Source organism: Pyrus communis, chromosome 2 (assembly GCF_041283825.1).
Source record: "Pyrus communis isolate YQ-2024b chromosome 2, ASM4128382v1, whole genome shotgun sequence".
Taxonomy (NCBI): domain Eukaryota; kingdom Viridiplantae; phylum Streptophyta; class Magnoliopsida; order Rosales; family Rosaceae; genus Pyrus; species Pyrus communis.
Window position 1 is genome coordinate 1,768,378 of NC_142566.1, and position 266,623 is coordinate 2,035,000.

Genomic DNA, 266,623 nt, shown 5'->3' on the forward strand with positions numbered 1-266,623 from the left:
TACTTGTTCAGAAAGCAATCAAACATTTTATGCCATGTTTTGGCATGTATTCTCACTTCTAACATTCTCTTTGTTAAGAAAGCAGTAAAACATTTTGTGCAATCTTGTTGAATACTGACATGTGATTAACATGTGATTCATTCTTGTGAGTAAAGTTGTGTCAGTGTTTGGCAGCAAAGTTGATGAAATATATCGAATCTAACTTTGAAGGGTTAATTGGTTAAATTTCAAATAGTTCACAGGTTAATTTTTCAAAAGTTAATTCATGAGGTCTTTAAAATGTGGTAATAGTTCATAGAGTCAAACAATAATTTACCCTAATTGAAGACGAATAAATTCTCTTTAACACAGCGTCAAGAGTGTGTTGATAACGTGTTGTGGTCTGTATTTAATTAAGAGGTGCGACAAACGGAGGGAGAGATGGAGAATAGGCTTGAGGAATTCTGTCTTATTCCTTAGTCCTTGTGCCTTTATTTATAGTAAGGGGCTTTTTTTTTTTTATTTTTTTATTTTTTATCACAGATGGTCATTGAGATTAATCAAACTCATCATTTTAGTCACTCACCTTCAAAATCAATCAATGTCGTCCCTAACGTTCATTACCCCACATCAATTTGGTATTTCCGTTAAGATCCCGTTAACTATTCTGTTAGTTTTTAAGTAGGACCCACAAATCCAATAAAATTGTGACACGTGAATTACACAAAATAAGAGTTTTTATCGCAAATTGTCACTCACATTGATCCAACTCCTGATTTTGATCCCTGAGTTTCAAAATTCGATAAATTTGGTCCCTAAATTTCACTACACATCAATTTAGTCATTCCATTAAAATTTCATCAATATTTTTTGTTTGTGTCTTATTTCTCAGTCTTTGTGCCTCTATTTATAGAAATAAGGAGGAGACTCTCTCCAAGTAATACAAAGTTTAATCGGAAAGATCTTCTAGATCTTGAATTATTCCTAATATATCTCTACTTAGGGTTTACACTAACGCAATATGTACTATAATGTATGTCACAACATTTTAGGTATTTTATAAGTATTTGTAAAGGGGCCTTAAACGTAAGCATGAAGCAACAAGGCAATCTGGATGGCTGTAATCCCTTATTAGGAAAGCAGTCAAACATTTTTGTGCAATGCATTTTTGTGCAATGCATTTTTAAACAAGCAAATCGAAATTCGAAAGCCAAATAAAATATTTAAATTCCAAAAGCAGAATTCATCTGAAAGGTGCTTCTGCCAAAATTGCCCAACCCAGCCACAGCCAGTTGCTTTGCTTCAACTTGAGCAGTGGTCCCCTTGCTCCAAAAGGTGCTTCTGCAGCTATCAATAAAAGGAGCTTCTGCTGCTTTGATTAGTTGATTTTTCCACTAATAGTAGTAGGATGGTCCAAATTAGAGAGCTGTTTATAAATAATTAATCTAAAAAAAGCAAAACTGAAGTGATCCAAACATCACCTTAATTGTTTGGGTGAACATAATAAAGCTCTACTTTAAAAAAGATGTTTGTCGCTTTAGATGGTAGTTTCCTTCGGGAAGAGATCCCCTTCGGATCTCTCCCACCAATTCTTAGGGATCCGGAGATCTGGATTCTTGAAATTTAATTTAACAGCTACAATTATTATAATTTTAGAAGAATCTCCTGTTTGTTGCCGTTGGATCAAATTTCAAGGATCCGGATCTCCGGATCCCTAGGATTTGGTGGGAGAGATCGGGAGGGGATCTCTTCCCGTTTCCTTCCGCATTAATTCAATTATCTTAATCACTTTAGAGATTTTTCAACATACTCGAAACAAAAGATGGTACATCAAATGTTATAACATAAGTTGACGGACATTCAAAAATTAATATATCCTAAAGCGGGATATATGAACTCCGTTGTCTACTAATTTATTATAGCACGTGTGGTACTGCTTTATATTCCAATTTCACCCTCGTCCAAATGGTTGTTGTACTACTTTAACAGCGAACGAAGGCAACATATAATGTCGTAGTACTGTAGCAACGAAGGCAGGAGATAATATGAAGTGGTGCTTGTGTTATGTACGTTTTGACAGGCCCTCCCTAAGTGGTGGTTGAACCAAGAAATTTGGTGGTTCGGGTTCGACAACCGGAGTTGCTGCTATTCAGACGAGCTCAAATAATTTTATTATTTTGTTTTCTTTTATTTGGTATATAGAAGCATAAAAATAATGAAATCATAGAGGCATTCCTTCCATTATTCAAGCTTGAATTTTTTAAATGTAAATTCGTTTCTGCCCAAGGTTAGCAATGATGACTAACGATGGCGTCTATGGGGCAGGAGACATTCTCTCTTGCAATTAATACATAGTCCTAGTGGCATCACGTGCTTAATAGATACTTGATACATAGTGGATTGGTTACTTACAAGCATCTCTCATTTGGTAGGGTAACTGGGCTCGGATCTTGGCCACTAGCAGCTAGGGACTAGGAATCGATAAAGCAGATCCTAGCTTAAAAATGCACATGATAGGATAGTTTACATATCTATCCGCTATTCGACAACATCTATGAAGAAGAATAACAAGTAAGAGATCAAATTCCATTACATCAATACACCATCACTCTATTTTTCTATGCCAATGATATAACGTTGTGTAATTTTTTTTTTTTTTTTTTTTTTTTTTTTCACATAATATTGTATTATTGGTATGAAACACCATAGTAACAGTGTACCCATATAATAGAAGCTCTTCTCCATAAGTTGGGGTTGTCAAGTTTTGTGAAAAGCCATCATAATGTCTTTCTTTGTGTTGCTCAATCTCCTAATTAAATGTCTTTTAGTCCATGCACATTCAATGACGTTCACTTCATTTTGTTGGACGATAATTGCAATGCATTAATGTTTGTTTAAGAATAATTAATTAGATTAAGCATGGAACTATAAAATATGTGATTAACAAAGAAATAGTCAAGTGGAAGACATGAAGAATCTATATAATGCAAATCTAGAAAGTAAGAACTTAAAAAGAAAAATCATTTACATATGATATAAGTCGGATAATGTAACATGTTATGTTCTCTTATTTAATGTGTCACATACACGATTAATAACACGATAACGTAGAATACCAAATTTCACTGATTAAGAGAAGAATATGTGTGAGGTTGGAAACACCCCCAAAAGTGAAAGAATAGATCCTTTGGCTCTTATGCTAAGCAAACTGTTTATCTAGTGGGGATTTGGGAATTAAACATCTCTTCAGTATTTTATGTTGGTGATCTAGCTCTGCCTGCCATATTCTCAGACTGTCATTGTCTCTCAAGATTCATCTCATAAGAATTCAGCCTGTCTTCCCCATGATAGAAACTCTTTTGTAACTAAAGAAATTATGTGGCAAGTATGTATTGGACAAGTAGTAAAACTTCTTGACTGCGTGGAAAATATTTATTGAACGGTTCATGCCATTAAGACTATGTCTCAGTTGTAAGAGAGTTTATCTCCTTCAACAGACGAGCAACACATTTTTGAATACGTGACAAACATCTATTGAACTATTGATAGTAGTTCTTTAGTAGCAACTTAAAAATTGCATCACAAATGATCACATATGTAACTAGAAAGAGTATCATTGACTTCAAAACTTGTTGAACCATAAAATCCTAATTACAATTGATTGGAAATTTGTCCCTAGAACTTTACACACAAATCTCTGAAACAAAGTTTAAAAAAAAAAAAATATACAAGTAAAATATGTTACAACAAAAACACAAGCCCAAAACCAAACTCCAAAACATTTGAGGCTTAAAATTTGCCCTCTCTAGCTCGGTAAACTCTTTATTCTTTCTGAAACTATGAACAAGTCCCTCTATCTTGTCACAAAACAGTGGGAAATTCCTCTGAACTTTTTGCTGAATTGGTATCTTCCTCTCTGGTTTTAGAGGGTTTTGCAACCCACCAAACTCTCAAGCTCTTATCAAGTCCTCCACTATACAACATGAATCCACCGCCGACATTATATGTTGCTGCCTGCAAGCACTTCACTGGCCCTTCATGGCCGCTAATCACCCCAAATTTACAAAGCTTACCAAAAGCCTCCATCTTCCATATGCCTATGCTCTTATCCGCCGAGCCGCTGCACAACATCTCCCCCATCAAACACATTGACAAAACCGCCATTCGATGCGCTTTTGTTTCGCAAACCAGCTTCCAACTCACCTCAAGTTGGTTGTGAACATCACTACCATTTGAAATGCTACTACTACTCGCTTCCCATCCCATCACAAACCCGTCCGAGCCACCTCCATAAACCCATCTCCCATCCTCAGAAACGATCACGGAGTTAAGCGAAGCATCATTATGCCCCTGCAAAATACCCTTCAAACAGTGTGTGCTCTTCTTCCCCTTTTTTCCCCAAGCTTTGATTTTCCCATCTGCAGAAGCCGAATACACAATCCCTTTACTTGCCACCAACCCGTTGATTGCATCGTCGTGAGCCTTAATCGACTCTACGCACTTCAAATCCGAAATCCTCCACACCTTGAGCGTCTTGTCCCATGATCCAGAGTAAATCAACTCGTTATGGAAAGCCAAACACGATATACTATCTGCATGTTCGATCCACAACCGCTTGTGATGTCTTCGAGTTTGGACATAATTACTTTGCTTCATGAACTTTCCCAAATAGTCTTTTGTTGTGGGAAGCGTGTCGACAAGCCTAAACACATTCTCCGACCTCCGCGAAACCTTCCAAACCCTGATCTTGCTGTCCTGGTGCGCTGTAAACACCTTGTTTCCGACAGCAACAACCGCCTTGACGCTTCCATCGCCTTGTCCGAATTTCATGAACGGACTAAAATCCGGCTGTTGCCAAACTATGATGTCTTTGCCTTGAGAGGCGCTGAGGATGAATTCACCACACAAGGCTAGACACGAAACCGAACCTACGTGTCCGGAGAGCACCGCCAACGATCGATAAGAGAAGGACCCCAATAAGGGTATGCAGGGAAATTGATACTTGACGTGATCTTGAAGTGAAAAGGGGCCTGAATCCGGCGGGCTTTCATCAGTCTCGCGGGTCATGCTACTGCTTCTGGTGGTGCTTGCTGCTGAGGCAGAGAGCAAGGGACTTGTTGAGAGACGCTTGTTTTCTAACAGAGTGGAATTCATTGGATGAAACATGGTCAGAGAGAGAGAGAGGTGGTGCTCAAAGAAGAGAGAGAGAGAGAGAGAGAGAGAGGAGCGGATTAGGAGACACGGATTCTTAGTGGAAAAATCAGGGACATTTATATTCAAATGGGGAGAGAAAGAGCGGATTAGGAGACACGGATTCTTAGTGGAAAAATCAGGGACATATATGTTTAAATGGGGTGAGAAGGAGGTGGTGCAACGGCTACTTTGACATGCAGGGAAGAAAAATAATTTTAACTCAAAACGCACAACATGCCCCTTCGTTTTTTAGTTGTCAATAGAGTTATTTTGGTCGAAAAATTAAAAAAGAGACTGATTTATTAGTGAGATTTTTCAGTGTGTCGATAATACAGTCTGATACAATAAGTATAATAATAAAATTAGTTAGAATTTGAAAATAATTTTTTTAATCATTTGTGTTATAACACTTCGTGTACCGATCCGTGTTTCCGACACATTAAAAATTTCTTTGAGTTTTAGAGCTTTTATTTGGTTATTTATTTATTTATTTTATTCCGTTTAGAGGGTTGTCCGTTGAACAATCATAGCATATTCTAAGACAATGTGTGCCTAACCCTAAGCTAAGGATAAAAAGAAAGGAAAATATTTTCTCATGCCGTATGATGCAAGAAACAACCTAGAGAGGAAAAAAGAAAGAGAAGATTTGTCATGGCTGCTCGTGGGAATGGGATACTTGTTTCCTTTTGGTTTAAGGATCGTGTGAAGTGCAATAACATTCCCTAGATTCATTATTTTCTTACAAAAGGAGCTAATTGGAATATGCTCCTTTTATTTAGAAATGTTTTACTTTTCTTTTTACAAGCAATATTGAAGAGCGAGAATTTAAAATCCTTTGAAGTAAAGAAGAAATGCTCATTTGAGATATAAAATCCTTGTATTTTTTAATGTTCTACCATTTAACAATCAAAGCAATTCTATAACTATCTTTTTTTTTTTTTTACCTTCTGACACTATTACGTACTTACAGGAATAAAAATTACAAAAATATTCAATTTAGAATATGAGAAGCTAAAATACTGAGTGCCAAAATTCTAATCAGACTTCTTTTATGAACATAAATCACAGTTTTGGAGCTTTGTATTTGAGTAGTAATGTACCTCAATTGCCTAATTAGTTGGACCATGGTCAAATATAAGACAACGTTGGACCTGTATCCTCCAATGTTTGCATGTGATTCAACATTCTAGTGAATAGGGTATTAGGGTTCTATTCATACATCTCGGATTCGAAACTTCTCATCTCTTAAATTATTGTAATAGCTGCGAACTCTTCTTCCTCTCCTCTCTCTTCTCCATAATACTAATCGTTTAAAAAAAAAAAAAAAAAAAAAAAAAACATATGACTCATTACGCGTTAAATTTAGAAAATTGATAGCTTTGTTTCCACCATATATAAAGTGCTTTGGTTAAGCTCTAAGCACCCAATTCACATGAATCACGTGAATTCATACGCCAATTAACAACTTAATTTTGACAACTTAATTGTTTCTTCTCCGACTAAGTGGAAAATACACAAAAGAAAAAGACAAAGAAAGATTAGAGGCTAGTTAGAAGCATGCATTTCAACCTAAAGCTTTTGGTCCAAGTATATTTAGTTAAATATTGCAAAGCTTTACTACCCTTTAGCTTTAATATATTCGACCACCAGCTCTGATTATTGACCCCAATATTCCCAAAATATTACTACCTTTTCTTCGCCAAATATTAAACGCATTTCAGGAAAATGGTCGGTTCGAGCTCTAACCTTTTGAGTTATAATAACATGAACATGTCAATGTTATCTCTTCTCTCTCTGAGAGCTTAATTAACGTCGAAATTTTCCGCATCGAACAACGTGTTTCCCAAGAAATTGGGGGAGAAGTCACCAGGAAGACATGGGACTAAAAAACATCAAAGAAAGGAGACAGAGCCCAAAAGTGTATATAATAATATAACCAAACAGAAGTAGTCTCATGATTATGTCGGGATGGTTGTTTTGTTTAAGGTTATTTACATAATGAAATCGGATTTACACCAATGTGAACTAGTTCTAATTTGGATGAATTACGATATATCTTGTATAGGTTATATTTGTATGATTTTATAGACGAATCTAAGTTGAAATATGATCGATTCGATTTTATACATCAACAAGGTTCAATCAGTATTCATAAACTATTCATAAACTTAGACACTCTTAACATACACAGTATTAAGAAATAGAAGAAGGATAATTGAACCTAACATGTAACATGTATTAAGGTGCAAACAAAGCAAAGAATAATAATAACTATACATCTAACATGTACAGTAGTTTCTGAATATTGAGGTTTACATTTACACTTGACATACTAACTAATGTGACATAAATAGAATGACATGGTAACATTGTTAAATGAATATATATATATATATAAAACATGACATTCCTTGAACATAGATATATTCCTTGTAAGCAAATGCAAGTGACCAACAGATTGCTGGGGAGAGTATTTGTTGTTTGCTTCTCTGTCCTTCTAAAGTAAATGTCAGTCAGTCATTTAGTGAGTGAGAGGTTTTAGGTTTGATTTTAGCCAATTGCGAATTTGAACCACATTATTGCTAGCTCATTGTGAGGTTTAGCTTACTTCCCCACCCTTTTAGTGTAGATAATATCATTTGTTTAAAAAAAAAAAAAGTGAATGTTAGTCTACTTCGAGTTAAAAATGTTGATTCGAAAATCACACAATAAACGAGCTATAATTTAGTATTGAACTCGCCATTTAAAAGAATCAGACCACAAACTTCCTATTAAAAGGAGAAAGAAAGTGGCTTGCTAATTGTTGATTTAGTTTCCAACAAGGCATGCAAATTGAAGCTCATTGAAGTCCTAGTTTATACTAAGTTAAGTTTGGGACATCTAAGATAAGGTCAAACATGCATGACTAGGAAACTTGAAACTGGCATCTTCGAACCCATTGTTTTCAGGTAAAATATTGCTAAATACACATCTTTTTTCTCCTCTTACACACTCATATTTAATTTTGTCTGTAATTTTTATTTGATTTATTCAATTCATGTATTGGGAGGCGTCTTATGATTAGGTACTCTCAACGAACCAATGTTTATTTATTTATGTTTGGATTGATCACCGAAACAAATGAAATAATTATGTTAATTTCTGAAAATGAAATATTCCAACAAGCAAGATGACACGAAAAAGTTTTGGTGTGCTGGACCCAAAGTTTGTTCCAATGTATGGGCCGGCCCAAGATCAAGGCCAGCAAGAAACAAGTCTTGGGCCTCCTCCTTTTCATCCTATTTGGTGAAGGATAATGGGATATAAAGCTTAAAATTTTGAACTTTTCATCCTATGACTGACCTCCTTTGAATTGGCAGAGCTTCATTACCAGTGAAACATTACTGTTTTGAATTTGCTGCTCTATATTTGCACTAAAAGATTACTCTCTGTTTAGGTTGAAGGCTTTGAAGGCTTTGGCAGCAGTACATTAACACTAATTTTCGTTGGCGATGCTACATTTGCACTAACTATTACTCTTTTTTAATTGGAGGCGCTATATTTACACTAAAACACTAGTCTCCTTTAAATTAGCAATGTTGGCGGCCTTTTACCATAGTGGTGGAAATGTGTTGAGCATTTGCATGATGGTATGGGTTCAAACCTCATCATTGTCCACCTGATATGTCAAATAATAATGTCATTTAATAAATTTTTTACTTTTTTGTGGAGTCCAATGATTAAAGCAACCAATCAAATATTTCAAAAATATAACAACATTTAATATATATTATATTAATTTATTAAAATATCATTTATAAATTTGACAGTAAAAGACTTTGTCTTCAAATGACTCAGTGTCACCTAAAAAACTGAAGGCTCGTTTGGAGAGAGCTTATTGTCATTTTTGACTGTTGTATGCCTATGTGACAATTTTGACATCTCATTTGAAGATGCTCTTAAGGTTTAATTAATTCTCGTCACTAAAAATTTTTCTTTAAAAAAAAAATGAGAAACCAAGTAGCTCTTAGGTAAGTGGTAATTAAATTTTCTAGGTTCGGGTTCCTACTTCCACATTTGGTTCCCTTAGGAAAAGTTATACCGCAGTAGGAAACGACATGAAGCATCTTGTTCATGTCAACCACCTCCTCCACCTCTTTGGTGACGTGGTTGCAAGCACAGTGAATGTCCACCTTCTTTATCACATCGCAGCATCCTTGAGATGGATCTGTCGTGGGCGAACCCTTTTGCACATAAGCTGCGCATTGTGTTATAATGTCCACAAGGTCACCTTCACATGATTCCTGCCCAACAACCAACTTTATTTCGCCAGAGAGTACAACTCCGATCAACGCAACGACGGCCAAAACCACGAAATTACGAAGTTTAAGCATTTCCATCTCTAGGTCTACTCTCTGTCTGTCTCTCTGTCTCTCTGTCTCTCTGTCTCTCTGTCTCTCTGTGGTTGGGTGTGGGGGTGAGTGGTTGATAAGGATTTTGGGACCTGGATTTTGATAGGGAAAAAATCCACTTTAAGAGATCCTCATTCGCAAAATCAACTATTGGATTTTGTACTTAAAATGATTCAAATCAACTATTCGATTCTATATAATATATGAGTTTAAATTACTGATATTTGAGAAAGAACAAACAAGTAAAAGAGGGAGAAAAAGAAATTGAGATTCTATCATAAAATCAATTTTTAATATAAGAAATAGTTTAATTTACTTATAAGTTCATGCAAAGTTATCCTTTCATCGATGCGACTTTGGCCAAGGAAGGAACATTCTCAACCTTGGGTTCCAAAACTTGAAACAAGATTATGCCTTATGCTACGAAATTCAATCTTCTTCACCGCCTTCACCTGCTCAACTATATTTGTGAAAATATATGTGTGCTGAACAGGAATCAAGTTGTAAGGACAAACATTCTCAAAGGAAATGAGCATGTTTACAGTGAAAGTGGTTTGACCGTCTGAATGTTGAGCCCTAAAAATTACCTATGAGTAACCAATCATAGAACACCTTATTTCGTTGGGGAAGCTAACAAAGTGACATCTTTCGACGAAAGAATCAAAGACTTCTCGTCAGCTGAGAGTTGGGTAGATAACCAATCGAACTAGGAATATAATAGTGATGTTAATCCAAATTGAAGATACTCCTAGATCGACTGATTCTATAGCTCCAATGATGTTTATCACACTGAATATGTCACCAATTTGTCAACCCAGTGATGTTAATCCACGCTGAATATGTGTTGATGAGGATGTTATTTCTTAGGGGTCTAAGAACGGTTTCAGGTAGAGCGTTGAGTTGAAAGTCTTTTCAATGTTTCAATTCCTCATGTATTTATATGAACAAATTTCCTTGATGCCCAAGTCTGCCGAGTTGCAAAATTCTGATAATATTATGATTCATTGGCATATTCTCTAAATGTGCTTAGAATTATTCTCGGCTGAAACTGTATCGTCGTAAAATCTCGCCCTCTTCAACTAGAACTCTGAACTTAAACGTGCGACTGATTCATTCTTTATCCAGTTAGCCTCAAGTTTCTTGGCCAAGCCATCAACATCTCGCTACTAGATCAAGAAATTCTCTATTGAGCCGAGGTTTGGAGCTACCTTTTTGGGCTGACTTCAATTTGGCAACATCTCGCTACTAGATCAAGAAATTCTCTATTGAGCCGAGGTTTGGAGCTACCTTTTTGGGCTGACTTCAATTTGGCGTAATGTGAATTTAAGAGCCAAACAAGTTCTCCGTATAATTGATGACACCCTGTGGTTGATGTTTGTTGTTTAATCAAATTTCTTAATTCCTTGAATTGCACTTACAAAATGAGGAGTTACCAGTACAAACAAAGATTAATAACTAAATATGAAGTTGTTCCTAAGCAGTTCATAATTTTTTTTTTTTAAAGGAGGAGGTGGTGGGTTAACCTTCACAATGAGTTAGCAATAATGTGATTTAGATTCGTTTTTGGCGAGAATCGAACATAAGACCTCTCACTTACAAATGAAGAGAAATATCATTGCACCGTAGTATTAAGTTGCTGAAGAGTCCCTAATCTAACAATTCATAACAAAATAAAAATTAAAATAAAGAAAAATTTACCTTATATTGGACCCTTCGAATAAGTTCACATCAACGATAAAGTACATATTAATTGTTCCAAATATATCATTACATCATATGACTTAGTCTTTTTTAGTTCTTCCATTGGATGCCACTTTGTCTACAACCACAAGCACATATCTAACGCTTCAACCACTAACAGGAGGAACTGTATAACCTGCAGTACATATGTAAACTTTGTTAGAACAATGATCTCCAATATACCAAATTCTGCAGAAAAACATATATATATATATATATGTATATGTATTAATATTATCGTTTAATTCCTCTGTTTTGTGTTAAGTCCAACCACTTATAAGTTCTCCTACAACAAATAATTTATATATTATATGTGTGGGTATATATTATTGAGATTATAAATTAATTGAATAAGAGAGAGAGAGAGAGAGAGAGAGCTAGGTTAGGGTTCTCACTTCCACACTTCATTCCCTTAGGAACAGGTTTACCGCAGTAGGAAACGACATGAACAACCTTATTCATGTCAACCATCTGTTCCACCTTCTTGGTCACGTGCTTACATGCGCATGGAATGTCCACTTGCCTAATCAACTCGCAGCATGCCTCAGATGGATCTGTCATGGGCGTGCCCTTTTGCACATAGGCTGCGCATTGTGTTACAAGTCCTCCAATGTCAGCTCCGCATAACTGCCCAACAACCCCGCCAATTTCAACGGAGAATACAACTCCGGTGATGAAAAGGACGGCCAAACCTGCAAAGCGAAAATTGAGCATTTCCATTTCTCTTTCTTTTGTGTTTTTGTTTGCTGTTCCCTCTGTGTTGGATGTGTATGTTGTGGGGGGGTGGGGGTGAGTTGCGTGGTTTATATAAGGATTTTGAGGAAGCCATTTGAGGACACTTCGCATTTAGGATCCGGGATTTGGTACATCTGTGCATAACTTACGTTACATTTTTGGTTTGCTTTTATGAAGGGTTGAATCTTACATGTGAACTCTTTTTACTTTTTAGACTAATTGTACAAAACGGAAGCGGATTTATCTCTTTATTTACGTTTCTTTTTCCAAAATTCTTCTCTTCTATCTCACTTTACTCAAATTTTTATGCTCCACTAATTAGAATCCCATATTGAAAAGGAAAAATCTACTTAGGAGATCCTCATCTCGTACACAATAAATAAAACAATCGAAGAAAATAAACTATGAAATTCTTTTTTTAATGATTTTAAATATAGATTATCAATTAGTACTATAGTCTAGTGATATTCTCTTCACGTGTGAGGTGAGAGATTTTAGGTGAATCCACTAACAATTTACTTCTTCACCTCTTAGGGCTAGTTTGAGATTGTTGTTCTTCTTTAGGGAAAAAAAAAAAAAAAAAACTACTTGATGTGCTTTAAGAATAATTAGTTGTAACATAAAGCAGTTGAGCGTTTGATAAATTGTATTTTTAAAAGTGTTGTGAATGAAAAGTTGCATAAAAGCATTTGGTAAATTTAATGTGTGACGGCCTGTCCCTAATTTTCCATGTAAATTTCTTACCGAGTATGTAAAATGACGTTTATGTCCTTATTGGCAAAGGGGAACCTGACGTGGACCTAGTTATTTGGCTTTTAATTTATTTTTCTCGTGATCGTAACTAAATAGTACTTGTTACAGTCACTTTCCTCATTTCTCTCACCCAATCAGACAGCTTCTTTCTTTCTTTCTCTCTCTCTCTCTCTCTCTCTCTCTCTTTCTGTCTCTATCTTTTGTCCAATTAGAAAACCTTTCTCTTTTTCTCTCATATTCTCATTCTTTCCTCTTTCACAGCGTGTCTCCCCTCTCTGCAACAACCATACATCATCATCAAACCTCACAGATTGAACTTCAAACCACCACCATCATACTTCTCTCATCCCCACAAGCCCATCAGTACAAACCAATCCTAAAATGGTGATGTTTTAAGCTTCCAACTCAAAGCAACTCGGAGCTCCAACTCAGGTGTGAGTTCTCCGACGACTTCCCGTTCATGTTACAAGATTTTGGAAGATTTGGAAGCATCCACACAACTCCTTGAGGTCTCTAGTTCAAGCTTGAAGCTAAGCCAACATTGAAACACATAGTTTCAAGGAGTTGAAAATAGGTCCGAGAGCTTTGAGCTAATTTCAGTCCATTTCCGTCCACTTTTTGGACTTCCATAATGTATAGACTTGTTTTACTCTTCATAAGCTTCATTTCCATATAAAGTACATAAAAAATGGTTAAGAAATGAAGAAGATACAAAGTTTTAAAAAAATTTCCAGAAATCCGGTGACTTTTTCCAGAAACGATGAACCAGATGGCGGCGGACAACCAAAGAAGAAGGAGAATATTCCATTAAAGTTAACAGAATATTCCATCAAATTTGACGGAATATTCCCTGGGAATCTGGCAACACTTGTAGGCGCATCCGGCCTCCTGGCGGCGAGTGGTTGTCGTGTACAAGTCCGTGACGTCGTTTGTAATGTTTTTGTACATTTAAACCCTTCATTTGAGCAAACTATGGGGGATTTTCATAGCCTTTTAGTGTATGTCCTAATTAATTAATGAGTATAGTTGTTTGTCATATAGGAGAAAATTACCCTGAGGAGGTACGTAGAGAAGCAAGGCTAGGAGGCTACGATTCGACTACATATCAGTGAGTGGGCATTTGTTTATATATATAATATATAAATTTTTATAGTTTCCACAAGTGTTTTGATTAATTTTACGCCTATCATGCCATGTTTTATTTAATTTTAAAAATGTCATTATATTGTTGAGATTTATATATTGTCATGGCATGTTTATATACATTATACTTGCTCATCATGCATGCTTACACCAGTGTAGTACTTGCTCAGGCCAAGGCTAGGCTTCACGTGTATGTTCACATCACACCTCACGCTCACCTTGGATCCATTGTAGGTGCCAGTCCTGTCGTACATGTTGTAATAGGCAACTCCGACTCGTATGTGATGCACCTAGCACCAGTCTTCACGTGATTGTAGTACTAGAGCGTATATTATGATTACACCCAATCTTGTTCATGCCAGAATCCATTTGCATGAACACGTGTGTTAGCATAGATTGATGAGCACTTGATTTACTTATGCTACAATTGAGATATTATGATTGGCGTATTTTTGAAATTACTGTTGATTTACATTTGATTTCATACTTATATGTAATATGATTTTCTAGAAACTATATGTGCTTTATGGCAAGGGGTTAGTATGTTCAAAAAATAAATGTGTTTTAAAAACTTTTGTTTTTGCCCACTCACCCTTTTGTTTTTCGCCCCTTCAAGTAGGGGTGGGTTGGAAAAACTGAAAATAAAAAAAAATCGGACCGAGGCTGAAAAAACCAAACTGAATCGAATCTATCTGGTTTGGTTTCGGTTTCGGTTTCTGGGGTTCGAAAATCGAACCGAACAGAAGTTCTTCAAAACGACGTCGTTTTATGCTATTTTATTAATTAATGATCCTAATTCTAAAACGCCACCGTTTTACCCCGAGTGTAACCTAAACCTAGGTCCTCCTCATCTCTCGGTCTCTCCTGTTTTCCCACTCCCAGTTCGCGCAACCTCCTATCTCTCTTGGTCTTCAATTCAATCACTCTCTCAAATTCTATCTCTCATTCCCAACGGTGACCATTCTCACTCACAACAAAAGGTTAGTCTCACTCACACTCTCACGTTTAATTTTATGTTCTACATTCAAACCAAACCTCTAAAGCCTGAGTCTTACATAGGTCAGAGTACAGGACGAGTTATTACTTCTCTCATCGGCAATCAGCGTCAGTCGAAAGTGACTCAGGTGCATCAAAAATTCTCTATTATTTCTTGTTTGAAAACTTTGATTGAAAGCCATGTGTTTCCCCCAATTCATTTCTTCATTCAATTTGGTTAAAATTAGGGTTTTTCTTCCATTCTTTTTTATATATATATGATTGTATTGAATTTTGGTTAATATTACTCAATATATTTAAAAAATTAATCTTTTTTTTGTTTGTTTGTTTGTGAATGGCTAATTACCTGTTGGGATCAAAATGTGCGGAAAAATTAAATCCATGATTAACAAAGTGATATATGTGTTCATTCTTTGTTGTGAAAATTGGGGCTTGTCAAGCCTTTCAATTTCTTAATGTGAGTTGGAGGGTTTATTCACGATCTAAGAAATCTGAAAATCGATGGAGAATTATAGTTGGAATGTTTAACACTCACACTCTCACTTTTAATTTCTTAATGTTTAACACTCACACTCTCAATGTTTAACACCCACACTCACACTTTCACTTTCAATTTGTTAATGTTTAAAATTCACACTCTCACGTTTAATAAAGTTTTAGAGGTTTGGTTTGAATGTTTGCTCTCTGTGATTGTTTGGACCATTGTTGCACTGCTCTCTGCGCCAAGGCTCATTTGAAAGTAAAATCAAAATTCTGAAAAAAAAAAAAAAAAAAGGGAAAAATTTGAACGTATGTTATGGAAGAAGTAGTGCTATAATATTTAAGTGTATATGTTTAAGTTGGAGACTGAAAAGTACATGGACTGATCTGAGCCATGGAGGAATGAGAGTGAGAGGTTGCTTAGGATGGAGGACTGATACAGTTTAGATTTTAGAAAGCAACTTTTAATCTATAAACCATGAAAACAAGATGTAGTTTATTCGTCCCAATGTGCTTTTCTAAAACCTTTTTCTTGGGTGATTACGTCTATTAGTTTTTGTGTCCACCTGTTACATGAACTATGATAACTCCACATCCACGCGGTCTTTTGGTGATTTTTATCATTTGAATTTGGTAATGAAGTTAAAATGGTATAGTGGGTGTTTAAGCTTTTAACTACTATCTAGGGTGCATTTACAATGTAGAAGGGTGCCTGAGGGTTTGTGTGCCTTTACGTGTAAAACTTTTGGCTCTTATCTATAAAATCCTACTATTGTTGCGTTGAAAAAACAATGTAGAAGGTTGAAGTGAATAATTTTGAGGCTTTGATTCATTATGGTGCAGGTGTTGAGGTAGTTGTACTGTGCATTACGAAATCAGGGGAAGTTCTAAATTACCAGGCCTTCATGAATGATATTTTAGGTGTGGAAGACTTAAACTTTGGAATGTTTATTTTAGGTGTGGAAGACTTGAACTTTGATGTTTATTTTAAGTTTGGACATTTGGAAGATTTGAACTTTGATATTTATTTAACTTTGGACTTTGGAAGACTTGATTATAATTGGACTTTGAATTGAATATTTATTTTCATTGTCTTTGATGATTCTATTAGAAATTTGGAATGCTTATTTTGACGATTATGTTCAAATGGGACTTTGATTTTATTTATACTCCTTTGGAAGATGTATTACTGACCCAAACAGTAATTTTGGTTTGGTTTTCGATTTTGGCAAAAAAACCGAACCAAACGGAACCAAACCTACCCCTACCTCTAAGACTTAGTTAGCTGAATTTTCTATGGCATATGAGGGATTTCGGGCAGTTTTGACATTTCCACAAATAAATGTAGGAGATTATTTCCAATTGTGTAATAAGTACCCTAACTAGTTTCGACTTCTCTACTTATGCCATACTGTCATCTATGCTCTGAACACTTGTGTTTTATGGGTTCTTCCCACTACTACACACTCTCTACTTTAGATTCAATAAATGATAGCTCTGGTTTAAATTTATCCATATTTTTATGCTTTACTTTCCTTTTTGGTTACGTCACATTTGGGTGTCAACTAGCATGCTTCGACTCTTGTTGGGGTGTGTTAGTTTGGTGTCAGAGCATAGGTTTGGTAGTCCTGCATTCCTCGTATGTGTTATAGATCCTAATACTTTTTTATCTCTTATGTCAAAATCATGCCACCTCGTAGAGCGCCACCTGTCCCTTATGAGACAAACTTTCCTGATTTTGGGCAACTCGGTGAGGCTATTTGTCACATCCCAGACCGACTCCGCCGTAGCATGATATTGTCCGCTTTGGGTCATGCCCTCACGGTTTTATTTCTAGGAACTCACGAGCAACTTCCTAGTGGGTCACCTATCATGGGATTGCTCTAGCCCTAACTCACTTAACTTCGAAGTTTCCACGGAATTCGAAGCCAGTGAGTCCCCAAAAGGCTTCATGCTATATGGAGGTGGGCATTTACATATAAGGCACATCACCCCTTCTCTGTTGGTCGACGTGGGATGTTACACTATTGTCAGCGCTATTCAGTCAACACTTCGTCCTCCTTAAAAGACTACCTTAGAAACCATGTCCTATCTTCAGATAAATAATTTCTTTGGCAACGAAGGACCTGAGAAGTTCGAGGAATGGATCGACCATGTTGAAAAGACTTTTCGCATTATGTAGTTACAAGGGAATCTTCTAGCGGAGCGATGGGTCGAAATAGTGACTTGGTTCTTTCGTCTGGGAACAGAATCATGATAGGCTCAGGAGTCACGCCCGTTGTTTGCTCAGGATGCCATGAGCTAGGATGTTTTCAGGCGCTTATTTGAGGCCAGGTTCACACCTCCTGAATACCAAGATCGAAAGAGAGACGAATTCATAGAATTGAAGCAGGGTAAAATGTTAGCCATATAGTATCACCGAAGGTTCACTGATTTATCTTGATATAATCCAGCTATCGCTGAGAATCCCAGAGAGATGCTTCGTCAATTTAAGAAGATGACTCATAAACGACTACGTTATTTGGCGGCTTTTACTCCATGCTCCACCTACCAAGAATTCTTTGAGATTCTGCTTCGTGTTGAAGATTCTAAGAATAACCGTGATGATGAAGAGAATAATAGTAATACTTAGAAGAATAATAACATGGGGCAGTCATCCTTTGGTCCTCGAAAGACTCAGCATTTTAAGAGAAGCGGTAATAGTTCTGGATCATCTAGTGGTGGTTTAAGTTCCAATACACCTCGAAGGGGCGGCAAATCCATTGACAGTTCCCGTTTTTAGAATCAAAGGAACCCTAACAATTTTGGTGCTTAATTTTTCCACAGGTGCAATAATCGTCACTACGGTGAATGTAAGAGAAGAAGTAGTAGATGCTACACATGCGGTTAGATAGGGCACAAATCTAATCAATGCCCTCAGAATAAAAAAAATCAGCCTTCTACACTACTACATATAGTTCATTTACAATAGATTCTAGGACCTGGTACCTACCAGCAGACAGGTTATGGTGGTGTTTTCCATTACTAGGGCAACATACCCCAGTATCCGGGATGAGCGTATCAGTACCCACCTGATGTTCCATATTGCCAGGGTGGCTATCAGCAGTACCAGGAGGTTATACACCATACCAGGGTGGTGGAGCATAGTGGTATGCTAGAGGATAGTACCAAACTCTTAATGTAGCTTCTAGCAGTGGCGGCTTGGGTAGGCAGACTAATCAAAACAATCAGGGTCAAAGTAATCAAGGACGCGACAATCAGAAATAGGCGAATAGAGGTCGTGGAGGCAGACATCAAGTGCAGGGTCACATCAACAACATCACCATTCTTGATGCTCAGAGTAATCCCGACTTGATCATGGGTATGTTGAATGTTCTTGGCCACTTTGCTGGAATTTTAATTGACTCGGGTGCTACTTATTCGATTATTTCCCATATGTTTGCTCAAATAACTCAACCTCACCCTACTCCCCCTCGATTATGATTTGGAGTTCTCGATGCCTAAAGGTGAAATTTGTTATGTTAGTTGGGAGTACCGAGGATGTCCCGTTCTTATCGAGGACATAGTAATGCCAGCTAATCTTGTTCCCTTAAACATCGTTGACTTCGATGTTATTTTGGGCATGGATTGGTTAGATTACAATTATGCAATGTTGAATTGTAGCCAGAAAATTGTTACTTTCCATCGACCAAGCATGCCTATTGTAACTTTTGTCGGCGAACATAGTGGTATGAAACACAGAGTTATCTCTACCATGAAGGCAAAACGGATGTTGAGGAAGGGTTGTCAATGCTACTTAGCTCATGTAATGATGACTGAGGAGACTCTTGCTCGTGTGGAAGATGTTCGGGTAGTCAGACATTTTCCTAATGTTTTTCCTGACGATTTACCTGGCCTACCATCGGATCGTGAAGTGGAGTTCACCATCGACCTAATTCCAGGTACATACCCTATTTCTCTAACTCCTTATCGTATGGCTCATGCGGAGTTGAGGGAATTAAAAAATCAATTGCAAGAACTTGTTGATAAGGGGTTTATTTAGTCGAGCACTTCCCCTTGGGGAGCTCCAGTCTTGTTTTTTGAGAAAGAAAGACGAAACATTGAGGCTATGTATCGATTACAGACAGCTGAATTGGGTGATAATTAAAAACCATTATCTGTTGCCTTGAATCGATGATCTTTTTTATCAGTTTCGTGGTGCTTGCGTTTTCTCAAAAATTGATCTAAGGTCTGGTTATTATCAACTGAAGATTAGAAGTGATAATGTTCCGAAAATAGCCTTCCATACTTGATATGGTCATTATGAGTTTCTTGTGATGCCATTCGGGTTAACTAATGCTCCAGTAGCTTTTATAGACCTGATGAATCAGGTATTTCGTCCGTATCTTGACAGGTTCGTAATTGTCTTCATCGATGACATTTTGGTGTATTTTAAGAGCGAGGCTGACCATGCTAGACACTTACGTCTGGTTTTGAAGAAGCTAAGGGAGAATCAATTGTAAATGCTAGTTCTAGCTGGATCATGTGTCATTCTTGGGACATGTGATATCAGCTCAGGGTGTTTTGATTAATTTTATGCCTATCATGCCATGTTTTATATAAGTTTAAAAATGCCATTATATTGTTGAGATATATATATTGTCAAGGCTTGTTCATATACATTATACTTGCTCATCATGCATGCTTGCATCGGTGTAGTACTCGCCTGGGCCTGGGCCAGGCTTCACTTGTATGTTCACATCGCACCGCACGTTCACCTTGGATCCATTGTAGGTGACAATCCTGTCATACAGGTTGCAATAGGCAACTCCAACTCGTATGTGATGCGCCTAGTGCCAGTCTTCATGTGATTGTAATACTAAAGCGTATATTATGATTACACCCAATCTTGTTCATGTCAGAATCCCTTTGCATGAACTCGTGTGTAAGCATAGATTGATGAACACTTGATTTACTTATGCTACAGTTGAGATATTATGATTGACGTATTTCTGGAATTAGTGTTGATTTACATTTGATTTCATACTTATATGTAGTATGATTTTCTGGAAACTATACGTGTTTTATGGCGAGGGGTTAGTATGTTCAGAAAATAAATGTGTTTTATAGCCTTTGTTTTTGCCTACTCACCTTCTGTTTTTCGCCCCTCCAGAACTTAGCTAGCTGAATTCTCTGTGGCATACGAGGGATTTCGGGCGGTTCTGACATTTCCACAAATAAATGTAGGAGATTATTTCCGGTTGTGTAATAAGTACCTTAACTAGTTTCAACTTCTCTACTTTTGTTGTATTGTCGTCTATACTCTGAACACTTGTGTTTTATGGGTTCTTCCCACTACTGCGCAATCTTTACTTTAGATTTAATAAATGTTAGCTTTAGTTTAAATTTATCCATATTTTTATGTTTCACTTTCCTTTTTGGTTATGTCACATTTGAGTGTCGGCCAGCATGCCTCGACTCTGGTTGGGGTGTGTCATAATGTAAAGTGATATAATCATAAATAATGACAAAAATGGACATAGTAGTGTGGGCGGTGATAACGGCAGTGGTGGTGATTGTAGTGCTATTGGCGATGATAATGACAATGACAATGATGCTGGTGTTGATGAAGGTAGTGATATAAGGTTGGTTGTTGCAGTCGTAGGTGGTGGCAATGACTATGGTTGCAATGGCAGTGACAATAGTAATGGCAGTGGCTGTGGGGCTAACGGTGGTGGTAGTGATGACAAGAATAATTGTAAAGGTATAGTGGTGGTGTGAATAGTGGGGTGTGGTGGTTGATGCACAAATGTTATAATAGTGGCAGTGGCGATGGTGGTTGTGGTGAAGGCGGGGGCGGTGATGATAATAAAAGTTGTGGTAATGGGAATTGTCGTGGCAATGGTGGTGATGGTAGTGGTAGTGACGATTGTGGTGGCGGTGGCAATGTAAAGTTAGTGGTTTTAGTGGTAGGTGGTGACAATTACTTTGTTTTTCAAGGAAAAAATTTATGTAGAATGATAAATAATGTCCTTTTGTCATTTTTAAAAATTAATGAGGGTATTACATGAATTAAAAATAGTTATTGAAGGCTCCCCGCTTTTTATAAAAACAGCTTTTAAAAGTAATTCATAGATGTTATTTGGAGGTCATTGCTTTAAAAATAAGGAAAACTAATAAAAAGAGTTTGAAAACTTTGAGTTTTAACGATAATGACAAAATAAAGGATAAAGTAAATAGTACCATGATTGACTTTTTAGTGTAAGAATGTGGTTTTTCGTTAAAGTGAATAGTACTAGGAGCTTTTCGTTAAAGTTTCTTTAAAAATAAGATATTTTAATTTTATCAAACAATTTTTTTATTGATTAACTTTAAAATGAAACAACATTTGTCCAAAAAAAAAAAAAAAAAAAAAAATTAAAATGAAACAACTTTTGGTAAAAAAACTATACTAAACGGGGCTTAATGTAAATATATCTTTTGTTTTAGACCCTTTTTAACATATCTGAATGACTAATCTCACGCCATGCCTTTAATAAGCCCTTTTTTTTTTTTTGGTCCTACCATTAGCCAAACTTACTTGTCAGAACATATAAGGTTCATCCTTTCCTCATTGTGGATTCATATTCCTATAAATGCATTGCTTGGTTAGGCTAGCGGTCTCTCACATGTGAGATCAAAATGTTGTACAAATCTATAGGGGTGGTTCGTATGGGGTCCCAAACCAAATTTTTTCGGGACACGAATTTGAAGATCAATCCCGAACCAAAATTTATGTATTCCCAATTTTCAAGATTTTTGAAATGTTTGTGGTATTTCGGGATGGATCGAGACTGGATTTTGAGTTTTGGATTTTTAGCTTGAAATTTGAGATGTTTAGGTTGTGAGCTAAAATTTGGATTTTCGGACTAAAATTTTGTTGCCCAGCTTTATCTCAAGTCAAATTGATATTTCAAAGTTCCAAATCTAACATAAAATAGTTTTTTATGAACAAATTTTCGAATTAACAAACAAAATAATTATTATCTTGTGATTTAAAACCTTTAGTAAATTGAGTATTTTACTAAATTACCATTCTTCCTTATAATCTATTGACTTAATAGAGGGGCTAAAATGGGAAAATATGCACATTTCTATTTTCTTGTGCTCCAAAATCTGGAAAGTGGACTTGCGACACGCCAACTCATGAATTTTAATTTCAATTTGGAACTCCCTCCTTGGTCCCTACTCCGTACTCGTTTATCTTCTTCGACGCCCACCCTTTTCCTCCTCACTGAAAATTGAAAATCCCCAAATCCCCAAATCAATGGAGCGGCAGAAGCGCACGGTGATTTGCCCGGAGAACGAAGAGCTTGCGACGTACATGCTGAGCAAGTGGCAGGAAATGGCCGATCAAAAGCCCAAGGGCATTTCCGAGAACATCGAAATGACTCTTTCCAAGGCTTACGCCAACCTCTGCAAATCCAAGAACCCTATTAAAACGCTCAAAGATTTTTCCCAAATCAAGTGAGTTTTCGAGAAAGTTAGCATTTTTTTCGGTAATTAGCGTTGAATTCTGATCATTCTTGGAGTGCAAGATTGTCACTTGTGGGGGTTTGAAAACTTAATTAATCGAAGGATTGTTTGTTATGTTTCTGGGCAATGTGGGACGTTAAAGTTTGAATTTTTCTTTGAGTTGTTTGAATAGTATAATTTTTTTCTAATTTTGTTCACTTTGCCATGTTATACTGGTTGCAGTCCAAGTTTAGTTTATTGTTTTCTTCTAGGAGTTTAGATGATTTTGTGGAATAAGAAGACACCTTCACACCGGAAGCTTAATGATGAATTTGAGCTATTACTGCTTATCTTGACAGACAAATCAACGTCTTTATGATTTGAAAACCTGTTGAGGGGTTTGCCATTTCATGTTTCGATTTATTGGCAAGATGTGAACTGTTCATATTTTAGTGCAGGGGCATAGGGAAGTGGATTTTGAAGCTTATGAAAGGATTTTTTGATACTGCTTCAGACAATTCTGAACCAGAAGACATAACTAAAAAGGGTACTTTTATAATTCATTGGCTTTACATTCTGGTTATATGATATACATGTTAAATTCATTGCTGTTTTTCTCAAATGTGTGTGTATTTTAGGTAAGATAACCAAAGGAAGCAGACGTTATGTTCCACAAAAGAATTCTGTAGCGTATGCATTGTTGATCACACTTTACAGGTAAACTGGAATTGTGCTTAACTAAGTATGCACTTACATTATTTGTAATTGAATGTGTTTTGTCAAATTTTGGAAGTAGGAGTTAATGATAAGTTTTTCGTCAGGGGAACTGAAAATGGGAATGAATTTATGCGTAAACAGGAGCTTATTGATGCTGCTGAAGCAAGTGGACTTTCTCGTGTGCCAATTTTGTATGATGTTGATTGATTATATTAGTTCTCTAAATTTTTTTGTCATTTTTGTTTAATACGGATGCATGTGATGTTCTTATACCTGGTTTGTTTTTAGGCCAGAGAAGGGAAAGGGAAAACCTGGACACTTTGCAACTTCTGCAAGGGAATGGTATAGTGGATGGTCCTGCATGACGACATTAATAAACAAGGGACTGGTTGTGAAATCAAGTAACCCAGCAAAGTATGGCTTTTGCTTCTTCCCCTTTTTTTTTTTTTTTTTTTTTTTTTTTTTTTTGTTTTGTTGTTGTTGTTGATTTGCTGTGTTAGTTACTTTATGCTAAGAAGGATTTGTTTAATTATCTTATACTTTTTTTTTTTTCTGCCGCAGCGCTTATAAATTTAAATGGCAATTTAGCTAACCTATTCCCTCTTATTTCTATATGAAAACATTTTACATAGCTTAGGAACAGGAATAAGTTATCACTTTGTCTTTGTGAAAGTTGAATTACTGACAAAATCATTTCACCATTAAAAATAATATAGTAGGAGAGATCTACTTTGATGCGAAGGATGATTTACTATTAGACTAGGATATGGGGTTATTAGAATAAATATTGAGTTGTGGTACCTAAGTCTTTTCTGTTTAACAGAAGCATGTATCTCAGCTGGAATGTGGAAAAACATTTGGTTTTAGGTAAATTTCATCTGATAAGAGGCTTAAGAAAATGTACGATTCTTAGCCCTAGAACTTTTGTGTGATATGGCTAGTTTCAAGATGATTTAGTACTTGCCTGTACCAAAAATCATGTGTTATTGCGAGCAATTCTTGTAAAATTAGACCTATAAATTTCAAGTTGCACTTGTATTGCATTTGTACCTATTAGCAGATGTGTAATGCTGTAGAAACTGTAGGTACATGCTTACTCCAGAAGGTAAGGTAACTGCAAGTGAATGTCTCGTGAGGTCTGGTATGGAAAAACCTGTGGGAAAGACTTCTCATTCCACAGGGCTTTCTGGAAATGGGGACGATATTTCACATCAGGAGCTTGCTCATCATGACTCAGCCACTGTGGCGACATTGGTCTCCACTAATTTGAGTCCAAAGGAGAAATCCTTTGATATTCCACAGGAATACCTTGACAAGGTGTATATCCATCTAGCTTTTAATTTTTAAATTGAATTATGGATTGGGAAAAATAACCAGTTTACATCTTCATAATTTTGTTTTTATTTCAAAACATCATCCTATCCAAGATTTATCTTTTAATTAAAGCGTGCATTGTTAGTTGCTCAAGTTGGATGATACTTTTCCTATGATAGATTGTCTTTCTCCACGGTATCCCCTCATGTCATGGATTGCGGTTTCCCTTGCTTATAAACTGATATTGATATTATATTTGCAATACGAGATTTTGTTTTGGCCAACACCTGTATCCTGAATGGAATTTGACTTTTACACACTTCACCTGTCTTCCAAATTGTTCATGGAGATATTTCGGGGCAGAAAACCAAAGTTGAGAAGGTCCAAGATCCATTGATGTTCTTGTACGCAAATAAATATGAGATTTCTTCAGTTGAACTATAAAGAAGCATATGAAATATTACATTCTTTTTGCATCCTCTGGTCATAGTACTTTGAAGTATAAGTTCTAATTACTTGCTTTGTCTAGGTCAAAATTCTATCTTCATTAATTGTCTTGTTTCTGTAGTATATGTGCATGGGGTATTCTAGAGAACAAATTGTTCAAGCTTTTACTGAAGTTTCGGAAACTTCCAATGACAAGGAGATGTCTTCACTATGGCCATCTGTTCTGTGTCGTCTTCGAGAAGATGAAGTTTATGGTTTGCATTTGAAGTCTCAAACTTTGAGGGAAGATCTTTGTCCAGCACCACTCACTCATGCGGTTGCGAATGGTAAGCTTGCTTTATATGCTTCTAAGTGATAGAGCATGCTGAAATTCTCCTAAACTATCTAAACCCCGTCTTATAAAGCTTACTATAATTACTCAGGTCACAGAGATTTTGTAGTGAGTGAGAATAGACTGGCCAAATTTTCTCTCAATGGTGGACATGTGCCAAAAATTAATTCGGATGAGTCATTACCAAAATATTTTACACTTAGAGCTTGTTCTTCCACGGTATGTGACATGTGAACTTAGTTAAATTAGGATGTTAATTTGTGGCTACATCTTGCATATCTGACTGATACATATGGAATATACTGAGTACTGTATAAAAGGGCAGAGTCATGGAATTTAAACCACCTGCCCTACCTGTGTTTCTCCTCATTGACTTGTTGACTTTATTAGAGTCATTCTGTGCCAAAGTCATGTTCGAATGGATTGGAAGCAAGTTCGAGTGTTTTATCTATACCACCGCTAAGCTTTGGTGAGAGATTTGATGATGCATATGAAGTAATCTTGGTACTGGATGATCGGGAGCAATTTGCCACTCAGGGGTCAGTAACTTATGATTTTGACATCTGCCATATATGCAGTTTTCTTTTAAATGATGAAACTAGTTAAAGATACTTGTTATTCTGTCTTGAATCTTGATGAAAAGAGTTTTGAATAAATCACTATCTGGGAGGTTCTATAGGAATCCTATTCTTCGTCCCATAGATACGGGAAGTACTATAGTAATCCAATTCTATAGAAATCCTATTGTTAGTCAGTCTTGAATCCTATCAAATTCTAGAAATAACTTTCAGAATATATTAGAGTATATCCTTATCTGTCTGTGTCCATGACTCCATGTCCGAAATTTTATTTTATTTTACGTGTTTCCATGTCTCTGTCTTGATGTAACTTGTGTCTCTAGTACGTGCTCATCCCAATGGATTCTTGGTATTTTTTTTTCCTCTGTGTTCACTGGTAGTGTTTTTTTTTTTTTTTTTTTGTTGGTCGAACTGGTAGTGTTCAGTTGTTCACTTATATTCAGTGTCCATTGTCTTTGCTGGTGTTTGTAATTACTATGATTAATTTTATACATTGTGGTTTTAGATCGCGATCTAGGAGACTTATCGAGAACGTTCGTACTCAATTCAAAATAAAAATAGAGGTGAGTTCTTGTAGTCTTTATCTGTTAGTTCCTCTAATGGTTTTTTTGTACATTTTTTGGGAGTTTGCACTGTTCTGTATCATTCTTTATTGGTTTCACATATCATTCTGTATCATTTATTTGTATAGTGCTTTACTTATTTTGCTGCTTCATGATTGCGGTCAGCTAGAACTTTAAATACAATCATGAAATCTTTGTTGTATAACGCTTATTTTATGAGCTGGTTTTCTAATTAACGGTCCATTGATTTTTGTCCTTTAGGAAAGTATTTAGTTGTAGAGTTGTCAATAGACTCAATACTATTATTGCCACTTAATGTTTACAGGAATTTATCTTCGTTTTGCTTAAAACCTTTCAGTTCACAGACTACCTGCATCAAGGCTATGCCACAACACAGTTTCCCTGGAGTTAGAATTTACAGTATGTAGTTTTGGAAACTGTGACAGTATTGCAGTTGGGGCATGGTTTGGTATTTTTCCCCAATCTGCTATTAAGAAAGCCACCGGTTTTGGATTTCCTTTCCCTATCTATGTATCACTCAACTCAGTTTGTCTCTTCTGTAAGTCGTCTAGAATAAAGCTGTGATTTATAATCTTTATTTGACAATTTAAATAATCTAGTCGTACTAACTTAAGAGGTACTTGTCTGTATTGTTTCTGCAGTATCTTCTCCTTCATTTGATGCAAACTGTAATTAAGTAAATGAATCTTCTACAGGTTAGGAGGTTACCAGTTGGAGATGGAATCTGGATAGCTCGTCATAAACAACTCGAGAGTGAATATGTACTTGATTTTATTGTTGAGAGGAAGAATGTTGATGATTTGCGCTGTTCAATCAGAGATAATCGTTACAGGGATCAGAAATTGAGACTTTTGGTATTGATTCTTATTCAAAAGATTAGATGTTTTATCTTTATCGTATTGTGTAATTTTGGTTTCTATTATACTTTGGATGCATTTTGGTTTGCAGTTGCAAAATTATTCTTGTTATGTGACCATTTTATTGTGGAAACTTGGTGTTTTCTCTGAGTTTACCTTTAGCATTTATTATCAACTTAAGTGTTACAGGATGAATAGGAGACTTGAGTTGAAATACTGAATTAACTTTCCCACAAAGAAAGATTGACAATTAAAAACATATTACTATTAGTTAATTCTTCTTATTGTTTTTCTCCCCTTACATATGGATATTATAAGTTCAACTTGACATGTTTGTCCCTTATTGGAAATTTTTTAACATTTACCCATGCTCAATGCAGTGATTTGGTGCCTGGCAATTTTAGTTCAGATGTTTTACATGCATTGGATAAGTACATGAGAAATTGTGTCTGCTTCTAGTGTGACCTTTTACATGCAGTTTTGGATTTACTGTGAAACTATTTTTGTTTATGTTATTCTGACATGTTGGTCCTTTAATTGCATATTGTCAGAGGTGTGGACTCAAGAAACTGATATATCTTGTGGAAGGTGATCCAAATACTTCTGAAGCAGCAGAAAGCATTAAAACAGCGTAAGCATTCTTGTAAATATTTTTAAAAGCTACATCTATCACCAGTACCACTTGACTATAAATAATTCTATTCAATTCAATCATTACCGTGATAAATAACTTTGGTAATGATTTGATATCAACGTTCTGTTTCACTATGACAGCATCACCAAGTATTTTCTTTGCTTTTAGGACCACAACCCATCAGGGTTTTTCCCTTGGGTATTGTTCAGCGGCACACAGCTTTTTAGCAGACCTAGAATTAAACATTTCCATCCCAAACGAGTACCTAAACCAAACCCCACGTGCTACACTTGTGAAACACTAATTTCCAACCTTAAGCCATCAACTAGGCTTCCAAAAGAATGTCGAACGTCAAACTTCTGTTTTCTTATAAATCTGTAATCATATTGAAAATTTACTTGCTTCATCCCTACAGTTTGAGTTGCCGTCTTGTTGAAGTGGAATTATTATTGAAGGCTAAGTTAAATGCTAGCTGGTTGTTTAGAACATATGATTGCTTTTTACTGATAAGGGTCATGTAAGGATTTAGTAATTCAATAGGTTTTACATGTCAAACTCTAAATAAGAATGCTGCATATCTTTGCTTCTTACTTGAAGATTGAACATCAACCCACATGTTCTAGGATCCTTTCTTTTCAGTTTCAATTTTGATTTCATGTTTTTTAAATTTAATATCCATGATGATCTATAGCTCAAATCCCTATGTGATATAGTAATCCTAGTGATGTCAAAATGTATATATTATTCTCTGAATTCTCATCTTGTGCAGCTGTTTCACAACGGAGATTTTGGAGGGATTTGACGTCCAGAGAACCATTGGCTTGGCTGATACATTGAAGAAGTATGTTTATCTTACTCAAGCAATAGCTCAGTATTACAAATCAAAGTTCTCCGAGGAACAACGCAAACACGCTGGGGTTTGTCCTCCTTTTGATGAATTTATTAGAAGGTGCCAAGACTTGGATAAAATGACAGTCAGCGACGTTTTTGCCGTTCAGCTCATGCAGGTATGCATGAATTTGAAAGCTAGGATTACCATCCCTTGTTTGACAGTCACTGATGCCTTGTCTATTATCTCTCAGTGTAGCAAACTATCGTTCCTTTAATAAACATGGTTTGAGGAAATTAATTTCAATGCTTCACCTTTTTTTTTTTTTAGTTTAAACGTGTATATATAGGATTTATAGAAACTATTAAGTAAAAGGTGTGTTACTGCGGAGGTATACGTAAAAAAATTCCAGTTCTAGTAGAGCATAAAAACGCCATTAATAAAAGTACGTCCATGGCTCATTCGATTAAAAATGGGAACATCGCTCTTAAGATGTTTCTGAGTCAGTATATGATACGGTTTGTTTATGCTTAGTTTTGAGGACTAAGTGAGATTATGGTGAAAAACTCTACATAAATCATACCTCATATGTGCAGGTCCCACAGGTAACTGAGGAAGTCGCCATAGCTGTTCTGGATATGTACCCGACACTTTTATCTCTTGCTCGTGCCTACTCTTTACTTGTAAGTCCTCCATCCTTGGGTTGGAATTCAATGCATTAGTTTACCCGTGGAGAATTTGAAAATATCAAGTCTACTGTGTTATAAGAAGAGATGTCTACGTGTTATAATCTTCCATTCTAGCTCCACTAGTTTTAATTTTTCTGAGATCTCCTTTTTACTTAAATATTTTTTGGTTAAAAAAAATAAAAAATATTCTTAGAGACGAATGTGCTTAAGAGTATAAATCAACTCTAAGTTGCTCTTAACCGTTTTAAATCCTTTGTGATGTAGTTGATGTTTGGCTGACTTCAATTTCAACTGCGTATCTTGATTGTTTTCTATGATATAACATTAGTACAGAAGAGTTAAGAGTGCATTCGTGTGAGAAATTCGCACCCTATTTCTTTCTATGACATGAGTTTGTTCTTAGTACAGCTGTTCGACCAGTGCTATTGTGGTGGAAGTTCTATGTGATTAGCTTATCTAATTGCGTTGATCTATTTACCTACATAATCTTTTAATTTTTGAACTTGTTTAATTAATTTCTGCTGTGTCATTGCATTGATCAAGCGAAGCTGTTTTTTGCACTTTGGTTGTACTCATTACAGTTTAACCAACATTTTGTTAACTAGGAGGGTGATGTACGTGCACAAGAGGAGATGCTTAGAACACAGAGTAACAATGCCGTCAATGCAAGCGCTAGTAAGAATATCTTTCAATTGGTTTGGGGCGAATGATCGTTGTGTATCTTCAATTGTGAGAGGAAAAAAAATTGTTTGATTAGTGATTTTGTGTACTACTACTCTTGCAGCGTAAATAAGACGGACAGTTTATCGTTATAAAATAGCTAGCTTGCTTGTATTATTTCCGAGTTGAATGTTGGTTTATTTCTGTTGCACTGATAGGAAAGGCAGTGTTCTGCACAATCCCTGCAACCCAGTCGTGGTAGTGTTTCGGCTGTGTTTTTAAACTGCAACCGTGTAAGGCGAAGAAGTTTATGTCCCATAAAGCGTAACGTTTTAAGAACCGTTGTAATGCATAATATTGGGCAACAAAGCCAACCGTTCGGCAAGATTAACAAATTCAAATCTGCAAAACAAACACCAAAAAATTACATAACAAAACAAATCGTACTTCGATCAAGATTTAGCGATATAGCGTACCCATCAACGCTAGTGTACACTGTTCAATAAGCTTATGATGTCTGCGAGTGCTGCGAAATGAATGTGGTATGAAATGAAAGAAAAAAGGTTGGTTGAATTACAATATCTGCACGAACTCTAACAGAAAAATATAAAGAGAATCCTTAAATTCCTGTTTTTCTACGTTCAATCATCTGTACTGGCATACTCAGGTGATGCCTCTGAGGAGAAGCATTTGCATTCAAAACTTCCAATCACTTGAGTGTTGATGCAAATGGTCTAACTTGAATCGAGATCAAGAAACAAATGCCAGAACACTGATGCTTTTGCAGGTACCAGAGCAAAATAATCCATGAACATAAATAATTCCTGATCAGTGAACAGCACAGTAAGAACAAGCTTGCAGCATTTATAAAGATACGTTTTGCAACGAAACAGAATACTTAGAAACAAAGATTTTTCGATGATGAATCCTTCGTATGGGAGACTTCCTCTAAGAAGTAGTGAGCACATGTGAGGCACAAGGTAGACAACAAATATTTTGTTGTTCCGATGATAACTGTACTAAGCTTGTTCATGTTATAGTCATACAATTTCAAGCAAAGGAACTAAGAATTTTCAGATTCCCTACTAATATTAAACCATTCATGGATTTCAAATAACATATTGTGGAAGAAGTACCTGAGAGAGAGTTGATCAGTTTATGAAATTGAGGAGCCATCAACGCATACACGAGTGATGTGAGAAATCTTCGGCCAATCTTCCCCTATCTCTCTCTGGCACCTTTGTGTCAGCAAAGGGCATTCATTGATCTCCACAAGAGAAAGACATATGAAACCCTTCTTCTGGCAGGCACTGCAGCTTATTACACTTATCAATGAACAATTCTTGAATAGCGGTGGGGTTCTGGAAACCCTTAAGAGTCCAGGATCTCAAGATTTGGACTGTTGTTGATGTAGAGAGTAGTCAGAACTGTGGGCAGAAGGCTGTCCTCCGGAAATGGTACAACGTCTTCGCATTCTTCAAAGCTGATACCAAAGCATATGAGAGAGATGAGCCTATCCAGACCCCAGTGCATGCGGTTGGCAATGAGTTTCTTGCATCCAAAGATACGCAGCATATCCAAATTTGGAGCTAGTCCCCCTTCAGGAAATGACTCAAGTTCAGGACAATAGTTTACGGTTACAGCCCGAAGAGATGAGAGCCTGGTGCACATATGTTCTGGCAATGACCTCAGTTTATTGCATTCATATATAATAAGCTCTATCAAGTTGGGGGCGTGCAGTCCTCCTTCGGGAAAAGATACAAAATTTGGGCACTTATGTATTTTAAAGATACCGAGGAACAAGAATGTCGGGCTATCAGAAACATTGGAATAAGGGATTCCAGATTCAAACAGTCATATAACTTGAGCTCTTTAACCCTTGGGAAGTAGTCCAGCGGAATGGACTTGGTTGAATCACAGCTACTCTTTATCTTCAATGTTCCAAGGAATGCATAGCAGTTATTTAGCTGAGATAATTTCCGACAGTACTTTCTTTTGAGAACACTTAAAGCATAGGCCAGACCATCATTAGACGGTGTCTCCAAAATAACTTGAGAGTTTGGAAGTGAACCCAGAAGTTGCTCGCGTCTCCTTACTTCAAGTGTAGCCAAGGATGGAAGATAATCAGGTAATTTCTCAGTTAGCTTGGGACAATTTTCCAGATAAAGCTGACAAAGATGAGGAAAAGCTCCGTCTTCTTGGCTATTTCCGAAATGAGACCACTCTTGCCACCCCAACATATCATTGAAGTATAAAACTGATGAGATCTAAATGGCCTAGCAACAGAAATATCATTACCATAAAACTCAGCACCTCTATATCTTTCTGTAAATCATCGGTATCAGATCCCCATGTCAAAGCTAGTTCGTTAAGGTGCTTATCTCTCATATTGGCTTCAAAAGCATCCACAGAATTCACAATATTATGAAGCCCTGAAATAGAAAGTGTACCTGCTATCTGAAGCTCTTTCAACTCTTTAATGTCAGATGCAGTTTGTTTGCCTACGACAAAGTCACTTAATGTGTGGAGATCCTTCAACATATCCATATGTGGTGGCATCTCTTTTACCTTAGTCTTTTACCTTAGTGCTTCTAACATCAAGATGATGCAAGTTGATGAGCCTTGCCAAGTTGATCGGCAACTGAGCAAGTGCATAACAGTTGGACAAGAGCAACGTTTGTAAATTATGCAAAGTACATATCGTTTCAGGTAACTTTTCAACTCCACCATATGACAAGTCTATATACCTTAGATGTTTCAAATTCCCAATCCAATTAGGCATCTCCTTGTTGTCACAATGAGATAGAGACAGCACTCTCAAAGAATACAGTGTTTGGAGCAGATCATGAGGTACCTTGTAGGATAGGAACAAACTCCATGGTGATGGAGGTTTTATTGCTAGGAAGGTTACTTGGCTTCGCTTAGAGCTTCAAACTTATCAAAACCAGAAATATCCACTTTTGCAGTCGCAGGAACACCTCCAAGTCCTTGGACAAAGGAGTCAAAATTCACAGCATAAGAGAAATGACGAGTCTTGCTTGAAATGTTCTTGAGCAAGCCACTATCACGCATCCTACAACAAAATTCTCCTGATACAAACTTAGCTAAATTGTTCTTCAAAAACAAAAAAAAAAAAAAAAAAAAAAAACCTCGCTAAATGATTTATCAGGTCATGCATGGTAAAAAGCGATTGGTTGTCCCCTGAATGCTCAAAAAATGACCTTGATATTAAATCATCAAAGTACTCAACTCCAACTTCTTCCATCATTTGCTTTCTTTGGGGTGACAAAAGGCCTTCAGCCATCCACAACAAAATTAGTTCTGATTTTCCGAATTTGTTATCTTTGGGAAAAATCAAACAACAGAAAAAACATCGTTTTAGATGTGAAGGAAGATGATGATAACTCAATCTCAAAACCGGAAGAATGGTATTCTCATCTTGCAATTCCCATATTTCACTCTTCAATATTTCATCCCACTCCTCGTAAATTTGTTCACTGCGCAACAAACCTCCAAGAGACTTTGCAGCTAAAGGAAGACTTTTACACTTTGATGAGTCCATATTATACCATATATTTTACCCTAATCTTAATATTAATTTATTAGTTATTTTGGTAGAATTTTGATACTTTGTTATATATTTTCAATATAGGACATTCGACTTCCTCTGAAGCAAAAAGTGATCAAACAGATGAATTTTGGAGTAATTCCAATTGGAGGATGTTCGTGTGCCTTTCAAGATGATTGTATCAAAATTCCAGATTTTTCTACCAAGCCGTTTGACCGTGGCAATGAAATAAAGGCCAGCGCGCAGCTTTCCTAGATTGATGTTTCTGACCATTTTGAGTATTTTGGAGGTCAAGATGGCGTATTTTGAGGAGGATTCCTTCTGAGAATTTGTAGAGGACGTTTTCAGCTTTAAAAAGAGACATTTTAGGACGAAATCGGAGTTGATTTGGTCAGTCAAAAGTGTGATTTTCTGAGAACTCCGAATTCTAGCTCAAATAGGAAACCTTTTTTTTTCTATTTTATCATTTAATTATGTTTCCTAATTTTATTCTAAGACCTTTTCAAGGTAGGGTTTTATTTTCTAGTAGTATAAATAAGGCTTGTTAGCCATTAGGGTTCTTTACGCAACATAAGGGGGGAGAACGCAATAATTTGGCTTTAGAGAGCCTTGAAAATTCAAGTTTGTTTTCAAGGTGTTTTCTATCCATATTGTTAATAATATTTTATTTTATGGTTGTTAGTAACTAGTTTCGTTTGCTAGGGCGAGGCCATGATCCTTAACAAGAATATGTAGTCTCTTTTGAATTTTCTTATGAATTTATGCATGCAAGTTTTGGATTTTTAATCATTGTGCTTTAAACTATTTATTTGTCTTAGTGATTTGCGACCATTAGGATATTTGAAAAAGTAATTTGATGCAATTTTGGCAGAGGGCTGTCCCTGAAATTGGCACTGGCTTCTTGTGGTTAATATGTGTAACTTCTTAGGATGGACGACACGTCTTAAGAGTTGTATGATTTTTCAAAAGGTTTTCACAAAACTTAATGAGTTCACATTCGTTCTGGACACCACGGACGAGTTGCATATCAGATATACGTTCTATGTTGGAGGTTCTAAGTAGGGCATACTTTAGGAAAATCTAACCTTCAAAATATGCATGTGTAATTCATAAGGAATTAGAAGAACTACGTAGGATTGTTAGGGTGAAGACTAAACCTTAGGTTTTACAAATTGACTTTCTTTAAATTGTTCTCTAGTTAATTTCTTTAATTGTTTTATTTTAAAATTCGTTTTTATTATATTAAATTTTAAAATCAACCTCTTCCAAACTTTGTTTTCAAATAATTAATTAAGAATTGGTTTAAATACAAATTATTCATTCAATCCCTGTGGAAAACGACCTTGCTTGAGCTGCTATACTACGACAACCTTGTACTCTTATAAGTATTTTTAAGTATTTTTATCCTTACTTTTACAGGTGATAAAATCTCTATCAAGAAATTTAATTATTTCGCTACTGATTTCTTCTAGAGTTGGATGCACAGCTGAGTTTATACTGCTGAAGGCATGTTTGGCAAATAACAACCCGCAATCTTTGTCAGATATTTGGTTGCTGTGACAGTACCCATCATTGATTCAACACGTTGGTCACGTGTAGTCACAATGATCTTACTTCCGTGTGCAACAGACTCAAAAGAACTCCGCAACGCATCCCAGTGCATATAATTCAAGTACCACACATCATAGGGTGAAATTAGACCCTCCTAATGGCCATGGGTTTTACTAACCTGCCATGTCATATGCCACACAACTAACATAGTTGAAAAGATTAAATTGTTCATACCACATCAACACAATTAACGGTTCTCTTAACTTATTTGACGGATTATGGTAAAGTAAGACATTCAGGAAGAGTGCCATTGTTAAAGTGAGACAATATAGAGTGCAGGGTTGAAATGTGACACGAAAGATGAATGCAGATAATAAAGTGAGATAATATAGTGTGTAAAGAGTAAAAATAAGAATTGTTGAAAAATACATGTGTTATAGCTAAAACTAATATTTTTTTGTAAGTATGCCCTTGACCTTTGGGTCGTTGCTAGGAGTAATTTTCAAACGAATTGGATTCGATCGGAACGTTTCCAATTTGTATATTTTTTTAATAAATGATATTATCTACATTAAAGGGTAGAAGATGCGCTTAGCCTTACAATGAGCTAGCAATAATATGATTCAAATTTGCCTTTGGCGAAAATCAAACTTAAGACCTCTCGCTTACAAGGTAAAGAGGAATACCATCAGACCATAGTATTAAGTGGCAAATTATATCAGATTGATTCACAAATTTCAAATTCAAAATTTTAGGAATTTTCAGAATCATAGTAATCTCTAAAATTTCAGAATATAATTCGAAAGTTCATATATTTTATAGGGTTTTTAATATTCTCAAATTTTTTCATACGTGCAATTTATTACTTTTTCGTACTATTCAGTATATCTTTATGTTTTGTTTTTTTCAAATGATAGACTTTGTTAGATTAGGTGTTAGATTAGTCACCTACGTCGTCATGCAAGGGCTTAACACATTTCCACCAATGTGGTAAAGGGCCACTTGCATTTAGTATATCTTTATATATAAATTCAATTAATTTTTTAGTATACTAGTATGCTTATCCCTTTTAATATATGTACGTTTGATATATTACAATGAACAAAAGGTTTTCAAAACTAACCACGAACAAAATGTATCCAAAATTAGCAATAAAATGTAGACGCTTTACAGCAGTGGCTGAAAGCAATAATGTATGCACCTTGGTGCATGTTCGATCGATCCCCACCAATCCGTCTCTCCCTTAACATTTAACAATTTAATCTACTAACGCTATCATGTGTCACAAAAAAAAAAAAAGACATAGTCCATCATAAAATACATAATTTGAGTAAATAACTATTAGAAATCGTTATATTTCAAAAAAAAAAAAAAAAAAAGAATTCATGGGAATAAGTTCGGAAAATTTTGGATTGGAATTCTTGGAATCTCTAAATTCATTCTAATTTTTAAGGAAAATTTTCACATTCGAAATTTTTGGGTTCGAATTCGGAAACTTTATTATTGAAATCAAAAACCTTCAAACTTGCACTTCTAGCTGGTGCACTTTGTTATTTTTTAATTTGTACTCATGAACACAAAAACAACTTTTTCGATTTTATTTTCTTTAATAATTGGTATAGCGCCACACAACACACACATGTTAGAATATGAGCATGAGTATGAATACGTGGATTAAGTTATTTGATTCAAGTTGGGATAGGAAGTCTTATTGAGAATGGATTTGTAATCCATGTTATACTGAGACACTATATTGGTTGTCTATATGGATTTTAATAGGGGAGTCGTTATAGAAATTGGCAAGGATTATGTTGTATATATAGTGGCCAAATTTCAAAAAAAAAAAAAAAAAAAAAAAAAAAAATAGTGGCCTCTGCTCTCACAGTTTATACGCGCTATTTTTGGACTAAAACCTATTATTAGTTAAGAGCAATATGATTACTGGAGAGAGAAGAAGGTGCACTGCTACTTTGCTGCAGAAATTGAACATGGCTGCTTCCTCAAATTCATCTGCAGGTAAGTCTTTCTTTATGTGTTAAAGGGTTTATGAACATGGATTTGTATTTGAAGTACTGTGATTCACACACCCCACCTCTCTCCCAGTGTTTTTCTCTTATAAAGATGTCTAAGTAACTTTGAGTTTGTAGTACCGAGATATCTTAGAGATCGAGAAAGCAAAAAATAGGTTATTTTATTTATCAACCTCGAACAACAATAGATAAGGGCGCGCAATTTGATAATAAGGATAGAGGATGAGTGGTGGGAAGGATGTGCAGAAATGCACATGGAATACACAACATGAAAATAAAAACCAAAAAGTTAAAACAGTTTCGAGTAGGTTTTCTTTCATTTTGTATGTCATTGTATGCTTGATTCTGCCTCTTCCCACACCCCCTCCACATTCTTCACTTCAGTCATCCATCTACTTTCTCTCTAATTTAGTAATAAAAACTAAAAAAATATTAAAAAAATAAAATAGTAATCAAACCGACACTTAAAAATCCAGAAAATCCAGAAAATCCAGCTGCTTGCATGCAATAATGAAGGGACAAGATTTTGGAGATCACGAACTGCTCCACCAAACATCTCTTTTGTACTACGGAGCTAGGATTACGTTCAAATTAAATGGTAAAGAGTGAATGCAGCTGATGCAGCTCGCGTGGAAGTCGAACAAAGTCTCGCACTTTTTATGTAGTCGTGGGGCAAACTATACATGTCACATTCCGACCCGGGGGAGACCACTTCCAGGGCCCGCTCTACCACCATAGCACGATATTGTCCGTTTTGGGCCCCGACCACGCTCTCACGGTTTTGTTTATGGGAACTCACACGAGAACTTCCCGATGGGTCACCCATCTTGGGAATGCTCTCGCGTGCTACTCGCTTAACTTCGGAGTTCCCATGGAACCTGAAGCCAGTGAGCTCCTAAAAGGCCTCGTGCTAGGTAGGGATGAGAATATACATACAAGGATCACTTCCTTGGGTGATGTGGGATGTCACAATACAGCAGCTAGCAAAGCAAGTGCCTGGGTTCGTATCAATGATTGAAACAAATTCCGGCCAGCATATGGTTGAGGAAGAGGATGACATAAATGCTAAGTGGACTCTTTCTTCGTTTGGAACTTAATAGTTATCTACGAATGATTAGATACCAGACTACTACTCATTTTCAATATGCTTAGTTTAATGCTTAGCGGACTCTTTTTAATATCCACGTAGGTCCACATTGACACGTGGCACCCAGTGATTGTTCATGTGAGCGCCATGTCATGGGTTAACGACTGTTTTAATAGATAACTTAACAGATGTATAAAAGTGTCCTAAAATTATGACTTGAGTTAGCAGATTAACTTGATGCATAAAATATTGAAAACCAAGAAACTTCAAGATATTAAACTGAAATTAACCCAAAAATTTTGTAGCGTAGAACAACCTATCCGACAAATATTTTGACAGCAATAATGCCGTTGCCGGCAAGTTATTTGGCCGCAAAGTTATCTTGGTGACACACAGTTTGACGCCCAAGATTTGTTGACTGAAAATTGAGCCAACGAAATAATAATATTCGTCCGCAAAACTCTTATCCAACATGCTTTGTGCGACAAAATGATCGGCAAATTTTTTTTCGTTAGGAAAGACTCTTTGTTGACAAATTTTGACTTTTGTCAAAATTAATTTTGTTGGTAAAGTCAAAATTTGTTATAGTGGCTAGAAAGTGTTTGCTCAAGTGTCAAAATCAACAAGGGACACCAAGATATTTTAGAGTCTACGTGAAACAGGACCGACTGATAATTTAGACAGATGCCATAGCTCTTAATTAATCGCTGTTGAAAGGATTTCTTACCAAACAATACACACCTTTATCCAATATTTTGATCCATTCTGGACAAAACAAAAGATGAACGGTCTCACAATAATTCTGCTTTATATAGAAATTCAGTTCCTTTACGACTCCTCCAGGCTACAAAACTCCAAGACACTATTTATCTATAAACAGCAACAATGTCGCAAACGACGAAAACGAAAGGGAAAACACATCTCCAATATTAATATAATATAATTTCTAGTAAATTTTGGCGCTCAGCTAGCATGGTCACGTCTGTGGAGAGTGACCTGCAAGCCATGCTTCATGTACATGGTCAGTGCAAGCTTTGGCTTCACCCGATGATTTTCGACCATCTTCACATGGTATCGATAGATGATAGAGGCAGCAACAAACTTCATTTGATAATAAGCGAAATCTTTGCCCAAGCACAGGCGAGGACCGCCATTGAAAGCCGTAAATTTGTAGGCAGATTCACTCATGAAACGGCCATCTGAAGGTTGTAGCCATCTCTCAGGCTTGTACTCCCTACAGTCCTTTCCCCAAATCGCCTCCATTCTCCCCATGCTGTAAATTGAGTATATCACTCTCGTCCCCTTCTTCAGTATCGTTCCATCAGGAAATATGTCGTCTTCAACTGCCTACATACAAATATAGTTCATGAGTATATAATTAGTTGATGAATATGTGATAAACAATATACATTTAAGTACTCGTAAACTAATCTAATAAAAAAGAAAAAGAATTAAAGTGCAGATTGCGAAGTAATTGCATTGAACTTACCTGCTTGTGATCGAGTGGAACCGAAGGGTACAACCTTAGAGCCTCTGATATAGCTGCATGAAGATACTCCATCTTCTTTATATCTTCCGGCTTGAATACTGTTATTTCATCATTATCGTGATCCGATGATGACCTCGTACCCACAATGTTGCGTACTTCTTGAAGAATCTTGTGTTCCACCTCCGGATTGTGATGAAGCAGCCAGAAGAACCAGCTCAATGCCACCGATGACGTGTCTCTCCCCGCCAATATAAAGTTAACGCATATATCCCTCAAGAACTTTTCTGAAGACGCCTCTCCCTTCTCGTCTTTCAACCCCATAAACACCGTTAACAGGTCTGGTTTAATTTGCTTCTTCTCTGAATAAATCTCATCGTTACTATTAAGCAGTGAAGCTAGTTCTTTCTTTCTTGTCCGGATGACATCATCTGCGAATTCATCCACTTCTCTTATGGACATCTTAAGCTTCCTCTCTCCACCCAAGTTGAGGCACCTCATGGCCTTCCATACGCACGTGGGGATTACAAAGCGCATCAGCGTTCCCGTCGTTGCGTCCTCAAAAGCCTGAGCAAATGGTATGTTGGGTAAACCCCGCTGCAAGCAACCGGGATCGACCCCAAATGAGATCATGCAAATGTTGTCAAAAGTCAACCTCATAAGAATGTCTTGGAGGTCGATTTGGGTCGAATTTTTTATGGAGTCCTCCAAGACAGGTAACAACCGAGCGTAAACCAGCTCAAACAAGGAATCCACCGTCAGTTTCCGGAACTTGGCTGAGTGGAACTCAATGCTCGCCGTTTTCCTTTGGCACTGCCAATTCATACCGTCCGCGCTGAATATTCCATCCCCGAGAAAATCTCTAACGGTGTCTAGGAAATAAGGGCCTTTGGGGTAATTGGAGAACTTGGTCTTGAGAAGGTGCTCCAAGTTACGAGGGTCACAAGTGATGACTCCAAAGAGGCAGCTAAACCAAGGGCCTTTGAATAGAAACGTTCCGTTTTTGAGGCAAAGAGCTTCGGAGAGCCACTCATATGTGTTGTTTTGGAGACCAAGTACCGCCAGAGACAGAGAGGGGAACATGCCAAGCACTGGCCAAACTGTTATGCCATGTTGCTTCTTTTGCCTTAAGGTTTTTATGACTACAAAAACACAAAGAGCCAGAAAGAGCCCCAATATATGGACATGGTCGAGGAAAAAATGTTGCCTCGAAATTAAGTTTGCAGCAGCAAAAGTCTCGTCGTCGGAGGACATGAAAGAGCTGGGATTATTGGTAGGAGAGGAGGAGCAGTGATCGTATGGTTGGAATGAGAGGATCAGGGGTGTGATTTTCGATTTAACGTTGATTTCAGTAGCTCTGTTTGTGTTCTTGGAAATGGAAGGAAGAAGAAGATAAGCACAGCAATAGAGAGTACGTTACTGTTTTGTTTCACATTGGATTCGATTGCATCAGCTCACACAAATGCACACAAAGCATGAGTGGTGAGAATAAAAACAAGTAACCGTCACAACCTCACACGCTCAACATGCTTGAGCTTACTCACGTGCAGTTTGTAAATTTGGTTTATAGATTGGTCTACCTAGCATTATCTTTGTTTGAATAAGTGAGGGAGATAAGGTTGAGAGAAAAAGATAGATAGAGATGCTGGAACTCTCCTTTTTTTTTTTCTTCAATGGAATAAATCCTAAAACGTCTTTTAGTTCTTTCTTAACACTGCTGGATGTATTATGTATTATGTACAGAAGGAAATTATATTTTCTCCTTCACACCCTTGTTTAATATTGTTTTGTTTTATTTATTTATTCTATTTGATGAGCATAAATTAAAAGAGGCGTGTGAGGAGTTAAAAAGATGTGTGAAAATCATGTATAATACATGTACCTTCCCATAGCGGAAATGTACGTATCTTCACCATATAAATTCTATAATCAGAACCATTTAATTTCTTAATCTTCATTTGAATGTCATTTCTATACAAAAATTTTGAATCGGAGATCATTTATGCGTCCGCATTTATTGAAAACATCAACTGTATGAGTACTATGATGAACACTCTATTTATTTAAAACATTTAGATGACTAAACATCTTTGATTTGAATTATATTTTTGTAAAGATGGTTTTCAAATCAAGAGTAAGAAATAATCAGATTTTATTACGAAATTTATATTGTGAAAATATATCCGTAAGGGATAATATATGTGTATTTCCATGTAGAAATGCAAACATTATAAATCAGCTCCATCCTTAATTAATGGATAAAAGATAAGCCAACAACAGGTTGTCGCAATGATTAAGCTAGGATAATTAAACTAGCAGTAACAAAAGAAGCATAAATATATAATTTTGAACTGTTTATATTTTAGTATCTGTTGTGGTCTATTTTATCTGATAAGGGGAGAGAGGACCGGCGGCAAGGAGAAGAGAGAGAGAGATGTGTTTGTAGAATTGTAGAGGAATGTGTGTATTGTAATCTCTCCTACATTATGCCTTTATTTATAGTAGTAAAGGGAGAGAAGATATTCCTTCATCCCCAAGGAATACAAGATACAATAGGAAAGGATAACTAGAATCAAATCCAATCTAGGATTTACACAATCATACTTAAACTAGGAATGTTTACAACACTCACCCTTGAGTGTGTAAATACTCAAGGTAGATTTAACATCATGCAGAAGTTGAGGAAGTCAACTCATCGGCACTGATTCCAAGGAACAACGCTTATTCTTAATAAGGTAGGAACTTGCATAACTAGTAAGTCTCACTAAAAAAACCCTAAGGCTATGGCAAAAACCCGAGGAGGGACAAAATCCATAGTCTAAGGAAAAATGTATGAGAAATGCAAAATCAAAGAAACGTCTACAGGACGTCATTCAGGGATATGACCAACCTAAGGTAGGTGCCTCGTTAAAACTTAGGTAGCAAAAACCCAGTAGGAAAAATGCTCCTAATCGTAGGGGAAAAGAGTACATTAAGATCAAGCAAGTATCTACAGGATACTCTTCCTGAGTTTGACATGGTTCCAAAAGAGAAATAGCAAAGTTACAACTCAGAAAGTTTACGCATACCAATTCCACGAACATGCTTCTGAAACGTCGTCTTCGGCAATGATTTGGTGAAGAGATCGGCCAGATTGTCTTGTGAACGGATTTGCGTGACCTCAATCTTCTGATACTCTTGTTGTTGATGTGTAAAGAAAAACTTTGGCGCAATGTACTTGGTGTTGTCTTTTTTGATGTAACCATTCTTGAGCTGTTCGATGCAAGCTGCATTGTCTTCAAAAATCGTCGTCCGGGCATTAACGGAGGGATAAAGATTGCAGGAGCTTCGAATATGGCCCACTACTGCTCTTAACCAAAAGCATTCCCTAGTTGCTTCATGTAAGGCGAGAATTTCAGCTTAGTTAGACGAAGTGGCAACTAAGGTTTGTTTAGTTGACCTTTAAGAGATTGTGGTGCCTCAAATAGTAAAGACATAACCCGTTTGAGAGCGTGCCTTGTGAGGATCAGATAAGTATCCTGCGTCGGCATAACCAATATGACGAAAAACGACTCAAGAAGCAATAAGTGCGGCATCATTTGAGGATTCGTAGGAATAGAACAAACTCAAATCTGTAGTACTCTTAAGGTAACGGAAGATGTCTTTCACCCTAGTCCAATGTCTGCATGTAGGTGCATTACTGTATCTTGCCAAAAGATTAACAGCGAAGGAGATGTCAGGTCTAGTGCATTGAGCTAAGTACAATAAAGCGCCTATCGCACTTAGATAAGGAACTTCAGGCTCCAAAATCTCTTCATCATCCTTCTTCGAACGGAAGGGATCTCGTTTTGCATTTAGTGATCGAACGACCATAGGAGTACTCGAAGGCTTCGCTTTATCCTCATTAAAGCGGTGCAACACCTTCTCGATGTAGTTCGATTGATGTACTAGGATTCCATCCTAACAATGTTGTATCTCAAGACTGAGATAGTATCGAGTCTTACTTAGATCTTTCATCTCAAATTCCGACTTTAGGTGCGAAGCAATTCTTGCGAACTCTTCAGGAGTTCCGATAAGATTCATGTCATCGACATATACTACAACAATCGCAAATTCAGAATGTGACTTCTTAATGAACACACAAAGGTATAGTTCGTTGTTCACATATCCCTGACTAGTCAAATACTCACTCAAACGGTTATACCACATTCTTCCAGATTGTTTTAAACCGTAGAGTGAACGCCTCAGCCAAATTGAGAGCGTGTTCCGGGGTTTGAAAATATTTGAACCAATTAATGTAAATCCTTCGGGAACTTTCATATAAATTTCTGTATCAAGATCCCCATAGAGATACGCGGTTAATACGTCCATCACCTGCATATCCAGTTTTTCGAAAACTACCAAACTGATAAGGTAGCGAAAAGTAATCACATCCATAACGGGTGAATAAGTTTTGTCATAGTCAATCTCGGGGCATTGTGAGAAGCCTTGTGCAACAAGATGAGTTTTGTAACACACAATTTCGTTCTTCTCATTACGCTTTCGAATGAAAACCTACTTGTAGCCAACGGGCTTCACATGTGGAAGAGTATGAGCTACAGGTCCAAACACCTTACGTTTCGTAAGCGAATCGAGTTCGACTTGGATTGCTTGTTTCCAGTTTGACTAATTAGTTCTACGTTGACATTAATCAACGGAACGCGGTTCAATGTCATCGCTCAACATGATCTCAGTAGCTACTACAAATGCTAATGCATCGTCAACAATCATCTCATTTCTATGCCACACATCATCTATGCTAGCATAATAGACTGAAATCTCCTAATTCTCGGGATGAGGATTCGTCTTTTCAAGGATGCTTCCATAATCTAGAATTTTCTCAAGAGTTGGATAGAATGAGTAAGCGATAGTCGGATTCACGGTAGGCTCTTCGGGACCTTGTGCCGTGGTTTTCCTCTTCCGGGGTTGTGAATCCTTTAAACCAAAGGATCTACCATGCTTTTGTGTAGGGGCAGATGATTGGCAAGCCGCTAATGTACATGGATCACCAAGATTGGCATCCCGGGCTTCCAGGAGGGCAGTCCGTCGTACATTTGTACATCCATCTTTGCAAGCGTATTCGCAGCTGGAATATGTGATCTTGTCACGCGCGCTAGATTGATGAAAGCATTTGGCATGCTCTGAGCTATGCTTTGGAGATCTAATATATGCTGCACTTTAGCTTCATACTGAGCGGTGCGGGGATCTAAATGAGACAAAGTGGGAGTTGTCCACGATAATTCGCGTCGTTCTTCAGGAATGTTGACATTCTTATTTCCCATTAAAGATGGGAAGACTGTCTCATGGAAGTGACAATCCATGAAACGAGCGGTAAACAGATCGCCTGTCAAAGGTTCTAAGTAAAGAATAATCGAAGGAGAATCATATTCAACATAAATTCCCATCCTTCGCTGAGGCCCTCTTTTTGTACGTAAGGGCAGCGAGATTGGCACATATATTGCACAACCAAAAACGCACAAATGCAATATGTCAGGTTCATATGCGGTAACCAACTGAAGGGCACTAAATGGTTGTGCCGCAACATGCCTCAAACAGACTAACTTTGCTGCGTGCAATATTGCATAGCCCCAAGCAGCGATCGAGAGCTTGATACGTATAACCGACGATTGGGCAATCATTTGTAAGCAGTTAATGAAAGCCTTTGCCAGGCCGTTCTGGGTGTGAACATGAGGTATTGGATGTTCAACTTCAACCCCAACTGACATGCAATAGTCATCAAAAGTTTTAGATGTGAATTCTCCAGCATTATCCAATAGAATAGATTTGATCGGATAATCAGGGTGGTGAGCCATGAGCTTGATAACCTGAGCCAACATTTTGGAGAATGCAGCGTTCCTTGTGGACAACAAGCACACGTGTGACCAAAGTGTGGAAGCGTCAACCAAAACCATAAAGTATTTAAATGGTTTGCATAGAGGGTGAATCAGTCCACAAATGTCGCCTTGAATCCGTTGTAGAAAAATGGGAGGATTCGAACGAATCTTGTCATAATAAGGCTTAATAATAAGCTTTCCCATTGAACATGTTTGACATGCAATTCCTTGAACATGTTTGACATGCAATTCCTTGGGTTATGCTCCATCTTTTCTAGAATACGCTTCTGGCCATATTCGTAGGAAGTTATGCACAGAAATTCAACTTCGTTTTCTACGTGGGTTTTAGCGTGGTAATTGTTATCTCTAATGTCCTTGAAACTTAGCAACGCTCTTCCACAACGTGGAGAATAGAGTGTCTCATCAATGGTCAAGATTGTACCATTGGACAACATTATGCGTGCCTTACCGTATCCTTCTATCAGGTTGGATGGGCCTGAGAGAATTGTCAGAGGTGCATTCTTAGGTATGAAATTAGTAAAATAAATGTGTTAGCGCAAAACCGTGTGCGTGGTTACATTATCTGCCAGACAACTAACTTTTCCACTAGTCATACCTAGAATGAAAAATTAATTTGAATCAGTCACATGCATAAAAGTTCGTAAAAACAAATATCAATTCAAAGTAATTTCATTTATTCAAGGATGGTAATTAATTAAAACGTAATATCCAAAAACAAATCACCAACTAATAATCCAAACATAAAGGAAAATTGTTCAAAAATCAACCAAAAAACAAAAGTTGGGGGGGGGGGGGGTATCCTCCTGAAAGTCAGAAAAGTTGGTTTAGCCACTTAGTGGAATTCAACCTTAATTGTCTTATTTCAACTAAAAGATAAGTCTATGTCTAAGATTCTAATCTTCCATAAGGATGGTATCCTCCTGAAAGTCAGAAACCTCCATCTTTGTAGTCTCCGATTCATCCACTTGCATAAAGTTTGATTTAAACTTCTTACGACGAGAATGATATTCATCTACAACCTTCTTTAGAGCTCGGCAAACATGGGACCAATGGTCCTTTGAACCACAACGATAACACATGTCCGCATCTATGGTTTTCAGGTGCTTTACCCTTATTCTTAAAGTTCGGGGTCTTGGGAGCGAGGTTTGGGTGCTTCTGGGCTTTGTTTCCTTCTTTAGATGAGTTTTGGCTCTGTTGACCTTCGTGGGATGGTTTCTAGCCGCCCCTACCACGCCTCTTTTGGCGTTTTGGACGTTGGTTTGTGCTATAATGTGTTTCAAGCACAATAGTCGCCCTAATAGGTCGAGTGTGATGATTTTTCATCAACAGCTGGTTCTGTTTTTCAGCAAGAAGTAAAACAGATATCAAATCCAAGAACTTAGTAAACTTCTGAGCTCTATATTATTGCTGCAGGACAATATTAGAAGCAAAGAAGGTCGAATAGGTCTTCTTCAGGAGATCCTCTTCAGTCAAAGTTTCATTGCAAAACTTGAGAAGTGATCGGATTCGACAAACTTCAGAATTATATTCATTCATAGACTTAAAGTCTTGGAAGCGTAAGTGCTGCTAGTCGTGTCTTGCTTCAGGCAAGAATATGTCATTTTGGTGATCAAAGCGATCAGCCAAAGTGACATATAATGCACGTGGATCATTCTCAGCAAGATACTCAGTTTGCAGAGCGTCATGGATATGTCTTCGGATGAAGATCATAGTAGTGGCTTTTTCAGCTTCGCCAACAGGCTCGTCTATTGCTTCAAGATGCAAGTTCTTTGCAGTGAGGTGGAGCTTTATATCTTGAACCCACTTGAGGTAGTTCCTTCCAGAGACCTCCAAAGCGGTGAAGTCGAGTTTGTTCAAATTCGACATGTTCCTATCACAAAAGAGATGGATAAGATGTGGTTAGTGTAAGGGAGAAAAAATCAATCCATTCATGTAGGAGTAGAACATACAAGTTCTAATAGACATGTATTGGTTTAATTTTGCAAGAAAAACTTTGGGTTTTCATGGGTGATGTTTTTAAGTGAAAACTTCAGGTTTTCAAACAAGGCATGTTTATAAGAAACTTCGGGTTTCAAAATAATTATGAACTTTAGGTTCATATATTCCTGCAGGCAAACACAAATATATATGCAAACAAATATGCAAAAATAGAATTTTTATGTTTGTAATTATAATTGAATTGATTTATTTAGACTTCGGGGCCAAATTAAAGTGTGGATGAAAAAATATAAAACCCATTGGGCCTAAAATAATTAGGCAATTAAAATTCAGGGCCTAAAAAGAATACATAAGCCCACGGGGTGGCTTAATAAAATAGGTGTCGAGGGGTCCAAGCCCAATCTGGGCTGGAAATAAGTCAGGCCGAGATAAGGCAATAAGCCCATATGCATAGGGTTGGGCTGCAGACGTAGACCCAAGTGGCAGAGGCCCAAATGAGGCCTCAGTCGTATGTATCACGATGTAAGGAAGGCACAGCACCCACATGGGCTAGGTTTCAATGCAGCACGAGGCATGAGAGAACACTAGAGCCCATTTGGGCTTGTGTGATGCAGCGCTGGGCTGAAAAATGAGGGGGGGGGGTCGAACTGGGCTTGCAATGGCGAGCCCAAAAGAAAAAAAAAACTTTATTTTTTCAGCCTGAGTCGAGGCCATGCCCAATTTTTTTTTTTTTTTTTGGGTCAGGCTTGATCCAAGAAATCCTAGCGAGGCTAGGTGATTCCGCCGGAGAAGGTGATCGATGTCGCCACTGCAGGTGGCCAAATCTTGTATGGGAAGACTCGAGGGTACCTTTCTGGGGTGTTTTCGACTATGATTACAGCACGGAGATATTAAAATCTCAATCGTTTCAATCAAACCCTAGAAAAATTGAATCGGAATTTCAAAAAATTCAGACGAGATTCCGGTGAATCTCAGTCTAATTTTTGACGTGGGACGATTTCTGGTCGTCGGCGACATGAACCAAAGGTTCAAGGCAATGGCTGCAGGCCATGCCGTGGTCGAGGACACCATGAAAGGTGTCGGGTTTTGTTGGTTTTGAGACTTAGAGCTTCTGGATCCGTGGGTTTTCTGGGGAGAAAGAGAGCTGCAAGCTCTCGGCTTAGCCTGGGGAAACCCATCTGCAGAATGGTGGTCACGGGTTCAAAAGAACCCTATGTTCCCAATTTTTTTTTTTTTCAAGTTTTGATATATAATTCAATTATATGCATATTCAAAACAATAATATGTTAATTTAATTCAATGTGATGCATATACAAATATATTTGATTCAATTCATAGCAAATATCAAATTCACATAATTCAACAATTATGGTTATGAGGCATACACAATTTATGTAGAATCTAAAATACGTAAAACGTAAAGTTGGATCATGCATCATGGTTAATGTTCATGCTATCAGGACTGCAAAAATATCGAGATAAAAACTGTTGTTTTGAAAGAACCTGATTGCATGATGATATGGATGAACTGGTTTGATGCAGAAAAATTCTTCAACGTCAGATTCCTAAGTGCAATGGTAGGAGCGTGCTGATAACGTGTTGTGGTCTATTTTATCTGACAAGGGGAGAGAGGGCCGACGGCAAGGAGAAGAGAGAGAGATGTGTTTGTAGAATTGTAGGGAAATGTGTGTGTTGTTATCCCTCCATTGTGCGTTTATTTATAGTAATAATGGGAGAGAAGATATTCCTTCATCCCGAAGGAATACAAGATACAATAGGAAATGATAACTAGAATTAAATCTAATCTAGGATTTACACAATCATACTTAAACTAGGAATGTTTACAACAGTATCTCATTTATAAATCATCTTTGTAAAAAATTAGACAAATCAAAACCATTAAGACATTTATTTCTAATGAAGAAATTGGAGGAATACCGTTCTACAAAGAAACAATTTAATCCAACAGTCATATGGTTTAGATTTGTATAATTTTGGTAGACATGATATTTATACAAAACCTAAAAAATAGACGATTTAGGTTGTTAAAATACATTATATAATGAACCCCACAAGAACGTGTGGGAAAAATGTGCGTTCTCAAATCCTAACAACCCATATATATATGTATATTTCCTCCTTCTTAATGCTAAGGCAAATTTAAATCACAAGAACGTGAGGCTTAGTTTACTCTCCCTTTTTTAATGTAGATAATATCGTTTGTCCTTTTTTAATGTAGATAATATCGTTTGTTAAAAAAAAAAAATGTTAAAAACAAAAACCTCAGAGACAAGATACCTAACAGCCTTTGACAAAAAAATAAAAAAATAAAAAAAAGAAGAAGGATACCTAAAAGCTAATAGTACCAGTCCCCTTCCAACCAAACCCCGACAAAGACGCCCACCCCAACCTGCTAAATTATTAGCTTTGTTAGTTGTTAATTAGTTGGTTGATAATTTGAATGAGAGAAAAGAATGTGGAACCACTTTCATTATTACTTGGACACAAATGACACAATGTCTAGAGCTTATCCAGGCTAAATAAGCACTAATGCAATTTATACAATTTTTGCTCATCACTCTACATCATCACTTGATGATAGTGAGTAAAAATGCAATTTATACACTAGAATAAAGCTCTAAACTCTACACCCAAACTATCCTTCTAGATACTCGTTGTTTGTACATAAAATACTATGACTTGTCAAGCACGCCATGTGTATTATCAACTGAATATGACCGTCCCAGCCTGCTAAATTATTAGCTTTGTTAGTTGTCAATTAGTTGGTTGATAATTTGAATAAGAGAAAAGAAAGTGGAACCACTTTCATTATTACTTGGACACAAACGACAAAATGTCTAGAGCTTATCCAGGCTGGTTTGGTATTGCTGTGCTTTGAAAAAAAACTGTTTTTGCTATGCTGTGAGAATATGCTCATTTTTGCTGGCTGCACGTTTTCAGCTTTTTTCACCTAAAACTGTGAAAATAAGCTGTTTTTAAACACCTTTTTGAGCTCAGTTTTTTTTTTATACCCATTTTTTATAAAATTACCTCAATACCAAACCAGTACTAAATAAGCACTAATGCAACTTATACAATTTTCTCATCACTCTACATCACCGCTTGATGATAGTGAGTAAAAATGCAATTTATACACTAGAATAAAGCTCTAAACTCTGCACCCAAACTGCCCTTCTAGATACTCATTGTTTGTACATAAAATACTATGACTTGTCAAGCACGCCATGTGTATTATCAACTGAATATGACCGTCCTGCCCTTAATGGACCATGTAGACATTATCCATACCTTAATGAGCTCGCAAGCCCTTATTCCACAAAGCCCCCAAGAAGTCTACAATCATCAAGCCCCGAGGCCCATCTACACTCCAAACATCTTTAATGCAACGACCTTGATATACTATCATCCCTCCTGTCAGCCCCTGCGCTTGGTGGGAATCATCGAAGTGTACTCGAGACGTCTGCGGGGGAGCATCCTATACAATGACCTTGCAGAATGCTTCCACAACGGTGTTGCAGATAAGGTACCACTCTATTTCAAAGTTCAACAAACTTGGAGGCTAGGGTTCACTCCTTTTTGCCTATAAATAGCCAAGCCTCCATCTTTCTTTCTTTTTTTCAAGGTATTTCCTCTCTAGCCACACTTATACAAGCTTAGAATTCTCTCTTGACTTAGGCATTAGAGGCCTTTTGACAAACACCATACCGGTGTTAGTATGTCTCTTTAATTTTTTTTCTTGCAGGTTTCTGGATGATTCAACCACAATGGAAATTTGCACAAACAATTATCAACTTATATTTACTTGATGCAACAAGACATGAACTTTAAGACAAACCTCCTTACCGCATTGGCAATCAAATCTCCTCGCCGCATGTCTCAAGATAATTAAGCTTCATAGAAATAGAGGATCCTTGACGATTCCAATACTCCAAGCAAGGCATTATTTTCAGAAACAATCCAAGCGTACACAACTCGATCCAAATGCATATTTCCCTATTTCTGATCACTCTTCCAAATTATCAATCATCTTCATGTATATGGCAATACCACCACTTATTACAAAATTTTCGATCATCTTCATGTATATAGCAATACCACCACTCATTACCAAATTCTCAATCATCTTCACTTATATGGCAATACCACCACTTACATAGTAATTTTTGGTGCTAAGCACTGTCACGACTGTGGAGAGTGACCTTCAACCTATGCTTCATGTACATTGTCAGTGCGAGCTTTGGCTCCACCTTATGATTTTCGACCAGCTTCACATGGTATCGATAGATGATAGAGATAGCAACGAACTTCATTTGATAATAAGCAAAATCTTTGCCCAAGCACAGGCGAGGACCACCACTGAAAGCCGTAAATTTGTAGGCAGACTCACTCATGAAGTGGCCATCTGAAGATCGCAGCCATCTCTCATGCTTGAACTCCCTGCAGACCTTTCCCCAAATCGCCTCCATTTGCCCCATGCTGTAAATTGAGTATATCACTCTTGTTCCCTTCTTCAGTATTGTTCCATCTGGAAATATGTCATCTTCAACTACCTACATATAACTTGTGATTATATAATTTGTTGATGAATATAAGTGATAAAATCAATATTTAAGTGCTAATAAACTAATTCAAGAAAAAACAAAAGGAATCAAGGTGCAGATTGTGATATAATTAAATTAAATTTACCTGCTTGTGATCAAGTGGAACCGAAGGGTACAATCTTAGAGCTTCTGATATAGCTGCATGAAGATACGCCATCTTCTTTATCTCTTCCAGCTTGAATACTATTCTTTCATCATCATCATCATCATCATGATCCGATGATGATCTTGCTCTCACAATGGTGCATACGTATTGAAGAATCTTGTGTTCCACCTCCGGATTGTAATGAAGTAGCCAGAAGAACCAACTCAATGCCACAGATGACGTGTCTTTCCCCGCCAGTACAAAGTTGACGCATACATCCCTCAAGAACTTGTCTGAAGACGCCTCTCCCTTCTCATCTTTCAATCCCATAAACACCGATAACAAATCTGATTTAATTTGCTTCTTATCCGGATAAATCTCATCATTACTATTAAGTAGTGAAGCTGGCTCTTTCTTTCTTGTCCGGATGACATCGTCTGCGAATTCATCCACTCCTTTTATGGACATATGAAGCTTCCTCTCTGCTCCTAAGTTACCTCGTGGCCTTCCACACGCACAGGGGGACAACAAAGCGCATCAACGTTCCTTCTGTCACCTCCTCAATAGCCTGCGCAAATGGTATTTTGGGTAAACCTGGCTGCAAGCAATCGGGATCGACCCTAAATGCGATCATGCAAACGTTGTCAAAAGTCAACCTCATAAGAACGTCTTGGAGGTTGATTGGGGCCGAGTGTTTGATGGAGTCCTCTAAAACAGGTAACAACTGACCGTGAACCAGCTCAAACAATGAATCCACGGTCAGTTTCCGGAACTTGGCTGACTGGAACTCAAAGCTCGCCATCTTCCTTTGGCGCTGCCACTTATCGCGGTCTGCACTGAATATGCCATCACCGAGAAGATCCCGAACGGTGTCTTGGAAATAAGGGCCTTTGAGGAAATTGGAGAACTTGGTCTTGAGAAGGGACTCCAAGTTACGAGGGTCGCAAGTGATGACGCATACGAGGCTGCTAAACCAAGGGCCTTTGAATCTAACCGTTCCATTTTGGCGGCAAAGAACTTTGGAGAGCAACTCATATGGGTTGGGTTGGGTTGGAGTAGTGCCAGAGAGAGAGGGGGGAACATGCCAAACACTGGTCAAACGGGAAAGCCATGGTGCTTTTTTTGCCTCAAGGAGTTTATGGTTACAAAAACACACACAGCGAGAAAGAGCCCCCAAAATTGGGACGCGGCGGAAGAAAAACCATTGCAGCAAAATTAAGTTTGCAGCAACAGAAGTCTCGCAGGAGGAGGAGGACATGAGAGAGTTAGGAGTATAAGTCATCATGTTGTTGGAATGCGAGGATCAGGGTGTGAAACATAAGTTGTGTGGGGGATTATTAGATTTAAGAGTTTCCATTAATCTGATTGAATGATTCTGGAAAAGGAAGAGATCTTTGTTCGAGTACATTATCTATATATTCTTAAGTTACATTTTAACTTAGATGACATTTTTTTCGCAATAATTTAACCTTACAATTTGTAATGAAAATACTAAGCGACATTTCGAAACAACTTTCTCCGGACATGATGACTGGCACACTCCTCTTGTTCACATTCGTCTTTGGCAAGAATTGAAACTAAGACCTCTCACTTGAAGAGAAATACCACTAGACTGTAATATTAAGTGAGAAGTCTTCCTATTAGATGACCTTGCTATTTTGTAATGCGGAATCTGTCTTCAACCCTTCTTGTATCCGCATTCATAAGCTGGAAACGTCATTGCAATTTAGTGAACGTACAAGTCTGCCACAGTGAGATATGTTAAAAGTTTCGGTCTCAAACTTGCATGTTTACTGACCCCTAATTTCATCTCTCTCTCTCGCATATCCTCTTAGATAACCAAATTCAGAAATCTTGGATACACTTCAAGGATTATTAAGTTTGACCAGATTCCAATTCCATGTCAAGAACGATACGAAAATCGTGTGTGTGTGCGTGAGAGAGAGAGAGAGAGAGAGAGAGAGAGGAAAGAACAAAGTGAAGAGACGTATCTTTATATATTGATACAGGACCACAAACGATGAAGAAAGTCTTGTATTTGCTTTGTGTGCTCAACCGGTTCTGGCTACTATTCATGTGGATTCTGAGTTTCTAAGCTACAAGAAAGGTATCTATTGCCCTGATTTTACAAGGGATTTGGTTTCGCATTGCCTGACCATCACGGGTTGGGGCATATGTCCGGAGACAAACATTGAATTCCGGATGGTTAAGAACTCACGGGGAACGGAATGGGGAGAGGACGGCTTTCGCAAGATACTGAAACATTCAACACAACGATTTATTTATGAGCGATCACAATTTTCTTGGATCATGGGGCCTAGGAAACCGGGACTCAATTAAAATCCCCAATGAGTGAGACTGGTTTATCCCAAATAACTTTACTAAGTAACAAGTTGCAAAATAATTATTTTCTTTATCTTCCTTTTTAGGAGCCAAATAGAGCAGCCAACAAAACAAGAATTTCTAAAATTAGTAGTGCATCATAGAAGTTTAACAGAAAAGCACTTGTTCATATACATATAAAGTACTTCAATATTACCAATGCTTGGTAGTTCAAGTGGTAAGGAACTTGTTCCCCTTAAGCAATGTCTCGAGTTCGAGCCTTGTGAATGGAGCAGCCATCATTGGGAGAGCTTGCCCCCGAAGTTTGACAAAACACATTCAATTTCAAATATTGTTTAGTCCATACTTATAATTAAATAAAATCCAGTTTACCTGTAAAGAATGATCAACAATGCCTATGCCACAGAATTCTTTTGTGGAACATTGCGTCTGCTGCCTTCGGTTCTCTTTGTTGAATAAGAAGAGTATCCAAGATAACTCTAATGATTCCAAGAAGAAGAAAATAGAGCACACTCTTAAAGAAAGCTCACAAAACAAACTAATTAGCAAAGCTTTTCTTATTTAGCTCTAGGCTTTATTTTTCCTTGGATGATATACAATGCTTGGGGACTTGGGTATTTATAGCAAAGCAAATGAAAGCTACTCATTTACTACCACACAAAACCCATTAATTGCACCTAATTTTTTCCACTCAACCATACCTAACATTGCCTAACTTTGCAATTGTAAGCAATTACATCATCAAACTAGATATGGACTTGGACTTTAGATTGGGTTGTGGATTACTTATGGTTTTGGGCTGACATTGATTCTCAACACTCCCCCTCAATGTCAGCTCTCATTCTTTGCACTGTGTTGAGCAGACAGCGAAAATTTTCGAGCTTACTTGTACTTAAACTTTTTGTGAACAAGTCCGCAACTTGATCATTCGTCTTGACCTGTCTCATCTCAATCTCTTCTTGTAGAACCTTTTCTCTGATAAAGTGGTAGTGCACTTCCACATGTTTAGTTCTTGCATGAAAGACTGGATTTTCCGCCAAGCGAATGGCCGATTGGTTATCACAGTACAATGGTACTGGATAATCTACTGGTTGATGTAGATCACTCATCAACTGTACCAGCCATGCATTCTCTTGAGCTGCCATTGCTGCTGCTCTATACTCTGCTTCTGTGGTTGACAAAGATACCGTTGGTTGTCTCTTGCTACACCAAGAGATGGTTCCAGAACCAAGCTTAAACACATACCCAGTTGTTGATCTCCTGGTGTCATGATCTCCCGCATAGTCAGCATCACAATAACCAACTAACTTGCAGTCTTCACCTTTCTTGTACAAAAGACCATAGTCAATTGTACTATTCACATATCTCAGTATTCGTCGAACTGCTTCCAAATGAGGCTTCTTTGGATTTTGCATGTACCGACTCATCACACCAACTGCATAAGAAATGTCAGGTCGAGTCAAGGTTAAGTAGATCAGACTACCTACCAATTGTCGATACATTGTCGCATCTTCCAAATCTTTTCCTTCATGTGCACACATTTTGGCGTTTGGTTCCATCGGTGTCAAAATTGGCTTGCATTCGAGCATTCCAAACTTCTTCAATAAATCTTTGGAATATTTTTGCTGACAAAGAAATATTCCTTCTTGTGTGCGATCAATCTCTAGACCAAGGAAGTGCTTGAGTTGGCCAAGTTCCTTCATCTGGAAACGGACTGATAAATTCTCCTTCGTCCGAAGAATTTCTGCCTCATCATCACCGGTTATGATCAAGTCATCCACATACACTAGCACGATAGCTAGCTTTCCTTCATTGGTTTTGACAAACAAGTTGGAATCTGCAGGTGTTACTGAATAACCACTTTATGTTAGAAACTTTGCAATCTTACCGTACCACGCCCTTGGTGTTTGTTTCAAACCGTAGTGTGCTTTCCTTAACTTGCACACGTACTCAGGATGAGCTTCGCTTTTAAAGCCCATTGGCTGCATCATGTAGATCTCCCGATCTAACTCTCCATGCAAGAAAGCATTCTTCACATCCATTTGGTATAGATTCCAATCTTTGTTAGCTGCAAGTGCAAGTAGGACTCGTACTGTTGTAAGTTTTGTCACTGGACTAAACGTTTCATCATAGTCTAGTCCGTACTGTTGAGAAAAACCACGAGCTACTAGTCGTGCCTTGTACCTCTCGATTGACCCATCTGGACGACGCTTTATCTTGTAAACCCACTTACAGGATATAGGTTTGACATCTATTGGCTTTGGTACCAGATCCCAAGTTTGATTTTGCTCAAGTGCATCAAGCTCTTCTTTCATAACTGTCATCCACTCAGAACTCTGTGATGCTTCTTCGAACATCTCAGGTTCTGTTGCTTCTTCAATTATGGCTGCATTGGCGTATTTGGGATTTGGTCTCCGTGCTCTTGTTGACCTTCGGAGTTGAGATTGTGGAGTTGATTCTTCCGGTACACTAGGCCCACCTTTTTCGTCTGGTTGTTGATACATGCCAGTTTGCCAAGGATTCTGAGTCACTCTCTGTTCGACATCATCGTCATTTGGATCTCCTGATTCATCTGAACTTGGTTGGAGTTGGATAGTATGCTCCCCCATCTTTTGTTGCAGCTTTTCTCCAAATTCTCTAGAGTCTGGTAGCACCTCCTTCTCTGATGACCACCAAGAAGACGCTTCATCAAATACCACATCTCGTGAAGTGTAGCACCTTCCACTTGTTGGATCACAACATTTCCACCCCTTTCTCTGGCTGTCGTATCCCACAAAGATACATCTAACAGTTTTCTTGTCAAATTTGCTCCGTAAATGATTAGGAACAAATACATAACATACACAGCCAAATACTCGAAAATAGCTAACTGTAGGTTTCATGTTCCACAGATTCTCAAAGGGGGAAACAAATCCTAACCTTGGTTGAGGAAGTCTGTTGATCACAAAGGCTGCAGTCCTTATTGCTTCAGCCCAAAACCTTCCCGGTACGTTCTTTGCATGTAGCATACTTCGACAGACTCTGCAAGATGTCGGTTCTTTCTCTCAGCTACACCATTTTGTTGTGGTGTGTTGGCACAAGTGTACTGATGACGTATTCGACATTCCCTTAGGTATTGAGAGAACTCACTTGAGCTATATTCTCCCCCGTTATCTGTGCGCAGGCAACGGATCTTCTTTCCCACTTTTCCTTCGGCTGACTCTCTGAACTCTTTAAACTTTGAGAATGTGTCAGATTTTTCTTTCATAAAGAAGATCCACACATACCTTGAGAAGTCATCAATGAATGTTACCATGTACCGCATACCACCAACGGACGGTTGCTTAACTGGTCCGAACACATCAGAGTGAACTAACTCTAATGGTTCTTTTGCTTTAAACTTCGATTCCTCATATGGCAATTGGTGTGCTTTACCATACTGGCATCCTGCACATACTGTGTCTGTTCGCACGTCCAGTTGAGGAAGCCCCTTAAGCATCGACTTTTTCACCATCACACTTAGCTTGGAATAGCTAACGTGACCTAACCGCATGTGCTATAGATCTGATGTCTCATTTTTCCTTGTCCTGTCTACATATGCAGATTCTGCTGACATTACGTAGACTGACTCCAATCGTCGCCCCTCCATTGTTGGTGTTTCTGAGATTTTGAGGTCACGATACACCTTCACATCTCGTGGACCGAACAAGACATGGTGGCCTGATGATATCAATTGAGCCACAGATAGCAAATTTTTCTTCATTCCTGGGACATGATAAACATCTTGAAGTGGCACCTGGTTAGAATTATATCGAGGCTTAACTATTGTCTTACCGATGTGAGCTATCGGTAACCTTGAGTTGCCGGCTGTCACCACCACACGACCTCCCTTGTATTCAGATAGATTTTGCAGCTTCTGTTTATCACCCGTCATATGATTTGAGCAGCCCGAATCTACGATCCAATCATTTTTGTAGTCAATGCGTTCTGGTGTTGTTACCGTGAGGGCTAATTCTTCTTCTTCTTCCGTAGCGAATAATGCTTCAGCATTCCAGCCATCTTCACTATTCTCCTTCGAACTGGAAGTAGCAGTATTACTTTCAACAGGCTCTTTCTTGGTCCAACAATCTTTCGCCATGTGGCCCATCTTCCCGCAGTTGTAACACTTGCCACTAAACTTTTTACTATTACCGCGATTCTTCCAAGCTCCCCCAGAACGAGAGCCTTCATTTCCTTGGTGACTTTGCACCTTTTCTCCATCCTTTTTAGATCCACTACCAGTGTACCGCTTGAAGGTGCATTTGCTTTTGTTGGTGTAGAGCGCTTCCTCTTCACTCTTCAGTGAGACTCCTCCCATTTGCTTGGCCATAGCTTCTTGACCTGCAAGCAAATTTTCAAACTCAACAAGCGATAGTTGTGTCGGCCATCCTTGTATAGCGGCAATGAACCCTCGATATTCGGGTGTCAAACCATGGATAATTATTCTCTTCATCCTGGTTTCCCCAATAGGAGCTGTTGGATCTAATTCTGAAATTTCGCGGCATATCGACTTCACCTTGTGAAAGTACTGGGCAATCGTCATGTCGCGTTGTACCATCGATAGCAGCTCATTCTCGAGAAGTTGCAATTTTGTATCGTTCCTCTTCGAAAAGAGTGTAACAAAAGTGTCCCATGCTTCCTTTGGCGTTTTAGCATCCCGAATGTGCTCCAATATTTCTTCTTCTATTGTGGTCTTTAAGGCAAACATTGATTTGCCTGCTTTAATTTTCCACTTCCGCAAGACGCCGTTAGCATCTTCCGCTGCCGGTTGTGTAACTTCACTACCACCGACAACCTCCCACAAGTCTTGACCTTGAAGGTAAGACTCTATACATGTTGCCCACGTGTTATAGTTTTGGTTGTTGAGCTTCTTGATTCCTCCAACAACTTGAAGATCACCCATCGTATCGGCAAGACTTTGACTACATCGAATAAGCTTGAGTGACTACCGTGCAGAGTAATACACTACTCTCGACACAAAGAAGCTCCCTCTCAAGGTTTGTGATAACCCCAGCAATAATCTCAAGAAATCTTTTCTGATGTGGAAGATCAGTCAAAACTGCAACCACAGAGCATACTCGGAATTTCAAGAGACTTTACAACCAATGCTCTACCAAGAACGATCCCTGACCGACTTGGCTCTGATACCAATTGTTAAATAAGAAGAGTATCCAAGATAACTCTAATGATCCCAAGAAGAAGAAAATAGAGCACACTCTTAAAGAAAGCTCACAAAACAAACTAATTAGCAAAGCTTTTCTTATTTAGCTCTAGACTTTGTTTTTCCTTGGATGATATACAATGTTTGGGGACTTGGGTATTTATAGCAAAGCAAATGAAAGCTACACCACACACTTAATTAAACTAAGATTATTTACTACCACACAAAACTCATTAATTGCACCTAATTTTTTCCACTCAACCATACCTAACATTGCCTAACTTTGCAATTGTAAGCAATTACATCATCAAACTAGATATGGACTTAGACTTTAGATTGGGTTGTGGATTACTTATGGTTTTGGGCTGACATTGATTCTCAACACTCTTGCCTAAAAGACACCCATATTTGACCAAAACACAAATGAATTTAACATGTAAACCATATAAACAGAATGCAAAAAGCCAATGAATTATATCAGAACTGCAAGCCATTTGAAATAAACCCTCGCATAAGCCGCAAAATCCATTTCCCTATTCCCTGCACCAAATATGAACAGTGCACATCTTTCCATTAAAACAAACCATGAAACTGCAAACCCCTCAGCAGCTCTTCAAATCCTCAAGACGTTTCTTTATCTTTCAGGATGAGTAATATTAACTCGAATTCATGTTTAGGCTTCCAATGTGAAGACGATTCCTTAAAAATGACTTCTACACATGGCCTTGTAATACAATTGTAAAAACATACAGAAACTTCCTTGGTTACAACGTTTCTGATATAATCAACAATAAACTTTGAAGAAAATTTAAAACAAAATGAAATTCTTGATTCCTGTTCAACTTCAAGCTTGGAGTTCATTCTCAGTATAACAAAACTTAACATTACGCTAAATACGTAGCATTTCGTATTCCACAAAATCATCTAGAGTCCTAGAAAAATAAATTAAACTTCGACTGCAATCAGTATAACATGGCAAAGTGAACACAATTAAACAAATTATACTATTAAAAGAATGCAAACAAAAATTCCAACTTCAACAAAACACATTGCCCACAAACATAAAGAAAAACGCTTTGATTTAATTAAGATTCTAACCCTAATAAGTGACATAGAATGATCAGAATCCAGCGCTAATTAAAATGCATGGTTTCTCGAAAACTCACTTGATTTGGGAAAACTCTGAGGGTTTAATAGGGTTCTTGGATTTGCAGAGGTTGGAGTAATCCTTGGAAAGAGTTATTTCGAATTTTCGATGTTCTTGGTAATGCCCTTGGGCTTTTGAACGACCGTTTCCTGCCACTTGCTCAGCTGGGAATCTGAGTGAGTCATAATTGACGTGGAATCAACAGAAAAACAGGTATGAATCAAAAGAATATGAATCAGTTAGGCAAGGCTGGTGCCTGTCGTACATTTGACCATGGCTTTTCTAGTAATCTGGCATCAAGTGGGCAATCGTTACAAGAATTAAAAGAATATGAATCTCCCATCATTACATTAATTCATATTGCTTGTCACCAATATTAATCCCCACAAGAGCAAGTTCCATCCTTGAAATGATGAAAACGGTTAGAATCCCTCACAATGATCTCCCTCTCCGTAATTACCGATATGAACTTCGTTGCGTTGTGGCAATCCCCGCAAACCCGCAAATTCTTGAAGATCCGAATGGGAGATTTCGGGGGCGTGCTGATGAGTCCGAATGCAATTGCTAATCTCTCGCTGTGACTGTTGAGGATGTGTTCTTTCTCGTCATCCTCAACATCCTGCAGCACAAAGCTACAGTCAGGAACATAACCAAGGCTCTTCATTCTGGCGGTTAGATCCCTCAACTTCTCGTATATTTCCTCGCATTTTGGATGTGATTGGTTTGCAGTATAAAAGACCTCAACGTTGTTGTTAACTTCAATTGAGCTCCATCCTGGAGTCTTCGTAAGTCCTTGATTTCTAGCTAGAGATCTCACCTTCTCCACACCTTCCCGTTTCCCGAAATTTGCATATATGTTGGACAACAAAACATAGTAACCCACATTCTCTGGATCAACTTCAAACAAGCGTTCAGAAGCAATCTTGCCCAACTCAACATTTCCATGTATTCTACAAGCACCGAGTAGAGCACCCCACACAGAAGCATCAGGCCGTTTGGACATATTCTCTACAAAACTATATGCCTCGTTCAAATGCCCAGCTCTACCAAGCAAATCAACCATGCAGCCATAGTGCTTCAAAGTAGGCTTGATGCCATATTGTTCCTGCATCATATGAAAGTACGATTGACCTTAATCAACCAAACCTGAATGGCTACAGGCTGCCATTAAAGATACAAAGGTTACATGATCTGGCTTCACCCCTGCATCTAGCATATCATTGAATAGCTTCAGAGCCTTCTCACCATGCCCGTGAACTCGATGACACGAAATTAAAGCATTCCAAGGGACCGAACTCTTACTGGGAACTTGGGAGAACAACAACAATGCATCATCTAGTCTCCCACATTTTCCATACATATCATTCAAGAAGGTTCCCACGAATACATCCGAATAGAGACTGTTCTTAATCACTCGTCCATGAACTTTCATCCCTTGTTGCAAGACTCCTATATGGGTATATGCTGGTAGAATGCTTACCCAAGTTCCATGGTTTGGAATTATTTCTTTGCACTCTTGCATCATATGGTACACTTCAATTGCTTCATTCGCAAGACCATTTTGAGCATAACCTGTGATCAAAGTATTCCATAAACGGTACCCTTGATAGGAAGTCCTTCAAAAACAGTACGAGTGGAATCTATAGCACCCAATTTTGCATACATATCAACAACTGCATTTCCAATGACAACATCTTCCACGAACCAATCTCTCCTCAAGATGAATCCATGAACAGACCTACTCTTTTCAGAATCACTTAATTGAGCTAAATTTGAAGCCAAACTCACTAGTGTTAAAAAATCCGGCTGAATTGCGCGTAGTTGCATCGCGTTAAATAATTCAAGTGCAGTGGTTGGATCATTATTCTGCTCGTATGCAGCAATTATTGAGTTCCATGAGACCAAATCTCTTACCTCCATTTGTTCAAAAATCCTTCGTGCATGCCCCAAGCTACCAAATTTGGAATACATGTTAATCAACGCATTGCATACAAAGCTCAAAGTCTAGTCCATGCTTTATGACATACAAATGAATCAGCATCCCACTGGAGACATCATTTGATTGTGCACAAGCAGTCAACAGACTTGCAACGGTTACACGATCCATCTTTATCCTCTCCATTCTCATTTCAACTAAGACATCCAACGCATCCACTGCGAACATAAGCAGATACCATGGAATTCCAGGTATAGACATCTTTCCTTGGTACTCAATCAAGCGTGCGGCGAGAGAATGACACCTCGCCAAGGTAGGCATAACGATTGACAAGTTCGGCAGCAAGAAAAATATTTTGAGCTTTTCCCGACACCACAAGAAAAGCATGGAGTTGCTTAGCATGGTGCACATTAGTACAAGATTGGAACAGAAAATCGATACCATCGCTTCTATTCTCATTTGCAAAGCTATCTGATGAAAACCGCAAAGTATTTGCAGCAACTGAGAACAATTGGCAACAAATTCGACGCGAGGGCGAAAATTTGGAAACATGCCTAACTTTGCAGGTGGGCAAGAACCTGGAAACAGTTACATAAAACATCAGCCGGGCAGCGAATAAATCTTCGATTACACGAAACGAAATTGAATCCAATTCATAAGAAATTCGCACCGAGATAATATGCATAAAACCGAAAACATACCATTCTATCAGGAATTCATTTGGAAACATTAGATATAATAACTGGGTAAAAAGATAGATAAATTTCAACTGTTTCAATCATCCAATCTCTCGGTCATCCACTACTGAAAAATTGAAATTACAATTTTCAAGATTTTCTCAGCAACCAAACAAACTGTAGCCTGTAGGGTAAAGAATAACAGAGGAAAAGGAGGTTTTCTACCTGAACATACATGAAGGTCTCAGAGAAAATCCGAACGGTCCGTCAATGAGCTCGCGTAGCAGCAGATGATTCTCAATCGTTGGGGATTATTGGACGACAATATCGTCCCCTTGATATTAGGAGTAGAATTGATCCGTATGAATCAATGTAAATCATCTTTGTTTCCTTCCTAGAATAGACTTCTTTGTATTATATAAGTCTTGTATTATATAAGTCTTGTATTCAACTGTGAATTAATAAGAAAGTATTCAAAGTTAATTCCCAGACTTCATATTTCTAAACCCTAGCCGAGTTATCTTTCAACATGGTATCAGAGCACCGTTTCTGGTGACTCTGAATACCCACACAGCTTTCGCAAATCCTAACAAACACAACATCACCTAAACCACCATGGGCGATCCAATACCTAAGACGTCCATTGACACCCAAAAACCTATGGAGACATTCACAGATGTCTCGAACCCTTTTATCATACATCCCTCAGATCAACCTGAGAATATCTTGGTCTCCAAAACACTTCAAGGAGACAACTACAATACCTGGAGTCGTGCTATGCGAATCAGCTTGAGCGCGAAAAATAAACTTGGCATGGTTGATGGCACCATTGACCCTCCATCAGAGACTGACAAACAATTTGCATCATGGCAAAGATGCAATGATATGGTCCTTGCCTGGATTCTCAACTCAGTCCACGACGATATTGCGAGCAGCGTTTCTTATTATACAACAGCAGCCGATGTTTGGGCAGATCTACGAGATCGTTTCTCACAAGGAAACGACTCACGCATTTATCAAATCAGGAGAGAGATCGTTGAACACAGACAGGAACAACAATCGATCCAGGTTTACTACACGAAACTGAAAGCGTTGTGGGATGAACTGGCATCCTACAATGAAACTCCAACTTGCACCTGTGGGGGATTGAAGAAGATGAATGATCGAGATGAGAAAGAAAAGGTGATGCAGTTCCTGATGGGTTTAAACGACACTTATGCAGCAGTACGTGGACAGATACTATTGATGCAGCCACTACCAGACACTCGGAGGGCATATTCCCTTGTTCTCCAACAAGAGAAGCAAGTAGAGGTATCTCTAAATCGTAACAATATAAATATGCATGCTATGAATATAACCCGTAACAAGGAAACTGCTGCATCAAAAGGAAACACCATTCAATGCTCATATTGTGATAAAAAATACCACACCGTGGATCGATGCTTTTACTTGTATGGTTTCCCGCCTGGCCATAAGTATCATGGCAAATCAGTCAAGCCACCAAATAAAAGAAAACCTGCGGCAAACCAAGTCACGGTGGAGACCGAGACCACCAAGGGTGTAGACTCACAACACAAGGTGACGTCCAGTGACGGTCCAAAGTTCACCACAGAAGAATATAATCAACTTATGGCAATGCTCAAGAAGAGCAACATTGATGGTAATCCGCAGCATTTTGCAAATGCAACAGGTACAATCACACCTTCTTCTGACTTGTCAGAGAAAACTTTATATTGGATCATTGATAGTGGGGCAACAGACCATGTATCTCCTTCTCCTCATTTGCTAGACAAGAAGTCATTATCCATGCTGGATTCTGTTCAATTGCCGAATAGAGGACATGCCTTAATAGACTCGATTGGTTCTATACAAGTTACCCCACACATTAAACTTGATGGAGTGCTTCATGTGCCCAACTTCCGAGTTCACTTATTATCTGTTAGCAAACTTACTGAAGCATTACGATGCATAGTGATTTTCTTCCCTGATTTCTGTGTGATATAGGACATGGATACGAGGAGGACGATTGGCCTGGGCAAGCGATATAATGGGCTTTACTACTTGGCGCCAGAACACAACCTTCGCCTCGCTCATCACATTAGCCGCAACTTCACCCTCTGGCACCAACGATTAAGGCACCCTTCTACCGGTCATCTGCAAACTTTAACCAAACAAGTTCCATCAATAGTATTTGATTCCAGTCATACATGTGACATTTGTCCTCTTGCTAAACAAACCCGGTTATCTTTTCCGTCCAGTTTTATTTCTTCTAAAGCACCTTTTGATTTGATACATTGTGATATTTGGGGACCTCACCGAGTCAATTCCCATTCGGGGGCTCGGTATTTTTTAACGATTGTTGATGATTATTCTCGCTATACTTGGATACATCTCATGCGTTTTAAATCCGAAACACAAGGATTGTTACGTTCCTTTATTGCTTGGGTCCAAACACAATTTCATTGCATGCTTAAAACACTTAGGGCTGATAATGGTGGTGAATTTACCTCTTTACGTCCTTTCCTTGATAACAAGGGTATCATATTCCAAACTTCTTGTCCGTCCACGCCCCAACAAAATGGGGTTGTTGAACGGAAACACCGTCATCTCCTCAATGTTGGTCGAGCTCTACGGTTTCAAGCCAATTTACCACAACATTTTTGGGGGGAAAGCATACAAACAGCATGTTATTTAATTAATCGTTTACCTACACCTCTTCTTGGTCATAAAACTCCTTATGAGCTTTTGCATCGTCACACTCCCGATTTTTCGCATCTTCGGGTTTTCGGTTGTTTGTGTTATGCTACCAACCTTCATCCTCACCATAAGTTTGACCAACGTGCTCAAAGATGTATTTTTGTTGGGTATCCATTAGGTCAGAAGGGCTATCGTGTTTATGACCTTACCACACACAAAATTTTTTCCACTGGTGACGTGATCTTCCATGAAGCCACGTTCCCTTTTTCCTCTCAACCACTTGACCATCACCCTGCTACACCTACCTACCTATCCCCACCGACTCTCCATCTCATCCTAATCCCACACCACCACCGACTGCACCTCCTGTACCCACACCGACCGATATCCTTTTACCCACACCGACAGAAACTGCTCCTCTCACTCTCATAGCACCCTCTCTTCCCACACCAACCGACCCTCACTTAGTCTCTCCACCACTTCCTACCCCACCTGCCCCCCTGCCCCACCTGCCCCTCGCCAATCTGGCTGTGCCCTCAAGCCCTCCGTCAGGCTTCAGGGATACCATTTATATCATGTGCAATCTCTTGCTCCAAGCGCCACGTCCTCCTCCATGTCAGGTACTCGCTATCCTTTATCTCACTATGTATCTTATGCTTATCTTTCACCATCGCATCGCTCTTTTGCTTGTGCTATTTCGACTCTTGTCGAACCAACTACATTTGCACAGGCTAACGGTGATCCTCAATGGCGTGCTGCCATGGACTCTGAGCTTCTGGCCCTTGAACAAAACAACACATGGACTCTCACTACCTTACCTCCTGGTCATCGCGCCATCGGTTGCAAATGGGTATACAAAATCAAGTACCACTCCGATGGTACCGTCGAGCGTTATAAAGCTCGTCTTGTGGCCAAAGGTTTTACTCAACGCGAAGGTATCGATTACAAGGAAACTTTTGCTCCTGTTGCCAAACTCATCACCGTCCGTTGTTTATTAGCCGTTGCTTCGGTTCGTCATTGGTCCTTACATCAAATGGATGTCCATAATGCCTTCCTTCATGGTGACCTTTGTGAGGAAGTTTATATGCAGCTGCCTCCTGGACTTCATCGGCAGGGGGAGAATAATGTATGCCGACTCAATAAGTCCCTTTATGGCCTTAAGCAAGCCTCTCGCAGCTGGTTCCATAAATTTTCCACTGTCATAAGTCAAGCCGGCTACCAGCAGTCAATGGCTGACGACTCCCTATTCACTAAGGTGCGTGGAGATTCGTTTACAGCCGTCTTGCTTTATGTTGACGACATGATTATCACAGGCAACGATGAGGCTGCCATCCGTGACCTCAAGCAATTTCTTCAATCCCATTTTCGCATTAAGGACCTTGGACACTTAAAGTATTTCCTCGGTGTGGAGGTGGCTCGGTCTTCTCAAGGAATCGCCATCTCACAACGTAAATATACACTTGACATTATTGATGAGGTCGGCTTACTTGGTGCAAAGCCTGCAAAGTTCCCAATGGAAGAAAACTTGAGATTATCTCCAACGGAAGGGCAACTTCTCCATAATGCCTCGCAATACAGGAGGCTTGTTGGGAAACTTATTTATCTCACAATCACGAGGCCGGAGATTTCATACTCGGTCCATATACTCAGCCAATTTATGCAACAACCAAGAAAGCCTCATCTAGACGCAGTGCATCGTCTTCTACGATACTTAAAGGGATCACCTGGACAAGGGCTTCTTTTTCCTTCAAATGGGAGTTTGACATTGAAAGGATATTGCGACGCCGATTGGGCTCGCTGTCTACTTACAAGAAGATCTGTCACAGGCTATTGTATATTTCTTGGAGGTGCACTAGTTTCTTGGAAAACCAAGAAACAATCTACCGTTTTGAGATCCTCAGCTGAAGCGGAGTATCGTGCCATGGCTTCAGCTACATGTGAGCTTACATGGATGAAGTACCTATTGGCTGATCTGCAAATTGATCACAAGGGTCCGGCAAGGTTACACTGTGACAACCAAGCTGCACTTCACATAGCTGCCAATCCCGTTTTTCACGAACACACCAAACACATAGAGATCGACTGCCATGTTGTTCGAGAACGACTGCGTTTTGGGATTATTTCGACAGCCTATGTACCTACTGGACAGCAACTTGCCGACATATTCACCAAGCCACTTGGACAGTCAGCATTCCGTTCTCTACTTGGCAAGATGGGTGTTCTTGACATTCACACTCCACCTTGAGGGGGAGTATTGGACGACAATATCGTCCCCTTGATATTAGGAGTAGAATTGATCCGTATGAATCAATGTAAATCATCTTTGTTTCCTTCCTAGAATAGACTTCTTTGTATTATATAAGTCTTGTATTCAACTGTGAATTAATAAGAAAGTATTCAAAGTTAATTCCCAGACTTCATATTTCTAAACCCTAGCCGAGTTATCTTTCAACAGGGATTTATATCAAGTCAAATTTTGAACATAAAATTTAAATTTTTGCAACTTACGTGATATTTTGATATTTTTTAAAGTTTTGTTCGATATATCAAATTAAATTATTATTTTATTATTTTATAAAATAAATTATTAAACTAATTAAAATTTAATAAATGACATTTAAAGTTTAATATGTAACCTATTCACCTTCGTTGATTGAAAAGAAAAAAAAAGTAGAATAATTGCATCGGTCAACTTAACATTAATTATAATAAATAATTAAACTAATTAAAAATTAATAAAATACATTTAATAATTAATAAAAAAAACATTTGAAGATGCTGTCAAATTTGACAACAACCTCTTTTGTTGCCAATCCATGTCATCACAACATAGGATTTAATACTTCGGTTGAAGAATATTAGTGTGATCTTTTTTTATTATTATAATTGATGTATACATTTTAGCATCTCATGTGGAGATGCTCTTAGGGATCTATATATAAAGCCAACAATAAGGTGAATACTAGTTTTTGGTGTCACAAGCAACAAAACAATTGGACAAAAATACCCCTCAAACAAAAAACTTCAAAGGCAACCCAAAATAATGCGACAAATGCGGGAGGGATATTTTTGTCATTTGAACAATATTTTTTTAATAATTAATTTTTTTTGTATTGTTTTTTTTTAATTAGTACCTCACAGTAGGCTAGCAATAATATGATTCAATCAGATGTTCATTCAATATTATTTTCTCCATTTTTAAACATGTTCAAAATATCTTAAGAGGCGTGTAATGCCGGTTATTAAAAAAAAAAAAAAGGTCTTTCCCACGCGAATAATAATGTAATTAAATTAGATGTCAAATGATTGTTTTTTTTTTTTTTTTAACAAACGATATTATCTACACTAAGGATGAGGAGACTGGGCTTAGCCTTACAATGGGCTAGTAATAATATAATTCAATCAGTTGCTTATTAAATATTATTTTCTTTATTCTTAATGTAAATTTTATAAAGACCGATTTTATTATGTGTATTCAGCTGCTTTAATTAGTTTATGAGTGGTTTCTTCTAGCATGATCTAAGACTATTCATTTACTTCAAATATTTAACTTTCATTTTGTCAATTTACGCATATAAATGCATTTAAAACGTGTAACCGCACGTAGCACACGTCCAACGGGCTTCGTACCCACAAACTAAATGACCATTTGTCCACCAAGGAGCGGACTTGGTGAAATAGACATTGTCTGTGAAGAAGCAGACTACCTACACTTGTGCAGAAAGATCTACATTATTGTTCTCTTTGATTCTTTTTGGGCCTTTTCAGCACAGCTTACGGCTCCCCATATAACTGGCCAACTGATATATTACGTTATCGAACTATTGATTCGATCGTTTAGGTGCATGCTAATTGTAATTACGTATTCTTGCATTAGTAAAATATTGGCCTATAGTAACTAGTTCACGTGGTTTATGAGACGCTTCCGGAGAAACACCATGCTTCTAGTTGTCTCAATTTTTTGTAATTCTTGAGGGTTTTGAGACACTTTTAGAGACAATATTTTGTCATTCTGAACCCAAATCAAGATTAGGATTTTGATTGTATACTGTTGATTTGCAAAACCATTTCTAAATTATTTCATTCATGGATATTTACTTTGCATGGGATTTTGAGGGTGGAGAGAAGGACAATGCCGACGACCGTTGCAGTTGATTTTGACGGAGGAAAGAGAAATGAAGAGGTATGCCCAAGTTCATCATTATGGCATCATCGATATATCATTGATTTATCATTGTTCAACTATTGTTATGTCATGCTATAACATTAGTTCTTGTCGTTCATGCTGTTGTTAGTATTGTAAAGAATTATTTTAACACGCTTGTATCATAAGAATTTTTTCGAGTTTTAGCTATCTCATTTTATTGAACTTTTTCTATAAAAAAAAAAATCCACACAAAGACACCCTAGAACTCGACCTGTGCAAAAATGGAATTTTAAGGGATTAAGTGTGGTAATTTGAGATTCAAAAAATAAGCCGGACTAATTACACTAACACCTCTTGAGGTTTTTCGTGTTTTCTCAACAACTCCTCACATTTGATAAATATCACTAATATCCCCTGAAGTTTTAATTCACTTTCACATAACCCCTTCTAAAGACGTATATACGTCTTGTAGTTATTTACTTAAATTAAAAAATATTTATAAATAAATAGAAAAAGAAATCAAATTAAAAAGAATCACATTAAACATTAAAAATGGTCAAATTGTAGAATTCTTCTTGGCTTTGAATTCTAGGATGCGTGTGTGTTGGGTTTTTGGTTTTGGTATTTGACTATTGGTGGGTTCCTTCAATATTTTCAAGTTTCATAATTATTCTCTTTATATTTTTTCGGTCTGATTCATACTCTCTTTGCGAGAATGGAAGTAGAAGGAAGAAGAACATATACTACGACAACAAAAAATTCTTCTAATATTGTTTATAACTTACCGGAAACAAAGATTTCATTTGATCATATTTAATTCTCAGAAATAAAAAAATCCACCAAAATACATAACAAAAAACAATCGAAATTGCAAAGACATGTGTTTTCTATTATGATATGACAACAATGGCCAAAGCAGCGGTGTTGAAGAAGTAGTTGCAGAGGCCGGCGAGGGAAATCTTCCACGATAAAGAACAACGGGTTGAAGGGTGTATTAATATAAAAATGGTCTGTGCATTGGGTCGGCGGGTTTTCTTCACTAAACAAGGGTGATTCTGATCAAATTGTGGCTAATAAATAATGGAAAATCTGGCTGATTGCCGTGCAAACATGTTAGGCTGCGACCAGTCTGCACGGCATCATTGTTGGGTTTTTGGAATGTTCTTGCGATCTATTTGTGGTGATGACTTAAGGACGGGAACTAGATCCTTTGAAAAGAATGATGATCTTGAAGCATCTCATAAGTAGACGGCTTCACAGGGATTCTTTTGTTTTATTTAATGGTGTTTCATGTAATTTTATTTAATTCAACATTTTTCTAGACTTAATTTTTTATTTATAAATATTTTTTAATTTTAAGTAATTAATTACAAGGGTATATCTATCTTTCAAGGGGTTATGTGAAAGTGAATTAAAACCTCATGGGGTGTTAGTCATATTTCTCAAACATAAAAGGTTTTATGAAAACACAAAAAATCTCAAGAAATATTAGTATAATTAATCCAAAATAAGTCTATCAAATGCTCCTCTGGGCTAGCTGTAACCCAGCCTATATATATATATATTGGCCCACATACCCATCCACATCCAGCCCAATTTCTAGTTCACCAACCCGTGATTCCGTACGGACCACACCCTTAAATGAATTTTGTATAATTTGGAAGATCCAAAAGTTTTCATGGCTTTTCCTTGCTCGTATTTGAGCTATAAAATTGGAAGTTCCACTAGTATCTCTTAGCGAAACTCCTGTATTACATTTACTAGCCACATTTCTCACAGACGAAAACCAGTTCGAATCTTGAGTAGGCCTCATATAAGTTGTGGTGAGTAAATGCGATCATGGTACCTATAATATTGTGACTTCAAAATTATCTTATAACTACCACGACGGGTTAAATACGGAAGTCACTGTAATGATTTGATTGAAAAGAATTGAGTAATTAATTTTCAAACAAAGTAAAGTAAATCATTTATTTTTTGGGAGATTTGAGACCAAGTGACATAAGTACACGACGGGACGTACAAAATCTGTTTGTTGATTTGGATAAATGATTTAGATATATCGAGGGATCGAAAATATATGATGGGAGATTCAAAGTCATAGTACCAAAAATAAATAAAAAATAGCTCATCTTGAAGACAATAAGTATTCGAGCATTAGGGCGTGACGTCACTCAAGCTTGCCTCCTGTAAGAAAAAAATCAAGCCAAGTTTTAACTTGAAAAAAAACAAGTCAAACTTACATAAGGAGAAACTAGAATTATAGGCCCTCTTGTTTTTGTTTTTACCCCAAATTCCATTCCTTTGCAAGTCTAACTGAGACTTAGAGGGTTTATATAGTCTTGGTACAATGTAATTATCTATGAAAATCCATTTTAATTAGCATTGGTTGGCCATATGGTCTATTTTTTGCTTTGGTAAACACTACCATTAATCATTGTTAAGACCGATATATAGTGACGTTTAAGACACACACTCACGGCCTTATTCGAAAGGATAAAAACTAAAACATCAAATATTGCTTATCATTGAGCTTTCGATTTAATTTGGGTGATATCGCCTAGATGGTTGGCTAGATCTCTATAACATATCTTCTTTGTTTGTTTTTAGTGAAGCTTTGAAGTATACTTCTTATGGATTTGCTTGACTCCCAAGAAAAATACAAAATTAGAAAACAAAGAAAGAAAACCAAGGTAAGAATAATTTGACAAGAAACTTAATGATCCAATTGCTAGTGAATATGACTACATTGTCTTAGGGAAAACGTTTTTGTCACCCTTTTATACATGCTAGCCTCTTGCCACGCACTAGCTAACGCATGTGGTAATTCTCTTTTTTTTTTTTAAATACTGATTTTATAGTTTTTTTTTTATTGAAAATTCAAAGAAATAAAAATAAATTGTCCACTATGTGGGATTCTTTTTATTTTTTAGAATTTTTAATTAATTTCTTTTAATTTAAAATATTGCCATTTTAGTACTTTATCCCAATTAATTAAAATTTTCTTTTAACATTCTAATTAGTGGAGGGCATTCTTGATATGCTAAAAGCTTCACTATTTTAGAGTGCTGATTTTATGTATAAAGATGACTTTATATATAAAGAAGAAGAATGGAGGCTTTCTTCTTAGGATTTTCGCTTAGCCTTGCTAGGGACATTTTCATATTTTCACAACTTCAAGAAAATTAATTAATACAATAAAATTTAGTATAGATCGTAACATTTAAATTATATATATCATCATAGAATTGAAATATGTAATATAAAATTCTATATATTTCATTCTCCGGCATTCGGTACTTAAACCCTAGAAACTTAGAAAATTATTAAATTGGATTCAATTGTATTTCCTGACTATTGCTCTATTCTGAGTTTGACTTCCCTATGCAGCCTGTAAATGCAAACAAATGATTTACAAACAACGATACAACGGAATTGGAATTTTTTGAGACAGAAACAACTGACAGATGCTCAATTTTGTCTACTTATATTTGGCACAAGCCATGCAAGTGCTGGCTGACTCATATCTCATTAGCCTCCCACATCCACATATATAGTATATATCATGGAACATTGGTTGCAAATGGTACCTTATAGCTTTACGTTGAATTGTATAAACCGGCTAAAGAAATTTCAAACATAAATTTCCAATAAATTAAAGGTAAGATATAGTGTCTTCAGTAGTTTGTCACATTTTCTTTTTGGCATGTAGTAAGTTTCACACGAGCAACATTTGAAACTTAGAGTTTAGTTATTTGAACAGTAATTATGGTTTGTTACGCACCTATTAGAGGTGGGTATGCCCTACTAATCCAAGGGTTTGGGGCGTGCATGATATGACCTCAACATGAGGTGATAATGAATATCTCACCTCTTGATTTAAATCTTCATACAACCAATCGTTTTAATACTCTGCTTAGTTACAAGCCACACTACAAGATGCGATAGTTTAGATGTACTCTTATTTCAGTATTACTAGACCAAATAATTATTCTTTAGTCGCATTTCAATTTGATTTTGAGACTTGAGAGTTAAAATAGAAATATTATGCAATAGTTTTTCCTAGTTTTGTATAAGATCTTTCTTGAATGAGAGCATAAAAATACAATTTTAAGCCTATTTACGCACCGACTTGTTTGTTATATAGCCTTCTTGGTGGGATCTCTCGTTTTGGATTGGGGATGGGTCACCATGGCTCTTGAGCTGGATCCGAGATGATCTCCTGTTGGCGTGGTAAATCCTTGATGTTTTAGGGCTCGTTTGAAACTGCTTTTAAAATGACTGAAACCTTTTTTTTGAAAATGTTTTTGAAACTAATCTTTAGTAAAAATGCAAGTGATTCCTTAAAAAAAAATACTTGAAGTGCTTCTTGCAAGAAGCATCAGTCATTTTAAAAACACATCCAAACGAACCCCTAGGTAATGTAACTTTAGATAATGTGCCTTAAGGATGATGTTATGTAACAATTTTGCAGGTTTTAGGGATTGTGTAGATTCTCTTTTTCCTTTACCTGTGGCCTTTTTTTATGTAGTTATACCCGAAATAAGGTTTTTCAGAGGTGCTTCTTTCAACACATTTTTGTTTGATATACACCTTGTTCTATCTATTGAATGATAGGTTTTCTCTAGGAAAAAAAAGTACATGTAACACTAAGTTTCTTCGAATACTGAATACTGACCATGAGTTAGATATTCAAATTTTGATCAATTAAAATATGGTCAACAGACTGAATGGATATTGATGAACTATACATTCTTTTTTTACTTCACTAAAGTAACCTATATGAGTGTGTGTCTCTTATAATGTAATCGCAATAGTTCATTGTATAATTTGACACATATATTGTTGAGAAATGGTATCCGCACCAGCTCTTTATATTTTTTATTTTTTATTATTCACATCTTTGTTTTATATTCATTGATTCTTCTTGGATTAATAAAATCCAAATGTTAGATATAAACAGACGTGTGCACGGTGAGAAAAGAAACGTGTGAAAATCACTTCTCTATACGTTTTTAAATGAAATTATTCATTTGTCAAGCCACTTTTCATAGCATGAGCATGATAGAATTTTAAGTGAAATTGATTGCAGAAATAGGAAAGTTATTTTTTTGCAAACAACAAAGTGAAGCATAGACGTACCAGATGCAATGATGTTGTATACCACTAATACATGATCAGGTGGCTTAAAGTAGGTTGCAATTTGATGTCACTTGATTAACTATACAAAGAAACGTTCAGACATGGGACTGGGTTAGGGTAAAAAGTAAATATTGAAGCCATGGGGGTATGATATTCTTCCAAGAACTCCCACCACCACCACCAAAGTTAAATGCTCTATCTACTTGCTTTTCCTATAATTTACTTGTCCCCTTGTCCTAATGTTAGAAGAAAGTACCAAGTGGATGGTGTATGTCTGTGGAAAGAATCCAAATACAAGTTTTGGATTTGGAGGCACTTGGGAGGCTCCTCCTTGCAATCCCCACTATTACCCACTAAGCAACAAGCAAGGGTGTTGTTTTGTTTTGTTAGGACATGTTTGGAAGGGCATTGTGTTGAAGAATAGTCCCAAACTTTGGCCAGCTCTTATTCCCATCCATTTCACTTGGTGACAAATCCCAAGTGAGAGTGAGAGAGAAACAAAGTAACACACCAAACATTTTAGATAGAGAAAATCTAGAGAGAGAGAGAGAGAGAGAGAGAGAGAGAGAGAGGGCACTGTATTTCAGAAATTCCATATTCCTCTGAACACCCTCCAAAGGACAAATAAAACAAATTAATGACGACAAAAGGCAGCCTCTAGTATTGTCGCCAACGTAACGCAGCCATGGAAAAGTCCTTCAAAACAAGAGCTTTTTTTGTTATTTCACTCACTTTGCAACAAAACTTCACATCACAAACACAAAACCCTTCTGAGTTTTCTCAAACTCCACGCCTTTGATGCAATACTAGGAGGAGGCTCCAGCCAGCCACCACCATTTCAGGAAACTTTTCTGAGCTTTCTTTCCATTTGAAAACCCAGTTAGGAATTTTCCATGTCGTTTGAACTTGGTGGGTTGTTTATTGGAGGAACTGACTAGTTACTTTCTCTGGTAATTCCCGGGCTCTGTGTATCATTGTTTCTTGCGATGTTGAAATTTATATTTTTTACGTCTGCAGTTGTTCATTTGTTGAGATTTTTTTTCTATTTTATGCTTTTTTGTGTGGTATGATGTTGTGTAGGGCTTTTTGGTTGATTTGTTGATGAAAAAAGTAGACATTTTAACTTGTAAAATTCCCAAGAACTTACGTTGTTGAGTAGCAAAGGAAATATTTTTGGTCACTTGTTAATGTTTTTTCAGTTTTGTTAACAATGGAATCATTTCCGAGAACAAAAATCAATTTTCATACCTTTTTTTTTTCATTCTTTTGCTCTGTTTCTCAGAAACCACCAGATTCGTTACATATTTACAAGGATTCATGATTAATTTTTCTTGTGTGTTATACTTAGATATACCAAAGTCAGGTCTGTGTGAAATTACAGGTATGGTACTTTGGACCTCGTGAGCTAGGTCAGTTGGTCAAAGTAGACGAGTTCGAATCCTCAGCCCCATAGATAAGAGTAATTTAGACTATTGTTTGTATTATAGGTATGATACTTCGAAATTTCAGGTCGAATCTAAGTGATTCATTATTTGGAAAACAAACATGTGGAATAAAACACTGAAATCAAATTCTAAATAATTTATTTCCTCAGCTGCTTTCTTACTGGTCTAATTCTTGCTGTTTTGAAACAGTTCTGGCAATCTGATCTTCTTCATCCCCTCATTGTTTTCATCGTTAATTGAAAAAATGGCACAAGAGGACGGGTCACCAGTAACTTCATCAGCGCTGCAGTTCTTTCCCTGGCTATCTCCTGGGATAGGATCTCCATACTCACCATGGCTCAGGGAGCTAAAATCTGAGGAGAGAGGTTTATGCCTGATCCAGCTTCTTTACGCCTGTGCTAGCCATGTCGCATCGGGTAGCATCGAGAATGCAAATATTTGGCTTGACCAGACTTGTCAGCTCGCCTCTCCTGATGGTGATTCAATGCAGAGAATAGCCGCTTATTTCACTGAGGCACTTGCAGACCGGATGCTTAAAGGCTTGCCCGGTCTGCATAAAGCGCTTAATTCAACAAAAATATCATCAGTCTCGGAAGAAATTCTTGTTCAAAGGCTGTTCTTTGATCTCTGTCCTTTCCTAAAGGTTGCATATGTGGTCACAAATCGGGCCATAGTGGAAGCCATGGAAGGGGAGAAGATGGTTCATATTATCGATCTTCATTCATGTGAGCCTGCCCAGTGGATTAATCTGATTCAGACGTTAAATGCACGACCTGAAGGCCCGCCTCATTTGAGAATTACTGGCATTCATGAACAAAAAGAAGTATTAGACCAGATGTTCCTTCGGTTGACAGAAGAAGCTGAAAATTTGAACATCCCATTTCAGTTCAATGCTATAGTTAGCAAGCTAGAGAACCTTGATATCGAAAGTTTGCGTGTCAAGACTGGAGAGGCTCTGGCAGTATGCTCCATACTGCAGCTACATTCTCTCTTGGCAAGTGATGATGATCAGAGGAGGAAAACACCAATAGCATCTAAGAACCTGCAGAAAGTCCTGCATATGAATAAACTCACTTTAGGAGAGTGGCTGGAGAAAGATCCAATTAACGGCAGTCCCGATTCTGCTTTGTCCCCGCTATCAAGTGCTTCACCAAAGATGGGGAGTTTTTTAACTTCTCTTTGGGGCCTTTCGCCAAAACTAATGGTAATAACAGAGCAAGAGGCAAACCACAATGGCCATACATTGATGGACAGGATCATGGAAGCATTATACTTCTATGGAGCACTTTTTGATTGCTTAGAGTCTACAGTATCGAGATCACCAATGGAGCGACAAAAGGTTGAGAAGCTGCTTTTCGGAGAGGAAATAAAAAACATCATAGCATGTGAAGGAACTGAGCGAACGGAGAGGCATGAGAAGCTTGAGAAGTGGATTTTAAGGCTTGAGTTGGCTGGGTTTGGCAGGGTGCCTTTGAGCTACAACGGAATGTTGCAGGCTACGGAGCTGTTGCGTGGCTATGACGGGTACAAGATTAAAGAATATAATGGATGTGTGGTTATTTGCTGGCACGACAGACCTCTTTTTTCGATTTCAGGCTGGAGGTTTAGGAGATACCAATGATGTTGATCGACCATCCGGGGATTGAGTGCTGTTTTCTTTTTCTTTCTTTTGTCCCTTTTCTTGTTGTAAAGAATTTTAAGCAGTTCTTCCTCGCCAACTGCATAGTGTCTTCCTTAGAAAGGTTCGGAGAATTTATTCTCTGTTCTAAATTTTTTTGTTATCTTTTAATCTGTATGCTTTTTTGTTTTCTCTTTCCATACAAACACTGATGTTGCGCCTTTGGCATATTTTCTTTAGGTTGATTCTTTGTTCTATTGATACTTCAAAGTCAAACATATAGGTATTTCAAGAAGTGGAATATCACGGCATTCCTATTCAAGATATTAATTCTAAATCAACTTGGTACTACAGTATAGCGGAATTCCTCTCCGTTTGTAAGTTAGAGACCTTAAGTTTGAATTACGTGAATGACAAGTTCGTTAACAATTTATGATCCCCACCCTCTCATTGTAAATATATCATTGCATATATATATATATATATATATATATATATATATATATATATATATATATAAAAGATATTCTAAATCAACACAACATAGATTCATGAAAGGCAACACAACTAATAACGAAAAAGCAACAAAATTATTTGTACTACATGTACTGACCACATCTCTGATTGAGATGATATGATACAATATCATTACACTTCAGTAGTGCGACACAGACACATTGTACTCAACAACAGCATCTCCAGTTTTCATGCTCATCGAAAATGTCTTCGCCAATGCATAGCCCCGTGCATATTGGAAAACCCCAGTACCTCCAACGATAGGCATCTCTCGGATGGCTTCCATAAATGGATTCCTCCCTAGAATGCTTACGGTACTACCATTGTACATACCGTCTAGAAAATCAAAGTTCAAGACCATAAGCAACCCTGAGTCATGCTGAGAAGCAATAGCATAAATCCCCTGAGCTCTCCCCACAAGCTTTGAACTAAGCTCTGGCCCTTCTGTCAATGGATTGTCTGCCATGAAAGTTGTTCCGAAACCACCAACTGACTCGTTTGGTGGTTCAACAATTTTCATGGCAGTTGGGTTCTCGCCGTCATGGATGTCATGGAAATAGAAGTGAAGGCTGGTAGTTTTCTCCATTCGTTTTGCAGATAGGGATAAAAGAGAGTGCTCTGAGAATATTCCATGAATGGTAGTGAAGGAGGTTGACAAGATGATGGAGTAGCAGGCAAAAGTGGCAAAACAAGCCATTTTGGTTCAGTTTTCAGTTGTATTGTAAGTGTTGAAAATGGTTATTTATAGGATGGTAATGGTATAGAAGTGGGGAATGATGTCTCTTCCTTAGTTAAGAGTGTGGATTCTTTGCATGCGTTCTTTGTTGAATAAATTATAACCCCGTGCTTGGTTTTCGATCAACAAGAGAGCAGCAGGGCAATGAATATAATTTTATGATATCTTCAACATAAATTTTATGAGTCAGAACACTTGTCACTTTAGTGTACTTTTCCACATGGTTGGTTAATATGTCTCTACTTTATGGTTGGTTAATAAATAAATAAAACCAAATACACATAATAATTTGAGTGGAGATAACATTACGTGGTAGTCTTGTTTCATATATGTCGATCCATCATGATTCATAGTGGAGAAAATTGGTATTTGTATTAAAGTCATCTTTTATCATATGAGTTCCACTAGTGTTAGAGCTCAGTGAGCAATGTAAATCGGTTTTATGTGTCTGAACAATATTGCCTTTTTTTTTTTTTTTTTGACAAAAGAAATTTAAGTGTAACGACATATTAAACATTAAAGTGAGTTTTTTTGGATCATTTTCTTGTTATCAATCAATACTATTGTCCGGTACTTATTGCCAAATCACGAGCATTTCTTTTTTTGAAAGTATTCATAACTTGGATTAGCTAGCAATTTATTTACTGCTATGCAAAACCTTGCTGCACGTATATTTCCGTGGTACCAAAAAATAAAGGGTTTTAAAGTTTTGTAATTGCAAATTATATACGCTTACTAAATTGTAGTGAACCATGGCGACAAACAATTTTCTATGATTAGTGGGAATTCGATTGATTCCAGACGAAGTAATAGTGTGCCAATTGCCATATGACGATATGATAACACCCCTCAGAGCATGCTTGCTTCACAAACAAGGCTTTCCCAGTTGTATATGGTACTTTATATAGCTGGTCCTCGAAACCTTATGGATTCTACCCTGCCTATTCTCTTTTATATTTTTTTTCTTTGTCTGAACTTGCTAATGTAGTTTCATTTTTCAAATCAAGTATTTTTGTCGGATAAATAAAGTTGTCTTGAGGTGTCATTCAACACATCTAAGATGATTAAAATGGTAATTCTCGAGTAACGGTGTCCAGTGCTATTGCCTAGGCCCTACAGGATGATTAAACAAATTGGGTTTTTATTAGAAATAGTCCCTGAAATTTATCATCACCATCAAGATGGTTTCTGAAATTAAAAATTAATCAATGTAGTCCCTGAAAATAGGTGTCGCAAATCAATGTGGTTTTTCTGTCACAATTATGTTAAAAATTTCGTTAAGTGCTAATGTAGCACATAAATGGGCCTCAAAAAATTTACAGGTTTTTTTTCACAAATGGTCCCTGAAATTGACTCACATCATCAAGATGGTCTCTGAAATTGATCCACACCATCAAGATGGTCCCTAAAATTGAAAATCAATTAATGTAGTTCTTAAAAATAGGCGTCGCAAATCAATATGATCCTTCCACCACAATTCTGTAAATTTTTTGTTATGTGCTGATATGAATTTAATAATTAATTAAAAAAAGTTGTCTAAATACCTTTTTGCATTATAGAATATTTTTTTCTTATAGTAGAACCTACTCTGAATAGATATCTTTTCCATAAATTCTTAAAGGTACAAGGCTTAACCAAGGCCTAAGAGGGGGTTTGGAAATAGTTTTCAACCAACAATAGACGCACCTCAGTTATAACTTCATTATCTTAAGGCAGACCTCGTTGTTCTTTGAGTCACCAAACCATCAGGGAAGCGCCGAACAAGCTCTCCAATATTAAGGTTGTGAGGACGTTGATCGCGTAAATGTTAACAGTGATGTCCTAGAAGTCATTGCTAATCAGCCAAGTCGTCACCAAAGGTGATCTCAATCCAGGTTCATTTCAGTGAAGGGTGTCGAAGTGTGTGAAGATGGGTGTATTGAGATTTTTTTTTGGAGAATAGATAGCGAAGAAGGTAGAGGAATGTGGACTAGGATCGGAGGTGATTGCAAGACTAGGTTTTTGGGATCATAAATTCTTATTCATTATTAAATTATTGGCATATTTGTCGATTTGCCCCTTGAACTTGTATGGAGGTACCAATTTTCCCCCTAAACTTTAATTTTAGTCAATTACCCCATTGAACTTTTATCGTTAGCCAATTCCCCCTTGAACTTTAATAGTAGCCGATTATCCCCCTGAACTTTTATAAATAGCCAATTTCCTACTTGGAGTTAGATTTTTAAAAATTTCATTTAATGCCAAGGGGGGATTTGGTTATTTATAAAAGTTCAGGAGTAAATCGGCTAAAATTTAAGTTTAAGGGAGAAATTGGCTATTTAAAAAAGTTCAAGAGGGTAATTGGCTAAAATTAACAGGGGAAATTGGCAGTTGCATACAAGTTCAAGGGGCATATCAACAAATACCTCTAAATTATTAAACTTATTTGTAAATTTTTCATTTAATTAGACTTGTGTGATCTATTTATGTTTTGCATCAGTACATAACAAAAATTTTTTGACAAAATTGTGAGAAAAATGCTACATTGATTTTGGACACTTACTTGTATGACTACATTGATCGATTTTCAATTTCAGAAACCATTTTGATGTCGCAAGTCAATTTTAGGGACCATTTTGATGTCGCAGGTCAATTTCAAATACCATTTGTGAGAAAAAAAAGATTTATGAGACCTATTTATGTGCCACATCAGCAATTAACGGAATTTTTAACAGAATTATGACGAAATGACCACATTGATTTGCGACGTCTATTTTCAAGGACTACATTGATTGATTTTCAATTTCAGGGACCATTTTGATGGTGAGGGTCAATTTCAGGAACCATTTGTGATAAAAACCCAAAAAAAATTTGAGGTCTATATGTCACATCCCGGCCCAGGCCCCCACCACATCTCGGGCTCGACTCCGACGTAGCACGATATTGTCCGCTTTAAGCCCCGACCACGCCATCACGGTTTTGTTTCTGAAAACTCACACGAGAACTTCCTAGTGGGTTACCCATCATAGGATTGCTCTCGCACGTTAATCGCTTAACTTCGGAGTTCCGATGGAACCCGAAGCCAGTGAGCTCCCAAAAGGTCTCGTGCTAGGTAGAGATGAAAATATACATATAAGGCGTACAGGATCCAATCCCCTGGACAATGTGGGATGTTACAATCCACCCCACTTAGGGGCCCGATGTCCTCGTCGGCAAACTTGGCCAGGGATTGGCTCTGATAGTAAATTATCACATCCCGGCCTGGGCCCCCACCATATCCCGGGCTCGACTCCGTCGTAGCACGATATTTTCCGCTTTGGGCCCTGACCATGCCCTCAAGGTTTTGTTTCTGAGAACTCACACGAGAACTTCCTAGTGGGTCATTCATCATGGGATTGCTCTTGCATGCTACTTGCTTAACTTCGGAGTTCCGATGGAACCCAAAGCCAGTGAGCTCCCAAAAGGCTTCGTGCTAGGTAGCGATGAGAATATACATATAAGGCTTACAGAATCCATTCCTCTAGACGATATGGGATGTTACATATATATTTACGTATTTTTTTAAAATTAAAAAAATAAATAAATATATACATTAGAGTCATGCAAAAATGATTTGTTAAACAAAAATACTAATATTATTATCTATTTATATCGTCATTTGTACTATATTTCTATTAGAAATTAGACCCACATGAGTTGACAGGCCTTACCTGCATTAGAAGGATGATACAAATAGATAGTAAATATAACATTACTCTTTGTTAAAACAATTTTTTATCTGCAAGGCAGGCTCAATTATGCTTTTTGCTTTTTTCTATTCTGTCATTGACTTTGTGTCTATTGCGGTCAATTAAATCTTAGATCTTCGCCCTTTATAATCCGCATTTAAAATTTGTTATTTATATATATCTTAATCTTTATATGGATAATGATAGGAAAAGATTAAATTTCTAAACTAAATTTTGTGAGTGCTGATATTCCCACCTCGGTGTCTTATTTTCTCACCCACCATTTAATGAAAATGGTAATAACATATTTATCCTTTTAAAAGAAGACTCTTAAATCCCTATTTAATCAAGTGCAAAAATTTTGAAAAAACAAAAATAATTTAAAATAATAAATAAATAATGGTGGGTGGGGTGTGATATCTTTGGTGGAAAGAGGTTGGGAAAGATTTGGGTTAGAATCGACGCAAAGGTTGGTGGAAGGAACGGACATCTACTAGATGAAGGCAAGAAACTTCAATGGAGGAAAAAGAGACTTGGGTATGAGATCTGCGGTCTTGCCAAAAATGAAGGAAGAAGAGTAGTTTAGGGATTCAGGGTCTTTGCAGGGCGGCGATAGGTGTGAAGGAGATGATGAATGACCAAGTCTTAGGTCTTGCATTTTCTTTCATTTCTTTCTATTTTTATTTATTTATTTATTTATAATATTATTTAAAGATATATTAGAGTTATTTAAAAAAATATATTAGGGATATTTCGGAAATAATGGCGGGTGGAAAAATAACATTTTACTATTTTAATTTTTTTATGGTGGGTGGGATTATCATGTGGGTGGGAAAATAAGACATTGAGGTGGGCCTAGTAGCACTCAATTTTGTAAACTAAATTATGTGGTTGTTGATGATTGAATTACTACTTAAATGTTAATTAACGTGCTTGCTTACTATTGATAACACATCACTTAGATAACAAATTTAGACTCTCTAGCATTATCCTTTTTTATTCTTAAATTTTGCTCATCATATTATGCATGTACCCTTATCTTTATTCCAATGAACCTACAATGTTTGAGCCCAAACAATTATTAAATATGCACACAAAAAAGTTAAGAGGAAACAATGAGTGTGTCAAAAAGACCCCATTGTAACCTTTCGTCCTCGACCACCAGAATTCAAATATAACCCTTATTAACCCATTATTATCGACTTGACTTTGCCTACTAAGAAAAATAAATTGGTACGGAAGGATAGACTATTTTCAATAAACTACATATGATATTATCTACTCTAAGGGGTGAGGGAATGAGTTATGCCTCACAGTGGGCTAGCTATAATAATTTGATTCAAATTTGTCTTTGGCGAGAATCGAATCTAAGACCTCTCACTTACAAATAAAGAAAAATATCATTAGACCGTAGTACTAAGTGACACAGAAGAATAGACTATTAACTATTAAGAGAAGAAGAGATCATGAACAGCTAAGCAAACGAGGCCCTTTTTTCTATAACCGCATACCCATTTATCCATAACTGCATACCTATTTACTTTGTTTTTTACCCGTCTACCTATTTTTTTAACAACTTGAAAATTAAAAAGAATTTTTTTCATAATTTTCTTTTTTCTAACTATTAAATAGCGTTATAAGTACATTTAACATGTATTTTTATATTAACGGCAATATTATTTATGAATATATGCAATGTCTCCCAATTATTTGACAGTCAATCTATTACAAGAATCATGCATGGTTGTGGATTAATTAATATTCTTGCATACATACATACATACATACATACATATATATATATATATATATATATATATATATATAAAAGTACACATCAGTCTGCTAAAAGGCTAATTTCATAAATATTTGGATTTTTATTTAGAAACATAAGTTCATCGATCCAAGCCATTTAATCGATTTCTAATTTTGGGGTCAAATATTTATTGAAAATTCGAGGCCAATTATTTATATATATATATATATATATATACACACATCATCTAATAATAACATGTTTCTAAATATTCAAGGTAATCATTATCTTGAATTGGTCAAAACTCCAAAAGACTCCAAAACAAAGTTGTCGAACACTAATGCTTTAGCACATTCAATCACATATGTTAAACAGTAGCGCATTCTATCAACTATATTTTTCTCTCAAGTGAGGCATAAATATATATCTATATGGCCATTTACAACCAAATATATCTCGGGATACTAAACCTAGTTAGAAACTAATATTTTTTTTTTAATTTTACATATATTAAAATAAACAGTTAAATGGGTACCCGTTTATAACCGCTCATTTAAATTTCACGGGTAAATGGTTATACCCATAACCATTTATTTATCTAAATGGTTACCTATAACCATAATGGTCAATTTTAAATGGGCGGATAACTGTGGTTACCCATAACCAATGGGTATTTGCCCATCCCTGGTGAGGATCCTCCCACCAAACCCATCGGGCCATTGAAATTTTATCCAACGGCTACAATTATTATAACTTTAGAAGGGTTCCCCTGCTTGTAGCCGTTGGATAAAATTTCAACGGCCCGTTGGGCTTGGTCAGGAAGATCATCACCCTTTACTCAGGAGAGGATCCTGATCCGCATGTTTTGATATGGATCTAATGTATTGCACAGTCATAGGTAGGGTCTAATAAGTAGAGCAAAGTGTCCATAATTTGAAAACAAAATTGCACCGACTATCGTTGAATGTTTTATCATGACTCTTCCAGAATTAACATGTAACTTTAAGTTACACATCAAATCTCATCATTTCATAAAAAACTCTCATCTTTTTTAGTGTAAAATATATCGTTGTATTATAAATAAATAAAAAATTTAAAAAAAAAATAAAAAAAAAGTTACTCATCAAATCTCAACGTTTCATCAAAAACTCTATCCGACTCCTGTTTTGAATTTTCCTCGTGATTTCTGCAGATTAGTATCCAAATTTGAATTTGAATTTGCATGAAGCTATGAGAACTACAAGTAATTTTACATGTTTTCGTTGAGTCGTTTACAACAGTAAGCTTTATTTTTGCTGGTATTTGTTACATGATTCTCGAGCATTATACATTGATTATCTTATGTAAGTAATTGCTCAAGAGGCTTTTGACATTGATTGTGTTATCTTCGGGGGCTTTTAACATTACCAAGATGGAGGACTACATCTTACTGTTAGAATCATGTAAAATTACTTATTCCACCATGATAGGTAGTTACAATACAATAGGTAGTTTATCTTGTACAAATACTTATATGGCAAGTAGTTCAGACTGTAAAAATACTTATATAATAGGTAGTTTAGATTATAAAAGATCAGTTGAAATCTAAGTTTATGCCGACTAATATTATAATATGATAGTTAGTTTAATTTGTACAAGTACTTATATGACATGTAGTTTAGACTGTAAAAGTACTTATATGGTAAGTAGTTTAGATTGTAAAAGATCAGTTGAAATTTGGGTTTATGCCGACTAATAAGGTACCTGAGTTGAAAAAAAAACATAGAAAAATAATATAACTAATAGCGAGGCCCCCCAAGAGATTTATAAGTGTCTGAAATTTTGGAAATGTCCTAAATTAATTTTAGGAAATATGTGGTGCGAATGACTCTAACTTTGGCTTATAGCACACACTTTTTTTGTGAAAAAAAAAATTGAAATTTTTAGCTTTAAGAAATATTTTGCGCTAGAGTTAAGAAAAATATTGCAAAACCTTTGGATCTGATCCTACCGATTATTAGGCCCTGAAACTATTTTTATTGATTCTTAAAGTGAGAAAATAGAAAAATATCTTTAAATTTGGGTTTTAAATCATTGATTAGACCATCTCCAACAATGGGGCTAAATGCCAAATTTCCCCCTCAAACCCACTCCAACCCAAGCTAAATCTTTGGGCCAAAAGCCAAATGCCAAAGCTGAGCCAAATACCCCCCCAAATTCCCCCCTCATGCGAGTGGACTCGTTGGAACTTGGGCCACTCTTGGCCCGCCCACACGCATACGCGACCCACACACTAGGCCTGCAATGCTTTCCCGACAAGGGTGAGCCCCGCAATCAGCTGGTTGTCGCCCAACATCATCATCCCAACGGCTATAATTGACATCCAATGGCTGGGGTTTAAGGACTGTTGGTTGATCCAACGGTCCAGATTCAATTTTTTTTTTTTAGAATATGTTATTTTAAAATATATTGAATCAAACGGCTGAGATTGAATATAATCAAATTAAACGGTAAAAAAAAAGAAAAAAGAAAAAGATCTAATGGCTCAAATTTAAATTTAACGGCTAAAATAATTAAAAAAATTTTATTTAACTCAAAATTCACCACAAAACTCTATAAATACCTATGTATTTGTTCAAACATCCACACAAAACTCAATTTTCTCCTACAATTCTTCCAATTTATCTTTCTACCATTTCTTTCCATTTCCAATTTTCTCCTATGTATTAATTAAGTTTATTAATTGTCGTTTGTATTAAGCTTATGTATTTTATTAATTATGTGGTTTATGAATTATTGGTTGTATTAAGTTTATGTGGTTTATGTGGTTTATGTACTTTATTAAATTTATGTCTTATTAATTATTGTTTCTATTAATCTAGATGCCTTAAATAATTATTGTACTTATCATTCCACACTTTGATGTAGAAAATTTGGTGTTGAACGGTTAGTGAATTGAAAGTTAGCCCAGGGTTAAAGGATTGGTGAAAGTTGAAGGGTTGGTTTGTGGAAAATTTAGTGATTTTTCAATATTTATCGGAATTTAAATATTTTTAGATTAAAATGTTTATAAAATTAATTCACGATAGTCTACATATTTATTTTTTTTAAATTTAATTTCAGAAAAAAAAAATAGCCTGAGTTTATTCTTTAATAACTCCAGGCTAAAATTTTAGCCTAGAACGGTTCGAGCAGAAAAACTGTTTTTGGGCTAAAAGCTAAATTTTCCTGGCTAAAAAATTTGGTTTTTAGCCCAACCATTGGAGTTGGTCTTACAAATGTTTAAAAATGAATTATAATATATTTTGCACGGAAAAAAATATATTTTGAAAAATAAGAATATGATAGTTTGTTGTTATGGTAAGATAAATAAAAGAAACATTAACAAAATAAAAAAAAATAAAAACAACAAACTGAAAAACTGAAAAAAAAAATTGAAAAGGGTGGGATCGTTACGAAGATAGCGACTCTTTTCCTAATTAGTCGCTATTCTATTAGTGATTATCTTCAATAAGAGTTGCTCGCAATGTACCGATTATATCATTTTCCTTTTTTTTCTTTTTCCATTGAATAGCTATAGTAGAGTAAAATAGTAATCACAATGCAAAGTATCAACCTAACAACAAAAAGTGCTGACACATGGAATCCTATTCATGGACCTAAATAAAAAAATAACTAAAAATTGGACTAATCTAATTGTTAGGCCATGAAATTGGGAAAGGGATCCTTTCCGGATATCTTCCACCAAATCCACCAAATCACCTAATTCGGACCTTTGAAATTTAGTTAAACGGCTAAAGTTATTATAACTTTTAAAGGGGCCCCCTATTTGTAGCCATTGTATCAAATTTCAAGGGCCTAGATTGATTGATTGGGTGGATTTAGTGGAAGGGATCCAGAGAGGATCTCTTTCCATAAAATTGGACCTATTTCAAGTTAGTTTATTTATACATAACAGATTTATAAGGAAGAAGTTAATTTAAACCACATATTAATGAAACTTTTTTTGTCAACTATAAGAGAGTGAAAAAACATTTTTGTCTTCTATCACAAAATAAAATTATGGACAATAAAGTAATTTGCACAAACTAAATTTTACAGTTGTTTTTAAAAGCATCATCTACATGTAATCCTAACAAATCACCTACAAGAACTCCGGATTTTTACGGTGTATTGTTTTATGAAACTTCGAATTTCTATGGCACTTATTTTCAAAACTTCAAGTTCAAGTTTAAGTACGAACTCTATGTTCATGATACCTGCAAACAAACACAATATACATATGTAGTGAGCAGGAATAGCTTCGGGACCTGTGTGTGAAAAGAATGAGTGACGACCCAAAATATGGGGTTGTCGTGGCTTGTAGACCCAAAAGAGTGGTTGTTGGGTTGCTGGGCAACAAAAGAGAAGTAAATGGGTTAACAGATTATATACCCAATTATTGGGCTAAGAAGGAAAAGTGAAAAATAAGGTCTAACCCATGGGCTTGTTATTTTATGCGAGCCAAAAATAAAACAAGGTCCAAAAGAAAAAAAAAAACAAGTGGGACGGTTTGGTGCATATGCCCAATTGGGTTGCGGGTCGACTGTAGGCAGCTCAGGTCTGTAACAAAGGTATGCAAAACGGCTTTGTTTTGGATTTTAGAGTTTTGGAGCAGGAACGATTTGGTGGCTCGGGCAACATGGCTTCAAGCTGCAGCTCTCATGCGTGTAGGGTTTGAAAATTCCCATTTTTTTTCTTCTCTTATTCACGCATATTCAATTCACCACAATTATAAGAACAATAAATTTAAGCTGAATCTATAATTTGAAAAGAAAAAAAAACGTAAAATTAGAGTTCATGCTTCATGGTGAATGTTTCATGCAATCATTGGTGAAAAAATATTGAAATTGAAACCATGTTTTATAGATTACTTGGACTGCTTGATGAATATTGTGAACAACTTTGTAGTAAACAAGCTTTCAGTTCCTTAGCTCAGTTCCTTTGTAGTAAACAAGCATTCAGTTCATGCTTCATGGTGAATGTTTAACAATGTGTTGTGGCCTAAATTTAACTGAGGGGGAGAGAGAGAGGGGTCCAGCTGCATAAAGAGAAAAGATAGGCTTGTGAATTACTGTGATGATATTTCTCCATACCTTGTGCCTTTTTTAAGAAAAATAATGGGGTTACTTGCCCTACAAGTAATACAAAGTTGTGTCTTTTTGTTTTTTGTAATTAATTCTTAAATTGTTTCTCACTAACATTAGTAGTTGTTGAGATTATAAATACTCAAGTAATGATTTCTGTTGTGAAATTGGTGTGAATGCCCACATAAAGAAAACAACCACATATGGCTAAGGGTGGAAAGTGGAAGAATAGAAATCAAAATTATATTGCTTAAATAGTAGAAGTTTGGTTTTTTTTGTTTTGGTGTGTAAACTTTTTACATGCATTAAAAGAGACGTATGCTTGTATCGTATGGGTAGTACAAAAAGATGAAAAGCAGAAAGTAATAATCATGTTTTCCTCATTTGTCCCTCTCTACGTTCATTTCTCTTATCTGATACTAGTGAAGAAAATAAACAGAATAATACATGGCTCCCGTTTCACTTCAATCTCTAACAACTCTGATAATACATATAGGTACGCATAATCTGATAATAACATGTTTCTAAATGCTCAAGGTAATCATTATCTTGAATTGATCAAAACTCCAAAAAACTCCAAAACAAAACTGTTAAACACTCTAATGCTTTAGCACATTCAATCACATATATTAAACATTAGCCCATTAATTCTATCAACCAATTATATCTATATATATATATATATATATATATATATATATATATATATATATTATGACCCTTTATAACCAATTATATCTCGGGATACTAAACCTAGTTAGAAACTAATGTTTTTTTTTTTTTTTTTTTTAGGTTTTACATATATTAAAATAAATGGTTAAATGGGTACCCATTTATAACTACGGGTAATACCCATAACCGTCCATTTAAATTTCACGGGTAAATGGTTATACATATAGCCGTTTATTTATCTAAACGGTTATCCATAACCGTAACCGTCAAATTTAAATGGGCGAATAACCGCAGTTACCCATAACCAATGGGTATTTGTCCATCCCTAACCATAGGGAATGCAAATTCATCACCACCTCGTGAAGCTACTGAGTAAAGCCCTTGCGCTCTTCCAACAATCTTGGAGGCGGGATCTTGCTTTTCGGTCAGTGCATCGTCGATCATCATGGTATTACCGAAGGAGGTAATGGTACTGTTTGGGGGCCCAATAATTCTAACAGCACTACGGTTTTTGCCACTGAGAATGTCATGAAAGTAAAAGTGTAGGTGGCTCGTTTTTTCTGGTTGCTGGGCTGTAATGAATTGCCTAATTTGAACTCCATCGTTGGAGTAGAACAAGCTAGAGCAGAGGGTGATAAGACAAGTGAAGTACAGAAATGGAGACAAATTACTAGATCTCTACTGCTCTCTACTTTCTTACGGTGTTATCTCTGTGTGTGTATGAGTGATGGTAGTAGAGCTTTGTTGTCGTTTTATAGGAGTACGATCGGAAGGCAAAGTGGTAAAATGAAAAAATAAATAGAAAACTTTATTTTAATTCCTAAATAAGATTAACTTTTCAATAATACCGTATTGAAGATTAAAAACTAAAAATAGTCCACGTTAGATTATATAGTCCAAGTCATATTTAATTATTTTTCTACAAATTTATTATATTTTTAGTTTTCCTGTATTGCCCTTAGGTATAGATAAATGTTTAAACGATTTGGAGTTATAGGTTCCTCCGATCTCTCTGCATTCGGTTACGATTCAGCTCTCCATCTCCAGCCTCATTGAAGTTTTTCCTTTTTTCTCTGCCGATGACGATGTTCACGCTTCCTTTCTATATTCATTATCAATTTATAGTTTCAGAATTTTCTTATATAAACTCTTGGGTCCAAAATCAAAGTGAAGCAGTTGTTGTGTTATTGACTGGTGATTCGTGCATACTAGACTATTTTTTGTTCGGGTTTTCAGCACTAGTTCCGACCAATCCATCCATTATGGGGTAAATTCTGTAAACTGTAAAATGTTATTTTTTTATTTGTGATTCAAAGTACTCATTACTTTTAAGAGGGAATATTTCTCTCAAATGTTTCAGTTTAACTTTTCTCAAATAGTTGAAGCATGGTTTACGTTTGATCAAAATTGTGTTTGGGTTTACGTGATCATTACACAATGCATATAATGTGTATGATGAAATGCTCACGTGAATTCTTTTTAAATGATCCCGGACATGCCATCTTGGTGGCATAGTTTTACTAATCTGTTTATTAGTGAGAGTTTTGATGGTACTTTGTACCAAATTTTATAGTATATCATAACATCGGTTTTACTAAACTGTGCACAATTCCTTGCCTGTATGTCCCTGGTGCACCAAGTTCTGTAGTATAATTTTACTGAAGAAGGCATTGTGATAGGTGATGCATTCGTATCTTGTGTGAACAAACTGTGTAACTATGCATTCATACATCTTGTTTGCTTTCAATTGTTTGTTTAAGAGATTTGACCATTTTGTCTCATTCTTAGGTGCACTTGTTTAGTTCATTGTACTCACTTTCTTTGATGTTTTATTTGTTTGTAGGGGAAATGGAATTGGCTATCATTGCCTCCTTCAGGTAGTTCAAAAATGGCAGCAATGTCTGCAACTGTTATCGCCAAATACTTACCACCTATATCAAAGCAATTAAGATCCTTATTGTATGTCTCTAGTATATCAATAACATCGGAGTCGTTCTTCCATGCATCACATGTCGCAATGCCTTCTCTATATGTCCTGAACAAGCCCCAAAATGGTGTCCTCTCCATAAGTTCTAGGTTGATAGGTTTGATATGATTTTGAAATTTTTGGTAGGCTTCTGCAAAGGTCCCCATGTTAGACCTGTATTGTAGGAATGAATATTCACTCCTCCTTCGTTCCATAATTCATGTTACCTGTGGATTCGTACAAGATGGAAACTCATCAGGGTTTACAAAATGATTAAAATGCATCAGGTATTACAACATGATGGAGTAAATAAGTCCTCAGGTGGATTCAAACATAATTAGTACAAACGGTAATAGCTTTTTCATACCGAGTCATTCGGACCTACACTATAAACGTAATTAATTGAAAGTGTGTCCAAATTGTTCGTACCAAATCAAACAGACCTAAACTTCATAACATAAGTAATTAAATTCACAACCTAATTGACTATACCGAACCAATTGGACCTAAACTACAAAACGTACCTAAATGGCCATACCAAATTGATCGGATCTAAATGACAGTACCAAATCGATCAGACCTAAATGACCGTACAAAAATTACAAAAAAAAAGAAAAAAAAAAAAAAGATGGCACAATACACTATTTTTCAATGAGCTTTCATCCCTCTGCTTCACATGCTATTCTACTTGCAAATTTGCAATGTTTCAATCTCATTTTTCTTTACGCTTTTCTCAAATGCATTCTTTTTTATTTTTATAGATTTGGATTCAATAATTTAAAAATGAGTCCAAATATAAATAAAAAGAATAATTTTGTATGTAGAGAAAATGACCGTAACGAAACTATATAGTGTACCTAAGTGACCATACCGAATGGAGAGAACCTAATTGACCGTACCGAGTAGAGATGACCTAATTGATCTTATCGAATAGATAGAACCTAATTAATTGTACCTAATGGAGAGGACATAATTGACTGTACCGAATGGACAGAACCTAATTGACCGTACCTAAATGAAAAGAGAACCAACATGTACAAAAACCTCCACAAAGGCCTTTCAACAAACACATGGTGTGCATTGCAAATATAAGGGCTTGTTTGGTATTCTATTTGAAATTTTTTATTATTTCTCAAAACATTTCTTAAAAACAATTTTCTTTAAAACTCAAAAACTTGATTGGTTTGCGATTTAAAATTTTTAAATCTTACGCCTTAAACTAGATAAAGAGATCTAAAAAGAGAGAGTCGTAGGAGAGGGAGAAAGAGAAGAGAAGAGAGGAGGAAAGAAAGTAAGAGATGATTGAAGGAAAGAGAAAGAAGGGAGAGGATCGGACGAGATAGAGAGGAAGATAAGTGAGAGAATAAAGAGAGCGGATTGGAGGAGAGACGAAAAAAGTAAAAAAAAAAAAAAAAAAAAAAAAGAGAAAAGAGAAAGAAGAAAAGAGAGAGAGAGAGAGAGAGAGAGAGAGAGAGATTTGGAGTGAGAGGGGAGGATGGAGAGAAAAGAAAGGACTGAGTTTTAAGTTTAAAAACTCACTTTTTATGTTTTTAGATAATAGACTATATTTTTTAGATAATCTTGAGTTCAGTTTTTTAAAATAGTTCTACCAAACAAGTTTTTAAAGCCTAAAACTCGAAAATTGTTTTTGAATTTAAAAAGTTAGATTCAAGTAGAGTACCAAACAGACCCTAAATTCTTACTAAAACAATGAAACTTTTTGGACCAATACATACAAACCATATCACCAAGCTATATAAGTATCAACTGGTGTGTTGGTTATGAGAGCTAAACACATTCTCCACACCATATAACTTATGATTAAGACAAACCGTACCAACTGCTGTGTTGATTAAGACAAAATATATATATATATATATATATATATATATAAACAGTAGCTTAGAAGTGATTCGTGGGTTCTAAGGATGGCAGCGAATCGAGGAAGTCGAACAATCGTAGCTTCAAATAGATTTTCATGGAGTAAGGGTCCAGACGATAACAACACTGTTTGTGAGAGTAGACAACCTGTTTGAAAATTTGAAAATTTTCAGGCCTGTTTGGTATCATACCCAAAAACTTTGGTTGTTCCTAAAAATAATTTTCAAATAACATCACTTAAAAACAGTTTTCTTTTAAGTCTCAAATTTTCAAAAATCTGTTTGGTTGAATTTTTAAAAATAATTTTTTTTAGTTTGAATTCAAACTTCCTTGAACAAAAATTGGAGAGAAAGAATTGGGAAAGAGAAAAGAAAGGAAATAGTTGGCGAGGAGAGAGAAAGAAAGGGGGAGGACGAGGAGGATAGGTAGAGAGCAAAAAATTACGGTGAGAAGGTGAGGAGTGAGAAGAATTAGATAGTGATGAGAGAGAGAGAGAGAGACAAGACAAAGGCTGAGGAGAAAGAAAAGGCAAGGTGTGACGCGGGGAGAGAAGAAAGAGAGGGTTGGGAGAGAAAAAAGAGAGGGTTAGGAAGAAGCAAAAGATGTTGAGAAAAGAGCAGGAAAACTCTAAAAACTCACTTTTAGTGTTTTTAAGAAATAACCTACGTTTTTAAGTTAGTTTTGAATCCAATTTTTAAAAAGAGTCATACCAAACAAGAATTTAAAGCCTAAAACTCAAAAAGTGTTTTTGAGTTAAAAAAGTTGAACTCAAGTAGAATACCAAACAAGCCCTTCATTATTACAGGTACAATTCAAGGTTGCTTTAGCGTCACTCTCTCTCTCTAATTGACTGTTACGGTTCTGAAACAACAAAGTTGAGGTCACATTTCAAGCAATTAAGATGACAGACATGTAAATAATGGTAAAATGTTTGGTATTATTATAGGTGATCTGTCATTATGCATTGAAATAAATGATTTTTTTAGATACTAAAAACATCTCAGATTATATTCTAAAAATCTATCTTGTCCTTATCTCTAAAAGCCCCAAAAATAAAACCCTAGATGTCGTTATCTTTACTCCAAATTTGACTTGGTTGATGCATTTTCAAGCAATCACTGCTTTGTGTCGGCCTCCAATGTTTTTTTCTTTCTTTTCCTTTTTTTTTTTCCCTGGTAAAAAGGCCTTTATATTGCTTCCATATTTTTTTTTTCTTTTTTTTTCCTTTTCGCAAAAACATCCCATTGCTTTTGAACCACATGGAAAAGAGATTTGACCCCAAAAAACAAAAGAATGGAAAGCTTCTATCTCTCTGAAGTAAGTATGACTAAAATCTAGTAACTACATGGCAAGCAATTTTATCTCGGGCAATTGGCTAAAATCATAAAAAATAAATTTTGATCGTCAAACTAATCAACGCTCTTATAAACGTGCCATATCATCCTTGTAAACCCATCATTCATTCTTATAAACTCATCATCTTTTTTAATTGATTAGTCCAACACTTAGATACTGTGAAATCATTAGAATAGCCAATAATTACTATCTGCATTCTAAACATTGTTATAGTAATACATGATTGAGAAGGTTCAGTTAGTCGAATTTTCTGTAGCCGTACTTGATTATGCAAGTCTCATTTTCGTCACGATACAATTTAGCACTAGTTCCTCATAGTAGAATCCTTAGAGACAGTCCAATGGTGAGGAATTTTGTAGCAACCCGTCTTCAAAAATTACAATTTTTATAATTTTAATACGCGAATTTACGAAAATGCCTCCTAAGGAAAAAATGTTGACTTTTGTTTACCGCATTGTCGTGTCACACAAGATTCATTCCCTTGGCGTAGCCTCGTAGTACTTGTTGTTACAAATGTGTGGGCACAAGCGGAAGTGAATTTGGGACTAAAACAAAGATTTTACGGGACTCGGAACGATAAGGGTAGTTTGGTAATTTTCCAAGCCAAGATATTTCCACCTTGGACCACTCCCGAAGTGACACGTGGCCGATTCTCCCCATTTTCTGGGGTGTTCCCTTGCCCATGACTTTTTTCTCTCTCTCTCTTTTTCCCTCTCTTCCTCTTTTGTCTCTTTCGGGGAAACAACCTTCTCCCTCAGCTCTCATCTCTCCTCTTAGCTACCTCTCTCTCTCTCTCTCTCTCTCTCACTCATCCCTCCCTCATATATTTGCCATTCCATCACCTTTCTCATGTGCCCTACCTATGCAACAACAATGGCAACACCCACACACTCGTAGGATCACCAATACAGCCACCTCCGGCCCTCGTCTCTCTCTGATCTCCCTTCTGTCTTCATCCATGTCTGTGCAAGCAGCACAAGAAAAACAGAAATATCTCGCTGTCTCAAGTGAACTCCAACCCTCGACGATTTTGACGTTGGTAAGCTTCAGGACACTCTTAATCTTTTCATCTTTATCCTCGTAGTTATTACTGATCGTGGCATTGTATTTTGGACGGTGGAACTTCATAGAGACGACGTGGGGAATTTTCTCGAGATTCCGACGAAGTTCGAAGGTTTCGAGCCCTTTTTCGGCCAAATCCAACCACGATTAAGGAAACCAAAGGTATGGTTCGATTCCTTGTCTCCCAGGCTTCAAATTGATATATTAGGGTGCAAGGTTTGGTTGAGTTTTGAGCTAGATCAGAGCCCGAGAAATTCCCGACCGAAATCCGGCCTTTTCCTTCGTTGGGTCTGACGACCCGTGAGTTTAAATGGGTTAAACCCGATCCGCAGTCAAAACCCGACCTAAATATTTGGGTTATGAAACCCGATCAGTAACTCGGCTCAATCTACTAAATCAAGCCCAACCCGACAGCTGGATCCAAACTGGATCCAACCTAGGCCCAACCCAACAACCCAAGCCCAGACCTAAATCTGACCTGGATCCCATCCCAATTCCATGGTCCTCGCATGGGTCGGTCTATGGGTGCACGTCATGGCCAGTGCGTGGGTACACACACCTCCACTGACTTCCATGACGGCGCTAGCGACATTTCCAGTGAACTTTTCGACGACCCATATCGGCACGTGACGACGCGTGCGGTGACGCATGGTCTTCTGAGTTGTCACGTTGCGGCAGCTAATGAGGGAACCCGAGGTCCCTCCTTAAGTTTTTCGACGTGCCAAATCCGAATTCGTTTTCTGTTTTCCAAAATTTGATTGTTTTAGTAGAGTTTTACTTAATGGCCTCTATATGTGTTTATGTGCATCGGTGGGAAGTGACTTTATATTCGCTAGCTTGAGCGGCTTTTGGGCAACAAAATATATGTGAGTGGACCCCTTCTAAACTTGCATGTTTTTATAAAATATTAGGCTTGCATGCATTTCATATTTCATGAATTGATTATGTTTTATAATATGTTTTACAGATTTCCATAATTATGGTTTACGAAATATTTAGGATTTACCGAGTTTACGTTTTACAAAAGGTTATGAATTATTGGATTTTCGTATATGAATTCTATGGATATATGAATATGGTTTATCATGGTTATGATGAGCCTTAGAGCTTTTGAGCTCCGGATTTGATATGAGATTTTGAGATATGTTTTTTGTGCTTATCTAGCGGGTTATCATACAGCACATCCACACAACATGGGTATGTAGACGTCTATGGCCATAGGACACATATGAGGATATTTATGTATATACCTCTTCTCCGACGTAACCCGGAGTCGTACAGCTTCACCTTCTGGTGATAGACCATGGTTTCTTCATTGACGTAACCCAGTGTCGTACAGCTTCACCTTCGGGTGATGGACAAGTACTGTCTTCAGGCGAATGAAGAGTGAGATATTTATGTCATACCCCTACCTTCACTAGCCTGAGGCTAGTGTGTGATGTTATATGTATATGTTTCTTCTCCGGCATAACCCCGAGTCATACAGCTTCACCTTTGGGTGATGGACCATGGTTTCTTCACTGGCGTAACCCAATGTCGTACAGCTTCACCTTTGGTGATGGTTATGCCTTCGAGCCACTATGATACCCCTAGTGAGTACAACATTATCGAGATTTACGAATCTGCCTTCGGCGGCGATAGCACCATTTTAGAGCATGGCTTTACATTATACATGTTTTACGAATATTTTCATGGCATGTAAAGTTTTCGGAAAACTACTATGTGGTACTATATATGTGTTTTCAAAACAGGGGGTTAGTATGTTTATAAAGAAAATGGTTTTCTTATTATAGCACTATTATTATAAACTTTAGTCCACTCACCTTTTCTGTTTTGCGCCCCCTCAGGAGTTAAAATCGAGGTACACAATCCCGGCGTGAGGACATTTTCGCATAGGGATCTTCAGGTCTTCTCAATGTATGACTCATTCCCTTGTTCATACCTTTTATTATAATTCTTTCGTATTATTCTTAATTAGTTGTATGCTCTGAACATGATTCTGCATTTGTATATATCTTTCTAATTGCATATTTTAATTTGCATGCATGTTTCAAATGGATTCGTCATCCTCGGGTGTCGGCCAGCACATGTCTATCCTAGTATTTAGAGATATCAGGATCGGGAGGTGTCAAATTTAATTCATTGTAGTTGCACCTTTTTTGGGACAAAATAATTCATTGCTAAAGTTCGTCATTTTTTTCGCCAAAAGCTGTTTTCTCGCTGTAGGATTAACAACAGTTGAAATTTTTTTATAGTTTCCACGAGGAAAAAGAAATTTCCTTGCAAAAATGGCATGTTCAATGAGGAAAGGGCATTGCGAGGCAATTATTCTTTCCTCGCCATAAAACAAGTTAAGGGGTAGATGTTCCCTAGTCCGTAAAACAGCTTAGCTCTACAAATGCCCCCATTAGGTGCGAGCGTTAAGGGCAATGACCAACAGAACACTCTCTGCAGTGATGTTGACATGAAAGAGAGAAAGAGAGCTGAGAGAGAGTGGAATTGAGTGGGAAGAGTGTGGTTGGAGGGCGAATGGTGGTTGCGAATAGTGGCAGAGTGGAATTGGGGAAAACGAGAAAATAGGTTTCGAAAGCTAAGGGGAAAACTGGGTGCAGCTTTGTGTGGGATTTGAGATGTGGGGAATATTGGAGACTGGGAGTCTGAATCCTGTTATGGTTACCTCTTTAACTTTTACTCGCTACAAGCCTAAAACTAGGAAAGAGAGATTTCCTCGCTAAGAGTCCATCGACACCGAGAAAACACATTTTCTGGCAAAATATTTTATATTCTTGCTATAGTAAGGGACAAGTTTAGTGATCACAATCGGCTTTGTTTTTGCGATGAATGGATAATATCCTCACCAAAAGTGCTTTATGGGCGACTTTGTTTCAGTGAGCCGAGCTAGATTTAATTAACAAAAAGTTCTTTCATAAAGAAAAAGAAAATGGTTGGCCTAAAATACTAAGCGTGCGGGACCTAAAACTTTGACACCAAACGAAATTGTATTTATTATGGGACCGTTTCAGTTCTCTAAAATTTGAAAACTAAAGAAGTTAACTGACTTTTTGGTTTTTAGTTTTCAAAACTTGAAAACTGATGTAATGACAAAATGATTTTTTAGTTTCAAGTTTTCATAAAATGTAAAAATTGAAAACGAAATTGTTATTAAACAGTCCCTACACTTATTTTTAAGGCCATCAATCTTTTAAGCAGAAATAAAATCACATTCACTACAAAATTTCGCCAAATTCCACCTCATTTTAAAATCCATCATATGAGAATAGTATTATTTCAAATCCAATTATTTCTAGTTATAAGATTAACGTAGCCATTCCCTAATTAAGTACAATAGATGTCTCTATAAGGGATTAAGGAAAAACAAAATATAAAAAAGTAAAAAGATATTTTTCTCAACAATGGCTAGCCTAATACAAAATTCAGGAGTCTGACACATAAACATTGTACTCAACAATGGCATCTCCTGTAGCAGCATCAAACCAAACCGTATGGGCCAAGGCATAACCTCGAGCAAACCTCAACTGTCCCGTGCCTCCAACAACCGGCATCTCTCTCACATTGTTCATGACCGGATTCCTCCCGAGAATGCTAATGCTACTCCCCTTATACTTGCCTTCCACAAAAACACAATTCATGACCATAAGGAATGCAAATTCATCTGCTTGTTGTGAAGCCACTGAGTAAAATCCTTGTGCTCTTCCGATGAGCTTGGAGGCGCGGTCTTGCTCTTCAGTCAGTGCATTATCAATCATCATAGTGCTTCCAAAGCCGCCAGCAATACCATTTGGCGGCTCAATAATTCTAACAGAGGTAGGGTTTTTGCCACCAAGGATGTCGTGGAAGAAAAAGTGGAGGTGGGTTAAGTTTTCTGTTTTCCCGCCGGATCTAACGAATTGCTTAATTAGAACTCCATCAATGGAATAGAGAGAGGTTGCATAGAGGATGAAGATAGAGTAGTAGAGAAACGAAGCCATACTAGTCTCTCTAGTGTGTAGTGTGTGTGTGTGTGTGAAATATAGACTTCTGGTAAGATTTGTGGTCACTATAATAGAGGAGGAAGAGGGCAAGTTTTAGAAGTTGGTAACACATTAATCAAGTGTGTCCTGTTTACCGAAATTCTATGATGATCCAGAGTATCTTATATTTCAGACTTTTTAACTGTTAGATGTTAGTTTTTGAGTTTTTAACTAATGATAACGGTTAAAATCCCTGAGTAACTGATACTTTGAAATACCATAAAAATTCCCATCTTGCTTAATTAAAGGATGGTTGGTCTGGTTGGTGTACTTTCAAGCAACCACTGCTTTTTGTTGGGTCTACAAGCCTATAAGAGTGTTTGGCTTTTAATTGCTTTACCACATCATGGAAAGTTTGAATCCCTTTGAAGCAAAGAAAGATTGAAATCCAGTGATGGGTAACCAAATGTCAAACATTACATGAAACTTTAAAGTTTTGTTCTAGGAATCGACAGGCATGAGTTTGGTGTTCTGTTATAAGGTTATGTGAGACTTAAGTTAATGCACTTATATGATGATGACAACGAAAACAATGATAACAACAATTGGCTTTCTATTTGGGCCTGATTTTACATTAAGTACTGAGATGGACATTTAGGGTTGGTTTATTATTCAGTTGAAATTTTGTTTACATCGAAGTGCTCTCTCGGAAGAATGAGGATTCTCAGAATTTTTTTAATCGTGTATATTCATCGTACATCATGTGCTAAAAAATCATTTTAAATTTATTATTTAAAATTGAACACAAATAATACCTGACAAAAACTGGTCGCACGATTTACAATCAACGGATACGATTAAAGGTTCCTCTGGATCCTCACAAAGAGCATTCGAAGAGGATCCTCATTCCTCTTGGACAACCTTTAAGTTTATTTTAAAGTAAAATGACTCTTATAATCGTATGTAAAGTTTGATGAGAGAATGGACCTTACATAAGTTTGGGTTTTCTCCATATTGTTAATTGGTTTTATAGCGAAATCACAACTTTTCATGGTATATCGTGCGAAGCCCTACAACCACACATATACTCCACGGGTTACCAAATTTGTATTATTGTAAAGGATTTATTAGATTTTTTTAAGGGAGTTTTAACGAAAAGCCCACGGTACTGTTCACTTTAACGAAAAACCATATTTTTACACTAAAAAGTCAATCCTACTACTATTCATTTTACCCTTTATTTTGTCCTTATTATTAAAATTCAAAGTTTTCAAACCCTTTTAATTAGTTTTTTTTTTAATTAAAATATTAATTAACTGTACAGCCTTTTTGGACACCCACTAGGATTTTGATACAAAAGAATGGACAAGGATCCTCTCCGGATCCTCTTTGTGGGGATTCAAGGGATCAATCAATTGTGTCTGTTCATTGTATATCGTACGGTTAGAAATTATTTTAAATTTAAAATTAAAATTAAATATAAATAGTATCTAACGAAAACTAAAATTAAATATAAATAGTATCTAACGAAAACTAACCACACGATATATAATGAACGAACATGATTGTTTGATCCCCGGATCCCACAAAGATGATCCGGAGAGGATCCTATTCCCAAAAGAATGTGATCATCAAGTACTATATCTCACACCTTCACTTACTTTTTTCTCTCTCCAACATCAACATACATACTTCTATCCTAAAAATCAGATACTTGTTTTCCAAATATGGATACGCGTGTTCATCAAGTCAAATTCATATTTGTTGATCATGATATGTATTCGACGAGTATCCGAGAATATCCTACGAGTATCATATCCGATGAAGTATTGCATACATAATACGTGACCAAATTGTATTCGTGCTTCATAGTGTGTCACAGACTGACAGATTTGAGCCCACTTTGCACTCAAATTCAAGTACCTATTCGCCGTTGAGATTCATATAATGTAGAATAGTACTTGTATCAAAAACAAAAAACCTGTCACAAAGTATGATAATTGATAAGACTAGACAAATGGTTAAGGAGTGGAAATCTAAAAAAAAGTCTTTTTACTACACGAAGGGAAGGGGGTTCATGAAAGTTTGATGCAGTGTGCTGAAGAGTAAAGCCCTAACTACCAAGGATCTTCTTACTGCTTTTATAGGAACTGGATAGAAATTGTCGAGTATTTTACTTCTTGAAAAAATGGTCTCCAACACATGTTTAGGCATGTAGGATATGAATAGAGTATGATAACCTAAGACTGTGATCTATTGACAATGCCCTTGAAAAGCGGTCCTCATGCAAGTTCTGTTCTGATATTTGATGGAATTGAGGACGGAAACTAACCGATCCGATGTGGTGGTAAATGCACAAAAGTGGACGAGTCTAGACTCCATTTGTGTAAAATTTCCGGTGCATGTGTAAGTAGTTTGCACCAGTAATCCGTCACTAACTGAAGGATCATTAGGGCGTTACATCACAAGGAAATACAATGTAATATTACTGGAGATTTGTCAAAATGTCTGATGATTCGAAATAGACAAGAAACATTTGTTAAAACAAACATATGCTACAAATCAATGTAAAGAATCCAAAAACATGAAAAGGAACAAGAAAGCCGAAACTTTTCCTATATCATAGCTTGAAAGTATTGCCATTGCTTATATTTATCCTTCCCTTCAATTTCTTTTGCTGTTGTACCACAAAAATTGAAGCTTTGCTGTTGAAATCTGACGAAACAAGCAGGTCCCCAATGATCCCCAATTCCGGGAATTCAGTCCATTCTGAGAGACCTAATGTCTGAGGGGATTGTAAGCCATTCCTTCTCCCAACTATGATAAGCTCATACTCATTCATCATAGACCGAAGTATTCCTGTTGTTCGAACTGAATCATTTGATGTCTTTTCTATGTATGTAATATTCTCGTTTCCAACATTATGCTTAAAATCCTTCAACAGCTCATTATCAAGAATCGTATCCCAATCAGGCATTGTGTGATCATCCTCGGCATCTAATCGTACTACTGTTAGGCTGAAGCTCCTGGGATCTTTGCTGACCCGTTTTGCAAATGTCAAGGCCTCCCTATCGTCCCTACCCCCTAAGAAGATCATGGCAATGCGAAACAACACTGAAGGACGTCTCAAATAGCCACGGTGAACAATAATTCCTATTGAACACGGAGCCCTATCAAGGACACTACAATTTAGTGCCCTTGTATTATTGTCCTCAGACTCTATGCTTCCATCGAAGGAGAATTTTCGATGAAATGGGAGTAGTATAATGGATGTAAGTTTGTCAAGCCCAAGTGTGCATATATCCTCATGCATTGTGTTGGGTGGAGAGATGGCTGTAAATATGTTCACGAACACAGCACCTTGATTGTTCAGTTGATACTGGTCGAAGGGGATGATGACATTTTCACTATAGGCAATGTCACATGTAACCTTTTCATGAATATGGTGGTCAATAAAGAGAGGGGCGGATCTACCAACTAGCTCAATAAGGTGAAGGGCATTCACAAAAATTGGACTCCCTCCTGTTGGGCATGAAACATCAAGAAGGTTGATGATAGGAGCGACATCAGAGTGTGAGTAAATGCATGCAAGTATTCGGAGCTCAGAATTCGGTTTCAAATCCATGATGTTCCTTTTCTGGTAGCCTGCGTATTTCCTTGAAGGATCATACAAGTAATTCACCATGCTTGGCACAAGTATTGCTACAGTCAGAACACTAACGATCAGCACGGCAAATGTTTGGTCATCAATGGTCTGCAATATACGAGGCCGGAAAAAACCAAGCAAAAAAATCAGTTAAATGCATTTTTTATTGCATATCGAGGGTTAGGGTTTAGATAGAACGATATAAAAGTTAAATGATTGGAGTGCTTAAGTGAATACCTTGAAGTCATGGAATAAGGAATAGGAGGCCAACTCAACGATGCCCTTGGCACTCATAATGAAACCAATTGCAAGAGCATCATTGAAGGGCATCTTGCAAATCAAAGCTGGCACAAAACACGCCATTACTTTGGACACAAAAGTTACTACCAGAAGGATTATGTCCAGCATTAACAATTTACCATCATATGTTACGAATGAAAAATCAGCCTTCATTGAACATATAGTTACAAAGAGTGGCACCAAAACTCCGCTGGCGACACAATCCAGCATTTTCACTAGAGCTGAGCCTAATGGTGGTCCGGCTGGAACAGCTAATCCCAAAATAAATGCACCGAAAAGTGCGGTTTGGTCAAACGCATGAGAAAGAAAGGCAGAAAGCATTAGCAGTACAAAGATGGTGTAAAGGTACACATCCTTAACAGGTTTGCCTGCAGGTGTATGTCTCACAATCCAAAAGAAGGCAGGACGAATAATGAACACAACCGTGAGAAGAAAGCCAATTAGTGATGCAATATCAGTGAAGATTTTGTATTTTGGTTGGCCAGTTCCCATGAAAACTCTGAAAAAAGTAGCAGTACTTGTTATAATCACATTGAGCATGTCGCCGATTAGGGCAGTAGACAATCCCAACCGACCTAGTTCTGAATTTAGGAGTTTGAGGTCCTCAAGAAGGCTAGAAACGACAGCAAATGAAGTCAAAGAATGTGTGCCTGCTACAAAAAAAACCTTCTCCAGGTCTTGTTCTCTGCGGGTAAAATATACACAAGCCGCTGCAATTGAAAAGCCGAATGATAAGGGCACTACGAGTGACAACACACCAATCGCTAAAGCTTTGTTTCCTGTTCTCTTTATCAATCCCACATCCATTTTCACACCTATTAGAAACATAAACAGACAGTAACCAAACACAGATGCCGTGCCAATTACATCTTGACTGATGAGTGGAAACAAGGACTCTTTGAATGTTCCCAACTTGTTTTTGATTGAAGGTCCAAGCAGCATGCCAGTCTAGAATTTATTCCATCAAATTGTCATTTAGAAAACCAAAAATAAAACAACGAAAAAGCTTTCTGATTTCTAATGAAATTGCATGTAACTACTTTGTGATGAATTACTTTACATCCATAAAATTTAAAAATTAAAAAAAATAAAATAAAATAATCATTTCATATTTCATCACCATGCGATCATTATTTTAAAAAATAATAATTAAGAGATTAAAAGTATAGTAGAGAAAGCACATACCACAATTTGTGAGATGAACCTGGGGAGCCTATAATGTTTGAACAGAAGGTGATGAGTGGCTTGAGTGATGATGAAAATCACAACCATCTGAAACTCCAAAAGAGGCACTAATTGATCAGTACGTGCTCGTGCTGGCGCGGAAGTTTTTGAGAGATCGTCCTCCCAGACGACATGAAAGTTCATGTTTGGTGGTAAGTTGAAGCAAACATTGAAGAACGTTCCATTGATATTCTGCAGCACAATGGCATCATCTTCCTCCAAACTTGAAATATTTTTGGACATCTCCTAGAATAATTAAGTTTTTGCAGAAATAGATATCTATATATCTAAATGCGCTACTTGATTTTTTTTTTTTTCCTTCAAGGGAAGGAAACCAAATGCTGTACGAGGACAATGCAGGAATGTAAGGTGGGATCGAGATAAAGGTTTTTTCACAGTTTTAACTGCATTTGAGATGACAGTGAGATTAAGTCCTGCACGCGCTCTTTTGACCACCTAATTTAATTACTACTTACCGCGTTGATTACTGACACTCATGTAACCACATTAACCATTGGATGATTCTCAGGTCGTTGCAACGTAAAACTATTGTTCTATATTATGATTTTAGAAGTGTGATTGAACTTAAGATATTGTAATATGAATAACAAGTTAATTACAACTCAATGATGCTGCGTTGGACCTTGGAATATCAATGCCATATCTAGATTCACAATTTTTTTAAACAATGAATTCCTAATAAATTACGAAAGAACGAGAGGTCGGAACAAAAAAAAAAAAAAAAAAAAGGGAATTAAGTATAACTTGTTGTAACATTATTAGCACATTTGTGATTGTGTAAATTATGGGTAGATTGAGTTTAGGTTTTCCGATTATTCTAGAGATTCTTGCCTATTATCCTTTATATTTACTTAGAGAACAAATTACTATTTCCTCATGATTTACTATTAATAAAGACATTGGCATAGGGAAAATCACAATGTGTAAACATTCTAACATTCTACAATTTCTCTATGCTTAATCATTCAGCACTTTGTCTCTCCGTACCCTCTCTCTCATTTAGAAAATCTCTCCTAGAAAATTGGCCACAACATGTTATCAACACGCTCATTTGGTGCGCTAAGGAATCTGAAGGGGATTTTCTACTATAACCATTGCCAATTATAATTATGCAATTTAGGTTCTTCTAAAATATAGTCTTATAATTGTCGATATTTTTTCAGTCTTGATTGCATGAACCTTCACCATGATCCATGAACTCAAATTTTTCGCATTCCAAATTATAGATTCTGCATAAATTGTGATCGCATTATTTTTCAAAATATATTATCTAAACTACCGATCAATAGAACCCTCTTTGTCAATCAAAAAAGGGTGTAAAAACTATTTAGTCTTCTATCACATAAAAAATGATGGGCAATAATGTAATTTCACAAATCTAAATTTTACTGTTTTTTATTGAACTCTCACTTAAGTGATGTTAAGATATATTTAATATTAAAAAAACAAAAAACAAAAATCTCCCACTTTCACCCACGTTTTCTCTCTCTCACTCTCCCCTTCCCATTTTTTCAGAAAAAAAAAGTATTTTTACATACAACGTGTGTAGGCAAATGCTAGGTATGTATTACGTGAATTGATTATGGTGAAGAATCAAAAGAAACAAAAATTAAGGTTTGAATAAACCCCATGCGAGCAGCGGCTTCGAGCCGCACCACCGAGCCACGCCTGCGCCATACTTGCAGTCTATGCAAGCTGAGCTGTGAGCCGCGAGCCACACTGCTCCAAACGCAAAAACTAGAAGAAAAAGAAAACGACGCCGTTTTGGAGTCGTCCTTGTCCCTCCGACAGACCACCACGGGTCTCGCCTACAGTCGAGGCCAGCCATCGTGGTTCACCAAGTTTTGGTGAGAAACCATCGTCTCCGAAAAACTGCAATCATCCCGGAAGACTTTGTTAACGTAGAAAGATCAAGAACTATAGCTAGGGTTTCAAGAACTAGAGAGAGATTGAAGACGAGAGAAGGTTGAAGAGAGAGAAAGAGATTTCAGATATATTGTTTTCTTATTATCCAAGCTATTACATTGGTGTATGTATATACTGGAAATAACAACTCTAACTAACTAACTAAAGAATACAATCTTATAACACTTGGCATGATCCTAACCATTCTTTATATTCTTACATTCCCCCGCAAACTCATGGTGAGGAAGACCAAGCATGAGGTTGAAGCAATGAGATCGAAATAGAGGAGTACTGAGACCCTTGGTGAGAATGTCAGCAAACTGTTCGCGGGATGACACAAACTGAACAAGAAGCTGTTTCTGAGCAACCTGTTCTCGCACAAAGTGCACGTCAATCTCGATATGCTTTGTCCATTGATGTTGAACAGGGTTGAACGATAAGGCAATAGTAGAGAGATTATCACAGAATAGGACAGGAGCAGGAGTAGGGCTAATGTGCATAAACTTCAGCAATTGCTGAATCCAGTCAAGTTCAGCAGATGTGGTCGACATAGCTCGATACTCAGCCTCGGTAGAGGAGCGAGAGACTGTAGTTTGTTTCTTAGAAGACCACGAGATGGGATTGCTGCCTAGAAACACAACTATGCCAGTAGTGGAACGTTGATCATTTGGGTCTCCTGCCCAATCTGCATCACTGAACGCCTTCAATGATAACTCACCCCGAGTATAAGAAATACCAACAGATAACATACCCTTGAGATACCTCAAGATACGTTTAACAGCTGTGAACGGAGACACCATGGAAGACTGCATAAATTGACGTACCCTTGAGAATCCCTAAAAAATAATGAAGCTCGCCCAAGTCTTTGATATCAAACTCAGTGGTCAAGGATTGAATAACCTGGTTAATAACAATAGAGGAACTCCCAGAGACAATGATGTCATCGACATATAGTAAAAGAATAACAACATCACGGCCAACAGTCTTGACAAATAGGGAAGAGTCAGAATATGTAGACTGAAATCCGAGATAGGGAAGAAAACTTGTGAAACGTTCATTCCAGGCGCGAGGAACCTGTTTCAAACCATACAGGGACTTATGCAGTTTACACACAAAATCAGGTCGAGAAGGATCCTCAAAACCTGGGGGTTGAGCCATATAGACTTCTTCATTCAAGACCCCATGAAGAAATGCATTCTTGACATCCAACTGTCGAAGAAACCAATTGAAATGAGCTGCCAAGGCAAGAACTAAGCGCACAGTGGTAGGCTTAACCACTGGACTAAAGGTCTCCCCATAATCCAAACCAGGCTCTTGACTAAACCCCTTAGCAACCAGGCGAGCCTTATGTCGAGCAATTGAGCCATCGGAATTCTTCTTAAGTTTGAACGCCCATTTACACCCAACTAGGTTCTTATGGGGGGGGTAGAGGAACTAAGCTCCAAGTCTGTTGAGACGCCAATGCAGCAAGCTCTTCTCTCATAGCACTCAACCAAACTGGAACTTTTAAAGCAGATTTATGAGTGGCAGGTTCCACTTGAGTGAGATCAAGGAGACTAGAATCAGGAACCGTGCTGAGAAACACCTTCTTTTGGATTATACCATTTTTACTCCGAGTTTGCATAGGATGCAAGTTAAGTGGGGCAATAGGTAAGACCACTTGAAGATGCTCAGTTCTAAAATCAGGATCCACATGGAGTGTAAGGGAGGAGCTTGTAGGGACAGTAATGGACTGAGGTGAATCATGATCAGATGAGGGCAGTGGAATAGGACCAGGAAGAGATGATAGAGATCCAGTAGACTGTGAGAGGGATGGCGAGGAAATAAGAACATCAGTTGATGTCGAGGAAGACTGAGGTGGGGATGGTGAGGTTGGAACCAGATGCTGAACGAGTAAATTATCCAAAGTAGGAACATAAGATGGAGGGGAGGGTGGAGACACATGGGATTGGACACCCTTTGGTGCAGAAGTCATGGCCAAGAAAGGATAAGGAAATCGGGACTCATCAAAAACAACATGTCGCGATATGTATACTCTATCCTTTAATACATCAAGGCAAATGAAGCCTTTGTACTTTGATGCATAACCAAGAAATACACACTCAGTAGTTTTAGGTTGTAACTTAGTGTGATTATAAGGTCGCAACAATGGAAAACACGAACACCCAAACACTCGAAGATGTGTTAAGAGGGGAGGGACTCCAAATAATCGTTCAAAAGGTGAACAGTTTTTCAAGGTTGGGGTAGGCATACGATTGATAAGATATACAGCTGCTTGACAGGCAAAAGACCAGAAAGTAGAGGGTAAGTTTGCAGACTGTAATAAGGTGATAATGGTTTCGACAATGTGTCTATGTTTCCTTTCAGCCAATCCATTTTGTTCTGGGGTATGGGGACAAGATATATGATGTAAAATGCCTGTGCTATTAAGAAAACGTCTAAGTTTACCACTGGTATACTCTCCACCACCATCAGATTATAAAGTTTTGATACACACAGAAAATTGAGTTTGCACAAATGAATGAAAGGCAACAAAGATGTCAAAGAAATCAGATTTATTAACAAGAGGAAACAACCAACAGTATCGAGTACACTCATCAATGAGAGTCACATAATATCGATAACCATCACTAGAAGGACATGGAGAAGGACCCCAAAGGTCACTATGCACAACCTCAAAAGGAATTACAGATGTATGAGTACTAAACTGAAACGGGAGTTTCATCAATTTTCCCTTTAAACAGCCATGACATAGCAAATGGATATCATCCTTAGTACACGAAATGGAGGACTTATGTAACATAAGATCGACAATGGTATTAGAAGGATGTCCTAACCTACTATGCCAGAGATTAGAACCAACAGGCTGGCCAAGAAATGCAGAAGCTTGAGAAGTGCTGTGAGGACGGAGGGAGAGATGAGGGGCTAGGGAAGAAAGAGGGTAAAGTCCATTACTGCATTGCCCTTTGTATAAGATCCTCCCTGTGACTTTGGCCTGTATCCAGAAAGAATAAGCATCAAAGATTAACCAACAATTGTTATCGAGACAGATCTTGTGAACGGATAACAAGTTGTTGGAAAGTCTAGGAACATAGAGAACTGAATTAAGTTTAAGAGGTTGCACATGAGTTCGAATAACAGAACTACCAATATGAGTAATTTGCAAACCTTCACCATTAGCTGTTTGCACTGTTTCATTGGTAGGATAAGGAGATGCCAAAGTCAGGTTACTAAGATCAGCCGTCATATGATTTGTAGCACCCGAGTCAGTGATCCAGACTGGTGGTTGGGAACCTGGAGATGCTTGGGAGCTAGAGGTGTGCAGGGCTTACATATGAGATGGAGTAAGGAATGCTGGTGCAGAAGGAACATATGCACGAGCATGTGATTGAGAATGATGAGGACCACCATAGTTAGGCCCTTTGTCATTGAAAAAACAATACCAAGTGGAATGATTAGCTTTACCACAAATATGACAGCCCTGTCGATCTATTTGTTTTGAAGTACAAAATGGAGCAGTGAGACCAAAGGTATTGCACAACTGACAAGGAACTTGTGGAGAGATAGGCTGACCAAAAAACGATGGTGGATGAGGACCAAGCACTCCAGAGGAACCATGAGTCGAATTAGAAACATTATTGAAAAACTGTGGGTGCAAATTAGGATTAGGATACCGATAGCTGTGATTAAACTTCCCTTTACCCTTCCTGTTGTTATTAGCTGATCTATACCCGCCTGGAGGACCAGAATAACCACCATGAGAACCAAGATTATGTGAAGAAAACCCAAGATTAGGGCTTGCAGACGGAGACAAGCCTGTAGAAGGTTTAAGGCTAGAATGATCAGCAATCATGGCTGTCATGAATTGAGAGTTCACAGTACCATCCACAATCAGTTCCTCAGCAAGCAGTTGCACACGAAATTCTTGGAGAAAGATGACATGCTCACGTCCCCTTATCACACTTCGAAAAATATTGTACTCGGATGGTAGCCTATTAAGAGCGAGGATAACAATATCCTCATCATCAAAGGTGACTCCAGCAGCAGACAAATAATCCCGAGCCTCCTTGATACGTTGCATGTATTGAGACACCGAGTCAGAACCCTTTCGAATAGTCTGAAGATTAGACTTAAGCTAAAAAATACTAGTCCGTGAAACCGCTGAAAACTGTTCTTTCAACCGATTCCACAAAACACAAGCACTAGTGCTACCAATCTCACAAGAAATTGCAACCGGTGATAAAGTAGTAGTGATCAGCTGCATTAGAGCACGATCATGCATTTTCCAAACAATGTAAGCTTCATCCTCAGATGGAGGAGAAGAAGTTGCAGAGCTTTCAGACGTATCAGCACAAGTCACATATCGAGGTGGACAGACATGCGATCCATCAACAAACCCCATGATACCGTGACCCTCAAGCAACAATTGCATTTGAAAATGCCAATTCAAGTAATTAGACTCGTCAAGCTTAACATTCACAGACGTAGAGATTGTAGAAATCAGACTAGTAATCGGAGATTGTAGAATTTGTAACTGCGACGCAGTCACCATGTTTGCAGAAGAAAGATGAACAACAAGATAGAGGAAATAGCACAAACACCTTGCGTGCACAATCGGAGAAACACAGAAAGGAGAAGATGAAGAAATCCAGAAACCCTCGGAATTACAGAAAAAGAAAATACCAGAAGTCTGCCAAGAAGACAGCAAGATTCACAGAGAGAGAAGATGAGCGGAAGCAGCCAGAAGATCGGAGGAAGCAGCGTGAGCAGCAAGAGCGAATGATACCATGTTAACGTAGAAAGATCAAGAACTATAGCTAGGGTTTCAAGAACTAGAGAGAGATTGAAGACGAAAGAAGGTTGAAGAGAGAGAAAGAGATTTCAGATATATTGTTTTCTTATTATCCAAGCTATTACATTGGTGTATGTATATACTGGAAATAACAACTCTAACTAACTAACTAAAGAATACAATCTTATAACACTTGGCATGATCCTAACCATTCTTTATATGCTTACAGACTTTTGGTTGATTCATGTTAAAATCTAGTTGAGTTGGAAATCCCAAGGTTTTTTGGATTTTGGACATTGAGCAGAACACGGTCGCCATAACGAGGCGGCACTGGTTTTCTCCGGCGAGATTCCCACCCAGCCTCGTTGGGGTGTTCCTGGACCCAACCCACAGAGCCACTGGGCGTACCTGCAGCAGCCTACCCCAACAGATGTGCCAGTCCATGCCTGCTGACCCCTGTCAGCTTGGCCCGCGTGTGACAAACAAATCCACCCAGTTTTCTGGTGGGCAAAGGCGTGCCTCCAAAAAGAGATTTACAAAGAAGAGCAGACCTTCACAGTAAAGGACAGCAGGTAAGAAACGGGCAAAAGCCCGTGCTTTGACATTATAACTACTGTAAGTCTGTAAGGACGAGCAGACCTCCAAAAAGAGAAGTATATCTATACAACAAGCCTGAGATGTTTTGTAACAATTGTAAAAAACACAGAGAAGCGGCGTCACTACAGTTGAGGAACCATTTCAAACAACACCTGATGCCTCTGCCTTACAGCCTCTGATACCTAGGTTTAATCCTTAACTCCAAGCTGTAAGTAAGGTATTCCGGAAAATGTTGATGAAGGCTGACTATCTGCGGCATCTTCTCAATCACTCGTGCAAACCCTTCAGGATCCATCTTAAGCTTCAAACTAAACAAGTACTGCTGTGAAGACATTTTAGCTTTCAAGGGCAGCCTAAGAATTTGGGGGTACTGAGCAACAACCGAAGCAAGCGCTTCTCTCCTGATCCCGACACTAACTAAACAATCAACATTTGGTTTAACAGTCTCCTCTAGGTCATAACCGAGTAAATACGTCCGCTTCTCCAACATCCTAGCCAATATCTTTTTCGGCAAACCTAACGATACCAAATAATCAACAAATGGCTTAATGACAGTTCCAACTCTTATTCCCAAAATGAAAGGATACTGCTTGACCATCGGTCCTATATCCCTAGGACTAACACCAATACTAACAAGATACGCAACCGAAGTACTCATTGTCCCCTCAAGCTTGTATCCAAGAAGCTCAGGATACTTCTGCAACACATAACCAATGTCCTGCTTTTCGACATCAAGCCCACGAAGGAACTTAACGACCGGCACAAGCTCAACCACCACACCAGCATTCAATACTTGCGATTAACTTTTAACAAACTCACCAAGTTTCGGCCTCGGAATCCCAATTTTCTCCAAGTAAGCCAACATAGGTATCATATTTTTCCTAACACTACATCCGAGCATCAACGGGTACTCGTTAATGTCGTCGATGAACAATCTGAGCTAAGAAACTCAACTCTCTCCCTCATGACATCAACAGCAGAGGGCAGCTCTAAGTTCTCCAATTCATCAGGAACTATGCCTAAACTCTTCAAATAGTCAGAGATTGTCCCTAGAGACAAGCTTCTCTTTCCGGCCTTGGACAACACCCCAAGTGATCGAGGGCATTTCGTATTCAGGAAACTTGGAGGACTTGTTAAAAAAGAAGAATTCTGCAAAACCCTTAAAGGGTTTTAGGCATGAGGCGGTTGGGGACATGGGTTTTGGTGGGATTGGATTGGGGGTGAGTTTGGAGTGAGAATTTGGGGGGAAGATTTTGGGGATTTTGGGGATGGAATTTCTTGCTCTGAGCAGTGAGCTAACCATTTCAAGGAGGGACATAAATTAAACTTTTTCTGGTTGCTCCAATGAGAAGAAATTTGAAGAGAAAATGTAAGTTTTTTAAATCTCAGCTCATGATCTCACACTACTACAAAATTATCTATAACTGGCGGTTTAAAAACCGACAAAAAACGTATATTACTGACAGATTTTAAGCAAAATACGATAGAAAATGAATGCAGTGGCGGATATAATAAGCGACAAAATTGTCAGCGTCAGGAAATGAATTTTCCGACAGAAAATACTCTAAAACCAACAGAAATTGTGTCGGATATAACCGACAGAGAATAAATTAATAAAGAATAAATAATAGCATTTTCTGTCGGATAAAACCGACAGAAAATATACAAAACCGCCACATCATCCGCCACCTAAAGCTAATATTGTAGTAGTGTCACACCCCACATACACATTCACGCCAAAGATAAGGTCTTTGCTACAACAAAACACATCGGAAGCGGTACTACTAACTACGACTACTAGTACCTTAAAACCTTCGATATCCTCGTAGGGATTCAACATCAACGCCTCAAGCATGGGAGATTTTTCAGTATGATCGGTATACGGAGTGGTACACCACGTGTCACTATACAAATGGTGGAATATATGCACTAAAAAGTTAATAACTTAAAAAATGAAATTTCCCACCACTTCTTTAAAACATATGGCGTACCGCTTGTGTTCCCGTCACAATTAAAAATTTCTCAGGTATTTATGACATTTACAATATAGAGGCGGTCCATGTGTTACATTTACAAGATAAAGGTGGTCCATGTGTTACAATGGAGTCGTGGATTGTCTGAGACTAAACTAGTTAAACAATACTGAAGTGTTTAATACAATACTGGACTTAAAAAAAAAAAAAAACAAAAAACAAAATTTTCTTTGCTTTTTAAAATTCACTTTTCTTTTACACAACCAAAATTAAAAATAATTTCTGATGAATTCAATAGTAATTTATGACTAGCTCATTATATGTGACACGCCCCGACCCCGATATTCCCCAAATACCAGGATAGGCACGTGCTGGCCGACACCCGAAGGTGACGAAAGCCATTTATTGAGTGCAAATGCTGAAAACAAGGGATAAATAAGGCTTATAAATATAAAAGAATAATGAATATGCAAATAAGGACCGTGTTCAGAGCACACCACTAATCTAGAACACTAAAAGAAAATAATATAAAATTGAATGAAACCAAGGAGTGGGTCCTACACCGAGAGGACTCGAAGATGCCGATGCGGAAGTGCCTGGACGTCGGGATTGTATGCCTCGATTCTAAGTCCTGAAGGGGGGCGCAAAACAAACATGAGTGGACCAAGTTGATATATATATAATAAAACAGTTATCAACGTACTAACCCCCAAGTTTTATGAAAACACATATATATAATGATAAACATAGGTTTTCCGAAACCTAGCATGTCGTGCAATGTCTCAAATCATCATTCTCATAAACAATAATAATCACTAGTGAATGTCCAATATAACACTTCAGGCCCCATGCCGGCTCCCCGTCTCTGAGCACACAGTCAGAGGAAAATGCACTTCAGGCCCCTTGCCGGCTCCCCGTCTCTGAGCAGACAGTCAGAGGAAAAACACACTTCAGGCCCTATGCCAACACCAAACCGTCGCCCGGGACGGACCGGATCTATCCCTACGTCCCGTAGCGGAAAGGACCACTAGGTAAGTACAAAACCAGTGAACATACATATATTGAAAATCAACTTCATAGTATAAAGTCATCCATCATCTATACTATAAAGAGGTGTTCTAAACATGTTCTAAATATCATATCGTCATCCATCAGATATGCTATAAGAACATGGGTTATAGGAAAAATAGTAATAATTCAAACTAGCCTCAGTAAGCATGTTATCTCGTAAAACGTTCATAAAACATAATCGTAAAGTCATGCTTTTCTGTGTATGCAATTCTACCATTAAAACATGCATTTTTAGAAGGGGTCCACTCACAGTACTTCGCCGTCGAAAAGCCACGCCACTAGCGAAGACGGAAACGCCACAATTAAACGCCCCTAAGCACATAAAAGGTACATTTAGTCAAACTCTACTCAAACGATTGAATTTGGGAAAACGGACATCGGAAACGGGTTCAGAACGTCGAAATTAGCCTAGGAGGGGTCCCGCACGAAAACCCAAAAAGTCAACGGTCAAAGTCAACGTTGACCGTTGACCGGTCAAAGTCAAAGTCAACGCTGACCGTTGACCCAGTCAACGGTCAACGGGTCACGGTCACGGGTCACGGGTCAGGGTCACGGGTCAATGGGTTTGGGCTTGGATCCGGATTGGGTTAAAGGGTTTGGACTTGGGTTGGATCCGGGTTTGGGCCTAAAGGGTTTGGGTTAGGGCAAAAACAGAAATGGGTTTAGGTTTTAGGTGGATTGGGTTCGGGCTTAAACCTCACGGCCCAAAGGCTCATAACATAAAGGGTGATGGGTTTTGGGCTAACAGGCCCTAAGGGGGTTTGGGCTGCAACCAAGGCCCTAAGGCCTTTTGGGTTTTTAAAAGAAACAAAACTAAAAACAAAAACAGAAAGGGTTAGGGTTTTGGGCCAAAAACCAATTCAGGCCTAAGGCCCGTGGGTGTGGGAGATGGCCCGAAGGCCTGGGTGCCCGGAGAAGGACGCCGGAATTCGGCCGGAGAATTCCCAAGCTCCGTCGGAGCTCAAAACTCAACCAAAACATGTCATTCAATATACCAAATTGAAGCCCCGAAGGTAAGGAATCGAAATATACCCTTGGTTCCCGTCATCGTGGTCGGAGTTGGCCGGAAAACAGCCTGGAAGCCACGGGTATCCGCCGGAAACTGGGTAAGATTCAAATGAGTATAACTTCTTCAATACTCAATAAAATTTAGGTGAAACAAAAAGGAAAGTTGTAGTACTCAGCGAGACGAAGAGACTGATACCTCGCACGTCGGCCAACTCGCCGTGGTTTGGCCGGAAATTGCCTCGAAAGGTGCGGTGCTCGCCGGAAAATTAGGAAATGTCTCCGAGGTGATTTTCTTCGTGGTTTGACGTCCAAAGCACAACCACGGGGTTAGAAAAGAGTTATAGGTGTGGGCATGGGTGTGTGTGTGTGTGTGTTCTTGTCGGAGGAAGAAGCACCGAGAGGAGGAGAAAGGAGAGAGAGCACGGGAAGAAAGAGAGAAGAGAGAAGAGAAGACTTTTCAGAAAAAGAAGAAAAGAAAGGGAAAGGGAAAGGGAACGGGGAACAAAAACAGGGGGTGGGCCCCTTGGGCTCACCAAATAAGGTTCAAAAACAATTTTAAAAAGAAAGGTATCCCCCAAACTTGGTGAAAATACAAAAATACCTATTTTCCTACGTAAATCCCGGGACGGGTTATTACAATATGATTTAGACCAAACCTTCTCTACTTAGGCATCATTTGGTCCATCGACGATGAGCTATGGTCCACCGATAATGACTAGCTCATTATCAGAGATTGCAAAAAGTAACTTTAATCAAGGAGGTCTACTGATAATTGAAGAACCAGAGCAAACGAAAATCCAGATCTACAAACCGACGATGAGCAACAGCCACCCACAAAGGTGGTCCACCGTCAATCAAAGTACCACTCACGTCGAAGAAACATGAGGTCGTATTGGGTAATTGGAGGTGGCTACAGTCGCTGGAGATGATGGTTCGAAAGATGGAATGTGTCACAACATGATAACTTATGCCAACATGATACAAGGCACATACAACGCAACTTCAAATGCTCAAAGAGTGAAGGAAGGTTTCCAACTAGCACTTGACTTATCTTCTCCAATACTTAAGTACCGCGCTCTTATTCCGTTAACAAGAATCTACTGCCATTAAACTTGTCAACTTGCAGAGAGTCCGTGATACAGACCATAAATTAAACAAAAACTCCGCAAAAAAGCTCCATAATTCTATCCATCCTCCGCAACCAAGATAGCACGCTCACAAGAGTTTCTAATCCATACCATACTAATGACAGTTGTTTCACAAAATATTCCACTTTCTCTCCAATGCTATACATATACTTCTCAGGCACACCCCAGCGCTCAGTGGATATCCAGAAACTGCAACATCACATACACATTTATTAACAGATAATATCAGAAACCAAATCAAAATTATTTCTTAGTCCATGAGGAGGAACCACCAGACTCCAAGACTACTATTTACAGTCTTGCAGAACAATAATATTAATAAAAAAAACTTCAAAGAATGGAATCTCGTACCGCAACTTCTCACTCAAAGCAAAGAATATTACCAAGGGAGAGCCATCGGGTCCATAACCACCCATGTGGCTAATCCATTCAAGTTATAACACGAGACTGAAATATGTATTTGGCTTTGTTTTAGGTCGTTCCCAAAAATCTCAGTTAAAATTTTTGGCATTGGTTTTTAATTTTTTTAGTTAATGCCTATTAAGACCTTTTTTAATCTAGTGTAAGTTTGCCTTCAGATCTTCTGTACCCAAATAGCCCATACCCCTTGTACCACCTCGAGTTTGTTTACACCTGTACATTTTCAGGCTTATTGATTAGCTTCGCTGCTTGGAAAGCTGATGGGCAGTAGTGATAATCTGTTGTCCAGCGAGTAGAATAGGGCCAAATCACAGTATAACCGAATTCCAAACGATGAACAAGAGAACGATACAGATAAAACAGCAATAAAACCGAAGCTGGAACAAAGACATCTGAGTTCTAGAGCAAGAAATCCAAGGAAAACTCTGAAAGAAGAAATTATATAACTGGCAAAAGCAAACTGAATAGAAGAGCCTAATAATAGTCTATTCGTACTAGAGTACAGCATCCTAGAAACCCTAATCCTTGTTTATCAAGATATTCCAATCCGACCAGACTTACCCAATTACTCCCTGAGCATTCCCAATGGACTCCCTAAATGAGCTAAAAATTTAGAAAACCTTGCAAAAAATCAACTCCAATGATGCTTCCTATCTAACTCCTAAAATTGGTTTTAACTATTATTTCAATGAAATACTTTTTACTTAGTGGCTAAAAATAATTATGACTCCCTAAACTAGAGAGCATGGTAGGTGTGGAAATATGCGGAAGTAATATCGAGAACTTCTCAAGTAACTTTTTCTGTTTTAGCTAAAGTTTAACTTGATAATACAGAGCATGATTCGATGACCTAGACTACTTAATAAATCTCAATCCTATTAGGACCACATGACATATAAAACAACAAAAATCCTTAACCAGCCAGAGGACCCAATTAGCTTTGGAACCATCAAGTTCGCTCCACTGGGTTGGATAAATACTTGTTCGCGAGATTAGTATTTCTTAACGTTAGCATCCATGAATCAGTCCGCGATATTCATTTTAGTAGTATCATCACTTTCATGAAAACATGCCGGGTAGCTTAGAACAATAACATTTTTTTGGGAATAGTAAAAGTAAATAAAAAAAAAAAGTTACCTGATATGAAATCATCTACATACTCGCTATCAATTTTCCCATGAGCCATGGCACCAACCTGAACATCAGGTTAGTTAATGAACTAACGAACAAAACCACCAGATAGCACATGTGTAATGCGAACAGATGATAGGAAAGTATAATGCTCATACCACAAAAACAAGGTTGGCATTATTGCTGACAGCATTTACATACTCTCGTAACAGAACTTCCTTTTGCGAACTGACGGAAAGGCCTGAAGTGACAGCGCGTTTGGTGTTAAGGAAAGCGTTTTAATGGAAACAGAACCGTGCATATTATCGGAGGCTTACCTATTTTGACGGAGTTGGAAGGTAAATGCTGAGATAAAGGGTTCTGAACCACACGCAAGAGTGTATCACGTCGACCCTTGGCTTTAATGCGGAGCTTTTGCAATAATTGTGCTGCAAACCATAGATTAGGACAGGTTTTGGGAAGTTAAAAGATGAATTTTGAAAAGAAAACAACGACATGGATGAAAAATGGCTAGGAATAAATAATGTTTGAGTCTGTTATCAAAGAATGACTAACACATCATAGCACAAAACTTGTCCAATGATTCTGGTATACGAGCATGTGGTTCGACTTTGATGAGAACCCCTTGGTCAGTTTTAACATACACCGGCTGCAGTCTGCCGGCCATGCAAAGTCGGGTATCCATAATTTGAAGGAGGGCCTGAACATACAAAAGAATTTGCAAAAATAAAAAGAACTTCTGAGACAAAAGTAAAGTGAGTTTTGCCACTGGAGAGCAATGATATGCAATTTCTGATGATATTTGAAGGAAATGCAATGAGTCCAATCAATCATTCTCAATCTTAAAAAGAGTCGCCAGGCACCTCACCTCGTGAACAATGTCAGGTCTGTATTTATAAGGATCCATATTCTTTTTCCGAAGGAAGTCCCCGTGTATTTCTGGATTTAAAATCTGGTACTTCTGAAAAAAGGAAATATAAATACAAGGTAAAAGAACAGTAACGAACAAAGTAGCACAGAAGCAGAAACATAAAGGATGCAGGTAGAATTATTAATGAAGGGTTACCTTGCCGACATAAGCAGGCACCAAGGAGGCCTTTTCGAGAACAAAAGTAACTCCAGGGTTCATATTCTGGCTGGAAGGAGCTAGAGGAATGCCGGGAAGTTGGAGCATAGAATCTTCATTAATATCCTGTTCAATAATTCCTTTGACTTCCAAGATGTCCTTGGAAGAATTAAGCCTTGAGCATCGCTCTAAGGCCTTTCTCTTCGTTCCCCTCTTTTCGATCCTCCTGGAATACCATTGAAGAATTCATGCTAATGTAATTACCAAAAGAATGGAAGGCAATCCATTTCCTTTCACCAATGTGTGCATTACCAAGAAATTAAAACAAAATATGGCACACAAGTTAAACCTCTAAGACATTACAGAAGCATGCGTTTCGTTAGGAATTGCCCATTTTACATCAACACTAAGAAATAATAAATAATTGCTAGTCCGAGTCCCAAAAGTTAAACCAAACGTGAGAGTAAAAAGCTTAGTACCTTCCATTAGAGGACTTGTTCGAATACGAAGCTTTGTGGGTCTTCATGGCATGCAAAACTTGTTCAGTCTTCAGTTTGGTCCACAAATTGGGGCTTCTGAGAGTTTGTATACCGGAACAAATTGGGGGCTTGGAAAGTAGAGGCCTTTTGCTTTTGAACCAAGGTGAAGGTTTCGTCCGTTGAGGGAGTCCGAGACTCGAGAGAAGAATCGAGTTATAATTGTCTGAGGAGTGAGGACTGTGGTTAAATAAAAAATAAAAAAAATCGAAACGAGAGGAGGAGGCCAACTGGGGCTAGGGTTTCCGAATTCTCTTCCTAATTTTTTTCGAATGAGGATCCTCATAAAATCTTCAATCGTATTCGTTTATTGTATATCGTGCGATCTGAATCATTGTACATTATTTTATTTAAAATTAAATATAAATAGTATCTAACAAAAACTGACCACAAGATAAACGAATATGATTGAAAAATCTCTAAATTCCTCACAAAGAAGATCCAGAGAGAATCCTCATTCATTTTTTTCTTCTTCTTCTTTCTATATTTTATTTATCTTTTATTTGTTTTCTCTTTTCATTTTTTCCAACACATAATTGTACGGTGCCTCCTGACCAAAAAAATTATAAATAGAATAGTTAAAGGATATTGCTGTTCACACAACTATTTTTACATTGCTCACATTCTTTTGAATTTTCAACTTTTTGATTGAATAAATTAAAAAAAAAGAACAAAATAGAGTTTGTATGGGAGATAAAAAAAATGGTGTGTATTATAACGTCCTTAAATAAATTTATTGTATGAGTATGTTTATAAAGAGTGAGACAGAAAGGGTTGATTACTTGATATGTGTTTTCTCCTCTGTGGGGTTTAAGAATCCTACAAGGATTATGATAAGTACATGGATTGGTCTAAGAGATCTTATTTAATCATACTTTTTAGTGTAACAAGCGTCACAATCGTATTTACAGTGTTAATAAATAATGTAATATTGTGAAATTTCAGTTTCCTGATATTGGAGCTATCCGCGCCCACAGCTTATCGTGTCAGTATGTATAACCGCGCCCACAGGTATTGTGGTGCTTTAGAAAAAGAAAAAAAAAAGAAAAAAAAAAAAAAACAGACTAAAAATTCTAAAACATTAAATGTGTTTGATAAAACCGAAAAAAAAAAAAAGTGCTTTAAAAAAAAAAAAAAAACCTATTGTCAATGAAAGTAGAAAAACACAAAAGAGCAGAAGCAGATCTATCGTGCTTCTAAAAAAATGCTTTTTTTTTTTTATAAATAAAATATATTAATGAGAAAAAAAGAATATAAGCAGCAAAGAGTAGCTGAAAATACAAACACTCAACAAAGAGCTACAGCTAAAAGAAAAAAAAAACAGCAAAGTTAACAACACTGTATCAAAGCAGCAAAAAAAGCACTAACTATTCATAATTATATTTCATTCCCGTAAAGTAGAGTCTAGCAGCGGAATGGGCGATTTTCAAAGAACTCAATCGAAGTCTAATGTTAGACTTAATTGAGTTGAGAACCACCACAGTGGGTTGACATGAGTTCTTGAATCTACGATTGTTCCGCTCCCTTTAAACATAATACACAGTAGCAACAAGACTTAACTTCAAAATTATCGATGATAGAGATTTTCTCTTGCAACGGCTAGTAGCCCACATGACAAAAATAGGCCAAGGGAGCCTTAGCCAAGGGACATTGCACTTGAATAGCATTGAAGACCAAATACCATCGGTAAAAAAACACTCAAAGAAGAGGTGGCAATGGCACTCCGTAGCAATAGAGCAGAGTACACAAGTGACAAGAATCGACAGAGCAAAACTCAAGATTCTATCCATAGTAGAAACTAGAAAGCTTGCATTTAATAGCCAACCAAAGAATGAAGCTCATCTAGGGAATATTTTGATTATACCAAACAAGCTTAGACCAACCTACTGTAGGCTTGGATTGCCGAAACTTATCCTAAGCAGAAGCAGCAGAGTAGATGCCAGACGATGAAGGAGTCCATCGAATCATATCACCCAAGCTAGGATTTGGCACAATATTAGACATAGACATTTGAATTTCCAACAACTCATGAGAAGAATTATTAGGCCAACACCAATTAGAACCATTCCAACTATTGCAAACCGAAGCAGTTTTTTAAAGCATAGTAATCAATGCTCATTTAATTAAATTTTCAAAGCAGTTTTTTAAAGCATAGTAATCAATGCTCATTTAATTAAATTTTTAAATGACAATTATACCCCCCCCCCCCCCCCCCCCCCCCCCCCCCACAAAAACATACTTTACAAAATTACAATCTTTGTCCTTACATTATTGTCTTTGACAATTATTATATCCTAAGAAAACTTAGACTACCTCTTCGCCAAGTCACTCGTTTCTTCAATGGACAAGTTTAAGGGGGAAGCCCTTCATGTTGGAAGGCATCCTTGTTGCCCATGACCGAGGAGGAACTTAAACTATCATCTTTTATAGACAAATTACAATAGTTAGTTGGCTAGTATTGTGATCGGTTCTACTTTTCAGGGTCGAATTATTTTTTTTGACTAAGTCGAATAAACATTTTTTTTTTTTTGAAGTAATAACTTAATAATCATCCAGTTATCGTCTACTCAAGCGATATTCAATTAAAAGATGAAAACAAATGTTCCACAAGTAATTCAGTTTTGTCCAATAACTTTCATCTTTTAAATCACGACAAACTATAGGAATACTCATGTTATAGATATCTTCGACGCTTGTACAAAACTTCGTACTTAATAACTTAGATATAAATGATTCAGAAGACCTTCCATTTATGCTCCAACGACTCGCAAATCAACCCTATGCAGCCTTTTGCACTCAATGGATAATTTGAAACTGCAGAGCCAAACAAATGCAACATTAAGATATTAATAGCTTCCAGCATGCATGACATAGAGAAGTCAAGTGAAAACGAAACTGGAAGAACGGAAAAAAAAAAAAAACCAGCCGTCCAAGAACAGACAACACGAAAAATTTATACAAACACACAGACGCAAAAGGCAAGTTGTTTTGCCTATGCCAATTCAACAAGGATCTTAAGGAATAAATGCCTTTTTGACAAACATACAAACAACCCAGTGAACGAGCTGCCTTTGTTCGTCATAAACAACATACATACTGACACAATAAGCTAACCTTAAAAGTGTGAGAACCGGGGGAGGCTCCTCATATATCTCAGGGGCGCAGGATAAATAAACAAAAGCAATAACAACCCTTTAAGTACAAACGGTCTCAATCATAATGATAATAATAATGAAAATGACTGAGACAAGTAGAAAATGAGCACTTCAAATCAATAATAACCGAAATTCAAAGCCTGCATCCGCTTATCGTAAAGAGATCAATATTTGGTAAGTTGTTAAATATAGGAAGGATCAAGTTAAGCCATTGGAGTTATTTACCATTTCAGTTCTTATTTGTACTACTACAGAGCTTTTCACATGCACATTTTTTCTCATCAATGAATTTCAAGTACAGAGATACAAAAAATCATCATCGCAGAAAATCCTAAACCCTAAACAATTAAGCCTATCCAATATCTACTTCTGTCAACCATCCGCTCCCCAGTTTTGATAAGATTCAAGTTTCCTATATTGCACAAAATACTTTGATCGCTGTTCTTTTTACTCAAGAATTCAAACTCGACCACCAAAAATCACCTTTTCAAGCTCAAAAGTTCAGATACACCATCTTAGTTTCTTAACATCTATTCACGTTTCGCATCGACATTTATAAAAGCCACATTATCACATAGCTCAAGTATAAATTACCTGATATAAAATCATCTGTATACTCATTGATCTTCCCATGGGCCAGTTCACCCACCTGAACATGTATAAAAAGCCGTTATGCAGATTTCAAATTTCACATACAAAAAAGAGCACGAAGTAGAGGCCTATGAACTGAAATTTAGAATCTCAAACATACCACAAAAACAAGATTCAATTCATCACCGGCAGAATTAACATAGTCATCAATATCAACCACTTTTTCTGAACTATAAGAGAGTCCTATAAACCCAGTACACCAGGCATTAGTCAACGTCAGTAAGATCAGAATACTAAATAGAGGTAGGCAATGCTCACCTACTACACGAGAGTTGACCGGTAAATGTCGGGTTACAGGTTCCGCAATGACACGCATAAGAATTTCATTTGTATCTTTGGTCCGTATGCATTTTTTATCAAGCAACTCCACTTTAAAAATTGCAAAAGTCAAAACACAAAGCAATCTGTAAGTTCCATGGATATATTTTGAAGAGGCTGAATGATGCAGAGTGAATATAAGACAACTAGTAATAGAAGCTAACTTACGCATGACTCCACAAAAGCGCCTACACGTTCTTGGTATACGAACATGGGGTTTAATCTCAAATAACACTCCATTATCTGTTTTCACATACACAGCTCCTACCATACCAGCTTTATTAAGTTTGCTATCAAAAATCGCACGAAGAGCCTGGATGGGTAAAACACTTAAAATCATAAATTTATAAATTAAAAACAGCAAAAGAAACACAACATAGACTACATATTAGTGAGACAATGCTAAAATCTTAGTGGCATTCTACAGTAACCCTTATGCTAACCTCAGTTCCTATGAATGAACTTATGGGTCTGTAACAATGGGATGATACAGTGTAAATTGTTTAATTCGACTTTACTGACTTGTTAATAAAATCCAAAAGCTACTTGAGAAAAATGAGGGTTTGGAAATAACTTTTCTATCTCATATAAACAAACGGATGGATTTATTTAGACCCCAAATTTGCAAAGCTAGGACCCATCTTTTATGCATCCAGAAAGTCTCGGTGCAAATTGTCGTCGGAATTTGTATCAATAACTCAGTAAGTTTTGTCACTGATACTGTGATACATTATCATCAATGATATCAACACCTTATCAAATACCATTAGTTTGTTCACTTATAAGTATTTTCATTAACCTAAGATTATAACTCCACTATATAGAAACCTAACCAAACTCATATAAGAAGATGTAATCAATGTAACTTGTAAGTTGTAGCTCAAGAGCAAACCTGGTAGACAACTCCAGGCCGATAATTATTCTCATCTTTCTTTTGTTTCAGGGCATCAGCGTCTTCCTCTGAATCCAGAATCTTCCACCTCTGAGAAGAAAAAAAGTTAAAAATTGAGGAAATAAAATTCTAGACAAATAAATAAATAAAATAATTTAAAAATCCTCAAAAAAAATTTTACTCGAATATCAAATTAAATTTTGCATGAAGAGTTTCCCGCACCTTTCGAACGATGCCCTTTCTCAGAGAAGCATTTTCTACAACAAAGGTTGCCCGACGGACCTCCACATTCGGCGGCGGGGACGGTATAATGGCATCATGCGTGACGTCATTATCTGTTAACTTTTCAGTTGTTGTCGATTTTTCTTCCAACTTCCGCTTCACAGTCTTATTAGATAAATCCTGCGCCTCCGACTCCGACTCCGACTCCGACTGCGACTGCCTCCTCTTCCGCATTGCCATGTTGTACAAGTAGTGTTCCTCCAGTAACTAGGGTTCGTGGTAAGAGAGAGGAGAGAGTTTTCTATCCCGAATAGCCATGTACTATTCCAAACTCATTATTTTAGCCTTTATTATTTCAACCCTATCAATACTAGGCTTGTAAGTATAGCCTAGGCCCGATGGGTCGGTCTGAGTTTGGTTTGTTGCCCAATGACCCGGCCTTTAGAGCAAGTCCCGCATGCTCTTTAGCTCAATGGACCGGCGATTCCAATCACCCAATTGCCCCAGCAATTAGCTCCAGTCCATGTGGGCAATGGGGCTCGGGGGAGGCCCGGTGGACAGGCCAAGCGGGAATCCATCACCAAAGAGCCTGAGGCCCGAGCGATGAATGGCTGAGGGGTGACGTCAGCCATAATATAAAATTAATAAAAATAAAAAATATTAATAAAAATGTAAAAAACTAATAAAAATGTAAAAAATTAATTAAAAATGTAAAAAATTAATTAAAAAAATCCAAAATTTGATTTAATTTTTCTATAAATATGTTATCATTATCGTCCAACTTACACCATAATTTTATATTTTCTCAAATACTTTGGGTTGTAATTTCTTATTTAATGACATGTGGTATAACGAGACCAATTAAAAAGCATATCCAAAATTACAAATAAAATTATTTTTTATTATTTTATAAAATAAAAAATACTAATATTTTATTGCCTATTGCCATGACTATTCAGTTTAGGGGTGGAAATGCAAAAGGCAGTTACTGTTCACTGGAGGCTATTCAATAGTGAGTTGCCCTAGCTAGGAGGCCTTTGCAACACTAGAGTTGCTCTTAATAGGGCTAGCCCGATCTAGTTCTATGATTATTTTTTCAAATACAAGCGATATCCTTACCCTAGACTAAAAGGATAGGAGGAGAGTTCAAACTTAAGATGCAGTTAAACAAAAAAAAAAAAAAAAAAAAAAAAAAAAAAAAAAAAAAGAACCCCTAACCGGGCGATCCACTATTTACATAAAATCAAAACTTATTAATGTGGTATTGACTTAGTTATCTATAGTTATACAATTTGATTGATTCATTAAACTTATTAAATCGTTTGGTTCAAATGACAACTAGTAATATGTGAGTAAGAGATCATGGGTTCAAATATAAACATCAATAAGATAAGCACCATTGAAGACGAAGAAACATGAGTTCATAGTAGGTGGTTAGTCGCAAGAGATGATGGTGTGTTATTAGGAACGACGCAGTAGGCCCAAAGGTAAGGGTCAATGAGAACAACGATGTGTTACTGGAGATGATGGTGTCTTATTGGAGAAGACACAGTCCCAAAGGTGAGGATGAATGCAAACACTGAGGTAAGGGCAAACGAACATGAAAGATCGAATGCATCGCAACATGATAACTTATGCCAACGATGTTGGCCAGAAATGTGACTTGCAAAGAATTACTCGTTTGTGTTTGTGCCCAATTGGGCATGTTTACCTCAATGAATTACTCGTTTGGTTGTAAATTGGTACTTGGAATAATTGACAATGTAGATAAGTAGGCTAATTAAAATGCGACTCCAAATGCTCAAAAAATGAATGAAGGTTTCCAACTAGCACTTGGCTTATCTTCTCCAATAGCTTCAATCTTCACTAGCCAATGTCAGCCTAATATCCCGTTATGGGGAGATAGGTCGCTGACGATCATGAAGGCCTGCGATGAGATAATTGGAGGGCTGGTTACATCGAGTGTGATTGTTCCAATGGAAGTTAAGTTAAGTTCATTGAATCTAGTCAAGACCTCTGTTTTACGTCTGATCGTACTTTCCAGGTCCATCTTTTGGATGATTCACAGTTGTAGGATATTGATTGAGCTACTGTCGTCCACCATCATCCTATCAACAATGGTGTGGGCCAATTGAATAAAAATCACTAAGGCATCGTCATGGGGAAAGTCTACTCTCTCAGCGTTCTACTCAGTGAAGCCGACGATTGGTCTAGGTGGATCTTCCTATTCTTGCAATTGTTGGTGGCCCCCAGATGCTCGAATTTGACAAAGATGTCGTTGATTCGAATTGTCTTGGTTGGGAGTTCGGCATTGGTTAGGCAGCTGGTCTGTCGACATATTGGTTGCATTTGCTTTCTTTTACACACTTTTCAAGATTCCTCATCCATGTGATGCAATTATTGGTTGTGTGCCCCCAGACCTCTGTGAAATGCGCAATATTTTGTCTGGCCCATCTTGGAGGTATCTCCCTTCATGGGCTATAGCATCTTGAACTATGGCTTGTCCTTGAGGTTGTGAAGGATCTGGTTAATCGGGACTGAGAACTTGGTGTACACCTTGGGTGCATAGCCTTCTTTTACTAGGGATCGATCATTGTGTCTGCTTCCTAGCTTGTTCTTGTCATTAAGCAGTTTATCACCCGCCTTCTTCTGAGTTGGCTCCATGTCTTTACACGGATGCTCAGGTGGCCTCATCCTAGAAGGAATGCATTTATACCAAAACGTAAAAATCTGCTAGGGTCAAGTTCTCGCCCATGATCAGCTCTTCAAAAAGTGGGTGATCTGTTGGGAATCCCTTCCAAAAGGCTGAGCTTGCAATGTTGTCATCGCATTCGACGATCTTTGCCTTCTCCGCCTAGAACCTCTTGACTTATGTGCTGAGTGACTCCTTCGGATCATTATTCATGTTGAAGAGGTAATCAGACTTTTTCTTGAGCGAGCGGTAGGATGAATATTCCTTAGTGAAAACTAAGGAAAATTCACAGAAGTTCCGGATTGAACGTGGCTGCAGGAAGTGGAACCAATCTTGCGCTTCGCCTTGGAGTGTCGTGGCAAAGATCTTGCACATAAGAGCGTCATTGTTGTCATAGAAGGTCATGACACTTCAGTAGTGCATCAAATGCATGTCCAGATCTTCATCTCCTTTGAACAAGGTGAAATGTGGGGGCTAAACTTCCGCGGTGGCTTTGTCTGCGCTATAGGCTACGACTTGCTCCTTGCGAGCTTAGGCTCGGCTTGCCGTGGACTAGGCTTAGCTAGCAACGAGCTGGGTGTAACGACCCATCCCTAAAATATTACGGTTTTTATAATTTTAAAATGTAAAATTATGAAAATACCCTTCGAGGTAAATACGTTGATTTTGTTGATCGTCTTGTCGTGTCATGTAAAATTCATTCCCTTGATATAGCCTCGCAGTACTCATCATTACGAATGCGGGAACGCAAGCGAAAGTGAATTTGGAGCTAAAACAAAGACTTTACGGGACTCAGAGCAATAAGGGTATTTTTGGTAATTTTGTCATGAAAGATATTTTCACCTTGAACCAACCCCAAGTTGACACAACAAGACGAGTCTCAAGATGGTAACACTTATACCCTTTTCGGTGAGAAGAGAAGCCTAGAAAGACACACCATATCTGAATATGAACATAAGCCACACAACCAAAGACTCAAGGGGGAAGAGTATTACTTGACACCACTGGAGCATGTTGTGTAAGGACTTGAAGAGGTGTTTGAAAACCAACCACCCAAGAGGGCATACTATTAATGACATACACGGCATAGGTAACAGCTTCAGGCCAAAAACACTGAGGAACCGAGGCCCCAAGGAGCATTCTACAACCCCATTTTGTTGTGGAGTATGCGAACATGTGGTTTCATGGAGTATCCCTTGATCACGTAGAAACTTCGACAACTCAAAATTGATGTATTCTCCTCCATTATCAGAATGGAGAACTTTGATAACGGAAGAATACTGTGTCTGAATCATCTGAGCAAATGACCTAAATATGGTAGTAACATCACTTTTATTTTTAACACATAAAGTCATGTCATACAAGTGTAATCATCAACAAATGTAACAAACCACCGAATTCTTGAAGAACTAGTAACTGGAGAAGGCCCCCAAACATCGGAATGCACAAGATCAAACGGAAAATGTCTTTTATTCATACTAGGAGGAAACGAAGCACGATGGCTTTTAGCAAGAATATATACTTCATTCACAATGTAAGTCTGATTCATTTATTCCACTAAATAAACTAGGCAACATATGCCTTAAATATCTAAAAATGCATGCCTTAATTGACGATGCAATAACCATACTTCTTATAGATTACTATCACGGAACACTTGTACTGCATGAGCTCTGTCAGGAACGACATCATCCACATAGTACAACTCATCTCTCTTAGTGCCATGCCCAATTATCTCCTTGGTCTGAATATCCTGAAGTAGACAAAAGGACGGATACATTAGAACAACACAATCCAATTGTTCAGTAACCTATGGTATAGAAAGTAAATGATGTGATAAAAATGGAACAAGTAAACATTGATGTAAAGGGAGAGAGGCCATGAGATACACGGTGCTAGCACCAATAATAGGGGCACAAGTACCATTGGCGGTGGCAATATATTCCTTGTGAAATGTTGTCATATATTGAAACATATTCTTATCTTATGTCATATGATCCGTTGCACCAGAGTCCAGAATCCAACATGTATAATGCTTAGTATCGGAGGCCAAAAGAACATGCGCTACAGTATCGGACGAGTTACCATAGGTAGGACGAGTCAACAAGGTTTGACTCGAGTCATTGGAAGTGGTCTCGGCCTCTATTATTTCCCGCACTTCCATGCTCCTTTGCACGCAATTTATTTTCAAATCTGGAAACTAATCAGGCACCTCATGCTTGGCAAAACACGTATCCTCAGTATGACGGGTTTGTCCATAAAAAGTACACTTCAAATCATCTTTATTTTCTCAGGTAAAGGGATGAGAATTCAAAGATTGATTAGAATGATTATTAGGACAAGGGGCACCAACTAGCCGAGAAACCATGGCCATGGTTGGCAGCCCTTTTTGGTTGTTACTCCCACCGATCATAGTGGCATGTCGTTGTGCTTCACGTCGAACAACTAAAAACATTTCCTTAACATATGGTAAGGGTTGAGTACGTTGAATATCACTACGTACTTTATCAGATATATCATTCAAACCCGCCAAAAAAACAGACGGTCAATTTGAATTTCTTCTCAAAGGGTCTTGAGATCCACAACACACTCCATCTTGATTGGTCTATTTTTATCTAACTTCTGCCAAACGGACTTGAGGTCAGCGTAATACACACCAACTGGCAGACCCTCTTGATGGAGTCTGAAAGATTTAACCTTCAATTCATAAATTTGGGAAATATCTGAACCATCATAATAGGTCTAAGCCACCTCTTCCCAAACTTCTTTAGTAGTACGCTAGTGAATAAAAAATCCCATGATAGCAAGTTCCATGGAATTGATCAACCACCCTTTTACTATTGTATTCCATGTCTCCCATATCTGATACTTAACACTATCTTCAGCAAGCTCCTTGGTACTCTCAGTCACAAAGCCCTTCCTACCTCGTCTAGCAATGTGCATCTCTGAAACCTTGGACCAAAGAGGATAATTCGATCCATTTAGTTTCACGGTGTTTGGTACAGCAGATGCATCACTCTGAATAAAGACAGGATTCAATACTGGATTATTGGTTGGGTTATGAACACTGCCCTCCAATTTCAACACGCCACTACCTTCCGCAGATGCCATTTTGCTTTACACAAATCTGCAAAGCCGACACTGTACTTGCATGTTGAATCGATGACGCACCACGCTGATGCACACGCGGCAATATTACACACACACACACACACAACCAACTGAGTTCTATGAGAAGAATTGCAAAAAACCAGTTGACTGAGCACATCGGAAAAACTAGGGTTACGGCAGCCTTGGCTCTAATGCCAAATAGAATTTTACGAGATAATTTTCATTGTACTACTTCCTTGAAATATATACAAATACAAACTTTTTCTATATGGAAACAATAATCAATAAGGGACACAACAATTAATCATTCCTAATAAAGGACTCCTAATAATTACAATATATTTACATACTTATTTTTAATGACTCACAATTACAGAATAGGCTCATTGATGCTTATGGAAAATATGGCTGCTTGGATGATGCATGCAAATTGCTTGATACAATGCTTGAAAGGAACACCTTTTCACTTGGAACTCCATTATAAGCACATTAACGAAGTTAGGTCTAATTGATGTGGCTGTGCAGATTTTTAGGTTAAGGACTGAGCCTGACTAGTGCTCATGTACTTCGATGGTATCAGGGTTTGCCCAGCATGACCGTTTTGAAGAGGCTTTGGAATATTTTACTAGACTGCATGGGGAGGATTTTGTGCCAAATGAATACTCGTTTGGTAGTGCTCTTAGTGCTTATGCAGGTTTAAGAGAGTTGAAAATGGGTGTCCAAATTCATGCTTTAATTGCGAAATCCTCGTACTCATCAGATGTATACATGGGGTCTGCACTTATCAATATATACTATAAGTGTTAAAGTGCTTCTTGTGCAAAAAGAGTTTTTGATAGGATGAATGATCAGAATAATGTTTATGGGAACAGTTTAATTACTTGTTATCAGCATAATGGCCCAGCAAGTGAAGCCCTGGAAGTTTTTGTGCGGATGATGGAGTGTGGGTTCAAACCAGATGAACTAACATTAGCCATTGTGGTGAGTGCATGCACAAGCTTGTCTGCAATAAAGGAAGGTTAGCAAATGCATGCTTGTGTTGTAAAATGTGATAAATACAGGAATGATCTTGTTTTAGGCAATGCAATAGTTGATATGTATGCAAAATGCAAAAGAGTAAAAGAAGCCAGATGGATTTTTGATGGGATGCCTGTTAGAAATGTTACCTCAGAAACTTCCATGGTAAGTGGATATGCAAAATCAGCAAGCGTAAAAGCCACAGGATTGATGTTTTCAAGGATGATGGAAAGAAATATAGTCTCTTGGAACACACTTATTGTAGGTTACACACAGAATGGGGAATATGAAGAAGCCCTTGGACTTTTTCTCCTTTTGAAAATGGAGTTTATTCTGCCAACCCACTATACATTTGGGAATCTGCTCAATGATTGTGCAGATCTTGTTGATCTGCAGCTTGGCAGGTAGGTTCATGTACACGTATTGAAGCACGGATGTCAATTCAAGGTTGGTGAAGAGCCTGATATTTTTGTCGGAAATTCTCTAATAGACATGTATATGAAATGCGAATCTGTTGAAGATGGTTGTCGAGTTTTTATAAACATGTTGGAAATGGATTATGTCTCTTAGAATGCCATGATCGTGGGGTATGCACAAAATGGTTACGGGACTGAAGCTCTTGAAATATTTAGAAAAATGTTGGCATCAGATGAGCAACCAGACCATGTCACTATGATTGGTGTTCTATACGCTCGTAGCCACGCAGGGTTGGTTGATGAAGGAAAAAAATTATTTTTACTCTATGAGTGAGGAACATGGTTTGGTACCATTGAATGACCATTATACATGTATGGTTGATCTGCTCAGTCGAGCTGGTTGCCTTAATGATGCCAACAATTTGATAGAGGGCATGCCAATTGAACCTCATGCTGTTATATGGGGGTCTTAGCTTGCTGCTTGTAAAGTTCATCGTAACATTACCTTAGGGGAGTATGTGGCGAAGAAACTCTTAGATATTGAACCTAGGAACTCTGGACCATATGTTCTTCTCTCAAACATGTATGCCGAGCTCAGGAAATGGGTTGATGTTGTACGAGTAAGGAAGCCGATAAGGCAACGGGGAGTTATCAAGCAGCCAGGTTGCAGGTGGATTGAAATACAGGGCCATGTGCATGTTTTCCTAGTGAAAGATAAACGGCATCCTCAAAGGAAAGAAATACATTATGTTTTGAAGTTGCTCCTCGAACAGATGAAATGATCTGGATATGTTGAAGATGCTTGTGATCTTGAGTCCGATGAAAAACACGGTGAATCCCAACTAACTTTATTGTACCACATCGATATCTTGGAAGATGCAACAGTCGAGTGATTTTCCTCGATAAAACTTGGTATTCTTGGAAACAAAAAAGAAAACAAAGCCCACAGAGTAATGCATACTTTATTGTTATCATGCCTATGTTTCTTTATTTCAATTTACAGTGGACAATTATGCATTGGGTGCAAAGAGAGATTCTCTCCTGGTTTTACCAACCTGTTACGAGTCTGCTTTGCGATTGGTTGCAATATAATTCCTCAAAACGATCGACTTTTTGTCGTTGGTAAGTATGGAAATTGCTCCAAGTGATCGACTTTCTTGTTCTGGCATCCAACGCTTGATTGAGAAAGCATGGTAGATAGGGGCTTTGCAAGTTTAGGCAAAGAAGAGAAAGCATGGTTAGAATGTTAGGGTAACACAAGGACCTGGTTTCTCTGCCCTCCTACTTTCCATACACTCCCATCCCCTCCTATTTGTGCGATTACGGTTAAGCTACGTCAACATTTTATATTACTATTTCTTTTTGTCTTATTATCTCTACAAAACAAAAAAAAACAAAAACAAAAAAAATCAATGTAAAATGTTGACGTGGCTTAACCATGACCACACAAAATAGGAGGGGATGAGAGTGCATGGGAAGTGGGAGGGCAGAGAAGTCGGGTCCATTTATTTTTCACTCGGCTTCTTGGTGCATCTCCAGTGGCTTCCAATACAAGACTTTTTTTCAATAAACAATAAAGTTAGAGGATTAAATTGTAAATGTAACGGTTGGAAAATTGGTGCTCGCACTAGAATGCAAAGAAGAAAAAGGAAAAATGAGTAATGCTATTCATACCATGTTTTTGTACCATATTTTCATACCACCTTAGGTGGCATTTGATGTGGATAGCCACATCATTTGTATTGATCAGATTTTTAAATTTAGTTCATTATTTAGTAAACTAATAATTGAGAAAAACTAGTTAATTAAATAATGATTGTGGTATACGAGGAGTCTTCTCCTTTCTTTCCTTGGGATTTGCAAATTTTTCAGACGATGTGACTATCCAGATCAGATACCACCTAAAATGGTATAGAATTGTAGTACAAAAATATGTACAACCCAAGTTGGTCCACCAACACAAAAATCCCCCCGTGGTTTGGCGATCTTAGATTTGACTTTGCAGAATTGTGTTACAGACCCGGCTTCTCTGCCCTCCCACTTCCCATATACTCTCATCCCCTCCTATTTTGTGCGGTCACGGTTAAACCACGTCAACATTTTATATTAATTTTCTTTTATAAAGATAATAAGACAAAAAAAATATTAATATAAAATATTGACGTGATTTAACCATGACTGTACACATATGAAGAAATGAGAGTGTATGAAAAGTGGAAAAACAAAGAAGCGGGATCCAAAATAAATAGCACGTCATAAGCCCGTAAAGGGCCCAACTACCATTACACAAATCTTCTCCAGCTCCTCAGAGAGTGGAGAAATATTTCGGGGTTCCGGGAACTCCACGTAAGTTGGTGTTCCAGCCAGTGGTTATTTGACATCTGGATTTTTCTTTTTATCTTATTCGAGCACACTCTTAAAGGCTGAAACGGTGCATCCATGTCATCTTCTTCCACAAGCCGAAGGGGCATGGTCCAAAACCAGTCGGCGTTAACAAAGTGTTGAAACCTCTGCAGCTTCTCCTTCTCTCCATTTTTTTATTTTTCTCCAGGTCAGTTTCACTCTCTTTCACCCATCTCCTTCGTTTTCCCTGTCTCTCTCTCTGTAACTTTATGGTGGTGTGATTTATTTTGATATAATCTTGACGATTGTTTAGAACTGTTTGAATTGTTTTACGATTAATCTTAATTTTGATCGTTAATTGAGATGTTTAGAGTTGAATTTCTCAAGTGTTTTGTATGCATTGAGTTCAATTACTACAACCTTTTGGAAATTGAAAGTTTTATCTCAATGGAATCATTTGAATGGAATGTTGGATTTTATGTTTCTTTTTCTGCTTGGCATGCGATTGCGGATTGATCAAATGGAATTTGATGAAGTTGTATTCAAGTATGGCAACGAGAGTGCACCGTGTGTCACTCCAACAGAGTGGTATTTTTTCCTTTGTGGTTGTGTGTATGGCATTTGTCCCTTTGGAGTGATGGATATTAATTATACGTCTTTAGTCATGGAGATTGAGGACCAGTATGTTCTATGTGATATTATTATAGTATCTGTGATGGGGAAATGCATTTGGAGGGAAGGGGAGGTTCGGTTGTAGTCGAGGATATGAACATGGTTACTTGCATTGTTTTAGGTTATGTAAATTTTGGAATCAAAGGAAAACTAAAACGACGGGACACTACTAAAAGTATTAATAGATGCCATTTTCCCGTAACATAATCCACGACCAAGTCATGTCCTAGGTTTCAGGGCCGGACATAATATGTATCAGGTTGAAGCTGTAGTGTTCTTGAGCTTTTGGTGAATATACTATGCTCTTATTAGCTTTGTGCTTGAGGCTATGTAATTTGCATTGGTTTTTTCCGGTGGTCATGGTCTTTACGTCTTCTGGATTTTATGTTCTAGGATTGTATCATTTAAACACATTCCTCTTCTAATTTTCTTGTACATTTTCCTGTTAAAGTTAGTGTTTAGAAGCTCGATGTTACATCAGTCTTTGCTCTTATGGTAATTTTGATTTTGGTGTTTGCTTTATGCTGTACCAGATGGAGGGAAGTTTTGCACATGAGCTCTACTCAGAAAGTTTAAGCCTAGAAAAAATACAATTGGATCCTACACCCAGTGTGAACAGTATAGAAAGTGATCTACACGGTATTTTAATTGTTTAAAGCACCATTTTTTCCGTATAACAGTGATCCACATATAATATTTGTTAATTTCATCTTATAGTCAGCCGTAGATAAGTAAATGCGTTAGTGTATAACTGCTGTGGTTTTGATGTTCTCTGTGGTAAGTAATTTTTTAATGTTTTCTTGCAGACCATGATACGGTTGAGCCGTGTGATGAAGATGCATCTTGGTGTGCTTCTGACGATGAATTGCATGAACAATCTGCTTTGGGCAGGGAATGGCAGAGGAGACATAACCAATACCATACGGTTGTTTGACAGTTCAGACATACTTTCGTCATTACGTGGGTTTAGTTAGTTGTTTTACGTGCATGATTCAGGTAGTTCTCTAATATGTGCTTAATTTGTTGATAATATGTAGACTGGTTACCGTGATGGTGTAATAGCGGGAAAAGAAGCTTCTTCACAAGAGGGATTTAATATTGGCTTTAAGAAATCGGTCCTTGTTGGGTACAACTGGGGTCTTGTCAGAGGTGTTACTAGGTAATATAAAGAAGCAAATGTTATTTTGTTGTAGTAATGTCTCACTTGCATAAATCTTTGTACTGTTTGGAATTTCTATATATCTTACTTTAGTTTTGTTTTCTTCTCTATCCATTCTGGCGTATCTTCCATCCATAGTGCGCTGGCTTGCCTTCCAGATGGTTTAAAGGAGAAGTTGATTGAAACAGAAGAACAAATAAATGGATTTCAAAGATTGTTTGAATCTGTGCATTCTATTTCAACGAAAGATGCCCTCGGGTATTTGTACGATGATATGATTGCGAAAAAAGATAGAGAACATAGTGAAATCTCTGATACTACTAATTCTCTTGAAGTTGGTTCGCCAGAGAAAATATCACATGTTAGTGGCCTAGGCAATCACTTTGCACAACTCCAGTCACTTCTTGTCAAGTGTCCTGCAGTCAACGTACATCTACCATAGACGAGATTGTTGTTGTAATTTTGTGAGTAATTATTTGACATTTGTGAATTGAGTTCTGAGAATTATTTGCTAGAGTCCCATGTTATAGGAATTATACATTTTGACAAGTGTTTCCAATTGGGTTCATTATGTTTATATATGATATTCTGGGAAATCTTAATTATAATTGTTTTCGTTTTTTACAATGCAATGGTAAGACGTTGTGGATATAAGTATCATGTGAACAACTGTAAGTTATTGTAGCATGCAAGAGCAACTTTTGTTTTCCCTGACACAAGTGATATTGGGAGAGAAGGAATTGAATACAGGAACTCGAGTGTGGAGCTAAATGCTCCTAACCGCTTGAGCTAGAAGCCCCGTATGCATGCACGAGCAGCTTTAAATTAGTTGTACCTTTAGTGTTGCTAGAATGACGTTTTGGATGTGAGTATGGCAGTCAGTTGGCACTTGACATGCATATTAAGCAAACAACCATATATATTGTTTTGGAGGCCAGTGCCTAGTACAACAGCAAAGGAAAGATGGTAGCAACTCACACCATGTAACATTAAACTGTCATTACATATATTATTAATCAAACTACACTATCTATATATCTGCTGAGCTTAGGAGAAACCACTCTCGAATCGTCACTACATGAAGCTGCCTCCTTCCTCTTCAGAAATTCTGACAGTAGCCAAGAAACGGTGAGTTTTGTTCCGCTGGAAATGTATTTCTCCTATGTTCTTGTGTTTTTGCTTCAGTAACTTATTATCGATATTGCAGTCTTTTCACCTGCACAACAATATGTGAATGGGTTCTATTTGTTATATGGTACTAACAATATGAGCTCACGAACAGCTATTGGAATTAACTATCTGAAGGATTGAAATGGTAATTATATATTTACCTCAGTAACTATCATCAGCTACAAGCTTGCATAGGTCTTGCGTGACTGAAGGCTGCTGAGGGATGCTTAAGATGTTTTTCCACTTTGGGCGCTGGCATGACCGCTTCGAAAGCTGCAACAAGCAGTGCAACCTTCTTCTTCCTTGCTGGAGCAAGTTTTGTGACAGCCTGCTGGAGTGCAAAGTCAAGCATCCATTCATCTGCATTTTTCTTTTCATCAATAATCTGATGCCTGAGGTCAACCCTTTCTGCTTCAGGGTCAGGAACCAAAGGTAGGTAATTCGGTTCTCTTGGATTGAACTTCCTTTGCTCCTCCTCATCCATGCTAAGTCTCTTGCATTTGATTCTTTTCCAGTGGTCGTAGGTGTTGGGAAGTTCTTGTTCGAAGTTGCTTGCTGCCTCGGAAAATTTTCTCTTCATCCCAGGGCTAATGCTATTATTGGCCATGTTGAAATTTTTTGTGGCTTCTGGCTCTGAATTGTATTTCACTTCCACAGTATGAGGTTGTCCTGTGTTGCTATTGGAGATACCTGATTTTTTCAGCCTTAAATCACTCTGATCCTCAGATTCATTGGAACTTGAAGTTATAGGCTTCTTGTACTTCCCGTTGGACAGGTTACCATCTTCAGCAATGTCATTAACCTGGAGAGGTTCAGTCTTCTTGTAATTGTCATCATCGTCAACCTTGACCTCATCTTCATCAGCTTCAGATGCATCGTGCACCGAATCAGAAAGCTGAATCTCCGGTGATGGCTTCACATCACCAATTTGCTCTACTGCTTCCATTTTATTTTCAGAAACCACTGTAGGGAGTTTGGGTTCTGAGCCAATGCCACCACTTGGAACGCTTTGATCTGTTTCTGAATTCCCTTTATCAGGGCTCCCGTTGCATCCTTCATTTGCTTCAGCATCATCTGTTTCGCTCATATCCTGAGAGGGAATAGAAATTCGGTCTCCTGTCACTGTACTTGTTTCATCCTCATGAAATGCATTCTTTGGTTGGTTATCTGAAGCTTTGCCTGTCTCCACAATGCTGCAGTTGCTTTCAACATCTCCAAGATGAGAATCGATTTCATGATCCTCTGCTTCAGCAACTCCATTCTGCTCTTGAAGTTCCTTGCCAGTTGTTTGTAGTTCCTCATTTGGCTCCTCCATTGAAGATGAAGATATCTCTACACAGTCCGTCTCTGATAGTTCACTGCCTTCTTCGAATGCATCATCGCTGTAGGAAAGTTGGTCATAACTCATTCTTTCGTGCATGTGTCTAGATTCTAGAATCTCAAAATTCTTTTTTATGCCATCCTGTTCACTGACATCACCATCATTCTGCAGTACTACATAAAAATCCTGAACCAAATTATCGTAGTCACCATTCATTGCATCAGACTTGATCAGAGATTCTTCATGCATATCAGCATCTTGAATTGTTATTGAACACCCCGCATTTGGACCAGATTCATAACCATCAAGCACTGCAGTGGAAAATTGCCCTTCCTCCCACTCCATGTCAGTAGTTTCAGAACTGGAATAATCCATTTCAGTGCTTGAAAGGTCTTCAGAGTTGCTCTCGTTTGAGCAGCTTCCAGTGGAATTTTCCTCTTGATCGGACAGTGATCCGTAGTCTTCATTTGCATCTTCTTTTCGATCTTCAGGAAATTTGCCAAAGTTTTCTGCCTCAGATTCACTCTCAGAATGCAGTGATCTATCCGACAGGTTCTCCACAACTAGGTTGTTGGCAGAATCTACTGTTTCTGTTTCATCACTTGCAGCATTTGGAAACACAGGACCCTCGTAATCATCTTGTTCTCCTACAGAATCAGCTCCGGCTTTCCTTCCAATTGCCTCAGTGTCATCTTCCTTGTTTGTAGCATAGATTTCAACGAAGAAATCCAAATCAGCTTCTTTCACAGCTGTTTTGTCATTCTCATCAAACATCTGCTGGAAATCAATTTCTTTTACTCCATCATTACATCGCTTTGCTCCACGGGGACTTAGAGCTTGCAATTTCATCATCTTCTGGGTCTTCAATGAACGTCTTCTTGCAGACAAGAAACTCTTCAATGGCGGCACAGGTGAATGACGATGTCCATTAAGGGAACAGTACGTATACGGGCAAACCTTCATGACTGAAGTTCCCTCAGCTTCAGTTCCCCCAGGACTAATCATCAGATAATCTGGAAACTTTGTATCCTTCAGTGTTGAAGAACAAGTTTCTCTCTGAACATTAACATCTGCACAAAGAGCAACGCTCGAAGATTTTCTCGCCGGAGCTCTTGCTGGCTTAAAACCAGGGGACCTTATTAAAGTCCTCACAAGCTTCAAACTAGATGTCCTTGCTAAAATTCTTTCAGGTTTACTAGAAGCAGAGCTAAGCTTTGAACTGCCCGAATTTTTTCGGTTCTGGTTCTTACTATCCGAAAATATTGGCGGAGAACTTCGAAGACTAACCTGTGACTGCTCCTTCCTTGCATGAGAACAGCTGGTGGGCTTCATGTAGTTTGGCGAGCCATAAGTTGTTTTGGCCAGGGGCTGCTTCTGAGGGGAAGCCGCAGTGTTTGGAACATTGAGAGCCGGCGGTGGCGGCTTTCCTGGCTGAGATGAGTTCTTCCTCAAAGGTGATGATCTCAAGCTCTCAACATCTGAAAGCTTGATTGATCTAGATTTCTTCATCTTCTTCTTCAAATCAGCTCCTCTGTGTTTCCCATCTTGGAACTGAGAAGAAGTCTTCAGGTTCGAAAACCGCTTCTCGAATTTATCATGATCAGCTTGGATTCCAAGCTTGTTTGGCACCTTTCTTTGGACCATATTGAAAGGAAAACCAGAAGCAAAGACAACATCCAAGTTGGACTATGTCTTCCCCTTGAGGTGGGGAATTCAAAGCTCATAGAGGAAAGCAATTCCCTCTTGTCCCATGCTTTGTTTATGGGTGGAAAGATTGCATCGGATTGGAAAGGAAAGGAAAGGAGAGGAATGGGATTCTTGAAAGCCAAAGAAGCAGAGATTCCTTGGGAGTTCTTAGTTTTGGTTTTCTGCTTGTTTGGCAGATGATGAATATTTCGAATAAGGCTGAGACAAGTGTCTGACGCTGACATGCACCCACAGGTACCTTTTGGGTCCTATATTTCTGCCTTTTTTATTTTTTATTTTTTTTATGAATTGTTTTCTTTTGTTTTTGCGTGCTAAGTTATTGGCCTTTTTTGAATTGAATTATGAAGCTTATGACATGAGAAGTCTACATATGGCACTCAATTGTTTATTTAGATCACATATTTTGCTTTTCTGACATAAATACCCTCCATTCTTGTAATTTCTTTGGATGGGAAGAACAAGAAGATTCATGATCACCGGCTATTGGATTTGATATCAATAGTTGAGATTAACGCATCAAAATATTTTTATTTATTCTGTACTCTTGATATTAGATTCAATACTAAAGACCATATATTCATTGATCGCCGGTTGGTCAAGAGAACGTTTGTGACACTAGACATGCTATATGCCTACTTTCTCTTTCACGTATTGCATGGGCGTGACGGGTGAGCAACTATGTTTTCAATTAGTTGGATAGATGGTTAGTAGGATCGAATATTTATTGCACCTTTCCGGGGTAGATGAGCCACCTACCAAATGATAAATTTTTCAGTATTCTGGGAACACGGCTCATCTCCAAATGTTATAATACAAATAGTTAGATATTTGAAAAATACTCGTTTAACTTGAAACTAAATAGTAGATTGTATTGACGATTAAGACTTTCTTTTTTAACTCACTGTGTTCCAAGTCCAAACCCTCCCCTCTTCTCCTTATTGTAAGTTAAATTAGTTAAATGTAGAGAATACACCCCACAAAGAAGTAGGAAAAAATGAAACGTGGAGAAGGGTATCATGGTAATTTCACACGGAGCACAATTTTCTTGTATTTTGGTTTTGGTCGGAAACTGTTGACTTGAAATGCAGGAAACGGGTGGTTGGACGGCCGCTTTGCAAAAAGATAAGAGCCACTGTCGGCGGTAGTGGGCCCCATTAGTATGCCTTAAAATGCCCGTTTACAAAACAGACGCTCCTCCTCCGTCTGAACTCCCAACGTTGTGACGTACAGAATGTGGGATGGGCCCACTTGAGTGGGCGGTTAATAATTTATGTTGATTTTTCAGAAGCCCATGAATGTCTCTTTTCTTCTTTTTCTTTTTCTTTTACGATTTTTATCTGCCGAATTGTGAATAAAAGGTCACCTTTGCGAAAGGTGCCGTCAATAGAAAGCAAAGGCCAAAACTACTTTGTGCCCATTTTATTTTTGCAATTTGAAGTAATTAGTTTATAAATATAGGATTTTTGTTTTTTTTGAAAAATTGTTTTAAGAAATCACGAGTACATAATGAATAGAGAAAATTGTAATAATAGCCCTTCAACTCTCTTAATTGGAGTTTGTCGACTAAAAACCTAGTTATTTTCGTCAATCAACTTCCGACAAAATGGTTATGGTTGAGGGATTTTGCTTTAATTGAGTTAAAGTTGAAAGATCATTGTTCCAATTAGATTAAAGTTGATGGACTATTTCTCTAATTAGATTAAAATTGATGTTTAAGAAGCCCATGAATGTGTCTTTTCTTCTTTGATGACTTTATCTGCTCAACTGTGAATAAAAGGTCAATTTTTGTGATGGAACAAGGCTATTGAGTATTTACACCATCGGATTAGGAAAGGTGCCGTGAATAGGAAGCAAAGGGAAAAATTATTATTCATTTCTGCAATCTTAAGTAATTAGTTTATAAAAATAGGATTTTTTTTTTTTTTTTTAAATTGTTTAAGAATCAAGAGTATATAAGGCTATTTCCAACTCAATGGGCTAAAATTTTAGAATTTAACCCTATATTTTCCTCTATTCACTATATGAATGAGGTTAGGCAATTTTTTTCTCCAACGGGAAAGGACCTAGAATTTCCATTGCCAACTTTATAATTTGTTAAACTTTTTTATGTCTCGTTGATTTTATTTTTGCTAATAATTTTGGAATTAGATTTTGTATAATCTATCCTGTTTTATTTTTACAAATATTTTGGTGTATAAAATTCAAATTCCGAACAAACAAAAAAACTTGGTGAGAAAAATGAATTTTTTTTTTTTTTTTATGGATTTGTAAACAAATGGATGTGTATTTATAGAGGTTTGGTGTCGGATCTAATTTAAATTAATTAATATTATTATTTTGACTATTGGATTTAAATTTGAGCCGTTGAATATTTTATATTACCGTTAAAGTAGATTAAATCGAATTTGAGTCCCACCTCCAAAATATCACCCCGACGTTTTGGTCCCACTCCAAAATACACACACACACCCCTTCGCCTCCACACAAAAAAAAAAAAAAAAAAAAAAAAAAAAAAAGATACTTTGAAGGGACTACCGTCTCATTTAACATTTTCACTTTACTCATGCTACGTGTATTCACACAAACTAAAAATTTATTTAGTTTTTGTCGAAAAAAAAAAAATCATACCAACAAAGGATAAAATGTAGCGAGATTTTAATATAAATTAAAATTTTAGTTTTTGAGTGTTAGGGAACAGATTTTGCCCGCCAAGGAACATTATGTTGTTTGAACTCAATTACTTTGTTAGATCGGGATCGATAGTTGTAGAAGTAAATTAAGCAGTTGGCCTTACACTAATACCCTCTCTGTAGTGTCTAACAGCACTTTGTCAGATAAAAAAAAAAAATCTTCATGGGCAGTCAATTTTCAATATGAATTGGGTTTGAGTTGTCTGCTTTTTAATCCTTATCAGCTCATCAAATCTTTTATAAGTAGCTCTACTTTATTTTGTAAACTAAGATATATTAGAGAGGGATTCGAACAAAAACCCTCAACCTCGTAAACGCTCTTACCCATTTGAGCTACAAGTTCCTCGCTGATAGTTCCTACTTTCTAAAACCAATGCAGATGATAAAAATTGGCAGCCGTCTTAAAAGGACAAACAATTCAGGAATGAAGAAAAAGTTCATTCAAATTGCAGCAAACTTAATGTTCAGAAACAAAAGTAATACCTTAAATCGGTAGAGAATCTTTACAACTCCCTGAAGTTGACTTGCATTTGCTACCCACAATTTCGGGAGTTTTTCGAAATAAGTATCTGACAGATTCGGTTAGTTGGAACCTAAATCAGCTTCTTTCAGAACTCCGCTCCGACGATCCCATTCCAGGTCACCTATTTCTACAGTGACTGAATCCTCATTATTAATGTAATCTAACAATTTCTCCTGAATACTTATGGGGAAACTACACTTCTCCCCGAGTAGTCTTATAAATTCTTCAGCTCCTTCCACATCAGCTTTCTGTTTCATATATTCCATACAGGCGGCGACAACATGCCCATCTGGTGTCCACCGTGACCCCTCAACTGAAAGTGCTTTCCTCGTCAACTCAACTGTCTTCCCAATTTGATCATGATCAAGATATCCCCTTGCCAAATAATACCAAGACCTTGCATCCGGTTTCTCTCCCCTTTGTATTACCCTGTTAACAATGGATTCGGCCTTGTCAACTAGAGCCTTGTCAACTAGGCCCTTTCTGCTATAAGCACCAATCAAGAAATTTGGGATACAAATGTCGAAAGATAAATTGCTGGATTCCCATTCGTCATAGATCTTCTCGGCACTTTCAATATCGCCAATCTTCAACACAGAGATCATTATACTTATATAACCCCTATTGTATATTTTCATGTGCTTCTTGTATAGTTCCCAGAGTCTCATAACCCTATCTTTCTGCCCTAGTGCTGCATATTGTGTCATAAGGTACTCATATGCTCGCCTCTTTCTTTTAGAACTTGACAATAGTTTCTCAGACCTCTCTAGCATTGCCAAAGCCTTTTCCACATTTCCTGCTTTCTTATAAGAAATTGCTGCGTTGGAATAACTATCCCAATCCATACGAACCTTGGGATCTGATTCCCACTCTGCCATAACCTTGTCAATTCCCTCAAGATCAGACGCAGCTGCATATGCAGAGATCTGGATACAATATGTGAACTTGTCATGAACAATGCCCTTCTCTTTCATTTCACTCATTAGAACATTGAATTTGTCACTGTTTCCAGTCTGATAATACAAATTGAGCAAATTGTTGTAGGACAACGATGTCATAGCAAACCCCAATTCCCTCATCTTCTGCATAATGTCCTCGGCCTTTTCCACAAGTTTTGCATGAGCATAGCTGTTCAGGAGAGCACAGTAAACCTCGAGAACTTTCAAATTTTTTGGAATGTTGTTAAAGTAATCCTCAGCTTGTTCTATTCCATGAACTTTTGCAATCAAATCGAGCCGGATGGCAACATCAGCAATTGTAAGCTCAAGGTACCTTTTGTCAGACAACCACATTGATATCTGAGAATAAATAAACGAGATCAAATTTCCGAAGATGGGTTGATACTTGCTAACTCACTAGACTAGACACTTATTTTGAATATTGAAGCATTGTTATCAGAATTGGGATCTAAACTAATATTAAGAAGATGGGTTGATGCTAACTGACAAGGCTAGACAATCTTTCTCCAGATATCCAAATATCAAGTAGATGCAACAGATGAAAGATTTGCTACTTGGGTGACTTATTTGACTATTAAAGCATCGTTATCAGAATTGGCATCTAAACTAATGTTAAAGCACTCCCATTTATTCAGTTCAGAAGCTATGACTTCAATACAGACGTGCACACACACAGAATTTTTTTACATTGCAGTTAACTGCATTTTCTTTAAAGGCAGACATGCCGTCGATATTATTGAAATTGTCAATACTGCAAACTTAAAATTGTCGGTATGTTGTTGATATTTAATTGCACTGTAGAAAGACGGAATATCGGAGCCCCTTCTTAAGGAGATGCAACTTCACTGTTGAAGAGAGATATGACAGTGCCCTCGTATTGACTGTTACATAACTATGTATTGTCCATATAGCAGCCCTATATTGTGGGGGCAAAAACACGAAACTATGAACAGTCATACACGGTCATGACACGTTCATTACGAGGGCACTATCCTATTCCGCTCCATGGAGCGGGATCCTCTTATAAAGCTTCTCCTACATATATCTACACACACACACACACACACACATACACATAAATATAATATAAACACACAGAAATGAAGCAATGCAGCTCTACACACACACACACACATATACACATAAATATAATATAAACAGACAAAAATGAAGCAATGAAGCTCTATATGCATTCAAATGCTGATAGGAACACAATTAAGCTACTCAATTAGCATAATTTCAAGCCATTGACATTTCAATTTCACTGATTTCAACATAATCTCAGTATATTGGGGAGAAAAAAAAAAACAAAATTACGGAATAAGAAGCCCTAAATTAATTTCATTTCCACATTTTCCAGAGAACCAAACAGAACATAGTACCTCGAGAGCATGCTTGTATTGCTTGTACTGCCTGAGCTCCTTGATGATGGTGACGAATGCATCTTTGGGTGCGGTTCGGCCTTCTTCGATCCACTGGTCGAGAATCGGGGAAATGGGGGCTGTATGATCTCCGGCGCGGGAAATCCGACGGTAGAGCTCGTTGAGTGTGCCTGTCGAGGGCTCTCTGTGAGGGCGATACGTCGTCGTCGAGTAGAGCGAAACGCCCGGTGCGTTTCGGAAACCGAAACGAGATGAGAAATTGAACAGCGAGATCAACCGAGAATGCTTCATTCGGAGAGGGGGAGACAGAGAAGGGTTTAACCTGGGGCTTAAGCGACTGAAATATGATGATTCGCCGTAGCTTGAAACGACGCGTTTCGACTTAAACAATGACGAGGTATTTTCCCGTATAAGTTGCTGAAATTGATATAATTCTTTAATTTTATTGACACTTGTTAACGTGGTATTTTCATTAGGATTTTATAAAAATTCTATTGCATTATGTTTCGATGAGGAACGTAAACTTGAAATTTGGATAAAGTTTAATTTATAAATTAACATACATCAAGTTCATTTTTTGGAATCATAAACATAAAAATCTAGAATTTTCAAGTGGAAAAAAAATGGAATTCGAAACCTTCCATTCACAAGTTTAAATTCTATGTTAATTTATAAATTAACATGCAAATGCAACAAGTCCTTTTTTTTTTATTCATAAACATAAAAATCTAGAATTTTCGAGTGGACAAAAATTGGAATTTGAAACCTTCCATTCACAAGTTTAAAGTCTATGAAAATAATTATCATTTCTAAATTGACATGCAACAAATCATTATTTTTTATTCATAAACATAGAAATCTAGAATTTTTTAGTGAAAAAAAAAAATTGGAATTTGAAACCTTTCATTCACAAGTTTAAATTCTATGCAAATAATTATTATTTCTAAATTGACATGCAACAAGTCCTTTCTTTGGATTCATAAATATAGAAATCTAGAATTTTCAAGTGGAAAAAAAAAAATTAGAATTAGAATCCTTTCTTTCACAAATTTAAATTCTATGTAAATATTTATCATTTCTAAATTTAAATGAGAGTTTAAACTAACAAATACCAAAAAACTCAACCATGAATGGTACCACCGCCTCCACCATCCTCATCACCATCACGGCTGATGCAACCATCACATACCGTTGTCACCTCCGCCGCTGTCGTTGTCACCATCCATTGTCATTGCCTCCACTACCACCATTGTTGTCACCGTCACCGTCATTGCCGCCACCACCCACCAACATCAATGTTGTCTCTACCATCACTATTAGAACATTTCCTAAATACGATCTCTCATTTATAGATTAATAACTCTATTATGTTAATCAAACAATAAAATTCACAAATTATAAAAATTAAATCTCAATGTTTAATTTTCTTTTCATTATTTTGAAATTTTTTTAGTAATGGCGTGTTTACGCATCCGGAATGGAGGTAAAGGAAAGGGAATCGATTTCTTCCATGGGTGATTTCGGCGTTTACCAAATTTTGGGAATGCAAATATTAGTGGGCTCCACCCAAAATCAGGAATCAAACTCCTGATATTCCCGGAATTGAATTACCGACTTGGATGAGGTATTTGAATTTCGGATGAAAGCCAACATTCGGAATCAGAATTTTCGATCGAAACTACCCTTTCAGATTCAATCCATTCCATCTGCCTTCCGCGAGTCAACCACCCAAAGCACACCCATGCCCACCCTTGAACCAACACATACCATCGCAACACCTCCCAGACTGCCAAAGTGCCAATACCCATCACCAACCCACCATAAAAATTCTACCCAACAGACCCAGATCCAAACCCGAATGGAGAGAGAGAGAGAGATGTGCAGAGGGAGGTTGACGTGTCGAGAGCAGCAAGAGTTGGTGTTTGAGGATAATCGGAGAAACAAATTGAGGAGGATGCAGAGGGAGAGTTTAGAGGGTTCTAGTGGAACCGTGGAGGTTCCATAAATTTTTGTTGAGTTTTAACTCTTTAAAACACATATACTAGTGTGTAATTGTTTAAAAAAATTAAAATTTGTCTATTATAAATTAAGGATATTTTAGTAATCAACCTAATTTTTATTCCGATTGAAGTGAATTAGTAAACAACTTATATGGACTCAACATCATTTATAGGCGCTTTTTTTGTAATTCCACAAAATTCATAGCATTAAACAATAACTTAATTAATAACCGAAATCAAGTGGGAAAAAAAAAATACTGATTATGTAAGTTCTAATTCAGATGCTGTTGTTTCATTTTTGCTTCTGGGGGTATTTAGGGTTTAATTAGTATAAGAATTCATATGGAGGAATCAAAATGTTTGTAAGATTTTGGATTTTGTGATTTGTAACATGATCCCTGATATAGATAACTTGTATAAACTGATGCAGGCAGTGAATGATTTGCTTAGGGAAGGAGGGACCGAGAATTCAAGGGAGGATCTGAATGTGGTTGATGGAGCAGTGGCCGGGCGGCCGTCGTTTCCACTGTCAGAAGAAGCGGTTTCGGACGAAGTTTATGGTGGAGCAGAAGGAGAGGATGATGGAGTGTGCGGAGAGGGTGGGGTGGAGGATTCAGAAGCTGGATGAGAAGGAAGTGAACGAGGTATTGAGGGAGGGTTGGAGTGAAGAAGCAGGAGCTTAGGGAGGAGGAGGAGGAGGAGATCCTTGACGAGTACAAACACAAGGGATCTCTTTCTGGTAAATCATGGATTCGATTCGACGTAAATCCTCGTGATCTGAAAGAAAAATTAGGGTTTGCATTTGAGTCTCTTCCTTTCGAGGAACTGAAGGGTGCTTCGACCACGCACCATCTGTTCTAAACATCTGAGAACAAGGACAGTCAAAAGATAAAAGAAACCATACTGCTGTGTACAAGGTACGGCATCAACACCACTAACAGTGTTATTTATAGTGCTTGTGTCTAGGTTAGACTGAAATTACCCAGCTGTGCACAAAGCCAAAATATATGCCACATGGCATCCTCTGGTTCGCCATCTCCACGTCTCAAAGGCAAAATGATTGGCTGTGAGGTCATCCTTATCCTAGATGACTCGGAAAATGATAGATATATAGACGACAGTGTACGTAATGAGGATTTAAGCTGACGGTATAGTAGTACTGCCATAGGAAAAGAGTTAATACTGGGAAGTTGAGAATTTTGTAAACCTAAAATAGAAAATGAAAAATGTTTATAGTCAGGTAAAATGGTACAGTGATCACGATTTGGTCTGAAAACATGGTTTCTTTAACATTTTTTTCGGTAATATAGTTGATGACAATGGTACAATGAAATACAATTGTATCTTTATTGAGAAAGTATAATAGCATTGTGAGTTGTCTATGTTTTTACAGTCTCGCTTTATGTGAATTTGTATCCAGTCTCCCTATATGCGATAGGTGAGTTTGGTCATTTGTGTTGTTGAAATAGTACTTTCAGTTGAAAATGCAAGTACCAAAACAGATGAACAAACAAATTATGAAACTATTAAATATTTTTAACTGGAAACAAACAAACAAGAATGCTGAGACCGCTATAAATTGAGTGCTACATTATGACTAACTTAATTCTTAAACTAATAGTTGGCATAGACCTAAAAAACCCTAATGCATAAAATATATATTATAAAAAAAAAATAAAAAAAAACCTAACACAAAATCAAATATCTAATTAATTTCAAAAATAAACTAATAGATTCCAACACTTTCCAAATCGAAGTACTGCAGGTACGTTATTTGAGTTTGTTGGATCCAACGTTGAACTGTGGTTTTGAATCACGAGGTGATTTGGAGCCCCGATGTACTTTATAGTGTCTATATAAAAAGCATGGCGTTTTTCATATTCCACGATTAATTGTTTTGAGAGCTTTTACATGATCTCCCATTATTTTCACATTTCACGTTATTTCAGCATTTGTGATTATTGTGACGATTCGATCTTAATTTTTTATGTAATTTCTTCCCGAGTGTGTAAATTGGCATTTATGCCCTTATTGGCAAAGTGACGTGGACGTGATTATGCAGCTTTAAATTATTTTCCTCACTATCGTGATTAAATTTTACTTCTTGTTATGATCGCGTGAGCACAAATTAAACCCAAATCGGATTTGTAACGAAAAAGTTACGTTATGTTAAAGTAAGTTAGCAACGGGTAGAGTTGTACATGCGTGCGTTAATTATTTAGTATTGGAAACTACTATTTCAGATAGGGTACGTTAGATTTCGTCTAATTACGATTGTACAAACCCTATCTGTTTTCTTCTTTAAAATTGGACCCATGCCCTCAAATCCCTCACCACCAATCAATTTCACTCCTCAATTCTCTCACCCAACCAGACAACTTCCCTCACTTTTCCACCAATCAGAAAAGCTGTCATTCTCTCTCTCACCCGTACCTTCCTCTTCTCTGCAACTATAAGGACCTTCATCAAACACTCACAGATTGAACTTAAAAATACCACCATCGTGATCCTCTCATCCTCACGAACCCAACTGTACAAACCGATCTTGAAGTGGTTGAGTTTTAACTCGCCAACTCGGAAGCTCCGACTCAGATGAGTTTGCTCCAACGTGATCCCGGCTGAGTTACAACATTTTGAAGGTTGTGGAAGCATCCACACAACTCCCTATAGTCCCTGGGCTAAGTTTGGAGTGGAGACAACATCAAGAAGCACGGTTTCAAGGAGTCGAGTTTTAAGCCGAGACTTGTGAGGCTTTTTCAGGCCATTTTTCGTCCATTTTAAGGCTTTTGAAAGATATAGACTTGTTCTACTCCTCAAGAGCTTCATTTCCATATAAATTTCGTTGAAAATGGTTGAGAAATAAGCGAGTTATGACAGTTTGAAAATTTTCCAGTTTCCGGCGAAACCAGATGGCGGACAACGAGGCTCACCGGAGAAGACGGGGAATATTCCGTCAAAGTTGACAGAATATTCTAACGGCGTCAGGTAACGTCGTTACTATTTAACAAAATATTTCGTCAATTTAGTCGGAATATTCCTAATGTCTGTTAGACTTCTATCAGTCATTGCCTTGCACATGGAAGCATGTGTGGCCGTGGGCTAGCCGGCGCGTCCGGCCACCGGCCGGCAAGTGCTTGACATGTACGGGTCCGTGACATCAAGTAGAGTGTTTTCGTATATTTAAACCTTCTGTTTAAGCAAACTATGGGGAGTTTTTCCTAGCTTTTAGTGAAGGTGATAATTAACTAATTATTATTAGTTGTATACATATAGGGGAGACTTACCCTGAGGACGTATGAGGACAAGCGAGGCTAGGGGGCTACGATCCATCGACATATCAATGAGTAGGCATTTTGTTTTCGTGGATAGATACATACATACATATATATATATATATATATATATATATAAACTTTATAGTTTCCACAATTGCTTTTAAATTGATTTATGCATATTATGCCATGATTTATTAAATTAAAAAAAATGTTGTTATGTGGTTGAGATTTATATATTGTCATGGCATATTCATATACATTTTACCTGTTCATCAATGTTGTAATGTTTTAAAATGCTAAAATAATCCTACGGGATGTGCAGGTAAGTTCAGGTAAGTTTATATATTGATTAGAATTATTGCATCATTATGGCATGCTTATATTCATGTAGTCTGCTCATCATTGCTGCACCCAGATGTTAGTACTCATCCCGGGCCAGGGCCAGTCCTTCACGTGTATGTCCACCTCCGCACTGCACGCTCGCCTTGGATCTAAGTAGGTGCTAGTCTTGTCATACAGGTCGCATTAGACGACTCTGACTTTTTAGGTGACCGCGATTATTGTCAGTCTTCACATGATCGTAGCACTACAGCGTATATTATTACACTCAGTCCTGTCATACAGGTCGCACTAGGCAACTCCAACTCATGTGCTAACATAGATTGATGAGCATCAGGGCCAATTGTACAAGTCGCATTAGGCAACTCCGACTTGTGTGCTAGTATAAATTAATTGAACACCTGATTTTATTTATGTTAATGTTGAGATATTGTGGTGTGGCATACTACTTGTTACTGTTGATTTACATTTGATTTCATACCTATACGTAGTATGATTTTCCAGAAACTATACATGTTTTACAGCGAGGGGTTAGTATGTTCGGAAATTAACTGTGTTTTATAAACCTTTATTTTTGTGCCCACTAACCCTTCTGTTTTTTGCCCCTCCAGGTCCTAGATAGCTGACCTACCCTATGGTGTGTGAGGATTAGCGTCGATTCTGACATATTCCTGTTTAAATGTAGGGGCCTTTTCCCTGTTGTGTATTAAGTACTCAATTAGTTTCGTCTGCACTGTAGTTTATGGGTTTTACTGACTACTGCGCACTCACTTTATTAGTTTAAATAAGTTCTAGCTTCGGTTTTAATTTATTCATATTTTTACATCATTCACACTTTTGTTACGTCACCTTCGAGTGACGGCCAGCATGCCTCGACTCCGGTTGAGGTGTGTCAATTATTATTTTGTATTTTCAAATTTTTGTGGTCATATTTTTCATTTATGATTATTATGCTTTGCCTATTTATCGAGGCCCATGTATGCACTGCTATCCTCCTATTTTGTATGCTCTATTCTATTTAATAAATATCGTACTTTTTTGACACACCCCGACTGAAATCAAGGCGTGCTGGCTGTCACCCTCACGTGATGGCCAACACACCTTGATTTCGGTTGGGAGCAGAACTTCTCAATGAGTCACCTATCTTGGGAATACTCTCGCGTGAACTCACTTAACTTCGGAGTTCCCAAAAACAAACCGTGAGGGCGTGATCGAGGCCCAAAGCTGACAATATCGTGCTACAGTGGAGTCGAGCCCGGGATGTGACATTTTTTCTCAGAAAAAATCATGTGAACTATTTTTTTCTTTAATTGTTCAAGTTAGACGAAAAAAAAAAAAAGAAAGGTGTATAGAAATAAAATGATGTGCAAGATCATTTTCTTGAAGAATATGTAATTTTCATTAAGTGACTTGTTTTATTTGTAGCCGTCTTGACAATATATATATTTTTGGGTAAATTACATTTTCATACCTCAGGTTTGGGGCTTATTTCAATTCCTTACAACATCTTCAAAACATTTCACTTTCATACCTTAAGTACTATTTTATTTCAAAATAATACCTCCGTTACATTTTCCATCCATTGATCTGTTAAATGCTGACATGGCTACCACATATATGCCATGTGGCTGCCAAATGTCTGCCACGTGGCAAAAATAATAATTTTTCCTCAACCCAAAAAATAAAAAAACTTAGAAAACTAGATCCACCCCACCCCACTTCGGCGCCGAAACCCCCCCATACGTAAACCTTCAACTGAAAAAAAAAAAAAATAGAAAACCCAAATCCTGCACACCCTTCTCCCCAGATCTCGTCAAACCTCTCCCCCCCCCCCCCGGCGCAATGTCGGAGCCTCATCATCTTCCACCTCCTCCTCCGCACCCATCCTCCACCTCCTCCTCTGCACCCATCCTCCACCTCCTCCGCGCACCCATCTTTCTATCTTGCCCCTTCCAACCTGAGCCCAACCTGCAACCCAGAAAGAAGAAAAAGAAAAAAAAAATCCAGCGCACCCACCCTCTGCACCCACCCTCGCACGCACCCTCTTCCCTCATCTACACACCTTACTCCTTAAATCCACACTCATTGGGGAAGACGGGATCTGGGTTGTATGGAAATGGAGAGTTTTTTTCTTTTCTTTTCTTTTCTGGGTTTTTTTTTTTTTTTTTTTTTTTTCTGGGTTGCAGGTAGTGGGTGCGGAGGAGGAAGTGGAGGGTGGGTGCACGGTGCGTTTGGGGAAGACGGGAGGGGGAGGAAGATGAAAGATGGGTTTTTTTTCCCCCCTATCCTCTTCTTCTTCTGGGTTGCAGGTTGGGTTGGGGGGTAGGGAGGGATGGGGGTTGCGGGTCTAGCTTTTGTTTTTGGGTTTTTTTTTTTTTTTTTTTTTTTTTTTTTTTTTTTTTTAGAAGATTCAGGTTTTTTTTTTTTTTTTAAATTATTTTTTTTGCCATGTGACAGACATTTGGCAACCACGTGGCATATATGTGGCAACCACGTCAGCACTTAACGGATTAATGGATAGAAAATGTAACGGAGATATTATTTTGAAATAAAATAGTACTTAAGGTATGAAAGTGAAATGTTTTGAAGATGTTGTAAGGAATTGAAATAGACTCTAAACCTGAGGTATGAAAATGTAATTTACCCTATTTTTTTTTATCATGTAGTCTCTCCTATCCTTTTTAGTAAATTAAATATGAATAACTGTTAATGAGGAGGGATAGTACTATGATGAAATCACACATTCTTGTGACCCTCCTCAACCAAATTACTAAGCAGATGAAAGTGATAACGGTATAAGATTAGGTTATTTAAATCTGACTCATCCGTATTATGTTGCCTTAAATTCAATCATTTTTATAATCTAATGACTTAAAACAGGACAAGTCAAACTTAATAGTTAACTCCGGTCTAATGACATTAAGTTTATAAATTTAAAAATAATCAAAACAGAAAATCAGAAACTTATCAGCCAAAAAAGTCTGGCATCGAGGCGTTCATAAGTTTTGGACTTTTTGTTTATTGTTTGGTTTTTAGTTTATTAAAATTTATTCACACTTGAGGATGTTAACTTGGAGTTAATATTAAATCAAATTTATTCAGACTTGATGTGTCATGTTTTGAGTTGTAAGATATCCTAAAATCAATTTTTTTTTTTTTTTTATGGGTCGTCTAGCTAAAAAAAAAAAAAAAAAACAAAAGTTTAAGTTTAAATTCTATATTTGTATACTTAAAATTTGTTAGGCATGAACTCAATAAGCTTCACGATTGCAAACTGCAAAAATTACAATGAATCATCAAATATCCCATATATTTAGATGAAAACACAAGAAGAAGATAGAAAACTTAAAAAAAAAAAAAAAAAAAAAAAAAAAAAACAAAGTAGAAGTAAAGGCAATCTTAATAAAATTTGATTGAAACTAATATAAAGTCAATTGAATCTTGAACAAAATGACATCACAATTTCCATGATAATTTTTATATTTTTAGTTGTGCTAAATACTCACTGGGCTAGTTTCATTAAAAATAATTCTTCTTGCACTTCTTTTTGTCTATTATACAATACACTAAAATATATATACATATTGCCACGAACCCTCCCTGGGCTATAGCCCACCATAGCCATTGGTATGGCTACGCAAGTGATTATTATAAAGGTTGAGATGCAACAAAATGCATGTCATAAATGCACAAAAGGTAAATGTAGTGACTAATATATAACAAGTAAAAAGTATTTAAGCTTCCAATGTGAGATTTATTCTGAATAGTTCCTTAGTATTGTAGAACGAAAACTAGAAATCACAGAATCTCCCCCTCTCCAAAATTCTAATTTAGGATGTAACAAATTCAAAAAAAAAAGAAAAAAAAAAAGAAAGTAAATTTAAACATTTTTTGGATATGAAATTACACCAAATGCCATTAATTTTAATACAACCATATTCGTCCAGCTACAACTAATTTCCTATAATATCTAGGAAATTAATTTTGTGAAATTCATATTTAATCTTTTCCTGCCGTAAACGGCATGTCAAGAAAGAAAAAAAATTAATAGATAAGTTTCAATTAAAGGCGACTTTATTTTTGTTTTGATACAGTAATAAAAATAATCCCTTCAACACAATTAAATGTCATGAATCAAAACTCAAATGTATCATAAACGTATCAATTTTGTAGTATGTTTAAAACTCAAATGTACCATAAACATACAATAAATGTATGCTACTAAAATCCAAATGCATTCATGTTATGCAAAACTAAACGTACCATACATATAACCAAATAGCTATACAGGCAAAAGTACCTCAAGGCATGTCCATAAAATTACAAAACTATAAAAATAAACGAAAAAATGAAAGTATAATTTTGTGAATTTATCAATTGAAAACTTACTAATAGTATATTTTTGGACAAAACTTAGTGGAATTCCTTATATATAGGGAGGACGAGATCCACAAAATTCATAGCATTAAAAGAAAAAATTAATTAATAACCAAAATCTAATGAGAAAAAAAAAATACTAACATGTAATATGATTGGCGATAAATAACTACTGACCCGAAAACAAGTCAAAGTACTTAAAACAAAAAATATATAAAATCAAAAGCAGGAAAGCTACAAATGAGAGAAAATGGAGAGGTTAAGTCTAATTATCTAAAGTCCATATTAATAGAGCCTTCATTATCAACCAAATCCCATAAAATTATCATTCTTACCCTTCAGTTAAAATTGAATATAAATAAAAAATATGAACAATAATGTAATTTCACACAATCAAAATTTTGCTGTTTTTTAAAACCTCATCAACATTTGATTTTAACAATCTCTAATTAAAAATAAAAAATAAAGTTCCCTCCCTTCTCTCCTCATTCCCACGTACATTCACACATATTTTGTGCGTGCACATATGCTGGTTCCAAATAAAAAACTGATATGTTATTACATAATTGAAAAGTTACAACCATTTGGTAAATCATTGATTCGATAATTTCAAACTATTCATAATTAAAAGGGTATTACACATTATGAACTTTTACAAATCTTACTTAATTAACTTTTTGTCACTACCCTTAATCTTGATCAGCTCCTTCCCCTTCCTCTCCTCCTTCTCCCTCCACATTCGCAAATCTCAGTTCTTGTTGTGCATCCAAACCCTAGCTAAGCTCCTGCTTCTTAATTCCAAACCTCCACCCAAATCACTCCACTTTTTTCTCAGCCAGCTTCTGAATCCTCCACCCTCATCCTCTCTTTCTGCTCCACCGTAAACTTCCTCCGATACGGCTTCTTCGACGGCGGAAATGGTAGCAGCCCCACCACTCCTCCTTCAAACACATGCAGATCCTCGCTTGAACTCGAGGTCCCTCCTCCCCTCAGCAAACCATTCACTGCCTGCATCAGTTTATATAAGTTATCTATATCAGGGATCATGTTACAAATCACATAGCCAAAAATCTGACATATTTTGATTCCTCCATAAGAATTCTTATACTAGTTAATACCCTAATACTCCCAAAAGCAAAATGGAAACAACAGCATCTGAATTAGAACTTACATGATCAAACTTTGGAATCACGGTCTCCTTGATGCACGCAGAATGAATAGTTGCAATATCATTCTCGACGAGTACAAACACAAGGGATCTCTTTCTGGTAAATCATGGATTCGATTCAACGTCATGCGTCGTGATCTGAAAGGGAAATTAGGGTTTGCATTTGACTCTCTTCTTTTCGAGGAACTGAATGGTTCTTGGAATACCCACCATCTGTTCTAAACATTTGAGAACAAGGATGATCAAAAGACAAAAAGAAACCCTACTGCTCTATACGATGTACGGCGCACTCTGAGCCTTGACGGCAGCAATATCAGTGTTATTTATAGTGCTTGTGTCTAGGTTAGACTGAAATTACCCAGCCGTGCACAGAGCCAACAACTCTATGCCACATGGCACCCTCTGGTTTGTCATCTCCACGTCTCTAAGGCAAAATGATTGGCTATGAGGTCATCCTTATCCTTGCTGACTTGGAAATGATAGACATTTAGACGACAGTGTATCGTAAATGGGGATTTGTACAGGGAAGTTAAGAATTTTGTAAACCTAAAGTAGAGAGTGAAAATTGTTTATTCTCACATAAAATACAACGATCACGATTTGGCCTAAAAATATGGTTTCTTTTACATTTTCTTTAGTAATATAGTTGATCACAATGGTATGATAACGAAATACAATACGTGTATTTTTATTGAGAAAGTATAATACTTTGTGAGTTGATTGTGTTTTTACACCTTGCTTCATATGAATTTTTATAATCTTCTAGTCTCTTATATGGGGGGACATGTGAGTTTTGGTCGTTGTGTGGTTGATGTAGTATTTCAGTTGAAAATTAGAGTACCACAACAGACGATCAAACAAATCATGATACCGAATATTTTTAACTGGAAATCAAACAAACAAAAATGCCAAGACGGTTACAAACTAAGAATTGCATGAGTAACTTAATTACCAAACTATATTGCAAGTTATAGTTGACATAAACCTGAAAAACCCTAATGTGTAAAATATAAAAAAGAAACCCTAGTACAAAATCAATTCGAATCTCTAATTAATTTCCTAAATAAACTAATAAATTCCAACACCCTCCATGCCAAAGTAATGCAACCATATAGGTACGTTATTTGAGGAGAAATTTTTCACTGTGACAGGAATACGAGTAATACATTACATATTTTAATAAAAGTGGTGGGAAATTTTATTTTTTAAGTTATTAACTTTTTAGCACATATATCTCATCATTTGTATAGTGACACGTGATGTACCATCTCGTGTACCAGTTACACTGAAAAATCTCTCGTTATTTGAGTTTGTTGGATCCAATGTTGAAGCAGATACATAAGTGGTCTTGGATCACGAGGTGATTTGAAGCCCCGATGTCCTTTACAGTGTCTAAATAAAAAGCATGGCATTTTTCATATACCACAATTAATTGTTTAGAGAGCTTTTTTCTCTCTCACATGATCTCCCATTGTCTTCACATTTCAGATTCTTGGCCATATTTTTCATCTGATTGTAATATACTTTGCCACTTTAATAAGTGAAATATGTTGTTTCCTTTAAAAAATGATCTGCGCACTATTTTCTCCTTTAGTATATTCAATCTAAATGCTAGGGAAATAAGAAGATGTATAGAAAGAAAATGATGTGCGAAAATCATTTTCCAAAAGAATATGTAGTTTATACGTAAGTGACTTGTTCTATTTGTAGTCATCTTGACAATATATAGTTTTTTCAGCATGTAGTCCCTCCTATCTTTTTTAGTAAATTAAATATGAATCATTGTTGCTACTTAGTACTACGGTCTAGTGGTATTCCCATTCACTTGTAAGTAAGAGGTCTTAAATTCGATTCTTGCCAAATGTAAATTTAAATCATATTATTGCTAGTTATTGTGAGGCCAAGTACACCTCTCACTAAGGTCCCCCCCTTAACGTAGATAATATTATCTGCTAAAAAAAAATGAATAATTGTAAATGAGGAGGAATAGTGCCATAATGAAATCAAACATTCTTGTGACCTCCTCAACCCGATTACTGGAGTAGATGAGGTGATAATGGTATACGATTAGTTTTTTTAAATTTCTCTCATTTATATTATGTTGCATTAAATACAACATAATATTGTAGAATTTCCCAAAATCATGATACCACTTATTGAATTATTTGGACAAGAACAAAATAAGAACAATTGGTTTTGTCGGTAGAGCTTTACATGTCACTATATATACAGCTAAGACATGTCATTATTCGTTTCGAGGTAGAATTATGCCATAATCAAAGATTAGGGTTGAATGGAGATGCAAGAAATCGACCTACATGTCTTGCGAATCTCGAGTCCCTACATTTAGCTTTTATGCATTTATACATATTTTGCTAAAATTCAATTATTTTGATAATCTAAATACTTAAAACATGACACGTCAAACTTAATAGTTAATTCCGATTTAACGCCATTAAGTCTATATCAATTAAAAATAATTAAAAACAGAAGAAAAAGCTTTTCAGCCGTAAAACCAACTAAAGCTTATTCACCATCTGCATAAAAATATTGCATCTCTGCAGTCTGAAATTATCTGCAATTCAGTGAGCGAAAACTCTACTGTCAATTTAACTTGAACGAGCCCTACCTTATCAAAGTATGTAAACTATTAACAAGTAGAAGGTGGGGTTGATTGGGTGATAGGTGCTGTCGGGGAGGAGCGGCTGTTAACTTGGAGTTAACTTAACTATTAAAAGGTTGAGATGCGCAATGCATGTAAATGCACGAAAGCTAAATGCAGAGACCATAACAAGTAGCCGGTATTTTAAGCTTTCATATTATTGATAAGGAGGGAAGACGGAATGAACAAAGTACGTCAAGTACACGAACAAATATTCATACTCACTTGAGCTACAAAGTCGCATTTCACAAATAAAAGCAATGGGTCATAAGCTAAATACGAAGCTGACATTTATGGAATATACTGCTCAGTAACTGTAATGCCAAATAATATCTTTAGATATATACAATTACAATGACAAGTTGTTGATTTTGTCCCGCTAGTAATAAGACTGTATATGGTAACCTACTTTATATTCTGTTTTGTATAGCAATGAGTAGCACCAAAAGGATGGGAGAAACAAGAAAAATGATATATGGTAGAGTTTGATTCAGTGTACCTACTTCGACTTCATCCTCTTTTAGCACGTAGTCCGATTTGTTTTCAATGAAAGCTTCAAAATAATTCTGGAAGCCAGTGTTCTTCAAAGGTGAGTTCTTTGTAAGCCTCAACATTTCCATGGCCTGGCAGATGAACAAGTTCCATATAACTTATGATGGAAATGAAAGCAACAATCCAGCAATATGCACACGAAATGGTCACTTTGAAATGTGAAAAAACTATTTGTAAGAATCCCCATAAGATATAGGCTACTATTTCAAACTGGCATTTGAATCTTAGGACATGGAATAACTCTAACATGTACAGAAAACGCATGCCTACAATATAGGTATCATATCAGGTGTCAAAGTCATAGTTGCTCAACCTTTTTTTTTTAAGGATTGAATGCTTAGTTTGAAGAATAGAGCGCTTTGGAGCTTTGTCTTGTAATTATAGGTGCTAGATGAATGACAGATCAAATTATAGTTACCTGAAAGCTGAACACAAATTGCCTCGCCTTCTTACTTACTCTAGGAGTTGGGTGGGACTGAAGCTTCTCGTACATAACTTGAGCTTCCTTTGACCTACCAACCACAATTACTGTTTAAAACCCTTAGGTATTTTGGTATGAAAAGCTAACAATACTCAGAAACTCCCCATCTTTACGTAGGATGTGCCAAGTTCATACCCAAATGAATAATTATAACCAAAACATGGTCTATGTTATACAGGAAGGCCTTGTTTACCAATAATATGACACAGAATAAGGTAGTAATGAACGGTCAAGAAGTCATGTACCCACTCCAAATAGCTGCATCGTTTACCTCTATCTGGTCAACGATGCTCTCCTTTTATTAATTTCTCTTTTCTTCTTATGCTTTTGATTCATTTCTAAACAACTGCTTAATTCTCACCATTGTTAATTTGAGAACCTTGGCAGCAGTAATATTCATGGTTACTAGAGCAAAGAAATTTCAAATTTCCAAATCAAGCAAGTAAATTCCTCACAAACACCAAATCGTTAGCGTTTGAAGAATTATTACTCCCAAACAAGTTGAATAAACCTAGAAATGATACATCATCATACTTCATAGAGCATTTAAACATCCAAAAATGGAAACACGGACAAAGACACAAGAATAATTCCATACTAAGATGCAAGCTTATGATTTCGATACCAAAAATGCCTTGAAACTTTATAAAAGCTGACCGAAAATACAAAATTTTCAACTTTTTTAGAAAGAAAACCAACTTATTGTGTAGTAAACTCTCCCGTGAGTGATTGGACTCTCAAAATAAAGAAATATACCTGCTGAGGGAGTCCAGACAAATGGACCATTGTAAAGCAGCCAACCCATGAAGCTCACTCTGTGAAAACAATTTTTGCATGAAAAATGCACTGATATAAAGAACAATCAGTTATTCATTGTCCAGAAACAACAAAAGGAAAGAGAAAATTGGAGAAGGGGGTGGGGTGGGTATAAAAATGTGTACGCATACTGCCAAAGTTTAATGGAAGTGATGAAAACTGATTTATTATCCTTGATTATTAACTGCATCACTGGCTAAAAGTTAGCGATTTTGGATAGAAGATTTAGGATCATTGTTGTTTGTTAATGATAAAGAACGTGGTTTTTTTAACACAAGTAGTGTATCATTTATGCATGGTACAAAATACTCATTGTCCAAATATGTTTGCAGCAAATTTTTTAATTTATTTTTTATATATGCAATCAGCTCAGATAATTTACAGCAGCATTACCTTGAATGGTAACTTATCCATAACCTTCTGATAATAGATTAATGCTTCCTTAAGCTCTCCAACATTCATCAATGAGTCGCCATCCTTTAACGCCTGCATTTAGAATTATTAATTTGAGGAAATGACAATGTAGTATTGGATACATTAATATGAGATGAATTAAAGATTGTGAAGAGCAAAATATCAATATTTGGCATAAATGAACAATTTTGGACCAACCTGGGACCTTGCCTGATTGGGGTGGTCAATAATGGGATGTATTGCAGCTGTACTAGCCCAAGAGTCTGTTTTGTTTCTAACGGAAAACCTATAAGTCATAAATTCTTAATGTATTCTACTACTAAGGTGTCCATAAATCACGGAATCCTAAGATCATTAGAAGAATGTATGTACAGGCTTGGAATCAACTAATCATTTATTATTTCACAGAAATTTAATGATAGATATATCCCTTCAATTCCTACATCGGTCAATACCAATTGAAATCTGGAGGTATTTGAACCTGAAACCCAGTATCTATGTTCCTTTTATAGAGACTAGAGAGCCATCACTTTATTTTTTATTCTTTACAAATAGTTTTACTGGACTCGTGAACAATTCCAACATCTAGTTTAGTTCAGCTCTAGACCAGTGGCATTACATACAACACCAAACCTATCATCACTAGACTGGGACTTTTAACTTAATTCTAAAACCACTGGAGATGCCCAAGGGATTGATGTCAAGCTATGAAGAAATGGAAATATATACAAGTAGAAAAGGAAATATATCAATAGAAGCAAACCTTCTCACATTCAGCTCTTAGCTTTGGATCAATATTCAACCCCATTTTACTCTTGTAAGCAGCTACTAATTGTCTTGTGCGTGCTTCTTTAGCTGCTTTTTCTTCAGCTGTTTCCAGCACTTGCCCTGGGCGTATAACTCTTCCACCTCCAAACTGAACAGAGAAGAAAACCCTATTAGAGAAAGTACATTCTCAAGCTGTTCCCCCAAACACTGAAATACAGTAACAGCAGCTGTATCACTACTACAGTAAAAGCATCTCCAATGGGATATGCAAAATGCCTTGAAATGGACACTTCACATCTTTTCTTTGCTGGAAAATTCTCCAATGGAGGAATGTAAATTATCCATCTTCGACAGAAGATGTAAATAAAAACATAAATTTACATTCTTTTTTACATCTTTTGGTGATGGGTCCCACTAATCAAAGAGAGAAAATTGCATGGGACCTCAAATTTACATCTCACCGATTGAAGTAGAACTTTCATTTACATCTGCCGGAAATATGGTTTTTGCATCTCAAATTTACATTTTCCCATTTGAGATGCCCTAATACTTCCAATTTGAAAACTACACTATAATTGGACATCTCACTGTGCAGAAGTTTATCATAGTGAATGCATTGACGGTGATAGCATTTAAAAATGTAGAGTTTCAGGAAAGAAACCATTTGGCTTGGTTCAAATTAATACAAAAAAATCTTCCAAAATCATATAATCGAAAAACCTAACAACAAGCACCTAGACCACACATACTCATCCCTCACCCCCAGCATGTGGCAGTGGAGACCAAATTAAGCCCCAAAAAACAACTATACATACAAGAAATGCCATATGCCAACTATGTATCAAGCAGACTTGTGTAACACCATTTCTGAGATCAACTGTCATATACCGTTTTGGAAATGTCGTTCGGTCTAGGAAATACTCCCCACGAAGAAACTTTTGGCTTGTACAGGTCTGGATTATCTCCTTGAGTCTGCTCTGTCTGCCGCGGCCCTGCATCGAAATTTCTAGTGTCCCCTGCTATAAACTCGACATCAGGAGAGCCCCCTTCTGGAATATAGTCCGATATTGGAACTAACCCAGCGGGCAGTCCTCTGCCCTCCTTCTTATCCGCAAAGCCGAGTCCCACAAAATCAATGCTTGAAACTGACAATTTCGCCTTCTTTTCCACTAACTCTTTCCCCGAATTTCCGCCAGCACTTCCCTTCAAACCTAAACAATTCAAACACTAATTTTTACCCCACACTATAAACTACATATGTCATTCTTCAGTATAACCTTCAATGGCATTTCATAATTGGTACCGCCTTCGAAAACTCCAGAGGATTGCTCAGAAAAATGACAGAAAAGCGAAAAACTTAGAATTTGAAAAGATTACCTGAAATTGTGCCTTTGTTCTCCCCAGCATTAATGTCACCACCACCCACAGCGCCTTTACTCTTCTTATACTCTTTAGCTTTCTCCATTGCAATCTTAACCGAAGCAGGCAGTTCTTTCTCCCCACCATCCGAACCCGAACCCGAACCCGCACCCGTCCCACCATTTCCAGCAATTCCACCACTATCCTCAGCAGGGTTTTTCTCAATTTTCGAATTCTTGTTCATCTGCACCGACTTCTTGTAAGCCTTGGCGTTCTCCAATGCGAGCTTGACAGGGTCAACGGGACCCGGCTCGGCTTCCGGCGTCGTTTCGGGTGAATTTGGCGAGGTGGGTTGTGAAGATTCAGCGTTGGGTGGGTTCAGGGAGAAGGAGAATTTGAATGGTTTTGAAGAGTGGGGTTTGTTAGGGTTTATGGAGAGGAAGAGAGTGGGTTTGGTGGAAGGGATGGTGCTGAGGGAAGAGAACAATGAAGGTTGAAGGGAAGCCATGAAGGATATTTTCTCAAGTTTCTGAGGTTGGAATGGTTAAGTGGCCATGGAGGACAAAGGGAAAGAGGTTCTGGTTTTTCAGTTGTAATATCTTTTAACATTACGTTTAGTTAAAGAAATTTAAGATTATTAAGAAATTTTAAAATGACAGAAATTAAAATAATGAAATTTATTCTATAAAATTTGTGAATTTTCTTGTTCGAGTAATTTAAAAGAACAATGAAATTGAATATAAAATTTGTTGTTTTTAAACTCTCAATCATAGAAATTAGGAAATGACATCTATTTACATGAAATTTAAACTTGAGAATTTAAGTTCTCAAATTTCAATTTTTTTTTATACGAAAATTCTAAATTTCTATATTTATAAATTCAAATAAAAAAATTGACGCATATCAATTTATAAATTATAACTTTAATTTAAATTTTAAGTTTATTTCATTTATCCAAACAGTATGTAAGATTTTTTATAATCCACGTGGCACTGATTAGAGTTGTGAGCTCCACTTAAGCGCCACATTTGACAGAAGTCATGGCGAAATTAATGTGCTGATATGAGTTTTGACATAATTAAACAACAAAGACGACATGATGCGTGAAGTACAACGCAAGGACCGAATTGATCATATATTAACATAAACGATGGAAATAAGGACTTTTGAAAGGAAAGGGGTCCTTGTAGCCTGTAGGAGAGGATCCTTTTCCTAGAGATCTTAAAAGATTTCGTAATTTTATCCGTTCATCGTACATCGTGTGGTCAAAAATTATTTTAAAATTTAAAATTAAATATAAATAGTATTTAACGAAAACAGACCGTACGATATATGATGAACGAGTAAAATTACAAAATCCTTAAGATCCCTAGAAAGGATCCTTTTCCCTTTTGAAAATATTAGAATCATTTGTGATAAAAACTAAATAATAATACTACTAAACCAACACAATCGCTTACACTCTCAAATAGCGGGGAGGTCTACCATTATATTTGGATTATATTAGTGAGTGTATCAGCTAACGGCAATTTTGTACATCCAAATATCGTTGCTAATGTTCAAATTAATGATTAATTACATGGTTGCTCAAAAGAACTGTATGTTGCCCACAATATGCAGAACCTTGCCTTATGATACCAATTCAATTTCAATAGCACGATGGACGATTCAACTTAGTTTACAAATAAGAGTAAAAGATGATAACGGATTAGGCGAATCGAAGTATACATAAAACTTGGTCGTTGTACTACAATAGTAGTCTTACTCTTTAAACCCGCACAAGGCGGTTAGAAAGAACCAAGATCCAAAGATGAGCCATCAACTACAAAGTAGAGAACTTTCTTTCCACTCAAGGCGATTATAAAAGCCTAAGTCCCCAATAAAACGACCATGTCCCCTATCTCCGAAATCGATTAAATAATGAAGAGCAATAATTGATTAACATCTAAACGTTCGTAATGAAAGTTGATGTTTTTCCAGATTCCGGCAATCTGGATCCATGTCCAATCTTTTCCAACCAAATACAACTGAAAGTCCCGGCAGGCCAGGAATGATGAAAGGAAAATGATTTCCACACTCCCTTTTTCTTCCCCCGCACTCCTCATTTATTTTTGTTGGAGAACAATTTAGAAACAATAAAATAACAGAAATACAAAACCGAAATATTTATACTTTATTATTCAAAAATACTTGTAATACGGAATGCAATTATGTTATAGTAACAAAAAATTAAAATGATACTAACTTGAATGAATTGAAGGTAGAGGCTAGCGCAAACGTTATGTCCTTCGAACAATATTTTCGTCCCACTCGTGTGCTTGTGGTTCTACAACATCTGCTCGACCAGAATACAACTACCTAATTCTACAACCCACACTGGATTATAGAATTCTAGCGAATTGCTTTGTGTGTTTACTCTCTGGAAATTTTGTACGGAAGACAAGGGGGAAGAAAAAGATGATTTTTGATGGAACTGAGGACTCCAGTTATATAGGCTCTTTCATACCTCCAGTTATATAGGCTCTTTCATACCTCTTCAAACACTTTTTGGATGTATCTAAAGCTATACAACTCTTTCCAAAGAGTTGTGTATATTAATCAAAACGTTTTTAATTAATTTAATTAAAAACATAATTTGAAATTAAAATTAATTAATCAGATTAATTAATATTAATATTATAGTATAATCATCAAACCTAATCCACACGACCATAAGGCCTAAGCCTTCAATCTATTTCCAAATGGTCCAAATTCTAATTACTAAGAAAAAGGAATAAGCCTATATAAAGGCTAGTGAAAAAATACTATTGATCAATGTGGGACAAGAGAATCTCAAACTCTTAAAATTTTTCTCCCAGCCACTTGATTGAATAATCAAGGGGGTGTCAATGGACAAAAACAAAAGGAATGCATCAGGAGGATATGGAAGTGTGGAAATCATTTTCCATGAAAAATGCTCCAAACATGCTAGTGGTAATAAAGCATCAACCCAGGTAACTCTACTCATCATCTAAAGACTCTGAATGAGTGATTTACAGCAGTGAAGCCCCCATCAACCATGAGATTATCGCCACTTATATACTTGGACTCATCACTTGCCAAGAACAGCACAGCATTAGCTACATCATCAACTGTCAACTCCACTCCTTGCAAGTTGGCGTTATTCCCTACAAAAGTACGGAAACCTGTCCAGGCATCTTCGGTTCTTTCTTCCTCAGGCAAGTGAGCCAATGCCAAATTCGTCGCAACTGCATAAGGAGAAACGCAGTTAACGCGTATCCCATGATTCCCAAGCTCAGCTGCAACGTTTTTCGTAAGCCCCAATACAGCATGCTTGGACCCTGTGTACGCATGTGGTCCTAGGCCTGCTACAACACTTGCAACACTGGAAAGAGAAACTATACTGCCCTTTTTCCGGGGGATCATTGCCCTGGCTGCGTGCTTCATTCCGAGGAAGACTCCCTTTACATTAATATCAAACACCTTCTGAAACTCAGACAAGTCTGCATCACGGATGTCGGGACAAGGTGAACCTGACACCCCAGCATTGTTGACCAAGATATCCAGTGAGCCATATTTATTGACCGTGAAATCAACTGCATGGCTAACATCATCCTCCACTGTGACATCACAATGGAGATAACAAATGTTTGGATCACCGTGGAGGGATTCACACACTTGCAAGCCCAGGTTGTCCTGCACATCGACTAAACAAACTTTTGCACCGTGCTTGCGGAACAGGCGCACAATGCTTTCTCCAATACCAGTGGCTCCGCCGGTCACCAATGCCACTTTCCCTACTAACCTGAGGAGAAGGGAAAGAACCGAGCATCCATAAGGGAAACAGGAATTAAAACACGCACTTCTCCAGAAAGTTTCACAACTCCACACTACAAGAGCACACGCACACAATCATTTTGAAGATGACAATCTAGTAATCTACTGTTTGATTTCGTAACACCAATTTGGATTTATTGAGAAAAAAAGATAGTCCGAACGGGCAGGTCACTTCGAAGACATCGATGAAAAGTGGCAACAACACATCTAATTTCGAGATTCAGATGAATAAAGATTCCGATATTTTTTCCTTTGTCAAACAATAAATTTGTTAGATTAGAAAGCCGAAGGGGATCGAACTACGCCCCATGCAAAGGCAACTCCACCACTGTGGTAAATGGCCACTCTCTAAAGATTCCGATATTTTAGTTGAACACAAAATCTTGAGAATTTCAAGCATGTGATATAAACTGGAATGTTTGGTCGTTAAATCGTTAAATCTTTAGTATAAATTTCTCATTTGTAGTTATCATTGTGGGAAAGGGCAAAAAATAAAATAAAATAAAATAAATAAATAAAAGGAAAAGTAAAAACAAAAAGTGGTTCATGAAACTCACACGTTTAAAAACTCCAGATTAGTTCAACTTCAACATGAACGCAATCTGCCAACCCAGAAAATAAAACCCACTAATTAAGTGAAATAACCAACACAATTTACTACTAAATAATCTGAAGGCATGCCAAAAGAGTGGAGCAAACTGTAAACTCCACAAGGAAAATCAACACAAATGATTTTCCGCCGTTAGATTCAATACCCAGATATTCACATGCACGATGAAAGCAAAGCTAAACCATGCACTTGCAGATTTAACACAACCCAGAAAAGCGACGAACAAAAAAAGCAGAAAAAACAGAAACGGGTGGTGAGGAACGTAGAAGAGGAAGAGAGGTGAGAGTTTGTTTGTTACCTCTGGAAGCTTGGAAGCGAACCCACATGTTCAGTTATGGTGGTGGACATTCCTCACCTCTTCTGATTTGCTCTATGTATTGTTTGACTTTGTCTGATTTTATTGTTTATGCTTCTCTGTCTCTTTTGGAATTGTATTCCGGATCTATGTTGTGAGACGTCTTAATCGTTATCGTACGTTATGTGTGGTTAGAAATTATTTTAAATTTATTTATTTAAAATTAAATATAAATAATACTAACAAAAATTAACAGAATGATATTCTATAAATAACCCCACCTATTGGGTGGCACAATTCAAAATCTTCAAAATCTTCTCAAGTCCATGCAAATTACCCCCACCTATTGGACTTGCTTGAATGTCTGACAACTAATGCACAAACTCCAATAAACCTTCATCGTCATTGAATATCATCAATATTTATTAAAATCCATTATAAATTTCGAACATTTAAGTTTTTTATGAATCTTTTTCTCTAATTTCAACAAAAGAAGAATGAGTTGATATAATCACCTCATTTCAAATTTTCGTAATTTCCATAAAAGCAATCAATATGTCTACTAACAATTTCACATATTCGATATTTTAAACAAATACATGTAATGCAAATATTGTTGGCAGATTATTATTATTATTTTTTGATGAATATTGAGAAGTTGGAACCGACTCTGAAAACAGAGCCAAGATTCAAAAACGAATTTTCCCCAAAAACCTCAGCTCTTCGTAAAACCCCATCCCAAAGCCCTAATTTGGGTTCCGGACAAGGGAGCGAGTGCCAATGCCCAAGGTGTACGGAACAGGGCCGTACGATTTCAAGCGCCACCATGTCGCCGAGTACCCGGTCGAGGCCAAGCCCGGTTCGGCGCTTCCTAGCTCGATAACGCTGTTGGATATTCAGCGGGACCGGCTCACGATGATTGCCGCCGATAATTGGTCCAAAACCGTTGACGCCTCGCAGCCCAAGAAGCCCTTCGACCCGGAGCTAGTGAAGGAGATTTATCGGACGGAGTTGTCAGTTGGAGAGGGTCAGAGAAGGGCCGTCCCGTCACAGAGGGTAATGATTTTGGAGGTCGGTCAGTACTTGGAGAACTATCTGTGGCCAAATTTCGACCCCGAAACCGCAACCTTCGAGCACGTTATGTCCATGATTCTCATTGTCAATGAGAAGGTATTGTGTATTCGAATTGTAATTTGATGTTTCTGTTCTGAATTAGGGTATCTTGGGTTGCTAAAATATTGTTGGGCTAGAAACTAATCCCAGTAGTTATTTTTTGGGGTTAGATAGTGGAACGATTCTTTCAATTTTCTGGTAGTCAGTCCCCAAAAGTTGGTCCTGAACTTTGAAATTATTGGTATGTAGCATTTATGAACTGGTTTAATGGTTCTGCATTTCTTGCTTATATTGCAATTAACAATTATGATTGAACTTGTGTATCCCAACTTTGGACTTGCAGTTTCGAGAGAATGTGGCAGCTTGGACGTGCTTTTATGACCGGAAAGATGTGTTCAAAGGATTCCTTGAGAGGCTTCTTCAGCTTAAATCAGTTTGTGCTCATTTTATCGGATTACCATATTTCCTCATGCAGTTTCATGGTTGGTCAAGGATGGCAGTGCCGATCAAAGAGTTTAAGATCAGTGAGGTAAAACAGCCAAATATTGGAGAAGTCAAGCCAGCTGCTGTGACAGCAGAAGTTACTTTTAGCATTTCTAGTTATAGAGGACAAATGAGATCAGAATGGAATGCTCTTAAAGAGCATGATGTCCTGTTTTTACTTTCTATTCACCCATCCTTTGAGCCTCTAAGTACAGAAGAGGATGGCAAGGCGAGTGTGCCACAGAGGCTTGGTCTTCAATATGTACGGGGTTGTGAAATCATTGAGATTCGTGATGAAGAGGGAACTCTAATGAACGATTTTACTGGAAGAATTAAACATGATGAGTGGAAGCCTCCAAAAGGAGAACTGAGAACTGTGACTGTTGCTTTAGATACAGCACAATACCACATGGACGTCAGCAACATTGCCGCAAAAGGCGCAGAAGATGTTTATGGGACATTCAATATACTGATGAGGAGAAAGCCTAAGGAAAATAACTTTAGAGATCTTATGTATGAATATTGTATTGTTCCTGACTGGTTGCACAACATTTTTCTGGGGTATGGTAATCCTTCTGCCGCACAATGGACTAATATGCCAGATCTTTTGGAAACTGTAGATTTTAAAGATACTTTCCTGGATGCAGACCATTTGAAAGAATGTTTTCCAGATGATCAGGTTTGCCTATATAATGTCTTTATTACTGATGTCTGGAACTTTTTGTTTGTCTGTTTGTTAGCATCTTGGAGGGTGATCTGACTGATGACTTTCTTGTTTACATGTTCATTGTTTAGGTTTGTTTTACTAGTCCAGATGGCACAGAAAACTTGAATCCAAGTCCCCCTTTTCGAATAAAGCTTCCCAAGACGATCAGAAGCAGCACCAATGCTCTTCCAGGGAATAAGAAATCTATTATTGTTTCTATGAGTCATGTCCCCATGGAGAATTCCGATGATAAGAAAGAAAAAATTGTTGTTGAAGCATACACACCTCCTGACTCAGGTCCGTATCCCCAAGATCAACCAAGGAAGAACACCGTTAAATTTACACCCACTCAGGTAGTTATTCCTTCATTTGCCTCATTTGCCTGTTTGTGAGATGTGATTTTTTTGCTTATGTATTGTGAGGCTAAATTTTTATAATCATGTACAGTGTTTTCTTTTATTGCAATATACCAACTTGTAAAATTGACATAAGACCCTTGGATGAATTAGAAACCAATAATAAGAAACTATGTTATTAAGGTATAGGTGATTAAGCTTCTCTACAGTTTTTAGTGATTCTCTATAAATCATGTAATAGTACCATATTAGTAATACAAAATAGGAATTTGTAGGTTGTTCTACTTTTAGATATTTTAAACATCTTTTAGTTACTTGTGAAGTTATGATGGATAGTTAAAGTAACAAACTTTGAATTAGGAATCATCGTTTGTGCCATTTAGACTCTGTTTTAATAATTTCTAATCGTCCTTCTTGTGTAGGTTGGAGCAATCATCTCAGGTATTCAGCCAGGACTAACAATGGTCGTGGGTCCACCTGGTACTGGAAAAACTGATACAGCTGTCCAAATTCTGAACGTTCTCTATCATAATTGTCCGTCTCAGAGAACATTGATAATTACTCATTCGTACCAGGCTCTAAATGACTTTTTCTGAGAAGATTATGCAGGTTCAGTTTTCTATCGGTTAGGGTGTTCAATCCTGCTTATAGCTATTTTCTATGTTGTCATAATTTTTTAATATTTCCCTGTATGCGATTTTAGAGGGATGTTCCTGCACGCTATCTTCTTCGACTTGGGCAAGGAGAGCAAGAGCTAGCAACTGATCAGGACTTCAGCCGACAAGGCCGTGTCAATGCCATGCTTGTGCGGCACTTAGAGTTGCTAAGTGAAGTGGAGAGGCTGCCTAGATCACTCAAGTTGCCTGAGGATGTAGGTTATACATGTGAAACTGCTGGGTACTTTTGGTTGCTTCATGTATACTCGCATTGGGAGCAATTCCTCGCTGCTTGTAAGGAGAATAAAGATAAAATATCATTTGTCAAAGATCGTTTTCCCTTCAAGGAGTTCTTCTCCAACACACCGAAACCAGTCTTTACTGGTGAGTCATTTGAGAAAGATATGTGGGCAGCTAAGGGTTGCTTCCGTCATCTGAAGACCATGTTTCAAGAGCTTGAAGAGTGTAGGGCATTTGAGTTACTGAAGTCTACTGCTAATCGTGCAAATTACCTGATGACCAAGCAGGCAAAGATAGTTGCCATGACATGCACTCATGCAGCTCTAAAGAGAAAGGACTTCCTTGAGTTAGGTTTCAAGTATGACAACTTGCTCATGGAAGAAAGTGCTCAAATTTTGGAGATTGAAACTTTCATACCAATGTTGCTCCAGAGGCAGGAAGATGGTTATGCTCGGCTTAAATGCTGCATCCTGATTGGTGATCATCACCAGTTGCCTCCTGTTGTTAAGAATATAGCATTCCAAAAATACAGCCACATGGATCAGAGTCTCTTTACGAGGTTTGTCCGTTTGGGCATTCCTTATATTGAACTCAATGCCCAGGGTAGAGCCAGGCCAAGTATAGCCAAACTGTACAACTGGAGGAACAGAGATCTGGGTGACCTTCCATATGTAAAGGAGGGTGCCATATTCCATAGAGCAAATTCTGGATTCTCCTATGAATATCAGTTGGTGGATGTGCCAGATTACCATGGCAGAGGTGAGTCTACACCTTCACCTTATTTCTTCCAAAATGTGGGGGAAGCAGAATATGTGGTCAGTGTCTATATCTATATGCGTCTACTTGGGTACCCTGCAAGCAAAATCTCCATATTGACCACTTACAATGGCCAGAAGCTTTTAATCCGCGATGTTATCAACAGACGATGTGCTCCTTATGACTTCGTAGGCCTTCCCAGCAAGGTAAGAATAAGATCACCACTATACTTCACAATTTGCAGATGTCTCTGACCTTTAAAATGGGTTAGAATACGAATGTATCAAAGTAAACATCAGGCACACTAATGAAATACAAACGTAATAGATGTTAAACAAATAAGAATCGAACAGTCCATTTGTGAAATCTAAAGGCCTGTCAGCAAGTTGGTGTCTCTGTAGGCTAGTTTAGTTCTTGTTAATCCCTCAGAAAAAATGACCAGGAACCTGGAAGGTGTCTTTATACAGTATTGTTAAGGCATTTTGGGCTCTCTGACAGTTCTCTGTCAGAGATAAGTTTCATTCATCCTTACCCATTAGCTCTGCTGACATTACAATTTAACGCTTTGTGATTGCTTTAGTAAACTACTGTCTCTGTTGACCTTTGTGATCCCATTGGTAAAATAACGTTTTTATTGTGCACTGTTATCAGGTTACAACAGTTGATAAATTTCAAGGTCAGCAAAATGATTTTATACTGCTATCTCTTGTGCGTACTCGCATTGTGGGTCACCTTCGTGATGTTAGAAGATTGATTGTTGCAATGTCTCGTGCCCGACTGGGTCTTTATGTGTTTTGCCGTCGTTCTTTGTTTGAGCAATGCTATGAACTTCAGCCTACATTTCAACGTCTACTTGACCACCTTGCTCTTAATTTGAACGAGATTACATCAAACACTGAGCGTCACGTTGAAGAAACTGGTCCTATTCATCTTGTCAGCAGTGTTGATGAGATGATTGGTATCTACCAGCAGCTTTATGAGGTATGCTTTCCTGTCGTGCATTCAATTTTCCTTCTAGTCATATTTTGATTTAAGGAGTTAGATGGTGAGCGTGTAAAAATATCTTGAGCAGTGGAGTGCCCCTTGGATCTGCATAAGTGTATCATCCATAACTATGAATTTCCGATCCCATGCAATTAAAATCAAGTTTCTACAGTACAAACCTCAATTTGACTGAGTTGGTCTCCTAATAGGAGAATACTAGTGAGATCTAAAGGTTTCTAAGCCTTCACTTTCATGTGTATTCATTATTCTGGGGGGTCATCTTCCTATATCTGATGCCCTTAAATTACTTACCCTCCACAATTTAAAATATATTTATTTAAACGTTTCTAAGCCTTCAATTTTGTATGTAGTCATTATAATTTTAAATTTTAACAAATTAACTGCCATAACCATGCTATTTCTGATTTGTGTAACCATGTTATTTCTGATTTGTGTTCAGCAGATTTAACCCAAAAAGGAATTTTGTTATTTTTTGTCAGGTAAAGTTCCATCTGTACATGCCTTATTCAGGTCGAGTAGATGAAATCCTTCCGATGGATACAGATGGGCACCATCCCATGAATACAGATATGGCTTTAACTTCTGATGGGGCACCAACAGATGATGGCCAGCATGGAAGCAATATGGAAGAAGACACTAAAGGCGATGTTGCCACCAATGGGCAGATCACGGAATCATCATTTGAAAACCAGTCAAATGGGGAGACAGATGCTAAAGCTAGCTTGAATGACATAAATATGCCACCTGTAAGCAATTCTGATGAAACAGAAACGGAAGAGTAGTGCTCAGCAGTAGTTCGATTTGGATTTTCTTTTTGTGTAATTTTCAAATCTGCTAGTATACTCGAGGCAAGTGCAGTCTCTTTCGTTGTAAGGATGCCACTCACGAAGCCGCAATACTACTCAGATTATGCAGCTTTGGTAGCCAGTAAGCCTGCAAGTGATGACTGTAGCTTGTGAGCCAGTGGATGGTTAATGCCTAATCTTTTATACGCCAAAGGCCGCACTTGCGCTGTGCGAGGTTGGTGCTTGTCGGACAGAGAAGTACATCCTGAGATTTGAGAATTCATTTTAGAGCATGTTTTCTGTACAGTGCGAAATGTATGCCGAAACCTATTGGAAGTTTTTGGCTGACCCTTTTTGAAGTAGGTGAAATCCTTCTGTAGCAAACGTCACACCTGTAACCTCGATCAACTTACGATCTATTAGCATGCAAATGAATTAAGATGTAATGTTACGAGATGAACGTCATTAGTTGCTTGATTAACGGTTTGTGTTTTAGTCGCTTGATTACAGGTTGCATTTTCCGGCGGCTGATTTCAGTCATGCCGGTGCCATATGTTCGTTATGGATAAAAAATTCTGTGATGCAATAATTTGGACCACAAACCAAACGCAGGAAACATAAGCCGAAGCACAAACGAAAATATAGAGACACCATACATTCGACATGGTTCACTCCGGACTGGGTTATGTCAACCCAGTTCTACCAAATGGAAGTACGTAGCTGTTCCTATAAGCGGACAGTCGTTGTATGTGTTAAGTTGCGTGAGTGAAAGGGGCAGACGCTTTGGAATGGATGCTAGCTTTGGACGGCGGAAGAGTGGTATATCTCGAATCATCGGATGTGCGTCTTATATCGTTTTTCGTAATGTTGAAATGTTTCTGGATGCAATGTATCTTCAAAATTCAAAACAATTACTTACTAGAAAAATCATATGAATCTGAAAGAAGTATGAAATATCGACTTGCTGATAATGAAGCTAGCGGTGATTTGTAGTCCAGGAAAGAGGCATTTGACAAACTGACTGTGATTTGACTCATATATGTGATGATGAGCCTGATGATGACGATGCATTACCACCTTGATCATTCGCTCTCTCGAAATGGTGAAGGCCAACAAACTCATGCGTCCAGTTGAATGTGGGCTGAGAAAGTAGATGAATGATCATGAGACAAAGAACGACATGCAACGGATCTGCAAAGGTGAACACTTTGAATATCAAACATTTCGAGCAAACTTGGATGCAGGAAGTAGCTGGACTGCAATGTTTGCGCAGATGAAACCTTATTAGTTTGAACCGCTCCTCTAATCGCCCAGTTTTGCGCTTCTCTGCACTCTTGCGTCCCACAACCAAAGCTTTCAGTCTTTCTTCTAGCTTCCTACAGCAGCTCCTGGCTAGCGTGAGGTCAACTTTTAGCCACAATGTCAAGACTTCCTTTTCTTTGTAAATGTTCTTTGAATTTTGTCGAAGGTGGTTTTCTGAAAAAATGTTACTTGTATGAGAAAAAAAACATGTAGACATGGGCAACCTGTAATTGAATAAGTAATGCAAAACTAAATAATCATCTGGTGCATCAATATTCAATACTGAATCAGTTCGAATTTACAATATTCTTCATGAACTTAGTAGACTTTGTTATGACCAGCAGACGGAATTTTTTACTTTTTATTCCAAAAACGATACATTTTAAAAGACAGCTTATATACTTGGGGACGTCAGACCATCTATGAGTACCAGGATTTCACATTGCAAATTGAGTTTACAATTATAGGAAACAAATAGAGGTTTAGCTGTTCTCTGAATCTGGAAGTACCTGGAAGGTGATCTTGCGTTGTTCCAGTCTCCAATATGCATGAAAGGGATGAGGGCTATGGAGGGCCAGTATCGCTCTTTAATACCTGGTTTGCATCTCTCTTCTAGCATTGGAGATCCGTCGACACTAAGCTGCGTAACAGATAGGGGCAGGCCCTCCTTCTCCATGGATGGTAGCTTAGGACATCCCCATATGTCAAGACGCACAAGAGAGGTCAGTAATTGAATGCCAGCGCCGAGTTTCATGAGATTTGGCAAGTTTGAGATGTGGAGTTCAATGAGAGAATTGGGGAGCAGCATCTCCGGGAATTTCTCTAGTGGAAAGGACACCGCATCTGGATCTTCACCATCATCGGACAACACTCTAAGAGAGGTAAGTCTATGCAACCACCACTCCAAGAGTAGCTTACAACTCTTGAGATTATGAATATGAAGTGATATTAGGTTGGGGGGAAAACCCTCTTCTAGAGAGGATGCGAAACTTTCAGAGTAAAAAATTATCAATGACCGCAGAGAGACGAGGTTGTGCATGCCTTTGGGTACGGCTTCCAATTTATTGCAGAGGCCAATCACGATCTCTTTCAAGTTAGAGGTTGGAAAGCCACCTCTTGCCACAGAAACAAGATTTCCACATTCTCGAATCCATAACCTTTGAAGATTAGTAAGGTGGCACAAGCCATCTGGTAAGGATTTAAGATTTGAGCAACCCTTGAGATTAATATCTTCAAGATAAGTGTTATCGTTGAATGTATTACCTATTGATCACTCCAGTTGTTTACTTCCACTTATGAGAAGTTGTTTAAGAGACCTAGGCAGATGGCCTCTGAACGATAAGGATGCCACCGATGGACAATTAATCATGACCAAGTCCTGAAGACAAGATGTCTCCTCATGCATAAATGAAGAAGAAAATGAGGAACCTTCTACCTCTTCGTCCTCGATTAATGATTTCAAATTTTTGCAGCTGGTTATTGATATTCTTCTTAGCTTCGGGGTTAATTGGTGTCTTGCAAAATGTACAAAAGAACTACACTGCCCAACTGATATATTTGTAAGCGAAGGTGGAAAACCAAGCTCTGGGAAAGAAATTACACTTGGACAGTCATACATGTGAAGCTGTTGAAGAGACGTCAGATCATGAACAAACTGAGAGTGTGACGTGCCACGAATAATCAACTTGTGAAGAGAAGTCAGGTATTGCTGTACTATTTTCTCATTTTCCCATGAAGATGTCAGTTCCTCACAATCTCCAATGTCCGGAGATTTCACATTTGCTAATCCTCTCAGGAATCCCCTTGTTTGGAGCTTGAACTCGAAAATGCCAGAGAGCTCAATGGCCTTTAGTAACTCAAACTCACACTCACTTCTATGCACCACCTCTTTGCAACCTCGGATGCTTAATTAGCAAAGTTTTTGATAACTGGCAATTGAAACCACCAATTGCTCACATCCATAAATCACAAGCTTTGATAATAAATCAAGGTTCTCAGGTAAACTACCTTCCAATTTGGGGCAGCTGGAGATGGAAAGCATTTTCAAGCAAGGGAATGCTTTAGTTTGATCACGCTTGCAAGGAGACCATTCTTTCCAATTAAGCATAACTGAAAAGGTAAGGCTGTCCAATAGTGGAAAAGGCAAGTTACCCTCTCCATAGAACTCAATTCCCACATTCTCCACTGCGGACATTCCACTTATAAATAGCTCTTTCAGAGACGGCAATTGTCCAAGTGGTGGCAAGAATTGACACTCATTACAACCTTCTAACCTCACAAGAACCATGTTGGTGAACAGAGGATCCCCCACCCATAGTGGAAATTTCAAACCGCCATAACGCGTGATGGTGAGCACTTGAAGGTTTTGATGAGGTCGTAGACTGTCAAGAACATCTACTTTCATGTCCTTTTTGTCACTCCATTCCAGTACAAGTTCATCAAGCCCGTCCTTATTAACAAACTTGGCTTTCATTGCATCTTGAACATCAAGCACATTCTCCAATCTTGAGAGATGTAATGGCCCTCGAAGTTGCAATAAGCCCCCGATCTCGCTTATTCCCAACCCACTCTCTTTGCCCACCACAAATGTTTGTAGTGTTTGCAGATTAGTCAAACGACCTAGTTCTGTAGGCATTTCTTCCAGTGCAGGCACATTTGAATTGTTCAGATGACGCAAACTGCTTAGATTCCTTAAGTTTGTAAGTAGAGCCTTCAAACGAGAACAATGATCCAAAATCAGTGTTTGTAAGTTGTAAAGAGTGCTTACTGATTCAGGTAAACTTGTCATCTCTGTGTGAGAAGGATCAAGGTACCGTAGGTATTCCATTTTTGGCAACAAATCAAGAGTAACCTTACACGTCAAAAAGTTAAACCTGTTGTGAATAATGTGAATGGCCCATATGAATAATTTGTTACTATTTATGCACAGTATTTTCATTATTTATTTGTGGAAAATTTGTAAAGTGAATAGTGTTTTATTTGCTTATCAAATGGATGAGAGATGAAGAAGAGGTTCACGGAATAGATTGTGAAAGAAGAAAGAGGAAGAGAGAAAAGAGAGGAAGAGGAGAGGAGATAATAGAGAGAATTACTTTTGTATTCCTATTATTCTAATTTATAATGGAAGCACCACTGCTACCTCAAAGACGTACTCCAGTCACACTAACTGTAAAGGAATCTCGTAAATTTTGTGTCTTGTTTTATTTATTCCACTACACACACCATCGATTTTACAACACGTTATCAGTATGAGAAGCTCTCATGTCAGTGGAAAGCATAACGCCATAAATTCGGACAAACAAAGGTACAACAAAACAAGCAAAGGTATGTCCATTTTTTCGTCTCTCCCACCGCACCAGAAGTGCCCTACCGAATTCCAGTGAGAATTGAAATTTACAACGACCTATAGTCGTCACGAGATAAGAAAACTCGTACCTGACAACTGGTTTCCAGAGATCCAGAAGAATCTCATCAGACTTGGAAACCTAGATCGCGTCATTTTCGACGGATCTCAAGAACTCCTATGAATACTCGGTTGTCTGAGATGGTGATGGTAGGACTGACTCCACATAGGCCTCCCTCTCTTGTACCTCCATCAACCCCGCTGTCATCTATGTTCCTGTATAGAGGTTCTTGCTTCGTGATGCCATGTTCTCTGGGCCATGCAAGAAAATTGAAAAAAAAAACACGGCGAGGGGAAATGGTATTCCTTATCTGGCCTCTCCCATGGAAAAAGTAATAATCTATGGGTTTTTGAAGAAAGAAAAATGGGCAAAAACAATGGAATGATGCATCAACACATTTTGAAAAAGTATAAGACAAAATAATAAAATAAAAGGAAAAATAATGGTGCATCAGGCACCATGTGGAAACCAAGGAAGAAAACAAATAAATAAAAAAATAAAAGGCAAAAGATTTTGGAATGATAGCTATGAATGAATAAGAAGAAATAATAAAACAAAAAGGGGATATAAAGGTTGTTGTGAGGGCAACAAATTTCGAACACATCCGTAAGTGGAATTGTCAAACTTCACCAACCACAACATTACAAGCTTTTTACTGCAATTTATTTATGTGAATGGTGTTGGTTTAAAATCCTTTCACAAGTTCTATTTACTTTAAAACAATTTATTTATCATGGACGGTTTTACCGCCTATTGCTTTAAGTTTTGATTTATGTGAATGGTGCTGAATTAAAGCCCTTGTTCTAAGCTTTATTTACTTAAATGCAATTTATTTACTATGACTGGAATTACTGCCTATTGTTTTAATTTATTTATTGTATTTATCTTTTATTACGATGAGTATATATAGGACCTGAAGTTCCTTGATTAGATTAGAACCTGCAGTTTCTTGATCCTCATCATATAAAAATAATTGGACCTGAAGTCCCATTATGCAAAAAGATCGGGCATGAAGTCCCTAGATCCTCAAGATCAAGACATGAAGTTCCTTGATGAGTACCTTAAGTTTGAACAGCCAAAGTGCCATAACTTAATTGCAATAAAAGCCATAAGAGTCTCAGTCTACAGACTATTAAATAAGGACCAGAAGTTCCTTATGTCCATACTCAAAATGGTTTAGCAGAAGTATTTATTAAGCAGATGAAATTGATTACCCGCGCTCTACTAATGAAAATGAAATTGTCAATTTTCTACATGGGGACATGTCATTTTACATGATGCAATATTAATTCGGTTAAGACCTGTTGCCAACCATCAACACTTTTCAGTACAACTCGTGTTTGGGCACAAGCCAAACATTACACATTTACGAGTTTTTGGTTGTGTTATACATGTGCCTGTTGTGCTCCCACAACATACTAAAATAAGGCATCAATACAAACTGAGAATTTATGTTAGATTTGATTCATCGTCTATCATTCAACATTTTGGAACTCTTGACTGGGGATATGTTTACCGCGTGGTTTGCGGATTATCATTTTGATAAGACAATTTTCCCGTCATTAGGGGGAGAAAATAACTTCGTTCCTGAAGAACGATGAGCAAATATCATTCCAGAAGAATGATGAGAAAATACTGTTCCAGAAGAACAAAGAGAATTTGTCTTATTTTGATTTACTAATCGATCAATGAGAAAATGAAGTAAGAATAATTGAATGATGCAAATAAAGTGATGAAATCACATATATTTGCTGCAAATGTGCCTACAAGAATTGATGTCCCTGCTAGACAATATAATGAGGTAGTAAACGATTTATCTGTTGCACGCCTGAAGCATGGCAGACTCTCAGATTCAAAATGTTCAGTCATTCGAAAGAAGAATAATATGGCACTATTGAACTTTTGCATTCCCGAAGTATAACTATTACATGCCTGAAGCATAACAATCACCACATGGATATACGTCCCAAAAAGGACACCGCGGACATGGGAATGTTGATGTCTCATGCATGAAGCATGATAGACTTATAGGTTCCAATGACTCAAATCCCGGAAGTGGAGATTACAATCCAAGTTCTATAACACTCAAGAGGAGATTGTGATCTGCATTCTCTAAATTATGACCATCCTGGAAGAGATAGTGTAATGCCCTTGAAGAGGCAATGGATATTAAAAAAAAAGAAATGAAAAGTTTTTATGCATGCGCATGCACTTGAGAATATGAGATCAAGAACTGATGATAACCAATGGTAATTTTGGTTTCTACAAGTAGCTACTAAATTCATCAATGAGCTATGTTGATATTGAGTCCCATTCTTTTTCTGTCAACAAAATTATTGGCCAAAATGGAGAAAGGCAATTCCATTACAATTTTGTAAGAACGTGGAAAAATAGATCTATATACTTGAATACAATACAAATAGCCAAAGGATGTTGAACCAAGAAGGTTTCATATGGGCATTTGTAATACAGTGAAATACACTCACATGATATGACACAAGGTTATAAACAAGTTCATATGAATGGAGAATTATATACGAAAGGTTATGAGTTGCCCACATCATATCTCCATAAGTAAATCCCTCAAATATATATGGAAGCAAATTGCTCTGTATAAATTCCAAAGAAAAATATGTCGTGAAGTATAGAAAATCTCTGAAGGATTCAAATTGCTTGAAGTAAGCCCTGGAAGGGTGAAGCATAAAATATGTACTTAATACCAATGGATGGTATAATTTGCCTTAGTGAGTACTTTCATTATGATATTGTTGCAACATACTAAAATCTCATGCAAGAGTTGATGATATTAAATTGAAACTCTTGAAGAGTCAAGAAAGATTATAAAGTGTTGAAAGAAATATTGTCTCGAACTATAGATCGAACAATATGCCAACACGAATCTTATCCCTGATGTTTATGATATTAAAGAATCATATGGATTGAAGATTATGAGTTGAATACTCAAATGATTTAGACACTAAGAATGATCATTTATCTTCGTGAGGGTAAAGATAAATTGAAATTTGGTCCAGAAGTACCACATCTTAGTGAAATATATGCTTTATTGTATTTGGCACAATACATTGAATGAAATAAAGCTTATATATTGATATCTCCGAGAAATTACATATATAATCATACATATGAGTTAAAACAAACAAACAAGATGAAGCATTCACAAAGGTTGCTCATGTGAAGCCTTAGTACTCGGCAATACCCCAGAAGGGGAAGGCACTGGAGATTGCTCATGTGACACTCCAGTACTTAGAAAAACACCAAAAGGGGAAGGCATCAGTTGCCTTCGGAATCTAGCAACGAACCTCTGGTGATCACTTTGAATCTGACTTTCGAATTCTTGTAGCTGGTCGAGCTTTCTTTTCATGCTCGTAGAGTAATTATTTGCAAGCACGTGTAACATTCTATTCTCATGCTTGAGGCCTCTGATTTCTTGTTTAAGACTTGCCACCTCAGCCATCAATGATTCAACTTAGTGAGTTCGAGCAAGTAGGCGTTGGCCCATATTGGATATAGAGCCTGCACATTAAACACTGAGAGCCAAAGAGTCTTGAACGGCTGACTCATTAGACCGTTTTGAAAGGATTCTGTTATCCTTTGAAGTGAGAAGATTCCTAGCTACCACAGTAGCGGTTATGTTATTCTTCATTATAGAGTCTCCAACCGTAAGAGGACCATTAAAAGATAAGAAGGATGAGCGCCATATATTATCCTGACGCTGCTATTCTGTATCACTCCTAAGACTCAAATCTAAGCAAATGTTAGATGGGCAAACCATTTTCAGAAATGATGAAGGAAAAATGAGGTCAAATAAAATCTCAGAAGTGCAAGAAAGGGAAAATTTCTACAGGCAACAACTTTATGAGTATACTCTTGAACACAATTGATGTCTCTATAAAAGAAAAGGCAACAGAGCCATTTGTTCAGAGATCGAAGAGGCACAGCTCTCCGAATTTCAAAAGCCAGATTTTCCTGAATAAAGTTCGTTAGCATTTTTTAGACGCAATCTCAGCTTTTTCGAATATCATATGCAACTTTGTCAAGGATCTCTGACAAAGTTGAAAACGCGTAAATTTTACTGTTCTAATTACACTACACTTGCTGACAAGAGTAAAGGCACATCACCACTACTTGCTATTGAAAAATCTCTATATATGTCGACCTTCGTTCACCATAACAAGGCAGACTTACAAGAATACCTAACTCTTCCTCATCTTCGACAATGCATCTTTAACAAAGCATCTCTAAATACTCAGTTTTCTTCCTCTCCGAGAATACCTCTTCAAAACCAGTCACACTAGAGCAAGATTATCTCATATCATCAAGGACGAGAGCAAGAGTATCTCATATCATGTAATCTCCTTGTCCTTTCCTTTGTCCTTGTTCTTACCTGCAAAAATAAGGATAAAGAAAGTAATATGTCGGAACCTCCACTCAAACTTCCAGTAAGGAACCGACTGCTTGGAACATTTCCTGATTGCTTACCTAGAATTGCTCTCGAGTACTCATCTTCAATTGCTGGTGGAACTGGGTCTCAAGTCATCAACACCGCAGAATAATTGGCCCGTTGATGGCTTTTTACACTAAAGCTGCCACGCATGGATGAGTCACCAAGAAGTGAAGGACCTTTCAAATGCAAAATTTGCATTCCACTCCTGCATCAGTGAACAAATACTACAAGAGAAGATGTCACACATGCATGAGGGAAAACCAAGGAAAATACCACTTATACAAGGAGAACAAGTAAGGCAAATGAAAATGATACATTGAAGCATGTAGAGACAAGAGCAACAGACACGTGTTGATTCATCCCCGAGAAAGCCGAAGATCACTTGCCACGTGAAGCTCTTCATGGTCCAATTTCATTCAAGATCAAGCCTAGACGACCCTTGAAGAAATCACAAGTCCGATTCAAGATCAAGTGTCCACCACCCTTGAATCAAATTCAGCTTCAGATAAAAGGAGTAAATTCAGACCTTTGGAGGAAATCAGAAGACCCTCAAGCCCAGTTTAAGAACAAGCCTGTGGAAAGTTAACAACAAGTAAAACGCCTCTTTCGGCAACTCTTCTCGCTAAGAGACTGAAGCAGAAGGATCAATGATCAGCCTAAATAATTTGCAATCAAGGGAAGATACTCATTAGGGGGAGCATCCAAAACAGATCAAGATTTTAACGAGTCAATCAAAGACTTGTGGCCATCCAAAGGGGAGTGTTGTGAATAATGTGGATGACCCACATAAATAATTTGCTACTATTTATGCACAATATTTTCACTATTCATTTGTGGAAAATTTGTAAAGTGAATAGTGTTCTATTTGCTTATAAAATGGATGAGAGATGAAGAACAGGTTCACGGAAGAGATTGTGAAAGAAGAAAGAGGAAGAGAGAAAAGAGAAGAAGAGGAAGAGAGAAAAGAGAGGAAGAGGAGAGGAGATAATAGAGAGAGTTGCTTTTGTACTCCTATTATTTTAATTTATAATGGAAGCACCACCGCTGCCCCGAGGACGTACTCTAGTCACACTGACTGTAGAGGAACCTCGTAAATTTTGTGTCTTATTTTATTTATTCCACTGCACACACTATCGATTTTACAACAAAACCAGCCTTTTGAAAGTTTTAGTGGTAGGAAAGTCCGCAAATATGTGGCTTATTTGAAGGCCTCAAATTTAATAACCCCATCATGCTTACCAAGAATGTATGATGAATGACGGGTCTTCGGAGAACATATATGATCCAGCTTATCCTCCAATCTCAAACATATTTCTCTCAATACTGAACGTGCCAAATCACCAACAAGGTTATGCATTGCATATGTTGAATTGTCCTTGCTTGATTTTTTATTCCCCTCCATTTCCCCAGCTTTTTTCCAGCACCCCGTAGGGGTCCAAAGTTTGTGAGGATCTCACGAGGCACCAACCTGTAAAGAAGCACCTCGAGGAATGCCGCAAGAAAAATCTCTCCAACTGCCATAGTTTCTCAAGTGTTCAACAAAATACAGCAGGGAAGAGCAATCCTGTCAAAACTTGCATTAGCATCGCAATTGCAGAAAGTCAACGTTTGTCGAAATGTACAAGTTGAGAAAGTGGCCTAAAACAAACAGAATTGACAGAGCCAAATCAACTGTGTGTGGCCTTAAAAAATAAATAGAAAGAAAATTGCAAAAAATGAAAATTAAAACATTAAAAGGAAAATGAAGAAAGAACCCCACTCCAGACAATACCATCCCCACCCTTCCTCACCCTCCCTCATCGTCAACTTTGGTCCCAACTACACAATAAATGCATATATATTATTACTACCTACCAAACATAATTTTATCGGAACAAATTAAATGTTTTATGCATATATGCATATATACATATATTGACAGGAATGAAATATTGGATTATAGGACTAACTACATTTTTTTAATGTGATAGGGCTAGCTATGTTTCACACCCATTTAAGTTTAGGGTAACTTTCTAATTATCTCATTTCGGTTTCGATACGACGGCACCGCACACGGTGGGCGGGGGCAAATGCGTTGTATCAGGAGGAAAGGGAGGAGAGAGAGTAGTGTTGTCTATTGTGTCACGTGGGGTGGTGGGGGTTTTGAAAGTTTCTTTTTTGTTTGTTTAGGGATAATCATTCTAGTTTCCCTCAGTCGAAAGCAACTTATATGGAACGAATTTACTGTCATGTGGACCTGATCTAATAATACATTGCCATGCGGGGAAAAACTTGCACATGACAATTCATTATTAGACAAAGAACGCCACGTGACGGTGAACTCATTCCATGTAAGTCTAATTCTCCCCTCAGTTGCTGTTTAAACAGCATAACAAGTAACAACTATCCAATTTCTTACCTATTTACAACACTGCCGTTGTCCCTTACCAAAAAACGAATGTGTTAAGCAAATGAATATTGATATGAATTACAGTAACAAACAAAAACACAATGAAAATTGCAACAAGACTCCAAGATACCGTACACAAGAAACTAGATGAAGCAATGTAATTCCAATCTGAATTCATAAAATGCAAAAATGTGTTAAGCTGAGTCTAATTCTCCGTGAATTTAGTAAACTTTGTTATGACTGGCAGACGGGATTTATTTACGTTTTATTCCAAGAACGACACATTTTTATTTCAAAAGACAACTTATAATCAACTTGGGGACATCAGACCACCTATGAGTACAAGAATTCCACATTGCAAATTTAGATATCAGGTGATTAGCCTCATGAATACCAAATTGAGCTACTTGTAGTCGCATTGCTTCATGATGAAGAAACAACGCTTCTGAGTTTGGATTTATCATTCCTTCTGAACCATACAAGCTTAACCAATAGCTTTTTAAGGATATGGTTTGGTTTCTAGTCTTCTGCGAATTTGAATGGAGAATAACAGGTAGTCAAATATATCTGATAACTGACAAGTCAAAAATTTAGACTGTTTCTTCACGACGATTGAAAATAAACAGTTTCCCTTGAAATTTATACATGAAAAGGTAAAGGAACTAGTTGTTCACCTTATCAAGAAGAACGAAATGGAGGTGTTTGACTTCTCTCTATAAACTAGCTCAACCACATATCAAATTCGATAAAACCTAACGTTTCTTATCTTTTTCCTTCCTGGCTTTATTCGTCAAATATCACTCCGTGTTACTACCAATAGAAAATGTGCTTTTTAGTTTTTTGGAAAGAGTATAGCAGGTAGAAAATAATCTGATGAGCAGTGTCATGTTATTGCGTCTCGCTAAGCCTTAAAACAATAATATTTTAGCATTCCCCAATATCTTAAGCCATCAATTAACATTAATACACATTGTCCATGTATATATGGATAGGGAAAATGCATCTGGCATTGAACTAGAGGCATTCATATAGGGATTTAGCATGGCTAATGCATTTTGTTACTTGGATAGCAAGATAAGATTTTACATGGTAGAAAGTAGGGATGGGATCAAATGGGTATGTACTTGCAAGTGGCTCTATACCACAACGGTGAAAAGGTGTTGAGCCCTTGCATGACGGCATGGGTTCAAACTCCATCAGTAACAATCAAATTTGTGTTGCTGCTGATTATCTGTAGATACTTCGAGAAAAATTGGTGTATGATGACAGTAAGTGAAATCACAAGCACAACTTCGCTACATCAACATGGCACTATTGCCTTAAAAGTAACTAGATTGAGCTTGCAATAGCTCTAGTTGCGCCAGTAATTTTGCAGTGGTTGATTTCAATCTGGAGTCACCCTGCTGGGCTAGATCAATCAGCACTGCCTGAGCAGATTCCCCGTATGTTACTCGGTGTTCCTCAACTCCAAATATCTTCTCCAATATCCGTAGTGCTTTCTCTTGAGCCTTGATGCTCCCGGATTCGAGGACTTTGATGATGGCCGGAATTCCTGACTTTTTGGCTATGTACTTGCTTCCGTTTTCCCAAATGTCGTCGTACAAGAGGGTTGCAAGGACGCTCAGTGCTGCTTCATCAGCTTCCCTCTCCTTACCTTCCAATATTTGGATTACAGGAGAGATAGCACCTGCCTTGACCAGACAAAATGTGCTTTTCACAAAGCATTTTCCATCATGAACTTCACAAACAGCATCTTGAGAAGGAGGAACGCATGTCCACCTTGGTTTTATCGACTTCTTTAGAGATGATGAATTCTGTGAAAACTGAGCTAGTGACGTTGCAGCCCTGCATTTAGTAACAGGTGATCCACTCGAGAGTAACTTGACAAGTAAAGGAATTACCCCTTGTTCTGCTGAATAAAGTTGTAGTTTCTTATCAGCAGGATTTGTGAACCGAATTAATAGACCAGTAATGCTTTCTGCTAAACAGCACATCTTCTCCGCTGGAATTTCAGATCTTGCATTCATTATGGATACCATTATCGGTACCAAATTTGCTCTCTTTAATATATCCGTCACCTTTTTGTCACTAATGGGAAGATGACTAAGTATGCCAACTCCAGCGGCTTTTTCGCAGTTAGATGTTGATGTTGAGATGATAATGATGATTTTTCTGATATTGGTTTCTTCGAGTTGGTCTGTCAACTCTTCTGATAAATCTTTAGAAAGAGTGTAAAGCAAACTCAAGGCACTGCTCCTGATTTGAATGTTAGTTTCCATGAGGAAGGGTAGGAGAAGCTGAAAGGCGCCATTTTCTTTCATCCTTCTTCTAACTTTGCCTGCTCTGGAATGGGAGGCAATACTATTAAGTGCTTGCAATAGGTGATTTTGAATTACCGGACTGGTGAGATTTAAAAGGGAGAGCATCTGCTGAGCAACATCTGAATTCACAAGAATAGATTCTGATTGAGCAATCCTTGCAAGAATCGCTGATACAGGCTCCCGAAGAGCCATAAGTACTGATGTTACAGAGAAGAGGAGCTGAAGCAGAGATGCTACGATGCCTGAACTGATCAACCGTTGGACATTTTCTGTCAGGTTTGATAGATTTTGCAAGGCACTTAAAGCGGATAACTTGGCTTCGAGCTTCCCTATGCTAAACATTCTGACAAGGGGTTCAATTGCACCATTTTCCCCGAGGGAAGCTCGACTTTGATCAGTGAGCTCCATCCTTGAGAGTGCTGTTGCCATCAGGATTTTACTCATGTCCGAACCTGCAAAGACATGGTATGGATAGTTTGTTAAGTGCCCCGGAATTTGCAGGACTGACGAAGGTTAAACCTTACCAACAGGGAAAGGGAGCATGATCTTTATATTCAGTAATTTCATTGACAAACAAATTTGATCCATATAAACACACGCTTATGTGCTAAATTGCTCGGTCGTATAAGTATATGATGTATTACAGAATCTAAGGAAACGTTATCCTACTTATCTGTTGGTTCAGCTTGGATGCTAATCGAAGTTAGAGGTGAATTGGGATCATCATTTAGCTAATAACCTGGTTGAAATTATGCATACAGAGTCTACAGACCCTTAGATATAAACCACAGGTTCAACCAAATTACAAAAAAGAATCAGTTTTTCTATTGTTATCGTTTTAGATTCAACTGTCCCCCAGACATTTTTACGGCAATTTTGCAATTTACATTGATAAGTAACTGTGGTTATATTCTAGAAAGCTCATGCTCCAATTATAAGTTAGTATGAAGATAACGAAAACACATAATCATCAAATAGAAGAGATGCAAAATTGAGAGGAAGTAGTTTGCATCACCTTCTTCGAGGTACTGCACTAGGGGCTTAAAGTAACCAGCCTCTGCCATATGAAGTGCATTCTGCGTGTTGCTAGATAATGCATTCAACAACTTCCCTGCATTATCTGAAGCGACAAGGTCATCCTCATTTAGCAAGGCAAGCAACATAACTATACACCCTTGAATGCGCCCAAGCCGGCGCCTTACTGACTGAAGATCTGAGAGATACAGCAAAAACCCCACAGCTTCTTTCCTTTCTTCTTCATCCCGTACCAATGATTTCACAGCCGCGGACAAAAAACCAACATCTGCCATTTTCTCCTGCACACTACTTTACAATGTGAGAAAATTAAATCAAGGCTGATACGAACGCAAAAAATAAAGAGAAAATTACCTTGTTATCAGCATTATCTGAAGCAAGGCTTCTCAACAATCGAAGTATACAAAGCCGATTCTCTGAATTACTTGAACTCAACCGATTAAACAGAATCGGAATAACACCTTCATCATTAATCCATTCATATCCAACCCTTTTGTCTACAATCAACTCATTTAATTCCAAAAGAGCAAATTTAAGTTGTTCATCATCACCATACTTAATTTGCAAAGAAACATCATCAATACCAAAACAAACCGTTTTCTCCTCTTGTATTTCCTCTTCCACTTCCACTTCCAACTCACTAACAACACCAGAACCATAACTAGTACTTGCAAACGAACTCACATCAAACCGCGTACTCATCAAATCCTTGTGTAAGCCCCCAACCTTGTCTTTCAAATCTGTGGACACTTCTAAACTTGCCAAGAGTACTAACCCTAATGACCTCCCAAGATCATGAGCCACATCCTCTACTTGTCCAACAAATGAATTTGTCTCTTGGGTTTTCAGCAAAGCCTTGGCTCTCTTAAGTTCCAACCCAAGAGACTCAACAGCTTTTCTCAATGGTTGGTGATTAAGAAACTCAGTATCCATTAATCCATCAAGAATTGGAGCTAATTTCCCAACCAAGATTACAAATTCAGTCACTACTTCTCTTTGAATTTCTGAGTTTTGAGCCAAAGAACTTACCTCAATCACCAAAGCTTTTAACTCCATCACGACTTCTGCAAAACATCTCTTCTCCTCCTCCATAATTTCCCTTTCTCCTCACTGCAAAGAAGCAGAGCAGACTAAAAAAGATAAACCCAAAAGAGATAAGGATGATATGTCCCGTCCAGATGGTTCAGATCCTTAAAATACTTACCAAATGGCAACAAAGATCAAGATCCAAGGAAAATAATAAGAAATTAAGTATTGAAATCCACTTGCAAAGCAAGAATGAGTTAAAACGTTGATTTCTTTGGCCGTCTTGGAGGGGAATATAGTGAAAGATAAAAAGGGTTGGAGCTTTGCGGTTCGGACTTATGTGAAGAGGTATCAAAAGGGTCAGCGTCAGTCTGTTGACTCGGCTGATTACTATTTAGTCATGTAATGATAATATCTCCTCCTCGTTGTTGTTGTTGTTGGTGTTCCTCCATTGAAAGAAAACGGTGGAATGCAGGAGAAGCAGTCAAAAGTTGCTTGCTTTGTTGGTTTGGTTATATTATATATTTATATAGATTTATACATGTTTGCATCAAACTGCCGGAGCTTTTTATATTTTAACGTGGCTCTGAATGTGCAAAGGGGAATTTGCGAGGTTTGTGGCTCAACTGCTACGTGTGTGTGTGTGTGGCTGTGGCTGCTTTACAAAGTAGTACACTGGAAAGATTCCAAAGATCTGGTTGGTCAAATATTCTGTGGGAACTTTTGAGTTACTTTCCAGTTTTGACAAGTACGGCCGTTTCTAGACGGCATCTTGCTTTACTTTTATTTTGAGTTAAAACTGGAAGACTCGGTATATTTTCTCTACTAATTTGATTTGGGTGTTTAGTTTTCATAATTTCATAATTGCATAAATTTTGAATTGTTTTTTCATAGCATTCACACGTGTCACTTGTGAATAGGATGATTTTTTTGTTTTTGACAATACAATATTTTAATATCACACATGTCACGTGTTTAGTTTTCATAATTACATCCATGATCGACACGTGACGTCACCAAGTATCCGTATACCTAATATACCTCGCCTCCGGGATATGGGCAAAGCACAACTCGAGAATCGAATCATATAGTAATTTTTTGTATACTTTATGGCTGCATCTAACATCCTCGTTAGACAACTTACGTACCTTAAATAGGGATCAAGCCATTCGTAGTTCGTCTTTCATTACACTCAAACAATCATCACATAAATCACTATGTCTCAACATAATACCACACAATAGGCATGCAACACGTGGAACATTCGAAGAAGCGCAACATAAATTTCTAGCCATATTGGTCAACGAGTCTAATCATAATGACAACAATCACAACTAATATCATTCGACAATTACATCAATCAATAACGCATACCATACACCGAAATGCAAGGCTAGAGCGACACATTTCAGTCGAAGCTTACATTTTTGAAGCTGAAATCAAATCCAAGGAACCAACAAGTCAAATGATGAATTTTCGGACCACTCAATGAAATCCATCAACATCGGGTTCTGGACCACTCAAAGGAACCAAGACACCAAAAGGGATTCCGAACCACTCAACGAAATCAAAACACCAAAGGGGATTCCGGACCACTCAACGGAGTCCAAACCAAGATGCGATTCCAGACCACTCAACGGAATAACAGAGTAAAAGGGATCCTGGACCTCTCAACGAAATCCGAGTGAATACGATTTCGGACCACTCAACGGAATCGCGGAGTACAATGGATATCAGACCACTTAATGAAATCCAAGGTAGGATAAGATTCCGGACCACTTAATGAAATCGCGGAGCATGAGGGATTCCAGACCACTCAACGGAATCCAGATGGAGCAGGGAACCAGACTATTCCACGAAACCCCAGCAGAAACCCAGTTCCGGATCACTTAACGGAACCGAGCGTGTCACATCCCGGCCCGAGCGCCCACCATATCTCGGACTCGACTCCACCGTAGCACAATATTGTCCGCTTTAGGCCCTGACCACGCCCTCACAATTTTATTTCTGGGAACTCATATGAGAACTTCCCAGTGGGTCACCTATTATGGGATTGCTCTCGCACGAACTCGCTTAACTTCGGAGTTTTAATGGAACCCGAAGCCAGTGAGCTCCCAAAATGCATCGTGCTAGGTAGAGATGAGAATATACATATAAGGCTTATAGGGTCCACACCCCTGGGCGATGTCAGATGTTACAATTATCACATCCAGGCTCGGGCCCCCATCATATCCTGGGCTCGACTCCACTGTAGCACGATATTGTCCGCTTTAGGCCTCTACCACACCCTCATAGCTTTGTTTCTAGGAACTCACACGAGAACTTCCCAGTGGTTCACCCATCTAGGGATTGCTCTTGCGCGTTACTCGCTTAACTTCGGAGTTTCGATGAACTCTGAAGCTAGTAAGTTCCCAAAAGGCCTCGCGCTAGGTAGAGATGGGAATATACATATAAGGATCACAGGATCCACTCCCCTAGGTGGTGTGGGATCTCACAATCCACCCCTCTTAGGGGCTCGACGTCCACGTCGGCACACACGCGGCCAGGGTTAGGCTCTGATACCAAATTGTCACATTCCGGCCTGGGCCCCCACCACATCCTAGGCTCGACTCCACCGTAGCACGATATTGTCCACTTTAGGCCCCAACCATGCCCTCATGGTTTTGTTTTTGGGAACTCACACGAGAACTTCCCAATGGGTCACCCATCCTGGGAATGCTCTCATCCGAACTCGCTTAACTTCAGAGTTCTGACGGAACCCAAAGCCAGTGAGTTCCCAAAATGCCTCGTGCTAGGTAAAGATGGGAATATATATATAAGGCTTACATGATTCATTCCCCTAGGCGATGGGATGTTACAATTTACCCCCCTTAGGGGCCCGACGTTTTCGTCGACACACATCCAGCCAGGGATTGGCTATAATACCAAATTTTCACATCTCGGCCCAGGCCCCCGCCACATCCCAGGTTCGACTCTACCGTAACACAATATTGTCCACTTTGGGCCCCAACCATGCCCTCACGGTTTTGTTTCTAGGAACTCAGGCGAACATAACTTCCCAATGGGTCATCCATCTTAGGATTGCTCTCGCGTGCTAATCTCTTAACTTCGGAGTTCCGATGAACTCCGAAGCCAGTGAGCTCCCAAAAGTCCTCGAGCTAGGTAGAGATGGGAATATACATATAAGGATCACATGATCCACTCCTATGGGCGATGCGGTATCTCACAATCCAGTAAGCTCCCAAAAAGCCTCGTGCTAGGTAAAGATGAAAATAAACATATAAAGCTTACATGATCCACCCCCCTTAGGGGCCCGACGTCCTCGTCGACATACTTTCAGCTAGAAATTAGCTCTAATACCAAATTGTCACTTCCCCGCCTGGGCCCCTACCACATTCAGCTCTTAACTCCACCGTAGCACGATATTGTCCGCTTTGGGCTCCGACCATGCCCTCACAGTTTTATTTCTGGGAACTCACATAAGAACTTCCCAGTGGGTCACCCATCATAGGATTGCTCTTGCGCGAACTCGCTTAACTTCGGAGTTCCAATGGAACCCGAAGCCAGTGCTCCCAAAAGGCCTCGTGCTAGGTAGAGATGAGAATATACATATAAGGCTTATAGGATCCACTCCCTTGGGCGATGTGGGATGTTACAATCTACCCTCCTTAGGGGCTCGACGTCCTCGTCGACACACTAGGCCAGGGATTAGCTCTGATACCAAATTGTCATATCCCGACCGGGCCCCTACCACATCCCAGGCTCGACTCCACCGTAGCACGATATTGTCTGCTTTGGGCCCCGACCATGCCCTCATGGTTTTGTTTCTAGGAACTCACTTAACTTCGGAGTTCCGATGGAACCCAAAGCCAGTGAGTTCCCAAAAGGCCTCGTGCTAGGTAGAGATGGGAATATACATATAAAGCTTACATGATTCACTCCCCTAGGTGCTGTGGGATGTTACAATCCACCATCCTTAGGGGCCCGATGTCCTCGTCGGCACACATCCGGCCAGGGATTAGCTCTGATACCAAATTTTCACATCCTGGCCCTGGCGCCCACCACATCCCCGTCTCAACTCCACCGTAGCACAATATTGTCTGCTTTGAGCCATGACCACATCCTCACGACTTTGTTTCTAGGAACTTACGTAAGCAGAACTTCCCAGTGGGCCACCTATCTTGGGATTGCTCTCGTGTGCTACTCGCTTAACTTCGGAGTTCCGATGAACTCCGAAGCCAGTGAGCTTCCAAAAGTCCTCAAGCTAGGTAGGGATGGGAATATGCATATAAAGATCATAAGATCCACTCCCCTGGGCGATGCGGTATCTCACAATCCAATGAGTTCCCAAAAGGCCTCGTGCTAGGTAGAGATGAAAATATAAATATAAGGATTACAGGATCCACTCCCCTGGGCGATGTGGGATGTTACAATCCATCCCCTTTAGGTGCCCGACATCCTCGTCGGCACATTTCAGCCAGGGATTGGCTCTGATACCAAATTGTCACTTCCCGGCCTGGCTCTGCTATCAAATTTTCACATCCTGGCCCAGGCGCCCACCATATCCCCGGCTTGACTCCACCGTAGCACGATATTGTCGACTTTGGACCCTGACCACGCCCTCACAGCTTTGTTTCTAGGAACTCATGCAAGCAGAACTTCCCAGTAGGCCAATAGTAATCACATCGAATCAGATTTGTCAAACTATTGATATCTATACCATGCATACCCCTTTCAAATTCTATATCAAAACATAGGGCCAATAGTACATATAAAAGCAATAATCTAACTATGGTTTGATAATAATTAGCTGGACTAATTGTAGCAAATAAAATAGCTTGTTTTCTTCAAAACCAATCCGATTGGATAGTAAAAATTGAGTGAGGAAGATATGCATGTACTTTGATACACATGTAGATAAAACCACCTATATATATATATATATATATTCTCATTATAAGTAATTATGTATTCAGTATAGAATCGTTTGGAAAACAACCAGCTTCCCAAAGTGGACTAGTTGAAATACTTTGCCAAGCGTACTAATACAACAATATAGCTTTCTGCATAATACAAGTCTTCAGAAACAGGGCTAATAAACAAAACATCCCTTTCGGCTTTTATACTCTTCTAGGGTTTAGGCATTTGCATATATATATATATATATATATATATATATATATATATATATAATACTAGTTTTGCAAACAATAGCTAATCCACGACAGATTAACCGAAGGAAATATTAATAAGAATTAGCTAAACGGAAAGGATAAAGAGAGTAGAGAATATGAACCCATACTGCAGGTTGACATCCCAAGCGAGAAGGATACGAATATCTTCAACTCCCTTCTCTCTGCTCCTAATTAATTTCTAATCCCTTCCTTCCATTTGTCCTTTCTTCTCTTTATTTTTAGGTAGACTAATGGGGAAAAATCAATAAGCTCGTAAGGCTGCTCGTCAGGACTATCTGCACATCCTCTCCCAGTTCCTTCTCGCTTCCCTGATAGTGTTTTGGTGATCAAACTCGCAGGACTCGTTCCCCATGGGTGTCCCCTCAAACCACCCCCAAAAAAATCAAGAGAAGAGGGAGTCCTCCCCTTCACCACCCCCCCCCCCTTTTTTTTTTTTCCTTTCCTTCTTTTCTTTTTCTCGATCCTTCTCGACCTCTCATTTTTTCTTCTTTCTTTATTATTTTATTCTATCATTAATATTTTATATCTAGTGCTATTATCTTTTTCACTATTTTACATAAAATAATTTATACGTGTTCCGTAAAATTATTTTATTTTAATTTTCGCTACGCTTATAATCAGTCGTTCATAATAACGAGTGCTGTCAGAATATACTAATTAATATGTCACATGTGTCATGACCAGTAAGTCAATGAAAGTCGACACATACCCTCTAAGGGCATTTTGATCATTTCAGATTTAAAAAATAAAATAAAATTATGGACGGATTGTAACATATACAATATTTTGCATCATTGGAAATGAACATTTCAAATAGTAGGTAGGTAAATTAATATGTATATGATTGTTTGCAGGTAAAAAGATAAAATCAAAAGCATGATCCAATTCCTAAGTTTATGCAATATTTTGTTGTTGGTATACAATATTTTGCATCATTGGAAATGAACATTCGACAATTACATCAATCAATAACACATACCATACACCGAAATGCAAGGCTAGAGCAACACATTTCAGTCGAAGCTTATATATATATATATATATATATGAACTCATAATGCCAGATACATAGAATTAAGCCAACAATTCTCATATTTGATATTAATATGCAATGAATTTTTTAACATTAATGTCTTATTTTTCTTTTTGCAAAATCATTAGCTCTCTCCTTACAATCCACATAGAATTAATTGTGCACATCAAATATGCAATAGGGGTATTTTAGGTATCTAAAAAATGTAAATGTGTAAAGTAATATGTAATTAATGAATTCACTTAGATGGATCCTAGTCATTGGATTTTTTTGAGATAAAAAATTTATATCGGGTTTTACATGGAAAAAATTGAATTTAAGAGGTTAAAGTCATATTTTCAATTATTTTTTCTTCCTTTAGAGTTCTCTTTCAAAATTGGTTTGTTGAAGGTTTTGTTCTTAAACTTATATGGATGAGCATATTGTAATTTTTTTTTTCAAACCAATAATATCAACTAATTTTATTATCCCAAAAAGAAAAAAGTAATTTAGAAAATTTTCATTTACAAAGGCTCTATCAGGCTTGGGCCCCCACCACAACCCGGACCTTCGCCGTCCCCACCACAATTCGGTCCCGCTCCACCACCGTAGTACGATATTGTCCTCTTTGGGCCTTGATCACATCCTCACGGTTTTGTTTCTAAGAACTCACACGAGAACTTCCTAGTGGGTCAACCATCATGGGAGTGCTCTCGCGCGTTACTCGCTTAACTTCGAAGTTCCCATGGAACCCGAAGCCAATGAGCTCCCAAAAAGCCTCCTGCTAAATAGAAATGGGAATATACATATAAGATTTAGATAATCCACTCCTCTAAGCGATGTGAAATGTTACAGGTTCAAACTTTAACCCCTCAAAAGCAGCAAACAAACTCGATACACAACATGTCCAACCAGTTATATCGTCATCTTTCACATGAAACTCGCCACGTACCCACCAGACCTGCCAACTTCTGCATCTCTCTTTCATTTGCATGCACATCACCCCCTCTCTCTCCTACCTCATAGTTTTCTCACTCTTCTTCCAACCTCCAAAAAAAAATCAATCTATAACCAAGAGAGCGAGATCATGAACCCTGAAAGCCTGATAGCTTCAGCGGCCATAAACATAGGGTTGGCTATTTTCATCCTCACCCTCTTCTCCGTCCTCAAGAAACAACCGTCAAATGCCCCTATTTACTATCCTCGCCGCCTCTCTGAATCCAACTGCCAGAGCCACCGCCGCATTCCGGACTTCGATGATAATTACGCCTCGTCACCCGTCGGTTTCCGCCGGTTCCTCCCTTCTGTCACATGGATTTCCCGCGCGTTTCGCGTCTCCGAGGATGAAATCCTCCAATCCAATGGCCTCGACGCTCTTATCATCATTAGGCTCTTCAAATTCGGGTTCGTTAATTATTAAAGTTAAATATTATATAGAATTGGAATGTATAGTAGATTTGTCTTTCCACTAATAGCGTCTAATCTTGTTCACTTATATTGTTCATTGGTTTTTAATATATAGGTGGCTTTTTTTTTTCTTGTTTTCAATGCATTTATCTTATAAACGTCTTAAATAAGTTGGCTAAAACGATGTGCTTTCTTTCTGCAATCAAATTCGGATCACTTTCTTTAGTTCAGATAAATTTAGTGTAGGAAAAATAAACAATAATTAAATACATAAATTAAGTGAATTTTCAGTTCCGTTTAATTATTATCACTAGCATTTTCTGCATGTGTAAATGTGAATAAAAAAAGCATTATTTTATAATATTGTGAAAACATAAGTTACTGAAACAAGAGTCAAGGTATTAGTTAATGGAATAAGATTCTCTTCCCTCTTTTTTTCTTTGAACGGTCACGGTTAATCTACGTCAATATTTTATATTAATGTTTTATAGCAAGAAAAAGACAAAATAAGAAAATGTGAGAAGAGAGGATGAAAGGGGATGAAAAGAGGGGGGAAGAGAATCCTAGTAGGATTTTCTCCCCTTCTATTCCCATCTCCTTCCCTCCTCTCCCCTAACATATTATTTTTTATCTTATTGTCTCTATAAAAAAAATCAATATAAAATGTTAACGTGGCTAAACCGTAATCATTGAAATAGGAGGGAAGGGAAGGGGGAGAGAGACCAAGATAAATGCGAAAGAAACTTTCTAAAATTAGGACTCTCCATGGACCTTCAGTTACCTCACAGTTTAACGTCAATTTCCGTACCAAGATTATAAAATATTATGCAAAAAACATGAGGTGTCCCACTTTTAAGATTCTCCTTAGCATTTCTCATAGTACCAATACATAGAACTATATTGGTGAGTATATAATAGAGTTTGGGGTAGGAGAACTAGAGAAATCAAACCCCTGATAATTTGAGAGTGATTAGGTCTAGTATCTCAGATTCTTCTTTGGCATATTTGCATGCGGTCTACTGGGATGTTAGGTTTTTATCCATGCATTCCAGTTCAAAACTCCCTCTTCCATAAATTGTTGTAATAGTTTCCAATTATGCCCCTCTCTTAACAATAGTAAAATTTTTGCAGGAAAAAAAAAGGAAAAAAAAAAAAAATGCTTAGAGCCTCCCTCATTCAATCAATGACTTGGGCCCCTGGGGGAAGGGCACCCCCGCCGGGGGGGGGGGGCGCCTTTGCGATGGTGGTTGGGTGGGGTTGGGTTTTGCTTTTTGTGGCCTAGAGAAGTTGGGTGTCAAATGCCAATGTTGATATATTTCTTTCTTTGCAGTATCAGATTCTTTGTGGTATGCTCCCTTATTGGATTGGTGGTACTTGTTCCAATAAATTATAATGGCGATGGTCTTACAGCTAGGAGCGACCATTCCTTGGATTTTTTCTCAATATCTAACATTAGTCCAGGTTCCAACAGGTAAGACTGTCTTAGTTTTGCAGTGGATCAGATTCTTTCATAATTACTTAGGTTACCAAAGTTTTCCAACTTCCACAGGCTTTGGGTGCATTGTTCATGCCTATGGTTTATATCTCTCTATGGCGTATACCTATTGCACAAGGTGAATGTTACACTCTCACAATCCATATTTTCAAGAATTATTAGTTATTGGATTTAATAATGTTTGCTTTTTGAACCGTAACACTTAGATGAGTCTACATAACAGGTGACTTCCTGCATAATTTCTTCTTCAGGAATATAAGGAGATTTTGGCTAAAAGGATTCAGCAACTTCTGAACGTTAGGCATCAGCCTAATCAGTTTAATGTTCTGGTTCGGGAAATTCCATTCTGCAGCGAACACAAGTCTCGCGGGTGTTGTGTTGATGAGTTCTTCTCTAAACATCATCCGTATGCCTATCATTCTTATCAGATATTGTATGATGGGAAAGAATTTAAGGAGTTGTTGGTAAGCCTTGAACATTTTCACATTAGCTCCCTGCCTCAGTCCACTATATTTTTATGTCTTGCAGTCTGTTCCTTATATTGAGAATGTGAGATTAGAAATTAAAGAATTATCTATTTGATAAAAATGTTGATACTCTGAGTTGTATCATGGGATTGTTTGCGATCTGGTTAAACACATACTAATAAGGATAATGGTTCATATTCTTGATGAGGGTTAATGGTTCTGTGGTTTTATGGTGAATTGTTGAGAGTATGATGTGGGAATATGATTTATTTTTAACATTTATAGTTATTATGGTTGATTATTCTTCTTTTTCTTACCCTATTATATATTTGATCATCATTTAATCAAGATAATCTTATGTGTAGAACCAATCAAAATCCATCGAAAAAAAGATAGAGGACTTGAGAAAGCAGTCTGTGGTCAAGAAACATAACCAAACCCCTTTGCTCTTGAATCCATCTCATGAAGATTCTGAGAAATTATCGGTCTATGAGGAAAAGCTTGAAGAACTTCATCACAAGATACACCAGTTACAGTGTGAAGATATGCTCCACGAAAAGGTGATTATCATAGTGATAGTAGCCTTAATAATACATCGCATAAGGCAGATTCGGAATATGTATGTTCTTTATGCATAGTAATAATTCTTTATCGTTTCATTGTGACTCCATCTTTAGCAAATTCTCTATTTAGTCATTTGTATATCCATCAAATGCACACGCCAATGACCATTTGGTCTAGTGACATGTGTCTCCACTTTGTCGGAAACAAATACTTTTATTTATTTTAATAAACCTACCTGCTTTAAGAAATATGTTCCTTTTGCTCTCTCTCTCTCTCCCCCCCCCCCCCCTCTCTCTCTCTCTCCCTTCATCACACACATTGTTATTCCATTAGAAAAAGCCTATTGTTATTGATTGTCTGTAGATCTTCCCAAACTCATAGTTTATTTTCGCTTAATCATTCACAGTCCATAACCATTTTCACCCCTACTTTACATAATTGTATACATTTAAGTTCTAACTATCAAATAACTCAGTAAAATGTACTCCATAAGTATGCAAATAACCATCCCGAGTCCTTTTATATTTGTAGGAGTTGCCTGTTGCCTTTGTTACATTCAAGTCTCGGTTGGGTGCAGCCCTAGTTGTCCACTCTCAGCAGCACTCAAATCCACTTCTTTGGATCACTGACGATGCTCCAGAACCCAGGGATGTATCATGGAGAAATTTGGCGATCCCAGTCCGAGTTTTGCCACTCTGCAATTTTGGAGTTATTGTTGCAGCCTCCCTTCTTACAATTTTCTTTGCTATCCCAGTCACAGCCGTCCAGGGAATTGCCAAATTTGAAAAGTTAAAGAAATGGTTTCCCCCTGCCATGGCTTTACAGTTGATGTAAGATTTTCTCGCCATTCTGTTTGCTTGAATATCATGCCTGCTTGTTGAATCTTTGACTTGTGGAATATAGGCCTCAACTAATGCAGCAATCTGTCTATTAATTCATAACTTTTGGAACATGAAATTAAACATTGAAAGGACCGGTATAAAGATTCAAATGATAAACAGTTTCAGAATTTGGTGAATTGAATATTCATGGTTCTGAATTCAGAGCTTCTATAAGCGAACTTCGTTAAACTTTGTACTGCTTTGGTTATAGTTTTTATGATTTGACATCTTAGATAATGTTAATATGTACAGACCAGGGTTAAGCTCTGTCATAACAGGGTATCTTCCGAGTGCCGTTCTGAATTTGTTCATCTACATTGTTCCATTTGCAATGCTCGGAATGGCTAAACTATCAGGCTGTATCTCAAAGAGCAGGGAGGAGATAAAAGCTTGCAACATGGTTTTTTATTTCCTAGTTGGAAACGTCTTCTTTTGGAGCTTGCTATCGGGCTCTTTAATAGATGAAATTGGCGAATCTTTTACTCATCCAAAAGATATCCCCAGTCACCTTGCTAGAGCTGTCTCTGCTCAAGTGAGTTGGTCTTAATACTTTTGTAATATTCTGTTTACATTTCGTTTTAATTCACGCTCTTCATAATTTCCAAAGCTATTTCAGTGTTACTTTTTTCTTTTCCTTGTATAAGTTTTAAATAGTTGTGGACTCTTGGATAATTTTCTGTTGTGTTGCATACTGTCTTTTTCTTTATTGTTTTCACCTTATCATTTTTTAAATAATTTTGAAAATACTGATTTGGTCCATAAAGCTTGATTTCTAATGTTTCAGGCAGATTTCTTTGTGACATATATTTTGACAGATGGACTGTCGGGGTTTTCTTTGGAGATCCTTCAACCAGGATTACTTTGCTGGGATGCTATAAGGTCCTGTACATATGGCCGTGGAAAAGAGAAGACTCCTTATCTTTATTCATTACCTTACTTCAGAATCATTCCTGTGGTCTCGCTTTCTGTGCTGATTGGTACAGTATATGCAGTTGTGGCACCACTTATGCTCCCATTTTTGATTGGTTACTTCCTGCTTGGCTATGCGGTGTATATAAACCAGGTTAACTTTGGCAACTTTGCATTTATTAATGTCTGTTCTAGTAAATTCATGGCTTCCACATTATTTTGGTCCCTTTTGTAGTTGTGCTTTTGTTCTTTCTTCTCCCAATTAACATTCATAAGCTAAACAAAATTAAGGAGAAGCATAGAGATCAAGATTTTCATTTTTTCAAAAAGTGGTTGAGAATAATACGTATATAGGGTGTCAAGTAATTATTTTAGAAACATTTTTGCATTTAGATGCAACTTAAAGTTCAGATCCCAGAATATCCATTGCCTTCAAGCTTTTCAATACTACATTTAGTAGCTGCTGAAACCGTTATTTGTTGTAGCTCATAGAGATCAACCAGCAGCAAAAGTTAAAGTTGCTAGGGTATGGGCCAAAAATAACCTATCGACTTTCTCTGGAATCTGAGGCGAGAAGGAGAACATGGGTCATCAAAACAGGCAGTATGTCTTGTGCCTTTGGGTTGAGGTCTGCCCCGGGGGTTAGAGGCTTGTGTTCAATTATAAAATGTTATAAATTACTAATTAGTATCTCTATCTTTAAAGACAATTGCTAAAATTATTTTGCACCAGAGCTGAGCATTTTGTGCACTTTGATATCAACTGCATGTGTTATAAACTTCGGTTCTGTTGCAGATTGAAGATGTTTATGAGACTTTTTATGATACGTGTGGACAGTATTGGCCTTACATCAATCATTATATTCTCGTTGCAATCATTCTCATGCAAATCACTATGATTGGTCTCTTTGGACTGAAATCAAAGCCGGCCGCATCCTTTTCCACAGTTCCACTTCTAGTGCTGACATTGATGTTTAATGAGTACTGCAAGATGCGTTTTCTTCCTGCATTCCACCTTTTATCTATTCAGGTATATTGCTAAAATTGTTTTTGTATATTTACTGGATTGTGTAGGGAAACAACACTTGAACATTATAGCATGTTCCTTGAAACAATCTGTTAACTCGCTTTGAATAAAGTCGTGTAAGCATTTCCTAGGGTGCATTTGTTGTAGTAACTACGGATGATTGCTTTTTTATGGTGCTTGATCTTGTCCAAATTTTGAACTTAATTGAATTGGTACTTCCTTTCAGAATGCCAAGGAATTTGATGAACTTGATGAGAAGTGCAATCAGGTGGAGTTTAACTATGAGAATGCTAGCACTGCTTATTGCCCCCCTTGTTTGCGTCCTTTGAATTGCATGGAATCAGGGTCAAGCCACACGCCGCCTTTAGTTACTTCTTCGTCATTATAAACTCAAGCTCCCCCTGTACTCTGTCTTTTTTCGATGTGGAGAATCAGGTCTAATTGCTTTTTTACATATTTCATCACCACGTCTTGCAGTGCAAGGCATTGACACATATAGCAAGGCCTAGAGACAGAAACGCATATATATAGCTGCGTTCAGATTGGTCTAGAGTATATTGTTAGTTGTTAACGTATACAGAACTTATTCTGATAACATCGAATCTTCCGTAGCATAGCAGGCTTAGCGGCAACATTTATGATGCGAGCAAATTATTTGTTATGCTTGAATAATCTGTACCTTGAGTCACAAGTAAAAGCAATAAAAGATATTAGGTTTTAACTTGCAATGTTCAGATTGTCTTGTATTAGTAGATCGAGTCATGCAAGTAGTGTCAGACGCATCTTTTGTTTGATGGTTCACTTGGTGCATTAATTTTCCTTTTCATGAATTAATTTGTAAATAAAATTCCTAGAAACATAGTTTGACATTTTATGTGTACATAACCGTTTATTTGTTTTCTCAAACACAAGAATGAGTTTTTTTACTTGAATTAGACAAAGAAAATTACTTATGCATAACCTATTGCCGCCATTGCAGAATGATAACTTAGCGAGGAAAATATTATTTAACGATGAATATGTTACCATTGAAGAACGTATTGTAGTGTAGCCTGATAGGCATTTTTACCACTTGGAAAAGTAGGGATAAAAACATTTAAAAATACTTGCAAGAGTACAAGGTTGTCATAGTATAGCAGCTCAAGCAAGGTCGTTTTCTACAGGGATTGAATGAATAATTTGTATTTAAACTAATTCTTAATTAACTATTTGAAAATAAAGATTGGAAAATGTTGATTTTATGACCTATAATATTAAAAACGAATTTTAAATTAAACAATTAAATAAATTGACAAAGTAAAGAAAACAAAAGAAAACGTTTTGAAAACCAAATTGTAAAAGCCTAGGGTTCCGTTGTCCCCTTAACAATCCTATGTAGATTTACCAATTACTTATGAATTACCCATGCAACTTTGAAGGTTAGGTTTTCCTTATGCATATTCTACTTGTGGCACTCAAGCTAGAACGTATATCAAACATGCAATCTGTATGTGGCATTCAGATCAAATATAAACATGCATAACTCATTATGCTTTGTTTGAAAAACCATGCAACCCCTAAGACATGGCATTCACCCAAAATTAAATGAAAACTATCAATCACAAGAAGCAATACTCAATTACCCGGTGGCATTCCGACCAAATTGCATCCGATTACTTATCTAAACATTCTAATGGTAGCTAAACATTAAGATATAGAGATAGTTTAAACACAGTGATTAATAATTCAACGTATGCATGCATAACATCATAAGCAATTAAATAAAAACTACATATTCATGCTAAGGCTCAAGGCATCGCCTTAGCAAACAAAAATTAGTTACAAACAACCATAAAACACAAGGAGTTTTATTGAAATAGAAAAAGGATAGAAAACATCTTGAAAATACAAAGCATCAAAGCCTAGCTAAATTCTCTACGTACGTCCCCCCCCCCCCCATTTTCTAATGGCTAAAAGTCTTATTTATACTACTAGAAAATAAAACCCTACCTTGAAAGGTCTTAGAATAAAACTAGGGAACATAATTAAATGATAAAACAGAAAATAAAAGGTTTCCTATTTGAACTAGAATTCGGAGTTCTCAGAAAATTAGTCTTTTGACCGACCAAATCAACTCCGATTTTTTCCAAAAGGTCTCTTTTGAAAACTGAAGACGTCCTCTACAAATCCTCAGAAGAAATCTTCCTCAGAATATGCCATTTTGACCTCCAAAATACCCAAAACATCCAGAAACGTTAATCTGAGAAAGTTGCACGTTGGGCCTTAATTTCATTGCCACGGTCAAACGGTCTGGTAGAAAAATCTAGAATTTTGGCACAATCATCTTGAAAGACTCACGAACATCCTCCAATTGGAATGACTCCAAAATGCATCCGTTTGATCACTTTTTGTTCCAGAGGAAGTCAAATGTCCTACATTGAAAATATATAACAAAATATCAAAATTCTACCAAAATAACCAATAAATTAATATTAAAATTAGGATAAAATACATGGTATAATATAGACTCATCATATCCTATGAGAAAATACACATCCTGGGGACGTATCTTTGTATATAGTTTGACAGGTGAGCATGAGAATGTCAGGTGGAAGTCATTTTAGTACATTAAAGTTTAAAGTTGTACTTTTGACTTATACGATCAACTTCGAACTTTGGTCCCCCTGGAGCCTTTAGTAGAGTACTAAGTAATGTTGAACTGCATTAATAACTCTAAGCTTTCAAAGTGTTGCTCCCAAAAGTTTGGTTAAGGGCATGTCATATGTGCTTGTCTGGGAACAGAAAAATCGGTGGCACAAATGCCAGTTGAGGAATGTAAAGTGACACATGATTGCTATTATACACCATTTAGTTGAGAAATAATAATGTTATGGAGTCCAATCTTGACAAATTTAATTTGAAAATTGATTGTATTTCAATTTAATCTTTTTCCCTGGTAAAGAAATTAGGTAAAAAAAACAAGGTAAGATGCCTCACAATATCTTACAAGTAACATAACAAAATAATATCGTGGTTCAAATATGACTAAAAAGATTGAAGAACAGTTAGAAAGGCATAAAATCAGCTTCAGGGCTCGAGCATTGTAGATTTGGGCTCCAATATCTGATTTATGCCAAGATCAACTGTTTTGAACAGCGAGGCACAACACTGAGCACTTATGGGCATTTTTGATCAAATTACTAACCCATAACGGGATTTAAGCTTTTATTTGTTTTCCTATTTGTACTCCTATAAGCAACCTATGGGGTGATAGGGTTGTAATCATTCGTATTATTATTCGATTATAAATTTTGAGGTTGTCTTAATTCTTGGTGGATTCCAGTTTAATAGGGGATAATAATTTAGGGTATTTTGTATACATTGCACCGGACACTCAAGCTTGCACCTGTGTTTAAAGGTGTCTCAAATGCTTGAGCAGTGCAGAAAGAATTTTAATTAGCATGAAGCGGAATTTCTTATTGTTGAACAGTACAAAGAATTGATCAAACGAATTACAATATAAATGGTTCGATTCCTAATCATATCAAGGTCTTTTGCAATAAAACTCAACATGTCGTAATAATTAAGATGCAAGTTTTGGGATGGTATAGGTTGTTGACCCGTCTCAATGAATCTTGCACAACAAGAATATGCCTTCCAGAATTATAGGATTCTACACTCTCACTATTAAAAATTTGGTGTTATATATAATGGTTCTTTGCAAATTTGTGCAGGTTTTTAGTTCTTTTCTTTTGTCATATTTGAGTTTAATTCATGAAATATCTGTTAGAGAATAGAATTCAGCATAATATCACTGAGGCCTTTTATAATATATAGGTGATTAAATTAGACACGGTGGACCATGCTGGGTCTGAAAATTTATCGATATTGATGTGCTGATGATCTCATTCATAAGGATTTTTGAAGGGCCGAAGTTGATTCTTTGGAATGAAGGAAATTTTTTTTTCCAGTAATTAATAAATGCAAAGGTCGTATTACAAGGTAGCTGCACAACAGCAGAATCAAACAAGAACAACAACACAACACACAATTGCAAGATAATAAAGTTAGAACAACCTCATTTCTCTCTCCATGTAGGACTTTATTCTATAGCTATTTATATGCTTCTCATCTCTTATTTGGAAGGAAAACTAGCTAGTCTAGTTTAGGGAACAGTGGCAGGTAATGGCTTCCCAAGGAATGATTGTGGAGGAAATGGCTTCTTGAATTTTCGAATCGGCTTCTTGAAGATGGTCGGGAGAAACGGCTTCTTGTAAACTGGAACTGGTGGAGGAAGTGGCTTCTTGTAAACTGGAATTGGTGGAGGAAGTGGCTTCTTGTAAACTGGAATTGGTGGAGGAAGTGGCTTCTTGTAAACTGGAACAGGTGGAGGAAGTGGCTTCTTGAATTTTGGAAGTGGATGGAAAATTGGCTTCTTCAGAAATGGCTTTTCTTCCACAACCGGAACCGGTGGAGGACCCCTTTTGTAGGGAGGAATCTTATAGACTGGAACTGGTGGAGGGAGTGGCTTGAAAAAGGGCTTCGGAGGAAAGATCTTAGATGGAGGCGGCTTCTTGAAGAATGGCTTTTGTGGAGGCAATTTAAATTTCTCTTCTTCATTGACTTCTGCAGCTTCTGCTCTTTGCAACTCTTCATTATGGACATAGTATAGACACAGAGATGCATAAGATTATTACGTAGGAGGAGAAAAACAAATATATATGATTAACTAATAACCAAGAATATATACACAAAATGATCATCAAATAACTACTACTTAATCACACATTAGACTGATCTATGATTACATATGAGTCTTATATAATGGAAAAGGAAACTAAGATTAGTTTTGAAATTTTTTTGTTTATATATGCATGCATGTATAGGGAGGTTCAACTAAGGCCCTATTCAACAATGTATCAATATTATGAACTATTTAGTATTTAGGTCGTCTCTTAAAAATCAACGTTGCAAAAAACCATGCAAATCCGACACAATTTAATTACTCAATAAATGGTTGTCATTTTAGAGTACTTTGGTTCTTAAAAGGAAACTACATAAGTATATATATTACCTGAAAAAGCTTTGGCTGCTGCTTGTTCACCAGTTACCTCAATGGTCTCTCCATTGCTATAGCAGAAGCTTGCAGCAAAGAAGCAGAACCAGAGACCCAGAAGAGACCCTTGAAAAGCAACACGAATCTGCATTGAGAATTAAGCCTTTCTAATGCTACCTCTGGATATGCTAACTGTGCAAAAGTGCTTAATCCAAACGTAACATTTGGTTTTGGTGCTTTTTATCAGTTCCACAGGCCTTGTTATTTATAGCAAGTGTGATGATTAATTAATGGCTTCTTTTTCTTTACTCTCTCAAAAAAGAGTTATGTTGGGTTCTTAGTAGCTAGCAGTGAAATGTTTCCTCCCGCTTGTCAATTATTCTTTGGACTCGTAAATGGTGGGTGTGCTATTCAAAGAAAAAGTAAATAAAACCACTTCTGGTCTAATTCTTGGCAATCATTAAGTTGGAGCCTACAATAAAGTAGACCTCAACTACGTAGCACATTAGCTTCTTCCATTCATTCGATCCATTAGGTTCTTCAATTTGTTTAGAGAAGAAACGAGACGAATCCCTTTTTTTTAATGTGGGCATCGCTCTTTCCTTTGACTTGGCTTTTGTTGACGTCGATATAGACTCTGTACTCTACAACTTAGGCTCGGTATCCAACGTCATATGGATATCCCTTTGACGCCCTTCGGTCCTCACCATCAGTATATCAACAGTTGTGGAGTTAGGCCCTTCGCTCCACACCTCACTATGTTGAGGGTTTAAGTTGCCTAAGCAACAAGAGGGAGATGGGAATCTAACCCAGCTAGACCTTTTCAGTACGCGGATTGTAGAAAGCCCGAGCCCCGCGCCCCATCCAATCCCCCGCTGGATCAAGGCCTGCCATATGTTGGACAATTTCGACCATGATCTCGAAAAGATCTTGGGCCTTAATACGGGCAAATTGGATGTCCTCAGCTTCGGGAAAATCAAATTTTGCCAAAAGGCGGCCCTCAATCGAGCAAACAGAATCTCCTCCTAGATGGACCTGCTTCCTCCTCCTGGGAAGAGACCAGATTAGTGGGGGTGTTTTGGCGGTGCGGCTGGGCTACTTCTTCGCCTTCCTCAATAGGAAAGGGCTCTACTAAGACGCCTAGATCGAAAGTCCAACAGGCCGACTACTCTAGTATAAGCTACTTTTCTTCTATAGTGGGCCTTCCTTTTTTGTGTAGTTGGAGTTTGTATTGGTGATGAATGAACATATCAAACAAAGGCAAGCAGTATAAGCCTAACGGGATGGTACTTACTTTCATACTGCATGGTTTTCGTCAGCTCGTGTTGTGAGATGTTTGGTCAAGTGAAAGAAAAAGGTAGACTCAATGTCATAGAAATAGAATACATCGGAATCAGCACTGTCTTATTCGTCTGCAAAAATAGGACTAAAAAAAATCATGATTAGGTAAATAGGCAAATTGATGTTCGATCACGATGAGAGGGAAGAGATCTTCGGTCCATGATTTTCTGTAGATCTTCCCATATTCATAGCTCAGAATTGTATACATTTAAGCTCTATCAAATAACTCAGCAAACTATACTCCATAAGTACGCAAAAAAACCATCCCGAGTTTTTTATATTTGTAGGAGTTGGCTGTTGCTTTTGTTACATTCAAGTCTCGGTTGGGTGCAGCCCTAGTTGTCCACTCCCAGCAGCACTCAAATCCACTTCTTTGGATCACTGACGATGCTCCAGAACCCAGGGATGTATCATGGAGAAATTTGGCAATCCCAGTCCGAGTTTTGCCACTCTGCAATTTTGGAGTTACTGTTGCAGCCCCCTTCTTACAATTTTCTTTGCTATCCCAGTCACTGCCGTCCAGGGAATCGCCAAATTTGAAAAGTTAAAGAAATGGTTTCCCCCTGCCATGGCTTTAAAATTGATGTAAGATTTTCTTGCCGTTCTTTTTTGCTTGAATATCATGCGTGCTTGTTGAATCTTTGACTTGTGGAATATAAGCCTCAATTAATTCAGCAATCTGACTATTAATTCATAACTTTTGGAACATTAAATTAAACATTGAAAGGACCAATATAAAGATCTGAATGGTAAACAGTTCCATAAATTAGAGAATTGAATATTCATGGTTCTGAATTCAGAGCTTCTATAAGCAAACTTTGTAGTGCTTTGGTTATAGTTTTTATGAATTGACATCTTAGATAATGTTAATATGTACAGGCCAGGGTTAAGCTCTGTCATAACAGGGTATCTTCCGAGTGCCGTTCTGAATTTGTTTGTCTACATTGTTCCATTTGCAATACTCGGAGGAGATAAAAGCGTGCAACATGGGTTTTTATTTCCTAGTTGGAAACGTCTTCTTTTGGAGCTTGTTATCTGGCTCTTTAATAGATGAAATTGGCGAATCTTTTACTCATCCGAAAGATATCCCCAGCCACCTTGCTAGAGCTGTCTCCGCTCAAGTGAGTTGGTCTTAATACTTTTGTAATATTCTGTTTGCGTTTCGTTTTAATCCACGCTCTTCATAACTTCCAAAGCTATTTCAATGTTGCTTTTTTCTTTTCCTTGTACAAGTTTTAAATAGTTGTGGACTCTTGGATAATTTTCTGTTGTGTTGCATACTTTCTTTTTCTTTATTGTTTTCACCTTATCATTTTTAAATAATTCTGAAAATACTGATTTAGTCCATAAAGCTTGATTTCTAATGTTTCAGGCAGATTTCTTTGTGACATATATTTTGACAGATGGGCTGTCGGGGTTTTCTTTGGAGATCCTCCAACCAGGATTACTTTGCTGGGATGCTATAAGGTCCTGTACATATGGCCGTGGAAAAGAGAAGCCTCCTTATCTTTATTCATTACCTTACTTCAGAATCATTCCTGTGGTCTCGCTGTCCATGCTGATTGGTACAGTATATGCAGTTGTGGCACCACTTATGCTCCCATTTTTTATTGGTTACTTCCTGCTCGGCTATGCGGTGTATAAACCAGGTTAACTTTGGCAACTTTGCATTTATTATTTAAGTCATTGTTATTGTTCCTATGAATGTCTGTTCTTGTAAATTCACGGCTTCCACATTCTTTTGGTCCCTTTTGTTGTGCTTTTGTTCTTTCTTCTCCCAATTAACATTCATAAGCTAAACAAAATTAAGGAGAAGCATAGAGATCAAGATTTTCATTTTTTCAAAAAGCGGTTGAGAATAATACTTATATAGGGTGTCAAGTAATTATTTTAGAAACATTTTTGCATTTAGATGCAACTTAAAGTTCAGATCCCAGAATATTCATTGGCTTCAAGCTTTTCAATACTTTCATTTAGTAGCTGCTGAAAGCGTTATTTGTTGCAGCTCGTAGAAATCAACCTGTGGCAAAAGTTTAAGTTGTTAGGGCATGGGCCAACAATAACCTATCAACCTTAAAGTAGACTTTCTCTGGAATCTGAGGCGAGAAGCGGAACATGGGTCATCAAAACAGCCAGTCCATCTTGCACCTTTAGGTTGAGGTCTGCCCCGGGAGTTAGATACTTGTGTTCAATTATAACATGTTATAAATTACTAATTAGTATCTCTATCTTTAAAGACAATTGCTGAAATTTATTTTGCACCAGAGATTAGCATTTTGTGCACTTTGATATCAACTGTATGTGTTATAAACTTCCGTTCTGTTGCAGATTGAAGATGTTTATGAGACTTTTTATGATACGTGTGGACAGTATTGGCCTTACATCAATCATTATATTCTCGTTGCAATCATTCTCATGCAAATCACTATGATTGGTCTCTTTGGACTGAAATCAAAGCCGGCCGCATCCTTTTCCACAGTTCCACTTCTAGTGCTGACATTGATGTTTAATGAGTACTGCAAGATGCGTTTTCTTCCTGCATTCCACCTTTTATCTATTCAGGTATATTGCTAAAATTTGTTGTAGTAACTACGGATGATTGCTTTTTTATGGTGCTTGATCTTGTCCAAATTTTGAACTTAATTGAATTGGCACTTCCTTTCAGAATGCCAAGGAATTTGATGAATATGATGAGAAGTGCAATCAGGTGGAGTTTAACTATGAGAATGCTAGCACTGCTTATTACCCCCCTTGTTTGCGTCCTTCGAATTGCATGGAATCAGGGTCAAGCCACACGCCGCCTTTAGTTACTTCTTCGTCATTATAAACTCAAGCTCCCCCGTACTCATCTATTTTCGATGTGGAGAATCAGGTCTAAATACTTTTTCAATATTTCATCACAACGTCTTGCAGTGCAAGGCATTGGCACATATAGCAAGGCCTAGGGACAGAAACACATATATATAGCTGCGTTCAGATTGGTCTGCAGATTGTTAGTTGTAAACGTATACAGAACTTCTGATAACATCGAATCTTCCGTGGCATAGCAGGCTTAGCAGCAACATTTATGATGCGATCAAATTATTTGTTACACTTGTACCTTGAGTCACAAGTAAAAGAAATAAAAGATATTGGGTTTTAATTTATTGGGTTTTAATTTTCACTGTTCATATTGTCTTGTATTAGTAGATCGAGTCATGCTAGTATTGTCAGACGCATCTTCTGTCTGATGGTTCACTTGGTGCACTATTTTCTTTTGGCTTTTTAGCCAAAATGGTCCTGAGATTTGCATAACACATCACTTTGGTCTCTAAGATTGAAAATCAATATAAATGGTCCCTGAGATTGTCCAACATCCATTATTTTGGTCATTCCGTTAAAAACTCCGTTAAGTGTCCCGAAGCTCTGACTCGAAAGTTTGGGCAATTTTCAAATCTTCGTAACTCAACTTTTTTTTAACCAAATTTGATCCATAATATATCAAAATGAAGATAGGAAAGTGTAAAACAAGATTATACCATTTGGAAGCCCAATGGTTGCCGAAGATGACCAGAAAATAAGCTGAAAGATGACTGGTCCGCGGGAAAACTGGAAAACTTGCCGAAAATTGGGTAAACTTTAAACATTCATAACTTCTTCAATACTCAACGAAATTGAGTGATTCAAAAAGGAAAATCATACTTCTCAACGAGAGGAAGAGCATGGAACCTTTCTTTATGGCTAAATCATCGTGATTTGGCCGAAAAATGGCTCGAAAGTGGCTGTCTTGGTCTCAAGTTAGCCACTTTCGAGCTGTTTTCTGGTCAAACCATGGCGAATTAGCCATGGAGAAAGATACCATTATCTTTTTTTTCTCGTTGAGAAGTATTATTTTCATTTTTCAATCACTCAATTTTGTTGAGTATTAAAGAAGTTATAAACGTTTAAAGTTTACCTAGTTTCCGGCGAGTTTTCCAGTTTTTTTACAGACCAGTCACCTTTCAAGCTATTTTCCAGCCATCTCTAGCAACCATTGGGCTTCCAAATAGGTATAATATTGTTCTACACTTTCCTATCTTCATTTTGATATATTATGGGTTGAATTTGGTTAAGAAACAATTGAATTACGAAGCCTTGAAAATTGCCCAAACTTTTGATCAAGAGCTCGGGATAATTAACGGAGTTTTTAACGAAAATACCAAAATAATGGATGGTGGACAATCTTAGGGACCATTTCTATTGATTTTCAATCTCATGGACCAAAGTGATGTGTTATGCAAATCTCATGGACTATTTTAGCTACAAAGCCTTTTCTTTTTCATGAATTAATTTGTAAATAAAATTCCTAGAAACATAGTTCGAAATTTTTTTTTGTAAATAACCGTTTATTCGTTTTCTCAAACACAAGAATGAGTTTTTTACTAGAACTAGATAGAGAAAATTACTTATGCATAACTTGTTGCCGCTACTTCAGAATGATAATTTAGCGAGAAATATCATTTAACAACGAATATATTACCGCTAAAGAACGTATTGTAGTGTAGCGTATGTGAAAATACACATCCTTGAAACGTATATTTGTATGTAGTTTGACAGGTGAGCATAAGAATGTCTTTTTTTTTTGGGTTAAATGGTGAGCATGAGAATATCAGTAGGAGTCATTTTAGTACATTAAAGTTGTACTTTTGACTTATACGATCAATTTCGAAGTTTGGTCCCCGTGAAGCCTCTAGTAGAGTACTAAATAATGTTGAACTGCATTAATAACTCTAACCTTTCGAAGTGTTGCTCCCAAAAGTTTGGTTAAGGGCATGTCACATGTGCTTGTCTGTGAACAGAAAAATCGGTGGCATAAATGCCAGTTGAGGAATGTAAAGTGACATATGATTTGCTATTATACAACATATAGTTGAGAAATAATAATGTCATGGGGTCGAATCTTGACAAATTTAATTTGAAAATTGATTGTATTCCAATTTAATCTTTTCCCTGGTAAAGAAATTAGGTAAAAAAAGGTAAGGTGTCCTTACAATATCTTACAAGTAACAAGACAAAATAATATTATGAAAATATGACCAAAAAGATTGAAGAACAGTAAGAAAGGCATAAAATCAGCATCAAGTCTCGAGCATTGTAGATTTGGTCTCCAATATCTGATTTGTCCTCAAGATCAATCGTTTTGAACGGTGAGGCAAACAACACTGAGCGCTTTGCCCTGACGTATGGGCATTTTTGATCAAATTACTAACACAAAACGGGATTTAAGCTTTTATTTGTTTAATTCATTTCCTATTCGTACTCCTAGAGAGTCCACTATAAGCGACCTGTGGGGTGCTAGGGTTGTAATCATTCGTATTATTATTCGATTATAAATTTTGAGGTTTTCTTAATTCTTGGTGGATTCCAGTATAATGGTATATTATAATTTAGATTATTTTGTATACATTGCACCACACACTCAAGCTTGCGCCTGTGTTTAAAGGTGTCTCAAATGCTTGAGCAGTGCAGAAAGAATTTTAATAAGCATGAAGCGGAATTTCTTATTGTGGAACAGTACAAGAATTGATCAAACAAATTACAATATAAATAGTTCCTTTCCTAATCATATCAAGGTCTTTTGCAATAAAACTCAACATGTCGTAATAATTAAGATGCAAGTTTTGGGATGGTATAGGTTGTTGACCCGTCTCAATGAATCTTGCACAACAAGAATATGCCTTCCAGAATTATAGGATTCTACACTCTCACTATTAAAATTTTGGTGATATATATAATGGTTCTTTGCAAATTTGTGCAGGTTTTTAGTTCTTTTCATTTGTCATATTCGAGTTTAGTTCATGAAATATATGTTGGAGAATAGAATTCCACATAATATCACTAATGCCTTTTATAATTATAGGTGATTAAGCCAGATGCTATGGACCATGATGGGCCTGAAAATTTATTGATATTAATGTGCTAATGATCTCATTCATAAGGATTTTGAAGGGCCGAAGTTGATTCTTTGGAGTGAAGGAAATTTTTTTTTTCCAATAATTTATAAATGCAAAGGTCGTATTACAAGGTAGCTGCATAACAGCAGAATCAAACAAGTACAACAACACAACACACAATTTCAAGATAATAAAGTTAGAACAACCTCATTTCTCTCTCCATGTAGGACTTTATTCTATAGCTATTTATATGCTACTCATCTCTTATTTGGAAGGACGACTAGCTAGTCTAGTTTAGGGAACAGTGGGAGGTACCGGCTTCCCAAGGAATGGATGTGGAGGAAATGGCTTCTTGAATTTTGGAAGTGGCTTCTTGTAAACTGGAATTGTCCCAAGGAATGGATGTGGAGGAAATGGCTTCTTGAATTTTGGAAGTGGCTTCTTGTAAACTGGAATTGGTGGAGGAAGTGGCTTCTTGTAAATTGGAATTGGTGGAGGAAGTGGCTTCTTGTAAATTGGAATTGGTGGAGGAAGTGGCTTCTTGTAAACTGGAATTGGTGGAGGAAGTGGCTTCTTGTAAATTGGAATTGGTGGAGGAAGTGGCTTCTTGTAAACTGGAATTGGTGGAGGAAGTGGCTTCTTGAATTTTGGAAGTGGAGGAAGTGGCTTCTTGTAAACTGGGACTGGTGGAGGAAGTGGCTTCTTGTAAACTGGAATTGGTGGAGGAAGTGGCTTCTTGTAAACTGGAATTGGTGGCGGAAGTGGCTTCTTGAATTTTGGAAGTGGATGGAAAATTGGCTTCTTCAGAAATGGCTTTTCTTCCACAACCGGAACCGATGGAGGACCCCAGGGAGAATTATCAATGCCTTGATATCCAGGTACAATTTTCTCTTCTTCATGGACTTCTGCAGCTTCTGCTCTTTGCAACTCTTCATTATGGACATAGTTTACACACAGAGACATGCAAAAGATTATTACGTACGAGGAGAAAAACAAATATATATATGATTAACTAATAACCAAGAACATATACAAAATGATTATAAAATAACTACTACTTAATCACACATTAGACTAATCTATGACTACATATGAGTCTTATATAATGGAAAACGAAACTGAGATTAGTTTTGAAATTGTTTTGTTTATATGTGCATGCATGTATAGGGAGGTTCAACTAAGGCTGTTTAGTATTAGGTCTTCTCGCAAAAATCAATGCTGCAAAAAACCATGCAAATCCGACACAATTTAACTACTCAATAAATGGTTGTCATTTAGAGTTTCCTTGAAATACTTTGGTTCTTAAAAGGAAACTATATAAGTATATATATTACCTGAAAAAGCTTTGGCTGCAGCTTGTTCACCGGTTACCTCAATGGTCTCTCCATTGCTATAGCAGAAGCTTACAGCAAAGAAGCAGAACCAGAGACCCAGAAGAGCCCCTTGAAAAGCAACACGAATCTGCATTGAGAATTAAGCCCTTCTATGCTACCACTGGATATACTAACAGTGCAAAAGTGCTTAATCCAAACGTACCATTTGGTTTTGGTGCTTTTTATCAGTTCGACAGGCCCTGTTATTTATAGCATGAGTGATGAGCTGTTTAGGAGGCGTAGGCCTTTTTAATTAATTGAGAGTTTGACATGAAGCTCCATTGAGATTGGAAAACGGTATTGGTACCGTACAATTATGCAACATTCTTACGAAAGATTTTTCTATGTACTCAGAACACAAATGGATACATTGTATATTACAATATAAGTGGAGACAAATATATATTTCATTATTCTTTTGTTTTGTGACACTTGTTATGTTAGCTCGTGTTCCGAATCCACTAAAAAAATATCACGCTCACGGGCTTTCCAGCTCAGATGATGTCTATTTTCATTAATGACTACCCTAACTACTACCAATGTTGGCACATCCCGACCCAAGGTCCACCACAACCCGGGCTCGACTCCATCGTAGCACGATATTGTCCGCTTTAGACCCCGATCACGCCCTCACGGTTTTGTTTCTGGGAACTCACATGAGAACTTCCCAGTAAATCACCCATCTTGAGAATGTTCTCGCACGAACTCGCTTAACTTCCGAGTTCCTACGGAACCCGAAACCAGTGAGCTCCCAAAAGGCCTCGTGCTAGATAGAAATGAGAATATACATATAAAGCTTACATGATTCACTCCCCTGGACGATGTGGGATGTAATAATCCACCGCCTTTAGGGGTCCGACATCCTCGTCGGCACACTTCCTACCATGGATTGGCTCCGATACCAAATTGTCACATCCTGACCCAGGCCCCTACCGCATCCCAAGCTCGACTTCATCGTAGCACAATATCGACCGCTTTAGACCCCAACCATGCCCTCACGATTTTGTTTCTGAGAACTCACACGAGAACTCCCCAGTGGGTCACCCATCTTGGGAAGACTTTCGCGCAAACTCACTTAACTTCGAAGTTCTTACGAAACTTGAAACCAATGAGCTCCCAAAATGCCTCATCCTAGTTAGAGATGAGAATATACATATAAAGCTTACATGATCCACTCCCATGGGCAATGCAGGATGTCATAAATGTAATTTAGCTTTTCTGACTACTACCAGTGTCTTTTAGCTTTTCTGCTTTTCCAATTTTTGTCAAACAGTATAATGCTGAGTACGACTAATTTGAGGCATTCTCAGGTCAACTCTGCCCATTTGTAACATGTCGGTGGCTTTGTTTTTTTCTCTTCTTCCTTTCAAAAAAGGAGAACAATTGGCAAGCAGCGGTTATCCACTTCTTTCGTGCTTAAAGGAGGCTAGTTAGAAATTGCACTCTACCCATAACCATGCTCAAACAACTTCACAGCTTACAAAGTATCAAAATCAGGATCTGCCGTCATTTTCTTTAAGGGAGCTGCTGTCCGTATTTTTCTAATGAGCCACTTGTTAGTACGCATTGTTGGCTACTAACTATCCAATGATATTCTACTTTCAACTCATGATATGCACTTTTTAGCAATTGAGGGGTGATTTTAACTTGGGACATACAGTAACGTTCAGAAGAAAAATATCAATACACTAACAACTGAATTAGTCCCTCGGCCCAACAAATAGACATTACTTGAATTAGCTTATCAAATCCCCAAACAGTATCACAAGACATTTTTGGTCTCGAAATCGAAATTGATAACTTACTATATTCAAAGTATATTGAAGATAAAGGTAAATCACATTCCATTTTAAGGAGATTGCACAAAACACTATTTTATCCCTTATAATACCATTTTATCCCTTTTAATTCTACCATTTGTGGGCCGATTGAAATGCATCATGCTATGAAATCTTGTGGTGTTCATAGCATGAAATCTTCTTGTTTTGAGGTGGATTTTATTCACATATGGTGGTGAGTTTAGAAGCTGAGCAAAGTAAGCTTCATCTTTGATCTTCGTGGGGAGGTGAGGTGCAGGGGTTTGGTGATAAGAGTGAGGATGGTGGGACAGGAACATATCTGAGTCACCGGAAGTTACAAAACTTGGACTTCAAATAAAGTACTGACGTCTACCTCTTCTCACACTACAGCGATAAAACTGTACGCCGATAGCTAAGGAATGTAATCTAGACGCGTAAGCGTCTAGGTTCAGAGTTGTACCCTAACAAGTCCGCTATTATTGTAGGGCAGCTAGAAAGATTGGACGATCAATGCTTGGCTATCAAGTTCATTGATCATCTTATTCTCCATTAAATCACATTGTGCCCTTCCCTACAAGTTATGTAATTCAGCACCTACGCTTTTCAGAATTAACCAAATATTTCAGCGTCGACATTTTCAACAATTTGAACATATCAAATGCTTGAATTTATCAATCCAATCAATTTAAGAGTGTAGCCTCAGGAAGTAATGAAGGTAAACAAGTTACCGTACCTTCCATGCACTTCATCTAAAATCAAACGAAGCTACTGCATCGCATATCAGTTTCCTTTTTATGTCAAACAATGCATTTCAGTTAACGCTGGCCTTGGACATTTGGAACTACTCCCTTCAGGAAGGCCAGAATTGCTCTTCTTAGTTTAATCACGTACCCTTGTTAGCCATCTAGAAAAGAAAGAGGAAAACGTGAAATGGTTATAATGTTCCTAAATAATAGATGTAAATATAAGCGACAACTCAATGTATGGACATGCAGATGACCGTCAACAAACAGAATGTCCGACCATTAGCAAGAATGTTCCGACCATGCATTTGAGTGAACTTTTCCAAGCATTTATAATTAAAGCCACAAAAGATGGGCAACACTGATCCGACGGAGAAGGCCAAAATACTAAAACTGTTGAGGTGAGAAGTATGTTCTATTGATTCAATGATAATCCACCAATTTGAGTAAATCCACAAGAATGCATTGGACTAAACCAAATCAAAGGCAGGTTTTTCTTCAACGTAACTGTAATTCAGACATGCCTATTTTACCTACAAATTACAACAACTGTTGGAGGTCTTCTTGAGCTCAATTTCAAAAACTCAAATGATATGACCTCTCCGTAACAATTATCAAATTATATAAATGTACCTTATGGATATGAACAAGAAGTAATTCATGTTAGATTGTATGCCATGAAACAAGAATCGAAAAGTCTGTTGTGAAAGGAAAGAAAAAGAATAAGAAATGGAATTTACTTTCAGATATTATATTGCTTAGTTGGCACAGTTTCTTTCAGTTTAGCTCTAATTTCAGATGTCGGTGTCCATCTATTTAGTTATCACTTTCAACAATGGTATCTTAATGTTCAAGTAAACTTTGGGATACCTTCACAAATTTGATATTACAAAGGCCACTAATTTCAAGACCTTCCAAACTATGTGACAAGTCAAAATCAATATGTAACCTTCGAATTTTAAATGAAAATATGCAGGAAATGAACGATACGCAGATTTGAATGCACAGAAGAAACAAATTGGCAGGAGCAATTTGCTACACAATGAGACATTATGGGCTTTTGGGGTAAATCAACTCTCTAAGCACTACCCGGGGTTAAATCCCAAACTCATTCTGTTTCAGCTTTAACAGGCATTACTTAAATTTGAATGAACTCAACTCCAGATACTATCGCATTCATTAGTTCTATAATTTCTCTTAATACCTGGTGAGCAGGAGCTTGCAGGCGAGCTTGAGGTTGAGACAGTTTTGAAACAAAGAAGGCTAAGAGGTATAATGGCAGCTGAATAACTGCAAGGAAACCCGAACCCCATTGCTTGTATTGTTAGCCAAATCATTTTTGCTTAAACTAACTTTCCAGTTTCAATAGAGGACATACTTAGTAAGCTGAATCACAGAGAAATGATGTCCTCAATTTCAGTTTCTAAATCCAATTCAAGAAAAACTGCAAAAAAGCTTGCTCTTGAAAATTCTTCCTATTTCAAGATAAGGTAAGCTGCTTATAAAATTGAACTCAAACACAATAACTGTCTCCAGATCCATTAGTTTCAAAACTTGATCCACCAGAGTTATTCCTTCAAACTATTGTGCAAAACCCAGAGAATACATTACTTGTCCAAAACAACAAATCAGGAAAACCGACTGCCAAAACCTTTCATCATAGAAAATTATTGTTCTTTCTTAAGATTCCAAATACTTGAGCATATTGAAACAAGCTTTGGGATTTTTACCTTACAGAAGAATGTTGATAAAGGTGGAATTGGGCTCGGGTATGCACACTACAAGAATGTTGATAAAGTGAGATTATGATGAAAATATTGAATGCAGAACAACCCAAAAACTTGCAGAGTATAAAACCTATACCAGCAACATCTTGGTTTAAAAACACAAACAAGAGAATTACCCTTATCAAAAACCATGACCAACCTGCAAACAACACAATCATCTATGATGGGGGAGATCATTCTGCTTGCACAAGAGACCATTTTCAATTATTTCAAATGCAGAGCACTTAAAAGAATTATGGTTCAAATTTCACAGCAATTCAAAGCCAAATCAAACAACTGCCCTTTTCAATAAATGGTATCAACAACTCAAATTTTTTTACCTTCAATCACCATGAAAACCAATAAACACCGAAAAAAATATCAACCTGCAAGTTCATAACAAACAAAAAACTGAAATACAAAGACCAAATAAAACAACTTATTAAAGCCTCCATATGTGCAAATAAATCATTTGAATAATCCCCAACAATTACGTAAAATAAAATAGCCATGGACAAATACATATAATCTAAAAAATAAAACCAAAATTACCTAATTAAAGGCCTCAGAGGATGGCTATGGGGTGAAAGGCTGCTAGCTTGCTTAATTTTGGAAGTAATTACCTGTAAATCCAAAAGTAAAGTTAAAAAAGACTAATAAGAAATTGAATTGTTTTAACCTTGAAGCTTTGAGCGACCGTGCAGTCTCATAGATGTGGGGGGTTTTAGCCGTGGATTTGGTGGCTCCAGGGTTCTTGGGTTTTCAATGGTGGAATTAAAAACTGGAAGTAGGTGGTAGGGTCGGGCGCGCAGAGAGAGAGAGAGAGACGGTTACTGTGTCGGCATGGATTCGAGTGTCGTGGCGCTAGAGAGAGATAGAGACTGAGAGATGAGATCGGCGGACTCTTGGTTTTTGGGTCACGGGGTTGCAATGCAAGAGTAGTGAGTAGAAGAAAGAGGAAAGTGAATTGGAATAATCTGGATTAATACTAGACTAAATTTTTTTTTAATACTTGGTGCCTTAGATTTGATAATAGGGAGGTTTTTTTTTTTTTTTTTTTTTTTTTTTTTTTTTTTTTAAATAACAAAATGGAAATAGGGAATTGAGATTTTGGGTGCCATGCTAAAATTTTAGCAGTCCAAATTTTTAATCTCCCGCCTTCTCCAAATATTTTCAATTATGTACGATAAAAGCATCCATCACAGGCCAAAGGCGTGGTGAATTCACAAAAGATGATGTGGTAGTTTGATGTAACCACTACGAGCATATCTCGTGGTAATTATGATATTCCATCACGGATTTAAATTGATTTGTTTATGTGAAATTGGTTTTTTTTTTTTCCTTTGTTTTTTTTAGTATGATAAGTTTGAATTGACGTGAACTTCTGTGTTTGGAAGGTGAATTTTGGTTGAGATAGAATTGAGAACGCAAGTTGATCGTGGGTTACTTTGAATTCAGATATGTAGCATGTAATCAGGTAATTTCTATGGACATACTCTTTCTTCCAACTTCTGAAGTTGGATCAGCATATGTAAACTATTGATAAAACCATTCGTTGGTTATATATTATGAATACCTTCAAGAGAGAATATGAATATAGTTTTATTCTCTCCGTTTGCACTATGGACATTAGTAATTGTTTATCAGCACGTTATTGCTTCAACAATTAGAATTCTCTTTAAAATCTTTACCTCCCTGTCAAATGTTGGTGTTTAGTTTGTGAGAAATATGATGGTTTAGAAAGAAGTTAATATATGTTTAGATTTATCTACATTTTGATTGAAGTAGGGCCATCATCGTTCATGGCTCCACAACTGTACGAGGAGGCAAATTACGATAGTCGAAGAGTGTTTGAAAAATAGATGCGAGGGAGCAAATGAGTTTGGGATTTCAAAGAACTACTACAATTGGTGGATGTGTTTTACTTATCGTACAAAGCTTTCAAAGAGGTAAGTAGAGCCAATTAATTATGACTATTACTTCTAATATAAAGTCATAGAATAAATAAAATGATATATTGTAGTCACAAAAATTTTTAAATTCGCACGTAACGTACTATGATAAAACAAAGTCATCTCACATGAGGGAAAGCGCAGGCAGAAAACCAGAACCCTACCTTTGGGAGTTACCGGGCCTTGAATGGATGAATTGTGGATAAACGATGTCTTTATTTTTTTACTAATTCCATTTGTTTCTCTTTTGAGTTAATCATTTCTTTTGTGTTTGAGGGACTTAAGTTAATTGTTTTGGAATTCTACTTTTTGGTATTTGTTTTCTTTAGTTGCATGATTGAAAGTTTTTTTTTGCACAGATTGTAAAACCAAAACGAAAATCATTCGACTTATCAAAGTTTAGCTAGAGGATTCAATCGGGTATGCTCTTTATGTTTGTCTTACTTTGTTTATCAAAGTTTTGCTTTCATTTGGATTAGTACGTTTCTTGTTAAATTTTAGCTCTGTTTTAATTTTTTTTATTAAACAAATTTGTTGAACTACGAAAACATGTTATAATATGAGAATCATAGCAAAGCTTTTCCAAACGAAAATTTGTTTAATGAATTGAAAAGGATAATACCGTAAAAAAGATGTCATAAGTGTCTTGACATGCTATAATAGGCTTTCTTTTTGACAACTTTGTGTTTCTCATTCGTATTCATGGTTCCGTTAAGATTTTTTTTTTTTTCCTCTCTATTTTATATCGCCATCATAAGGTTGACTTCATTTTTATGTTTTCTAATCGGTTTAATTGTTGAAGTTTAATTTTCCTTTGACATTCATTCTCTCTGCAACAGTTTGTGTTCCCTTGGCAAAATTAAGCAGAATACTTGGACATCGAGAGAAAAAGTCGTCTTAGCATACAATTAAGGTTCTCATTTTTAGCTAACATTTCTATTGTGTTATTTTTAGTTTACAGCTAATACGATTTTCCTTTACGTTTTCAGGAATGCAAGAAATAATTTTATTTTATTCTCTTAGTTTGATTTGATATGTTGATGTATGTTGGGTGACCAATTCGGACTTCAAGTTTGTAATTTCATTGTGATCTTTCTTCTTATGGAGGGTTAGTTTTCTCTATGTATATCGAGGTTGTCTTTTTGTGCGGTTTATTGACTGAGTTTGATGACAATTTAAATTGTGTATTCACATATGAATTTGTCTGCTATCATTTGGGCATAAAGTTCCAAATTTTTGTGGCATTTGTGATGTAGGAGATCGATCAGGAACATCATATTTAGCTTCATTTCGTTTATGAGTGTTTCTTTTCTCAGGTTGAGAGGCTTACAGTATCTTATTTTAAATTTAGCAATGCAAAATTTTCTACAAATTGTTAACAAAAAAAGTTAAAATGAATGAATGTCTTTTGACAGGTACAAATGTACAAATTAAAATTAAACATTGTATGTTTCGCATAGCGCGCTGTAATTATAAGAATGTCTTTATGTATGAACAAATATAAAAAGAAAAAAAATTAACTACATGCAGCACGTAGTGCCGTGATGTAAAAAAATGTCTTTCTCACGTGCATCAGCGCATGCAGAAGGGCTAGTAATATATAAGTGATTAAGTAAGACGTTGTGGACCATGATGGGCCTGAAAATTTATCGATATCAATGTGCTAATTATCTCATCTTAAGGATTTTTGAAGGGCCAACGTTGAGTCTTTGGAGTGAAGGAAATTTTTTTTTTCTTCCAGTAATATATAAATGCAAAGGTTGTATAACCAGGTAGCTGCATAACAGCAGGATCAAACAAGTACAACAACACAACACACAATTTCAAGATAATAAAGTTACAACAACAAACTCATTTCTCTCTCCATGTAGGACTTTATTCTATCGGTATTTATATGCTACTCATCTCTTATTATTTGGAAGGAAAACCAGCTAGTCTAGTTTAGGGAACAGTGGGAGGTAATGGCTTCCCGAGGAATGGACGTGGAGGAAGTGGCTTCTTGTAAACTGGAACTGGTGCAGGAAGTGGCTTCTTGAATTTTGGTAGTGGATGGAAAATTGGCTTCTTCAGAAATGGCTTTTCTTCCACAACCGGAGGCGGTGGAGGACACCTTCTTTGGTAAGGATCAGCACACCTTGTGTAGGGAACACACGTCTTGTTGGGAGGACACAATTGGTAGGAAGGAGGCATTTTGTAGGCTGGAACTGGTGGAAGGGGTGGCCTGAAAAAGGGCCTTGGTGGAATGATCTTAGCTGGAGGCGGCTTCTTGGGGAATATTGGCTTGTGTGGAGGCAATATAAATTTATCTTCTTCATTGACTTGTGCAGCTTCTGCTCTTTGTAACTCTTCATTAGGCACATAGTATAGACACAGAGACATGCATAAGATTATTACGTATGAGGACAAAAACAAACATGCAATTTACTAATAACCAAGACTATATACAAAATGATTATTAAATAACTTCTGCTTAATCACACATTAGACTAATCTCTGATTACATACGAGTCTAAAAGGAAACTAAGATTAGTTTTGAAATTGTTTTATTATATGCATGCATGCATAGGGATCGAGGTTCAACTGAGGGCCCATTCAACAATGTATTTCAATATTATGAACCGTTTAGAATTTAGATCTTTTCTCAAAAATCAACGTTGCAAAAAACCATGCAAATCCAACACCATTTAACCACTCAATAAATGGTTGTCATATTAGAGTTTCTTTGAAATACTTTGGTACTTAAAAAGGAAACTATGCAAGTATATATATTACCTGAAAAAGATTTGGCTGCTGCTTGTTCACCAGTTACCTCAATGGTCTCTCCGTTGCTATGGCAGAAGCTTGCAGCAAAGAAGCAGAACCAGAAACCCAGAAAAGCCCCTTGAAAAGCAATACGAATCTGCATTGAGAACTAAGCCTTTCTAATGCTACCACTGGATATACTAACAGTGCAAAAGTGCTTAGTCCAAACGTACCATTTGGTTTTGGTGCTTTTTATCAGTTCCGCAGGCCTCGTACTTATAGCAAGTGTGATGAGCTGTTTAAGAGGCTTAGGCCTTAATTAATTAATTGAGGGTTTGACGTGGAGCTCCATTGAGATTGGAAGACGGTATCTGTACTGTATAATGGTGCAACATTCTTACGAGAGATTTTTCTATGTACATAAAACACAAATTGGTACATTATATATTATAATATAAATGAAAACAAATATACTTTTTGTTATTTTTCTACTTATACTGTTACACGTGTTATGTCAGCTCTTGTTTCAAATCCGCTAAAAAAATCTCCTTCTCACTGGCTTTGCAGCTCGGATGATGTTTATTTTCATTAATGACTACCCTAACTACTACCAGTGTCATTTAGCTTTCTGACTACAACTACCACTGTCACTGAGCTTTTCTGCTTTTCCAACTTTGTCAGGCGGAATTAATGCTGAGTAAGACAAAGCACAGATGATGTTCATTTTCATTACTGGTTAAAATAAAAAGTTTGAAATGTATAATAAGAATTTTGGAATGCTACTAACAAGTCTCTGAGAGTTGATTTTAAGTTAGGACATATTGTAATGTTGAGAAGAAAAATATCAACACACTAATAACTGAATTAGTCCCTCAGCCCAACCAATGGACATCACTTGAATTAGCTTATCAAATCCCCAAACAGTACCACAAGACATCTTTGGTATCGAAATCAAAATTGATAACTTACGATATTCAAAGTATATCTCTGTATATAAAGCCAACACTGCTATGAACAGTGTTTTTTGGGTCACAAGCTTCACAAAAAATAAGTGGACAAAAATACCCCCAAAAAACAAAGAGTTCAAAAGCAATTAAAAATAGGGTGTTTTAACAAAAAGCCCAAGTTACCGTTCACTTTAACGAAAAATCACATTTTTACACTAAAAAGTCAATCTTGATACTATTCACTTTACCCTTTATTTTGTTCTTATCATTAAAACTCAAAGTTTTCAAGCTATTTTCATTAGTTTTCCTTTAAAAATAATGCACCAAATAATGCAAGGGTATTTTCGTCATATAAATAGTTTTTTTTTATAATAATTAATTATTTTTGTACAATTTTCTTTTGGTACATTTTTTTATTTATTTTTATAATTAGTACCTCTCAATAGCCTAACAATAATGTGATTCAGTCAGTTATTTATTAAATATTAATTTTTCTATTTTTAAACACGTTTAGATCATCTTAAGAGGCTCGTAATGCTGTGAACAGTATTTTTTGGGTCACAAGCTTCACAATAAAATAGTGGACAAAAATAGCCCCAAACAAAAAAGTTCAAAAGCAATCTAAAATAACGCAGGGGTACTTCATCATATAAATAATATTTTTTTTAATAATTAATTCTTTTCATACATTTCTTTTGGTTTTTTTTTAATGTTATATACTTGGTACATCTCAATAGCCTAGTAATAATGCGATTCAATCAATTGTTCATTAAATATTATTTTCTATATTTTTAAACACGTTCAGAACATCTTAAGAGGCATGTAGTATCGATTATAAAAGGGTCTTTCGCACGCACATAATAATGTAATTCAATTAGTTGTCAAATAAATTTTTTTTTTTTTTGAACAAACGATAGTTTCCACACTAAAAGGAAGGAGGCGGGCTTAACCTTACAATGGGCTAGCAATATTGTGATTCAATCAGTTGTTTATTAAATATTATTTCCTCTATTTTTTAAACACGTTCAAAACATCTTAAGAGGCACGTAGTGCCAGTTGTAAAAAAGGTCTTTCACACGCGCATAATAATGTGATTCAATTAGTTGTCAAAAGATTTTTTTTTTCTTTTTTTCGAACAAACGATATTATCTACACTAAGGAGGAGGGGGTGAGTTTAACCTCACAATAGGTTTGCAATAATATAATTCAATCATTTGTTTATTAAATATTATTTTCTCTATTTTTAAACACATTCAAAACATCTTAAGATGCACGTAGTGCCGGTTATAATAAAAGTCTTTCACACGCGCATAATAATGTGATTTGATTAGTTATCAAATAATTGTGTTTTTTTTCTTTCGAACAAACGATATTATCTACACTAAGGATGAGGGGGTGGGCTTAACCTCACAATGGATAAGCAATAATATAATTCAATTAATTGTTTATTAAATATTATTTTCTCTATTCTTAATGTAAATTCAATAGAACGTAGATGAAAATTGAAAGACAGATTTTATTATATAAATTCAACTGTTTTGATTGGTTTATAAGGGGTTTCTTCTAGCATGGTTGAATACTATTCATTTACTTCAAATATTTGACTTTCTTTTTGTCATAAAAAAAAGTATTGAAGCAATTAACGCATATAAATATATTTAAAATGTGTAAGTTGAGCATAGCACGCCGTAGTTAAAAAAATATCTTCTACACGAATGTGAGTGCATGCTTGAAAACTAGTTGAAGGTAAAGGTAAATGACTTTTCAGGGGCTTGCATAAAACACTATTTTATCCCTTATAATCGTACCATTTTATCTATTTTAATCCTACCATTTGTGGGCCGATTGAAATGTATCATACAATGAAATCTTCTTGTTTCATAACATGAAATCGTGTATGGCTTTGAGGTGGATTTTATTCACATATGAGTTTAGAAGCTGAGCAAATTAAGTTTCATCTTGAGATTTGATCTTCCTGGGAAGGTGAGGTGCAGACTGCAGGTGCAGGGGTTTGGGTGGTGAGCAAATTAAGTTTCTACAATTTGAACATATCAAACGCTTGAATATATCAATCCAATCCATTATAAGACTGTAGCCTCAGGAAGTAATGAAGGTAAACAGGTTACCGTACCTTCCATGCACTTCATCCAAAATCAAACGAAGCTACTGCATCGCATATCAGTTTCTTTTTTATGTCAAACAATGCATATCAGGTAACATTGGCCTTGGACATTTGGAACTACTCCCTTCAGGAAGGCCAGAATTGCTCGTCTTCGTCTGATCACGTACACTTGTTAGCCATCTATAAAAGAAAGAGGAAAATGTGAAATGGTTACAATGTTCCTTAATAATAGATGTAAATAATAGTGACAACTGAATGTATGGACTTGCAGATGACCGTCAGCAAACTGCATGTCCGACCAGGTGATGACCGAAGCATGACTATGGTAACACTCATGCTACGAGTGCAGGTTCAATCAACCAAAGGCAATATTTTTACCAACAAACAGTGTACAAAGATGACAATCTGAAATGCATTGATCAATATTTAAAGCACAGAATGCACTTCAATCATAATAGAGAAAAAGCAAGTTCTGATAGTCATTTCGCATGATTTACTTAACCCCTTCTATCCATTTGCAAGAATGTTCCGACCATGCGTTTGAGTGATCTGTTCCAAGCAATTATAATTGAAGCCATAAAGGATGGGGCAACACTGATCCGACGGAAAAAGCCAAAATACTAAAAATGTTGAGGTGAACAATGTTCTATTGATCCAACGTTAATCCACCTATTGGAGTAAACCCATTTGTGTGCATTGTAACTAAACTAAATCAAAGGCAGGCTTTTATTTAATGGAACTGTAATTCAGACATGCCTATGTTACCTACAAATTACAATTAACTGTTGGAAGTCTTCTTGAGCTCAATTTCATCAGCTCAAATGATATGACCTTTTCATAACAATTATGAAATTATATAAATATACCTATATATATGAACAAGGAGTAATCCAAGTTAACACTGTATGGGAAACAAGACGCGGAAAGTCATTTTGAAAAGAAAGAAAAAGTATAAGAAACGGAATTTACTTTCGGATATCATATTGCTTAGTTAGCACTCTTTCTTTCAGTTTGGCTCTAATTTCAGATGTTGGTGTCCATCTATTTAGTTATCACTTTCAACAATGGTATCTCACTGTTCAAGTAAACTATGGGATACCTTTACAAATTTGATATTACAAAGGACACTAATCTCAAGACCTTCCAAACTATGTGACAAGTCAAAATCATTATGTAACCTTCGAATTATGAACTTTTAAATGAAAGATATGCAGGAAATGAATGATACACAGATTTGAATGCACAGAATAAACAAATTGGGTGGAGCTATTTGTTACATAATGAAACATTATGGACTTTTGGGGTAAATCGACAATTTAAGCACTATCTGGGGTTAAACACCAAATTCATTTATGTTTCAGCTTTAACAGGCATTACTTAAATTTGAATGACTCAACTCCAGGCACTGTCGCATTCATTAGTTCTAATCTCAAGACCTTCCAAACTATGTGACAAGTCAAAATCATTATGTAACCTTCGAATTATGAACTTTTAAATGAAAGATATGCAGGAAATGAATGACACACAGATTTGAATGCACAGAAGAAACAAATTGGGTGGAGCTATTTGTTACACAATGAGACATTATGGGCTTTTGGGGTAAATCGACAATTTAAGCACTATCTGGGGTTAAATACCAAATTCATTTATGTTTCAGCTTTAGCAGTCTTTACTTAAATTTGAATGACTCAACTCCAGGTACTGTCGCATTCATTAGTTCTAAAATTTCCTTAATTACTTTTTAATACCTGGTGAGCAGGAGCTTGCAGGCGAGCTTGAGGTTGAGGCAGTTTTGAAACAAAGAAGGCTAAGAGGGATAATGGCAGCTGAATAACTGCAAGGAAACCCGAACCCCATTACTTGCATTGTTAGACAAATCACTTTTGCTTAAACTAACTTTCAAGTTTCAATAGAGGACATAATTAGTAAGCTGAATCACAGAGAAATGATGCCCTCGATTTCAGTTTCTAAATCCAGTTCAAGAGAAACTGCAATAAAGCATGCTCTTGAAAATTTTCTATTTCAAGATAGGGTCTCTTGAAGCTGCTTATAAAATGGAACTCAAACACAATAACTGTATCCAGATCCATTATTTTTTAAAACTTGGGCCACCAAAGTTATTCCTTCAAACTATTGTGCAAAATCCAGGGAATACGTTACTTGTCCAAAACAACCATTCAATTAGGATCACGGCCAAAACCTTTCATAATACAAAATTATTGTCCTTTCTTAAGATTCCAAATACTTGACCCTCATCAGTCGTACATACTCCTCTCATGGCCATCTGACCTTAATAATATCCCTTGTTTTACCAACATCAATATTACAGCAAAATTGTGAACAAAACCAACTGAAAAGAGCATTCAAGTAAAATCCTTCCAGTAAAGATAACCATTAGAATCATTATGGAAGCAAATTATGGATACAATGCCTTATCCTCCAGCAGATAAGCTTAAGTCGGGATACGACTGATCAACAACGCATAAAAAAAAAGCCTATAGGTAACATGTTGGGGATAAAATGACAGCCAAGAAGGATACATTAGCACAAGCAACACCAGGAGTTTGACAAAACTAAACTTTTATACATCTCCACAGTTCAGCTAGAGAACATTATTTCCTATACTGTGGGCTTAAGTTTGTACTTTATGCTCAACATTTTCAATGTAAGGTACTAATGTTTCACACTGAAGAAACAAAACAGCTAAAAAAACAAATTGAAAAATACCGAAACAGTTAAGCCTTCACTTCCACTTGTTTTGGTCCTTGCGTCAAAAATGCAGGCCACTCATTATGCACAGTAGATTTTTCCTTGTTCTTGTACAGTGGATTCGACGTCAAGATCCTCAAACTCGAATTCCCTTTGATCTCCAAAACTTCGGGCAAGCCATTAATACACCCCTTGGACATCCCTACATCAATCCGAATTGCTCTCTCGTTGCAAATGCCATTAATCCCAAACTCTTGAATGGTATGACCCATAATCATCCTCTTTGCGCCGGGAATGGTAGCTAAAACATGTTCAAGTGCTGAACAATCACATTGATCCTCCAATCCATGCGAAAACTTCCTTAGCCAAACCACACCATTCGCACCATGACAAAACTCGGGCGCGATTCTTCCCTTCGACCCATGAATCCAATCCCTCACCTCCTCATTGATCTTCTCCAAACCATACGATACGTGCTGGCTCAAAAGCCCGCCGTGGACGAAAACAGAATCCCCGACAACCAACACAGCCACGTTATCGGAAAAGAACCGCGACGAAATTGGACCGGATGGCCTCAATGCTGCAATTCTTGCCCTAATCCCATCAGCAAACTCTTCCTTCACACTCTTAAACCCTAGGGGCACCCCATCAAAGGGATCCTTCGGCTTTTCTAAGCCTTTACAGAGAGACTTCATTCGGTTCCCAATGGAATACCAATCAGCCCAAACTCTAAACTCATCCAAACCCTTGCGGGTCACAAACCTGAAATCTCCTTCCACGTTCATGATCTCGTGGTTGCCGTGCATCGTAATAACCGTGCCGCCGCATCTGGCGGCTTCTCGTTTCAATTTCTCGAGATAATAGAGGATTTTAATCTCGTCGCCGCCCCGGTCCATCACGTCGCCGACCTGGACCACGGTGGTGGACCCTCCGACCCATTTACCCGACTCCGGGTCGATCAATTTAGCAAGCCTAAGCGATTCCTTGGTCTTCTCCAAGTCGCCGTGGAGATCGCCGATTGCGACCAAACGGTCCTGCGGGGGGTAATAGGTTTGCAGCGGTCGGCGAGACGGCAGGGGATCGTCGGAGCTGTGGCGGGCAGGGAGGGCATTCTGGTGATTTTGAGGGGAGGCGGGAAGTGGATGATTGGGGGTTTGCGGTAAGAGGAAGAGGCCGCCGCTGACGGAGAAGTCGACGAACGTGTCAACGAAAGAGGAGAGGAGATTGGGAACGTCTTTGCATGAGATGGAGGAAGAGTCCTCCGCGGCGGCTGCTGCTGGTGGTGCGGCGGCCTTTTTCATTTCCTCTACCGTGCCTTTTCTTTGCCGGGTCCAATTTGAAGAGTTCAAATCTTCTGCGGCCAAAACTTTCTGTAGCCTCTGTACCTTTTCTAGTTGAGTGACGCATGACTTATTGACTTGATGTATCTTTAATTTTTATTTTTTTATTAATTGATAAGTTGAAGAGTTAATATTATTAAGTGCGTTTTAAATATTTGCTATGTTTATAGGTCACATAGATGCTACATAGGATTTTGAGTGCAAAAAACTTGATCTAGTGTTAGGAAGGTCTTTTAAGTGATCGTTAATTTTATTTAATTTATTCATTTGGATGGTCATAAATAAAGAGAGCAAATAAAAACCTCAAAAGAATGATCACTTCCCTATAAATGGAAGATAAATTTTATTTGAAATCATACAACCTAACTCTACACCTATCATCACACAATCTTTATCTTACCATCAAACTCGAATCACGCAATTGTTGTATATCCTATGTTCTTTAATATGCTTAATGAAGGAGGAAATGAGTATGAAATGTTGGTCAAGACAAAACCTATCCCCTTATACTCGAATCACGCGATGAACAGTAACTGCCCTTAATGAACAGTAATCGCCTTTTGCATTTCCACCGTTGCACTTCAATAGTCCTGGCAATAGGCAATGAAATATTAGTATTTTTTTTATTTATAAAATAAAACAAAATAATTTTAATTGTAAATTCGGATAAGATTTTTAATCGTTCTCGTTGCGCCATGTGTCATTATCCGAAAAATTATTAAATAATACAAAATAATTTTATTTGTAATTTCGGATAAGATTTTTAATCGTTATCGTTGCGTCACGTGTCATTATCCGAAAAATTATTAAATAATACAAAATAATTTTATTTGTAATTTCGGATAAGAGTTTTAATCGTTCTCGTTGTGCCACTTGTCATAAAATCCGAAAAGACAATTATTGGGGTTGGATTTCCAATAAGATTTTTAATTGTACTCATTGCACCACGTGTCATTATCTGAAAATACAATTATTGGTGATGGATTTCTGATAAGGTTATAAACCAATCACGTCGTGCCACGTGTCATAATTTGTTTACAATCTTTGAGGATGAATTTCCATCAGATTTTTAACAAATGACAGCATGCCACGTGACATTATCTACAACCTAATCCTTTCTGAATCCTTCATATAATCCACCATCCATCCTCACAAATCTCACACCAATTTTCTTAAGATCTCTATCATTATTCATAGTTTCTGCTTCATTCTTCACAAAAATCTGTATCATTATTCATAGTTTCTACTTCTTTCTTTACAATGTCTTCTTCTTCCTCTAACACTCCAGATTGTGCCACGTGTCACAACGGTAACTTTTCTTAATTTTAAAACTATTTTTTCGTTTATTTATTTATTTATTTATTTATAAAGCCTATTTAATATCGACTGTTGATCTCAGATTGAACGGTTGATATTAAATAAGCTTTTTTTTTTATCGTTGAGATCGAACAGTTCAAGTTAAGGAGCCGTTGAGATCCAATGCACCGTGGGAAGCCATGTGGCTTCCCAACGGTAACTGAGGCCGACTGCTCCGCGGGCCCCTGTGGTCTGAAACTTGTCTGCTGACGCGCCACCACGCGCGGGTGAGGCACACGCGTCTGACAGAAAAAAAATTTAAAAAAGGGAGCCTGACGTCAGCCATGCGTCAAGTCCACCTCAGGCTAGCGGGCTGGCGATTCCTCACAGGACTGTTGCTCGGGCCTGCCCAATCCCTTGGGCTCCCAACGCTGGAGACCTGCAACCGGGCTATGGAGCCCTGTTTGGTCCACTGTCCCCCAAGCAGTCCACAACGGTGGACTTGCTCTTATACTCAAGTCCGAACTCCTTCCCATAAATTACAATAGCTTAGCATATGATAATTTTTAATCTCAAACCACAAACTCACGAGATTAATGCCGCATGCACTTCAAACACTCCTATGCATTTAACTACTAGATCATGCACTCAGAACCATTTAATTATCTTCAAATAATATGATTTAACTTTCTAAATTGCTGCTTGTTAAGAGTGAGATTGCCAATGTCATGAGTGAGAAACCCCTTTGTCATCCTGCCAATCATATCTTGATCAGACTGAAACATGGCATCAGAAATTCCACAATCTTTCGATTCTAGCTATTGAAAACTGAGAAAACAGTGGTGAAATCGTACCCAGCATTCTGATAAAAATGAGGCCAACCCTTTGGGAAACCAAAAACAGCTGCTGCTATAAGAACCTTTTGGAATGGCTGGTTTTGGGTGTCAATAAACCCAACAAGCACAATTCATTTGCTCAAAAAGAATAGTTCGGATGCCCGGGGTGGGAGTGGAGGCTCGCCAAGCCATCGATTCTCAGGTATGTTCGCGCAATTGAGAAGCCTAGCGTGTTGAAGCCTGGAAAGTCTACAGCAGTGACTAGAGTCACTGAGGAGCCAAAGAAATTGGTTTTTTTTTTATTTATTTATTTTCTAAATGGGTGTTAAGACAAATTTTACATATGGATTAGGTTTGTGAGGGTAGGTTAGACAATAAATTTGGGTTAAAAAAGATATTGATAGTTTATCTAAAAATAAAATGTGTATAAAGAGTAAATTAGGTATAGAAAGAGATTATATGGATTTAAGAAAATTTCCCTAAATAAATTTGGGTTGAAATTTGAACTTTTTAATTAAAATAATCCATAAAATAAATGATAATTTTACTATTGTTGTTTATATATCGGGCTGCTTGTAGGCCCTTCTCTCCTTTCATGAGAGGCCCTCTCTATACTGTATAATTGTTCGATTTTTTATAATTTTTTCTATTTCACTATGTAAATAATCCAATATTGGTTCACTGTCAATAACATCTTCATCATCTAGAGAAATGATGAGTTAAAGAACATCATGCATTGATGGGTGGCAGGGGCCCATATTGACCATCATGAGGTATTTTCTTGTAGCCGGTGTATTAAAAATTTTTCCTCGATTCATTCTTTCATGAATTGTTGAAAACGAAAAAAAAAATCTATTAAAATTAAGGATTTAATAAATCAAATAATTCAAAATTCTTTTATAAAATTAATGAGTTTTAACTCCCGAATATCCAACCGATTAATTAATTCTTTATAATATATTCTATTTTTCTTTGACAAATAAAATAGTAAAAAATTTCCCCTCTTTCTGTAAGGGCTTTCAATCTACTCAAAATAGGTGGTGCAAACTCTAGCTTCGACTGGAGTCGGTTGCCAATTTCCCCTTTCTTGTTTTGTCTTTTCTACTGTGTTTTCCCCTCTTTTTCATCTCAATATGTCATCCTCTTCTTATCTTTCTAACATCCCTTCCTCTTGTTTTGGGCTTCGATCTCCTTATTCTGAGATTTGTTTTTCAGCCATACTTTCAGTCTAGAAGGTGCATAGAGTTACGGTTCTTCAAGAGTTTTGAGTGCTCCCAACACCACCACATTCTCTCTATTGTCTGTCGTTTCTGGCAGTGTTGCTCATGGTCTTCCATGGGTTTTTTTTTTTTATCTTGATAGCTGAATGATTGCTTTCAGTTGGTTATCTCTACTTTGTGGCTATGCTCGGAGAAGCTGTTCAGGTTTTTATGATGAGTTTGGTGAGGCGATGCTTGTTGATGAACATAGATTTGTGCAAATCGAGATGTATTGTTCCAGTGGAGGTGGCTACAACAGATTTCTCGGTTTTGTGTTTTTTGTTGTTGGGCCTTAGCTGTTTAGCTGGCCTTTTGTTGATTTTGTCTGGTTTGCCTCTTTTTATGCTTGTTTATGTTTCTCTGTTTGTGGACATTTTCGTATGTAATCCATATATTTGGTTTTAATAAAATCTTCCTTGACCCAAAAAAAAAAAAAAAAAAAACATATTGTTGTTTATTTATTTATTATTATTTTTTTGAAGTTACTAGTATTCTAAAGATATCATAATGCACTCGACGACTTAGTTCTCACTAATAAAAAAATCCCAATGCTTTAATTTACTTGATGTAATTTCAAAGAAATTGGACGAAAGAAGTAATAAAATGATCCAAGTATGTAAGAAAAGCGAACAGTCATCCTATCATCATATGCCTCGGAGCTATTAGGTACCGTTTGTATGTGGAACGGGATGGAACAGAGTGGGACAAGGCGTTCCGTCCCACGTTTGGTGCGCGTAAAACGGGTGGAACGAGCTGTTCCACGGGACGAGTTTTAGGTGAATTTTCGTTCCATCTCACCCCCCCTGGAACGACTCGTTCCACATCTGTGAAACACAAAATTATAATCTCTCCATCTCCTTCTTCTTCCTCCTTGTTTCCATCCGAGGGCATCTTTGCTCCCGCTCCGTTCCGTTCCGTCCTGTCTCGTCCCGTCCCGTCCCGTCCCATTCCGTTCCGTCCCGTCCCATTTGCATACCAAACGATACCTCAAATAATGCAGCTGTGCAATTCAAATAAGGGAGTTTTAACGAAAAACCAGTGGTAATGTTCACTTTAACGAAAAACCACATTTTTACACTAAAAAGTCAAACCTAGTACTATTTATTTTACCCCTTATTTTGTCCTTATCGTTAAAACTCAAAGTTTTCAAGCCATTTTCATTAATTTTCCTTTCAAATAATGCAGCTGCTCATGCAATCTCAAGGATCCGCTTCTCTGCCCGTCCAGTTCTCATACACTCTCATTCTCTTCTATTTTGTGCTATCACAGTTAAGTCACGTTAACATTTTTTATTAATTTTTTAATAGAGATAATAAGATAAAAAGTAATAATGATATAAAATATTAACGTGACTTAACCGTAACCGCACAAATAAAAAGAGATAAAAGTGTATGGGAACTGGAATGACAGAGAAGCTAGGTCCCAATCTCAAATACATGATAAGATTGTTAGTCAAGAAATAAATAGTTGTGTAAACCACTGTCCACTATTTCACCAATTTCACAATTATTGGTATTCATTTTGATTTGGACTTGCAACAGGGTGAAGCATAGTCAAATTAAGGCGCGTTTGTTACACCGGATTATCTCGAACTTGATTAGTTTTAGGAATTAAATTAGACTGGCTTAAACTAGACTAAACTAGATCGACTTAGTGAAGGGTTTGGACTAAAAAAACAGAATAATAATAAAATCTAATATTATATTATTTAATTAATAATAATTATTATTTAATTCTTACTTTTATCCCTTTTTTTTTCCATTCTAGAAACCTTTCTAGTCCCTTCCTACTTCTTTTCGTCTCCTTCATCATTCATAATTTTACTCTTTCCCCGCCCTCTTTTTCTCTCGTCTCCCAATTTTTCTTCCTAATTTTTCTTCGTCCTAATCCCTTTTCTTCTTCGTCCCTCTCCCTCTTCATCTCCATCATTTTCTTCCTATTTTTCTTCGATCATCTCCTTTATTTTTCTAATTTTTCTAGGACCTAATTGGCAAATCAGAACCCAGATTAGACTAGGTCATCTAGGTATTCATCGGCCTGCTTCTCTAGCATCAATGGTGAAGGTCTGCGATCAGGGAGTCTGGAGTGCGTGTGTGATTAGAACGACTGTTGTGCATGTGTGATTAGACAACTGCCATGCGTAATGAAACGCACAACGATTTTGTAATTTTCTTTTTACTTTTTTGTTTCGAATTTTGGGTTTGGATTTGGTTATGAGAATGGAAAGACTGTAGAATTTTTTGCCTTTTTTGTTTTGATTTTTGAGGGATTTAGGTTTGTAAATGGTAGATGAGAGGGGAGAAGCAGGGCAGAGTTGCTGGGATCTCGGTTTCGAGAGGGGTGAAGTAAGGAGTTGATCTTTAACATAAATGTGACCATTTTTCAACAAATAGTCTTAAAAGACTTTTTAGTTATCTTACATCAGTCTTTATATGTAGTAAATATTTCACATTCTCAAATAGTTTAGAACAAGATGTGAACCATTTGGGAGTATGATATTTTAGAATGCTAAGACGAAAAAATTGAACTTGTGTTCTAATACTAATTATGACAGGTACTATACTGTATGAGGTTGGCGATGTTCAAAATCTGCAGTATTTGTTACTCAATTTGAATAATCTCAATGACCCCATTCCATCCACAATCTTCAATATGTCTAAGCTGATAGAAATTTCACTTGTTGGTAATCAACTCTCAGGCAGCCTCCCAGCTGACCTAGGCATTGGAATTCCAAACCTACAATGGATAGTAGTAGGAGCTGAATAAACTCAGCGGAGTAATTCCCAACTTTATCTCCAATGCCCCTAAGGCCTCGTTTGGCAGCTCGGACTGTACTGACTATTTCTGTCGGATAGGATAAATAGCCACCGGATAGTACTGACTAAATTAGTCGGGTGTTTGGTGCAGTATCGGACTAGTGACCGTATTATTTATACTGTGTTTAGTATTATACTAGATAGAAGGAATCAAACTTAAAAAAAAAAGAATTTAAAAAAAGTGAAATCATTTTTTTGTTCCCAGATCTCTCCGCACCCCCCAAAAACCCTTCCTCTCTCTCCCTTCTTCTTCCCCGACTGCAGAAGAACAAATAATTGTTCCCTAACTCTCTCTGCCACACCCCCCAAACTCCCTCCCTTTCTCTCCCATTTTCTTCTTCCCCGCCTAAATAATCCGGGCGTTTTGGTTGGTTTTATTAATCGGGTGTATACCGTATTATTCTATCCGATCGGTTAAATTAATCCAGCGCTTATTTAGTACGAGTGAACGCCAAACACACGAGTCCGTATAACTAATCATATCCGATCTGCCAAATAGTGCCTAAGCTTACTTACGTAGACATGACTGACAACTCTTTTTCTGGGTTTATTCCTAACAAGCTATGTGCCTTAACAAACCTTGAGAGCAGTTCCAGCGTGGGAACCTTTCCTCAGGCAATACATTATATTATTCATCCAGTAACAGTAACTGTTTTAATGAACAGTAACTGTCTTTTGCATCTCCACTGTTGCACTTCAATAGCCCTGGCAATAGGCAATAAAATATTAGTATTTTTTGTATTTATAAAATAATACAAAATAATTTTATTTGTAATTTCGGATTGGAATTTTTAATCGTTCTCGTTGCGTCATGTGTCATTATCCGAAAAGTTATAAAATAATACAAAATAATTTTATTTGTAATTTCGAACCAACAAATTTTTAATCGTTCTCGTTACACCACGTGTTGTAATCCAAAAAATATAATTATTGGTGATGGATTTCCGATAAGATAGGAATGATAGGAATGTGATTGAAAGTAGTTAAGAAAATATGAAATTGTGGTGTAAGGTAGATGATAATGAGAAGGTATTTATAGAAAAGTAAAAACAATTTTTTTTTCGGATTTTTTACAATTTAAATTTTTTTTTATTCAACTAATTAATCTCTGCCGTTGGATTTAAAAAAATTGAATTCCAACACTCCAAATTGTGTCACGTGTCACAACGGTAACATTTCTGATTTTTAAAACTGTTTTTTCTTTTTTTTTTTTTAATTTATAAAGGCTAATAATATCAACCGTTGATCTCAGATCCAAAGGTTGATATTAAATAAGGTTCTTTTATTTTTATTACCGTTGCAAATCAGACGTTCCAAAATTTTTTGCTGTTGAGATCAAACAGATCGTGGGAAGCCATGTGGCTTTCCAACGGTAACAATTTTCAATGGGTCGCAGGCCCCAATTCCTGAAATCCTGTCGGCCCACGTGCCCATACGCGCGCTTGAGGGCCATGCACCTGACAAAAAAAAAAATAAAAAAAGTGGCTGACGTCTGGGTGACATCAGCTGTGCGTCATAAAGCCCTCGGGCTCTCGGGCTAGCAACTCATGCCAGGCCCCTCCCTCGGACCGGGCCTATCCCTCGGACTGCCACACGATGGACTCTCTCACTCGGGCTCTACGACCCTGTTCACCAGCCTTTCCCCCGAGCACCAGCCAACGCTGGAACAGCTCTTTGAGTATCTTGGCTTATACCAGAATAATTTGACGGTTGACACTTCAACTCCAGAATTGAACATCCTTTCTTGTTAATCTTAGATATCTTAGGGTATTCATCCTGGGAGGTAATCCATTAAACTCTCCTCTACCTATTTCCTTTCGAAATCTCTCTACACCGCTTCAAAAACTATCTTTAAGTGAAGGCAAATTGAAGGGTAGCATCTCCAATGATATTGGCAACTTGAGCAGCTTGATATATTTAAACCTGGAACTCAACCAATCGAGTGGGTTAATTCCAACTTCTATTGGAAGACTAAGGAGTCTCCAAGGTTTGTATTTGTTAGGTAACAAGTTGCAAGGACATATCCCCAATGAACTTTGTCAACTAACCAAACTAGCTGATTTAGTTTTAGGTTCTAATCAACTCTCTGGTTTTATACCTTCATGCTTTGGTAATCTAGCTGCAAATCTTAGAAGGCTATCATTAAAGTCCAATTTGTTAACTTCTACAATACCATCTACTTTGTGGAGGCTTGAACAAGTCTGGTACTTTGACTTGTCATCCAATATTCTAAACGGTTCTCTGTCACAAGATATTGGCAAGTTGAAAGTTTTGTCATACTTGGATTTATCAAGCAACCATTTAATTGGTATTATACCAAGCAGCATTGGGGATCTTCTAGGTTTGGTTACTATGTCCTTGGCAAATAATTATTTAGAAGGCCCTATTCCTAGTTCATTCGGCAGCTTAAAAGGCTTGGTACACTTAAATTTATCCAAGAACAATTTGACTGAAGCAATTCCAAGGTCTCTAGAAGCACTCTTGAATCCGAAGTACCTGAATTTGTCTTTCAACAAACTCCAAGGGGAAATTCCAGAAGGTGGACCTTTCACAAACTTCTCTGCTCTATCCATTTCTCGAATAAGGCGGTGTGTGGCGTAGCTTGACTCCATGTCCCACCATGCAAAATTAATACACTTCAACCAAGTTCAAGGAAAGCTAGTTCGTCCAACTGGAAATACATTATTCCAGCAATAATAATAGCAAAAGTATTCCTAGCCTATGTAGCTATATTTATACTGCATAGGAAAAGGAAAGTTGAAGTTGCCACAGAGGCTACCTTGTTACCTCAATCTCTTTGGAGAAGAGTTTCACACCTTGAACTTCTAAGGGCGACAAATGGATTTAACAATAGCAACTTACTTGGAAGTGGGGGTTTTGGCTCAGTATATGAGGGGACATTGTCAGATGGGATAGATGTTGAAGTAAAGATTTTGATTTGCAGCTAGAAGGGGCTTTCAAGAGTCTTGAGAGGGAATGTGAAATGCTAAGCAATATTCGGCACCGAAATCTTATCAAAATCATCAGCTGTTGCAGCCAGTTGGATTTCAAAGGCTTGGTACTGAACTATATGCCTAATGGGAGCCATGAGAAGTGGTTGTATTCTCAAAACTCTTCTTTTGATATCCTAAAGGGGTTGAATATAATGGTAGATGTTGCATTGGCATTGGAATACCTACACCATGGTTATTCAGTACCAATTGTCCATTGTGATTTGAAGCCAATCAATATACTACTAGATGATGATATGGTTGCATATGTTGCGGATTTTGGCATTGCAAAACTCTTGGGTTTAGGGGATTCCATGACCCGAACAATGACCCTAGCCACAGTTGGGTATATGGCTCCAGGTGATCTAATTTCTAGTTTAATATCTTTCAACCTTATACGTGTTGTCCTTAAAATCATGAATAACAGGACTTCTAACTTTCTTTGGCATATTAGTATTGCAGAGTATGGAATGAATGGAATTGTTTCGACGCAAGGGGATGTATACAGTTTTGGCATTGTAGTCATGGAAACATTCACAAAAATGAAGCCTACAAATGAGATGTTTGTTGAGGAAACGAATCTAAAACAACGGGTTGCAAATTCACTATTATCAGAAGCAATAGCTGAAGTTGTGGATGCCAATCGACTGGTAGCAAAAGAGGAAGATCATGATTATGTGACTAAGATAGATTGTTTATCGTCGATTATGCGATTATGCGATTAGCTCTTGCTTGCTGTGCGGAGCCACTGGACGAGAGAATAAACATGCAAGAAGTTGTAGCCACGCTCAAAAAAATCAAAATCAAGTTTTTGAAGGATGTTGGAAGAAGAGTGTTGTTGAACCGTCCTCGTGTTCAAGCACTTTGATGGAGTTCTTAATTTATGGGTTCTTGTAATATTTCAAGCCTTTTGAATCGGTTTCTGTCCTTATTTGATGCAGTTGTATTTGAAACAGTTGTTTTCTTGAAGCCTATAGTGGAGAGTCCAGACTGATTGATCAAATAAATAACTTCATCAAAATATCACCTAATTAAGCACTAGAAGACGAGTCAAACCAATCCTCTTGAAGAAAACCAACCTGTGAATCTGTTTGGACTTGATTTTACACCATCGGCCCAAGCGATCGAGGCCGTTGAGTAAGGATGATTCTTAATCGTCGGATAAGAAAGTTACAATAATTTTGTTGTTATTAGAGGATAATATTATGATTTTTAATCATGATAATTATCTTTTAATAATGAATTATCTTGACACTTTTCTTGTACGAGATAAATGTGACTCAAACTATATCGAAGCAAGCAAAATAGTTCAATTTAGTTTGGGATTCTTAGCATTCAAAACGGGATTAAGCATCATGCATTATAAAAAGAGGCTTAGCATGTGGTGGCATCAGTTGGTAACCAAGGTGGAGTCCAACTTGAATGATTAATTACGTGAAGTAAGCCATTGTGATGCATGCATGGGATAATCATTAGCAAACTCAAGGCTGCCAAATGAAGTGAATATTCTATGGATAAAGCTTGATATTCCAAGGTTTGAATGACAATGCTTATCTTTAGCAAAGAAGGAATTGGCATACCAAGCTTTGTTACGTGGTTTTGGCTAAAATGCGTGGTTAGCACCAAAGACGTTGAGTGCCACGACTTTCATTGGATAATCATCATCTCCGCGTAAATTATTATTTGTGGAGATTGATGGTCACATATGGATTTTGCGCTAAGTTAGTTCTATAAATACCAAGCGGCAGACAATTAAAAAGGGAGCTCCAATTCAACACCCAACTGCCCTGCGCAAAACCTCTCAAACATCTTGAGATTTTTTATTTTCTTTTTTCCGCCGACACATCTTCAGTTTGGATAAACAGCACTGTGAAGGCAACCGGCAAACATCTTCAGTTTGGATAAACAGCACTGTTGCCGTAAAATCAGCCGTTCCCGAAGCACCTTCAGTTTGGATAAACAGCACTGCGTCGAGGTCGACTGGTTATCTATCCAAGTCTCGGTCGAGAAGGATTTTCAAATCCTTATTGGCAGAGGTCATCTCATTAGCCTTCTCGGCGAAGTGAGGTGCCAGGTTACTACATTCGGCACCTTGAGAGCCGAATTTGATATTGAACTTCATAGAACTAGCAGCCTTGTCTTCAGGCTCGAGAATCCAAAGGCCGAGATTTGTTCCTTCCTCGGCTGCAGTTGCAAGATAGAGAAGTCACCGACGCGCTCAACGCAACATCAACAAATTTTACTCCTCGGCCGAGCTCGGCCGACGAGTTGGCACGCCCCGCATTCAACCGAAGGACGTAGTTAGCTTATTAGTTACTCGACCTGCGCGCCACGTAGGCTTTGTAATTTTTAGGGTCAACAGAATCATATGTGCAGTGGAGAAGAGACGAAGAAAAACCCCCTAGCATCTTTTTCATTTTCAGAACAATCATACAATAAAAAAAAATAAAAAAAGATATTATGTGTTACATTTAGATGAATAAACAATCTGGGATTTAAATGATTTGTTAAGTATCTGTAAGTATTGTATTCAAATCTATAAATATAGTGTTTTGAGTTTGAATAACGAAGATTTTTTCGTGAAAAAAAAAAACCAATTGAAGTGGAAGTTTCCTTCAAATAATAACATAAAGAGTTGGGTCAACTATTCAATCAAAATAAAATTGAGCATATCTATCTCTTGTCATCAAATGCTAAATCCTACGGGTATATTACAATTTTCTACCATTGAATGTGGTCGTTGAATGGCCAAGGCGCTACTCCCTCCTTTCCAGGGATATCATAAAATACGTTCAAGACTTATGCAACGCATGAAACTTATAACCTGTCTGAAAATGATATTTATTAAAATTCGATGTATACATACGCGTCAGAATAGAATCAATCACCCTGAATCTTTTCCGTAATCATATTGGTTTTTTTATATTTTAAAATACAAGCAAGAGTCGATACTAATCTACATTAAAAGTAAGAGAAAGAGTTTGAATCTAGGACGTTGATACCCTGTTGTCCCAGCAAATGTTTCAGACTTGTCACGTCACTTGTGATCTCAGGAGAGCCATCTTCGATGACCCAAGTACCATACATTTCTAGCATGTCAAAAGGACGAAGTGTCCTCACCGCATGTTGGACATATCATATAACCCTTGGTGCTCCATTCCCATAACATACCATAAGCTGGGAATCCCTAATTGTCCACATACCTAATTTATGAGTAAGAGTTTGCCTGACGAACCATTCTGTCAGGTAATCATTACGACACCGTCGAGCAAGGGCTTCACTGTTCGATTTTAACACATCATTGTGGTCCTTTGCCCTACAACCCGCAATATATAGTAAGCCAACAAATATGTTCGTCGAGCAAAGGAACCTAGCCGACGAACTACTGCAAACCTCAAGGTATTGCGAGGTTTTTTTTTTTTCCCTCTTGACGCCAAAATCTTGCCCGACAAAAAGAAAAAAAAAAAAAAAAACAAAAACTTGCTCTGCAAATATTTGTAAAGTCTTTCTGTAAACCTTAAATGTTGACCCAATTTTCCCTACTAAATGAAAAGTTCGTCGGGTAAAGGTTTTTAACCAACGAAAATTGTTCCGTCGGGCACGTTTTTGTAGGGCAAGTTTTATTTCCTGATATTGCCATATATTTAGTACAATCATCATTTGACGATTAGATATATTTTAAATCAATAAACAAACTAGAAGACCAAATTTGACTGTTGAAATGATAATTATATTAAATAAATATAAGTATTGTAGTCAAATCCATAGATATTGTATTTTTTTTTCTTTTAATAAATGATATTATCTACACTAAAATGGTAGGAAAGTGAGCTAAGCCTCATAGTGGGCTAACAATAATATGGTTCAAATTCGCCTTTGACGAGAATTAAACCTAAGATATCTCACTTACCAATGAAGATGAATACCACTAGACCATAATACTAAATGGTCATAAATATTATGTTTTGAGTTTGAATAACGAAGATTTTATAGTGACAAAAAAAAATTTACCAATTAAAGTTCTTCAAACAATATAAAACTTGATCAACTATTCAATCAAATGAAATTGAGCACATGTATCTCTTGGCATCAAATGCCAAATGCTACGGAGCTCAGCTAAGAATCAAATATAGCAGCTGAATAAGGCAGCCGCATATGCAAATATTAAAAACCATGCATGTTATTTAGTTGAAAAAACAAATATAGTTGTGAAGCCCACCCCACCGTCCACTATTTCACCAAGTGCAGTTATTGGCATTTTTTTTTTGTTTGGACTTGCAACAAGGTGAAGCATTATTAATTATTATAGTTAAATAACTGAGATATATATTTTTGAGAATGAAAGAGAAAGATCATCTACCTCTATCATATTATCTGTTTCTTAAAGTCTTTATCATATGTATTACCATTTTCTACAATTTGAATGTGCATGGTAGTTGAATGACCAAGGCGCTACCTCCCTCATTTAAAATATATTCAAGACTTGTGCAACACATAAAACTTATAATTTGTCTGAAAATGATGGTTACTAAAATTGGATGTATACAACGGCTAACGTTATTTACTAGTAAGAAAGGAAAAATTTTTTTTTGATTTCTTGGTTTTCGCTTCTCCTTCAATTTTCTTGTGCCATCTTCGCCTTGGGATCGCTTTTACTTGGCAAAGAAACACAAACGTCATTGTAAACGAGAAATTCTTGCGATAAAAGTCTACAGAATAATAATTGTATTAATGTAAATGTAGGGTTACAATCTCTGTTACAAATTTGAATTTCTCTATTCGACATCCACGGTGAAAAGTAAGTGTGTTGTTGATCCGAGGGTTGTGGTGACTTGATCTAGAATGAAAAAAAGCCTCAAGGTTTTAGCTTGTGGCGATGGGGGAACCGTCACATTTAGGGTTGCTTGGTGGTTCTTCACAAGTGTGACAAAGAATGCAGAGAGTTTTCTGAATCTTCTAAGTGTTTGAGAGTTTTCAGGGCTTGAGAGTTTGAGCGGCTAGTTGTATGGATGAATTTCTAAGCCCCTTTCTTTGTCTTGGAGCCTCGTATTTATAGGCTCTCCAAGTCTTGTCGACGGCTAGATTTGCCTTGATTGTGGACTTGATTAATTGATAAAAGAACCAAGACTTAATTTTGGACTTGGTTCGTGATTTGACTTCATCAATAATCAAATAAGGGTTTTTATCACAAATGGTCCCTGAGATTGATCAAACTCATCATTTTGGTTCCTTACTTTCAAAATCAATCAATGTCGTTCCTGACATTCACTACTGCACATCAATTTGGTTGTTTCGTTAAGATTTCGTTAACTATTCTTTTAGTTTGTATGTGGGGCCCACAAATCCAATGAAATGGTGACATGTGGATTACACAAAATAAGAGTTTTTATCGCAAATGGTTCCTGACATTGATCAAACTCCTCATTTTGGTCCTTGAATTTCAAAAATCAATAAATTTGGTCCTGAGTTTCACTACCACACATCAATTTAGTCATTCTTTTAATTCATCAATATTTTTCGTTTGTGTGTTTTTTTTTTTTTTTTAAGAGTGAACCAACGAATGCGTTGACATTTTTTGCGTCCCAATTGAAAGAGAAAAAAAAAAAAAAAAAAAAAAAAAAAAACCTCAATCTAAATTTCATAGGATTATAACCCACTACAGAAAATGAAAGGTGAGTTCAGGAGGCCAAGTACTTTAGTAATGTCATGTTGCCTTCATTTTCTTTTTGAGATACCCTGATGAAGACAACGATGACTTTTTTTTTCTTTTAGTTTTGGTTTTTAGTTTCTTTTTTTACTTTTAGTTTTTAATCTTAAAAAAATAGTTTCTTATAGTTAATCCATGTGGCATCATATGATTGGATTAGTGAGACAAAAAATATTGACAAAACTTTAACGGAAGAATTAAATTGGCTTGTGGTATTGAAAGTAAGGGACCAAATTTATTGATTTTTGAAACTCAGGGACAAAAGTAAGGAGTTGGATCAATGTCAGTGACTATTTATGATAAAAATCCTTATTTGTGTAATCCACATGTCTCCATTTCATTAGATGTGTGGGTCCCACATACAAACTAACAGAATAGTTAACGGAATCTTAACGGAATGACCAAATTGATGTGCAATAGTGAATGTCAGGGACAACGTTGATTGATTTTGAAAGTAAGGGACCAAAATGATAAGTTTGATTAATCTCAGGGATCATTTGTGATAAAGGCCCGTCAAATAATCAATCACATTTAAAATTTAAATCAATTAATTAATTTAATGAAAATTTAAATTTAATTAATTTCCGCCAAATGCCAACATGTGTCACTCTTGATGTTGTCTATTTTTGGTGAGTTACGTGTCACGTGTACGATTTGTCAAACACACGTTGTGTCCCACCCCGACCTGGACTCCACCACATTCCCGAGCTACACTCCACCCTAGCACGATATTATTCGCTTTGGGCCTCGACCACACCCTCACGGTTTTGTTTCTGGGAACTCACGAGCAACTTTCCAGTGGGTCACCCATCATGGGATTGCTCTAGCCCAAACTCGCTTAACTTCGGAGTTCCGATGGAACCCGAAGCCAGTGAGCTCCCAAAAAGCTTCGTGTTAATTGGAGGTGGGTATGTACATATAAGGCATAGAGGATCCACTCTTCTGGGCGATGTGGGATCTCACAATCCACCCCCCTTAGGGGCCCGACGTTCTCATTGGCACGCTTCTGGCCAAGAATTGGCTCTGATACCAAATTGTTACATCCCGACCCGGGCTCCACCACATCCCGGGCTACACTCCGTTGTAGCACGATATTGTCCGCTTTGGGCCCCGACCATGCCCTCATGGTTTTGTATCTGGGAACTCACGAGCAACTTTCCAATTGGTCACCTATCATGGGATTGCTCTAGGCCAAACTCGCTTAACTTCGGAGTTTCGATGGAACCCGAAGCCCGAAGCCAGTGAGCTCCCAAAAAGCCTCATGCTAATTGGAGGTGGGTATGTACATGTAAGGCATAGAGGATCCACTCCCCTGGATGATGTGGGATCTCACACATTGCATGCCACATAAGCGCATGTTGAGATTTTAATGTGTACGGTGAATATTCACTTCACCAATTTTTTTTTTTTTTTTTTTTGTTTTTTGAAACAAGAAGAAATTATATTAAAGCGGAAACCCCCGAGTACAACCGTTCCCTACATTATCAAAATGAAGTGCATGTCGAGCAAAAGAAGGAATACAGTGATCCCAAATTTGACAGTCAGTAATAAGAAGGTCATGGCAAGCGAAGGTATCCACTACAAAATTAGGCAATAAATTTGGGTTTAAAGAAATATTAATAATTTAATTAAAAATAATATAAGTGTATAATATGCTAGTGTGGAAGCCAGACTTGTGGCTAGGGAAAGACTGAAATGCCTCTGTGAGTCTTTTCAGCTCCCGGAAGGAATGGATAACTATGGCTTGTCACCAGTTGTCTCCTTACAAAAAAAAAAAAAAAAGAAAAAAAAAGGAGAAATTTGTTTTAGTGTTTCCACAAACATATTCCACAAGATACACATCCCATTAAACAAAAAAAAGATATGGAGGATTTTTTGTGTTTTAAATGTTGAATTAGTCAATAATTTATTTTCGTTTTGGCAGTCATTCAATATACAATTCAAGTTTTCAAAGTTAGAAAAGACTACCTTTAAGTTCCCATTTTTCTTTCTTAAGATTCTCTCCCCTCTTCTTTCCATTCCCTTCCATCTTCTCCTCTCACATTCTCTATTTTGTCTTTCTCTTTCCATAAAATTTAATATAAGATGCTGACGTGGTTTTACTGTGACCGTTCGAATAGGAGGGAAGGAAAGAGGAGGGAAAAAAAAAAGAGGGGAGAAAATCCTACTCCCTTGTTGGTACACAGTGCACACAACAACGGCGATAACTTGTTTCCTCTCTGTTACTATGCATGCATTATCTTTTAATTTTATTTCCTTAATGACCAAGTGTCCTTCCAGCAACGTTTTACAAATGATTTTTGGGTATTTATTTTGCAAAATGAAAACGACAAGTAGGGTTTTGCTAGTTTAATGTCTTTCAATTGTATAATCATGAAGAGCTGAACTTCTAACTTTATTTGGTATGTTAATATTGTTAGGGAATATTCAATGGTTTGAGATGAAGACACTTGTCACTCATGTAGAGAGTTAGTTAGACAAGGTTGTTAGGATTTGTAGCTTATAAATACAAGTGAGATGTAATAACTTGGAAGTTAAGAAATACAGAAAATATCTTTCTCTCTCTTTCTCTAGCTCTTTCTCTCTCTTCGAATCTTCTTCTTCCTTCTTACAGCAGCATAATCAATGTCATCCATGGTGGTTAACATGGTTATTGTTTGACAAACTTCCAGTTCTATCTCACCTGAAAGTATTTGGCTGTTCACGCTTTCCTTTATTGCGCTCTTACAACACTTCCAAACTGCAAGCTAAAACTACTAATTGTGTGTTTCTTGGTTATGTCTCTCAATACAAAGGATACATATGTTTTGATGTTCTCAAACATAAAGTGTATATTTCTAGACATGTGGTTTTCAATGAACTAGAGTTTCCCTATTCTAGCTTATTAACACAGTCTGCACAGTTTTCCAATCCATCCATTTCTCATGTTAGTCACTCACCACCATTAGTTCCTACTCTTAATAATATTTTAGTCTCTCCCTCTTTACCACCCCTATCATCACAACTATCACAACCTGTGTCAAGTTCTTCCATTCTCTATACCACACAACTTGTGTTTAATCCTTCATCTTCTCATAGTCCTGCGCCTATTGACGTTCCTGAGTCCATTACTGGCACTGCAACTGAATCCTCCTCACTCCTTATGGATCCTTTGTTTGATCCTGAAAGTCTTCAAGTGGTTCTCCCCATTGCTCCACTCAACATGCATCACATGCAAAAGAGAAGCAAATCTGGTATCGTCAAGAAGAAAGCTCTATTGACAGTTCTAGATATCTTAATGAATGTGGATCTGTCTTTGGTTAAACCTGTTTCGTACAAGGCTACACTTAAGTTTCCAGTTTGGCTTAAAGCAATGTAGAAGGAAATTGGGGCACTTCATTCTCAGGGTACTTGGTCCCTAGTTTCTCTTCCCTCACAGAAAAACTTAGTTGGATGTAAATGGGTGTTCAAAATCAAGAAGAACTTAGATGGCACCATTGCCAGGCACAAAGCTTGGCTGGTTGCAAAAGGGTTTAGTCAAGAACCAGGTTTGGATTATGGAGAAACATTTAGTCCGGTGGTTAAACCTACAACTGTTCAATTGGTTTTAGCTTTAGTTGCACATCATGGTTGGAAACTGAGACAACTCGATGTTAAAAATGCTTTCTTGCATGGATTGTTGCAAGAGGAAGTATACATGTCCCAACCACCTGGTTTTGAAGATGTCAAGAATCCTCACTTGGTTTATAAACTTCATAAGTCTCTATATGGCTTGAAGCAAGCACTTCGTGCATGGAATGAAAGGTTTACTACCTTTCTACCTACAATTGGATTTCAGTCAACCTATTCAGATTCATCTTTATTTGTGAAGACAGTTGGATGTGATATTGTGATACTTCTTCTCTAGGTGGATGATATTATCATCACAGGGAGTTCTACAATTGTTATTCATGATGTTATTTTGTCTCTCACATCTAAGTTTGATATTAAGGATTTAGGCGACCTCCATTATTTTCTTGGTATTCAAATTATTTCTGCTTAATCTGGATTGTTCTTGTCTTAGTCCAAGTGTGTTGAAGATTTGCTGCACAAAACTGAGATGTTTGATTCCAAAAGCTATGACACACCTTGTTTACCCTACAACAAACTTCTCAAGGATGATGGGATTCCCTACACAAATCCTACTGCATATCGCAACATTGTAGGTGCTCTACAATATCTCACGTTCACGCGACCTGACATTGCCTTTTCGGTTCACCAAGTATGTCAGTTCCTGCAGAAGCCCATGGTGTCGACTACACTGCTGTCAAGCGTATCCTTAGGTATTTAAAGGATACGATCAGTCATGGCATCACCTATTCCCGAGGAAAGTTAGTCTTGAAAGCCTTCAGTGATGCTGACTGGGCCGGGGATCCTAATGATCGTAGATCAACCACAGGTCTAGTTGTGTTTTTGGGCTCAAATATGATTTCCTGGTCTTCTAAGAAACAACAAACAGTTTCTCATTCATCAATAGAAGTAGAATATCATGCAATGTCCACTACTTCAGCTGAGCTTGATTGGATTCAACAACTTCTGTCATTCATGAAGGTTCCAACCATAGCACCACTTGTGCTGTTTTGTGATAATCTGTTTGCGATTACACTTTTGTTTAACCCTGTGCAGCATCAGAAAATGAAGCTTATTGAAGTTGATGTGCAATTTATTCGAGAACGGATTGCCAAGAAACAACTCGAGGTACAGTTTGTGTCATCACGGGAGCAATTTGCAGATATTCTTACTAAGGGGTTGAGTGCACCTTTGTTTAGAACTCACTGTAGCAATCTTATGCTTGGATTCCACAACCATGATCTTGATGGGAGATGTTAGGGAATATTCAATGGTTTGAGATGAGGACACTTGTCACTCATGTAGAGAGTTAGTTAGACAAGGTTGTTAGGATTTGTAGCTTATAAATACAAGTGAGATGTAATAACTTGGAAGTTCAGAAATACAGAAAATATCTTTCTCTCTCTCATCTCTCTCTTCAAATCTTCTTCTTCCTTGTTACAGCAACATAATCAATGTCATCCATGGTGGTTAACAAATATTGCAGAGTAGAATTGTTTCGACTCAAGGGGATGTGTACAGTTTTGGTATTATAGTCATGGAAACATTCACAAAAAATGAAGCCAACAAATGAATATGTTTGTTGAGGAAATGAATCTAAAGCAATGGGTTGCAAATTCATTACTATCAGAAGCAATAGCTGAAGTTGTGGATGCCAATCTACTGGTAACAAAAGAGGAAGATAATGATTTTGTGACTAAGTTAGATTGCTTATCGTCCATTTTGCGATTAGCTCTTGCTTGATGTGCAGAGCCAGTGCCACCGGACGAGAGAATAAACATGCAAGAAGCTGTAGCCAAGTTCAAAAAAATCAAAATCAAGTTTTTGAAGGATGTTGGAAGAAGTGTGTTGTTGAACCGTCCTCATGTTCATGCACTTTGATGGAGTTCTTAATTTATGGGTTTTATGTAAGATTTCAAGCCTTTTGATTCAGTTTCAATCCTTATTTGACGCAGTTGTATTTGAAACAATTATTGGCTTCAAGTCTATAGTGGAGAGTCCAGACTGATTGATCAAAATAACAATTTCATCAAATATCACCTAAGCACTAAAAGCTGTAGCTAACAATTCATGTTGTCAAAGGAGAAAGTGGAAACAAAGCCTTTTGAAGCAACTAAGCATAAAACCAATTATTAAACCAAAATTGTCTTCTTGATGAATCAAACCTAGCCTCTTCTCAAAGGAGAAAGCAAACCCACCTGTAACTCCTAATGTGCAGTGGAGAAGGGACTAAGAAAAACCCGCGAGCATTTTCAGGTACAATCACACAATAAAAAGAAGAAAGAAAAAAAATACACGATCCGCTACATTTGGATAAGTAAACGATCTCCGATTTAAATGATTTATTGTAGAATGATCTTTAAATTGAATATTAAGAAATTGAACCATTTTGATCATGAAATTTGTACAATAAGAAAATATTATTTACAAGAGTGAACCATTCAATCAAATGAAATTGAACATATTTCCTCGTCAACTGTACATATCCTGAAATTTTGTGGGGTCTTGTTATGGTAACAAGAAACTCGCTTAATTTGGTTGTACAACTATATTTTTTCTTGTGTAAAATATTTATATATTCACCCCCATTACGCACGATCTACAGACCACCGGCTTCAGTGCCAAAAATTCTTGTTGGCCATTGTCATTGATACTAGAAGTTTTTTCAAGTCGCTACAAAATTTCAAGTCATTGTTCAACAATGACATAAAAATAGAAATAGGTGAAATTTTTTTCATCTTCAATTCTGTTTATTCAGTGAGTTTATTTTTTATTTTTACATGCACACAATAAAACTAGAGACCTTACTAGAACATTCATCACCTAGTATGTTTTTATTTTAAATTAACCGTTGAACAGTGACCTAGAGACCGGAAATGGAAAACGTTGACATGTCGGAACGTATTAGGGTTATGTACTAATTTTTAATTATATATAATAGTATTTAGTGAATTATTTTGGTTGACTTTTTCATTAGTACCTAAACTAAAAATATGATATTTTAACTAAATTTTTTTATTTAAACTAAAAGACATCATGCTTAAACGCACCTAGTGAAGGTGTATTCCAAATCTCCGCATTTTTTATCTTTGTATTTACATGCATTTACACTAATCGTGGCCATTCAACTAATCTAACATAATATAATTCTTCCACGTCAAATTTAGATTGAGATCCCCGTCGCACCATATCACTCAGCATCTCTCTGCCAAAATCACAAAAAACTTCCAGTGGTTGCTGTGTGGTTCCAGCCATGTACTTGTCTTTTACCAAAGAAAGTTAAACTTACAACAGGCTTCATATATGATGGATGCCTGAAGGGTAAGGAGTAATGTCTTAGGCTATGAATTTTGAATTTTGGGTAACTAAAATCAGTTCATCCTTCTAATTATGTCTTTTGCTGTGATCCAATAGAAGAACACGATTAATAAAAAAATAAAAAATAAAAAGTCAAAGCACACCTATTTTCGTAACTACTCTATTTTTGTCATGCCAAAGGCAAATTGAATATTAGTTGAAATTGAATTTTCCATTTGGACAATTACGACACAGTAGTTTAAGCTTTTCGATTACTATGGCGTTGTGCGGCCGGCGGAAGAAAAGCGGGGTAGAAGGCAAGAGAGAAGACTCGTGGTGTGGGATAGAGTAGGGTGCTAAGGTGCAGAAACGTGTATTCTGTTCTAATCTAACGTGGATTAATTTAGTTCAATAGATTAATTAAATGGTCAAAATTAGCCTAAATGCGTATAGATGTTAGGTTAAGGGAGAGACTCGGGACCGGTGGAGGTCGTCCCAGCTGAAACGCTGGTGGCAAGAAGAAGAAGAAAAAAAGGAAGTTGAAACCAAATTAAAGCATTAAATTTATTTATGATATGAAATAAAATATAAAAGCTAACGTCATTCCTGTTTTGAAAATTCTATTACCCTGTTGTTATATATTCACTCTTTGAGGGGCAGAGAGAGGAGAAGAGAAGAGGGAGAGAGAAATAAAGTGAGAGACACAGAGAGAGAGAGAGAGAGAGAGAGAGAGAGAGAGATGGCGGCAGTTTTGCTGGGAAAGCTTCTGATTGCCGTCGTGCTACTGATGCCGCATGCGGTGGTTCTGTGCAGTTTTCCCGCCACTCTAACTCTGGAGAGAGCTTTTCCAACAAATCACAAAGTGGAACTGAGTCAACTCAGAGCTCGTGATCGAGTCAGGCATGGAAGGATGTTGCAGCAGTCGCCAAGTCCAAGTGGTGTCATCAGTTTCCCCGTTGGGGGAACCTTCAATCCATACCTAGTCGGGTAAATATAATTTCTTGCAAATTCAGTAATTAATTAATAGAAAACTAGATTTTAATCCTTAAATAAGATGAAGTTTAGAAAAAATGTCTTATACAGGATTAAAATTTGATTTTAGTCCCTTGACTCTATTTAATGTCAATTTATGTATTTAATGTCTTTTTTTTATTTATAATTTTATGGTGTTCATAAATAAAATTTTAAGATTATATTATAAATTTTTTAATTCTCATTATGATAAGTATCTTATATAAGAAAATATTTTCATACATATTTTTCGGTACACTTATATTTTTGTATATTATCTTATGTGCCACTAATTTATTGTAATATATTTGGGTACGAACATTTTGGTACACTAGTTTAATATAATATATTTAGGTACAAACATTTTGGTACACTAGTTTAGTATAATATATTCAGATATGAACATTTTGGTACACTAGTTTAATATCATATATTTAGGTACGGAATTTTTGGTACACTTATGTTTTTGCATATTTTCTTATGTGCCACTAATTCACTACAATGTATTTAGGTATCATAATATATTTAGGTGCAAATATTTCGGTACACTAATTTAGTAAAATATATTATGATACGGACGTTTAGATACACTAATTAGAAGAAGTTAAATAAAATTAATGAATTAACATGTGTATAATAATAAATTTAAAATTTAATGTAATAACATAGATACCTATTAAATATTTAAACAAAAATATAATATGAATTTGAATTAAGTACACATTGAAAGACTAAAATCAATATCTAATCAAACACCAGATTTTTATTAAATTTTAATCTTCTTCAAGAATTAAAGTTCAAAAATCCCATTAATTAATGATTTAACTCTTGTTATTCCTCTCTGTATCGTTGATTTTTTTTTCTTCTTGTAAATGTTGCAAAACATGTTTAGTTAGTCCACACGTCTTCTGTCATGATAAATACTGGAAAATATGACAACTATATGTGCTTACGAATCATGACGTAAGTAATATATCATGATATTCTAGAAAAAGAGCGTTCTAATTCATTTGGTTCACGTCTTAATATTTTATTAGCGTTGACTTAGACCCAATAATCATTGAATTAATGCAAATACTTCTTTGAGTTACAGATATATATATATATATATATATGTTTTTGTTTTGTTTACTTGCTTTTGTTTTGTTAATTACATTTCTTTTTGTTTTTTCTTCTGCTTTACTCATATTGGTTTTGAAGTAAAGATAGGGTTAGATTAGTTGGTTATAAAGTAACGATAAAGGGACGCAATCACATTATCTAATCCACATCATTACTTGGAAACAAGAGGGCAAACTTTTTCTTTTTCTGTCTGTTTTTTCGTTTTGGGTTCCTTCAATTGTTTGTGGAATGACATGGGTTTGATAGGGTGCTTAAGGGACTGTATTTTAAGGAGGTCCTTTTGTAGTACTTACTCGGAATTTCACTTTCATCCTCGTACTTTTTGTTGTTGCATTTTTATTCTTGTAGTTTCATTAATTCCGTCACAACCATTAGTTCAATCTGTTAAATTCTCATTTTTTAAATGAGAAGATGCGAACAAAAAGATAAAAAAAAAAAAATCAATTTCATTGAGGGAATGGCTTAAGTGAATAAAAACAAAACTACAAGGACAAAAATGTAACAAAAAACTACATGGACGAAAGTGAAAATCCAAGTAAACTCCATGGGCTATTAGTGCGGTTTGGTCTTTTTAGAATACAAACTAGCTACTGATTAGTTGTACTTTGCTTCACAAAGTTAGAAATGTGTCAAGTTGGAATCTTAATTTGTTCCATTGATCAAAACAAAGAAAACCAAACAAGCTCATCAATATGTAACGTACAGTTTATGTATTGATTCACAACACATAACAGTTGTGTAGTATCAGAATCATTAAGTGATTGATTTTACACATAATTGTCTTATTTTGATAAATTATCGTACTTCTTTATTGATTATAATATCCTTAATTTCTTCGGACTTATGACTTGATCGTAGGCTTTATTTTACAAGCGTGAAATTGGGTACACCTGCAACAGAGTACTATGTTCAGATTGACACCGGAAGTGATGTTTTGTGGGTTGGCTGCACTTCCTGCAGTGGCTGCCCCCAATCGACTGGACTCAAAGTAAACTCATCACCTCTCTTAATCCTTCTCATCCTTCCTCTCCGAATTCAAATTTGTCAAGTTTTCGGAACATAGAAATAACATACTGCTGACCATTTTTCTTCATACAGATCCAGCTGAAAGATTTTGATCCTAGTAGCTCCTCAACAGCCTCGTTGGTCTCTTGTTCGGATAAACTGTGTACCCTTGGACAGCAGAATCAAGATTCTCTCTGTGATGCACAAAATAAACAGTGCACTTATGATTTCGAGTACGGCGATGGCAGTGGCGCATCAGGCTACTATGTATCAGACTTGTTGCTTCTTGACAGAGCCGGCGGTGATCAGTCTGGTACCTCAAACTCTTCAGCTAACATTGTCTTTGGGTAAGTTATATGATGTACTTTGCACTATAAGTAAGCACAACGGTCGTATACTCTGTCCATATTTTGATTGAACATGGTCTCAAATGGTGTATTATGAAACAGTTGTAGCACCTCAGCAACAGGGGTCTTGCAGAAAACAGCTTCAGCAGTTGATGGGATTTTTGGATTTGGGCAGCACGAACTTTCCGTCATCTCCCAGCTGTCTTCACAGGGATTGGCACCAAAAGTATTTTCTCACTGCTTTAGAGGAGATGACACCGGTGGAGGGATTTTGGTTCTTGGCGAGATCACGGAACCAAACATAGTTTATAGCCCACTTGTCCAGAATCAGTATGTGCAACAGTACAAGTAATATCTAAATTTCGTAACATATCATAAGCTCGACTTTGACAAGTGAACAGCAGTAAAATTTCACTTAAGTTTACATGCATCATAAAAGATATTTTTAGTGATAAATGAGGATTTTGAATCATATAACCCTTGGATGAGTAAGTTTAACTATATCTAATTGTTCATGTCCGAAATTTCAGGGCTCACTATAACTTAAATCTGAACAACATTGCTGTTAATGGCCAAAAACTTGACATTGATTCATCAGTGTTTGCAACATCGAACACCCAAGGAACCATAGTTGACTCCGGGACAACTTTGGCATACCTTGCAGAAAATGCCTATGATCCTTTCGTCAACGCTGTAATAGTTCTTGTTAAAAAATTTACTTTTCAATTGATCTATTTTGTGTACCGGTGATTTGTTCTCTCTTCGTACTTTCAAACTTAATTCAACCTGGATTACTGTTTGAATAACGTGTTATTTCGTTGCTTTGCAGATAACAAGCGCTGTTTCACAATCCGTGACCCCTGTCACCTCTCAGGGAGATCAGTGCTACATAGTCACTTCCAGGTTCACATTTTCAATATTTTTGCACTATTCGTCATTGAGCGTTGCTATTTCATTCGAACTGTAATTCTTAAAGTGTGCATAACCCCGTTCAGCATCTCTACTGCATTTCCTCAAGTTAGCTTGAACTTTGATGGCAATGCATCCATGATTCTAAGACCCGAGGACTACCTTTTACAGCAGAACTCTATGGTGAGTTACTTTTTGTGTAGTTTATTTACTTCTGAGTGGTTTTTTTTTTTTTTTTGTTATATGACTCTGTCTACTCCTTACGCTGCATCTTGAACTGAAACCAAAGATTTCATCTTCTTTTTTTTCCCGACTACAGAATGGTGCTGAAGTATGGTGCATCGGCATCGGGAAAAATCAGGGTCAACAAACTGTATTAGGAGGTATGAAAAATGAATGCAACTTTTATTCAAGTTTGTTGCAACACCATTCACTAACAGCCTGAAGTTTTAAATCTTGATGAGCAGTCATTCATCAGATCGCTTGTGCAAATCCAATGGCTAACGCTATTAGCTCAAAAGTTTTCAACCCTTCCCATTGTGTTAGTTCTGTATGACAAATTTGACGAATTGGATAAATATAAACTTGCAGATTAGGTTCTAGTTTATATATACTCTCTTTCATATAAGTAAATTTTGCTTGTGTGACTGGAAATCTGCTTGTTAGGACATCACATCTGCTATAGCTTATTCATTCATATAATTGTGTCTAAATTTTTCCTTTCATTAAGATAACAGTAATATTTTCATCTTTTCCGACAGACCTCGTCTTAAAAGACAAAATCATTGTGTATGATTTGGCGAATCAACGGATTGGTTGGGCTCAATATAACTGTAAGTTCAGATATTACTCTTATACCTTATTCCAAGTGTTCAGCACTCATTTCATCCACCATATGAAAATCATATTCCGAAAGTACGAGCAAAAAAGCACCAGAAAATACTAGTGGTGTTTTTATTTGTGAATGTATGAACTATGAATATTTCTCCCAGGTTCAAAGTCAGTCAGCGTTTCTACGAATACAAGTACCGGAACTGCATCTGTTAATCCAGGGTCGATAGGCCTTAGTGGTTCAGCGCGCAACGACCCCTTCAAGCTGATGACAACAAGCATGATGATTTTCCTTGTTCTCACGTCAATCATTCACATTGTCCCATCGCTGTAGCACTGGATATAGGCCCTGTTTGGCACGCGTGCGATGGGATTATTGTACACCTTAGGGCGACAGATCTGGGGTTACCATTCTTGGTTTGATACTTGTGACGATTGTGCAGTTTCTCATGAGTTAACATGGTAGCATTCAGCGAGACCACTCACTTTTACAGAAGTCATGTCAGCTATTCTTTTCTCTATTTTTGGTTTTGGTTAGGGTTATTATTTCAACAGGCACACAGTACAACTTTCATTATATTGATTGACACCATTGTAAATGACATTCATAAACTTACGCATTTCATACATATATAGCAGTGGATTTTTGCTTCGTGGTACAGAATTTCGCTTTGAGGTTGCCAGCCCTCTGTTGAATTTCATTTATGTGAAAACCAGTATAACAAATTGGAATAAATAGATTAGTCATTTAACAACATTGACATTATCTTTCATGCCTAGGGTATCAATCAACAGTAAGTCCTAGTTGATGAACAGATATTCCATCTCAACTCAAATTCAAAATCGGCAGCATCTCAGCCGCTGCAACTGGAAACACAAACAGAAGCGACTCATCCCTCTTTAATTTCTATCTTGGTATCATCCGTTTCTGTCCTACTACAAACATCTCTTCCCTCATCATGGACTTAGCCACTACCGCTGCCAACCCAATCCCTCACCCTAATGTTGCGTACTTTCTCACGATTAAATTAGACCGCATTAAGTACCCCTGGTGGCGTGCACAATTTATTCCCCTTGTCCTTCATGGATGGGATGTCGGTCTGTCTTCCAGCCTTTGTTTCCAATGCTGAGGGAAGGTTAACTGACGAAATTAACCCTCTCTACGAAACATGGATACAGCAAGATCAATTGGAACAGTCCTGGTTAACGAGTTCCTTAACTCCCAATGTTCTGTCTGTCATTGTGAACAAAACCTGTGCACCAGATGCATGGAAGACGCTGCAAGAATGGTATGCATCCTCATCGCATAACCGTGTCGTCCAGCTCCCTGGCAAGCTAATGAACATGCGATGTCGTGACCTCTCAATCACCGACTTCTTGGATAAAAATCAACTCCTTGGCTGATCAACTGGCACTCTGGTTCTCCCATACCAGATGAAGACCTTGTGGCCACCATTATGAATAATGTGGGGCCTCTGTATGAGAACACCGTGGCCTCCATCCAGGCTCGGGAATCTCCTATATTGTATACTGCCCTTGAAGCTCTCCTACTCATCCGCTCTTGTTTTAGTTGGCCGAGGGAGTGGGCCTGCACCTGCCATGTCAGCAGTTAACAGAGGAGAAAGATGCCATTGTTACTTCAGGTGTGCCATTGTTGGCTTATACGAACAGAAAAATTGAACTACGTTATCAGTTTCAGTGAAAGCTTGCACCACAGGTAAACCGAGCTTCTTATCTACGGAATTTGCCATTGATGGGTTATAATCCATGCTAAATCCCTCTTATGCCTGGCTTGTAAAGGGGCTTCAAATATTTTGTTTTATATATTGCCAAGTAATAACCACAAGCTGCTCAAATCCTATTAAGTTTTCAGCTTTTACATTTCAAGCCAATGGAAATGAAGGTTCTTCAATTCTCTTTCCTCTCTGGGATAAGGTAGGGTTTCTCTTCCTTCTTGATTGATTCATATTATCGTAACCTGACAATCTTATTTCTTAATGAAAAAAAAAAAAAAAAAAAAGAAAGAAGGAAGGAAAATCCTTGTAGCGCCAAACCCTGTGCAAATAATGAGGATCAACCACATGAAATTGTGAAATGATGAAATACTGGACACCGCTTGGTTTCGGTGAAGATTTCCTCAGTGTATAGAACTCTTTGGCTTGCTAATTTGTGTTCAAGGGCTTCGTAACTTACGTTACACTTAACACACTAATTTCTACCAAAAAATTACAACTTTCAACCAGAAAACAGGACTCAATATTCTACTTGATATTTGGGGCCTTAATGCGTCAACTCCCCCGGCCACTCCATTGAACAGCTTGTTGAATAAGAAGAGTATCCAAGATAACTCTAATGATCCCAAGAAGAAGAAAATAGAGCACACTCTTAAAGAAAGCTCACAAAACAAACTAATTAGCAAAGCTTTTCTTATTTAGCTCTAGGCTTTGTTTTTCCTTGGATGATTTACAATGCTTGGGGACTTGGGTATTTATAGCAAACCAAATGAAAGCTACACCACACACTTAATTAAACTAAGATTTCCAACTACCACACAAAACACATTAATTGCACCTAATTATGTTGTTTTCCACACAACCTTACCTAACTTTGCAATTGTAAGCAATTACATCATCAAACTAGATATGGACTTGGACTTTAGATTGGGTTGTGGATTACTTATGGTTTTGGGCTTGACATTGATTCTCAACACTCCTCCTCAATGTCAGCTCTCATTCTTTGCACTGTGCTGAGTAAACAGCGAAAAATTTCGAGCTTGCCTGTACTCAAACTTTTTGTGAACAAGTCCGCAACTTGATC

General features: G+C 37.3%; 20 protein-coding genes, 4 long non-coding RNA genes and 13 pseudogenes across 39 annotated transcripts; 12 read left to right on the forward strand and 25 right to left on the reverse strand.

Annotated features, from left to right (window-relative positions):
* Positions 1-3,605: 3,605 nt before the first annotated feature.
* LOC137746714 (protein JINGUBANG-like) lies at positions 3,606-5,197 on the reverse strand. Its single transcript, XM_068486717.2, has one exon. It carries the CDS (start codon positions 5,143-5,145, stop codon positions 3,841-3,843), a length of 1,305 nt encoding a protein of 434 aa, XP_068342818.1. The 5' UTR covers positions 5,146-5,197; the 3' UTR covers positions 3,606-3,840.
* A 3,622-nt stretch (positions 5,198-8,819) lies between these two features.
* LOC137748076 (uncharacterized) lies at positions 8,820-9,562 on the reverse strand. Its single transcript, XM_088700460.1, has 2 exons — positions 9,221-9,562; positions 8,820-8,830 (listed from the first exon to the last, which is right to left on the reverse strand). Exons 1-2 carry the CDS (start codon positions 9,549-9,551, stop codon positions 8,820-8,822), a joined length of 342 nt encoding a protein of 113 aa, XP_088556586.1. The 5' UTR covers positions 9,552-9,562.
* A 1,848-nt stretch (positions 9,563-11,410) lies between these two features.
* On the reverse strand, positions 11,411-12,066 carry LOC137748075 (uncharacterized). The gene is made up of 2 exons (XM_068488169.2): positions 11,699-12,066; positions 11,411-11,439 (listed from the first exon to the last, which is right to left on the reverse strand). Exons 1-2 carry the CDS (start codon positions 12,021-12,023, stop codon positions 11,411-11,413), a joined length of 354 nt encoding a protein of 117 aa, XP_068344270.1. The 5' UTR covers positions 12,024-12,066.
* A 10,466-nt stretch (positions 12,067-22,532) lies between these two features.
* MUS81 (Restriction endonuclease, type II-like superfamily protein) lies at positions 22,533-30,700 on the forward strand. 2 transcript variants are annotated; one of them, XM_068488879.2, is made up of 15 exons: positions 22,533-22,895; positions 23,342-23,430; positions 23,522-23,600; positions 23,705-23,791; positions 23,889-24,014; positions 24,686-24,917; positions 25,483-25,687; positions 25,784-25,911; positions 26,083-26,231; positions 26,776-26,833; positions 27,550-27,708; positions 28,263-28,342; positions 29,115-29,352; positions 29,771-29,857; positions 30,469-30,700. In XM_068488879.2, the coding sequence occupies exons 1-15, from the start codon at positions 22,696-22,698 to the stop codon at positions 30,571-30,573; spliced, it is 2,022 nt and encodes a 673-aa protein (XP_068344980.1). In that variant the 5' UTR covers positions 22,533-22,695; the 3' UTR covers positions 30,574-30,700. The 2 variants fall into 2 exon arrangements, with proteins under 2 accessions (XP_068344980.1, XP_068344981.1); XM_068488880.2 differs by having other exon boundaries at positions 22,569-22,895; positions 25,558-25,687.
* An 8,841-nt stretch (positions 30,701-39,541) lies between these two features.
* LOC137747096 (cytochrome P450 86B1) lies at positions 39,542-41,955 on the reverse strand. The gene is made up of 2 exons (XM_068487107.2): positions 40,249-41,955; positions 39,542-40,106 (listed from the first exon to the last, which is right to left on the reverse strand). The coding sequence occupies exons 1-2, from the start codon at positions 41,497-41,499 to the stop codon at positions 39,723-39,725; spliced, it is 1,635 nt and encodes a 544-aa protein (XP_068343208.1). The 5' UTR covers positions 41,500-41,955; the 3' UTR covers positions 39,542-39,722.
* Positions 41,956-47,519: 5,564 nt separating this feature from the next.
* LOC148698339 (uncharacterized) lies at positions 47,520-47,984 on the reverse strand (annotated as a pseudogene).
* A 3,410-nt stretch (positions 47,985-51,394) lies between these two features.
* Positions 51,395-54,284, forward strand: LOC148698340 (uncharacterized). The gene is made up of 2 exons (XR_015953727.1): positions 51,395-51,699; positions 51,820-54,284. It is a non-coding gene; the product is annotated as an uncharacterized LOC148698340 (long non-coding RNA).
* Positions 51,989-53,861, reverse strand: LOC137748073 (cytochrome P450 86B1-like; annotated as a pseudogene). The gene is made up of 2 exons (XR_015953723.1): positions 52,764-53,861; positions 51,989-52,627 (listed from the first exon to the last, which is right to left on the reverse strand). The product of XR_015953723.1 is annotated as a cytochrome P450 86B1-like (transcript).
* Positions 54,285-61,648: 7,364 nt separating the features above from the next.
* On the reverse strand, positions 61,649-64,262 carry LOC137748943 (pentatricopeptide repeat-containing protein At4g33990-like; annotated as a pseudogene). The gene is made up of 2 exons (XR_015953729.1): positions 64,070-64,262; positions 61,649-63,946 (listed from the first exon to the last, which is right to left on the reverse strand). The product of XR_015953729.1 is annotated as a pentatricopeptide repeat-containing protein At4g33990-like (transcript).
* Positions 64,263-64,915: 653 nt separating this feature from the next.
* LOC148698341 (uncharacterized) lies at positions 64,916-66,093 on the forward strand. Its single transcript, XM_088700463.1, has 2 exons — positions 64,916-65,735; positions 66,050-66,093. The coding sequence occupies exons 1-2, from the start codon at positions 64,931-64,933 to the stop codon at positions 66,091-66,093; spliced, it is 849 nt and encodes a 282-aa protein (XP_088556589.1). The 5' UTR covers positions 64,916-64,930.
* Positions 66,094-76,699: 10,606 nt separating this feature from the next.
* Positions 76,700-79,324, forward strand: LOC137748865 (scarecrow-like protein 3 pseudogene; annotated as a pseudogene). The gene is made up of 2 exons (XR_015953734.1): positions 76,700-76,981; positions 77,666-79,324. The product of XR_015953734.1 is annotated as a scarecrow-like protein 3 pseudogene (transcript).
* A 318-nt stretch (positions 79,325-79,642) lies between these two features.
* On the reverse strand, positions 79,643-80,341 carry LOC137746419 (dirigent protein 22). Its single transcript, XM_068486438.2, has one exon. It carries the CDS (start codon positions 80,305-80,307, stop codon positions 79,750-79,752), a length of 558 nt encoding a protein of 185 aa, XP_068342539.1. The 5' UTR covers positions 80,308-80,341; the 3' UTR covers positions 79,643-79,749.
* A 20,765-nt stretch (positions 80,342-101,106) lies between these two features.
* On the reverse strand, positions 101,107-101,973 carry LOC137746566 (dirigent protein 22 pseudogene; annotated as a pseudogene). The gene has a single exon (XR_015953738.1). The product of XR_015953738.1 is annotated as a dirigent protein 22 pseudogene (transcript).
* A 2,469-nt stretch (positions 101,974-104,442) lies between these two features.
* On the reverse strand, positions 104,443-107,235 carry LOC137748071 (cation/H(+) antiporter 3 pseudogene; annotated as a pseudogene).
* A 7,085-nt stretch (positions 107,236-114,320) lies between these two features.
* Positions 114,321-115,610, reverse strand: LOC137748069 (uncharacterized; annotated as a pseudogene).
* A 1,102-nt stretch (positions 115,611-116,712) lies between these two features.
* On the reverse strand, positions 116,713-118,862 carry LOC137746433 (uncharacterized). Its single transcript, XR_011069846.2, has 4 exons — positions 118,556-118,862; positions 118,384-118,453; positions 117,602-117,663; positions 116,713-116,911 (listed from the first exon to the last, which is right to left on the reverse strand). It is a non-coding gene; the product is annotated as an uncharacterized LOC137746433 (long non-coding RNA).
* A 368-nt stretch (positions 118,863-119,230) lies between these two features.
* On the reverse strand, positions 119,231-122,856 carry LOC137746422 (uncharacterized). Its single transcript, XM_068486442.2, has 8 exons — positions 122,604-122,856; positions 122,125-122,350; positions 121,927-122,019; positions 121,614-121,758; positions 121,376-121,486; positions 121,217-121,299; positions 121,065-121,122; positions 119,231-119,696 (listed from the first exon to the last, which is right to left on the reverse strand). The coding sequence occupies exons 1-8, from the start codon at positions 122,648-122,650 to the stop codon at positions 119,617-119,619; spliced, it is 843 nt and encodes a 280-aa protein (XP_068342543.1). The 5' UTR covers positions 122,651-122,856; the 3' UTR covers positions 119,231-119,616.
* A 2,360-nt stretch (positions 122,857-125,216) lies between these two features.
* Positions 125,217-128,208, reverse strand: LOC137746535 (uncharacterized). The gene is made up of 7 exons (XM_068486553.2): positions 127,899-128,208; positions 127,677-127,766; positions 126,953-127,097; positions 126,725-126,835; positions 126,567-126,649; positions 126,410-126,464; positions 125,217-125,474 (listed from the first exon to the last, which is right to left on the reverse strand). The coding sequence occupies exons 1-7, from the start codon at positions 128,136-128,138 to the stop codon at positions 125,395-125,397; spliced, it is 804 nt and encodes a 267-aa protein (XP_068342654.1). The 5' UTR covers positions 128,139-128,208; the 3' UTR covers positions 125,217-125,394.
* Positions 128,209-132,832: 4,624 nt separating this feature from the next.
* Positions 132,833-135,916, forward strand: LOC137748068 (pentatricopeptide repeat-containing protein At2g13600 pseudogene; annotated as a pseudogene).
* Positions 135,917-137,549: 1,633 nt separating this feature from the next.
* Positions 137,550-139,935, forward strand: LOC137748399 (uncharacterized). Its single transcript, XM_068488546.2, has 5 exons — positions 137,550-137,685; positions 138,683-138,788; positions 138,956-139,074; positions 139,187-139,308; positions 139,447-139,935. Exons 2-5 carry the CDS (start codon positions 138,683-138,685, stop codon positions 139,748-139,750), a joined length of 651 nt encoding a protein of 216 aa, XP_068344647.1. The 5' UTR covers positions 137,550-137,685; the 3' UTR covers positions 139,751-139,935.
* Positions 139,936-140,209: 274 nt separating this feature from the next.
* Positions 140,210-144,085, reverse strand: LOC137748398 (Plant calmodulin-binding protein-like protein). Its single transcript, XM_068488545.2, has 2 exons — positions 140,640-144,085; positions 140,210-140,524 (listed from the first exon to the last, which is right to left on the reverse strand). The coding sequence occupies exon 1, from the start codon at positions 143,441-143,443 to the stop codon at positions 140,654-140,656; it is 2,790 nt and encodes a 929-aa protein (XP_068344646.1). The 5' UTR covers positions 143,444-144,085; the 3' UTR covers positions 140,210-140,524; positions 140,640-140,653.
* Positions 144,086-146,621: 2,536 nt separating this feature from the next.
* On the reverse strand, positions 146,622-149,414 carry LOC137748734 (pentatricopeptide repeat-containing protein At2g20710, mitochondrial). The gene is made up of 2 exons (XM_068488913.2): positions 149,061-149,414; positions 146,622-148,017 (listed from the first exon to the last, which is right to left on the reverse strand). The coding sequence occupies exons 1-2, from the start codon at positions 149,349-149,351 to the stop codon at positions 146,779-146,781; spliced, it is 1,530 nt and encodes a 509-aa protein (XP_068345014.1). The 5' UTR covers positions 149,352-149,414; the 3' UTR covers positions 146,622-146,778.
* Positions 149,415-153,301: 3,887 nt separating this feature from the next.
* LOC148698342 (uncharacterized) lies at positions 153,302-155,570 on the forward strand. The gene is made up of 4 exons (XR_015966990.1): positions 153,302-153,805; positions 153,954-154,045; positions 154,334-154,404; positions 155,286-155,570. It is a non-coding gene; the product is annotated as an uncharacterized LOC148698342 (long non-coding RNA).
* Positions 155,571-159,584: 4,014 nt separating this feature from the next.
* LOC148698343 (uncharacterized) lies at positions 159,585-160,512 on the reverse strand. Its single transcript, XR_015953743.1, has 2 exons — positions 160,223-160,512; positions 159,585-160,059 (listed from the first exon to the last, which is right to left on the reverse strand). It is a non-coding gene; the product is annotated as an uncharacterized LOC148698343 (long non-coding RNA).
* A 2,637-nt stretch (positions 160,513-163,149) lies between these two features.
* Positions 163,150-167,891, reverse strand: LOC137748269 (cytochrome C oxidase subunit). The gene is made up of 7 exons (XM_068488396.2): positions 167,290-167,891; positions 166,801-167,123; positions 165,908-166,060; positions 165,124-165,216; positions 164,671-164,729; positions 163,852-163,945; positions 163,150-163,504 (listed from the first exon to the last, which is right to left on the reverse strand). Exons 1-7 carry the CDS (start codon positions 167,777-167,779, stop codon positions 163,292-163,294), a joined length of 1,425 nt encoding a protein of 474 aa, XP_068344497.1. The 5' UTR covers positions 167,780-167,891; the 3' UTR covers positions 163,150-163,291.
* A 2,231-nt stretch (positions 167,892-170,122) lies between these two features.
* On the reverse strand, positions 170,123-172,123 carry LOC137748067 ((+)-borneol dehydrogenase 2-like). Its single transcript, XM_068488164.2, has 2 exons — positions 172,017-172,123; positions 170,123-171,076 (listed from the first exon to the last, which is right to left on the reverse strand). The coding sequence occupies exons 1-2, from the start codon at positions 172,064-172,066 to the stop codon at positions 170,278-170,280; spliced, it is 849 nt and encodes a 282-aa protein (XP_068344265.1). The 5' UTR covers positions 172,067-172,123; the 3' UTR covers positions 170,123-170,277.
* A 522-nt stretch (positions 172,124-172,645) lies between these two features.
* Positions 172,646-178,594, forward strand: LOC137748397 (uncharacterized; annotated as a pseudogene). Its single transcript, XR_015953748.1, has 7 exons — positions 172,646-173,183; positions 173,470-174,288; positions 174,405-174,668; positions 175,094-175,280; positions 175,375-176,529; positions 176,975-177,304; positions 177,808-178,594. The product of XR_015953748.1 is annotated as an uncharacterized LOC137748397 (transcript).
* Positions 178,595-179,146: 552 nt separating this feature from the next.
* LOC137748066 (putative disease resistance protein At3g14460) lies at positions 179,147-182,242 on the reverse strand (annotated as a pseudogene).
* An 8,642-nt stretch (positions 182,243-190,884) lies between these two features.
* Positions 190,885-194,596, reverse strand: LOC137748275 (U-box domain-containing protein 44). Its single transcript, XM_088680621.1, has 4 exons — positions 194,234-194,596; positions 193,384-194,139; positions 193,010-193,310; positions 190,885-192,446 (listed from the first exon to the last, which is right to left on the reverse strand). Exons 2-4 carry the CDS (start codon positions 194,119-194,121, stop codon positions 190,993-190,995), a joined length of 2,493 nt encoding a protein of 830 aa, XP_088536747.1. The 5' UTR covers positions 194,122-194,139; positions 194,234-194,596; the 3' UTR covers positions 190,885-190,992.
* A 6,648-nt stretch (positions 194,597-201,244) lies between these two features.
* Positions 201,245-207,739, forward strand: LOC137746568 (hyperosmolality-gated Ca2+ permeable channel 2.5-like). The gene is made up of 10 exons (XM_068486586.2): positions 201,245-201,666; positions 203,000-203,140; positions 203,219-203,282; positions 203,416-203,628; positions 203,997-204,191; positions 204,727-205,025; positions 205,329-205,608; positions 205,861-206,139; positions 206,781-207,014; positions 207,238-207,739. The coding sequence occupies exons 1-10, from the start codon at positions 201,350-201,352 to the stop codon at positions 207,397-207,399; spliced, it is 2,184 nt and encodes a 727-aa protein (XP_068342687.1). The 5' UTR covers positions 201,245-201,349; the 3' UTR covers positions 207,400-207,739.
* Positions 207,740-210,939: 3,200 nt separating this feature from the next.
* On the reverse strand, positions 210,940-212,281 carry LOC137749047 (uncharacterized). The gene is made up of 2 exons (XM_068489234.2): positions 212,065-212,281; positions 210,940-211,640 (listed from the first exon to the last, which is right to left on the reverse strand). Exons 1-2 carry the CDS (start codon positions 212,195-212,197, stop codon positions 211,156-211,158), a joined length of 618 nt encoding a protein of 205 aa, XP_068345335.1. The 5' UTR covers positions 212,198-212,281; the 3' UTR covers positions 210,940-211,155.
* A 678-nt stretch (positions 212,282-212,959) lies between these two features.
* Positions 212,960-216,531, forward strand: LOC137748065 (hyperosmolality-gated Ca2+ permeable channel 2.5-like; annotated as a pseudogene). The gene is made up of 6 exons (XR_015966897.1): positions 212,960-213,130; positions 213,675-213,972; positions 214,267-214,508; positions 214,760-215,028; positions 215,706-215,949; positions 216,053-216,531. The product of XR_015966897.1 is annotated as a hyperosmolality-gated Ca2+ permeable channel 2.5-like (transcript).
* Positions 216,532-219,366: 2,835 nt separating this feature from the next.
* Positions 219,367-225,978, reverse strand: LOC137747594 (uncharacterized). 6 transcript variants are annotated; one of them, XM_088680649.1, is made up of 8 exons: positions 225,533-225,944; positions 225,322-225,366; positions 225,118-225,179; positions 224,945-224,992; positions 223,205-223,375; positions 220,634-220,872; positions 219,689-220,228; positions 219,367-219,619 (listed from the first exon to the last, which is right to left on the reverse strand). In XM_088680649.1, the coding sequence occupies exons 6-8, from the start codon at positions 220,764-220,766 to the stop codon at positions 219,594-219,596; spliced, it is 699 nt and encodes a 232-aa protein (XP_088536775.1). In that variant the 5' UTR covers positions 220,767-220,872; positions 223,205-223,375; positions 224,945-224,992; positions 225,118-225,179; positions 225,322-225,366; positions 225,533-225,944; the 3' UTR covers positions 219,367-219,593. The 6 variants fall into 6 exon arrangements, with proteins under 6 accessions (XP_088536775.1, XP_088536766.1, XP_088536786.1 ...); XM_088680640.1 differs by lacking the exon at positions 225,118-225,179 and having other exon boundaries at positions 225,533-225,954; XM_088680660.1 differs by lacking the exons at positions 225,118-225,179; positions 225,322-225,366 and having other exon boundaries at positions 219,367-219,680; positions 219,816-220,228; positions 225,533-225,978.
* A 2,698-nt stretch (positions 225,979-228,676) lies between these two features.
* Positions 228,677-229,934, reverse strand: LOC137746495 (uncharacterized). Its single transcript, XM_068486516.2, has 2 exons — positions 229,705-229,934; positions 228,677-229,277 (listed from the first exon to the last, which is right to left on the reverse strand). Exons 1-2 carry the CDS (start codon positions 229,835-229,837, stop codon positions 228,874-228,876), a joined length of 537 nt encoding a protein of 178 aa, XP_068342617.1. The 5' UTR covers positions 229,838-229,934; the 3' UTR covers positions 228,677-228,873.
* Positions 229,935-232,653: 2,719 nt separating this feature from the next.
* On the reverse strand, positions 232,654-236,858 carry LOC137747646 (shewanella-like protein phosphatase 2 pseudogene; annotated as a pseudogene). Of its 3 annotated transcripts, none has more exons than XR_011069985.2 (3): positions 235,471-236,858; positions 234,492-234,569; positions 232,654-232,923 (listed from the first exon to the last, which is right to left on the reverse strand). The product of XR_011069985.2 is annotated as a shewanella-like protein phosphatase 2 pseudogene, transcript variant X2 (transcript). The 3 variants fall into 3 exon arrangements; XR_011069984.2 differs by having other exon boundaries at positions 234,492-234,577; positions 235,471-236,831; XR_015953775.1 differs by lacking the exon at positions 234,492-234,569 and having other exon boundaries at positions 235,471-236,831.
* A 5,872-nt stretch (positions 236,859-242,730) lies between these two features.
* On the forward strand, positions 242,731-246,965 carry LOC137747062 (uncharacterized; annotated as a pseudogene).
* Positions 246,966-258,827: 11,862 nt separating this feature from the next.
* Positions 258,828-264,465, forward strand: LOC137748649 (aspartic proteinase 36). Its single transcript, XM_068488816.2, has 10 exons — positions 258,828-259,568; positions 261,573-261,702; positions 261,813-262,066; positions 262,169-262,396; positions 262,597-262,759; positions 262,896-262,969; positions 263,062-263,158; positions 263,295-263,358; positions 263,737-263,808; positions 263,968-264,465. The coding sequence occupies exons 1-10, from the start codon at positions 259,321-259,323 to the stop codon at positions 264,138-264,140; spliced, it is 1,503 nt and encodes a 500-aa protein (XP_068344917.1). The 5' UTR covers positions 258,828-259,320; the 3' UTR covers positions 264,141-264,465.
* The last annotated feature ends 2,158 nt before the right edge of the window (positions 264,466-266,623 follow it).

What these genes read in the sequence shown, in the direction of transcription:
- LOC137746419 (XM_068486438.2), bottom strand. Translation starts at nt 80,307, where the DNA reads ATGGCTTGTTTTGCCACTTTTGCCTGCTACTCCATCATCTTGTCAACC.
- LOC137748275 (XM_088680621.1), bottom strand. Translation starts at nt 194,121, where the DNA reads ATGGAGGAGGAGAAGAGATGTTTTGCAGAAGTCGTGATGGAGTTAAAA. An exon ending in CAGATAATGCTGATAACAAG is followed by an intron (nt 193,311 to 193,383) that starts GTAATTTTCTCT and finishes AGTAGTGTGCAG; the next exon opens with GAGAAAATGGCAGATGTTGG. An exon ending in AGTGCAGTACCTCGAAGAAG is followed by an intron (nt 192,447 to 193,009) that starts GTGATGCAAACT and finishes ATGTCTTTGCAG; the next exon opens with GTTCGGACATGAGTAAAATC.
- MUS81 (XM_068488879.2), top strand. Translation starts at nt 22,696, where the DNA reads ATGGAGCGGCAGAAGCGCACGGTGATTTGCCCGGAGAACGAAGAGCTT. An exon ending in TTGCCGTTCAGCTCATGCAG is followed by an intron (nt 29,353 to 29,770) that starts GTATGCATGAAT and finishes TCATATGTGCAG; the next exon opens with GTCCCACAGGTAACTGAGGA. An exon ending in CTCGTGCCTACTCTTTACTT is followed by an intron (nt 29,858 to 30,468) that starts GTAAGTCCTCCA and finishes TTTGTTAACTAG; the next exon opens with GAGGGTGATGTACGTGCACA.
- LOC137746422 (XM_068486442.2), bottom strand. Translation starts at nt 122,650, where the DNA reads ATGAAGACCCACAAAGCTTCGTATTCGAACAAGTCCTCTAATGGAAG. An exon ending in AACAAGTCCTCTAATGGAAG is followed by an intron (nt 122,351 to 122,603) that starts GTACTAAGCTTT and finishes ATGGTATTCCAG; the next exon opens with GAGGATCGAAAAGAGGGGAA. An exon ending in CAAGTTTTGTGCTATGATGT is followed by an intron (nt 121,487 to 121,613) that starts GTTAGTCATTCT and finishes TATGGTTTGCAG; the next exon opens with CACAATTATTGCAAAAGCTC.
- LOC137746535 (XM_068486553.2), bottom strand. Translation starts at nt 128,138, where the DNA reads ATGGCAATGCGGAAGAGGAGGCAGTCGCAGTCGGAGTCGGAGTCGGAG. An exon ending in AATTGAATCTTGTTTTTGTG is followed by an intron (nt 126,465 to 126,566) that starts GTATGTTTGAGA and finishes ATACATGTTCAG; the next exon opens with GTGGGTGAACTGGCCCATGG. An exon ending in TACAGATGATTTTATATCAG is followed by an intron (nt 125,475 to 126,409) that starts GTAATTTATACT and finishes TTGGCTCTGCAG; the next exon opens with TTTCAAATTATCCATTGAGT.
- LOC137748075 (XM_068488169.2), bottom strand. Translation starts at nt 12,023, where the DNA reads ATGGAAATGCTCAATTTTCGCTTTGCAGGTTTGGCCGTCCTTTTCATC. An exon ending in TAAGGGAATGAAGTGTGGAA is followed by an intron (nt 11,440 to 11,698) that starts GTGAGAACCCTA and finishes TATGTACTGCAG; the next exon opens with GTTATACAGTTCCTCCTGTT.
- LOC137748734 (XM_068488913.2), bottom strand. Translation starts at nt 149,351, where the DNA reads ATGAAGCATTCTCGGTTGATCTCGCTGTTCAATTTCTCATCTCGTTTC. An exon ending in AATACAAGCATGCTCTCGAG is followed by an intron (nt 148,018 to 149,060) that starts GTACTATGTTCT and finishes ATTTATTCTCAG; the next exon opens with ATATCAATGTGGTTGTCTGA.
- LOC137748076 (XM_088700460.1), bottom strand. Translation starts at nt 9,551, where the DNA reads ATGGAAATGCTTAAACTTCGTAATTTCGTGGTTTTGGCCGTCGTTGCG.
- LOC148698341 (XM_088700463.1), top strand. Translation starts at nt 64,931, where the DNA reads ATGGTCCTTGCCTGGATTCTCAACTCAGTCCACGACGATATTGCGAGC. An exon ending in GCATTTTGCAAATGCAACAG is followed by an intron (nt 65,736 to 66,049) that starts GTACAATCACAC and finishes TGTGTGATATAG; the next exon opens with GACATGGATACGAGGAGGAC.
- LOC137748399 (XM_068488546.2), top strand. Translation starts at nt 138,683, where the DNA reads ATGGAGGGAAGTTTTGCACATGAGCTCTACTCAGAAAGTTTAAGCCTA. An exon ending in GACATAACCAATACCATACG is followed by an intron (nt 139,075 to 139,186) that starts GTTGTTTGACAG and finishes GATAATATGTAG; the next exon opens with ACTGGTTACCGTGATGGTGT. An exon ending in CTTGTCAGAGGTGTTACTAG is followed by an intron (nt 139,309 to 139,446) that starts GTAATATAAAGA and finishes TTCCATCCATAG; the next exon opens with TGCGCTGGCTTGCCTTCCAG.
- LOC137748649 (XM_068488816.2), top strand. Translation starts at nt 259,321, where the DNA reads ATGGCGGCAGTTTTGCTGGGAAAGCTTCTGATTGCCGTCGTGCTACTG. An exon ending in TCAGCTAACATTGTCTTTGG is followed by an intron (nt 262,067 to 262,168) that starts GTAAGTTATATG and finishes ATTATGAAACAG; the next exon opens with TTGTAGCACCTCAGCAACAG. An exon ending in AGCCCACTTGTCCAGAATCA is followed by an intron (nt 262,397 to 262,596) that starts GTATGTGCAACA and finishes CCGAAATTTCAG; the next exon opens with GGCTCACTATAACTTAAATC.
- LOC137746714 (XM_068486717.2), bottom strand. Translation starts at nt 5,145, where the DNA reads ATGTTTCATCCAATGAATTCCACTCTGTTAGAAAACAAGCGTCTCTCA.
- LOC137749047 (XM_068489234.2), bottom strand. Translation starts at nt 212,197, where the DNA reads ATGCAGATTCGTGTTGCTTTTCAAGGGTCTCTTCTGGGTCTCTGGTTC. An exon ending in AGCAGCCAAAGCTTTTTCAG is followed by an intron (nt 211,641 to 212,064) that starts GTAATATATATA and finishes TCCATAATGAAG; the next exon opens with AGTTGCAAAGAGCAGAAGCT.
- LOC137748269 (XM_068488396.2), bottom strand. Translation starts at nt 167,779, where the DNA reads ATGGCTTCCCTTCAACCTTCATTGTTCTCTTCCCTCAGCACCATCCCT. An exon ending in TGGATAAGTTACCATTCAAG is followed by an intron (nt 164,730 to 165,123) that starts GTAATGCTGCTG and finishes TTGTTTTCACAG; the next exon opens with AGTGAGCTTCATGGGTTGGC. An exon ending in TGTCTGGACTCCCTCAGCAG is followed by an intron (nt 163,946 to 164,670) that starts GTATATTTCTTT and finishes TGTGGTTGGTAG; the next exon opens with GTCAAAGGAAGCTCAAGTTA.
- LOC137748067 (XM_068488164.2), bottom strand. Translation starts at nt 172,066, where the DNA reads ATGTCCACCACCATAACTGAACATGTGGGTTCGCTTCCAAGCTTCCAG. An exon ending in TCGCTTCCAAGCTTCCAGAG is followed by an intron (nt 171,077 to 172,016) that starts GTAACAAACAAA and finishes CCTTCTCCTCAG; the next exon opens with GTTAGTAGGGAAAGTGGCAT.
- LOC137746568 (XM_068486586.2), top strand. Translation starts at nt 201,350, where the DNA reads ATGAACCCTGAAAGCCTGATAGCTTCAGCGGCCATAAACATAGGGTTG. An exon ending in ATTAGTCCAGGTTCCAACAG is followed by an intron (nt 203,141 to 203,218) that starts GTAAGACTGTCT and finishes CAACTTCCACAG; the next exon opens with GCTTTGGGTGCATTGTTCAT. An exon ending in GCGTATACCTATTGCACAAG is followed by an intron (nt 203,283 to 203,415) that starts GTGAATGTTACA and finishes TTTCTTCTTCAG; the next exon opens with GAATATAAGGAGATTTTGGC.
- LOC137747096 (XM_068487107.2), bottom strand. Translation starts at nt 41,499, where the DNA reads ATGTCCTCCGACGACGAGACTTTTGCTGCTGCAAACTTAATTTCGAGG. An exon ending in TTCCACTCGATCACAAGCAG is followed by an intron (nt 40,107 to 40,248) that starts GTAAGTTCAATG and finishes ATTTGTATGTAG; the next exon opens with GCAGTTGAAGACGACATATT.
- LOC137746495 (XM_068486516.2), bottom strand. Translation starts at nt 229,837, where the DNA reads ATGCAGATTCGTATTGCTTTTCAAGGGGCTTTTCTGGGTTTCTGGTTC. An exon ending in AGCAGCCAAATCTTTTTCAG is followed by an intron (nt 229,278 to 229,704) that starts GTAATATATATA and finishes TGCCTAATGAAG; the next exon opens with AGTTACAAAGAGCAGAAGCT.
- LOC137747594 (XM_088680629.1), bottom strand. Translation starts at nt 220,766, where the DNA reads ATGCAGATTCGTGTTGCTTTTCAAGGGGCTCTTCTGGGTCTCTGGTTC. An exon ending in TGCAGCCAAAGCTTTTTCAG is followed by an intron (nt 220,229 to 220,633) that starts GTAATATATATA and finishes TCCATAATGAAG; the next exon opens with AGTTGCAAAGAGCAGAAGCT. An exon ending in TCCACATCCATTCCTTGGGA is followed by an intron (nt 219,620 to 219,688) that starts CAATTCCAGTTT and finishes CATTCCTTGGGA; the next exon opens with AGCCGGTACCTCCCACTGTT.
- LOC137748398 (XM_068488545.2), bottom strand. Translation starts at nt 143,443, where the DNA reads ATGGTCCAAAGAAAGGTGCCAAACAAGCTTGGAATCCAAGCTGATCAT.